Source organism: Sinohyriopsis cumingii, chromosome 13 (assembly GCF_028554795.1).
Source record: "Sinohyriopsis cumingii isolate HCF-2022 chromosome 13, ASM2855479v2, whole genome shotgun sequence".
In the NCBI taxonomy this organism is placed as follows: domain Eukaryota; kingdom Metazoa; phylum Mollusca; class Bivalvia; order Unionida; family Unionidae; genus Sinohyriopsis; species Sinohyriopsis cumingii.
Window position 1 is genome coordinate 4,422,784 of NC_142973.1, and position 264,214 is coordinate 4,686,997.

A 264,214-nucleotide genomic window follows, 5' to 3' on the forward strand; every position below is an offset into this window, starting at 1 on the left:
TGCTTTAAGATGTATATCAACGACAGATTGTTTTGATAGATCAAGATGCTCCAGTGAGAAATAATAAATCGGATACAAGGTTCTGAAATCTAATTGTGATATTTGCAACCCAGTATCTACATTTTGATCATGTCCCATAAATGACATCAAACGATGATATGCACGTCCTACATGATTTTGTGCATAATTTAGTTGTATATTTTCTGTTGGTTCTTGTTGTCCGTTTATCCGTAAGGAAATATTTGTGAGACCTAGTTGGTTAAATATCATATGAGAGCGAGTTTGATCGTTTAAACGATTAGTTTCCTGAAACGCAATAAAAATATGCCGTGGTGCAGAAACACCTTGTTGTGATGCTATATGCCATGTAAACTGACCGTTAACGTTAGTTTGCATACTATCTGTGCTTGTTATCAACCATGACAACAAAGATTTACCACCTGTGTCCATGAAAGAAATCAATTTTTGTTCTTCTGCGATCGTTGGAGTCATTACCGGCATCCACAGTGAAAGTTTCGATAATATTACTTTACCATCATCACCAATAGGTCTCCACAGAGCGTCGTTATCATTAACTTTTCTTACAAGAGCAACCGTGTGTCTAGCTCCAAAAATAACCCTTTTAACATTCCTACAAAATCCAAAAATGTGCGATAGTGGAATTGTACATGAAAAACTTCTGTTGTCTCCTAACAACATATTTCTACGCGCTGCAAATCCCAAGTTGAAATTTTCATTAGAACCATGAACCACCGGCCACACAAGAGCATCAGCGGTATTGGTTTCGTTTCTTGGTCGTCTTATATTATACGGATCGCTTTCAGGGTTATTGGAGTTATCTTTCATAAACATCATTGTGGGACCTGCTGATCTTGTATAATCATCAGAATATCTTGCTAGACCAATTATTGTTGTAGCAACGTCTACATCTTTCTCAATCGATTCAATATTTTTTCCATCAATCATATACGTGGCACTATCAAATAATGCCATGATCCCGTTGTTGACAAAACCAACTTTTACTGCACCTGCTTAATTAGTATCATCCGTTTTTATAATTGTACCTTCTACCTCAATAAAGGCCTCAGCGGGTAAAAAGTATCTACTTGTGTCATGAACTTGTAGTTCAATTCTTCCACGTTGATCTGGTACTCGTGCTTCATAAGAATAAAACTGATAATCACGTACCGATTCATCCTTAAGGACAGGTGCTTCCATGTCAAATGCTGTGTTGGATACGCGCTTGAACATTTTATTATAATTATTTCGTCTAACACGTTGATTACCGCGTTCGGAAAATTCCACTTCGGGAAGTTCCACTTCCGGATATCAAACTTGAGACATTATTTCCCGATTCACCGAGTCCCTGATCTGCTAACGCTGCTAGTTTTTGATTTGCAGCTTGATTTATTATTTTACTTACGTCTGCGGGCATAATATCAGTACTTGCCAGTTTCACTGGTGGTTGTCGTTTTCGTCGCAATAATCGTGCTAGTCTGTCTTTGATCGCCGAGAACGCCTTCCCAGCAACATTGACAATTGCTCCAGGAGCTTTTTCACGAACAATATCGATAGCTTTCATCGATAATTGTTTTGCAATAGGTGCTGCTTTTGGAGCTATCCTTGTGAATAATCCCCGAATGACATCACCAAGTCCATCTCCGTAAATAACCCTATAGATTGGTAATCGTGAGTTTACCGCTCTGACCGATACGGGTTTACGATGATTATTGTGTACGATCATCTTATTTTATTTACCATTTATCTAATCGCGGTGACTAATGATCAACGAGCTCATCAATAAGTTCTCGGTAAACGCCGATATCCATGATACCACCTTGAAATAGTCGCCGGCAAATATCAGCTGCTTCATTGGTTATTTCTGTTGAGTTATTTCCTGCACGTTTTCCCCCTATAAGAACTTCTAACCGTGAGACGTCATTGATAATATTATCAGGACAAACAAAATTATTTTCTCCTGATGCAGTCAAAAAACCACTTCCTACAGCGCCAGGAGGATCATCGTCAGGATCTCTTTCTTCTGTTGTCTCTGTGTCTTTAGATAAGTATCTTTTTGCTTTTTTAAGATACTTCTTTTTAAGTTTCGGCAAAGAAGACTGTTGTTGTTCTATCTGTTGCAGAGGTGGAGGAAGTTGATACTGAGAGAGTTGTTCTTGTTTTAGTTGTTTCATTCTCTCTTTATAAAGTCTTTTTACTTCTTCATGAAGACTTTCGTATTCTGGGCCTCTAGCTTGTTTTTTGTTGTAATATACGCGATATATCCATTTAATAAAATTATCATCATTTACTTTTTCATGACTGGTTTTTAAAATACCAGATTTATTAAATATACCAAATAATATCATTTCAGGTAATTTTTCTTTTTCAGTATTTCTAATATCTTCAACAATTCCTTCGTTAAATCTTGCAATCAATTCTAAGTTTTCTCCTACTGGTTTGGATTCAGATGCATGTTTTTTTCTCACGTCGGCGACTTCAGTACGAAGTTTTCCAATACCTTCAAGTATTTCTTCACCGACAGGTGGAGGTTGAGCTGCAGCTATATCAGTTGGAAGATCTCGTAAAATCTCTTTTGTCTGTTTAGTTCTTCTTGCTATTTTTTCAGTCTGCGCCGCAGTTTGTTTTGATACCGGAAGAAGATCTTCTTTGATGACTGTTGCAACTTGTTCAGTAGCTGCAGTGACGGGCTTAAACAGTTTTTTAGTGTCCTCTTCGTATTCAACTCGTGCTTCTTGCTGCGCTTGTAGATTTTTTCTAAATGAATCTCAGCAGCAGAGAGGGTGAACAGACCATAGAATTCCGACAAAATAAATAAAACAAACAAATAAATCATCTCGTAGAAAGGTCCAGATTTTACAAATGAACTTTCCTTGAGATGTTTATTTTTGCAATTACCGATTGTGCTAATAAAACCTCAGTTTGAAATAGTATCTGAAAAAATAAAGTACTCTACGTGTTTATTTATTTCTTGTTTACCTTTTTGACGACCAACGTTGGTAGGTACCCTCTCTGCTGCTCCCCCTGTTACCCAAATATTTTATCAATACCCACACGATATCTTGTTCTTGGATCATGTAAATTTATTGTTATAAATCCATGCGGGGTAGCTTGCGCTCGTGAGAAGAAATTTTTGAATTTAATTATATCCATGTCACCACCACACCATGTTTGATGAATATTTCGCAACGTGTGTGTGTCTACGCCATTAAACACAACTAAAATGTTGCAGTTGTCTCTGATCACCTTCGGAATTTGTGTATATCGTTGAGTAACATAGATCACGTCTGTATTTTTATGTCTCCCTCGGGAAAATATTCTGGCTGGATTTGATTGTTTATCTAGCATCACATCGTCGTATACAACTAAATTATTAATAAATCCGTCTATGGAATCTACGGATGGTGCTTCATCAATATCGGTTATAAACTCTATAACATCAGTATCTTCATCCAGTAATCGCGCGTTTTCATTGAAATCTTTAAGTACATCATAACATCGTTGATCATCAACGGATGGTGCTACTAAATACAACTTATCCCATTTCAACCATCTCATTATCAGATTAAGTAATAATTGCGTCTTACCCGATCCAGATGGTCCTATGATAATCATTCTGATGGAGTTCGGTAGCGCAGGATGATGCTTAACTGGCTCTCGTTGCCGAGTTGCTGAGAAATCAATTATATCCATATATATTATAACATGAATTTATATTGTTTACGCTGTAAAGTTAAAACTCCAACTATTGATTTAGCTACAGTTACAACAAAAAATAAAAAAATAGCGTACGGTGGAAAATGTTCTGTCTGCTGTAGAAAGAAATTTTCATTTTTACCTAATAAGCGCGGTGGTGATATTGCTAATTTGATGTCAAAGTTTCCAGGTGCTCCATGGGCTAAATACAGCGGAGAAAAACATCTACCAGGATATAATTATTGCGGTCCTGGTACCAGACTCGATATCAGGCTCGATAATCAAGATCAACCAAAACCAGGCGAGGAACCAATAAACGCTATTGATCGAGCTTGTCATGCTCATGATGTAGCTTATAAAAGTAAAAATCTACAAGATAGGCATATTGCAGATGTAAAATTAGTTCATTCATTAAATTCTATAAAAAATAAAAATATTAGAGAATCATTAGCTAATTGGTTAGTAAGATCCTCGATGAAAGGTAAATTAGCGATTGGGGCTGGTAATTAATAATGGAATCAATTTATTATTCACCGAGAGGATACTGGAGAGGCAAAGCAGCAATTGGTAAACTTGCTGATGCAGCATCGGTTAAACATTCTACTGCTAAAACGTGGTTATCTAAACAAGCAATATGGCAAATTTATCTACCACGTCCTAAACAAATTCAATACTCGTATTTCGATGTCAGTGTTCCTAATGAAGTTCATCAAGCTGATATTCTGTTTTTACCGCATGATACTGTGCGTGGAAAAACGTACAAGTACGCGCTAACCGTAGTTGATGTTGCAAGTAGATATAAAGAAGCAGAGCCGCTATCAGCGAAAACATGATCTGAAGTAGCCGATGCGTTTGAACGAATTTATCAACGAGGACTCGGACCACAAGGTGGTCTGCGATGGCCACAGCTGCTACAGGTTGATCCTGGTAAAGAATTTCTTGGTCCAGTATCATCGCTGATGAAACAACATAATACCAAAATACGACGAGGTCATACTGCAATTCACCGTGATCAAGCAATTGTTGAGCGATTTAATCGAACACTTGCTGAGCGGTTATTTGGATATCAATACGCGAGGGAATTTATTCAGGATAAAAGATCTCGTGAATGGGTTGCAAGATTACCAATCGTGATAGCTGCATTAAATAATGAGATTACACGAACAACCAACATGAAACCCATTAGCGCGGTCACAAAAAAAAATATACCAACACAACGGAAAGATGCTGGAAAACAAAAAATATTAGGTGATGTCACAGTCAGATATTTATATGAGCCTGGTGAACTTGAAGGTGGTAGCGCGAGAGCAACTGATCCTATTTGGAGTGTTACCACACACAAAATATCTACCGTGACAAGATCCACTGGAAGAAATGTAGGCGTTTCCAGACCTGCAATCTACAGATTAGATTCTGCTGCTCCTCAACGTGGATTTACACGTGAACAACTACAAATAATTCCCGCGGATACACAACTACCGCCGCGATCACTTCGGTGATTTCGATCACTTAACTAGCACCCAAGGCGCTAGCGCCAAGGGTGCCAGCACCCCGACGTCGATTACACTCAAGACAGGTTAACATGGTATTTTCTCGTGTATGACCGCGACTATTATCTTTTCTATCTACGGTAAATTGTCTTGAATCATTACTCGAATACCGCCATAACATTATACAATTACAACTGGTGCAATGATTGTTCTGCTGCTGTTTTAACTCAATAATAAATTCAACATCAAGATCAAAGTCACGTTTATTTTTTTTGTCAGATTGTTTGTATCCGATTAATTTTTTTCTTATTATATCATCATCGATAATGTTAAATTTATCAACGATTTCAGGAATTATAATTCTACGTAATTGAGATATATTTCTGACCCTCGATACCGCTAAATAAACTAAATTTGACCACTCGATGCGATCGTCTACAATCCAGACTCGTGTGTCAGAATAGTTAATCCCTGTGACGAGTGGATCGTCATAGCGTATCCCAACACCCATGGAGATTTGTCAGCGCGTAATGCATCTTCGACCACACTGATATCAACGGTGACAATATCATTTAATACGAGATTTTGCTTCCTTGACTCTGTCAAGGGTCCTGGAATATCAACATTAATATTCTGTTTTCGTGTATCTGATGGTCTATAACATAACGGAACGGGTAGTTCTGAATATTGTTCTTTATGTAGTTGAAATAACTGTTGTTGTAAAGCGTCTCTGATTATTTTTCTACTTGCTACGATCAAATCGGTGGGTCTCCATGAGTTCAAAAAATCACTCATTGATGTCTCTGAGATCACTCCACGTATTATTTCACACTGAATTTTGTTTGATTGTAATCTGATTAATTTTTTAAACTCCTTCAAATTTGCATCAAGAGCTCTATGATCATCATCTATTTCTTCGTAATAATTAACGAAATTTTTTAACCAATCATGTGGAGATGGTCCAACAAAAGGCGGCGGTTGACCATGATCGCCACACATTATTATGGCGGTATTTTTCGTCAACAACCAATCAAGAAACATTTTTAATGTATCTAATGACACCGTGCATATCTCATCCCAAATAATTATTTTAGGTATATATTTTTCTCCCATCCGTTCAGGAGTCCATGTATCCCCGCGCCATCGAAAGAAACTATGATACGTACACGATTGTACTTGCCGCTGTTTCATCTCACGTGCAAGTCTATGTGTGGGTGTCAGCACGATTATATCTGAATTTCTAAAAACATTAATCGTTCGAGTTGTTTTGCCGCATCCACCAGGTCCATTGAGATATACTGTCTTATATCTGGTTATTGGATCACTCAACGATGGTGCCTTCGACATTTCTGATATTTTATTACCCTCACGATAAACATCTCTCACTGGAACATCTGCTGATTCTACATAATTGTGTAATAGTTCCTTTTTTATTCTCCACGAACCCCATCGTTCATCATTACTTGTAAATTTCATAACAGGTTCTAAATATTTACTTGAAATATAAAACGAGTCCGTTGCGACTCTGACTGCGGCCTCAGGAAATCTATTAATCATCGATAATAAATTTATAGAAACATAAGCCAACATGGAAGATCTTAGATGAGTATATTGCGGGGATACGTCATTTATGTAACTAACGATCGTACCTAATTTTGTTCCGTCGGATAAATAAACACTCTCTCGATTTACAAATGTATTTTTCGCCGTTGTATCAGCGATTATAAAATCGTACTCGGCATCATCTAAAATTAATCGTGCGTGATGTCTTTTATAATCATATGCACCACCTTGAGTAAATTTACCTATAATTTTTCTACCAAGATCTTTTGCGGTTTTGAGTTTATTAGGAATATCGTCCTTAAACTCGCTAATAACTTCAGAATCTGACATGGGCAACCAAACTTTGGTCTGTGCATGATATGATATAATTGCCTCACTGACCACCAACGATGTCAGTATCGCACAATCTAGCATATATCGCAACAGAACTATAGGTGTCCAACGTTTTTCACAAAAATGTCTGCCAAACCAAACATAACAAATCTTGTGAAGATTTTCGTTAAACTCGAACGACTCAATACAGGCGAATCCAGTCAGATCAAAATCAGGTAATGGTCCATTAATTGCCACTCGCGTCATCTCGTTTGTAGGGTGACCAAATCTTTCAAAGTACGTAGAACAATCTCCGTATCCCAGAAAACTTCCTGGATAACATGCAACCATATCAACCGAAATAACATCATTGTAATTGTATTTGGTATTCCATAATCCGCCATGTCCATATTCGACGCAACTTGCGCGTACGTCCTCGAGTAAATCAAATCGTGTTGGTTTCCATGAATTTCTTTCTCTGGCGAAATGAGCCGCAACAGATGGAACAGTAAAACAATTAGTTAGTAATTTGTCAGTATTTTCCGCGTGCTTGCACTGTAAAAACGTCGCAAGATTTTTCATTTCGTCATGGAGGGATTCTGTGCGATATATTTCACCGTTTGGTTTGACAAACTGATCAAATTCACCCTCCTCATTACTTTTGAATAACCATACCGATACAGGATCGGTTTTACTTATTTCGTTAATAAAATCAAACATACTCATATCTGCCACAGCCATATCTGCCACAGATAATTCTGTGGGATAAAATCTAACAGTTCGATCACGTGGAAATATTGTTACTGCGTTAGTCCATGCGTGTGCGTTATGATCGATAATATTTATTGGAGCTCCTTTCGATTTATATTTCGACTGGTACAGTACTTCTCCCGTTATTGTCGCCACAGTTATTGGAAATTTTAATATTTTTCCTAACTCAGCAACATCTTTTATTGTAGCACCGGTATTCCTAACTGAATCAGCCCACGAGTTTATTTTTTCACGCCTTAAATCAGTTAATCCATTTCCACGCATCGCGTTTGTAAAGTGTTCTATTACTCGTTCAGCCACACAATTTAACCTTGACAAGGTCAAGGATGATAATTTCATCGGCGCTAATTTATCAACGTTGGGTTTTTTATTTATCTCATAAATTCCATAAATAACTGCTGTTACAGGATACGCTCGCTCATAATACGGTTTATCAATACCAGTCAATAGACCCGGTCTGGAATTTTTACTTAATATGATAGTTTTATTATTGCCAAGGACAGGATCATATTTGTCACGGATAATCCAACTATCTGTTTCTGTTAATACAATAAATTTTACTCTGAATAAATATTTTTGATTGCCCTCGTATTCAGCGATGTAGTTAATGATAGTTGCTGCTCGCTTGTCATTCATTGTAGCGTCCGTGACAAAGTCAGTGTCCCTGACGGAGTCAGGGCGTATAATCTTGAACGTTGACCATGTATGAGATGCACCATCCGTGTAAAATTCTTTCTTAGCGTCATGAATTTTCGAGATCAAACTTTTATTTTTCGGATCAACCAAATCTCGCACTGGCAATTGAGATAATCTGTCAAGGTTGAATTTATACTTAACAGGCCTAGTTTGGGATAATCTCTCAAACTCGTTCATATAACTAAAACAAAGATTTAAATAAAGAAAATTATATATATATACAATGTCCCAATGCAGATGGTTGATGATCGGCTCAGTAAATCGATGCAACAAATCCTGTAGAAAGGAATTTTGTTGGATGCACTCACAAAACATACGACGAGGAAGTCTAGGACCAATACCATGTCTACGGTGTGGTATTGGAGTGCGAGGAAAGACAAAATTATGTGGAAAATGTGGCGGGAAACGGTTCAGAGAACTTAAAAGATATTATGACAAAAAAAATAATAGCGGTGAAAACGCTATAAAATCCGTGGAGGATTATATATCAAGATTTCAGACAAACAATGATTTAAACATATAATATTATTATAATGGAGCAAAATATATTTGTCCCACATCCTGTCATAACAAACTATGAATCAAATATTAATGGTATCATCAGACACCGCAAGTTGAAGAGACAAGTTGGTAATGTTTCTAATACTGGCTATCTTAGATTTACAGTTGGAAAGAGAAGATATCTATGTCATAGATTTACATACGAGTGTCACAAGGGTTTGATCAATGACGGTCTTGTTATTGATCATATTGATGGAAATCCTCAAAACAATAATTTATCCAACCTTCGAGTGACAACTCGAAGCGTGAACTCTGCATGTGGTAATACAGGAAGATGTAAGACAATCGGAAAGAGGGCGGTAATTTCTACAAACATAGAAACCGGTAAAGAAATTATGTTTCAGTCTATGAACGCGGCTGCGACATATTTTGATATTAACTCGCGTTCAGTACAAAATGTAGCAGATAATATAACCAGATCTGCTCTCTCGAAAAAATATAAGCAGAAAATCATCTTTCAGTATCAATAACTATCATCACCACATTATTAACTATCATCACCACATTGAATTAATTTTTTTAATTTATGCCACAGAGGTCCTCCATACACTACTGAATTTTTGATTTAAAGGGAGATTACTTTGTAATATATAGTTTTCTTCGTAGATGGTTGGTTTTTTATGATTGTAATTAGTCAGTTTAACTAATTACATCGTATAGTGCCGAACGAACAGACTCATAAGTATTATTTATGGTTTTTAAATATTTTCCCATCATACAACACATGATAATATTATTGATCCGTAGGAAGCTGTGTGTAAACAGAAACCGTTACTCATTGTAATTGACCTGCAGTTGTGTGTTCACTGAACTTACAATTCTGGAAAGTTCCTTGACTGGTGCATTAATGCCACTATATTATTGATTTTCGGTCTGCTACAAATACAGAAACTGTTATTATCCAGAAACCGCTACAAATACAGAAACTGTTAAATACAGAAACCGTTATAAATGCAGAAACTGTTATTATCCAGAAACCGCTACAAATACAGAAACTGTTAAATACAGAAACCAGCTACAAATACAGAAACTGTTATAAATACAGAAACTATTATTCAGAAACTATTATTCAGAAACTGTTATAAATGCAGAAACTGTTATAAATACAGAAACCGCTACAAATACAGAAACTGTTATGATTCAGAAACCGCTGTTTACTGTAAATATTGGTTCCTTAGCTATATATTAACTTCCGAAACATATGTTCGTAACAATGTTTGATAGCTCGATCAGTATGGTATTGGACTGTGACGCTCGCGGTCCAGGATCGAATCCCCATGGCTGACAATTTGTCGGTGGTGCGCATAATTGCGATTTTTATAATAGTGGGGGGAACCGCAAGAACCCCTCCGCTCAGCAAATTCACAACCACAATACTGACTGGTTGTTGATACATATTTTCGTATCACCCACTGGATTAATTATTGTGGGTGTGATTTTGCTGAGCGTATATGTTTGTACTGTCCTTAGTTAGTACCGTTTCATTCATAATCTGAGCTCGCTAATACACTCGATAGGGGCTCTTCATTCATTGTATATAACCATTTCATTGTATATCATTCATTTCACTATATATATGTTATATGTATATCCTCTAAACTTGGTAGATTGCGGTGGCAAGCTACGAGTTTAATGAGGACTGTGCTGTCCTTGTGCTGTCCTTAGTTAGTGCCGTTTCATTCATAATCTGAGCTCGCTAATACACTCGATAGGGGCTCTTCATTCATTGTATATATGTTATATGTATATCCTCTAAGCTTGGTAGATTGCGGTGGCAAGCTACGAGTTTAATGAGGACTGTGCTGTCCTTAATTAGTTATATGTTATGTGTATATCCGATAAACTTGGTAGATTGCGGTGGCAAGCTACGAGTTTATGAGGGTTGTGCCGTCCCCCCTCTTGGGCCTCTAGACCGTTGTTTGGCGGGTTAGGGGCTCTCGTAGAGGGAATATTTGCCTAATGAACTTGGTAGATTGCGGTGGCAAGCTACGAGTTCTTGGCTGTGCTGTCCCTGAAACATCCCGACGAACTCGCTAATACACTCGATAGGTGTTCTAGGGATATTTTTTTTATTTTAAAGATTTATATATTATATAATGAACCATGAAAATATCAATGATGTAATTGTCGCTATTAAAAAATTAAAAAAAGATGGAATTAATATATCTGATGAACTTAATCCTGAAAAAATAGTTTCTGACTTTGAGATTTTACAAGAACGTAAAACCATGGGGACACACACACTATCATCTGAATACAGGCTCATGAAACGGATTCAATCGGCAATGTTTCAGTCGCTAGCTACCGTAGAAGATGATCATGTGAAGGAGTTCGTTCCTCTTTCTACCGCCGTAGAAAGAATTAAGTCGTTATTATCCCACGAGTATGAGGCAAAGAAAACGATTAGTACTCGCATAAGACAATTAAGAAAAATAATGTCAGATCATGAAACGATCCAGGGTAACCTCGTTACTGGTGAAACGATCCGGTAACTCGTTACTGATGAAACGATCCAAGGTAACTTCGTTGGTGAAACGATCCAAGGTAACTTCGTTGGTGAAACGATCCAAGGTAACTTCGTTACTGATGATAATGAAAATGAAAGTTTTGGTAACTGGGGTCCAAGTCAACGCTGACCACATGTATTGGTAGTCAAAATCAAGAAAGTTCTAACCTTGTCAAATTTGTTCCTAATAAATTTTATTTATTATAAATTTTATTTATTATAAATTTTATTTTTACTGAGGATTTATTTTTTTTACTAAAATCAAGAAAAATGCACAAATTACTTGATTCTGACGGGGTAGTTGGTAGTCAAAATCAAAGAAAAATGCACAAATTACTTGATTTCTGACGGGGTAGTTGGTAGTCAAAATCAGGAAAATTGAGCAATTTCGTTGTATTTTAGTAAAAAAAAAATAAAAATCTCAGTAAAAATAATATTATTAATAAATAAAATTAATTTATAATAAATAAAATTTGTTAGGAACAATTTGACAAGGTTAGAACTTTCTTGATTTTGACGGGGTAGTTGGTAGTCAAAATCAAGTAGTTCGTGCATTTTTATGTTTCTGACGGGGTAGTTGGTAGTCAAAATCAAGTAGTTCGTGCATTTTTATGTTTCTGAGGGGGTAGTTGGTAGTCAAAATCAAGTAATTTGTAAAATCAGGAAATTTAATAAATATTATTTTTTTTTGTGATAGAAATTTTAATTTTACTTTCATCGACTAGCTTTTTTAGTTGCCTAGGCCTTAGTTGCCTAGGCCTTAGTTGCCTAGGCCGATTAATTTGTACCAAACACAAATTTATGCTAGTAATAATAAAATATTTTTTTAAGTTGATCGAATTTGATTCTGATCTCTGTTACAAATGTTCTTCTAACTGTTAAGAAATACTCGCGTGTAAAAACCCTCCACATAAAGATCTACGATAAAGTCTTACGACGGAAGTCTTTACGACAAAAATCCTTAAGACAAAAATCCTTAAGACGGAAGTCTTTACGACTTTACATACAGACTTATTATAAGCTCTTCTTCACGTATGTCAATCAAGCGATTAAGGTGGTCTGTGAGTTTAAAATTGATTCGTGTTAACATATTATTGTGACACCGCAAATACACGGGATTAGTTGGTTCTTGCACGATTAAATTTCCAGGGGGAACTTGTGGTGTAAACGTGTACAGGATGTATCCTTGTTGAGCTTGATTTGATCTTCCGAGATCTATTTGATAGCTGCCATCGATTACGTCACAAACCAGATTGACCGCGACCGTCGGTGTTATATTAACGATCCGCGGGGATACGTGCCTTCCGCCGCCGTGTGGATCATTATCATATCTGAGAACAGTTGGAGGTGGTGCTAGTTTTCTCCATGCATCATGTATTTTAGGGAAGTTTTCGTTGATAAGATCCTTAAGTGTTTTTCTTAATTCATCTGTTTCAAATCCTGGTAGTGTAAAATTTAATAAATCCGATTCAGTTATTTTATAATGATCAATGTATATTTGTTTGAGGCTTTGTTCTGACCAAGGAGAACCATCATTTATCATTTTAATAACAGCCTGATTAGCGTATTTAAGATCTAATACAATTTGATTTAAATGTTGTATCGTTACAATGATCTGATGTTTTAGATTGATATTGGGATACTCCAGGATATAGTTTTTAAGTAAATATGCTAATGTCGTTAATGTAGTTGTGTGTTCAGTTCTAATTGTATTTGCTGTTATTTTGAAATTTTTTTCGTAAACAAATTCAGTTGAAGTTTTCCTATCAGAATCGATGAGAGAAAACGGTATCACAGGATATCTTTTACCATCTAAAATGTAGTGTTCATTTCCAGTCCACGGGTACAAATTTCGGTATTTTGGTATTGTTATAAATTTTGCTTCATCTGTGAGAAATTCATCTAACTTCGGTTCTGGTGGTCCTTCATACACCGGGGGAACATCCGGCCAACCTAGCACGGATCTGATTGAAGATTGATAAATATCAACTGCATAATCAGGCGAGTTTATTTCAACCGTCGAGGACAACGTCGGCTCACGAACGTTTATTGATATTTTTGATTCCTTTCCTGTTATTGATTTTATTCTACGCGCAAATTCCTCACCGATCTCTTCAATCTGGTAACTGCCGGTTGGTATTCCAACAACAACCCAGTCAGGTGTTCCATCGGGTTTGTTGTTGTTAGTAAATACGAGCGAATTATTTGCTGGTGTACCATTAAATGATTTTGATCTGATATTTGGCCAGCTGTAATATACTCGTAATTGTGCTAGTGCTATTTCTTTTACTGGAATTGCAATAGGAAAATTAACACTAAATTCAGGATTAGTTGAACTTACCGAGATCATCGTTATCTTTGGCGGAGTTGTGTTGGTCACGATCTGCTGGAGTAATTCTGTCATTATTGATACTTGTATCTTTAATACCTTCATCGTATATTTTGGTCATCATTGAAAATTCGAAATCAGATATAATTCCATCACTGAGACTCGCTGATAACAACGAGGATAATTTCGAGTATGCTACCGTCGCTGTATGTAATTTTATTTTGTAATCGGATAACTTTTCGTTCGTACAAGTACATATTTTTTTTGTGATGATACTAAGCACACCTGCAATAGTTGTTGCTGCTGAAATACAGATAGTTACAGCTACTGGTGCCATCGTTGTCAACGCTGATAATATTACACCGGTTCCAGCAACAACAGCGGATACTGAATAAACAATCACATCAACGATAACCAATCGTCGTCGATATTTTTTTACTTTTACTGTATATTGATCAACTTGATCTTTTAGCGCAGCCTGCCATTCACGCGCTTGATTGTATCTGTATTGCGCACCGTCCATATATATTTTTATGCCGTAACCAATTGAGGTGTTTCAGCTACAAATTCCAAACACCACCAGAAGGATGTTGCGGTTAATTTCTTATCATCTGCTTCCAGAATAAATATTTCTTCGGTTCCGCTATTTAATACAACAGATACAACCCCGGAAAACCTGTCTGTGGAATGACGCCATGGAAACGTTGTAAATATTTCAAACTTAGCGGCGGAAAACACAGACAGCCTGTACACGCCAGTGACTGTTGCGGTATATTTGATAGTATTATTTTGCTGCGACCATGTTGCAAATCCAGATGATACCGTGCATACGATGTTTGTGATATGCCCGGGAGTTATTGCAGCTGGAATTTTAATCAGATTGGTTTTACTGATAATCTCAGGAATTCCCGTTACGATGTCTAGTTGTGTTCGTTTGATCGTGTCTAGGTTATTTTTGATATCAACGAGTTTCATGTCAATGACGGAAGGAGTTCCAAAGAACTTACTCATGGCATCATCGTTTTTCTGAAAATTTCTTCGAAACCTTAAAAAACCGGTTACGTGAACATCATATTCGGCCCGTAACGTGGATAATTTACCGTCTACGGTGCCATAGTTGACGTCGACGTATTTTTTTGTTGCTGCATCTTCGTCAGATGTTGGATCTGCTAAAACTACTATTTTATTTCCGTTCATGCTGAGTTCACCCATCATTGTGTCACCGGTGTTTTTCATACGATTAGCAACACTTTTTGCAATTTCATCTCTGATGGTTTTAAGTGACATACTTGAATCTCTGATTTTGCCGCTCTCAGTAAACACGGGAATATTATCTGTAACTGCACCAAGTACTCGCCGGACTATATCATTCCATTTGATATTGCTGGTTTTTAGTTTACCATATCGATCTTGAAAAATAACAACTTCATCTGGGTCAACTCCAGCCAGGTTCATAATATCAGCGAGGTCATCTTTAGTCGCATACTTTGACAGATCAACGTCGGATTTTATTTTCTTAACGCGTGAAGATCTTCCGTAAATGTCAACCATTATAATAAGATCCGTTGTTTAAAATGTTTTACGCGCAACATATCGGTTGCTTGTATAATCGTGCACGACTTTATGTGGTGGCCTGGATGATTTTGATATAGCGTCGAGTACATTAATTACTTCACGGCCGCATATTGGCGGATCTGTCATTGTTTGTGTTGGTAGCGTTGAATACCAAACTTTGGAACCTCTGGTTGCATGGAGTGGTGCGACATACTTGATAAATTCAACAGGTGGAGCTAACCCGTACGAATCAAAATAAACAATTCCACGCGGATCAACCGCGTATGATACCCAATGAGTACCAGGTCCGGAACGTTTGTCAAGATTAATAATACCTGTTTCTAGTTTGTTTGGTTGTTTCGGTAATTGATCTCGCATAAAAACACCTCTAAAGGCGGATATTTTTAATTTTTTAGCAGCATCAAGTAAATCAAAATTTGATGATGGAACGTTTAACGAAATGACCCTGGAAGCCTTAGGCCTCTCCCCCAACGAGATCCCGGTAATCTTAGACCGCGTCCCTTTTTTTTGTACCCCTGCCCTGTTGCTTTCTTTAGTGCCATTCCAGCGGCTGTTCCAACAGCACCTAACGCGGCCGCTTTTGCTATGGCTGGAGCAGCCGCAGCTAGTAATGCCGGAATGGCCGCAAATAGTGGGAATATACCACCCGTTTTAACCATGTCTTTGATGGCGCTCGAGGAGAGATGGAATTGAACTCCAGTTTTTGATTCTAGGGCTTTATTGAAATGTTTAATCTGATTATTTGTCAACGATAATTTGTTTGGACCACCACTAATATGATCTCGTTTTAGTGATATTTTAGTTCCGCATTTGTTGGCGGTTTTTGATTGAAGCTTTTTTACCTGACCCGGGGTCAGAGTAACATTAACATGACTATACGACATTTTTATATAAAATATATTTTTCTAAATAACACGATTAAAGATTTTCCACCGGTGCATCAACGACCCTCATTCGACCACTGCCACCTTCAAGTAACATGGCCTTGTCGCTAAGTATGACCGCGATCGCTTTGTAGGTGCCGCGAACAATTGGTGGACCAGCTATATCAGGAGGAGGGTTAGTAACATGAGCTCGAAAGTGTATATCAACAACAGATTGTTTGGATAAATCAAGATGTTCTAGTGAAAAATAATAAATCGGATATAGACCTCTAAAATCTAGTTGTGATATTTGCAACCCGGTATCTATATTTTGATCACGTCCCATGAATGACATTAAACGATGATATGCGCGCGCTACATGATTTTGTGCATAATTTAGTTGTATATTTTCTGTTGGTTCTTGATGTCCATTTATCCGTAAAGAAACTTCACTAACTCCAAGGTTGTCAAATATCATATGTGAACGTTGTTGATTATTCGTCCGAGCATTATCTTGTAGTGCAATAAAAATATGTCGTGGTGCAGAAACACCCTGTTGTGATGCTATATGCCATGTAAATAAACCATTAATACTGCTTTGAGCAGCATCTGTGGTTACTGTTAACCATGATAGCAATGATTTACCGCCTTGATCCATAAAAGATAGTAATTTTTGTTCCTCAGTAATAGATGGAGTCATTACTGGCATCCACAATGAAAGTTTTGTTATATCTACTTTACCAGCATCAGCAACACCAGCACCTCGCCAGATTGCATCATTATCATTACCTTTTCTTACGAGCACAATTGTGTGTTTAGCTCCAAAGATGACTTTTCTAACATTTCTGCAAAATCCAAAGATGTGAGATAATGGAATTGCACACGAAAAATTTCTATCATCTCCCGACAGCGCTGATCGGCGTGTTGCAAACCCTAAGTTGAAAGTCGGGGCAATATTTTTTATGATTTCAAATTCAGCAGCTGGTCTACCTTCACGGTCTGGGTTGGCAGCTACTGCCTGATCAGCAACAGAAGTATCCCGTGGTGTGAGTAACTTGATATACTGATTATGGTTGGCGTTGTCGGTGATATCTTTAGCGAACATCATTGTTGGACCAGCTGATCTTGTAAAGTCGTCAGAATATCTCGCCAGACCAATTATTGTTGTAGCAACATCAACATCCTTCTGAATTGATTCAATATTTTTTCCATCAATCATGTATGTGGCGCTATCAAACAGTGCCATAATTCCGTTGTTGACAAAACCAACACGCAGATCGGCACCATATGCCGTATCATCCCCCTTTACAAGTGTACCTTCTACTTCAATAAACGCTTCAGCGGGCAAGAAATATCTACTTGTATCATGAACCTGTAATTCGATTCTCCCCGGATGATTTGGTTGTCTTGCGTCATAAGAATAAAACTGATAATCACGTACTGACTCGTACTTAAGGACAGGTGCCTCCATATCAAATGCTGGGTCTGATTCGCGCCTGAACATTTTATTATAGTTACCATTTTTCCAAATGATAATCATCGTCGACGAAGACCACTTCCTGCTATTAAATTTGCTGTTATATTTTTTTCCGCTTCTTCAGATATCGCCGCTAGTTTTTGATTTGCAGCCTGATTTATTATTTTACTTACGTCTGAGGGCATCACCTCAGTACTTGCCAGTTTCACCGGTGGTTGTTGTTTTCGTCGCAGTAATCGTGCTAGTCTTTCTTTGATCGCCGAGAACGCCTTACCAGCAACATTGACAATTGCTCCAGGAGCTTTATCACGAACAATATCAATAGCCTTCATCGATAATTGTTTTTCAACAGGTGCTACTTTTGGAGCTATCCTCGTGAATAATCCTCGAATGACATCACCAAGTCCATTTCCGTAAATTGCTTCATAGATTGGTAATCGTGAGTTTACCGCTCTAACCTGTGTGGGTTTACGATGATTATCATGCACAATCATCTTATTTTATTTACCATTTATCTAACAACTAGTCATCAACGAGCTCATCAATAAGTTCTCGGTAAACGCCGATATCCATGATACCACCTTGAAATAGTCGCCGACAAATATCAGCTGCTTCATTAATTATTTCTGGTGAATTATTTCCAGCTCGTTTTCCTCCTATGAGAACTTCTAACCGTGATACGTCATTGATGATATTATCAGGACATAAACCAGATCCTGTTTTAGGTTCATCTTGAGGTGTTTTAAATACTGGTGGTTGCATTACCGGAGTAAGTACTTCAGTGGTGGCCGGGGGTGAACCTTCTCGAAATCCATGTGGTGAACCTGTCGGTGTAAATGTCATTTTCGGTGCAGAAATTTTATGTAAAGGTGAAGGAATTTTCTTCGAGGAGGGTGATTTAAGTGACTCTTTAGCCTTTTTAATTTCCGACTTCAACCTTTGCTGTGGCGAAGAAGATTGTTGTTGTTGTTCTATTTGTTGCAGAGGTGGAGGAAGCTGATACTGGGGGGACTCTCCTTGTTTTGGTTGTTCCCATCTCTCTCTATAAAGTCTTTTTACTTCTTCTTTAAGTCTTTCAAATTCTGAACCTCTAGCTTGTTTTTTGTTGTAATATACGCGATATATCCATTTAATGAAATTATCATCATTTGTTTTTTCATAACGGGGTTTTAAGATACTAGATTTATTAGATATACTATTTAATATTGCTTCAGGTAATCTCTCTCTTTCAGTTTTTCTAATTTCCTCAACAACTCCTTCGTTAAATTTTGCAATTAATTCTACGTTTTCTCCTGCTGGTTTGGATTTAGATGCAAGTTTTTTTCTCACATCGGCGACTTCAGTACGAAGTTCTTCAACGCCTTCAAGTATTTCCTCACCAACAGGTGGAGGCTGAGCTGCAGCTATGTCAGTTGGAAGATTTCGTAAAATCTCCATTGTCTGTTCAGTCAGAGCTGCAGTTTGTTTTGATACCGGAAGAAGATCTTTTTTGATGACAGTTCTAACTTTCTTAGTAGCTGCAGTGACGGGTTTAAACAGTTTTTTAGTGTCCTCTTCATACTCAACTTGTGCTTCTTGCTGCGCTTGTAGATTTTTTCTAAATGAGTCTTTGACAGGAAGAAATTTTTTAATTGTTTCTAATCGTTCTCGTGCTGTTCTTGCAGTATGAGATTCTGGATGTACCATTTTATTATAACATAATAATTTAATTAATATCAGCAGAAGAGGAGCAGCAGAGAGGGTACCTACCAACGTTGGTCGTCAAAAAAATAAACAAGAAATAAATAAACACGTAGAGTACTTTATTTTTTCAGATACTATTTCAAACTGAGGTTTTATTAGCACAATCGGTAATTGCAAAAATAAACATCTCAAGGAAAGTTCATTTGTAAAATCTGGACCTTTCTACGAGATGATTTATTTGTTTGTTTTATTTATTTTGTCGGAATTCTATGGTCTGTTCACCCTCTCTGCTGCTATCTCTAACAGGAAGAAATTTTTTAATTGCTTCTAATCGTTCTCGAGCTATCCTTGCAGTATGAGATTCCGGATGTACCATTTTATTATAACATAATGATTTAATTATTATAACAGCAGAAGGGGTGATGATAAAATTAAACTGATATCATTAATATAATGAACAATTGTGTGTGGCTGCGTCAAGGAACCACTAACAAATGTGATAAAAAATGTCGTGGAGAATATTGCAAAAAACATAATTATCTTATAAAGAAAAACCCTCATGCTGGTCCACGAAGATGTGTTGGATGTGACAACGACGTTAGAGGATTATATCAGATTTGCAAAAATTGCGGTGGAGATCGATACAGAAGTTTGATGATATATTACAGAAAAAGAAAAAACATAAATCCAAAAATAGAAAAACCACCATCAGAACTTGAATATTACTTGAAACATAGAACAAATTCCAAGGATTCAGATGAAGATTCAGAATAACATAGCAGCAGAGGGGCCTTGTCTACAATTATGTTGGGGACAAACAATAATCGTAGACATGGTATTTGACCTCTATGAAGGGTCACTATTTTTTTTTGTATAACAAGGGTGACCCTTCCCTAAAGTGGTCTGCTCCCCTCCTCTGCTGCTCAAGAATTAACTCATCCATATATAATTAAAGGAGACCAGAAACCAATGGAAATATAGAATAATAATAAAAGTACTATGGCAGAAAACCTAATTCTGAAGTATCATTTGCGACCGTAATGCCAATATTAAAATATTGGCCTATCTTCTAGGAGCTGAATTTCCGTGACCTCGTATGCAAAATTTCCGCGCCTATTCGGTTACTTTCGGGATGTGACGTCATAGTAGCGACTCCAGCAGCCCAAGTGGGAGTTGCCCGAGTAAAAGTCAATACCGTTTTGCGTTGCTTACGGGTAATAGAACATTAAGGAAAGCCTGTGGACACCATTTTTTTTTCTTTTCCAAAAGATAAAGGCATAATGAAAGAATGGATACATTATTACAAACGAGTCGAGTTAAAAGCAACACCATACAGCACTCTGTGCTCGTTACATTTCTCAAAGGACTGTTACGAGAGGGATTCTGAAAAAATGGCAGCTCAAGGATACGCAAATGCTAGGCTTAGACTAAAAGTTGGCGCTGTTCCAGACATAACGTTGAATATTTTAAATCCTGGGAAAAAAGCTAAACGTGCGAGTTACGAAAATAGGCAGAAGGCCGAGTAAGTGACCACAAAATGCAACAATCATTTCACAGATCTTTTATCTACACCAGCAGTGCTAAAAATAAATCTGATAGCCCGACACCCTGGGACCCTCTGGTTTTAGTTCCAGCCCATTATGTATTCAAAGTGAGGTGCCCGTCTGGCTTGTCGAAGCAAAAATTGTTTGCCTGAGGAAGCTTTGATCGCGCTGGTGAAATAAATAATTGTATTTTCAAGATGTTGACATACATGCCTTAACACGGCACAATCTAAATCAAATCACTACTGTCGAAGGTGAAATTTAGATTTGATTTTAATCAAATGGAGGCTTTGCCAAAAATAAGATTATGAACCTGTCGTGTTTTGAGAAAACACAATTTTCAGTAATCTTATAAAAATTACAAATTTAAAAAAAAAATCATTGTATACATGTAGTATGTATAAACGGTAATCTGTAATGATTGGAACTGATATAAAACTATTCCTTGGGCAGTTTAAATAGCAGCGATTAAAAGAAAAGAGGTCAAAGTTTCACATTAAATGACTGACAATAGAAACTGGGGGGTGGGTGACTATTGACTAAACCCCCAACCCCTTGCCCCAATGTGCGAGCGCCCATGGGACGTACCTTTTCTCCATGTGATACGCCTTATTATTCCCCCAGGACAAGCCCATTTTGCATATGCTAGTCAGCTCTGGCTAAATTGCAAAATAGCTAAAGTTTTGATTTAAGTACGCAAACAATAAAGCCGGTGTGACTAATGAACACACTCCTTATCCTTGCATTGATCTTGTGAAAAGGACTACCTTTCAGACATACTTCAAACAAACCACGTTCCACAGTGTGTGTATGTGTAAGCACCAGCAATTGATTGCCAAATAAACGATGCCTATTTTGTTGTTACTTACGATGCCATGGACTTCAGGTTTAAGTCTTAATGCATGTAACACTGTTTGCTGAACAAAATATGTATTCAGACTTTAGGGCCACATATACTGCATGGTATATTTTGTTTTATTCCTTGTAATTTAATCATGGTATTTAAACTTTACATATACGGTAGAGGAATGTCAGGTGTTAACTGGCCAAGTTTCTTTGGCGGAAATGGAGATGCGATTTTGTTTGCTGAGAAAATTTCACAGTGATCATTCATTTAAGCTAATTGGTGACAATTTTATTCGTTTAATTTTTTTATACTATAGTACTGTTGTAGTTGTTTAAAAACATCTGAAATTTACTTGAATAATGTTTAATTTTCACGTTCTATTTACTGAAGAAGAAAAAAAGAAAAAAACTGTTGTGTGATATTAATTATTTCGTCCAGTGCCGGATTTAGACGTGTGTGCGTGTGATTTGAATTTTTAAGGTAGCTTTAACAATTTTTCAGTCATATCACTACGATGTCTGCAGTGTGGAAGTTTAGACTGTGGATTGCATACGTTATATCTATTTATAAATGGTTTGGGGTTGGGTTTTTTTCTTCTGACAAATGAAAATTGACAGACATAATGCAATAATCGGGACTTCGCTGCGAAAAATTTAGAGATATTACGAGATCGGGATGTAGATGAGGAAATACCTCCAAAGTAGTAAAGTGGGGCACATTAGGGACAATGGGACTTAGCATTAAAAAGACCCCTGGGTCAGATTAGGGACAATGGAAATTTAACATGGAGAGAAATCGGGGGTCACTTTAGGGACAATGGGAATTTAACATAGAGTTTGGGTCTGTCTAGGGACAAGGGAAATTAACATGGGGAATAGAGTTTGGGCTTTTGGGATTTTTTTTTTTTTTTTTTTTTTAAATTTTTTAAAATTAAAATTTAAATTTAAATTTAAAAAAAGGGGTAGGCAATGGAAAGGCTATCTCTTTTCGAGAAATATGGCTGGCCCTGAAAAGGGCCTTTGGGTTTATGTTAATGTATTCATTAACATAAATGGTACCGCATTGGTCTTCTTCTTGTCCTTAGGCTACGTCTCACTGTTGGTCCGTAAATCAGCACTCTTTTCAGGCATCCTTGTCTTTCTACGTAGATCCTACGTATCCACAGGCTGGTGTTTGTCCTGTGGACAACGGTCCACTTGGATTGGACATACATGGGTATGTCCGTCCGGAACATCATGGAAGACACAAGCGTAGAAGATTGCACATCGGTCCACATCTTGAAGCGACGAGAACAAGTGAATCAATGCACTGAACTGCGCTTATTTATAGGTAGAGGCAGGATTGAAACGGATTGAGTTCATTCACCAATCCAAACACGCGTTACAAAATTCAGTCAGCCCGCATCCAATCCGAAGAGAGTAGTCTGTGACGTCAGTTGGTCTATATAGATTCGCTAGCGCTTGTGTGCAGTCAATCTATGCGACAGTGATTCAACATGACGGAAACTCAGAAAACGATCCACTGGGGTGCACCAGCAGGGGAGACTGCCCAAGGGAACCCGGACTTACTTTCAGAAGAGGTACATTGGGATTTTGTGGATTTTCTTACCTCGCAAGAATTTGTTCCGGAACCTTCGTTACCTTCTTCATTACCGCAAGTGGAGAATTTTAGACAGAGACAGAAAGAAGAATTGGAGAAATTTATGCAACGACAAAATGAAGCGGAACAAGCTTTTCTCCTACAGCAACAGCAACAGCAACAAGAAGAGGTAAGAAAAAAACAACAGCAACAACAGCAAGAAGAAGTAGCAGCAAAGAAACAAGAGGGTGAAAATCAAACGGCTACGGTACTGTTGGACATTTTAGCGGAGTTAAGAAGTCTGAAACAAATGTATCAGACTTCTTTACCACGACTGAAGAGAATACGACCTTCCCGAGCTAAACACGCCAACCCTGTGACTAAGCCTGTCGTACCACCCTTAGTGATTTCAACCCAATCATCAGAAGTAGGCCTTGGCCGTGGCAAAGGCTTAAGGCAGTTAAAGTTGATTGGTTAAACTCACCCCTACACCAAAATAAAAAGGCCCTTTTCAGGGCCACCCACATTTCTCGAAAAGAAATACAATTTCAATTTGCCAATAACTCAAAAATAAACCCCACCCATTTTACCCTTATAGTACGTGTCTGTGTATGAGTGCGTGAGTGTAGCTTCTTATTTTAAAATCAAAACTCAAAGACACTTACCTTATATCATTCATGTATTCTTTTATCCATTTTTTACAATCCAATTCACAATTCACCACAGAACACTTTAATTAAAAGTTCATTGACTTCTTCTTTCTCCTTGTTTAGTCTCTCTGTTTTTTGAATTTCTTCACCGTTTTTTCCTCATTTTCTTCCCTTCTTCTTTTCTTCTCCTGTTTCTTTGCTTCTTTTAAATAGAATTGTCTTCTTTCTTCCTCTTCTTCCTCTGAAGAATCCCTCTCTTCTTTCGAAGAATCCCTCTCTTCTTCCGAAGAATCCCTCTCTTCTTCTGAAGAATCCTTCTTTTCTTCTGACTCCTCTTGTTTCTTTTTGGGCAATCTGGAGACCAATGTCCTTTTTCTTTACAATAATAACAGGTATCTTGACTTTTGTCTTTTTTAGCCCCTGTTTTTTTTTCTTTTTTGACGGTCTGGACACTCTGAAGACCAATGCCCTTTCTTCTGACAGATATAGCAAGTATCCTGACTCTTATCTCGAAAGGAAGGAGAGTAGTCCGTCGGCTGGTCTGAAGAGAATTTTCTAATGACCCCTCGCAAAGCTCTGACGAAACGTTCCATCTGGGTAGTCTCTTCCATCGTTCTCCTCGGTTTGAGAGTGAAATGAATAGTGAAAGGACAAGACACACCCTTTTTATATACGCTGGTTTGCCATGACTATAAATTAGTCTATGGTGTTTGAACTTGAGTCATTTGACGTTTTGCACTCAAGATGAAACGATCCTATTCATTCGAGAAGAAAGAAGAAGAAGAAAGTAAGAGGCAGAAACGTGATCTATCGCCTCGTACCAGGGCCGAAATCTTGGCACAAATTCATGCCAGTGATTTTGAAGAGGACATGAGTGAACCAGAATCCGAACCCTCTAAACCAAGTTCACCACCCTTAGTCAACCCTGAAAAGTACTATTCCATTCGAGAGACGGAAAAGCGCTCCTCTAGAAAATTTAGAACCACGGCTTACACCTACACGGTGAAGTTTAAAGATTTCAAGGCCGACGTACCCTTAGAGAAAGCAGAAGGGTTTATCACCGAGATGTGGGATTCTTTGCTCAGCGCACTCAAGCGACAATGTCAACCCAAAGAAGACGATCGCTTGACACTATCCATAGATCACGACGGTTTGAAATCCCCTGTTTGGATCGAGTTTAGCAGACCCGCAGAACTAACCCCTTCCAAAGTCATGGACAAGATTCAACACGTACAACAATCTAATGACCAGTTTGACATCACCGATGGTAAAGCCACACTGAAAATGGCTCACGTCTCTCTTCCTCAAGGGACAGGACGCAAAAAGGTCCTACTGGTGAACGACCTTCGCAACACCAAAAAGAGTCTCGTCCGAATTAACAACCCTCAAGACCAGATGTGTTTAGCCCGTGCCATCGTGGTGGGACGAACCTATGCCAACAAGAACGACACGGTAGAATGGAAAAGAACCTGGGAGAACATTCGAAAATCGAACCGAACCAAACAACGAAACGAAGCAGAACTCCTGTTGCAACAAGCTGGCCTGTCCAAAGACACACCCTGTGGCATTCCTGAGATGCAAAAATTGCAAGATGCCCTAGCTCCACGCTACACCTTGAAAGTGCACCCTCAAGAAATGCGCGGGTCTCTGTTGTTTCGAGGGCAAGATTTTAAGGACGGAAAATACATTCACCTTTATTATCACGATGACCATTTCGATACCATTACCAGTATCACCGGATTCCTGGGATACACTTATTATTGTGAGAAATGTGATTATGGTTATAACAATCGAGAGCAACACAAGCATTGTGGATTGAAATGCCCAGGATGTTTGGCCTCTCCACCCTGTCTGAGCGAAGAACCAGTGCCTTGTTCGACTTGTCTGCGCACGTTTGTCAGCCCTGCCTGTTACCAGCAACATTTGAAAACACAAGGTTCACAGAAGAAATGTGCTTGTCAACTCCTGAGATTGTGCCCTACGTGTGGACAAGGCATACTTACCAACAATGCCAAGGCACACGTATGTCGAGGAAAGAAAAAATGTCACATTTGTCACCACATCGTGGACTTGGAACACGAATGTTACGTGCAAAAATACCAGCCTCCACCAGAGGAAGAGGACGGTCACAAGAAGAAAGGCAATTTCATCTTTTTCGATTTCGAATGCATGCAAGAGACTGGCATTCATATCCCTAATTTCTGCGTGGCTCATCGAGCGTGCGAGAAGTGCATTCAAGAACCTATCTTCAGTCATTGCCCTCACTGCAGCAAGATTCCTGGAGGACGTGAAAAAATCTTTCGGGGACCAAACACGTTAGCCGATTTTGCCCAATGGGTCTTAGACCCCATCGACAAGACGTGGAGCCAAGAGGACATCGAACGTTACGGAGATTGTCATCGTCATGCCACGGTGATGGCTCACAATTTCTCCGGATACGATGGACACTTTCTTTTGAGGTACTATGCGGAACAAGGCACCGAGCGTCCTAAAGTGACTTTGAACGGAGCCAAAATCATTTTCATGCAAGTGGGACAAGTACAGTTTAAAGATTCGATGAGTTACTTGGCCATGCCTTTGAGTCGAATGCCTAAAACGTCTGGAATGACAGAAATTTCTAAAGGGTACTTTCCACACTTTTTCAATACGGAAGCCAATCAACATGCCGTTCTACCTCATTTACCTGAGGCTCACTATTACGACCCCGACAACATGCGTACCGAACAACGAGAAGCTTTCTACGCTTGGTACCAGGCTCATGCCTCTGACCCCTTCGACTTTCAAGAAGAAATGTTAAAGTATTGTCGTTCCGACGATGACATTTTACAACGTTGCTGTGGAAAATTTCGAGAACTGTTCATGGAACACGGAGGGGTCGATCCTTTGAAAGAAGCTTGCACCATTGCCAAAGCGTGTTCCTTAGTGTACCGCCAACGATTCATGCCTGAAAACACCGTGGCTGTCATCAGTCCTCAAACGACCCACTATGTCAAGTGTCAATACTCGGTCAAAGCCCTACGTTGGTTACATTACTTGTGCGACAAGGAAGACAAATGGATTCAGCATGCCCGCAACGGAGGAGGCGAAAAGACCATCGGAACGTATTCGGTAGATGGCTGGGACTTAGAAAACCCCAAGATCGTGTACGAGTTTAACGGTTGCTTATTTCACGGATGTCCCGTCTGTTACCCTGACCGTGACACTAAAAATCAGTTTTTGCAACGAACCATGGAAGACTTGTACCAGGACACTTGTCAGCGACGCCTAAAGTTAGAACAGCAAGGATACCAAGTGGTGGAAATGTGGGAACACGAGTACGATCACCGTATGAAAACCGATCCCGAGTTTAAACGCCTCGTGGAAAGTTACCAGTTCATGGACCCGTTGAACCCGAGGGATAGTTTGTACGGAGGAAGGACCAATGCCACCTGTTTGCTGTACCAAGCCGACGAAGAGAAAGGAGAAGAAATCAAATACTTGGACGTGGTTCGCTGTATCCCTACGTGTGCAAATATTGTCGCTTTCCTGTAGGGCACCCGCAATTGTTCACGGAACACATCGACCTGAAAAACATTCGACAATACGAAGGCTTGATCAAGTGTAAAGTTTTGCCTCCCACGAACCTATACCATCCCGTCTTACCTCACCACTGTCAAGGCAAACTGATGTTTCCCTTGTGCCGTACTTGTGCCGAAACGTGCAACCAGGACCAACCTTGCCATCACAGCCAGGAAGAACGTGCCTTGACGGGAACCTGGGTCAGCGTGGAATTGTTCAAAGCTCTGGACATGGGATACCAACTGTTAGAAGTGTACGAAATTTGCCACTTTCCCAAGACACAACAGTACCACAAGGGTGACCCTACTCAGAAAGGCATTTTCGCCGACTACGTGGATGCCTTTTTGAAACTGAAACAAGAAGCCAGCGGCTATCCTTCCTGGTGTCACACTCCCGAAAACCAAATACAATTCAAAGAGAAATACTACGCACAAGAAGGCATCTTTTTAGACCACATCGAAAAAAACGAAGGCAGGCGATCGTTTGCCAAAGTGATGTTAAATTGCTTGTGGGGTAAAATGGCACAACGACCGTGTTTACCCAAGACGGAATATTTGACAGAACCTTCCCGCTACTTCCAGATGATTCACGACAAAACCAAATACATGAAACACGTGGACGTCGTTCGAGAGGATTTGATCTTGGTCAATTACGAAGAAGATCTGGACTTTGTACAAGACGACCCTTTTGGAAATGTCATCATTGCGGCTTACGTGACAGCTCATGCTCGCTTAAAATTGTACGAAGCTTTAGAACTGTTAGAAGAACGCGTCCTGTACTTTGACACGGACAGTTGCATTTACATCCATCACCCGATTCAAAAGCACCCTGACATCGAAGGAGACCGTTTAGGAGCCTGGACAGACGAGCATCCCGACGACAAGATTCTAAGTTTCGTCAGTGGTGGTCCCAAAAATTACGGCTACGAATACCGGGACAAACAAGGAGAAGTGCACACGACGTGCAAAGTGAAAGGACTGACTCTGAATCATCGTACCAGTCGAGTGGTCAACTTTGGGGTATTGAAAGAAGCCTTGCAATCGGGAGAGGATGGAAACTTTAAAGTGACCACCTATCAACCGAACAAGATTGTACGTTTACCCACTCACCACATCGTCAGTCGACCCTTGGAAAAAGTCTATCAGATTGTATACCAGAAGCGAGTGCGACTTCCCAATCACTTCACCTTACCGTACGGTCACGTCGGTATTGGTCTGTATATGAAAAGGAACCCTAGGCAAGATCGATAGTTCATTGTTCATTGAAGTAACTTACCATATCGTTGACGAAGAAGAAACCAGATTGGTTAGGAGTCAAATGTTGGACATCACCGAGACCAGGGTTTTGAGGCTTGGACACAAGAGGTGGCCCAGTATGCACGAGAGTTATTCAAGGAAAAAAGTTACTTTTCAACCTGTGTTAGTGACGGTGCCAGAAGAACCCGTCACCCAGGACAGGACTGTCGTGGACAGGCCTGAAAGACCCTTTCGGGAGGACACTTGTGTGACCTTACCCCTACTATAGAACTGGTTAGAACTTTACCCAAAACATGTTGTACAGACACTTGTGTTTATTCCACGTTCATGGTTATCATGTGCCTTTTATTCTTCTACTTAACCCTTTGGCTTTTATGCATTTTTGTCTTTCGTATTCATGTTTGAAACATTCAATAAACGTGTTCTGAAAAAGTATATAAACTCTTGTCTTGTTTGTTTTTCGTGTCACAAGTGACATTTCTCACACCATGGCTACCTCTGCTGTCTCTGCTCCCTCTTCCTCTACTGTCAAAGTCATCGACGAACACTTAGATCGTGCCAGTTGGGAGGCTTTGTATCTTCGCCATCCCTTTAACATGCTCATTGCTGGACCTAGCGGTTCAGGCAAAACCGAATTCGTCAAACGTTTGATCGAACATAAACATCATTTGATCGATCGACCCCCTCAACGAATCGTGTGGTGTTACAAAGAGTGGCAATCGGCGTACAGCCTCTTGCGAGAAAGTCAAGGCGATTCCATCGTGTTTGTGGAAGGCATTCCTAAAGAAGACGATGGCATCGTCTCTGACTCCCGTCTAACCCATTTGGTCATTTTCGACGACATGTTAGGAGAAGACGAAGAAGAAATTAAACTGTGGTTCACGCGCAAAGGGCATCACCGTAATGCCAGTGTCGTTTACATCACCCAAAATTTGTTTCAACAAAGTAAAGCCCATCGCACCATCAGTCTCAATGCGCATTACGTGGTCTTGTTTAAAAGCCCTCGAGATGAATCGCAAGTGCAAGTCTTAGCCAAACAGTTAGGAACGCCTTGGCTGACTCAGGCGTACGACGATGCCACTCAAACTCCACACGCCTATTTACTCGTCGATTTGAAACCTACGACTCCCGAGGATTTGCGATTTCGTACCCACTTGTTTCACCACTGGTGCCAAGACGGAGGGCCTGTCCTGTACACGTCTCCGTCCTCGACTTCATTTCACTCCCCATAAAAAAAATCTATAAAAACCTCAGACCCTTTTTCGTCTGTCTCACTCTCAGTGCGAACATGACGTCCCTTCAGTCGCATCTTCCCGTCAAATTGATTCGTGCCTTGTATGGCATCAGTCGAGAAAAAGATCCACAAACACGAGCTCGTGTCTTAGAAGCTAGTCTCAAAGAAGTCTTACGATGGTTCACGGTGACGGCACGTCAATTACTCCAAGGAATCATTCAGATTCCTCATCAAACCAAACGCTTTTTCGATCGAAACAAAGTCGCTTTGGTCCAACTGGCCGATCCCCGCATCGACACTCAAACCAAAAAACAAATCATTTTGAAACCTGGAGGGAGCGGTACTCTAGGAGGGGTCATCATTCGCTCACTCTTAAGATGGGATCCTAATGCCCCCAAAGTTATACCCAAGACAAAAGTCCAACGAAGCCCCAAGAAGAAAAAGACCAGGTCCCCAAGGAGAACTTCTCCAGTGGCAGGACCCTCCTCTGACCAGACACCACCACCACCCCGGAAAAAGAAAAGAAGCCCCCAGAAAAAGAAAAGTCCACAGAAAACTAGCCGCAAGAGAGGCACTTCGGCCAGGACGCAACCTTACACTTGCAAACCACGACCTGCCACGGCGGTGACTGCGTCTCCGGCAGCTTCACGTTTGTCCACTTCTCCGTTAATGACACCCAGAACTGAAGAGTACTTGGAGACGTTGATCACACCAAGAACTTCTCCGTTGATGACCCCCAAAAGAACTTCCCCAGTGGCAGGACCTTCCAATTTAGTGGCAGTGGCTGCTGCTCACAAAGTACCTTCTCCCAAAATCAAAGTTCAAGAAAGATCGGGCATGTTACAAAGTTTACTGGATTTGTCCAAGCAAGAACTGGCTCGATTTAGTCCGTTACGTACACCTGCACGACGTGTCATGCCTGTCCTCAAACTAATACGACGTCAAGACAATCAGTGGCGACGCGTTCCAGTATAAAAAAGGCCTGTGACCAAGTCGGGTATCAGTGTTTTTTGGTGCTCCTGAAGACTCAAAGATGTCACCCTCCAGAAAACCCCAAGGAAAGAAAAGGAAAGGACTGCCACCACGTTTAGCCAAACATGGGGACATGTTATCTGTCCTGTCCAAAGCTTCTCCACCCCTACGAAAAAAACTCATTCAAACAGCCTCCAAAGAGGTCATCGATACCGTGTGCGAATGTTGTTTGAACGTTTTGAAAGGCACGATCCCTTTGTCCAAACACCAGAAACAATGCTTAGGCAAACATCGTCACGTTCTTCGCCAAATGGTTCGAAAGAAAATTCCCATTCGTCAAAAAAAGAAGATGTTAGTGCAACGTGGAGGTATTTTACCTCTCTTGTTAGGCCCCATACTGAAAGGAGTCTTGGGAACCATGTTGGGAGGACTGGTGGGAGCAAGATAAAAAGGCCCTCGGAAGTTCCAAGATCTCAGAATCGACCCCTGACAACCCCATGGAAGGACGAAAACTAGCTTTAGTGCCTTACAAACGATGGATGGAATACCATCGGTGGCAAGAACAACACACCCCGCATTTACCTCCCGATCCCAATTTGAGCGAGATGTCCCAGTTACAACACGAATTGCAGTCCTTGATGGATCGCCAAGATTTGTCCGAAACAGAAAAATCGCAAAAGTACGGTCAACTCTTGCAACGACTGCAACTCTTTCACCAGAAAGCTTTAGACGAAACAGCTCTACCCACTCTGAAAGATTTTAAGACCTTGATGAAAAGTCCAGCACCAGTACCAGTACCAGTACCACCAGTACCCGTGACCAAGACAGAAAAAGGAGAAGAAGAGGAAGGGTTTCAAACTCCACCAGAAAAAGTACGCAAGTTAACAACACCACCTACCTCCAGAATTGGATGGATTAAAAAGATGATGGCCACCCCTTCTTCCTCACAAGAGAAAAAGAAAGTGAAGACAGAAGTGAAGACAGAAGTGAAACAAGAACCGATATCCCCGCTCAGACATCCTTCTCCTCTTCGACACCTATTGCTGGCCGCACACGCAAAGCATTGCAATCCAAGAAAATACCCCCAAGAGAAAAAGAGTAGCATCCTCCAAGAGTGGGTGTCTTATTAACACACCAACCAACACAAAAAAAATGGAAAAAGTCTTAGCCAGCATTTACTACGATCCCTCCCATCCTGCAGGTTACGCAGGAGTTCAAAAATTGTATCGTGCTGCCAAAACGCGACTGAAAAGTCTCCGTTTACCTCAAGTGCAACGATGGTTACAAGAACAAGCTACCTACACTTTACACAAACCCATTCGACGCAAGTTTGCCAGAAGTCGCACCCGAGTGGAAGGCATCGATCATCAATGGCAAGCCGATTTAGCCGATGTCTCTCATTTGGCCAGCTACAATCGTGGCTACAAATATTTGTTTTGTGTCATCGACGTCTTTTCCAAATTTGCCTGGGTCGTGCCCTTGACTTCCAAATCGAGCAGCGAGTTAGTGCGAGCCCTGCAACGGGTGTTGAAACAAAGCGGTCGTCACCCTCTTCGATGGCAAACGGACAAAGGTACCGAATTTCTGAACCAAGCTTTCCAAAAAGAATTAAAGAAACGTGACATTCATTTTTTTACCACCGAGAATCCCGAAACCAAAGCCAGCATCGTGGAACGTTTTCAACGCACTTTGAAAGAACGCATGTGGAAATATTTTACGCATCACCACACTCTGAAGTACATCGACATCTTACCGCACCTGGTGCAAGCGTACAACCAATCTTACCATCGAAGCATCGGACGTGCCCCGCAAGACGTGACTCCGACAACGAAGTGCTGGTGTTTGAGGGCCTGTTTGGTACGTCCCCGACGAGGGCTGTCCCCAAGAAAAGTGGAGTGTTGGCCGTAGGAGATTGGGTGCGCATTGGCAAAACCAAACGCACTTTCGACAAAGGTTACTTACCTAACTGGACGACCGAACTGTTTCGCGTCACTGGACGAGTGCATGGCCGTCATCCTGCCGTCTATAAATTGGAAGACATGAACGGAGAAGTGCTCAAAGGAACGTTTTATTTGCCCGAGTTACAACGTGTCACCAAAAAAGAAGACGTGTACGACATCGAAAGCATTCTCGAACGCAGAACCCGTAAAGTGGGCAAACGACGTGTCAAAGAAGTCAAAGTACGTTGGAAAGGATATCCACCCAGTTTTGATTCTTGGATCGACGCTTCGCAAGTCATCGACTATAAAAAGAAGTGACCATCATGCCCTTTCACACAGCAGACGCAGCTACGTCGACCACTCCTCCTTCACCTAGTTCTTCTGTGCAAGATTGACAAAAACAACCCTTGTGGGTGTGGTGTGGAGAACGTGTGCCTAAAACGCAAATCGTCTTTTTCTGCCAAATCTTCGTGGTGTATTGTGTCATCGGGGCAGCCATTGCCAATTTGAGTTTGCAACAAGGAGACAAACAATTGTGGACCATTTTATTGAGCAGTTGCATCGGTTACCTGCTTCCTAATCCCTCTCTGAAATTCTCCTCGAACGGGAACCCCGGGAACCTTGTGTCCAGTGTCAGTGCCAGTCACCACTTCAACCACAATCAGAACCCCATTTTAGACGGAGACACGCCTCTGACGTCCACTAACCCCTCGGACAGCCACAGAACTCTGGAATTATGAGTCACCAAAGCCAATTTTACTTAACTTTACCCAGTGACAGTTCCATGGAGGTGTTTCCCAAGAACACGTTGTGCTGTTACACGGCCAAATTACCTCAGGCCATCCAGTTAGATCACGAAGCCCATTGGGAAGTGGCTTTAGTAGAAATGATTCACCCGACCCAAGTCCTCAATGTCCTTCCCAATCAAAATTTTTTTGATGTAGAAGTTCATGACGAGCAAATGCAACAGTGGATGGATAGCAATGTCAAATATGACAAGAAAACTCGTACACAAAATCAAAAGTACACCACCTATCACTTGTTCATTCCCCCAGGCTATTATTTTAGTGGTCAACATTTGGTCAGCACCATAGCCTCCAGGTTTAATGTCGTGTTTCTGAAAGCTTTGGAGCATGTCAACAAAAGTGTCACCATGGAGTACCACAAAGCAGCTCGTCGCTTCTTGATGAAATTTGAACGAAGTAAAATCATGTCCATTTTATTTTGTCCTGAATTGTTTGACATGTTGGGTGGAGACATGGACATGAGAAAGACCATGCTCAAGAAAAACGAATTACCCATCTTTTACGACGACGAGTCTTTTAGCAAGTTATTTCGTGCCCCGGTAGAACTGAACCAAGGACTGAATTTGATGTTCGTGTACTCCGATGTGGTGGAGTACAACGTGGTGGGACATACCTCCGTACCGTTACTGCGTGTCATTCCTTTCAAAGTGGATTCTGCCACGAACACTGACGAGGAAGGTGGAAACACTTACCACGTCCACCGCGAATTTGTCCATCCTCACTATTTGCCTGTCAGTAAGTCGTATTTGGACACGGTCAACATTGCTATAAAAGGAGATTTGGGACAAAATATTCCATTCATTAAAGGAAAAGTCACGGTGAAACTCCATTTTCGAAAACGGTTCTCTCATGACTCGTAAGTAAGTCATGTATCCAGTGTACCGAGGGGTTGCTCGACAGCGAGGACACGGCTTAGGAGACATGTTAAAATCGGCCTTTCGTTCGGTGGCCCCGGTGTTGAAACCGATGGTGACACGCGGATTGCACGCCTTCAAAGATGCGGCACTGACACAAGGCAAAGAATTTCTCCAAAATGTCATCATCGACAAACAAAACCCTAAAGAAGCCTTCATGAGGGCAGGCAAAAATGTCTTGCTGCAAACGGGCAAAGACATTTTAGGCCAACGAGAGACACCTATAAATGCCCTGCACGCTACCGAGTCAGGCATTCAGCAAGGACAAGGCAGAAAGAGACGACGAAGAAAACACCCTTTCACCAGACTTCAAGCTAGAAAGGCCAAGAAAAGAAGAACCGTTCGAGACTTAGACGTTTTCGATTATTGAGAAAAGAGACAAAAAAATGATGCACCGAGAATCTTGCGCTTGTTCCAAGACGGAACTGGATCTGTTTGCCATGCCCCCCACGATGATGACGATGCAAGAATCCCAGTGGGTGGAATTTCACCCCGTCTCCTCACTGACCGATTCCGCTCCCATCGAGTTTGAAATCAAAGGACAGCCCGAAGATTACATCGATCTGAATAGCAGTTACTTGTACCTGAAAGTCAAGATTCTAGATAAGACTGGAAGTGCTATAGACGATGAAGCAGTAGCTCCCGTCAACAATTTCATGCATTCCTTGTTCAGTGGAGTGGACTTGTACTTGAATAACAAACTGGTCAGTAGCAGCATGGATACTTACCCTTATCGTGCCTACCTGGAAAATCTCTTGACGTACGGAATAGATGCCAAGAACACTCATCTCAATGCCTGTGTGGTATGGGAAGCTGACGAACCTACCAAGTTTGAAATATTGGAAACTGATGAAAAGAAAGACAACAATGATGGATTTGTAGAACGAAGAAAGAGAATCACGGGAGCCGACACAAGTTTAGAACTGATGGATCGTTTGCATTTGGACATGTGGTTGCAAGAAAAGTATTTGCTGAACGGGGTGGATGTCCGCCTGAGACTGAATCGTAGCAGTGCCGCTTTCCATTTGATGGCTGATAGTGACGGTTACAAAACCAAAATCCTAGAAGCCAGACTCTACGCACGCCGTGTGGAAGTGTTACCTAAAGTGGGAAACGACATCAGTCAGACGTTGAGCAGAACGACCGCCAAGTATCCCATACGACGCGTGGAAGTGAAAACCTTCACCATTCCCAAGGGACAGCGATCCATGATCGAAGATCATCTGTTCCAAGGACAGTTACCCAAACGTTTGATCGTTGGTATCGTCGAGAATACAGCCTTCAACGGAGCTGCCGAAAAAAAATCCTTTCTACTTTCAACACTTTGGCGTGTCCAAAATCGAAGTCAGTCGCGATGGCAAAACCTTGTGTACCCGACCTTTCGAACCTGACTTTACCAAGAAGAATTACTTGAGATCGTACTTGTCCCTGTACGAAGCCACCGGACAGTTAGGAACCAATACCAGTCACGGTATTACGTACGAGGATTATTCAGGAGGCTACGCTTTGTGGGCTTTCGATTTCACTCCAGACCAAGGCAGCGACGAGGGACATTTCCACCCTATAAAATCCGGCCAGATTCGTGTGGAAATTCAGTTTAAAGACCGAGACCCTGATGAAACGGTGAACGTCATCCTGTATGCAGAATTCGATAATACCATAGAAATCAACAGTTTGAGAGAAGTCATCCTAGATTACTAGAAACCATGGAAGACTGTTATCCCTCTTTACCTAGTGGAGAAACTTTTAGTGTTGGATTATTGTAAAAAAATGTTAGAGTTGTTGTTGTTTAGTGTTAAGTGATTTTTGAATAAAAAATGTTGTGTTTTGAAAAAATTGTTTGATGTTATATTGTTGGATTATTGTTAAAAATGTTAGAGTTGTTGTTTAGTGTTAAGTGATTTTTGAATAAAAAATGTTGTGTTTTGAAAAAAATGCCTTTGTCTTTTGTTTAGCTATAAGAATGTTGGATTGATGCTCTTTCTTTTCTTACTGTCCCTCTCATGACACTCATTGAACGTTGCGACTCGAAAACCGTGGGGATGTTTTCCTTCACGTCCGCGCTTTGACTTTAAGAACCGGAGTTATTTCCAGTCTAACCATCCATTGTCGACTCATCCTCCTACGAAGATGTGCTCCAAACTAGCTAAACTCAACGAAGCCTACGTGAATTTGCATAGGGTCAGACACAGTCTGATACCGAAGCCAGAAGAAATAGAGAATGTGAGAATGTTAAAAATCACTGAAGACCTGATAGAAGAGCTCTTCAGAGAAGAAATGAACAGGGAAAAAGAAGAATGGACAGAGAAGTACAGACTTCAGAGACAGCAGCAACAACAACAACAAGAGCAGCAGCAGCAACCTGAAGCTGACAGAGGCTTTGTCGATTGTCGTATCGACACCAAAGAGTTCTTCTTCTCTTTCCGAAGAAGCAGACCTATCACCAGAAAGTCTATCCTCAGAGGACATCGCATTCTTAGAAACTAAAAAGAATGCCATAGCAAACAAAAAAAACAGCTCTTTTCAGGGCTACCCAATACTCTAGAAAAGAAATAACAATCGATTTGCCAATGTGTGTAGGTAGAGTAGTGTGAAAATAAACACTAACTCTTTTTTAAAAAATGTGAGGGTATGTGTTTGTGTGTTTGTGTTTGTAAGTGGTTAAGTAAGTTGGTATGGATAGTAGATTAAAATGATGTCTTTTTTTGGTGTTTGAGGTGTAAATTTGGGGTTAGATTGGATTGCTTTGCGTATGTGGATAGTCTATTGAAGTGATTTATAAAAAATTTTTAAAATAGTGATGGGTAGCATAAAAAGTGAGTGAGTGTTTCTTTTAGGTCCGCGCGTTGTTGTTTTTTGGTCATGATGTAGGTAAGATCAATTTTATGTTTTTAAGGGGAGTTTTCCTTCACGTCCGCGCTTTCACTATAAATTGAACCTTGTTCGGCAATCCAGCTACCCTTGTTGATTGATCAACACCAATAATGAACACGAGACTGGAGAAACTGTTGGAACTTCATGTGCATCTGGAATATGCCAGGCGCATATTAAATGAACTGGCCGCGGAAGCCATTGTGGAGGAGGGAAGGATAAGAGAGGAGGAGGAAAGAAGAAACAAAGAAGAGGAGGAGAGAAGATATAAAGAAGAAGAGGAAAGAAGATACAAAGAGGAGGAGAGAAGATACAAAGAAGAGGAGGAGGAGGAAAAGGAGAGAAGAAGAAGAAATTTCAGAATCCCAGAGAGCGAAAATTGGGATTCTGAAGCGACATATCCTGCCTCTGCTCTCTCCCACAAAAAGGTAAAAAGTAACTGGGGGACAAGATGTGTATGTGGCGCCAGGCCTGGAAGGTGCCACCATTAACCAGGTGTCCATGAAGTTCCAAAAAAAACAGCCCTTTTCAGGGCTACCCAATACTCTAGAAAAGAAATAACGATCGATTTGCCAATGTGTGTAGGTAGAGTAGTGTGATTATAAACACTAACTCTTTTTTAAGATAGTGTGAGGGTATGTGTTTGTGTGTTGGTGCTTGTAAGAGCTAAGGTATGTTTGTGGGAATAGTAGATTATGGGTTTCTTTATTGTTTCTTAGCGTAGGTGAAGAGTATAGTTAGGGTTCTGTAAGCGCTCACGTACGATTGTGTGGATAGTAGATTATGGATTTTGTTAATTGTTTCTTAGCGTATGTGGAGAGTATAGTTTGGGTTTTTATTATATGAAATGAGAAAGTATAGTTTGGGTTTTATTATATGAAATGAAAAAGTAGGGGATGTTTTCCTTCACGTCCGCGCTTTTCGTATAAGAACCCACAGTATTCGTCGTTCAAACCATTCTGCAAAGAATAAAAAAAGAAGATGGCTTCTAACCAAATGGACAAAATGGAAAAATTGCAAAACGTCCTCGACAATTTAGGAATGATAGAGCAAATGTTGGTTAACCTAAACGAGGATCACTATTCTTATAGTCCCCATCGAGTGAAGATGGAGATAAACAATTTACGAAAAATGAAGGTAATCATCAGTGATCTGTTGAAAGAAATAAAGGAGGAGAAGGAGGATGAAGAGGAAAGGATAAGGATGAGAGCATGGAATGAAAAAATTGAAAAAGAAGAAGAAAATGAAAAGAGGAAGAAAGAAGAGGAGGAAGAGAAGAAGAAAGAAGGGCAGGAGAAAAAAAGAAAGAAAAGAAGAGAAAGAATGTTGGAGATAAAATAAGAACTTGGTGGAGAAAAAGAAGAAACTAGAAGCAGAAGAAGAAGAAGAAAACCCAAAGGCCCTTTTCAGGGCCAGCCATATTTCTCGAAAAGAGATAGCCTTTCCACTGCCTACCCCTTTTTTTTAAATTTAAATTTAAATTTAAATTTAAAAAAATTTAAAAAAAAAAAAATCCCAAAAGCCCAAACTCTATTCCCCATGTTAATTTTCCTTGTCCCTAGACAGACCCAAACTCTATGTTAAATTCCCATTGTCCCTAAAGTGACCCACGATTTCTCTCCATGTTAAATTTCCATTGTCCCTAATCTGACCCAGGGGTCTTTTTAATGCTAAGTCCCATTGTCCCTAATGTGCCCCACTTTACTACTCCCCAAAATCGGAGGTTTTTCTCCCGGCTTGACAGTTGACAGGTATGAACTGTCCGGGCTTTTGGAATTTCAGTCAGGGATTGAGTTTATTTAAGTCACCAGCCCGAGGCCTGTGCCTAAAAATTTTCTTTTAGCACTGACCAGTACAGTACATTAACTATTATATCAGACTGCAGATTCAAGTTTTGAATGTGCAACCCAAATGTGGTCTCCTTCCGTCTGCCTCGCTCGCCAATGTTTGTTTGTATTCGAGGACTGGCTAGTATTGCGTCACGGTACCACGTGATCTGTCGTCTCATCAAAACTCGGAAAAACTCGGCAATTTACGGAATCGTGGTATCTTCCATGCAATAAAATCACTACCGGCTTACGATATTTAATTTATAAACATGACAGTCGAATTAAAATCGGTAGAGAATTAAATACGTAAAAGGAAAATTTTGATTTCTAGTCTCCTTTAAGACAAACATTTAAATAAAAATATTATATGTAATGAATCAGTGTAAATGGTTTAAGGTAGGATCTGTGACTCTATGTGGCAAATCATGTGTAACGGATTTCTGCGGGCAACATTTACAATGTGTTCGTAATGGAAGCTTAGGACCAATACCATGTCTGCGATGTGGTGTCGGAGTCCGGAGAAAGACACAGTTATGTGCTCGTTGGGGTGGTAAGCGATAAAGGGAACTCAAAAGATATCATGATAAAAAAATAATGACCCTGACTCTGTCAGGGGCAGTTATAGCATGTGAAGAGGATTATTTAAATAAGTTTTCAGACAAATTATAATTTAAACAAATGATATTATTATATAAATGAATCAAGAATTTGTTCAACATCCCACCATTAAAAATTATGAAGCGTCTCGTGATGGAGTGGTTAGACATTGTCGGCTGAAAAAACCAGTTGGTGTTGTTAATAATCATGGCTATCTAACGTTGGGTGTTGGGAAGAAAAAATATTACTGTCATCGTTTTGTATTCGAATGTTTCTTTGGAGTGATCGAAGACGGTCGTGTGATCGATCACGTCAACAATAAAACAACCGATAATTCTTTATCCAATCTGAGAGCTGTCAAGCAAAGCCAGAATTGTAAGTCTGGTAATACTGGCTGTAATGATTGTAGCGCCAAAGCAGTTGTATCCATAAATTTAGATACTGGCGAAGAGAGAATATTTCAATCGATGTATGCAGCTGGCAAATATTTTGGCATTTGCATACCTTCAGTATGAAAAGATGCAGAAAATATATACAAATCCGCATTCTCAAAGAAATATAACCAAAAAATTATTTTCAAATAGCATTAAGAGAGAGCTAAGATGTAGTATTCACTGACTACTTTTTTTGGTCAGAAAATTCTGTTAACATACTACTTCTTTTTCGACCTGAAACAAGGGAGATAATTCTGTAATATAGCTTTCTCCGTAGTTGTAGTCGTAATTAACTATCTACGTTGTAATTAATTAATTAACTACGTCGTAATTAATTAATTATCTACGTCGTAATTAATATCAGTAATGTAACACAGAAAGATATTTATGATTTCTGACTCACAAATAGAAAAATAACTACGGTTACACATTGCACAATAGTGAGTTATGTTTAGATCCGCTACGAGATACATGTATTTCACACCCAATTTTATCATTTTGTTCAGAGACCGCTGTTATATCTATCTTGAATGCAGAAATATATATATTTACGGTGTGTTCAGAAACCGATCTGTGGGTAACTACATAATAATTTTTAAATACTATATCAGTAGATTAGAGCCATGGCGCATTGGTAGAGCAGCTGATCCATGTCCCTTGAGACTCAAGGGTCAGCGGTTCGAATCTCGTAACAGGCATATTGTCGACGGTACCGATTTATAGGGTTTTTCTATATAATTGGGGCGCCAACAGCCCATGTGCACCTCTCTCGTCACGTCAAACAGCGTGATGAGTACGTTTTACTCACCTCGGGGTTTGATCCTGGGGGAGGTGTACATAAAATTGAAGTGCACAGACAGCCTTCTGAATATTCTAACATTTCGTTTGGCTTAGAAAATTCGCTGACGCCCCAAAATAAACAGTAGCTTGGATGTATAAGCTATTAGTCACATGGGTATCCCACAGAAAAATATTCAGAAAGAATGTGGCTAAAAGAAACGGTCATGGTGGTGCAAGAAAGATTTAAAAAAAAGACAAAAAAAGTCTCAAGAAACAAAAGTCTCAAAGAAAGACAAATATCCCTTTGAAAGACACACAGGCCAGTGCAGGGACCCATGAATAATAACCCCTTTATAGATTTATAAAGAAAATTCAGACGGCTATGTGTCAATTACTAGCCACAGTAGAAGAAACGCGAATAAAGGAATTTGTTTCGTTGTCTCGTGCAATTGAAAAAATTAGATCACAATTATCTCTTGAATATGAATCAGAAAAGATAATTAATTCTCGTGTGAGACAATTAAGAAAAATTATGTCAGATCGTGAAGCGATCGAAAACGAAAGTTGATTTTATCAAGTACGTTGAAATCAAGTAAGTACGTGGAAATGAAATCGAAAGTAAAAAATATTTTTTTGCTGTTTTTCATTGACAATATTATAATTTTTTTTTGTTTTTCACTGAAAATTGCTGGATTTACACGATTTTTACTAGCTAAATACTTTCCGAATGAGCAAATCGGCCGATTTCCATGATTTTTACTAGCTAAATGCTTTCCGAATTGAGAAATCAGTCGATGCACACGATTTTGACTACCTAAATACTTTCCGAATTGAGAACGTCGACAGATTTTCAGTAAAAAATAAATTTCTTATAATTCTGAGAGACAGTCAGTATGAAAAAATATCCACCTTGACTGTCAGTAGAATTATTTTTTTGTGCTGTTTACTTGAATCGTTTAACAGTTTAACGATTGAAGACCTTTGAAAATTGTAGATTTTTACGATGGAAATCCTCACAATGAGATCTTCACGATGGCAGATCTTTACGATCGCACAAGTAAATTAATATTTACCGTTTCATTCCTCAAATCCAATAAGCGGCCTAATTGGTCTGTTAGTTTGAAATTTATTCTTGATAACAGTGGATTATGGCATCGTAGATGGACCGGATTGATCGGCTCTTGCACAATCAAAAATCCAGGTGGGTCTTTTGGCGTGAATAAATAAAGAATGAATCCTTGCTGGGCTTGATTTGACATTGTTGTGTCCGTGCTGTATCTGTTATCAATCACATCACACACAAGATTGACCGCGACCACTGGGGTTATATTTACGATTTCCGGGGATACATGTCGTCCTTGCCCCGTTGGGTCATTGTTGTGCCGGAGAATAGTTGCCGTTGGTAATGTTTTTCTCCATTGTTCAAGTATATCAGTGAAGAACTCGTCAATGACTTTGTTGGTGGATTTTTGCAGTTCGTCTGCGTCATATCCCGGAAATTTAAAATTCGGTAGATCAGCTTCTGTTATCGAATATGCAGTTAAAAATTGTTGTTTGCGGTCTATCGCTTTAGTATTAATTGTTAGCTGAATTACTCGCCTGTTAATATATTTCATGTCGGATACAAGCTGATTTAATATCTCATTTTGTTTAATGATTTCGCTGCGTGAACTTGTTACATCTTAAAGATGTTCTTGGAAATTTTGCTGTAGTTTTTCTAGTTATCGCCTATGTTCTTGATTAATAATTTTAAAGTATTCAATAACTTCATCTAGGCGAATATCTAAATATTTAAATACTCCATACCCGAGATGTTCCTGAACAATATGCCAAGTTACATCGTCTTTATTAATAAAAGTAAAATAACCAGCCAGTGTTGGATATGTTGAATTTTTCATATCAAGTAGACGTTGCTTGTACGACGGGGTAACTTCGTGGTATGACTGCTTGTCTGTGACATAATTAGACTTTTTTGGTTCAGGTGGTATCGGTATTTTCGGCGGTGGGATTTCAGGCCATCCTAACACTGTTCTGAACTCTGATATATATCCACGGCGTAGTCGGGAGAGTTTATCTCAATTGCGGAAGACAGCGTTGGTTCATGGATTGTTATTGCTATTTTGGATTCTTTTCCTGTGATATTTTTTATTAGACGTTGTAATTCCTTATTGATTTCTTCGATTTGATAGCTCCCGGTTGGTATTCCAACAACATTTCAGTCGGGTGTACCATCTTGTTTATTTTTATTTGCAAACACAAACGAATTATTTGCTGGTACTCGGCCAAATGATTTTGATCTGATATTGGGCCAACGGTTGTATACTCGCAACTGTGCAAGCGCGATCTCGCTTACCGGAATCGCAGTTGGAAAATTAATACTGAATTTAGGCTTGATTGAGCTTACTGTTATCATTGTGGTCCTTGCTGGAGTTGTATTTGTGGCTATCTGCTGAAGAAATTCCGATGGCATTGCCATTGCTATTTATCATCTTTGTTTTCAAATTGTGGGACTCGGACTGCTTGCAGTCTGCGTATGTCTTTGTCATTAACGCGAATTCGGAATATGATATAGTTTCATGGTTGAGGCTTGATGATATCGGCGACGATAATTTTGAGTATGCTGCTGCTGCTGTGTTTAATCGTGTAACAGCGTCGTGTAGTTTTGTGTTCGTGCACGTTGATATCTTTTTTAGCGATTATATTAAAAACACCTGCAATTGCCGCTGATGATGAAACGGATATTGTTACTGCGATTGCAGTTGTTACTGGCGTTAGCGCTGATAATAGTACTCTGGTGGATGCAACTAACGCGGATACCGAATATAATGCAACGTCTACAATGACTGCTCGTCGCATATATTTCTCTACGCGCGTTGTGTATTTGTCGCTGATGGTTTTTAACTCTGATTGCCATTCGCGTACTTGATCGTATCTATATTGCTTGACACATGACTTTGTCATCGATGTCGTCGTTGACATTATTATATTTTACGCAGTAAACAATTGAGGTGTTTCAGCTACAAATTCCAAACACCACCAGTAAGATATCGCGGTTAATCTCTTGTCGGATTTTTCCAGTATAAATGTTTCTTCGGTTCTGCTATTTAATATGATAGTCACAACCCCGGAAAACTTGTCGGTGGAATGTCGCCAGGGATACGTTGTAAATATCTCAAATTTTGCAGCACTGAACACAGACAGTCTATACACACCAGTGATTGTTGCGGTATATTTGATAGTATTATTTTGTTTTGACCATGTTGCGAATCCAGATGACACCATGTATACTATGTTGGTAATATGCCCGGGAGTAACTCCAGGTGGGATTTTAATCAGACTAATTTTGTTAACAGTCTCAGGAATTCCACTTATGATATCTTCTTGTGTTTTCTTGATTGTGTCGATGCCAGTTTTCATATCAGAAAGTTTTGCGTCAACGGTGAGCGGAGTACCAAAGAATTTCTCTGCGGTTTCATTAATTTTTCTAAAGTTTCTACAGAGATTTGTAAACGCGTTTACGTGAACGTCATACTCGTCCCACAGCGTTGATAATTTGCTGTCAGCGATGTTGTAGCTGGCATCAACATACCTTTTCGTCGAGGCATCTTCGTCGGATGTTGGATCTCTTAAAACCACTATCTTGTTTCCATTCATGCTGAGTTCACCTGTCATTGTGTCACCGGTATTTTTTAAGCGATTAGCAACATTTTTTTGCAATTTCATCTTTGATGCTGGCAATTGACATACTTGAATCTCTGATTTTTCCGCTGTCAGTGAATACAGGGATGTTACCCGGAGTAGCTCCAATAACCCTAAGAATTATTTCATGCCATTTGATATCACTGGTTTTTAGTTTTCCGTATCGGTCTTGAAAAATAACAACCTCATCTGGGTCTATTCCGGAGAGGGTTAAAAGATTGTCGATTTCATCTTTGGTCGCATATTTTGATAAATCCACATCGTCGCGTTTTTTACTTTTACTCGTGCTGAGAGATTTTCCGTAAATATCAACCATTATTCTTTAGGGATTATTTAATTTATCCGTGGTATACTCGTGCACGAATTTGTGAGGTGGTTTGGTTGATTTTGATAACGCGTCAAGTACATTAATTACTTCACGGCCGCATATTGGTGGATTGGTTAATGTGTGTTGGTAGCGTTGAATACCAGACTCGTCGTACGGTACTAATCATACGAATCGAAATAAACAATTCCACGCGGATGTATCGCGTAATCAACCCAGTGAATTCCTGGACCATCGCTGTTATCGAGATTAATAATTCCAGTTTCTGGATTATTCGGTTCACGCGGTAACTGATCTCTCATAAAAACACCTCTGAAATTTTTTATATTTAATTGTTTTGCGGCATCGAGCAAATCAAAATTTGACATAGGCGAAACACTCTGTGTTTTCAACGGCGTTTGGGACACCATGAGGGCGGAGTTCCTGGAAGTCTTGAACCCGCTTCCTTTTTTTATATCCCCGCCCAGTTGCTTTCTTTAATGCCATTCCAGCAGCGGTTCCAACGGCACCTAACGCAGCTGCCTTTGCAACAGCTGAGGCAGCAGCAGCTATCAGCGCTGGTATTGCTGCAAGAAGTGGAAATATACCACCGGTTTTAATCATGTCGCTGATAGCTCTTGGAGCGAAATCAAGTTGAACTCCGTGTTTTGCTTGCTTCGCTTTATTGAAATGTTTTAGTTGAGTTTTAGTCAACGATATCTTGTTTGGGCCACCATTAGCAATTTGATTCCCTACTAGTGTTATCGTTGCCCCGGTTGCGCTCGCGCTTTTTGATTGTAATTTTTTCGCCTGACCAGTAGTCAAAGTGACATTAACGTGACTATATGACATTTTTATAATAAACGCGGTTGGTCTAATTGTCTACATGTTTTCCACTGGTGTATCAATAACTCTCATTCGCCCACCAACACCCTCAAGTAGCATTGCTTTATCACTGAGTATAACAGCAATTGCTCTGTAATCAGCTATAGCTCCTCTTGTCACATGAGCTCGAAAGTGTACATCAACGACTGATTGTCTAGTTAAATCAAGATGCTCTAGTGAAAAGTAATAGATTGGATAATATCTCATAAAATCCAATTGTAATATTTGCAAGCCAGTATCGATATTTATATCACGCGCTAGATATTTCGTCAAACGATGATATACATGTGGAACATGATTATTAGTAAAATCTAACAGTATATTCTCAGATGGTTCTTGATGTCCGTTTATTCTTAAGGAAATTTCTGAGACACCAAGTTTGTCAAATATCATATGACTCCGTGTTTGTGAGTTTATTCGTGTAACATCTTGAAGAGCAATGAAAATATGTCGCGGTGCAGAAACCCACTGCTGTGATGCTATATGCCATGTAAATAAACCATTAATATTACTTTGAGGACTATCGGTGGTTACTGTAAGCCATGATAACAACGATTTACCACCTTGATCCATAAAAGAAAGTAGTCGCTGTTCTTCAGCAATTGCCGGAGTCATTACCGGCATCCACAACGAAAGTTTTGTCAGCACTACTTTATCAGCGTCACCTATGGGTCGCCATAAAGCATCATCGTCATCAGATTTTTTAAAAAGCACAACCGTATGTTTTGCTCCAAAATTTACTTTTCTAACCTCTCTACAAAAATCCAAATATATGCGACAGCGGAATTGCACAAGAAAATTTTCTACGATCACCACTCAACATTAATTTACGCGTTGCAAAACCTAAATTAAATTCTGTATTAGCACCATGAACCACCGGCCATACATCAGCGTCAGCGTTGTTGGCATTATTTCTTGGTCGTCTAATATTGTGCTGATCATTGTTAGGAAAATCAGAAGTGTCCTTAGCAAACATCACTGATGGACCAGCTATTCTTGTATAATCATCAGAATATCTTGCCAAACCTATTATTGTTGTAGCTACATCAACATTATTTTCAATTGACTCAATTTTTTTCCATCAATCATATACGTAGCATTTTCAAACAAGGCCATAATTGCGTTATTGACAAAACCGTCTTTAACACCATCTCCATATCATCTGTTTTTATAATTTCACCTGCTACTTCAATAAATGCTTCAGCGGGTAAGAAATATCTACTTGTATCTTGAACCCGTAATTCAGTTCGTCCTCTCTGATTTGGATCTTGTGTGTCATAAAAATAATACTGAAAATCACGCACTGATTCATTTTTAAGAACCGGTTCGTCTATGTCAAACGCTGTGTCGGATTCACGTTTAAATATTTTATTATAATTTGTTATCGTCGAAAACGAAGACCACTTCCTGATATCAGACTTGTATTTATTTGTTCAGCCCCTTGATTTATCAACGCTGCTAGTTTTTGATTTGCGGCTTGATTTATTACTTTACTGACATTTCCGGGCATCAATTCAGTGCTTGGTAATTTAACCGGTTGTGGCGGTCTGCGTATTAATCGTGCTAGTCTGTCCTTGATTGCCAAGAACGCTTTACTGGCAACGCACCAATAGCACCAGGAGCTTTATCACGAATAATATCCATTGCTTTCATCGATAATTGTTTTGCAATTGGCATTGCTTTAGGGGCCATCCTCGTGAATAAACCCCGAACAACATCACCGAATCCATTTCCGTAAGTCATCCTGTATACTGGTAATCGCGAATTTACCACCCTAACCATAACTGGTCTACGATGAAAATTGTGTACGATCATTTTTATTTAATTATTCATTTATCTAACAACTCGTCACTGTGATAGTCATCAACGATTCATCAATAAGTTCTCGGTAAACATTAATGTCCATGATACCGCCTTGAAATAATCGTCGACAAATATAAGCGGCTTCATTAATTATTTCTGGTGAGTTATTCCCAGCTCGTTTTCCTCCTATGAGAACTTCTAACCGTTACACGGCATTGAGAATATTATCAGGACAGGCAATAAAACCACTTCCCAAACCACTGCCAGTAGCACCGAGGCCAAGTATATCTAAAATATCTTTTTCTGGAAGATCAGGCTCATCGTACAATTCTTTTGTTTGTTTTTCCTGTCACCGTGTTTGTTTTTGTTCCCTTTTTTTCTTGTTGTTGTTCTGTTTGCTGCAGAGGCGGAGGAAGCTGATAAGACTCTTGCTCGAGTTGCAAATAGGGAGGTGGTAGCTGTTGAGGTTGTGATCTGTGTTGTTTATCAAGTCTTTGCATTTCCTTTATAAAACTCGCAAATTTTCGATCATTATTTCTGACTTGTTTTTTGTTGTAATACGCACGATATATCCACCTGACGAAATCACAATCATTCGCGGTAGCATACTTTGGTTTTAAAATTTTGTCTTTTTGATCTAGACCTGCTACTGCTGCAGCGGGTAAATCTTCTGCTTTCATTTCTTTGAGTTGCTTAATAACACCTTTGTTAAATTTTGCAATCAGTTCAACATTTTCTTTTACTGGTTTGGATTTAGGCGCAGGCTCCTTTCCTTTATATTCGGCGACTTCAGTACGAATTTTACCAATACTTTCAAGTATTTCTTCGCCGACGGGTGGAGGTTGAGCTGCAGCTATATCAGTTGGAAGTTCTCGTAAAATCGTTTTTGCTTTTTTAGTTCTCACTGCTATTTTTTCAGTCTGCTCAGCGGTTTGCTTTAATACTGGAAGAATACCCTTCTTCCTCTCCTCCTCATCCTTAATATCTCCCCATATAGCTTTTTCAGTAGTCGCTGCAACTTTTCAGTAGCTTTTGTAATGGGTTTAAATAACTGTTCTGTAGCCATAGCAAATTCAACTTGTGCTTGCTGACGTTCTTGAAGTTTTTGTTTTACAGAATCACGAACAGGAAGAAATTTTTTGATTGCTTCTAGTCGCTCTCAAGCTAGTCTAGCGGAATGTGCTTCTCTGATATTTGCCATTATTGATATAGCGATGATTTAATTTATAGCAGCAGGGAGGGCGCGACAACAAGTTGGGTTCGTCGCATAAACTAAGGCCTTCATCGAAACGAAAAAAAATCATCCAATAATCGAGTCACAATAACTAACCGGGAGGGGAACCCTTGACGTTGTTAGCGCTGTGTTGACTCGATCATTGGATGATTTTTTTCGTTTCGATGAAGGCCTTAGTTTACGATTTGGAACCTTCTAAAGTTTGTAGGATTCTCCCTCCCTGCTGCTGCATTAGAGAGTGACACGGGAGATAAACAGATGCCTTAGAGAGTGACAAGGAAGAGATAAACAGTTATATATGCATTAGAGAGTGAGATGGGATATAAACAGTTACTAGACAGATGCATTGGTGTGACATGGAAGATATACAGTTAGATGCATTAGAGAGTGACAAGGAAGAGATAAACAGTTATATATGCTTGAGAGAGTAGCATGGGAGATAAACAGTTATTAGATAGATGCATTGGAATGACATGTGTAGTGTTCTAGAAGCAGTGCTATACGGTAATATAGACTTTCCCCACTGCTGAATCAGCATGTTTAGAGATCGGAGATAAGGCTGACAGATAGGGTGCTAGATGTAGGTCAGACAAGCAAGTCAGTTATAATCTGTATGCTATGGAATAAAAATGTGTTTGTAGAAACAGGTCTTTTCCTCTCTCATTACAAAAACCCAATCATTACAACGGCGACGAGGATATAGCCGAAAAAGCTGAGGATAACAAGGGAAGAATTACGACAGTTGTGTCATTCTACTCGGAGAATTATTATAGACCTGCTACCGTGTTGTACACTTGTAGTGAAAGTCTATATATCTAATAATGGCAGCAAGTTTGCCCATTTTCTCACCATTCTCAGAACATGAAAACGCACCTGATGTTCGATGGAAGAAGTGGGTGAAACGACTTGATAACCTTCTAATTGGAATGGACATCAGAGACACAAAACGTCGACATGCATTACTTTTAAACTATGCAGGAGAGGAAGTAAGCGACATTTTTTAAACCCTCCAACCGCCGTAGAAAAGTTGATAAGCTATTTCGCACCAAAGAAGAACCACGAATTTAAAATCTACAAATTTCGGCAAGAAAAACAACAAAATGGACAATCGATTGATGATTTCCACACCAAGCTAAGGTAGCTTTCAGCAACGTGCGAGTTCAATGATGTCGACAAAGAAATAAAATCACAAATAATTCAAGGATGTTTGTCAACACGTCTTAGTGGTCGTGTACTTCGTGAAGAGATGGACATAACACATCTTCTTACACTTGCCCGTGCCATGGAACTCTCTGCCAGACAAGCAACAGAAATAGAAAAATCAGAAAGAGAGAATGCCAATGCCATAACAAAACGAAGGACATAGAGTCGTCATAGAAACAAGACGCATTTCATGGAGAAAGCTAAAGACACCAACAAACAACAATACAAAAACCAAACATGCAGAAATTGTGGTGGCGAATATCTACACAAAGATAGGCAGTGTCCTGCAAAAGGGAGGCAATGCAATTTCTGCAAGAAGAAAGACCATTTTGCTTAAGTCTGTAGATCGATACTAGAGGCAGAAAGCAGAGTTAATCAAGTAGAAAGCCAGCAAGATAGAGGTAGTACATCTGAAAGCTCAGATGAAGAATACACCTTTGGCCTGCGAACTCGAGATAAAGTCAATACTCTAAAACCAAAACAACCTCACACAATGGTAGAAGTAGATGGAACGAAAATAGAAGTACTGATTGACACAGGATCAAGTATTAATGTCATGAACGAACATACATTTGCAAGGCTGAAACCTAAGCCTAAACTGCAGACAACAGACACAAACGTATTTGCCTATGGATCAGAAACGAAATTACATATAGTTGGCAAAGTTCAAGCCAAAATTGAAACAAAGTATAGGATCGCTACAGCTCCATTGTATGTAACCAAAGAAAATTTTGGAAACCTACTTAGTTATGAAACAAGCATACAGTTGCAAATAATTCCAAGAATATGTGATACAGTGAAAAAACAAGTCTGAAGAATTGTGTAAAAAGTATCCAGATATTTTCAAAGCAATTGGAAAACTAAAAGACGTACAGATACACCATCACGCTGATGATACTGTAATCCCTGTAACTCAACCCCATCGACGTATTCCATTTCATATTCGGAAGAAAGTTGAAAAAGAGTTGGCAAGACTTGAAAAATTAGACATTATCGAAAAGGTAGACGGACCAACTCCTTGGGTATCTCCAATTTTGGTTCCTCCCAAACCCCCAAACCCCGACGAAATTAGAATCCGCGTTGATATGCCCAATGAAGCAGTACTTCGCGAGAGACATATCACACCAACAATAGATGACCTTTATAGCAGATCTCAACGGTGAAACCATATTCTCCAAGCTTGACCTAAATTCGGGTTACCATCAACTGGAATTGGACGAAAAATCAAGAAATATTACAACATTCTCAACTCATATTGGACTACGAAGATATAAACGTCTCATTCTCGGAATATCATCTGCAGCGGAAATATTTAAAAACACACTCTGTACTGCACTGAAAGGACTAAAAGGCACAAGGAATATTAGCGATGACATTCTAGTATTTGGTCGCACTCGGGAAGAACATGACAAAAAATCTAGAGTCTACATTTACTCGCATAAAACAAAATGGTTTGACACTAAATAAACACAAATGTGAATTCAACAAAGACAAAATTGAGTTCTTTGGATACGTTTTCAGCAAAGATGGAATTTCTCCAGATCCGAAGAAAGTGGAAGCAATCAAAAGTGCCAGTACTCCATCAAACACATCAGAAGTACGCAGTTTTCTAGGCATGACAAACTATGTGGGACGATTTATCCCAAATTATTCAACAATCAATGAGCCTCTTTGATCTTGAACCAAGCAAAATAAACCATGGGAATGGACTGAAAAACACGAAAAAGCTTTTGAAAAACTCAAACAAAGACCTAGCTAGTAACACAATAACAGCGTATTTTGATCCTAATAAGGAAACTCAATTAATTATAGATGCAAGTCCTGTCGGTCTAGGCACGTTATTAACCCAGAATGGTAAGGTTATTGCCTACGCCAGTAGAGCACGTTCGGATGTGGAAAAACGATATTCACAGACGGAACGTGAAACGCTAGCAATAGTCTGGAGTTGTAAGCACTTCCATCTGTATCTGTTCCGTCATATGTTTAAGCTTATTAGTGACCACAAGCCCCTGGAGGTCATTTTCAATAATCCAAAATCACCACCCCCTGCAAGAATCGAGAGATGGAGATTGAGATTACAAGCACACAGTTTCAGAGTAGTATACAAGCCAGGTAAAACAAATGCAGCAGATTATATTTCACGACATCCCAAGGTTGGAACTGAATGCTGTAAACATTCTGAAGTTGCAGAAGCTTATATTCAATTCATATTTGTCAATGCTGTACCCAAAGCCATACTGTTGAAGAAATTCGGACAGCTACTTTAGTGGACCAGGACCTTCAACATGTTATCAAATCAATATAATCTGGAAACTGGAAACATTTCTGCAAACAAAACAAAACATTGGAAACATTTTCAAGGCTCAGACACAAGCTCACGATCGTTCCAGTTACAAATGGTTTTGTCCTACAGTGTGACAGGAAACTGGTAATACCAAAAGGGCTACCAAACAGAGTGATAGAGCTAGCACATGAAGGCCATAAGGGCATAGTCAAGACAAAGCAACTTCTTCTTGAGAAAGTATGGTTTCCTGGTATTAACAAATAAGTAGAGGATTTCTGTCAAAGTTGTATACCATGCCATGCATCAACGCCAAAGCAAAGCCGCTAAAAATGACAGTTCTACGAGACAATCCTTTGAGTCAAATTAGCATGGACTTAAGCGGCCCTCTTCCGTCATGAGTCAACTTAATGTTACTTGTAGCAGCAGAGGGGCTGTACAGACCGAAACTTTTTGCACAATAAACCCCTCCAGGAAACTATTCCTCGATAGAGGGCTTATTTCGACGAAATAAACCCTTCTATTCAGAATACAGGACAAAAAAAAATGTCCCCCGAAAACTCGAAGAGTTTCCAGGGACAAACTCGTTGAGTTTGCACTGACAACTTGGGTTACTTCAATAAATCTGAAACAGTTTCCGTGGCGGGGTCGTTATTGAAAAATCCATGGGTCGGGTCCAGCCCCTCTGCTGCTCTGGGAAATGAGTTTCCAAGGAAAAACATTTTTATGTTGCAAATAGTGTATCAAGTCCAATACGGTATCTTGTTCTGGGATCGTGTAAATTTATTGTCACAAATCCGTGAGGTTTTCTTTGAGCATGACTGAAGAAATTTTTAAATTTATTTAAATCCATATCGCCACCACACCAGGTTTGATGAATATTTCTCAGTGTATGTGTATCAACTCCATTGAATATCGCAAGAAGATTACAATTATCCCTGATTACTTTAGGAATTTGTGTATAACGCTGAGTAACATAAATCACATCAGTGTTTTTGTGACGTCCCCGGGAAAATATTCTTGCGGGATTTTTTTGCTTGTCCAACATAACATCATCATACACTACTAGGTTGTTAATTGATTCATCAAGATCCTCGACGCTGGGGGCTTCTTCGATATCAGTGATAAATTCAACAACATCCTCACCGTCTTTACTCAGCGCGCTTGCACTCTTATTAAAATCTTTTATAACGTTATAGCATCGTTGATCATCTACAGATGGAGCTATCAAATACAGTTTATCCCATTTCATCCACTTCATTATCAAGTTCAGCAACAGCTGTGTTTTACCTGAACCGGATGGCCCAATTATAATCGCGCGGATAGAGTTTGGTAGCACTGAATTATGCTTAACTGGCTCTTTCTTTTTTGTCGCAGAAAAATCTGTAATTTCCATTTGTATATAAAGAATAATAATTATGGATCTATATTGTGTGAAGTGTAAGGCACGATCCCCTACGAATGATCTAACAACCATTACAACAAAAAATAACAGACAAGCACTTTCTGGTAAGTGTACGCGATGTGGCACAAAAAAATTTAGATTTCAAAAAAAAAGCGAGAATTTAGCGGAGGTGACATTGCAGCCAAACTTGGAAAGCTCCCCGGAACTCCCTGGGCAAAGTATCCCGGAGAAAAACATCTCCCAGGATACAATTACTGCGGTCCAGGGACCCGACTAGATATCAGACTTGATGAACAATCTAAACCAAAACCGGGAGAGTATCCGATAAACGCTATCGACGCAGCGTGTCACATACATGATGTTGCTTATCGAAGTAAAGATCTACAAGACAGGCATATCGCGGATGTGAAATTAATTCATGCACTAAGCGCCATAAAAAATAAATCATTTAAGGAGTCACTCGCTAATTGGTTAGTAAGATCAGCGATGAAATCTAAATTAGTATTAGGCGCTGGATAATTAAATAAAAATGCAAGCGATTTATTATTCCCCAATCGGATACTGGAGAGGTAACTCAGCAATTAATAAACTCGCCAACGCGGCATCAGTAACACGCGAGGTTGCCAAAAATTGGCTATCAAAACAAGCAATATGGCAAATCTACTTACCACCACCTCGACAAATCAACTTTGCACATTTTGATGTTAGTGTGCCCAATGAAGTTCATCAGGCTGACATACTATTCCTGCCTCATGATACTGTCCGTAGAAAAATATACAAATACGCGCTAACAGTAGTTGATGTTGCCAGTAGATACAAAGAAGCAGAACCGTTAGCGACTAAAACAGCGTCCGAAGTCGCCTCTGCGTTTAAACGAATTTATCAACGAGGACCTCTAAACTGGCCACGATTATTACAAGTTGATCCTGGCAAGGAATTTCAGGGCGCGGTGTCATCACTGACAAAGCAGCATAACGTTACCATACGACGAGGACATACTGAAATTCATCGGGATCAGGCAATTGTTGAGCGATTTAATAGAACACTCGCTGAGAGATTATTCGGATACCAGTACGCGAGGGAATTCATTTACGATACGAGATCTCGTGAATGGGTTGCAAGACTGCCAAACGTGATAGCCGCACTGAATAATGAAATTACCAGAACAACAAACATGAGACCTGTAAATGCAATCACAAAAAAATATATACCCCGCGTCAGTGAACGCGGACAACAGCAACAAAATGTTTCAACGCAGCCAGGGACGCTAGCGTCCCCACTGCTGGGTAATGTCACCGTTAGGTATTTATACGAACCAGGCGAACTAGAAGGAGGAAAAAAAAGAGCAACCGATCCCACATGGAGTGTTACTACACATAAGATATCCAGCATAACCAGATCAACTGGGAGAAACGCAATCTACAGATTAGATTCGACTGCTCCTCAACGCGGATTTAAACGCGAGCAACTTCAGGTGATTCCCGAGGATACACAATTACCACCCCGATCACTAAAGTGATCCGCACTGAAGTGATTCAATCATTTAAATAACTGCAGCAACACCTCTGCGTCGGTTACACTCAAGACAGGTCAACATCACATTTTCACGTGTATGACCGCGACTGCTATCTATTCTATCTACGGTGAATTGCCTTGGGTCGTTTTTCGAATACTGCCACAGCAATAAACAATTACAACTCGCACAGTGATTATTCTGCTGTTGTTGTAATTGTATTACAAATTCAACATCCAAACTTTGTTTGGGATCAAACTCTCTACCATTTTTTTTGTCGCTCTGTTTGTAACCGGCTAATTTCTTTCTTATTGTGTCATCAGCGATTGAGCTGTCGTTGACAACATCATCTAATACAATTCTTCGTAACTGACCTATCCTTCTTACTCTTGACACGGCTAAATAAACTAAATTTGACCACTCGATGCGATCATCAACAATCCAAACTGTTGTATCTGAAATAGTTAGTCCCTGCGAACTGTGGATGGTCATAGCGTATCCTAGCGTCCACGGGGATTTGCTCATTTTCAGTGCCTGTTCAACAGCATCAACATCAACTGTGACAATATCATTTAATACTAAATTCTGTTTCTCCGGACCCGACGCAGTCAGGCGCCCTGGAATATCAACATCAATATTCTGCAATCGCGTATCAGCTGGTCTATAACACAACGGCACTGGCAACATGGGAAATTTCTTCTGATGTAACTGAAATAACCGCTGCTGAAGTGTGTCCCTGACTATCTTTCTACTTGCCACAATTAAATCACCTGGTTTCCACGTTTCCCAAAAGTCGCTCAGCGAAGTCTCTGGAATTATTTCACGCATTATCTCACACTGGACTTTATTGGTTTGTAGCCTGATCAGTGCCTTAAACTCTTTCAGCGTTTCATCGAGTGCTCTAACATCGTTAGTTATTTCCTCATAATAATCTACAAAAGTTTTCAGCCACTCGTGTGGAGATTCACCTGTAAATGGGGGTGGTTGACCATGATCGCCGCACATCACCACTGCGGTATTTTTCTTTAGCAGCCAATCCAGAAACTGTTTTAATGTATCCAACGGCACAGTGTCTATCTCATCCCAGATGATTTTCTCGGGAATATATTTCGTTCCCATTCGTTCAGGTGTCCACGTGCCGCCGCTGTATTTGAAAAAACTGTGATACGTGCACGCGTTAACATCCCGTTGTCTCATCTCCCTGGCAAGTCTGTGTGTGGGTGTTAGCACAATCATGTCAGAGTTTCTAAATAATTCAATCGCTCGAGTTGTTTTACCAGAACCACCAGGACCGTTCAGATAAACTGTTTTGTGTCTTGTAACAGGATCGTGCACCGGCGGCAACAACGAAGTTGCCCCCGACGAAACCATCGAAGATATTTCTGCGCTGCGATACTCATCCTCGATTTCAACATCAGCCGATTTACAATATCCGTGTAACATTTCATTCTTTATTCTCCACGAGCCCCACGATGGATCATCCGATATAACATTATCCAACAGCGCTGAGTGTTTTTTATCAATATAAAATGAATCCGTTGCAACTCTCACTGCGGCAACAGGGAATCTATTGATCATCGACAACAAATTTATGGATACATAAGCCAGCATCGAAGATCTCAAATGTATGTACTGAGATGATTCTCCGTCAATATAACTAAAAACAGTCCCTAGTTTTTCCCCGTTTGACAGAAACACATCTTTGCGGTTACAGAACATGTTGTTCGTGGCTGCATCAGCGACAATAAGATCCAATTCAGTCTTGTCCATGATTAATCGACTGTGATGTTGTTTATGATCATACGCTCCACCTTGAGTGAATTTCCCTATTATTCTTCGTCCTAGATCTTTTGCTGTGCTTTCATCATTTCTGAGTTTGCTTTTAAGTACTTCAGGAGCTTTCTTGATGATAGCGTCGATAGAAGTTTCTGGATATTCTCGTGACCAATCTTCGATGACTTCTTCTAACGTAACCGGCGTTGGAGTTGGCAACCAAACTTCGGTTTGACGACAATAACATATAATCGCTTCGCTGACCGTCAGCGACAACAGTATTCGACTGTCAAGCATGTATTGCAATAACACTATCGGTGCCCATCGCTTCTCAACGAAATGTCTGCCAAACCAAACATAACACACAGGATGTAAATCCTTAGCGAATTTAAACGACGACACACAAGCAAATCCGGTCAAGTCAAAATCGGGTAAAACACCGTTGACAGCTACTCTTGTCATGGTATTGCCAGCGTGGCCAAACCGTTTAAAATATTCGCTGCATTCTCCACGCCCAAGGAAACTTCCTGGATAACACGCCGTCATGTCCACGGATATCATACCGCGGTGATCATACTGAGTATTCCACAAACCGCCGTGTCCGTATTCGACACAGCTCTGCTGGATATCAGCAAGAAAACTTTTCGGAGTTGGTCTCCATGAATTTCGTTCCCGGGCTACATGCGCGACAACACCCGGGACAGTAAAACAGTGTGTCAGTAACGTATCAGTGTTGCCAGCATGATATTTTTCTGCGAGTTTTTTCATTTCCTGCTGTAACGCCATTGTTCTGTATATTTCCCCGTTGGGTCTCACAAACTGATCATATTCTCCATCTTCGCTACTTCTGAATAACCACACAGACACTGGATCGGTTTTACTTATCTGATAAATAAAATCAAACATGCTCCCAGAATTGCTTTGCAATTCCGGATAATACTTCACAACACGGTCTTGCGGAAATATCCTAACCGAGTCAGTCCAGGCGTGACTGTTATGATCGATAATAGTTATTGGTGTTCCACGGGAATTGTATTTACACTCATACAATACCTCACCGGTTAACGATGAAACCGTTATAGGAAATTTTAGTAATCGCTCTAGCTCAGCAACATCATTTATTGACGCTCCTTTATCCGCTACTCGTGTCGCCCACGCTGTTATTTTAGTTTGTCTTAGCGGTGTTAGGCCGTTTCCTCGCATTGCATTTTTAAAATGTTCCATTACTCGCTCAGCTACACAATTCAACACCGACACCTTCATCGGTTTGAGTTTATCAACGCGTGGTTTCTTCATCGGATAAATTCCATAAACAACTGCGGTCACAGGATACGCTCTGGCATAATATGGTATATCAATCCCAACAAGTACTCCCGGTTTTGAGTCTTTACTTAACAGAACGGTTTTTCCACGAACGCCTCTGGCATCAAGAACAGGGTCTAGTTTGTCTCTGATAATCCACGTTCCCTCGCCGACTCCAACAATAAATTTTATCTGTACGAAATATCTTCTATCGTCGAGATACCCAATTATGTTACGCGCGATTGTATCGTTCATGGTAGCATCAATGATACGGTCACGAGAAATGCTTTGCATTTCCCGAGAAACGCTCGCGTTTCCGAGGATAATTTTATACGAAGACCACGTGTGTGCGGCACCATCACGACGAAACTCTTCTTTGGCATTCTTGATAACACCAATTACCTCTGCTAACTCTCTTCGTCGTGGATCAGCGGTTAACCGGTCAAGATCGAATCTAGAACCTGATATGGGTTTTATTCTGGATAGTCTTTCAAAACCCATTATTATAATTAAGACAAATATTTAAATAGACAAATATATTATATGATGAACCAATGCAAGTGGATCAAACTAAATTCATCAGCGCCGTGTAGCAAACCCTGCAGAGGCGAATACTGTGGACAACATGCTCAACAGGTCCGCGGTGGGAGTCTAGGACCGATACCGTGTATCAGATGCGGCATTGGAGTACGAGGAAAAACGCAATTATGTTCAGCGTGTGGTGGAAAACGCTATCGAGAACTAAAACGGTATTATGATAAAAAAAATCCAGACTGTGATAACGCTCTCAAATGCGAGCGTGATTACATAAATAAGTTTTCAGACAAATTATGAATTAGACAATGATTTGCTTATAGTATAATGAATCAAGAATTCGTCCGACATCCAACTATTCCAAATTATGAGGCAAACCGAGATGGCATAGTGAGAAACTACAGGCTGAGGAAACAAGTTGGTACAGTTGATAATGCTGGTTATTTAAGATTTACTGTTAGGAAAGGGAGGTATTTATGTCATCGTTTCGTCTATGAGGTTTTTAACGGAGAGATCCCTAAAGGCCTTGTCATTGATCATATTAACGGGAACAGACTTGATAACAGTATTGAAAACCTTCAAGCGATCACTCAGAGCAAGAATACCATACGAGGAAGAGTTAAATGTAAAACAGCTATAAGAAGAGCAGTGAAATCTGTGAATGTTGAGACTCGTGAAGAAATAATATTTCAATCAATGAGCGCAGCCGGTAGGTATTTCGGTATTTGTCCACCTTCTGTACAGCATGTCGCAGATGGGATCTACAAAACAGCATTTTCAAAGAAGCTCAAACAGAAGATTTCATTCTGTTATATAACTCTTATCGTTGACACAAACGACGATAACTCCTCCGAGAGTGTGTAACGCTTTGCAGAGTTGTCGTTGCTGGTCAGAGGATTTGCTCCCCCTAAGAAAGCCACCTTGATAAAATATTTTATCGAGTTCATAACATGTAATCATTTATTTACCGTAGAATATATATTTTTTTACAAACAATATCCTCGTTTTACTGAATATATCCGACTGTTTTGCTCTTCTGTGCTTGTTATATGACCGCGCTTAAGAAAACATACAATTAAAATATTTTAAACAAGTCCCGCCCACTGCTAGAGCGAATTTCCAACTCGCAAGTAACAGTTGGGTTATATACGAAATCGCTCCCTAAGACCTTTGGGTCGATCGAAAGTCAGCACGCGCAAGCAAAACCATAAATTTAATCCGCCAATGGCGGGTGTCTTTTGTGCACCATCCAATGGTCGATTCAATGGATGGTTTTGCTCTGCTGCTGACCGTAGAAAATGACCCACCTGTGTATGTTTGTGTCGTCATAGGATAAGGTCTTAGGATAAGTTAGGATAAGATTACATGTTCATTGTGCCTTTACTTGCTGTCATACTCGAATCAGAGGTTAAAGGTTGTCTGTTCTGTACCGTCTCTTAGGATAAGATTACATGTTCATTGTACCTTTGCTTGCTGTGATACTCGAATCAGAGGTAAAGGTTGTCTGTTCTGTACCGTCTCTTAGGATAAGATTACATGTTCATTGTACCTTTGCTTGCTGTGATACTCGAATCAGAGGTAAAGGTTGTTTGTGTTGTCAAATAAATGTTTGCCGGGCCTGCTAGAGAACTCGATCCTAGAAGCCAGGGCTGTCTCGTCTTGTAAATAAATGTGCCTCTGAGTCACTTGGCAGTCAGAGGGGTCCGTCCTTAGGATAAGTTACGTGTTATATGTTTGTCCTTGTCAATTCACTAAACACGTCCTCTTGAGCCTATAGAACGTTATTTGACGATCTAGAGGCTCTTGCAGGGGATAAAGTGTTTCGTGTTACATGTTGTATTGTCATGTCGGAAGCAGTCCTCGTGGGGTTCTAGAACGTTATTTGACGATCTAGGCCCTTGCAGGGGATAAATGTTTCCGACTGTCTCGTTTTGTTTTGGAAAGCTAGCGTTTCTCATGCAAAGTGTTTCTATTAAAAATATAAAAATATATAATAATATGAATCACGAAAATATAAATACCATACTTGTTGAAATTAAAGAATTACAACAGCGAGGTTTTAATATTTTACTAGACACTGAAACAATTATGTCAGATTTTGAATCCTTGAATGAGCTATCACGCTTGGGGAAGAACAATCTCCCTGCTCGTTATAGGTTCATTAAGGGTTTGCAAGATCGTGTTTACAGATCACTTGCCGGGATAACTGAAAATCAGGTATCTGAATTTATTCCACTGTGCCGTGCAGTTGAGAAGATTCGTCTTGGATTGTCACAAGAGTATGAGACTCGAAAATTAATTAGCACCAGGGTGAGACGGTTAAAAGGTTATATAAAGAATCTAGACACGGAAATGCCTTGCATTTCTGACAAAAATACTAGTGTTTCTGACTACGAGGCCGACAAGGAAGTATAAACCGCATAGCGTGTGACTCACAGCACAAAGTGAAAGTAGAACCTGAGAACGCTAGCGCCCCCCCCCCCCCCCGCTTGGAGTGTAAAGCACATTTCCACGGGTAAAAAAAAAGTGTATTATTTTTTTTGCCCTTGGAAACTCAAAGAGTTTCTCAAGTGAAGGGCGCTTTCAGATTTTCAGGATTTGCTTAAGCGTTTCAACATCAATACAGGAATGAGAATAGTTCATAATCTGTTCTCGTTGACACCAAACTATGATCATATGATTTTGCTGTAGCTCTGTTAATTGTGACGGAGTTAACAAGAAGTCTTCGTCACCATACACGTCAATAACTATTTTAACGGGGAAATACTGTTCTGGGAATGTCTGTATTTGAAATGCGGTTTTTATTGCCTCGTAAAGAATTTGCTTATCATGAATATGAACTCGTGCATGAATGTACTCGGGTTGATACATTATACACAACCGTTTTTTTTTAAATGCGTGCTAGCACTTTCAACGATAACTTATGCTGGTTTTGATAGGGTATTTGCACGATAAAATGACGAAAATGGATCAGTGCAGAAAAAAAAACTATTATAAATATTATGGATCCCTTGACTTAGGACTTCACCAGTAAGTTTATACTAACAGTCTCGTCACGCAGGTCCAACAAATTCCCCCTCTGGTCGGTGAGTTTGAAATTTATCGTTGACAACCACGGGTTATGACACCGTAGATAGACCGGATTGATTGGTTCTTGCACAATCAGAAAACCAGGGGGGTCTCTTGGTGTGAACGTATACAGGATAAACCCCTGTTGTGCCGTCGTAGTATCTGATGCGCTGTAACTGCCATCGATGACGTCACATACAAGATTGACCGCAATAACATCTGTGATATTTACGATCCCGGGTGAGATGTGTCTGCCATCGGATGCTGTACTGTTGTCGTGCTTGAGAATAACAGGTTGTGGTTTTATTCGTTCGTACGCGGCAAGAATATCTTCGAAAGATTGATCGATGAGATCAGAGACTGATTTTCTCAGCTCGGGCACGTTATATCCAGGAAATTTAAAATCTGAAATATCATTCACTTGAATACCATATTTAATTGCAAAATCTGCTCTGGCTATCTGTCTATAATTATCATCGATATAGTCTTTAAGATCCAGTAAAGCCTGAATTATTCTTAGATTTATAGTTTCCATGGCCGATGCGAGTTTGTTTAGTTTTTCTATGGTTGTGATAATATTATCACGCGGACTTGTTAAATCAGAAATATAATCTTGGAAATATACTCGCAGGAGTTGTAGCTGTTGTTTATGTACTAGATTGATTGGAATAAATAATTCAGATTCTATATCATCTAGACGGTAAACACGGAGCTCCTGCCCCCCCTTAACACGTGGAGCTTCTATACTCCAAGTATCGGGCATTAAAGTACTTTTTCTTGCTAGTAATTGATCTGCAAGGAGTAAATAATAATTGTACTCGAGGTCGTGTAGTGCTTCTTTATAGGTCATAAAATCCGATTTTTCAGGTTTTGGTGGACGAGGTTTAACCTCGGGGGCCTTTGGCCATCCTAATAATGTTCGGATTGAGCTGTTATAAATATCCACGGCGTATCCTGGTGTTGAGATTTCAATGACCGCAGACAGCGTTGGTTCATGAGCTGTTATAGATATTTTGGCTTCCTTGCCGGTGATTCGTTTTATTTGGCGTTGTATCTCATTATTGATTTCTTCGATCTGATAACTCCCAGTGGGAAGTGTAATTGTATTCCAGTCAAGTTCACCCTGTTCGCCGGAGTCGGCTTTGCTTTTCCCGAACACGAATGAATTATTTGGCTGCAGACCACCAAATGATGCCGACCTAACATTGGGCCAGCTGTGATACACACTGAGCTTTGCTAACGCGATTTCACTCACTGGAATTGGAGTTCGAAAATTAATACCGAATTCTGGTGTCGTCGAGGACACTGAGATCATTGTGGTCCTTACCGGTGTTGTGTTTGTGACTATTTGTTGAAGCAGTTCTATTGACATTATTTATTTGTTTAGTTTTCAAATAGTCATTGTACGCATCTGACATTAGTTTGAATTCAGAATCTGATATCGTAGCGTCGCTACTTTGCACGTCTAACGATGATGATATCAGCGATGATAATTTCTGATATGCGGTCGTGGCTGTATTTAATTTTGTCGTGTAATCGTGTAATTTTGTGTTAGCACATGATGATATTTTTTTTGCTATGATGCCGAAAACTCCAGCTGTTGTTGTGGCCGCGGAAACACAGATCGTGGCGGCGACTGCTGCAGTTACCGGAGTGACCGCTGATAGTATTGCTCCGGCAGATGCAACAACGGCAGATACTGAATAAACCATAATATCCAGCACTGTTATGCGGCGCTTGTATTTTTTTACTTTTTGACTAGTTACTTCGATGACAGTTTTTAACTCAGATTGCCACTCACGGACTTGATTGTATCGATATTGTTGAGCATCTGGCGTCGTTGACATTATTCAATTACGCGGTAACCAATTGAGGCGTTGCAGCGACGAATTCCAAACAAAACCAGTAAGATGTTGCTGTTAAACTATCGTCCTCGGCTTCAAGCATAAATGTTTCCTCGGTTCCGCTGTTTAGTATTACAGTGCAAACCCCGGAATACTTATCGGTGGAATGTCTCCAAGGATATGTTGTGAAGATTTCAAATTTAGCGGCTGAAAACACAGACAACCTGTAAACACCGGTGGCTGTTGCTGTATATTTGATAGTGTTATTTTGTCGTGACCATGTTGCGAATCCCGATGATACCGTGAATACGATGTTGGTGATATGCCCCGGAGTAACTCCAGTGGGAACTTTAATCAAACTGGTTTTGTTAACGATATCAGGAATACCCGATACGATATCCTGCTGTGTTTGTTTGATCGTGTTAATGTCGGTCTTTACATCAGCGAGTTTTACATCGACGACTGGAGGAGTCCCAAAGAACTTATCCACGACCTCATCAGTTTTTACGAAGTTTCTTCGAAATCTTGTAAACGCGCCCACGTGAACATCATGCTCTGCACGCAGCGTATTTAGTTTACCGTTGACGATGTCCACGTATTGTTTGTTTGACGCATCCTGGTCGGATTCGGGATTCGCTAACGCGGTTATTTTGTTGCCGCTCATGCTGAGTTCGCCTGTCATCGTGTCACCGGCTTTTTTCACACATTTATCAACACCTTTATCAATACTGTCTTTGATGCTTGCGATTGATATATTCGAGTCCTTGATCCGGCCGCCATCACTAAATGCAACGAAGTTATCCTTGGTAGCTCCAAGAACTCTGCGAATTATATCATTCCACTTAATGTTGCTCGTTCTTAGTTTTCCTTGCCTGTCTTGGAAAATAGCAACTTCATCTGGGTCAACTCCAGCTATATTCAAAAGATTATCGACTTCATCTTTGGTCGCATATTTTGAGAGATCAGCATCTGTGCTTGGTTTACCTCCTCGTGTGAAAGGTCTTCCGTAAATATCCACCATTATTCTTATTGCTGTTTTTCAAATGCTAGCATTTCTCGATGCGGTATATTCATACACTACTTTATGAGGAGGAGTTGCTGGATTTCTTGAGATTGCATCAAGAACATTTAAAACCTCCCTCCCACAAATGGGCGGATCAATTAATGTTTGTGTTGGTAACGTCGACTGCCACACTGGAACATTAGAAAATCTGCTGACATACTTGAGAAACTCAACTGGCGGTGCTAAACCGTACGAATCAAAATAGATAATTCCACGTGGATCGATCGCGTAAGCAACCCAGTGAGTTCCCGGACCATCTTTGTTGTCGAGATTGATAATGCCAGTTTCTGGATTATTCGGTCGTTGCGGTAATTGATCTCGCATAAATACGCCTCTGAAATGTTTTACACGCAATTTTTTAACAGCATCGAGTAAATCAAAATTGCTCAACGGCGTTAGAATTTTTTTGGATACCATGATGGTGGAGTTCCTGGTAGTCTTAGACCGCGTCCCTTTTTTTTCTTGTATCCTTTTCCCGTTGCCTTTTTTAGTGCCATTCCAGCTGCAGTTCCAACTGCACCGAGTGCTGCGGCTTTTGCTACGGCTGGTGCTGCCGCGGCAATCAACGCCGGTATTGCTGCGAGAAGAGGAAATATTCCACCGGTTTTAGTCATGTCCTTGATAGCTGCAGCAGAGAAATCAAGTCGGACACCGGTTTTTGCTGTTAGTGCCTTATTAAAATGTTTAAGCTGAGTATTAGTCAACGACAATTTGTTTGGACCACCAGTAATCTGATCTCGTTTTAGTGTTATTGATGTCCCGCACGTGCTTGCGTTCTTTGATTGCAATTTCTTCGTTTGACCGGAAGTCAAGGTGACATTAACATGACTGTATGACATTATATCCTAAGTTTGATTTTAATTGCGTTACATATTCTCGATTGGAGCGTCGATGACCCTCATTCGTCCGCCAACACCTTCAAGCAGCATTGCTTTATCGGAGAGTATGACAGCAATCGCTCTGTAACCACCAGCAGGAACACCTACACGAGCTCGGAAATGTAGGTCGACAACAGATTGTTTAACCAGATCAAGATGTTCCAGCGAAAAGTAATAAATCGGATATAAACTCATAAAGTCTCGCTGTGATATTTGCAGGCCAGTGTCTACATTAAGGTCGCGCCCCATAAATGACATCAGACGATGATACGCGCGTGCGACACGATGATGTTCGAAATCTATTAATATATCCTCAGATGGCTCCTGATGCCCATTTATTCTCAACGAAACTTCAGAAACTCCAAGTGTATCAAATACCATTGGATTTCTTTCCTGGCTATCTGTTCTAGCACGGTATTGAAATGCAATGAAAATATGTCGTGGTGCTGATACTCCTTGTTGCGATGATATATGCCATGTAAACAACCCACCATTATCACCCTGAATAACGTCTGTGGTTGTTGTTTTCCAGGATAGCAGTGATTTACCGCCCGTGTCCATGAAAGACAACAGTCGTTGTTCTTCGGTGATTGACGGAGACAACACTGGCATCCACAACCACAGTTTAGTTAGTATTACCTGACCAGGGGCAACAGCAGCATCTCGCCAGATAGCGTCATTATCATCAGGTTTTCGCACAAGTACAACTGTGTGTTTGGCACCGAATATGACCTTGTGGACATCTCTGCAGAATCCAAAGATGTGAGACAATGGAATCACACCTGAGAACTCTTCATCTCCACTTAACATCGATCTACGTGTTGCAAAACCCAAATTAAAATTTTCGTTCATCGATGCAACTGCGTCACCGGCATTATTCATTGTTACATTCCTGTTCTCGGGGCTGTCGGTTATATCCTTTGCAAACATCATTGATGGTCCGGCTGATCTGGTGTAATCATCCGAGTATCTCGCCAACCCGAGAATTGTTGTGGCAACGTCGACGTTATCATGAATTGTTTCAATTTCTTTTCCATCTATCATGTAAATAGCGGATTTAAATAACGCCATGATGCCGTTGTTAACAAATCCAACTCGGTCGCCGATTCCGTAGTTAGTGTTATCATTCTTTAAAAGCCTACCTTCAACTTCGATGAAGGCCTCAGCGGGCAAGAAGTATCTACTTGTATCCTGGACCTGTAGTTCAATTCTTCCGCGTTGGTTAGGATCACGTGCTTCATAAGAATAATATTGAAAATCACGTACAGAATCATCTTTAAGTACTGGTTTGGACATATCAAACGCGTCATTGGATTTTCGTGCAAACATTATTATTATTTGTGATGATCTAATTAAAATGTTATCGTCACCGGAAACCACTACCAGCTATCAAATTAGCAGTTACACTATCTTGCAACGCTTTGGAGGTAATTCCTGCTGTTGCGATCTCAGCTAATTTCTGATTTACGGCCTTATTTACTACGCTACTAACATTTGCCGGCATAGCTTCAGTGGATGGTAGTTTTACTGGCACCAACCTCTCGACTGGGTTTTTTTTTCGTATCAGCTGTGCTAGTCGATCCTTGATTGATTGAAATGCTTTCCCGGCAAGACTACCAACAGTGCCAATGGCTTTATCCTTGACAACATCAGCGGCTTTCATCGCGAATTGTTTTGCTAACGGTCCAGCTTTCGGAGCGATTCTTGTGACTAAATCCCTAACAACATCACCGACTCCATCTCCGTAAACAACCTCGTATACTGGTAATCGTGAGTTTACTACTCTGACACTTCTTGGTCTGCGAAAAGAATCGTGTAGTATCATTTTATTTAATTATTGTTTATCTAACTGAATTTGCTAGCAAATTTAATTATTAGTCGCTGTGGTAACCGTCTGCGAGTTCATCAATGAGCCCCCGGTAGATGCTGATATCCATGATGCCACGCTGAAATAGTCTCTGACAGATATCTGCGGCTTCATTTATAATTTCCGGAGAATTGTTTCCGGCACGTCTTCCTCCGATGAGAACTTCCAACCGTGATACATCATCGATGATATTATTAGGGCAGGCAATAAAACCGGATCCTAAACCCTCCCCTGTTGATGGTACAATTCTTGGGGATAAAATGTCTTGAGGCAAACTTTCAGAAGATGTTGTTAAGCTAATTATCGGCGACCTAGTTTGTTTGAATTTTTGGCCCCGCGGACTTCCTTCAGATGCAGCCTCGTATTCACTTAACGGAGTTAGGTCAGGATCTATTGCTCTTCGCCGTGAAGGATATTGTTGTCGTTCTGCGTGTTGCAACGGTGATTTTTCTTCTTGAGGTTGCGATGGTGGAATTTCAAGTTTACGTATAGCATCTACAAGTCTATCGTATTTTGTATCGTCCCTGCTGATTTGTTTTTTATTTTCACGTATACGATACGAATATTTGATAAAATTATCATCTGTCATAGAACCGTGTTCTGGGTTTAAAGACACATCTCTTCTAATCAATCCTAACAGTATTGTCTCAGGTAATTTCTCTTCTGGTACATTTTTAAGAAGTTCAATATAATCCGGCGTAAATCTTTTGGCGGGGTCAGTAATTCTCCCTGTTACTCGCTTACCAGCAGGTACTGACACAACAACTTCATCGGGTGGAGGCGGGGGTTTAAGTCCAGCTGAAATATCCTGTAAAATTTTCCTTTGCTCTATTAAAGCCTCTTTGGTAACAGCTGCGGATTTTTCAGTAGCTTTGGTCACGGGTTTAAATAATTCCTCCGTAGTCTCTGCAAAGCCTTCCCGTGCTTGCTGTCTTAGTTGTAATTTTTGTCTGACACTATCACGGACAGGAAGAAATTTCTGAATTGCTTCGAGACGTTCTCGAGCTAATCTAGTCGTATGTGCTTCTCCAATATTTGCCATTATTTATTTGTCAATGATTTAATTCCGCTAACATAAAAATGTTTTTCCTTGGAAACTCATTTCCCAGAGCAGCAGAGGGGATGGACCCGACCCATGGATTTTTCAATAACGACCCCGCCACGGAAACTGTTTCAGATTTATTGAAGTAACCCAAGTTGTCAGTGCAAACTCAACGAGTTTGTCCCTGGAAACTCTTCGAGTTTTCGGGGGACATTTTTTTTTTGTCCTGTATTCTGAATAGAAGGGTTTATTTCGTCGAAATAAGCCCTCTATCGAGGAATAGTTTCCTGGAGGGGTTTATTGTGCAAAAAGTTTCGGTCTGTACAGCCCCTCTGCTGCTCTTGTTGATGACTACTCAAGGTATCCAGTAGTTGAAATTATTAACTCAACAGCTGCAAAAACAGTCATTTCTGCAACTTGCCAAAATATTTTCAATGTTCGGAATACCATAAGTTGTAAAAACGGAGAATGGACCTCCATTCAATGGACAATAGTTAACAAAATTTGCAGAATACATGTGATTCAGGCATAGGAAAATCACACCTTTATGGCCTCAAGCCAATGGCGAAGCATAAAGGTTTATGAGGACAGTTGGAAAAACAATCAAAGCAGCTAATGCAGAACGTAAAAGCTGGAAACAAGAAATGTACAACTTTTTACGAAATTACAGAGCCACACCTCATGCAACTATCAACAAATCTCCAGCCGAAATTCTATCTGGACGAAAAATGAGAACTAAACTCCCAAGTATACAAATTAAATCGGACGACAACAAGACTAGGAAAACCGATACTGAGAAAAAGGAAAAGATAAGAGCTATGCAGATCAAACTATGAAAGCTAAGAAATCAAATTTCAAAGTTGGAGACAATGTTATAGTAAAACAAGAAAAGCGAGACAAGTTGTCAACTCCATTTGACCCCAAACCATATGAAGTTGTCAACAAAAAGGGATCAGTGACCATCAGATTACTATAAATTCGTCATTCTTCAAGACAGTAAAGAATTCACCACATATTCCACCATCTGATGACCAGCCATTTGATACAATAAATCTAAAGAAAGATGAGATAGATGTGACACATATCCAGCATCCGACCTAGCATTAAGAAGATCATCCCGAATCAGAAAACAACCAGACTACCTAAAGGATTATATGTGTGAAAATGATATAAATTTTAGAAGCTTTACCACATATATTGTGCTGAATGATGTTTTGCTTATAAATAGTGTAGTGAGAAGCCAATTTTCCCTTTCGTGACGTCAGACGCTATACAAACTCCACTGGTAAACAGACCCACTATTTCCCATGTTCCATTCCCATTTGTGACCTAGAACGACCCAGGATGTTTTTCCTTCTTTGTTCTCATATGCCCTATAAATTTGTGCCCTATAACGACCCAGGCTGTTTTGCCTATATATTTCTCATTTGCCCTATACCGACCCACTACACTACTCATAACTGTTGGCTTGAGTTGCTTACCCGTGGTGATGGAAGATTTTATAGCCTATATGTGTGCATAGCATGTTTTACATACATATTTATTTTTGCACAAGTATTTAAACAGTGTTTATATACAAAAATAAAAATACAACTGATTGTTGAATAAAGTGCTATATATTGTTTTTTAGACAGTAAAATAACTGACTGCTGAATAAATAGCTATGTATTTTTTAGCCAGTATATTTTACTGACTAAAAAACAATATATAGCATTTTATTCAGCAATCAGTTATTTAACTGACTAAAAAACAATATATAGCATTTTATTCAGCAATCATTTGTTTTACTGACTTTAAAAAAACATGCTAATAATGCACAGTGTTTACAATATTTTGGTTTAATAATGTGTGGCATATAACATTGCAACAATATGGTTCACATAAGTGCTGATTTTAAATATACAAAAACAAAAGCAAATTGCTGAATACAATGCTATATTGTTTTTTAGTCAGTAAAATAACTGACTGCTGAATAAAATGCTATATATTGTTTTTTAGTCAGTAAAAATAACTGATTGTTGAATAAAAATGTTATATATTGTTTTTTAGTCAGTAAAATAACTGATTGTTGAATAAAACGCTATATATTGTTTTTTAGTCAGTAAAATAACTGATTGTTGAATAAAATGCTATATATTGTTTTTTAGTCAGTAAAATAACTGATTGTTGAATAAAATGCTATATATTGTTTTTTAGTAAGTAAAATAACTGATTGTTGAATAAAAATGCTATATATTGTTTTTTAGTCAGTAAGATAACTGATTGTTGAATAAAAATGCCATATATTGTTTTTAAGTCAGTAAAAATAACTCCAAAGAGCTGGTGTTTCTTGTTATGTATGCAAACTTCGACTTAAAATTTGTCTATTTCGACTTGTTCTTTTTTTTAGATCATCCCATGACTTCCCCACTGTTAAGGTCATTATACATAACTGCGCTTCATTTGACACTCCTTGCATTTACAGAGTTATCTTTAACAATACATATTATTTGGGAGTTAATTCCAGACTGAAATAAGGACTGCGGCAAGTTTATGTTATCGAACCTTGTTCGCTTGGAAGTTTCGTACGAAAAAGAATCGTCTGCAAACCGGATGTTTTGAGGAAATAGCAAACATGGCTGACGAAGAGGATGGTGAAAGTCAGGAAGGAGAGAAAACCAAACCTAAATCATCGTTGCGGCGAATGCTGTCAACAGTCAACAAAGAAAGAGCAAAAGACAAATGCCTCTTTTCAATATCAGGGGGTAAACATTAGCTCTTAAGTTACGTAAGCATGAAAGTTCATAAACTATGAAGTCCCTAAGAACTCGCGATATCTCTGTTCGGAAGGGCAATATACAACAAGTAGGTCTCCGCTTTTTTCTTCTTCTGACCGCGGTCTAGGAAGATAGATGGTTCTTTATTGAAGCTATTCAAAGCAGGTCATCAAGTTAATGTTTTGCATTTATTTTCTTCAGTCACAGATCAATACTATTAACACTACGAAAACTTTGATTCATGGTAAATAAGATGTGAGATCAGAGATGCTCTGTTTTCGACGGAACTAAAATTAGCGATACTCAAAGCATTTTTAAGTATTAGCTTTTTTATTTTCCGATGTCAAATTATTATACATTTATGTTTCACCCACATACGCCATGAACTGATTAAAAATTGAAACCTAATAACATGTAGTCAAAATTTCCGACATTTGAACATCAGCATTTATTTTTATAGTACCATAAACTAAATAAATGTGTGATAGCCATACATTTTTTTCAAGTGAATCTAAAATACAGTGAAAATATATATGCCCATGTTTTTACTACCTAGGATAATTTGGCAGTAAATCATTTTCGTTGTACATACGAATTTACCTTATATTGATTTACTATGTAATCAAAACATAATCTACACAAATCAGAGATCATAAATTTGTGTTTATATTCATTGTTCCAATTGCATGCATTCTTGTACATGAAAATTGAGTAGTAAATTAAAAGTCTAGACAGTACTTGACAACAGTCCTCCAGGATATGAAGGGGTTAGTCCATAGGTTGGTGCTGACAATTGTCATTTGAACAGTCCAGAAATTTATATTTCTTAAGCAGGTGATCAGACATAATAAAATTACATATCTAGCATTTGATAAGTTACGATTTTGTTATGTGGTGTGCCATGCCGATTTTGGTAACAAAGTTTACATACATTAAAGTACAAGTCACATGGGTCATGTATGCATATTTACACATTTTAAATTAAATATAAATTGTTCTTTTAAAATTTAACACTAATTTTCTTTAACCAAAATCTTTTCAATCCTTATGGACTTTGATAATGATGGCCATGTACTAAACTTGGGTCAAAATAAGAGTGCATCGAGTAGATTTGTATCAATTGAGGTTCGTATGAATTTGTTTATCAATATGCTTAGCTTTCATTGTGTCATTACAGCGAGCAACATTCACTCAGGATTATACTGGATCACACCTTTAGGTTCATTTTGTCCAAAAATGTCTAGGTACTTTAACAATGAATTTGCCGTATGTACCTCTTGGGGCATCTAAAAAAAATGGCCTTCCAAAGGAATATGGATGTATACGAATCCAAATGAAGTGAATACTTGCCACTTAAAGATATGTTTAATCAAAGTCTACAAAATCACACCCATTACTGAAATAAATGGTGTTGAATGCCTACTTGACCCTTGTGACTTGTACTATAGCAATGTAACATAAGTTCAAGCCTTTCGAATGATGCCACTAACTATATGTACTACTTCTGTCATGTTGGTAATGCATCTTCTGTTTTGGATTACATGCCTGACCCACTTAATTCAAAACTCAATTTCAGGCAAGGTGCAGCAACTAAAATTTTCAAAAATATCTTCAAAATAGGTTAAAGTGATGCTCTTTCTAAAAATATGTGTTGAATGGGTATTTGGCCAGACAATAGAATCAAATGGAATTAAAAAATTTGTCTTTCCTTTACTCACCCAAAAATGTGAGCTAAAATTTTAATGAGGCCAGATATGCATACTTTGGGGTTTGGGGAATTACATAAAACCAATAATTTCATGCAAGACATTATCACATGAACACAGGGTATGGTGCAAAAGAGACCTGTTTTGATGACTGGTTCTAATGTTCATTTTAAAATAAACTACTTAGAGTTATCTTCTTCTTGATTAAGCATAGCTACTAAAATTATGGCACGTTTTAATCCAGTGAAGAAGCATGATCCATATGGATACCAGACTTAAAATATCTCGGTCTTTTAATGTGAATTGCCAAAACTACTCTTTTAGAGGGAGACTTAAGAAATGACAAAGATATAAACACTGGCCATAACATTCAATGCATGAAATATACTTCTTTACAATTTCTTTAATAGTTAATTGATCTGTTCATTATGTTAATTGAGTTCTTACCAGTATCCTGCACTCAACAAGGTGTAATAATTGCTTGATGCACAAAAGGACATGTTAAACCACGTGTCCACACATCAAATAAATTGGTGTGATTATTGTGAAAACAGTCTTCAAGTACATTAAACTAACCTGGTGTACTGCTCAAAGCACTTATTTTATTTGTAGTGATAACAAAAAGTATAGGGTCTCCAGCTAGTATTGACCTGTTGGAAAAGATTGTGCTTGCCAACTGTAGGAATAATCTAGAATTATTCCAAACAATGTGTTTTAATATTTATATCATTGTTCATAAACATTCAATGCATTGTGCAGTGACAGTTGTAATCATGTGGATATATTTGCAAAGTGTACAGCTAAAATGGATCTAATAATGGTGCACATGAACTCACTTGTCATCAAGGTATGTAATCCAAGGGATGCTGTCATGCTGTGCCATGCTGCTAGACCAAGAAATAGACAGCCAGAAACTCTACTTTATGGGCTGGAATCTGATGATAATAGACAGCCAGAAACTATACTTTATGGGCTGGGATCTGATAATAATAGACAGCCAGAAACTATACTTTATGGGCCTGGATGTGGTAATAATAGACAGCCAGAAACTATACTTTATGGGCTGGGATGTGATAATAATAGACAGCCGGAAACTATACTTTATGGGCTGGGATCTGATAATAATAGACAGCTAGAAACTGTACTTTATGGGCTGGGATCTGATAATAATAGACAGCCAGAAACTGTACTTTATGCCATAAATTATGGGCTGGGATGTGATAATAATAGACAGCCAGAAACTATACTTTATGGGCTGGGATCTGATAATAATAGACAGCCAGAAACTATACTTATTGGGCTGTGATGTCACAATAATATACAGCCAGAAACTGTACTTTATGGGCTGGGATGTCATAATAATAAACAGTTGGAAACTATACTTATTGGGCTGGAATCTGATAATAATAGACAGCCAGAAACTATACTTTATGGGCTGGGATGTGATAATAATAGACAGCCAGAAACTTTACGTTATGGGCAGGGATGTGATAATAATTGACAGCCAGAAACTATACGTTATGGGCAGGGATGTGATAATAATTGACAGCCAGAAACTATACTTTATGGGCTGGGATCTGATAATAATAAGATACAGAATATAAACATGAACATTTAACTTTCCATGAGTCTTGTTCGAGTTGATGCTAATGAAAAAAAGATTCTGAATTAGAAACTTAGCTGGCATCTATTTCATTTTGGCAAAAAAAATCCTAATTTCAAGCCCTGCATTATACCAAATACCCATCAAGACCAAAATCTGTTTGGAGTCCTGAATAATTCCTTTTTTAAGATCATTTTTGTTCCCAGTAAACTTAAAACCCTCAACTCTGAATACCGAAACAAATTTCAAGTCCAAATGTAAAATTTTACACTTAAAAAATCCCCCAAAATAAAAACTCAAGTCAAACTTGTAAAATGTATTTTAGCTGCTAAATTCCTGCCAGATGCTGGAACAGATTAATTACACTTAGCAGGTTCTGTAATAGGCTAATGTGGAAAATGTCTCAAGAGGTTAAAACAAGACTTGACCTGTGTACGGATATAGAGTAGGGTTGACAAAAGGCTAATGTTAAGTCTTTGCACTCAGGCTTTTAGGTGAACCTTTTAAGAAAGATTATGTTTATCTGCTTATTTCCTACTTGTGATTGATGCTATTTATTTGCATTAATGATCAATAGGACATTGTTTGTTGTTTTCATTAAAAAGCAGAGCTTTATTAACCAATCAAGTTACATCACCAATATGTTTTGCTAACAGACACAAATAAAACTGTATTGTGAAAGCCAGATTCACGTGATTGATTTTCAGTGGAGAAAATTCATTACATATGTCTTATTACCCATTGCCGTCATTTGTCTTCATTCATGTGTCAAGATGTCAAAGTGATTAACTAATTTTGAAGATTGTAAGATTAGTCAGATCAGTGAATATCAGTTGGTGTCATTGAAGAAACTAGTTTAAAAATTTGTCATAGTAACATTACTGTTTTTGATATTCTTAAGAAAATCAATTTCTACAAGAATTAATTTGAAAACAACAGTGCTTCAAAAAAGCATTCTTTCAACAAGTTGACAAACTGAATGATCTTGTGTGGCTATGATTTTCCAAGCTAGGACCAAAAACATTAAATCGTGGTACCCTGTTCTAATATATATATATATATATATATATATATATATATATATATATATATATATATATATATATATATATTCATTCCCCCAATCCAGTTGTGAGTCATTCTAATGGAAAATTCCATTAAATTGTAAACAAGTTGTTTCTGTAACCTTTTGAACCCAAAAAGCTTTGTCAACATCTTATTTACAACTTACCACAGATAAAAGTTAGCTTTGTAAACATGTTATTTACACATGATTATTATCTTAAAGTAAAATCTACAATCATGGACGAAAGTTAAGTACACATCATAGATACACATAACAACTATAGTTTTAGAGCATCTCACTTGTTGATAAATTACGAGATTTTTTTTAAAAGATCACATGGTTTGTCATTTTGTTGCTAGATGTACTCTTCACAGGCTTGCATTGAAGACCAGATTAGGGCAATTAAACATTTTTTCTCAAGACAATCATTTCAAAATATTATAGTGTATTTCAAATGGAGCCATTACATGCAGCCATCGAATATGCATTCACCCTACTCCGTTAAAATAAGAGATACAGATTGTGATAATTCAGCTGGGTGGGACATCATACACGGACAACACAACTCACTCTCAACATTCTCACTTTTGTTACACTCATTGGAAATCAGTGTTAAGTAATGCTGATGAGCCAGGTTTCTTTTTGGCTAAATCTGTTTTAACATCTTACTTTCTGTGTGTGCTGTTATTTGACTAACAATATTGTCCTCAGTTATTTCCTTCTCAGACAATTTTATTTATTTGATTTACACAATCTTAATTATTTCATCTTTCTCATCAGCCTAGTTAACTTGAGATGGAATTAGTTTGATAAAAAAAACTTTGATTTTGTGGGAAAATGCCAGTGTTTTTAAATTATGGTCTGCAATCCTATAAATATTTTATGGTGAATTGCAGTATATGTTTCAGATAGTGTATTGGTATTCTGCTGTTCAATGGTGTATGATGTATGGGCAGGAAGCACAAAATATGATTTTCTGTCTGGCCAGTTTTATGAGTGACAGAGTGACATAAACTCTGTGCCCATCATAAGAAAGTAATATATGTTGATCATTGGACAACTTTTACTCCAGACAGATCCATTCACAGTGACTGGATTACTGGTTGGTCTTTCCTCATAATCTTGACAACTGTTACTCCAGACAGATCCATTCACAGCAACTGGATTACTCGTTGGTCTTTCCTCATAACCTTGACAACTCTTACTCCAGACAGATCCATTCACAGAAACTGGAAATACTGGTTGGTCTTTCCTCATAATCTTGATCTGGCATTACAATCTTTTACTTCACTCACAAATCATAATTTAGTTCACTCATTAGCAACATGAGTTTTAAGCTGTGAAGATGCTGTGACCTGTTGACCATCACATGACCAAAGGTTAGCATGTGTGATTTGGATTTTTAATGTAGCTTTAAAAAAATTTCAGTCATATCACTATGATGTCTGCAGTGTGGCAGTTCATAGTGATGTCTAGCACTGGGGCATCATGCCACAGACACATAGCATGATGTTCCACCCAGTCACATTATCCTGACACCAGGCTGATCAGTCCTAACACGAACCTCTTAATGCTGAGCGCCAAGTGAGGTAGCTGTTAGTGCCATTTTTGTAAGTCTGGTATGACTTGGCCAGGGATTGAACCTACAACCTCCCACTTTCGAAGCAGACGCTCTAACCACTAGGCCACCGGAGTGGTCATCCCAAAGGTTAGCAGAGCAGAAGATGCTACTGTAGCTTGGATGCTTTGGAGTGTAAATTTGTTGTTATCATCGAAGGAAAAACATAAATTAGATTCATTCTGCTGTGTCTAAGTAGCAATTTTGTTTTTATTGTGTGCAAAATGTTTTACAGAACTCTTGTTTCCTCCAAAAGTGTCATGTAATTTTATGATTATTGGTCTGGTGTTTTTGTTTTTGAGGAGATTCCTACCAGAGATTTTGGATTTGTATTATAAAGCTGCACACTTCAAATCCTGGCACTTTTAAGGTCACCATTGGCTTTATTGTAAAGATTAATAAAAATGCAAGAATTGAGTTTTAATTATTTTGTATAATCAGTTACAGTACAAACCAATCTAGAAAGACATTTCTTTTTTAGAGAAACTTGTAAGTTCAGAATAGTTTAAGAAATGCTGTATAAATGATTACAATAATATGAGCCTTTATCTTGTAAGCTGGAATCTTCTGCAGACTGGCCACACATTTTTATATGATTAAGCTATTGTCATATCAGATGTCACTGGATTAGCAAATTAAGTGTCCAAAATCTGTCTCAACAGTTGCAGGTGGATGAAAAGTCTCATTATATAGTTGCATTAGCTGTCCCCTCTATATAGAATCCAGTGTAGAGTAACGTGTATCAAAATGGTTGTTTTGGTACCTGACTGTTCTATACAACATATATCAAGGTCAGATGTCATATCGATCATTTTAATATAAGCTGGCACATACCAGTAGTTACCTGTCTCTGATGGTCATCTAGTCATATGCCAGTTCCATGACTGAACTTTATTAATTGGGTTTACTGTAATTTTCTTTGAAACAAATACTTCCAATACTGTTAGACTCAGAAAAAAAACCTCCCAAACTTTTTGTTTCAGAAGTAATTTGTCTTTACTTGTGAATTACGTTCTTTCTTAATGCAGCGTATGATACATTAATTCTGGCATGGAAGACTTTTATTGTGCTTCAGTTCATTTCCTTTGTAGTAAGAATATTACAGGGCTTCTTTTGAATTAATTCAGTGAGTATCAATAATATCCCAGGACTTGTGCTTGCATCAGTCATGAATCTTAAACCCAATGATAAATGAACCTTCTCTGGCAACAATAGAATCCCTTCCCCAATTTAAACTTTTTATTACCAATGAAAATGTTTTCAGCAAAACCAGGAAAATTGATATTATTGAAAATGAGTGAATTCACAGTCAATGTAATTTATTAATTTCAGACTTTGAGTTGGTAGACACTACAAGCAGACAGTCTTGGACAGTTCTGTTCTCTGAATATTTCCTTGATGGATCAAGATCTCCAGATGATACCTCAGATGACATGCTCTTTTATGTCCGAAAGGAGGAAAGCAGCAGTGGTAGGAGTATAGTTCTTAAGGTACTGCTTCGTCAATTTATGGTACATAAAGGCAAATCTATTATATGATAATGGTCTGCTAATGCATGAATGTACCCATGTATATAATCAATGTGCCCATCATGAATCATCATCATCATCATCATCATCATCATCATTGGTGACTCGGTCTCGAAAGACCATGCGAATAGCGCCCTTGGGGTGTTGTCTGTCTCTGTTGGCAACGTCTGCTGTGGCTGTGCAGGCCTATACGTGAGTGACAGTCCCTACTGCAGTTGGTGCAGACATACTGGGAAGTCTGCGTTACTGTGGTTGTTGTTGCGTTCTTCTTTCTCTTACGTTTCTCTGCCGCCAACTGGCCTCTCCTCGCATCAGCGACTGATATGCCATTGTTTACCATCAGTCTCCAGGTGCCTCGGTCCTCAGCCAGCTCTTCCCAGCCATCGGGTGAAATGTTGCATGCCTTCATGTCCCTCTTGCACACATCTTTGAAACGGAGTGAGGGGCGTCCGACTCTTCTCATGCCAGTGGCCAGCTGTCCATATAAGATGTCCTTTGGCAGCCTTCCATCCTCCATGCGTCGGACGTGACCCAGCCATCGAAGGCGGCGTTTAATTAGCAGGGAGTACATGCTGGGGGTACTTGCACGCTGCAGGATCTCGCTGTGTGGAACACGGTCTTGCCAGCTGATTTTCAGGATGCGTTTTAGGCACCGTATATGGAAGGAGTTGAGCCGGCGTTCTTGCCTCATGTAGGTACTCCACGTCTCACTTCCATATAGAAGGGTGCTGAGAACGCAGGCCTGGTAGACTCGGACCTTGGTGTGCTCTGTCAGCGCGTTGTTTTCCCAAACCCTCTTTGTTAATCGAGCCATGATGGTGTTTGCCTTTCCAAGCCTTCTGTCCAGCTTCATATCAATCGAGAGAGTATTGCTGATGGTTGACCCTAGGTAGGTAAAGTTGTTGACTGCTTCCAGGGTGACACCACTGATTTTGATTGAAGGGGCAATGGTGGTATCTTGCACGCTGACATTTGTTTTTTCCAAGCTGATTGTGAGACCAAACTGCGTGCAGGCAACAGCAAAACGGTCTCCCAGTCTCTGGAGGGCTTCCTCGGTGTGGGCCACAAGAGCTGCATCATCTGCAAAAAGTATCTCCCTGATGAGCACAGCTCTCACTTTGGTCTTTGAGCGCAGTCGTGCCAGGTTGAACAGCCTCCCATCAGACCTGGTGTGTAGATATATGCCATCCGTGGACGTGTCGAAGGCTTAGGACAGGAGCAGGGAGAAGAAGATCCCAAAAAGTGTTGGTGCCAGTACACAGCCCTGCTTCACACCACTGTTAATTGGGAAGGAAGTTGAGGATGATCCATCATACAGGACTGTTTTCTTCATATCTGCATGGAAAGAGATTATCATGCTGAGGAGTTTTGGGGGGTAACCGATCTTACTCAGAAGTTCAAAAAGGCCCTTCCTGCTGACCAAGTCAAAGGCCTTGGTAAGGTCGATGAACATCATGTAGAGTGGTTGACCTTGCTCTCTGCTCTTCTCTTGGAGTTGTCGTAGGGAGAAGATCATGTCTGTCGTCGACCTGCCTGCTCTGAAGCCGCACTGTGATTCCGGGTACACACGGTCTGCCAGCAACTGCAGCCTGTTGAGTATGATGCGGGCATACACTTTACCAACAATACTCAAGAGCGAGATCCCTCTGTAATTATTACAGTCACTGCGGTCGCCCTTGTTTTTGTAAAGGGTCACAATTGTGGCATCACGCATGTCTTGGGGGACTACTCCTTCCTCCCAGCAGCGGCAAAGTAGGTCGTGCAGTGGTTTAATCAATGCTGGTTTTCCATGTTTGATAGCTTCGGGCGGGATGCTGTCACTACCTGGTGCTTTGTCGTTTGGAAGGCAGTCGATTGCTTTGCTGAGCTCCTCTAAGGTTGGCACTTTGTTGAGCTCTTCCATGGTGGGCAGATTCTTTATGCTGCTGAGGGCTGCATCAGTGACTGACGTTTCTTGGGAGTATAGTTCTGAGTAGTGCTCCACCCATCTGGCCATCTGTTGCCCACGGTCTGTGATCTTCTCTCCCGTCAGGGATTTCAGGGGAGCGACCCCTTTCACTGTAGGGCCTAGAGCCTTCTTGATGCCACTGTACATGCCTTGGATGTGTCCGGACTCGGCACTGCGCTGGATTCCTTCACACAGTTGTTGCCAGTACTCGTTCGCACACTGTCTAGCAATGCGTTGGGTGTTACTTCGGGCACTTCTGAGAGCAGCAAGCGTCCGTTCATTAGGGCATTTTTTGTAAGCTATGAAGGCTTTTCATTTCTCCTCGATTTGTGGTTCCATCCTTGATAGGTGTGCATTGAACCAGTCCTGGCTGGGTCGTTCCTTCTTGCCAAACATTGACATAGCTGTACTGTAGATGGCACCCTTCATGGCGTTCCACTTGGCTGTAGCGTCATACTCAGGCAGGTCCTGGAGAGCCTTGTTCAGGGCAGACACATACTCCTCCACCTTGGCAGGGACTGACATCTGTGCAGTGTTTATGCGAGGACGTCCTTTTGGTTTTGAGCGGTGGAGCGCGTGTGGCTGTAGTCGCACTCTGCTGCTCACAAGGGCATGGTCGGAGTCACAGTCTGCACTGTGGTAGGTTCTGGTGGAGAGGACGCTGTTAAGGGCAGAGCGCCTGGTGATGACCAAGTCGAGTTGGTGCCAGTGATGAGATCTGGGGTGTTTCCATGACACTTTGTGTTGTGGCTTACACTTGAAGAAGGTGTTTGTGATGCACAGGCCATGGTAGGTGCATAGCTCCAGCAGTCTCTGGCCGTTTTCGTTGGTCTTTCCAGTGCCATGATATCCGAGGCAGGTAGGCCAGGACTCCTGGTCCGCACCTACTCTGGCATTAAAGTCGCCGAGGAGGAATAGTGGTTCATTTTTGGGGCATCCTTTGATCTGTTCGTCCAGCTGCCCATAGAACTGATCCTTCACGTCTTCTGATGACGTGAGGGTTGGGGCGTAGACACTGATGATGTTGACAGGACCTGAAGTAGTGGTGAGGCGGATGGACAAGAGACGCTCAGTGCCCCCTGTGGGAGGTTCAACCGAGGCCAGGAGATTGTTTTTGATGGCAAAGCCCACTCCGTGCTGACAGGGCTCCTCAGGTTCTCGACCCTTCCAGAAGAAGGTGTAATTTTCCTCTCTGAGGGAGCCACTAGAGGCGAGCCTGGTTTCCTGGAGGGCAGCTATGCTGATATTTAGTCTGGTGAGTTCTCTATCGATGATGGCCGTCTTTCTGGTGTCGTCCACTTCTCTGAGGTCGTCGGAGATGCCTGTACACATGGTGCGCACATTCCAGCTTGCAAATCGAAGAGCTGGAGTCTTCTTTATTGGTTTCTTGTTTCTTTTGTCTGGTGTGGAATTACCGTCTGCTTGTCATGCTGAACAACACACTGAGCTCCAGACACCCACTGGAGCAGGCAGACGATGGCGGGTCAACACCTTATTGACCGGGGGCTGCCCGGCTTGAGGCGGGCGATAGTTGGCCAGTGGGACACGATGATCCCTTCCACCGTCAAAGCTGACCCGTGGCGCCCCTTCCCTACGCCAATCGGGTGGGACTTATAACCCGTAAACTGTCAGCTTCCGTGTTGTTTCCTCACTCAGTAGCGAGACTGGAGTGTCCTCTCCAGGGCGCAAGCCTGGGCGTGGAGTATGGAGATCCTGGGCTGCCCAGACGTCAGGATCCCCCTCTCGTCCTTGCTGGTGGGGTCCAAAGGAATGCTGAGCATGACATTTGGCACCAGTTTGGATGCAGGAGCTGCCGGAAGGAGGTCGTAGTCGACCCCCAGCCGCCTTAGGGGCTCCACTCCTGATTTTCTGTCTGGGTTTACTCCCATAGCCTTTCCTTCTCCCGAAGATATCCACAAGGCAGTGGAGCCATAATCCAATGGATGGGACTTGGTTGGTTTTGAATCAGAGTTTCCTTCTCCTAGATGAACTGCCTGACAAGGCTAATGAGCTTCATCTGCCCGGGTTTGGAGTCAGAGTTTCCCTTCTCTTAGACTGGTTGCCTGCCAAGGCTAATGAGCCCAGTCTGCCCACCCAGTTATACCGCCGGGTACTCGGTCGCGCCACACAGCAGGCTCTGTTAAAAACAGGGGGCACCGCGTGAAGGTGCTGCTGTGGACACAATAGTGTAGGAGAGGCCATATGCAAGTAACCTCCTGCCCCGCAGAGCGAGACAGTGGTCCTGCGGCGATCACTACACCTGGGAAGGAGAGGCTATGAGAGATGCTTCACTTTCCTTTGGCAAGCGGGACGTCAGGCCCAGGACACCCCCATCATGAATATGGCATGGGTAATTTAGTGATTGGTTTTTTTCTCCATGCCACATTTTTCCATGCAATGTGTTGAAACTGGCAGATAATATTGACATGTAAAGTTCACAAATGCTTTGTCATGTCATGAATAAATTATTTTTCAGGTCTATATCCTTATTGGGTGTTAAATATATTAGCATTATTCTTGTCTGTGTGAATTGTCACACAGCTTTTCATGAATTGCTCAGAACTTTGTAGACAAGATTAACTTGTGGGCAGCTGTACACGATTCATTTCTTATACTCTGATATTCTTTCAGAGTTATGTCCCTTTTGGGATTTTGTAGATATGCTATATATGATAAAATCTTAACCAATAAGCAACCAGTCTCACAGCTGTTGGTGAATAGTCTTGAAACTAGGCAGGTGAATATGGGGTATTAAATGTAATTACTGTATTGTTCTTGTATATACAACTTGTTCCACAGACTTTGATGAATTGCCCTGAAACAGGAGAGACATTTTATTCATGAGATTGACTTGCCCACATTTTTCTTTCATTAGGCTCAGATGCATTTTTCCAGGGTTGTGGCCCACATTTGGAATTAAATGCATATAATGTAAAGAGAATAATTTTTGTTCTTTCAACAGGTTTTGATGAATTGCCTTGAAACTCTGCAGGCATTACTGACATCTGGTTAATATGCACATTCATTATGTTTTGCTTTGATCTGTCCAGAATTATACTTCTTTTTACTAGTTATGCTATTCATGATACTGAAGAACTTGTGAAATAGACCATTGTCCATCATTTGTCGGAGCGTTAACATATGTTTCTAGCGGGCCCAAGTGGTCTAAAGTGCTATCCGTTATGGATCACTGCATCTCACCTCTGTCTGTGTGGGTTCGAGTCTAGGATTCGACCAATGTGGGTATGTGTGAAAGCTTGTCAGTAGCTTCTCGTGGGTCGGTGGTTCTTCTTGGGGTTTTCCAGGGTTCTTCCTCCATCATTAATACTGGCCACCATGCATAGCCGATCGTGTGCTGAAAAATGGCGTTAAACGCAACAACAACAAAAACAATAACATAAGTTTCTTATTCTTACTGCTCCTAAACTACTTGGAGGATTCCCTTGAAACTTCACATACATTATTCCCGTGATGTTGTTTGTCCTAAATGACATTGTTGCTGCTCAGATATCCAGTATGATGGACATAGTGACTATTTTGAAATATTGTATTACTACTCCTGAATAGATGGTCATATCAGTGTGGAATTTTTCATTAAAATACTTCTTATGATGTCTAGATGGTCCTAAATGAAAATGGTGCTGATCTGAATATGGCTACCACATTGTACGTCACAGATGAAATGAGTATATCCAGTATGACCACTTGTATATCCAGGTGATTTTGCATCTGATTGGTTGTGCTTGTGACCACTATGGAGACCATATTTATGATCCATTGTTGACGAAACTTGAATTGTATGTTGATAACCACTAAAATCTTATTTAAAAATGGGCAAGATTCATGCATACTAATGAGTTGATCTTTGACCTGATTGGCTGAGCTAGTGATTTCTGATCTGATTTTGATTAAGCTTGCAATATATGCTTGTATCAAACAAATCTTGAGTGTATTAGATAATGAATAAGATTGATGCATTTTAATGAGATTAATCTACTGTTCTATATACCATATTTCTGAGCCATTTTTATCAAACTTGGGATAGATTCTTACATTTTTAAGATCTCTCGCAGACTCAGCAATGAGTGATATCTGTGCATACTAATGAGGCCATCTTGCAGCTGATAAACATAGCTTTTTACTTATATCGAAGCCATATTTGTGATCCAATTTTGAATATATGCTTATATCATCATCAGGGATGGTCCTGGCTTTTAAAAAGCTGTCGCCAAAAAAATCACCAACCTCAATATTTGGTCGCCAATTTTCAAAAAGTGTCGCCAGATCAAGTAGTGTACATTTTTTCAAGTGTTAATTTAGTCTATTAATGTAACAGGCAATGAAAATTACAAAAGATGGGTAGTTAATACTCTAATTACAACAAGCATTAACAAAATGTTACACAGTGTTACATGAAGATCCGTCGCGATTTTAGGGCTGCCTACTTGTTGAATGCAGTTTCAAAGTCTAATTTTTCACACCTGTACATGCTGATTCTCTTTAAATTCTCGAGAGATGAGATGCAGAGTTTATTTCTGATGTCAGTTTTTATGAGGTTCATCTTACATGTTCACAGTCTACAGTGCTGACAGGTGACACCAGTAGTCTCTCAGCAGCCCCCCTCCCCTTATGGCTAGCTTCACAAAGCTTGTAGTGAATTGCTTCCTAATTCCCAAGAATGATCACTGAATGTTGTATAAATTTTCTCGACAAGCAAAATATGATCTCCATTCCCACGAATGAAACTTACACGAGTCAACACCTGGCAATATTAGACCGTATATATAAGCATAAATTCACACCCAGTTTAGGGATTCTTTCACTCCTGTATTTTGCATATTAATGAGGTGATCTTGCATCCTATTGACTGGACTACTTACTTCTAGTAAAGTCATATTTTTGTCTAGTAAAGTCATATTTTGAGAAATAAATAATTGTTATTAATTATGCAAAACTGTTTTTTTGTGCTATTTCTTGTTGCGGAGTTTAAGTCTCTGCAGCCGTAACATGGATTGATAACAAAAGGAAAAGATCAATGAGTAAAATGCTGCACTGGCGACAGATATAATTGTGACTGAGATTTTTTTCCATTTGCTTTGTATTTATACGCAGTAGTCGGTACTTCAAAGGTTATCAGTTTTCTATGAAGGTTCAGCAAAACTATTATATTGGTATATGTAAAAAAACACAAAAACAACAGAAGGATTAGCCATTCAATTAATTGTATCTGTTCTATTCGCGTCTTCAGAAGTCGGTCAGTTGTAGGTATAGTTCGGTAGCATGACTGACAGTATCACAGCATACAGTACTCAGCCCAGATGTCAGCATAGCAGATTATGATGTAACAATACACTGTAAAGATGGGGTTGTCAATACGAACAAAGGATCATTTGTGTAACAGATTGATTTCAATGCATTGCTTAGTCAGGTTTGTGGCTTCCTTTCGTTCTCCCTTTTAATGTATCCAGTCCAAATCCATGATTGTATGTACAAATTAAATAACCAAAAAGTCTGTCGCCAAAAATATCGCCAGATGGGATATTTTCGTCGCCAATAAGGAAAAAAAATCGCAATTTGCGGCATTGGCGAAACCCAGGACGATCCCTGATCATGATCTTGGACTGTTTCAGTAATGAGTGAGACCAATACATATTAATGAGGTGATCTTGCATCCTATTGACTGGATTACTTACTTCTAGTAAAGTCATATTTTTGTCTAGTAAAGTCATATTTTTGTATCGGTTATTCATGAAGATCACGGATGACCTTAATTATGAGCACGAGACTGCTTATTAATTATGCCTTCATCTTGGAAAAAGAATTTTTATGAGGATGTAGTAAAAAAAAAAAAAAGGTAAGATCAACCTGATATAAAAGTTGGGAGATAGTTTACATAAGACATGTTCTTACAGTACTACATAAGCCTGCATAGTCTGTTACAGTCTGTTCTTACAGTACTACATAAGCCTGCATAGTCTGTTACATAGTCTGTTCTTACAGTACTACATAAGCCTGCATAGTCTGTTCTTACAGTACTACATAAGCCTACATAGTCTGTTACATAGTCGGTTCTTACAGTACTACATAAGCCTACATAGTCTGTTACATAGTCTGTTCTTACAGTACTACATAAGCCTGCATAGTCTGTTCTTACAGTACTATATAAGCATGCATAGTCTGTTCTTACAGTACTACATAAGCCTACATAGTCTGTTACATATTCTGTTCTTACAGTACTACATAAGCCTGCATAGTCTGTCCATGTCTGTACTACATAAGGCTGCATAGTCTGTCCATGTCAGTACTACATAAGCCTGTATAGTCTGTCCATGTCAGTACTACATTAGCCTGCATAATCTGTTCTTACAGTACTACATAAGCCTGCATAGTCTGTTCTTACAGTACTACATAAGCTTGCATCGTCTGTTCTTACAGTACTACATAAGCCTTCATAATCTGTTCTTACAGTACTACATAAGCCTGCATAGTCTGTTCTTACAGTACTACATAAGCCTGCATATTCTGTTCTTACAGTACTACATAAGCCTGCATATTCTGTTCTTACAGTACTACATAAGCCTGCATAGTCCATTCCTACAGTACTACATAAGCCTGCATATTCTGTTTTTACAGTACTACATAAGCCTGCATAGTCTGTCGATGTTCTTTGTCTTTCCCACATAATAACTTCATTTCTACATCATTACAATTGTTGAAGGTTGGTAAAAGAATAAAAATGATTTAATGCATAATAAAATCAGTTCAACATAACAGACCTGAAGCAGGCTTTTTGGATTGCTCGCACTTGAGATAAGGAAGGAGACTGTTGATGGGGGTGGGGTCAAAAGGGCAATGGTCAGGGTCATTGACTGAAAGAGAAAAAATGGTTTATGCAAAAAGACCTGTTCTTGACCATGTGCATTTACCAAATTTTGTAGATGACTTGCACTTGTGAAAGAAAGAAGCCAATTGATTTTGGGATCAGAAGGTTAAAGGTCAGGTTAGCATTTTTGTTGATGAATTGTACGAAAACTTGTTAGATACTTTTTAAATAACATAAACATTTGCATATCATTTTGTTCTTGTGCTCTGGTACCTTTCCTGAGTAACACCAATTGTTGGTTTTATCTCTGTGTACTATATAGTGATACATTTTTTATTGGCTTATATTCCATCATCTTTTGATGAATAACCCAAAAACCTTTATGTACATTTTTGCGTTGGCTTCTGTTCCATCAGTGTTTGATTAATAGCCCATAAACCTTCACAGATATTTTTTACATCAGGTGAACATGTTTTGTTCTGATTTGATGTTTATTAAAAGTGTTTAACCCATTTCTTTTTGTGCATACATGCACTCTTCTGTTGCATGTTCATACATGCATACAGTCTGCCTGAATTATGGTTCTTTTCTACCTGCACCCTTCATTCAGACAAGAGGTGGGTGGATAGGTATATTTTTGGACATGCCTCTTGTTTGAAAGTAAATAATTACAAATAAATTTAGTTTTAAAAATAGTTCTGGCTGAGAAACTACTTTAATAAATTTGGTTTTTCTAGTAGTTCTGCTTTGAAGCCACTGGAAAGAATTTTAGCAGAGATAGATATTCTGCTTTAACAGGTCTCATCTCAGATGTGTGTAGGTCCTGAATTTCTTAAGGTGGAAGCTGTGTTCATTGATACCCTCACCCCCTTTCATTCCCCCCTCTCTCTGTTCCCTCTTTCACTTTTTAGGACAGATTATTACATGGCATATCTGTCAAAATGTTGGAAACCTGTTCATTTGATGGAATTTATTACTGTAGTATGACAGTGTTATTGTATTTTGATATTGTTTCCATGCATTAAAACTCTTATGTGATAATAAAGCTTTTCTTAATGAATAAAACCGACAGACAAAGTCAGTATTTTACAATTTATGCAAATAATTATAATCAGACGTGTTTAGGAATTAATGCCACAGTAACTTCCTTTTAAATGAATTCACTATTATTTATGAGATTCTGATTTGTATGTGTTTTGTGGTTTCTACAAAATCTTGAATTTCAGAAATTCAGGAAGTAATTATCAGTCTGTGTATACAATAGGACCCATTTCACAATTCAAAAATGAAATATTTTTTTTTTTACAAAACTGCAAAGTTGATACCCAGGAAGATAAATGAATTCAGAGTATTTTTCTTTATTTACAGCCTAAAGTTGAAGTCTACAGGCGAGATTCCAAGAAGCTTCCAAGACTTGGAGAGACCTCAGTTGACTGGGAAGAAACTGTATATTTGAATATTATCCTTCAGCAGGTAGAATTCACAAAACTGCGACAGCATTCATCATTTTATCAAGAGTAAAATGTTTATAATATCAGAACTTTTAAGGCTTTTCACCAGATTCTTAATTTGAAGAGATGATTCATAATTTTGGTAATCTTACCAAATGTCTCATGCAAGGGAATACACATTAATATTGCCCTCTTGAGTACAGCCATCTCCATGGAGACTTGACATAAGACCACTCGCACCCTGTCTGGCACATATTTGCACAGTGTTTTCCCCAGCCCATTAAAAATCTATTGAACCCAGTACATTTTTCATGTTGACTCTTAGACTGCTGACACAGCTTTTGAGCCAGGTTTTATCTTTACTGCCCAGTGTTTTCCAGTAGTTAGCAAGACTCCTATTTGCACAGTTTTGTATGCTTAATATACCAACTTATATATTATGATTGATATGATGTATATTTTATTTTTATTGTGTGTTTAACTTTTGTCCATGATTGTAAGTTGTAAACAGAATGTTTAGATAGCATTTGAGTTCAAGGCCAGTTTGGTTTACAGTTAGACTAGGGTTTCCATTGTAGTTCAGTTGAAATGTGGATACACCACTCCCTCGATAACTCACGCACATCGGGGTCCAGAAACATCGACCGCACTATAAGTGAGGCGCGAGTTATCGAGGGTCCTATAAAATAAGCCCAAAACCAATAAAATGATTGACAACATAAAGGAAAAATAAGGGGGGGGGGAGGGTAGGCAGATAATACTGTTGAATACTCACTTTATAATCATGCTGAAATTAACTGTGAATAAATATCTCTTCATAACGGTGTACTTTATTATTTCCTCATAGGGCAACATTAATTTCAGGATAAATTACAGTATATTGAGGCGATCATCAAAAACATTATTCCACGTGGTTTCCGTTCGCTTAACATGTGTACCACTTTACACATTGTGTACTACGTCACTAATTTTTATGTTGAATTGGATACATTCTAGTTTATTGTTTGATCCAAATTAGACTTTTTTATATACAAAAGATCGACTATTTTCGAGAAAAAGTGTTGATCGAACGATAGATAGATTTGAATGCGATAGAAGTAAAATGGAAAACAAAAAAAATAAGGGTTAATCAGTACTAACATATTTAATTGGTCTACAAATTTAAAACAACATAAATTAGAACAAGTTAATACTTGCCATTTGTGCCACGCTTGACAAATATCGATTCACTTTTTGAAAAAATCAGTTAATTTTTTTGTGAGTGTTACTCCTTGGTTTCTCTGCCGCCGAGCAAAATCCCTCAGATTTCTCAACTGCATGAGCTTTACGTAGTCAACATTTTGGGTCTCCAGCCACCTTATGGCAATATCAAAATATTTGATTGCTTCCTGTGCAGGGGGTGGGGGGTCCAACATCTGCGTCTGCATCACTTTCAACACTTGTGTTACTCCATTTAGAATCGTCTTCTGCTGCAAATTTGTTCGTTATAGAATTATTTATTGTTTCATCTGACATGTATTCGGCTGTGGGGCAATCATTGTCAGCACAAATCCACTCCTCCATATCAAGAGAAACGCCCATCTCAGGACCATGAGTCTGTACGAATTTCTCACAAACAGCCTCGGCATTAATGACATCAGTTTCACTGAAACCTTCGAAGTCACTATCATCGTCACTGTCTCTGTTACTGTTTTGCTTTACGTCAAAGGCGGCTCCAAGACCCTTAATCCAGCACCCCAGGTCTCTTGTCATCGATTTTTTTAAAATGCAGCAAACACTTCCCCAAGTCGTTGATCAAAACAAAGCCGGCATGTAATTAGGTTCTCACAGAAGTACTCACGGGTTTCAATGTGACGGTCGATTGACTCTTTTCATGTTTTCAATGAACAGAATATGTTGTGATTATAATGTTTTCAATGAAACGGAATTAAAGGATTAGAACGTGACTTTCACACAGGAAGACGTTTTATTGGTGTTTACTTCATTCTCTGTTGCCACCTGTTAGCATTTACCAGACGTTTTCATTGATCGCTATTTCACCAGACTGTTTATTTACAGTATACTGTCAACTATTTATCATAAAAACTTACATGATATATGATATCTTTAATCAGAGGTCTCGCTAGGATTTTAAAACTGGGTCTTTCTGCCTCTGAATTCAATCACTAAATATCAGTACATTTTCTCACTTGGCCACCAGTCAAAGCCTTTGAACTAGCCGCCTAGCTGTTGCATCATGTTTTTTTTTTGTTTTTATAATGTACTCTTATAAAATGGCAACATGTATGTACATCAAAGAGTCTTTCAGTCACTGAATTCTGTCATTGTAAATATCAGCACAGTTAACTGATCAACACATTTTCCTACAAAGCAGATGGCTGAAACAGGACTGGCAAATCTTTGAATGTTCCCATGCACCTATTACATGCGTACGGAGGACTCCCGCCTCAGTGATTTTCTGCGTCCCAGATCAAAAATTGGCGTCCAAATACGCGTAATTAAGCGTTTTCGAGATCTCTGAAATTAATTCTTATTTAGAACTTGCAAATTTCAAAATATGGATTATATTTTTACAGGCATTAATCACCATTTTCGATGATAAAACGAGAAATGTATCAAGGTTTAATTTATCAATTTTTATCGTAATTTTTTCATGTTCAGCATATTTTAAAGATATTTTAAATATATTTTCTCTGGAAAAAATCGGGAGCCAAGATAGACACCGCGTTATAAGAGGGATCGCGAGTTATCTAGGTGCGAGTTATCGAGGGAGCGGTGTAATTAGGGATTTGTTAAATGATTCCTATTTTAGATCAGTCTTTGGGAATCTGTTTGTAATCAGAGTTTATAGCTGCGTTGTTGAAATCAGATATGATTCACAAGAGGAATTATTTATCTAAAATAAGCCAATTGACTTTTGGATTCATTTGAATTTATTCTGAACAGTTCTATATTTTTGGACTTGAATTGTGACATTTATGATCATGTGGAATTTAATTCACAATATTGTCTTTTGAATCTTCATTTTGTATTATAAAAAAATAAATTGCTTGTTGATTTTACTTAAATTGTTGGAGTCACTTTCTCTGTTCTATCTTCAGTTCAGATTGGATGATTTGGTGGTCCTCTTGACACAACCAGGCTGGTAACCAAAAAATAGGTTAGTAGTCTGTCAGTAATCAAAGAGTTGTCATTAGTGCACTCTCTTCAGTAGACAGTTTGAAAGTAGTGGCCATGCAAGATCCTGTTTGTGCACTCAAGCACTACTTGAAACTCACAGAGACCAGCCGTTGCATGTGTGAGCACCTCTTTCTTCCAGTGAAAGCAGGTAAACAGGATATCATCCCTCAAGTCCTTGCTTTGTGGCTGTAATGTGTTATATGCTCAGTGAAAGCTGGTAAACAGGATATCAACCCTCAAGCCCTTGCTTTGTGGCTATAATGGGTTATATGCTCAGTGAAAGCTGGTAAACAGGATATCACCCCTCAATCCTTTGCTTTGTGGCTATAATGGGTTATATGCTTAGTGAAGCTGGTAAACAGGATATCACCCCTCAAGCCCTTGCTTTGTGGCTGTAATGGGTTATATGCTTAGTGAAGCTGGTAAACAGGATATCAACCCTCAAGCCCTTGCTTTGTGGCTATAATGGGTTATATGCTCAGTGAAAGCTGGTAAACAGGATATCACCCCTCAATCCTTTGCTTTGTGGCTATAATGGGTTATATGCTTAGTGAAGCTGGTAAACAGGATATCACCCCTCAAGCCCTTGCTTTGTGGCTGTAATGGGTTATATTTTCAGTGAAAGCTGGTAAACAGGATATCACCCCTCTAGCCCTTGCTTTGTGGCTGTAATGTGTTATATGCTCAGCATACTCAGAGGTCTCACAAGATGAGAGTTGTCTCATGAAGAATAAAATTCTTGAGATTAGAGTGATCTCTCTGAGCCTTGTGTTTGAACATGATGTTTTGGTCCAAGATATATTAGAGGCTGCATGCTGGCATGCAGTGTCAACCATCTTGAGTTTTTGAGATTTAGCTTCACAGAGACAAGCCTTGAATATGGTAGGTATGGTGGTAGCAGCCCAGATGACCATCAGACTTGATTAAAACAACACAGCCTATCAGCCTAAGAAGATTTCAGTATTTATCTTCTTAACCATATGTAAGGGTAACAGATAAAGTGACCCTAGGCTGTGTTGCTTATGTAACTTGGAGAACAGGTTATCATTTGCATGGTGAATCCAGCCTTCATTCCCTGGAACGATAACTAAGATAGAGGTCAGATGCTCAGCATTCCCTTCTATTAACTATTCTCCTAACGTAATGTGATTGGTGAAATTTATTTGAAGGAGAAAGCAAATGTTTATGTATTTTTGTTGTTGTTGAGAATATATCCCCAATCACATTACTTAAAAACCCTCCCAACCACCCTGCCATGTCAGCATCTTTAGTATATTGCTCAGCTTAAAACTAGCAACACCAGGTTGTGGCAAGGGTAGATAATGGCAAGAGTTATTGGTCTTTGTCTATATGAGAGAGAGACAGAAAAGATGATTTTCATCTTTTAGTATGCTGTATTTGCAAGGTAGCAGGCTATTATTCCTAACATAATGCGATTGGGTAAGTATTATCAGAGGAACATAATTTACTTAAAAATTTGCTTTCATCGTCAACCTAAAAAATCTTCATTCGATAACTAGGAGAGCTTACAAGAAGATAAAGATCAAAAAAACAGATATGTTAGAATTTCACACCCTCTTTAATTCGCTCCAGTTTAAGAAGTTATATTAAAAGAAAGAACAAAACCATGGATGTCTGTTGAAATTTGGGAAAAATTATACATCGTCATTGTACATGAAGGAAAAGCAAAAGCAATGGTGATGTGTAAAAAAACCCCATTTATTGCTAAGTTAGAAATAAGTGTGAAGAGGTATTGGAGAGGCAAAATTAATTAGTTTTGTAATGAAGTTGAAGAGAATAAAAGCAACCCAAAGAAATTATGGTAACATTTGAATTTGCTTAGTTTCAGTTCAAAATAAAAAGACAGTGCTGTTATTATATTGACTATTAATGGTATCAAGTGCCATAGTCTCTGTGGTATTACAGATAATCTTAATAATTTCATCACTAATGTAGCATCTACTCTCATGGAGAAAAACCTCACAGTCCTCAAATACATTTACAAGATTAGCATTTTAAAAGTAAGAAATATTCATCCTGTAAGTGACAGTTTTGTTGACACAGAATCGAGTAACCATGTAAAAGAACATGCCTTGAATGTATCACAGCTAAATTTTAAAGGCAGTGCCATTGTTTTAACAATTCCAATTACTTGAATGTATAGTTATCTTGTCTTTATCAAATGTTATGCATGATGAACTGAAATCAGCTAGGCCTTACCATCTTTACAGTAAGGAGAATAGGACTAATGCAAACAATTACAAGCCTGTTAGAATGCTTGGCATTATGTCCAAGATTCTAGAAAGAGTAGTCTTTGTTCAGGTTAAAATCTTTTGAACATATAATAACTTTCTTTATGAACTTGTGGGTACATTAGTAAGCTTTCCAGTAGCTTCTTGTATTTTGGTGATTCTTCCAGGGTTTTTTCCGGGTTCTTCCTCCACCAGTTATACTGGCTGCAATGTATGGTCTATCTTGTGCTGAAAAATGGTGTTCAACCTCATGACAAGAACAACTTTATGAACTGCTGTTGGGCTTTATGGGAATATACTTTACTGATATGCGTTTGATAACATAATAATAGGAACAGGCACCCAAAGTTTTCTACACTGGAATGATCAATCTGCAAAAAGCTTTTGGCACACTGAATCATGACAGCTGTTAGGATTAGGAGTTTATCTGCTGAATGGCTTGAATTCTAACATAGAAACAACAAATTGTTAGTATTAACAATACACAATCTGGACCATGGACAGTATAAAGTGATTTACCTCAAGGTAGTATTTTAGGACCACTTCTTTTGTGCTTTGTGAATAATGCTAGCATAAACTCTGTAAAATGTACCATGCCTCAAAGTCTTGCTCCCACAGGATTCCATTGAAAATATGTTTTTAGTTAACATATTTTCGGACATGTGGTAGAACAGTTTTCATTAAACTTCAAGATGTCATAGTTGAGTATGTATTCAAAAAAAGATACCCTACAAGAAATCAAGGCTAGTATTAAACTAAGATGACCATCTCAAAGCAATTTCTATCGAAACAACTCTCAGCTAGTTACATTGTAATAGTTCTCTAACAAAGATTCATCTTCATAGTAAACTAGTTATGCCAACAACTCTTTCTGTATTAAGATCTTGTGCTCTGTGAATTGAATTTCGATACAGGTATTGTTTGTATCAAATTCATTTGTCAGTTAGAGCCATGTTTCTTACATGTATTTATCTTTTTGAGTCTAATGTAACTTTCTATTGCAGTTTTCAATGTGTGATGCACAATCTAGTTTTGGTACAAGACCTATATTGAACTTTATATGCATTAGTGTGTTTTTGGTCCTGGTTCAGACATAATGTTTATCATTTTTTGTTCTACTGTCTATAGGTTCATGACCAACATTTAAATTTGTGAGACTAACTTTTTCATATTTGTGTTTAGAACCCAAACTGCATGTGAGCACTGCACACTGAACACTACTTATGTCTCACACACCAGGGTATGCTTATTTTAGTCCGCATTAATTTAGCATTAATTAAGAAAGCAAATCTGTGACACATACTGGTCACACATTGGCAGATACCATGTCCTTCTAAATGTAAATGTTTGTAAGTTGGGGCTTGTGATAAAGGTTTATCTACTATTTACATTGATATCCTTGATGTTTTTACATTATATTCACTCGGGGTATATACTTTCATCAATATAAAAGGCAATATGCATATGTGCATGTTTGTAGGTATGTAAGTATATATGTATGTATCTGTGTGTATAGTACTTTGTTTATGTATGTGTATATATTTATATAAGTGTAGTCACTGCATTCATGCAAGATCAACTTAGAAAATTCACAAATATATGCTGAACAACTGTTTAGACATTACCTTGAATTTGTTCAGTAATTACATTCTGAGAATGCAAAGCCCTTGTTCAACAAATCTTGTCCATCACAGCATAATCCATTTTAAAATGATTGCTCAGTGCCAATTTTGTCAGTACTCATTGTCAAGATTGTCAGTACTCAGTGTCAAGATTATGTCAGTACTCAATGTAAAGATTATGTCAGTACTCAGTGTCAGGATTTAGCAACACAATCATTTTCATTTTGTACTCAATCTGTTCGAATGCAGCTATTTTTTCTTATTTGTTTTTGTTTGTTTGGCACTTATGTTTTCAGTATTACCTGGCTTACCTCTTCTTATGGTTCATTTGTACAAGTAATGCTCACGTGCATTTAGTTATTTTCCATGCACTTCTATTCCCTCAATTAGACTTGCAGCTGCAAATGCACTTGCAAATTATTTCTTATATTTTTATAGTGATTGTGACCTGTCATAGCTTCTGTCTAGGTAAATGCGTGTAGTGATGTTTATTAATTTGATCAGCTTGGGATGGATAGTGTTGTATATTTTGATTATGGATCAACCTTCTCCTGACTTTAAATGTTATTAGCCATTTTCTACTTCTGTTATTTGTATAAATTGTGCATGCTTTTAATTTTCTTATGCATATATATTTCCATGTTTCATTTTTTGGATGAACTCCCATGAAATGTACAGACAAAAAATATGTATTGCTGCTATTCCGTTTCACTGTATCTTTGTATTTTGCCTGCCCTCTCAGATACTTACTTTTAGCTAAAGGGAGCTAAAAGTTGTCTGCCAACCTATGTTGTGGACAGGCATAGTGATCTCCCTTTATGTATAAGACGTGGCAGCAAAGTCTAAGAACATGTCAGTTACTTCTTCCACTTGTGCCAAGAAGCACCCTTTTGTCATGAGAGACCTTGCAAAAGTCAGAATTTACATGGAAGATATACCACTACAAGTTGGAGGAGTTTTCACTTATAAGGAAAGTATACTCCTATATTTCCAACTTTTCTCCTTCTATCATGAAAAAGTTCTGCCTTTACAAGTTGCTAATACTATGTCGTCATCTTCACATTCAGTTTGAGCTCTAATTCTTTACATGTGCAAGTCTCTAGCAATTATAAAACTCCTATATATGTGCAATTCTATTACGAATGAGTACATATTGGTGAGTTTTTATTCCAGTGCATTCATAGTGTCCGGGTGCCAACTTCAATGTTTTTACTTGCATGGTCCTTACAAGTATTGCCTCTTTTGTTGCCCCTGCTTTAATGGTTCCTTAGTTCCCTATTATATGAAGGTCTTTGTATGTAATGTAGACACTTGTGTACATTTCTGTATTGCTTCTGCTCTGATCAGACAAGTATAGGTAAGCTTTCTATACACCGTTTACTCAGTCGCGTCTTGCTCTTACTTGTTTCTATAGGCAACACACAAATCATGTTTATCTGCACAAGCATTCCATCATATTTAAAGAGCACTTAGTCATTCGCACGGGTAGCCTATATGACTTCACAAGATAGGTTCAGGCTACAATATTTATATGTGTGCATGTCTTTATGCCCTTAAGAAACTTATATATGTATAATTCCATCATTTCTGGTACATACATGTGAATTTTCTTTACCATGGCATCCTCTAGTCTTGGAATGCCATGCTTCAATGATTCTACCTGTACAGGCCATACTTGAAGAGGTTGTATGCTATGACTTTTTTCCAGGTAACCATCATTTGGTATAACTCTGTGCCCTGCATGTATTCAAATGTCACATACACAGGCGCACAGGTTTATACTTCTCCTTACCGGTGGTATTATCCTTATATTTTACCTGTACACTTCATTGCATTTTTAGACTGTCTGTTATCAATTTCTGGGTCAACTTTTTAAGATTTAGCTCTGCACCAACATTGCAGTCTAAAAGATAGGTGCAGGGCTACAGTTTTATACACTTTGTTCTATTCATCTTACAGTATAGAACTTTGGGGAAAGAGCAAAAACACACTGCTCAGGACAAAGACATCACCAGTCTGCATGCTGACCTTTCCTCAGAGAATTTCTTGTGGACAAGGGAGAGAAATCAACTCTTACCCTTCAGCCACGAAGCGCGAGACATTGACACGCTCTGAAATAGATCCAGCACCCAAGTCACTATCGCAGGACTCAGCATTTTTGGCAGCTTCCTCTACCTTGCATCCTCATGGTTTGACTTGATTCCTATTGTGGAACAACAAGGAACAGAGGTAAACAAACAGCCAAGTTCCCTCTCACTCACCAGTTTTCCCTCCCTCGCAACCCATAGTTCCAGTACAGGGATTGTACAGGAAATCAACAAAAAGACCCAAGAGCTACAGATAGGACACCAACCTCAGAAAACTGTCCTATCAAAGCTCTACCCAACAATGCCAACAGTTCTCGCAAGCCACAGCAGATAAAGCACCAAGAGGGTCCTGTTATTTGTTCCAATGTTTAAGTGGGAATTATTCCCAGACATTTCTTGGTACCAAAGGCAACAGCACTCTGCCTCTGGTCATCAGCCTAAGTTCCCTCAGTCAATTCATTCATGCTCCAATGCCTTTTGGAATGCTGTCCAAGAGGGAGACTTCGCCATCACTGTGGACTTCGTTATCACTGTGGACTTAAAAGATGCTTACCTTTTTCCATTTCAAGGCTTCCAGGATGTTCCTGTGATTCGCCTGCAATATCGTATACCATTTCAGGGTACTCCCATTGGGACTCAACATCAACCCCTGGGTCTTCACTCATATGATGAATCAAGTAATGGTGCATGTCCTGACCATTTCTATGGTGGTAACATCAAATTACCTGGAAGACGTCCTGCAGAAACATCAGGTGAGTTATATCCAAACATGACATGATGGCTCTTTTTATACTGCTTATCAATCTGGGCTTCTCATCAACAAGGAAAAATTCAACCCAGTACTATCTCAGCAATTTGTTCACCTAGGTGTGAAGTTCAATACACAAGCATCATTATTCATCTCCCTCAGGATTGGGCATTGAAAATATGAACCATGTTGGCTTCATCACTTTTGAGGAAAATTCTGTCCACATGGAAATCTCATGGAAATTGCCTGCTAAGCTTGTAGACCTAATTGTCCAAGGTTGACATTTTATGTGTCCATTACGAATGATTCTTCTGTCCCAGTGGAAGTCAAAATGTTGCCCACTGGACAACCTCTCCCCATCTGCATTCATTTGAGGGACCATCTGTGGAATTGGAGCATCTAACTTAGCCCACAGTGGGTATAGCTTTGCAAGTACAACCACTTTAGATTACAATCTGTACCTAGGCAAATACAGAAGGCTGGAGAGCCCAACTACTACCATCTATATGGGAAGCCAGTGGTGCATGGTCTCCCCAGGAATGCCATCTGCATGAGATGAAGGCCATTTTGAAAGTCTTTCACTGGTTGCAGGAATGTTTAAATGGCTAAGGAGTTCTCCTTCTGTCCAACAACTCTACAGCAGTGACTTTTCTCAAGCAATAAGGAGAAACCAAGTCCCAAGACCTTTGCATCATTGTGTGGGAATCTTTTTCAAAGCTGGTGTTGTCAACAACAAATCCACATATACATTCACCATATTCTGGGATGCCTAAATGTACTGGATGATTTTTTGTATCAGAAGAATCAACTAATACAGATGGAATGGTCTCTACATCCCTTGATTTTCACTCAGAGATTATCTGATAGCACCAACTGTTTGTGGATCTGTTTGCAACAAGGTGGAATACCAAACTCTCAACCTTTGTCTCTCCAGTCCTGGACCCAAAAGCTTGGGCAGTTGATGCTCTATCTCTAAATTGGAACAACTTGGATGCACACACCTGCCCTCCAACACATCTGATTCCCAAAGTGATACAGAAAGCAAGAAAAACAGCCTGTCACTTCATCCTCATTGCACCACTCAAATGGGAGAAGTCATAGATCAATGACCTCATCAGTCTTGCTTCAGAAACTCCTCAGAAAATTCAGATTTTCCCTCATCTACTCAAACATATGGTTTTTGTTTCATCCCAGTCCAGAGCTACTGAATGTGCACATATTGATCATATTATACGGGCCCTCAGAAATAAACAGTTCTCTCAACCAGTCGTGGAGAGATTCGCTCGGACATAAAGACTCTCCACTCAGAAGCATATGATGGGAAATAGCACATTTTCCCTCAGTGGTATGCAGGTATGCAAGTGAATATATCCTGCCCCTCCAGTCATCCATACCACAGATAGCTATTCTCCTCCTCTGGTTCTTCAGAGAGAGAAAGTTTCACCTGTTATGATAAAAGGTTACTGCTCCGTGATCACTGACATCATGGAAGAGAGAGTATCGAACAAAACAAGGACTTATCCGACTTACTCTCCGACTTTGAGTATACACAGTTGAAACATTAACCCTATGTCCAAGTGGAACCTTTCTTGAGTATTAAACTGGCTGAACAAGACACTGTTTGAACCATTTTCATGGGTATCTCTGATGCACCTTTCATACAAGACCATCTTCCTCATGGTATTAGCAACTGCGGGCAGAATTCCCAAAATACATACCCTATCAGCAGACCTGAATTACATTCAGTTCCAACAGGTTGTTTCAGTCTTACTCATGATGGTATCCTCTTTTATTGCCACATAGGGTGGCAGACAGTGTTTAGCTCCCTTATGCTAAATGTATTTGCTGGATTTGCAAGATAGTAGTAGTTCTCTTAAGGTATTATGATGGGTAAGTATTCTTGAAGAAACATATTTTACTTTAAAAAATTGGTTTTCTAAACTTTTATTGGTCATCCTTGGTGTTTCATGTGTTGTTATGTTAGGTTTATTGTTTTTATGCACATACTGTGTCAGTGTGTTATGTGACATTTTAAAATTTATTACTGGTGTTATTTGTTGATCCTACCTAAATGAAATGTATATGTCTCATTTCAGTTTAGGTACACCCTAACATGTGCTGTTTGTACCAGGACAGGGAGCAAGGATTTACAGACTTTAAAAAAGTATTCACATGTGAGTCTTTTGTTATTGTTTCAAGACTAGCATACACAATGAACAAACATATAATGACAACACCCAATCACCCACATCTCAGTGCATGATTATTTTATTTGTATACATAGTCTTTGTATCCACCCAATCACCCACATCTCAGTGCAATATTATTTTATTTATCCACCCAATCACCCACATCTCAGTGCAAGATTATTTTTTTATATACATAGCCTTTGTATCCACCCAATCACTCACATGTCAGTGCAAGATTATTTTATTTATGCTCATGATCACCCAATCACCCACATCTCATTGCATGATTATTTTATTTATCCACCCAATCACCCACATCTCCATGCAAGAGTATTATCACCCACATGTTAGTACATGATTATTTTAATTTATATACATTTGCAATCTTGCAGTATGAGTCAAATTTCATTAGACAGGTTTCACTGTTTAGAAGTATTTTTTGGACCTACATATCATTGAGTAATCCAGAAATTCTCTGCTTGCATATCATATCAGGAATCCAGAAACTATGTACCTACATATCAGGAATTCAGAAACTATGTACCTACATATCAGGAATCCAGAAACTATGTACCTACATATCAGGAATCCAGAAATTCTGTATCTACATATCATTAATCCAGAAGTTCTGTTGGCTCATGCTGGACATCTTTTCCCTAAAATTATCATGACAGCCAGATATTTGTAAAAATTATTGTAAATACATTCTAAAGAGATACAAACATTTGTGATAAAAAAAAAAATGTTCACATGCAGTCTGTCCTGTCTCAGTGGTCACCTGGTAACAGTAGCCATTTAAATTCCTCCTCTTAACCCCACTCCAAAAAAAATTCTGTATAAAGTCATGTGTATAATGGTCACCTGCTTTTTGCAGTTAGTGGCTATGTCTTTCCTAAATAATCATTTCTCCCTGCTTTTTGCAGTTAGTGGCTAGGTGTTTCCTAAATTATTATTTCTCCCTGCTTTTTGCAGTTAGTGGCTATGTCTTTCCTAAATAATCATTTCTCCCTGCTTTTTGCAGTTAGTGGCTAGGTGTTTCCTAAATAATCGTTTCTCCCTGCTTTAAGCAGTCACTGGTGCACATCAGCAGTAACTTATCTGTATGCACAAATGAAACTTTTATTTCCCAAGCAAGGCATTGTTTACATAAAAGTATAGCACATGAATCATTGTGTAAACATTTCTTATCTTTCTTGTACTCACCATACTCCAGTCACATTGTGTAACTCAAAGTGTCAGTATGTCAAGTTTACAAGCAAAGTGGTTTTTATAATTAGAGAGAAAGGAGATCAAAGTAATTTATTACCAGGATGGTGGGAAAAGTAATTGTTTAGTTGCAGTAGAAATAGAGTTGCCTTTAGTGACAGTGTGGCAGGTATTATTTCTAATCGTACATTTTTGTTTATACGTTATGAAAAAGTTAATCTATGAGGAAAGGTATGAATTAATCTGATTTTGTTATCATTAGGCTTTTATTCAGTATTTTTCAAAACTTGTCTGTAAAGACTGGTGAAGTTTTGGTTTATATGTTAGTGACAATAGCCACATAGAGTTTCTTTGAGTTTGTTCTAAAACCAAGTTTGAAAATGAACCTGCATATGGAGGTCCTCTGTGTACAAAGGCATTTATTCCTCTCATGTCTAAAGTATAATATTCGCTGATGTGCCATTCAGTTTTCTCTGGATAGTGTACATTTAATAGCGTCAACTTTGTACTTATAAAGTGACTCTTTAATGACTATCTTTATCCGCCGTTGCTTGGGTCCTTGCTGACAGTAATCTTCAGTGATATAGTGTTGTAGTCCAGTAACATCCACTGAATGAGTTTATGAAGTGACACTTGACTGATAAATATTGTCATAGAATTTGTTACACCAGTATATGCTGGGTTTTTTTGGTGAAATGTGTCCATGTTCCAGAAAAAAGAGTATTTTAGTTTTCGTAAGAGTATGTCAGTATTCATTTGTATCATCTGATCATTTCTACTGTTTCAAATGTTGTGACATTACTTATTCTACACGTTCATGTATGTAGACTGTTAGAAAGTAGCAGAGGGCCTCAAGGGACACTAGATACATCTGTATTCTAATTGAGCTACCCTCATTAAATAAAGAATTATTATTAGGAATTATTATTATTCGTATACTGACAAACTGTAAAATGTGTTTCAGTTTTGAAAGTTAACTGTCTCAGCATCAAAGCCTCTCAGAAGTGGATCTGTTCTTTTTATACAGCTTTAGTCCCATATCGTGATTAGTGATTGACAAAATCACAGCAACAGAAAAAGGGTTGACTTCTTAACTCTTTGATGGATTCAGGTGGTGTAATTATATATACATGTGGCATTATTCTGCCTACCTAATCTGTTAAATGGGCAGTTGAGCCTAGAGTTCCCACATTTATCAAAGTATTGAAACATTATTTTCTTGCTGCTGCAACTTAACAAGAGAAAGAATCTAGAAGCATGTTTTATCATGTGTAGTTGTTGTCAAAGTAATGATTAAAGCACCAGATGATAAGCATCTGGTGCTTTAATGTGTGACTAATTGCAGGTATGTGAATAGAGACATGGAACTTTGCATTAAGTCTTTGCTTAAAGTTTTTTAATTAGCTTATATTTCCTGAACCACTTGATGGACATTTTTTCTTGGTAATTGGAAAGAATTATCGAGATAATTCATTTTACAATATGCTTTGGTCTTGGGTCAGTCATATTGTTTGTATTAAGGTTTTGTGTAAAGTTTTCATTTGCTTCAATTTCCCCGATCCTTTGATAGATTTTTTATACTTGGGATAAATAGTTATGAACCAAAGACAGTTGACTCGATAATATGCTTGCTTGCCCCTTTGACCTTATGATAAAGGTCATATTTGGGCTTGTTGTGCACAACTTGCCCTTGCATCATTATCATTATTATTATTATTTTTATTTACAGCGAGTGTATCCATCTCCCAGCAGAAGGAGGATGGACAGTAAAGGCACAGAAGAAGAAATATGTTACCCTAATATATTTTTCTCTGTTGATAATTTTGAAGAAGTAAGTTGTTCATCATTTTTAATATACAAAAAAATACATGCAAAAATCTTGTAACATTTGTTTTAAAATCTCAATTCTTGTCGATTTATGTACAATATGTACACATTAAAAATCAGGTAGATTATGCTTCAACTTGGAGTGTGTAGAATTTTATTAAACTTTTATCCAAGGTGGAAGTCAGACCAGAGTGGTATCCCATGGATAAAGGGATGGGTGCCAGAGCCCATCAATTTGTCAGTTATTACTTCTACTCATGGTAGGAAGCACTTTCTTTATTGATGTCTTGAACATTTTGAGGCCTTTCTGTGTCTTTTGATCAGTTGAACAGTTCTGTGGAGTTTTCTTGCACCAAAAAGTATTCTTTTGTTATATTTATGTTTTTCAGTCTATCTTTATTGTATATGAATATTTCACCATTCATTTGTGCAGCTTCATTATACGATAAGTACATGAGCACCATTTTAATTAAATTATTTGACCATGCCAATAAATTCTGTCAAACTGTTGTCTGTAATTACATATTGTAAAGTCATGAATGTAATTTAAATTGCCATTTTTTACTATGACCGTTTTCTTCACAGTAATTTAAGTGTTCATTTAGGCCTGACCAGTTTTTGTCCTTAATGAAAAGGATGTTGCCTTACAGTTGTGAGTTTGTGAGTCAGTGCCTTACAGTTGTGAGTTGGTGGGTCAGTGCCTTACAGTTGTGAGTTGGTGCGTCAGTGCCTTCCAGTTGTGAGTTGGTGGGTCAGTGCCTTCCAGTTGCAAGTGGGTGGGTCAGTGCCTTACAGTTGTGAGTGGGTGGGTCAGTGCCTTCCAGTTGTAAGTTGGTGGGTCAGTGCCTTACAGTTGTGAGTTGGTGGGTCAGTGGCTTCCAGTTGCGAGTGGGTGGGTCAGTTCCTTACAGTTGTGAGTGGGTGGGTCAGTGCCTTCCAGTTGTGAGTGGGGGGTCAGTGCCTTCCAGTTGTGAGTTTGTGGGTCAGTGCATTACAGTTGTGAGTTGGTGGGTCAGTGCCTTCCAGTCGTGAGTTGGTGGGTCAGTGCCTTACAGTTGTTAGTGGGTGGTTCAGCACCTTACAGTTGCGAGTTGGTGGGTTAGTGCCTTCCAGTTGTGAGTTGGTGGGTCAGTGCCTTCAAGTTGTGAGTTGGTGGGTCAGTGCTTTACAGTTGTGAGTTGGTGGGTCAGCAGTATCTAGCCCAAATGGGCCTCTTGTTATCAACTCTTTCAGTACCTTTACTTGGGGCTCCATGTGGCCGAGTGGTCTAAAGCTCTCTCCGTTACGGATCACTGCCATCTCACCTCTGTCTGAGTAGGTTCGAGTCTTGGATTCGGCCAATATTGGTATGTGGGAAAGCTTGCCAGTAGCTTCTCGTGGATTGGTGGTTATTTCCAGGGTTTTCACGGGTTCTTCCTCCACCATTAATACTGGCCGCCATATATAGCCTATTCTGTGCTGAAAAATGGCGTTAAACCCCACAACAATAACAACAACAAGTACCTTTACTTTGAGATTAGAAAAAGAATGTTCTTTGTTATTGTTTTATGTTGTTTGTGCCCTGTAAAAACGAGTAGTGGTTTCATTAAATGTCTGCAAAATGATGCCAATAAATGATTAAGATTTTCACTTAAACATAATTCAGAGCTTTAATACAAGGATAAAAATATTGCAGAAAGTCTTTACTTTGAAAAGAGGCCACGATCACTTTAATCTAAATTTAGTTTTGCACAATAATATTTTGAAATGGGTACTAGAGGCTGTGGAATAATATATTTAAGTCTGGATTTATATCATGATTACAATTGTACTCTTGTTTCAGGCCTTTGCAGATATTATAGTCAGGGACTGTGAATTAGTAACTGTAGAATTGGTTGCTGAAGACAAAGATGGCACATTTCAGGGAGTCATATTCCTTGGTTCTATACGATATGAGGCATTGAAGAAAGTATATGATGCCAGGGTAAGAAACTGATTATAAACAGACACATGGTGTGTATTGATTTATACAGAGACACATGGTTCACTTAATAGTGGAGAACACTATTGATGTTATACGGTGCTGAAATTTATAATAATAATGTTATTTTAAACCTTACTCATCAGAAATTTTAATCTCTTTATTTCTGTCCATAAATATTATTTGGAATGCTTCAGTTTTCAGCGCAAATATTTACTCTTTAGTTATTTAGTTGTTTCATTTTTTTCCCCCATGTGAATCTGATATTCGAATTGTTATGGATAATCGTGATGCATGCATACATTATCCTGTATATCATGACAGTATTTTGTTTTATCATTTTCTTTTGCCAGGCCAGTTTGACATCCAGAATGGTACAAAAGATGTCCATGGGTCTGTTTAAAGGTCATCACAAAAGAGTAGAGTTTGTACGAATGAGAGGTCCCCATGCTAAAGGATATGCTGAAATGGCTGTCAGTCGAGTAAAAGGTTCAGGGCCAGAGACACCAGATCTGGAGAACTTCCCCATGGATGATTTTGATGACCCCCAGCAGGTTAGACCAATCAGAATACTGGGTTTGCCATAAATAAATGTTTTGCATTTAAACAATGAATTTAATTGGATGGTTGATATTTCCTTTTTTTGGTTTCTGTTTTGTTGCACCTACAGTTTTATACAGGTTATTGATTGTACTGTTGATATTTTAGGAACAAAATAAGTATACTCAGAGAAGAATGAGTGATCCCAGTGCAGCCATCACTTCGTTTGTACATGGAGCTCGTCGTGCCATGAATATGAGGAAATCCCAGTCTGATACAAACAGCCTGGATTTTCAGGAAGGGCCTGTGGAAGTGGAGGCAGGTACTTTACATGATGGTAAGTGCCTCTGTATTTTTGTCTCATCATTTATATAAAAACATGACAGGGTCGAGGTTGGTGAAAAAAACAAAGAAATCTCAGATAAGGGGTTGTATAATCATGTTTTTTTAATCTCTAAATAAAATTCACTGTGTCACTCTGATACTGTGCTATTTTATTCTGACCCACTGTTGAAATAAGCATTATAATATCAGTAATACAAAATACCTGATGTTATTAAATTTCTGAATGAAATTATTCTCATCCACGTTAATAAATTCCATCCTGCCATTAAATGGAAATTTCCAGAAAGTCGAGAACTGTTCCCTGCGTCTTAAGCCCATGCACAGTAACCATCCTCCTTTCAGTAGATGACATTTTGGATTGGGTTTTCCTTTTGGAAAATTTGCCTTTTCTAGTATCTAGTATCTAGTTTCTTGTACTAGAATTTAGATCTTTCTTCATATAATTAGAGTGATTATACCCTTAGTTCATTGTGTAATTAATTATAGGATAATCTTTCTTTTGAGATTTCAAGAATTTTGTACCATTTTTCTAGTTTAAATTATGTTTATGGCAGTCTTGTGGGTAAATGCACTAAATTACCAGGCAAGAGGAAAACTGCTGGGAAACTAAATCATTCTTATTGAGTTGTTTCCAAATTTTTCCTCCACAAGTTATACTTGCATCCATGTATAGACTATTTTGTGCTGAGAAATGGTGTTAAATCCCCAAAATAACACCGTTAATGATGTAATCTTGCATCTGATCAGCTGAATATGTTTTCACTTTGATGACCAAATTCATCAGATTTTGCTCTAAGCTTATATTGTTATAGGTTCAGTAATAAATGAGATCAGCACATATTAATGATACCTTGCATCAGATTGTTTGAACTTGACACCTGTTTAGATTTTTAGTCCTTATAACTTGGTACATGCATTTACATGATGAAGATCTTGAATAACTTTGATTAGGTGGCGCTATACAGTTTCGCATTTTGCATAGGGTTAGGATTTTAAAGAAAAAGAATTTCCCCGGCTCTCCTCACTGGTTTTACTGGCTATTTGAAAAGACCTTGTATATCTTAGGTATAATGCAAAGAACCTTTAATTCCCTTTATTTTGGTGTATGATTGATGGGTGTACTATGGGTTATAGAGTATACAGCTTGGCCTTACTTCAAATGTGCACCTTTCAAAAAAGTGCTAGCTCTACTTGGTCATTTTCACTTCCTGAACTTCAGAGGTCAATTGTATAAAAAAGAGCCGATAACTTTTTTTACATTTTATATATTTGGTAATTCATTCATTGCACTTTCAGAAGCTGGTATTGTCTAGTCTGGCAAAATTCATTTTCCCTATTTTAATAGCTGCTATGTATAGTGCACTTTAGACTAATTCAGACTGATTTTTTAACACAAGGGAGCAGTCATTTTAGTTAGCAGTGTACTTCAATCATGTAAAATTTCCAAAAGTACAATATCCAGAAGAAATATCATCCACATTACATTAATGTAGCATAGAGATATGCCAACATTCTCTCCACTGTGCATGTTTTAAATGCAAACTACTTCACCTTACATACGTCACTCTCTCAAAAGTACATATTATCTGGTGAGCGCCACCTTATAACTTGATACATGCATTTACATGATGAAGATCTTGAATAACTTTGATTATAACTTGATACATGCATTTACATGATGAAGATCTTGAATAACTTTGATTATGAGCAAGAATCAGTGCATATTAAATATGTTTTTTTTTCTGTACAGAGAGATTTTATGAGGATATGCATTTCTCAAGCTTGGTATGCATCTCAGTTAGTGCCACACCCTTACAAGAAAAAGAACAGCAACTTTTAGTTGTTTTTGTGTATGTTTACAGCCACTTCTAAACGTCTCTAATAACAGCAACTTTTAGTTGTTTTTGTGCATCATACTTGTGAATTATGTTTGATAGAAACATATTTTTCAAAATCTAAGAGGCATTATAAGGTTGTGTAAATTTCTCCTGAAGTACAGAGGGTTTGCTTTTTGTACATTTCTAACAAACCAAGCAGTCCTAACTGTTAAGGTCAGCAGATTAACATAAACTGTACCATGCTAAATTCTGGTTTCAGAACTAGCCAGTACAGAACAGTACAATGGTTTCTGGGGGAAGTCCTTTGGTCAAGCATGGCACTGGTTTAAAGAGAAACGTAGAGCCAGCAGTGTAGCCCTTAATGCATATCTTACATATATTACATTGCCATGGCATCAAATTATAGCAGGTAAGATTCAGGACTTGGATTTAATGAGTTCAAAATCTTAATCTTAACAACATTTTGACATAAAAATTTGTGAAAGGACTGATTTGTAAAACAAATCTGAATATCTCTTTTTATTTACGAGTGAAGTAGTTGAGGGTTTTCTTAAGTTTGAGGCAATCCTCAAATATTTTGCAAAGAATTTATTTTATTACTTCCAAAAGAATTTGTGATTCAGTATAAGATAGTGGTTTTCAACATTTTGCAAAGCTATGAACTTTTATCATGAAAATATAACCAGTGTAAAAGATAAACCAATATCAAAGATTATGAAAAAAAATGACATTAAAAGTTCAAGCATTATGTACACTAAACTTTTGGATTAATAATATTAATAATACTAATGAGGACTTTGTATAGCGCCTAATCTTTAGAAGCTCTAAGTGCTTTACAACATTAGACAACACCTAATACCTAAAAAACATATATAATGATATGATTACAAAAACAAACACCATGAAATTAGAAAACATAAAAAAACTTGCTGAGAATATTTAAGGTAGGAAACATTATTAGGTCTTTAAGATTGTTCTTGCAGTCGAAATAAGTGAGTTTTGAGAGCACTCTTGAATGGGATCACTGTCTTTGTGTCTAAGTTCAGTGGGCAATTCATTCCACATTACTGGGCCCTGGTATGCAACAGAACATTGTCCATATGACTTTGTTTTCATAGTGGGAATAATGAGTATACGATTGTCAGAAAAGGAGCGTAAGTATCTTGCTGGTGTATACACATGGGTGAGGTTGGATAGGTATGTTGGACTAGAGTCCGTCAGTGAAACGTAGCACAGAGAACAAATTTTGTGTTTGATTCTGGATCGAATGGATAGCCAGTGTAGGGTACAGAGCAGCGGGGAGGTGTGCTCTGATCGTGGTACTCTAAGTATGATCTGAGCAGCTGTGTTTTGAACTTGTTGAAGTTTCTGGAGTAGATATTGAGATGAACCAGACAGAATTGAGTCACAATAGTCCAGTCTTGAAAGTACTAATGAACACACAAGTGTTTTAGTGGCATCAACTGAATGATATTTGCGAATGGAGCTGATGTGTCTCAGCTCAAGATATGCAGCCTTGCATATGTTAATGACATGTTGGTGCAATGTGAGAGTACTGTCCAGAGTAATCATAATGCCATTAAATTGAGGATATTGCCAAAACGGAATCACAAATAATAAAATTTGTTAAAATTTTAAGTTGTATTAGCCATTATCATAAAATTATGTTGTAGTTTACAGTTTGTTTTATTTAGATGTTTAGAATTAGATAATTGTTAAATCTTATTGTTGATTTATTTTTTATTTCAGATGTATTAGAAGTCAGGGAGCAACCAGTTTTACTGTTGTAGTCTTTAAACCCATCCAAAACGTGCAATTTACCATCGTGTGATACTCGTCATTGTTGATGTTATCATCAATATTGTTATCATCAATATTGTTATCATCAATATTGTTATCATCATTATGGTTTTAGTGTCATGATGAATGGAAATTTATAAATGCCATTTTACAAATCAGGTGATACAAACAAGTGGAAAAATGTATCATTTTTCCACTTTATATATTAATTTTGTTATTTTATCTTTGTCAGATATGAAATTGCTAAAAACAAGTGCATTATCAGCATAAAAGACAGAAAAATATATTCCTACCATTGTGTAAAAACAGCCTCACAATGTTCCATGTTATATTTTTGAAAAATCAAATCAGAAGTTTAGCAGTGACCTATTTTTCATCTATAAACAGTTTACTTCTCAAAAGTTTTATATATATCTATGATTTATTGTACTGGGTAGAATATCTTCCAGTAAAGTTTATATTTAAATAGTCATTACTTGCCATTAATATTGATCCAAAGTAAGTAGGTCACAACAACCTTCTTTTTGTGCAAATGTGAACATGTTCATCATGTTTCTTTCATGGCATAGCTTTGGTATTGATGCTAATTGTTTCCATGTTGAACAAACCCAAACAAGAGTTTTATAACTTACTGAACTCTTGTAAATTTCCCAAAATAATTCGTAGTAGATACTCATGCTGGTGCTTCGTTTGCTGTGTTCAGAGTACTTATAATTTCTATTCTTTCCTAATATTCTTTGTTTATATTTGTTCAGAATTTATTACCTTTTATATGAATTGATATTATTTTAGAGAAAGCTATGTCATTGATTAACATCATGATAAATGAATTTGTAACCAAGATTTATTTTGAAAATTTAGTGTTAATTTACAAACTTTTATGCTTGTGTCTAAGAGAACTTGAACAAATCAAGTATTATTATTGACTCTGTTTGCCAGATAAGTATGATATATGTAAAGTTTTTTATATATGTAATGCCATGTTATTTTTGTTGGATGTCTATTTTTAAATTTTATTGTTGTTTTAAATATTTTAGAGATGTTTTAATTATTTTAGGGTTCATTTCATTGCCGTGCTTCCTTGGGCAAGGTACTGTACTGCAATTGCCATGGCATTAAATAATCTACTTGAGTTGTTGTGCTGTAAAACACCAAACCAAACTAAACCAGACTGATCTGATTTTGATCAAAAATGGAATTTGGGCTTACTAAGATCATTGAAAAATTTGTATAATAAATTTGATACATGCATATTAATTAGGTGATGTTCGTACAGATTGGAGGAGCTTCCTTCTGATCTGGAAGTTATATTTTTTTAATCTTTTTTGATCAGACTTTAAATATGAAATTATATTATCAAAATATGAATTCAGTAATTAGTGACATCTACAAATATATACTTACATAATTAGATCTTGGACAAGTTCGATAATAAACAAGATCAATACATTTTAATGAGGCATTGTCACATGTTTTTGGTTGACTTCAGTTACAACAAGAGACACTGAATATTTATCATGCCTTTTGAAAGAATTTTATCAGGTTTTAGTCAAACAGGTAAAATCAACATGATATAAAATTTGGGAGACAAATTTTAATACTACTACATGAAAATGGTGCCAGTCTGACATCATGTACGTCCATTATTGCAGTTAAAATGGTGCCAATATGACATCCTGTATGTCAATTATTGCAGTTAAAATGGTGCCAGTCCGACATCCTGTATGTGCATTATTGCAGTTAAAATGGTGCCAGTCTGACATCTTGTATGTCAATTATTGCTGTTAAAATGGTGCCAGTCTGACATCCTGTATGTCCATTATTGCAGTTAAAAATGGTGCCAGTCTGACATCCTGTATGTCCATTATTGCAGTTAAAATGGTGCCAGTCTGACATGCTCTATTGTCCATTATTGCAGTTAAAATGGTGCCAGTCTGACATGCTATATGTCCATTGTTACAGTCATCTTGAAAATCTGGCTCACCTGGTTTATTACCCAGAATGCCATATTCTGATCTAGTTTCAGTTAAACTTGGAATATGGTTTGATATCATCAAAATCTTGAACAAGTTTGATAGTGTGCAAGATCCATACATATTAATGAAATGATCATGTAGCAAATTTGCTAATTTTGTTACTGCTTTAGAGGCCACAATTTTGATCAGATTTTGATCAGCCTTGTAATATATCATTATATAATTAGATCTTGGAAGGTTTCAGTAATGAGTGACATTCATACATATTAATGAGTTAAGCATATATCTGATTGGCAGAGCTTGTTACACTCTGGAGACCATATTTCTGATTAGCTTTTGATCAAACTTGGATTATTCTTTTATCCTTAAGATCTCAAATGAGTTTAGTAATGAGCCAGATTCATGTACACTATTGAAGTGACCTTGCATCTGATTGGTGGAGATTGTTACCCCTCTAGAAGCCACATTCCTGATCCAATTTGATCCAGTGTTAAATATAAACGTACATGATCAATCTTATGGATGGGTACAGTAATGAGCTTGATGCACACATATTAATGAGATATCTTTTGCATCTGATTGGAAAATGTTGTTGCCACTGTTTAGGCCATGTATCTGATCCAGTTTTGATCAAACTTGGTATGTATGTTTATATGTTAAGTATGTAAGTTTGTATGTTAAGATCTTAGATAAGTTTGATAATGAGTGAGGTCCATACACAGGAATGACTTCATCTTGCATCCAGTTGTCTGAACTTGTTACCACTCATATTTTTGATCAGACTTGGAATAGATGCTTACATCATCATGTTCTTGTACAGGCTTGATAATGAGTGAGCTCCTTGCATATTGATGAATTGATTATGAATATGGCTGGTTGAACTTGTTACCACTCTGGAAGTTGTATCTCTGATCCGATTTGTCTCACACTTTAAATATGGACCTATATCATCAAGATCTTGGAATGGGTTTGATACTCAGTGAGATTTTTCATATTATAGATGTAGTCTTGCATCTGAATGGCTTTTGTTTGTTACCACACTGGAAGCTATATTTGTGATCTGATCTTGATAAAACATGGAATACATGCCTCTGTCATCAACGGTTTCAGTAATAAGTGAGATTAATGGGGGTGATGTTGCATTTGATCAACTGGGCTTCTTACCACTGTTGAAACCATATTTTTGATCTGTCAGGGTTTATTATCATCAGGATTTTGCATGACTTTAATCATGAGCTTGAGAGTAGGAGTATTAATTATGCCTTCATCATTAGAAATAATCTTTCTCAGAATCTATTAAAATAGGTAAAATGAACATGGTATAAAGTTTGGGAGGTTATACACTATTACTTGCTTATTGAAATGGTCAGTTGTTAAGGTATGTAAGACAGCTGAGTTTTATCAGACACCCTTGAGTCTCATGTTTATATTTCACTCATAAGTATGTTATCTGTCATTATGTTGATAAGCAAATCAGTGTAGTAAAAATTGACAGTCTTTGGCTTGATTGTTAAGGTCAAAGTAAACTCTTAAATAGACCATATGCACCAGGTTTGCAAAGACAAAACAAGGGACAAAACAAAGGACAGAAATGCTTTTCACAGTTCTCAACAGAAATTAATTACATAAACAAACTGAATTGAGTATTTATATCTGTAAAGTAGAATTTTAAGATTTTATCTTACAACATGCCAAAAACTCTTTTTAAGTGGGAATAAGTTTCAGACATGTCATTTCGACAGAAAAACATTTGTCACTGTCCATCAGGTAGAGACAGTTTGTAAATTTATTTACTGGTGGGATTAATTTTAACATTAAAATGATTGATCAGGTCATGTGTACTTGGCACTTCAAAATTTTTGGCTGACTTGCATCTTGATGTGTCTGTTGCATTCAGTTGAATTTTATCCATGTTCTATATTTAAAAAGTTTAGATACATTTATTTCAAGCATTGTGACGTGAATTTGCTTTCATTATTTACCATTTTTATTACATTCAAAGTGTTTCAACTAAGTATGTGTACAATCTCGATGTAAGCAGTACACACAATATTGGTTCAATTCATGGCAAAACCTCAGTGAATTATAAGTAAAATCATGCCAGGATCATCATATTACAGTGATGTCCATTATGACAAAACAAGATACAAACCATTTTTTAAAATAAAATTTTGGTGTAAATACTATGTCCAGTTGCCATTTTATTTTTTAATGTGAATATTGGATGTAAAATGCTTAATTCATTCGGCCCCGGAGGTTTTTGTTGTTTTTGCCTGAAATGTGAGTAGGAAAGACATTTGGGGGGCTATTTCTGAATACATCGTAATACATCGGCTTTCAACAGATTTTCCATGAGACTAATGCCTAGTTGTATTAGAAACATCGTTTTCCATTGGTTTTTGCTTGCACATGAGCAGGAGGGTAAAAGTTTTTTATTTTTATTTTTTATTTTTGGCTTAATGGACCTATCATTTTCATAAGGAAACCACTCTTTATTCCAAATGCCCACCTTATCCTAGTTTTTGTAAAGGTTCACCTGAATGAGTTAAGTCTTGCCTTAAAGACATGAGCCATAATGGTTTGGTGGTTGGCATGATGTGACCAAAACAGTGCAGGTTAAAATCCTACCTACCATCAGAATGGACCAGGCTACCACATTGTTTCGTTGGGCAAGAGCCTTTACTCCAAATGCCTTGGCATAGTGCCTATTTTTGTTGCATTGTTTTAAAACACCAGACCAAACCAAAACTTAAAGATAGTGATTTGAAAGTAAATGGTTACACTTGTATAGTAAAAGGTCAATCTGGTGACAGGTCAATCATGCATATAATTGACCAATCAGATGCTTATTCAGGGTTCTGTCTACCTCCACAGTCAAGAAGATGAGACAGCCAAGTTAATTCTCCTTTTTTACCACAGTCCAATCTTTATATGTAACTCTCCACTGTGCCATATTGTATACCAGTAATCTTTAGATGTCACATATCTTTAATAAATTATATGCATGCTGTAGTTTTTCAATAAGTGAAGCTATAATTATAGCACTAATTGTATTTTGTTGAAATAAAATGGCAAAGTATGAATAATGTGTGTCTGTAACTCAAGTGCTTTAATTAAAGGTAATTAATTGATAATTGGTTATTACATTGTATTATTAATGCTTCAGCATATCCATTATTAATTATCCATCATTAATTTTGTATCATTAATGTTATGTCTCGTTACTGCATCCAGTTCTTTAGGATAATACAATTTTATTAACATGTAGAACTGTTCTGTTTTTAGCTTGTCTACAAAATAGTGATGCCCTTCATTCATTTCTACTATAAACTATGAAAAGCTACAAAATTCTCCTAAATTTAGAAAGGAAACATAGTTTGCAAAAACATTTTCATTGTAACTTAGCATGGTATATACATCTATGCAATCATTAATTTGCCAGAATTTAATTTCAGTAATATATATTTACTATATTTAATAAAGTTTAATTATTCTAAAATCTTGATCTACACTAGATGAGGTGCTGATTGTCATTAAACCAGAGGACACCTGTTTGTATCAACCCTCCAGTCCCAGTTCTTAATTGCACATGTATATATTTAGGTGTCATCTTCACATAAAGGCAATTTTTGTAAAGCAAGTTCCATTAGTTAGTGTAGACAAGTCAGATACCATTCCAAATATATTGTTAATAAGAGATAAGACAGGTCATGGTCTAGACAAACGTTTTCATGTGTGATTATTAATGTCTGGCATGATTATGAAATATTTTACACATTCTTTATAATTTTAATCAAACATCAGGTTGATGTACAAGATCAGCATGTTTGTAGTTTTGTTTCTATATATTTTTTGAGAAAGAATATACACTTGAAATAGTCCTATTCATGTTTACATACACTCATGTATTCTTGTTTTGTCTTGGAATTTGGAGGAAAACTGAAGTTTACTCCTTATCACATGTAATGTTTTCAGTTTCTGGATGCTTTGCTAGAAATATATGTACTAAATGTTTTGTGCATGATAACTCATGGCTATTATAATTGAATTTAAATGATGGGTGAAAGTTGCTAAATGAAGAAAGAAAAGAAAATAAAAAAGAGGAAAAATATGTAACTTATTGGTGCTTCCAACATAATTGATTCAAATTCTTTTGCAAATGGCATCTGCAGTTAGGTTGGGTTTTTCCACCATGTCAAAAGAGAAATAAAGTTGCACATGAATAAAAAAGTGTTCGTATATCTTTTTATCTGAGCAGAAGGTTGGGCTCATAATTTAGTGTATGACTTCTGAAAAGAGTTTTTCAAAAGCAGGATATTCAGTGAAATGTTTTGACATTTTGCATCTTGAAAGCTTAGGGTTGTTCCATTTCAATAAACAATACCCAGGGATAACGTTTTTAAAAATATATACCAGGGTACTTTAATTAATTTATGTGTAAATGATACAAAATTCTCAGTTGCATCTATAGGTGACTTCTCCACAATAAATTAATTTTTCCTGGGCCCCAATTTGCTTAGATTCAGGCAGATGTACAGCTCTCTAATATGAGATGCATGATTTTAAATCCTATGTTGTTTTTCATTGTGAATCAGTGTATAGTTAGGTGGCTGGATGAATGATTGAAGTAGGAAAATTAAAGGATGTGACTGGATGCATTGCTCATGAAGGATTGGAAGTTTAAATCAAAACAAGATCTTTTTTAAACTGGCGAGCAAGAAAGGGGTGGGGACATTAATTCCATTATGTAATTGAATAAAGTCTACACTGCAAGTAGCTGAGGAAAATTATATTTTGTCATATAGCTTTTTGATAGCAAGATAGATAGCTTTATGAATGGATGGCTGGTGTGCAGATGGATAGATGTATGAGTTGAGTGATTGAGAATGGTTAAATACAATAGGTGGCCTGAGCAAAGGGCGAAATGAATATGGATTGATAGGTGAAGAGATGTATGGAGAGTAAAAAGATAAATTTTCAGATTGAAATGACTTATTAAATCTCTGACAAGTTTGATTATGAGTGAGAGCCAAACATTTTTTAGCAGTAATATATTACTTGCTATTATTGTGTTGTGTTATCTTTACCTGGCACTAGTCCCCATTCCAAGGAGATTATTTCCTTCACCAATTATTAATTCGAGATCTGGAATAAAGAAACATGATCCCAATCTAATACCCGAATCATCTTCTTATCATCTGACAGAGTATCCTACTCTATTCTTTAGACATTTTACATTCTCAAATGCTCTTGCATGTTGGACATTTTCATCCTTTAAGTTGTCTTGTGGCATTTCTATTGTCATTTATATCCTTTTTTAAGCTTTATGTTATTTTCTTCCCAATCTTGGCATAATTTTCATGCATCTGCATCCTTATCACTGTGTTTGAGGGTTCTAAGTACCTTACAAGCAAAGCGGTGCTACATTTTTTTATCCCTATATTAATTTTCTTTCTTTCATTCCTTTTAGAATTCAATATTTCTCAATGTTTTGGTAAATGCTATCTTGAAGAAAAAATACACCATGCCTATAGGATCAGGAAGATGGAACTGTTTGTCTTCATCGCTGAAAGACCCCCTGATGTTCCCATCCCAACTTAGAGAAGTTCCCATTTCCTCTAAATGGTGGGGTTCATGGTTTTTTTTAGGGTACAATCATATACATGGCAGGAAGTTGTCAACTCCCCTGAGGGAGAGATCCTCAGGACTTACTGGTGGAGGTAAGGCACCAGCACTCAGAAGTCAGTCCTGTTGCCAGACACTTGGAAATATGTTAAGTTACAGTTAGAGATGGTCTCTTACCATGCGCTGGGCACTGGGTTCCAAAATCAGGCACTGGGTGCTGATCACCAGGTATGGTGATTAATACTGATCTCCCATTTTTTGGTGTGTTGTCATCATGCACTGGAAACGGGCATCAGACTTTAGACCAAGCCTCAGGTTTCAAAAATGGAAAGGGACTGGTTCAATAATTCCCCTTTCTCTTTGTTTCTGTTCATTTCCAAGGGGGATCATGGTCTGTATTTTGTTGAGCCATCATGGAGTTTTAGAAAGGGAAAGAGATTAATTCAATAATTCCCTTTTCTCTATTCTTCTGCTCGTTGCGCAGGGTTTTGATGACTCATCTAGGGGGAGGGATAAAGTAAACATCCCTCTTTTCTTGATGTTTCAATTCACCTCTACATGGCTTGGACACCACCTTTTTCCTACCATGACAAAATGGTAGACTTTGTCATGGCTCGATGAATCAGAGAAATGGGCGTGTGGAAGATAATCACTGCCTACTCTAGCCTTATTATTGATGAAAGTGGATGGGGACCACCATTCACAGCCTCCTGCATGAAGATGTTATCATCAATCCCTTTCTCATTGGCAGAGATGAACAACAATTAGTCTCATTCTCCCACCTTTTCATGAGAAAACTAGATGACAAACCCTCAGTCATAAAATCTTCCCCAATAGTTCTGTCTTGTCCTGAGAGTGAATTAAAGACGTGAAACTTTAAATGTTTGCTGACACAGATAAATTCCCAAAGCAACATATTGGATCCTTCTCTTCTGGGATCTCCACCTTTGTCCCACACTTAAGATTAGTTGACAGAGAAAGAGGAAGTGTTTACCTTTAGCAAAGCAGTGAACAAGTTTACTGCCTCCTTCCCCCAGATTTGTGTCCAAAATCCAGATGCCAGGTGGTAGAATCCTCTTCAGTTTGGAGAGGCTATCCAGGCACAGCCAACATTAGACATTCTGTTGCTTTCTCACTCAGTGATTGCTGTCATGCAATGAAGAGGCAGGCAGACAGCAGAAGGGGTGATGGGTGTGTTTGAGACACTTTCACCCAGTTAGAGCTTTATGTTTCTATCTGAGAACACAAGGGTGTTAACCAACTTTTTCAACCTTTCAAAGATACCTCTGATATTCCACCATCTCTAGGTGGATTGTTCATGCTAGTAAAACGAGTTTAGTAGTCTCTCACCAGGAGAGATTTTTAATGAAAATCAAAGCAGATGAAATCATGGCTACTGCTGCATCTTGGGCTTTTTATAGTAATTCCGATATTAGGTCCCTTCAGACTTGATCACGTCAAAGGAGGATGATATTCCAGTTGTCTGAAGTTGACTCTGGTATCAGACTGGGATAATGTCTTGATAGTTGTAGACCACCAGTTAAAAACTGGAGAAAGGAGTAATCTCATTGAACTGGGGCCTAGTGCTAGGAAAAGATATAGCACTACAATAATAGCAGGTAATTATTAAATAATAAAAATTAGTTTCAACCCCACCCCCAAAAATATATAATGAGGTGATCTTGCATCTGATTGGCTTGGCTTTAGGGACCGCTCCGGTGGCCTAGTGGTTAGAGCATCTGCCTCGGATGCGGGACGTCACGGGTTCAAACCCTGGCCGAGTCATACCAAAGACTTTTAAAAAATGGAACTTACATCTACCTCACTAGGTGCTCAGCATTAAGAGGTTAGTGTTAGGGCTGGTCGGCCTGGTGTCAGGATAATGTGACTGGGTGGGACATCATGCGACATGTCTGCAGCATGATGCCCCAGTGATAATCACTATAAACTGTTAAAGTGCAGACATTGTAGTGATATGACTGATTTTTTTTAAAGCTACATTAAAAATCTAAATCACACACACACTACATTATTAATATTAAGATGAAAATTTGTCTTTCCCTATCTCTATCATTAGAGTAATGGCAATAACTCTTGGCCATTACCTCCCTTTGATACTACCAGATGACAGTTTTTAGCTTTGCTGCTGTACAGACTAAACGTTGTACAATTTATTCTCCGACAATCCAGCCATACGTGTTCCTATGTTCCCATCGAACATTCATTTTTGATTTTTGTGCTTTATTTTATAATTTCTGCCAATTTGTGAGTGATTTGTTACTTGTCGGGACTTCATCTTGTTGTTTTTGTAGGGTTTAACGCTATTTTTCAGCAACGATAGGCTATACATGGCGGCCAGTATTAATGGTGGAGGAAGAACCCAGAAAAACCCCGGAAAGAACCACCGACCCACGAGAAGCTACTGGCAAGCTTTCTCACATACCCACATTAGCCGAATCCAAGACTCGAACCCACGCAGACAGAGGTGAGATGGCAGTGATCCGTAATGGAGAGCGCTTTAGACCACTTGGCCACTTGGGGCCCCCTACTTCATCTTGTAAATCCATCATCTCACCATGCTATGGGTGACCTTATACAAGGTTATTACGAGTTAGCGTACCTGTGAATTTATTCACTTACTCTGTCCATTACATAGCTCTTTTTAGCAGAATTCTGAAGTGCTGCTTGCTAAGTATGCTTAGTTTATTCATATTTCATGCTGTTTTGACAGAAGCATGGTTGAATTATTAACTAAGCATTTTGCATGTGTTTATAACAGTGTTGTAGGTTTCCAATACGACACTTTCATTGATCTGTTAGTTATGATAGTGTTTCAGTGGCCTAGTAATTTCAATACATAACTAGTTTCTACTTTTGTTTATGCTTTTTGTCATTTCTGCAGAATGTCAATCTAAGTTATAGCTAGTTAGTCACATACTAATTTGCTATCTAGCTTTGTTTTCTCTTTTGTTGTTTCAGGAGGAATATTAACTATATGCATGACATGCACGTTCACAGTGATTGTCCGTTTGGCATTGACAGGAAGGAAAGAAGGAATAAATAGTTAGGCAACCCATGTTTCATTGTTGGCAATACTGTCTCATCAGGGAGTATTCCCCAATTTTAGGCAGCCCACAAGGCCCGAGGCCCCTAGCATGTCCGAGCATGGAGTTCGGGCCTTTAAGTCTGGGCACATGGGGTTCATGTTGGATCCATTGGATCCAAATCTTAATATACTTCCATACCCTTACCAACCGTACAGCAGGTACTGGCCATCCCAACATCTCCAACTGTCATGTTGACACCAGCAGTTCAGCCACTGCCAGCAGTACAGCCTCCCCAGCATAGGGACCTTTTTGTTTGATTGGTCTAGCCAAATAGTTCAAACGGGGATCTTAGTGATTGATTCGTCCAGCTAGCCACACCATTGGCATCTTATCATTACTATATCTGAGATTTCAATGATTGGTACAGCCGGTACCGGTGATTGCCAGACATTTGTATACCGACCACACGCCATTCACACCCCATCCATTGGATCTAATGCATAATAAAACTGCACCATCTCTGGCCATCCAGCCATTCCAACATGGGATCTAGCCAACTATGATTTACGGGGACAGATCCGTCCATCCCAAGTACTGTCAGCGACATGTCTTTCTGTGACAGAGATTCCATTGAGAAATCTGTCTGACCAGCCAGGCCTTTGGAGTGGCTGGTAACGGTGATAGCCAAACCATCTTCTATACCACCAGCTTCTAGGCCAAACATTCACCGGGCAAACCAAAAGACATTGCCGGCAGTGCCTTACTTTGTATGTTCACTGCTTGTCCACAAGGGAGAGCTAGTGAAGTTTTACTGAGGATGGAATTGAGTCTTCATACCACCACCTAGGATAACTTCTCTATTGCTGCAAATAAACCCAGTTAGGCCTTGACACACAGTGTGTGCAATGGAACTCTTTCAAATCCACCATGGAATGGACTGAAGTTAGCTTTCAAGCCGCTGTCAAGAACAAATTCTCTTTTGGGTGTTTACCACTTAAGAATGCCACCACCCTTACCGCTGCTCTAAATAATCAGTAGAGCTTGTTGAGCAGGAAGAAACTGAATTACGGCGCAGACACGATTTCCCAGCACTTGACAAGAATGTAGTAGCAGTTCATATGTAAGCTCGTCTGCTTTCTAGGGCAGACAAATCTGCTCCGTACCCTTCAGAACTGGGTAGGTATGTCATTGCAGACACCCGACAATAGCCACGCTTTGGAAAAAACGGCCAGGTTTGTTAGGGTCAACAACCAGGGCTGCTTACCATACCATGGCCAACTCTTGGACGGGTTAGGCCAGTCTATTTTTGATACGTGTTGCATGTGTGCGATCCACATCGCTTCTACCTTATCATACCCTCCCTTTCGGGATGACCCTTTTCGGGTCACTGTTGCTTTGAAAGAATAGAGAAGGTTCAGAGGCAGGCAGCTCAGGAACTGCCCCTCCCCAGGCATTTGGCATCACTCAGTCCCCATCAGTGTGAAGGGATGTTCAGTGACCTCAAGGCAGGGGATCTCCCTAGTCACAAGTGCACCAACATCAATCCCTCTGATGCAATCGTACAGTGGTAGTACAAAACCGATTTTTGAGCTCAATCTCCCTATTCCTTTATAAGGGGGGAGGGCTGATCCAGGTCATTTAAAAGTGCTTCAGGTTTAGTTCATAAACAATCTCCTCTCCTCTCTTCAAGAATACACCATCAGATGGGGAGATGGATGCCTTTCTAAAACAGGAGATACGGTCGCTCATTGAGAAATAAAAAGGGGCACGGAGCTTATGCAGTGGCTACAATCCACAGCATTTTTTTTCAACACTGTCTCCATCAGACGGGGCAAGTATGCTATCAGTCTCGATCTGAGAGACGCATACTTTCATGTACCTATCCACCCCATCTCTCGCTATTTATCTTAATGTTATTTCTTTACAATCATGCTATTTATCTTTTCATTATGTAATTTAAATAGCAGAACAGAGTCATTTTGACATCATCACTATTTTCAATTGTTCCCAACACTGTGCTACCAAGTTTCAATAAATGACATAAAATTCTGACATAACAGTTGATTATGTCTTCTTGAATTGTGCGGTTGACATAAATGTGTCAGAAGAGGACATTCTTAAGTAAAGAGTAAATTAGAAATATATAACTGATTCAGGCATGAATCAACTTGTATTTAAATTTAATTAGAAATGTAAAACTGATTCAGGCATGAATCAACTTGTATTTAAAATTTTTTATGAAAAATCATCTCTAGAGTAACTTTCTGTATCCTCACCTAGTGGGATGAACAATATTGAAATTTCACAGATAATGCTCAAAGTTTATACTTGGTAATAGGGGTTAAATTAGGAATAAAAAGGAAAAGCACTACAAGCAATCTGCTTCTGAAGCTGATACTTTATTTCAAAACAAACTTGTAGCAAGTTTTAGCAAGTGTAGTAAACATACAAATATATTAAACACACATATTTAACACACAAAATACGCAAGAATACAAAAAGAGCTGTAACTTTAGGTAATTTTGTTAAAAAAAGAAATCTTGTATGTATCACAGAGATTTAAAACTTTTAAAGCAAATACTCACTCGCATCCCCTTTAAAGATTTCTGAAGAAAAAACCAAGTTTTATGAATCTGATCAAATATTTAAAGAAAGTCCAATCTTAACAAACTTTTGACACTACAGTGTACTCTTGGTTGACAAACTATTTATGGCAGTTTTGTATGTTTAAATATTTGGTAAAGTTATTATAATTTACATTTATGATTTTTATGAGCTCTATTTGTGTGCTTGTCACTGCAAAAATGATATAACTTTTAGAAATGTGTGCTTGCCATTGTAAAATTATTGCAGTTGCAATCCTGCCACAAGTTCCTCAAAAGTAAATAGCACATTAAACAAGCAAGTTCACAATAATTTTTTTCTTATCAATCACCTTATCCGAATTGGTAAGAATAACTTGAACAACCTTAAATAGATTGAACAGAGACTGAATAACAGCACACACTTGGGTAGTCAACAAATGATGAGAAGCAGATAACAACTGTGATGTAATTTGGAATAAACAGCATGATAAACAGCTTTGAATTTTTTATATTACAGCCATGATTTTCTTAAAATTTGAGATTTACACAAATAAATTGCTATTATTTACATAATAATAAAATTGTATCTACAAATAAATACTCTCTTACAACAGAGTGCTAATGAAGCCAATAACAATTCATACAAACCTTTGCTCAACATTTTATTCTATGTATACTAAAACACTAGAAACACTGGGAGACAATGGTTTTTGTCTGGAAATCATTCATCTGGATGATCAGTTTTAAATAACTTGGGATTTAAATATTCCTGAAACATGGTGGAAGTCTATACAGGCAAAGAATTCGAATGACTGACATCATACCATACTGTGTCTATTCAAACATATACAGTACATCCTACTAAAATCTGCAGATTCTTCATACCATACTGTGTCTATTCAAACATATACAGTACATCCTACTAAAATCTGCAGATTCTTCATACCATACTGTGTCTATTCAAACATATACAGTACATCCTACTAAAATCTGCAGATTCTGATCTGTTACCACATCATGTGCCTGAAGGTAAGGTCTATGCTGATCACTTTAAAGTTTAATAAATCACGAAAAACATATAGACCGATTTGGGTTTATTGAAAAAAACAGGGATGGATCCAATTGCCTACTTAGCAGTTGTTATGCGTACCATATTGGCATGTATATAAAGCATACTAAAATACAAACAGAAATGACTCAAATCTCTTACTGACTAATGTCATGTCAGCTCATGCATAGAGATAGAGCATCAACAGGATTTATTGGTGTCTCCAGTATTTCATACCTATTTTCAAACAATCTCAAGCATTCCTGCCAGGAAGACAATCTTTATCAATTTCTACCAATTTTGGACCAGTCTCCAGCACTCCCAGGAGCATTTTGGATCAGTCTCCAGCACTCCTGTGATCATTTTATACCTATAGTTGCCCAGTCTCCAACACTCTTATGAAGGGTACAATCACTGGTATTTTTGTTAACCTATTTTGGACCAGTCTCCAGCACTCTTGAGAGGAAGCTTATATTCAGCATTTTATACCTATTTTGGACCAGTCTCCAGCACTCTTGAGAGGAAGCTTATATCCAGCATTTTATACCTATTTTGGATCAGTCTCCAGCACTCTTGAGAGAAAGCTTATATCCAGCATTTTATACCTATTTTGGACCAGTCTCCAGCACTCTCATGTGAGGAAGACACTATCCAGCATTTTGTACCATTTAGACCAATCTCCAGCACTCCTGGAAGATACAATCTCTAGCACTTTCTACCTATTTTGAACCAATATCCAGCAATCATGTGAGGGAGAAATCTCTAACATTTTATACCCGTTTTTGACCAGTTTTCAGCTCTTCTTTATTTCATAATGATTTTTTTACTGGTTTCCAGTACTTCTCTGAGTGGGCAATCTCTAAGATTTTTTAAAACTTATTTTGAACCAAACTCAGCACTCCTGTGCTGAAGTTGTCCTCCTACATATTTATACCAATCTCTGATGTTTTGCACCAGTTTCTAGCACTAATGTGAAGACAATGTCTGGCATTGTTTTAAAATATCTATTTTGGGCTATCTGGAGCACTCCTGTGATAAAATGATCTCCACCATACATATTTTGGACAATTTCTGGCTCTCCTGTGGGAGAGATGATCTCTGGCATGTTCTAAACTATTTTGGACTCCAATGCTAATGTGAGGGAGCTGTTATTCAGCATTATTTACTGTTTTAGATCAATTTCCAGCATTCCTGGTAGGGAGACAATCTTCAGCATTTTCTACTTATTTTAGACCAAACTCCTGCAATTGAAGGCAGTAGATGATCTCCAAGATTTTATACCCATTCAGGACCAATCTCCAGCACTTCTGTGATGCAGGTCATCTCCAGGATTTTATACTCATTTTGGACCAGTCTCTAGTACTCCTTTGAGGAAGACAATGTCCAGGATTTTATACTCATTTTGGACCAGTCTCTAGTACTCCTTTGAGGAAGACAATGTCCAGGATTTTATACCCATTTTGGAGCAATCTCCAGCACTCCCCCATGAGAGGTCATGTACAGCATTTATATACATGATGTTATACAAAACAATATTTGAAGTACTTCACGATGCTGTATTAACTCCTTGGCTTGAAAATAAATGGACTTGTTATTAAAAACATCTCCAATTATGATATATCTTACAAGTTTTGGTTTCATAAATTGAAATATTTAAACATATTTCATGTACACCTGCTAAAGAATCATCAGCCTACTTTTTTCGTTGATAATTCCACTATATTTTTGTGCAATCTCCTTCATTTTTAAACATATTAACAGGCATTTGGATTCCAAGGATACAACATGTATGAATGTTAGTGAACAATAACCTTGATTTACCAGCACATGCAATCCCAGCTCTGGGTCTATGCTGTGTACATGAGTGTATGTTATGCATTCATATATGAAGTATGCAGTTATTAGATTGCAATCAAACAGAACACATTTAACTTTGAACTGAACCATCAACTATCATATAGCATCAGCACTTAGATGACTTCATTTACAGGAAGGGTACATGTATTTTCAAACTACCAATAGTTTCAGAATTCCCAACTGGCAAGCTAGTCAAAGCATCTGAAGTTAGCCATTTGTAAATAAATAAATAAAACCTGGTATTAATGATCACTACTAAGCTTTCCTCCCTGTGGATATCAAACAGTTGTAAACAGCAAAACACTTACATCAGTTAAACTTTAACAATAATTATATAATCGGACTTTGCAATTTTACACCTGTAAATATCACAGACTTCTCCATAATTATGTTTTCTTTACAAATTGTAATGTATTTGATTTGCAAGAAAAACCACCAATTTCCGACTGGCGCAGACCTTGTGAATTCGCAAAGTTTTCTCAAAGCTAATATTGTAGTACATTGTCAATGGAATCTTAAGTAGCGTTATTATCCAAAATATGATATTTTTACTTTTATGTGTGAAACAAACCTGCTATCCTCACAATTCTAATATTACCTTTTTTAGGTTGAAAACTTGAATTTGAAAGAAGAAAAAAACATGGCCATAATTGTGAACCAAAGAACCAAGGATAAATTCTGGACTTTGAATCATCATGAAGAGCAAATATATACCAACATCTTTCAGTAAATTAATACTTCAAATATCTTGTAAAAATAGCTTTATTTTATTTATTTACTTAGAGACAAAAAGTATAATCAAAACTTGCTGTACCTAATCTCTCCAGGATTTCATAGCTCCATAGCAGAATAATTCTACAATACGCATAGTTAACAAGTGTAATATCACAACATTACAAGAATATAATGATCAGGCCATTTCAAACTGTGAAGTAATTATTGATTAAACACTAGCAAATATCATTGTCTTTCTAAGCCTTAAATACCTTATATGGCCAGAGCTTGTCCTAATATTGGTGGCATGATTAAGTGACCTGAGTAGATCACTCCACAATATTGAACACAAGTCCATCATAGGTTAACTGAAGCATCTGCTGGTACCAATGAAGTTTCCCCATAACTTGCCTGTTGCTACACAATGAGTGTATTGTGATGGTTTTTGACTGGTTCTCTCTTTAAAATGCTTAAAATAGATAACTAAATGGTAAATTGTGCATAAACACCATTTTGTGGAGTGAAAATGTGAATATTTACAGCTGGGCAAGAGAAGAAACAAATGTAATGACTTGCTAAAGGACAACCAGCATGGGTCACATCAGGATCCCCAACTGCACTATGACCAACACTTAAGGCCAACATGCCCTTGGCAACCAACTGCATGGGATAAAAATATAGAAAGACATTACAAAACAAGTGTTCTACAGAAAATTGGCAAAACAACTGTAATGCATTTGGGTATAAACTTTAAGGCATATTACTATTTATTATCCCAAAATTTCAATTTAATATAGAAAATAATGTAAAAGATAGATGAGTTTCCATACACTTTAAGAGAGAACCTTAACATAAATACCATTCTTAATATTGCTGTCATCATTAATGCCACTAGAAAAGTGATCCCTATATTTTGCCATTTTTAGACAAGTCAAATAAGGACCAGCCAGGAATTGAATCACAATCCATTTGTCTTCTTAACAATAGCTGAAAAAAGTGAACAAAATATACAGTATGAAGATACCCAGAAAAATGCTGGATTTTGAGTTGCTGGGTAATTTGAGTGCAGCAACACTGTACATACATGTACAGTCCTTTCTACATAAATTTACAGTTAATTTATTTTTGCATTGTGTGTGTGTGTGTGTGTGTGTGTGTGTGTATATATATATATATATATATATATATATATATATATATATATATATATATATATATATATATATATATTATATATAAACACAGAGAGTTAAAATACACACACAGTATAATAAACTGAATAAAAACAGCCTTGGCCTGTGAACCTCCATTCATCAAGATAAACTGTATGAGCCATTTTGATAAGTCTTGAGATAGGAAAATAATTTTGTCTTTTTAATGTCTTGCAACAAACTAAAGTATATTTCATATGAAATATAGATGTATTAGAAAATCCATGGTGTTCCTAGCTTTACTGAGGAACATGTTCTACAATAAGGTGTTCCCAGCTTTACAGAGAAGCATGTACATGTTCTACAATAAGGTGTTCCCAGCTTTACAGAGAAGCATGTACATTTTCTACAATAAGGTGTTCCCAGCTTTACAGAGAAGCATGTACATGTTCTACAATAAGGTGTTCCCAGCTTTACAGAGAAACGTGTACATGTTCTACAATAAGGTGTTCCCAGCTTTACAGAGGAGCGTGTACATTTTCTACAATAAGGTGTTCCCAGCTTTACAAAGAAGCGTGTACATGTTCTACAATAAGGTGTTCCCAGCTTTACAGAGAAGTGTGTACATGTTCTACAATAAGGTGTTCCCAGCTTTACAGAGAAGTGTGTACATGTTCTACAATAAGGTGTTCCCAGCTTTACAGAGAAGCGTGTACATGTTCTACAATAAGGTGTTCCCAGCTTTACAGAGAAGCATGTACATTTTCTACAATAAGGTGTTCCCAACTTTACAAAGAAGCGTGTACATGTTCTACAATAAGGTGTTCCCAGCTTTACAGAGAAGTGTGTACATGTTCTACAATAAGGTGTTCCCAGCTTTACAGAGAAACGTGTACATGTTCTACAATAAGGTGTTCCCAGCTTTACAGAGAAGCATGTACATTTTCTACAATAAGGTGTTCCCAACTTTACAAAGAAGCGTGTACATGTTCTACAATAAGGTGTTCCCAGCTTTACAGAGAAGCGTGTAAATGTTCTACAATAGGGTGTTCCTAAATTGACAGGAACATGTACATGTAAAACAATGCAGCTGCACACATTTATCACTTCAATCTCATTCCATTTTTATCAAATTTTATAACTGCTCTTACTGCTGTCCAAAATTCTGCAATGTCTCTGTCATTCTGATCTGGCTTTCACCATCAAAATGTAAGTTTGGACATAAGTCTTGAATCCAGCTTGAATAGTTGCAATTAAAATCAAGTTTAAAACTGACCAATCGCGTGTCTTTAGCCTAGACTTAATGTTTAGACTTTTCTGGTCAGTTGAGGGTCTGATCTTTGCAGTGATATCTCTTTTGTAAACATTGGTCTCATAGATAAACTCTGATACAATTATCAAAATATCTTCCTTTTGTAGAAAATTGGTTGTTGAAAGGACATTAGTGCTAACCTAAAACATTTATTTTCAACTGAAAAATGAAAACATGTCTAAGTGCTAACCTTGATCCTTCACTCATAGTACTGAATGGTTGGTCTATCATTCTGTACACCTGTGGTATGTTAACTATAACCATATCACCTCTGATTCCTCAATAAAAGATATGCTGCATTTTAGCTTTCATTTTTCTTTGACCAGACATACTTCACATGTGACCATCACAGATACAAATAAAGATGTTTGATATAGACTATTTTTTAAAGTACCGTCTTTGCCCTATGTCTTTTTTTGGACAGCTAAAGCTTTCTGAAACCCTTAATTTTTTCTTGGAACAATTTTTCATGCACCTTTAATTTTTTGTATTCTAACCATAATTATTTATAACTAAATAAAATCAGTTGCAATTAGCATTAAGGAAGAGGAAGGTAATTTAATTTGTTACAGTGTTAAGTATTTGAAAAACAATATATTGATACATACAGCCTAAAAAATACTGTCAAAAGTTGACATTTTAAGATTCTCCACCATACTTTTATATTAATAAACTAGCAAAATACCTGAAAATCAATATTCTTCTAATTTAAAAAAAAAAATATAGTTATTATTGACAGGTCAACTAATATGGACAATGAAAACAATTGTGTCTGCTGCAATAAAAGGTTCTATTCTGAAATTATTTCCCAGGAGAAAAAAAGAAGCATAAATTGATAAAACTGGTATGCATAAACTTTAATTCATAATACCATTTACGTCCAAAATCATTTTGTCCTATGCATCACAACTCGCTAGAATGGTGAGACCTTTATAAGGCACATTAATAATGCTCTGTCTCTATCAGAAAGTGTCTTATAAAAAGAATGGACTGAACGCATTTGCCCCTTTTTTTAGATACATATTTTGAACCAATCAAAGCAAACATTGGTTTAGGAGATTACAAATTTTGACTGACATTTAGAATTTTCAGTCTCATTGGTACAGTACTTCTTCATTTAGTCTAACACATTTATAAAGCTAGCTGTTTCTTCTTTATTACTCTATCAAGAGAGATCTTTTTTCTTTAGTACTTGATCAAGAGAGATCTTGCTTCAGGTAAGAATGCTCAATCATTTTTGTTAACCATCTGAATAACAACCAAATCAATCATTACTGTTAAACATCTGAATGCCAACCAACTCAATCAGATGTCTGTAAATTTTAAAATGCAAAAATATCACACAGCAATAATATTCATATGTCATATTTACACTGTGTGCATTTATGAATGGTCCATTACAGCATGAATGCTGAGTGGCTAATGTTTCATTCTGTATGAAAATGGCAGTGCACATCAAAGTGAGCTTTATTTAAAACTATGAATTGAGGAAGTAATCATTTTCTGACATTTTTGTATGAATGTTTTTTGGTCTTGATCAATCTTCCAATTAAACAGTTTATTCTTATAAACAGATGATCATGTGCAGGAGTTCTGATGACTCGAGTTCCACTAACATCGACAAACGGTTTCAATGTAGGTATTTTCTCATTTAGAAACAACAGCATTTACCTATAAAATGTTAAAAACCATTGATATATAGACTGCAAAGATTTTTATTTTGCTGTATCAACACTACAAACACAATCATTAACCAGCCAATTCCAGAAACAAAAAAAAAGCAAATTTTAACACACCCACAAGATTTCAGACAGTTTTGCTGATATTATTTTTGTATCTAAGATTTTGGACAGCAAAAAAATGATAATTACTTGTTGGGGTCTTAAAACATAGAGTAAAGATGGTACAAAGAATGATGAGATAGTTCTATTAGTCTATGTCACAACTATAACTACTGATCCATGTTCGTAATCCATGGATAAACTTGCATTAGGCGAGTGATATCTGTATGATCAATGTCAGCCACAACTTGAATCTCATGGAAAAACAAAGCTGGGTTTCCTGTCAAGATGATTGCAAAAAACTGAAGTATTCCCCAAACTGCACCTCTTTCACACATTCAAGGTGCATATTTGGTTCAATAAATGCCCAAGAAGCTGTAATTGGTTATCGAATGTTCTAAAACATTTTACCTTGTGAAAATGGGGTCAGTTTTTAAATGCTCCCATAATGCTCTTCTGTGCTATAGATAAGTTTGCTAATATGGACTTCAACTGCCATGAAGTACAAAGTACATCCATTCAATGGTCTTTTACAGCTCAATTTGGCAACTGTTAATTCATTTACAGCCACTTGATCACATGGGAAAGTTAGGTTTTGATGGCAAGCTGGGAACTTGTGGGAGCTGTCGTCGTATCCTTGGCTGTGAGGGGAGAGCGAGGGCAGCCCTTGCTGTTGCAGGCCTTTGTAAAACTGGATTGGGCCTGTCATACTGTAAACTTCTGCGTATAATAGGCTGAGCAGTTTCCTTGGCAAATGGTACCTGTTCCAGGTCTCTGTATGAAAAAGAAAATTCACAATTGATTATTTAAATTATAAGGTAGCTACTAATTTAAAAGTAACAAGACAAAATGTTCGAAATGTCATATGGTCTAATATACCAAATTATTCAAAGTTTGTTATGGCACAACTAATTATACTTTATCCATTGTATAAACAAAGGACACGCAGTGGTCTTTATGTGACCACTAAAAGAGTACAATCACAGTTTATGTGATGTGAGATCATGAACAAGTTCCACTGAGATTGGCAAATTTAGAATCTAAAGATGAGATACAGCCAGTTTATTATTACTTATTCCTGTCTCTGTGGAACAGTGTGACATATGTTCACACCATGCCATAAATGTGGTAATGGCAGCTTTCAGAATTACTGACATCTCATCTATCATCTACTCAAATCATTAAATCAAGAATTACTGATTTATAGAAATTTAACCCATGTGAAAATGGCAGTTGCAGTTTCCTTAGTAACAATGTCATGACTGACACATGGCTTACATATTACCACAATGCAATGTCATGATTGACACATGGCTTACATATTACCACAATGCAATGTCATGATTGACAGATGGCTTACATATTACCACTATGCAATGTCATGATTGACAGATGACTTACATATTACCACAATGCAATGTTATGATTCACACATGGCTTACATATTACCACAATGTCATGATTCACACATGGCTTACATATTACGACAATGCAATGTCATGATTCACACATGGCTTACATATTACGACAATGCAATGTCATGATTCACAAATGGCTTACATATTACCACTATGCAATGTCATGATTCACAAATGGCTTACATATTACCACAATGCAATGTCATGATTCACACAGGGCTTACATATTACCACAATGCAATGTCATGATTCACACATGGCTTACATATTACGACAATGCAATGTTATGATTCACACATGGCTTACATATTACCAGAATGTCATGATTCACACATGGCTTACATATTACGACAATGCAATGTCATGATTCACAAATGGCTTACATATTACCACAATGCAATGTCATGATTCACACATGGCTTACATATTACCACAATGTCATGATTCACACATGGCTTACATATTACGACAATGCAATGTCATGATTCACAAATGGCTTACATATTACCACTATGCAATGTCATGATTCACACATGGCTTACATATTACCACTATGCAATGTCATAGTTCACACATGGCTTACATATTACTACAATGCAATGTCATGATTCACACATGGCTTACATATTACCACGATGCAATGTCATGATTCACACATGGCTTACATATTACCACAATGCAATGTCATGATTCACACATGGCTTACATATTACCACGATGCAATGTCATGATTCACACATGGCTTACATATTACCACAATGCAATGTCATGATTCACACATGGCTTACATATTACCACGATGCAATGTCATGATTCACACATGGCTTACATATTACCACAATGTCATGATTCACATATGGCTTACATATTACCACAATGCAATATCATGTTTCACACATGGCTTACATATTACCACAATGTCATGACTCACACATGGCTTACATATTACCACAATGCAATATCATGTTTCACACATGGCTTACATATTACCACAATGTCATGATTCACACATGGCTTACATATTACCACGATGCAATGTCATGATTCACACATGGCTTACATATTACCACAATGTCATGATTCACACATGGCTTACATATTACCACAATGCAATATCATGTTTCACACATGGCTTACATATCACCACAATGTCATGACTCACACATGGCTTACATATTACCACAATGTCATGATTCACACATGGCTTACATATTACCACAATGCAATATCATGTTTCACACATGGCTTACATATTACCACAATGTCATGACTCACACATGGCTTACATATTACCACAATGTCATGATTCACACATGGCTTACATATTACCACAATGCAATATCATGTTTCACACATGGCTTACATATTACCACAATGTCATGACTCACACATGGCTTACATATTACCACAATGCAATATCATGTTTCACACATGGCTTACATATTACCACAATGTCATGATTCACACATGGCTTACATATTACCATGATGCAATGTCATGATTCACACATGGCTTACATATTACCACAATGTCATGATTCACACATGGCTTACATATTACCACAATGCAATATCATGTTTCACACATGGCTTACATATTACCACAATGTCATGACTCACACATGGCTTACATATTACCACAATGTCATGATTCACACATGGCTTACATATTACCACAATGCAATATCATGTTTCACACATGGCTTACATATTACCACAATGTCATGACTCACACATGGCTTACATATTACCACAATGTCATGATTCACACATGGCTTACATATTACCACAATGCAATATCATGTTTCACACATGGCTTACATATTACCACAATGTCATGACTCACACATGGCTTACATATTACCACAATGCAATATCATGTTTCACACATGGCTTACATATTACCACGATGCAATGTCATGATTCACACATGGCTTACATATTACCACAATGCAATGTCATGATTCACACATGGCTTACATATTACCACGATGCAATGTCATGATTCACACATGGCTTACATATTACCACAATGCAATATCATGTTTCACACATGGCTTACATATTACCACAATGTCATGACTCACACATGGCTTACATATTACCACAATGTCATGATTCACATATGGCTTACATATTACCACAATGCAATGTCATGATTCACACATGGCTTACATATTACCACAATGCAATGTCATGATTCACACATGGCTTACATATTACCACAATGCAATGTCATGACTCACACATGGCTTACATATTACCACTATGTCATTATTCACACATAGCTTACATATTACCACAATGCAATTGATTAGTGGTCTATTGGGATCACAAATACAAAATGTCTGACAAACAGTTATTGATTGGGTCAATTCTGTCTGTATTGATTGCCCTTCAGCATCACACAGGATCTATACCACTTGAAGATGCTTGTACTTTGATATTATTGCCTGTAAGAAAGACTTCTGTTTTTGGTTTTCTTGAAAATAACTTGTTTAAGACCACATAACTATTTGAAGTTGAATATAACTTTTTGTAAATTACCGTTGGTGATGTGCATTATATCCAGTAGCCAATCAGATGCTAGGTCTGACTGGTTGACAACTTGACATTAGGCAATCTGACATCAGAATTTGTAATGGGCTCTGAGTTTTAGCTTAGGACTAGGTCTCTGCTAATAGTTCAATACTACTGAAGTAAGCAAGTTTCATTTTATATGGATAATTGAAGTAAGCAAGTTTCATTTTATGTGGATAATTAGTCTGTTCATTTCTGTACAGATGGAATCTTTTTGTACGTTATTTTTACTGAGGATCTGGTTACTTTAGCAGCGATATTTTGCTATTTATAATACTGCTTCATTGTTACCAAAGAACTGACACATTATCCAGTCAAATTATGAATATTTATGATAATATATGTGATTAATACCCTTATCTATACAACCCATTGGACATTTTTCTTATGAAACAAGAGAATATTGTAGAGCCAATTGTAGAGCCGACCTTTGACTGAGCTAAAAAGCATAACAAAACCTTCAAATTTGGCTTTAACCAGGAGTGTTGCTGGAAATACAGATGTTTTACTTAACCCCATGTTAAAAAACATAAAATATAGTACCTGACAGATCAGTAATGCCTTTAGATACAATGTATCAGCCATTGGACTTATCAGTCAATTATGATACACATATAATTACGTTATATATTTACTTGCCCCGTAGATCATTTCTCAAATTTCAAGTCAATGTTTCAAAATAAAAAATAATTACAAACTGAATATTGTAACCATTTATGATATAAATTAACACTGTGTTCTTTTCATATTAAGTAGATTTTTCACCTATTCTTTACTGCCTTCAGTATCTGCATTAAACCAAAACATAGTTTATGCATAGAGAAATATGGGCCAGTATTTTATTCAGAATAATACAAGATTTCTGATTTACTACTTATTACCTGCACCCCAGTGAAATGGAGACAGTTACACTATCTAGCCTGTCTTGGTAGATGCTTGAAATAGTGGTCAAGGCTGAGAAGAAGTTTCACTATTGCTTGCAATGAAATCAATGCATCAATATTTTACTAACTGAAAAGTACAAAGATTTAGATTGACAAAGATGATTGTCACACAAAATAAATGTTGCTAAAAAAAATCATGTTTTGTGGTGTATCAACGATTAATCTGCTTCCCTGCTTTGTAGACTCTCTGCTTCAAAATCGGCTCTAGCATAATAAGCAGGGAATGAGACTAATCAACAACAACTAAATACAGTGACATATAACACAAATGTCTTCACTTACAGGTGAAGATTTTTTGAAACCAGTTGGAATAATGTTAACAGTCTTTCATCTGTTCAGCATCTTGAATATAAAAGTAATTTACATTGAATAATGAACAATTTTGTTAGAAAAAGCACTTGATTGACAATTATTCTCAAAGCGATTATAAAATGTGTATTCAGTCATTAAACAGCCCAGTTCCACTCTCCCCCCCATGCAGTTTTGTCAGTAGATATTGCACACTATTTTTATTTTTCTGGGGTCCCTTGGCAACTCGCACCCTAGCTTATCTAGCGGTCTGTGTTTCTGAATCCTGTTGTGCATGAGTTATTGAGGGAGAGGTGTATTGGAATGAAATTCTTGTAACATGACAATGTTGCATCTAACAAAATTATGAAGCAAATGCCTAAAAAAATAGTTTAAATGGTTTTCCATAACTTATTCTATTTATCTCTGTTCTGTATTTGCAAAACAGTAGACATCAGATTAAGGTTGAAGGAAACAGGAATCATTTATGTAAAAGCAAAGAGTTTCTGAGGGTCATGAAAGCAGCCTGAAGTTAGAATCATCCTGAAGTGTAATCAACCATGAAAAACATTGTTTGCTTGCAAAGAAAGTTGCAAGTCTGATTTGTAAATAAAATGAAACAACTGGACCAGTAAAAAGTTATGAAAGTTATATATAAACCAAAGAAAATGACACCACAACCTCTCACCCAAAAATAAATGACTCAAAGTTAGCTAAATGGTCAGAACTTGTTTACCCTCACAGTCAGAGACTGTTTTATATAAGATGAGTCATATCCAGGTTTAACTTAGATTCAGCCACATGAAAAGAATTTACAATTGGGTATTTGGATGGAGAGGAAACAAAAAGTAAAGAGGTCATGTACTCTTCCCCTAGTAAACTAATACACAATATCACTACTTACCCTTGTCTTTTTCCCATTGGCAAATTAATCATCTGCTGCATGGGTGAGGGTGAAAGAGGTGCAAGCCCAGGAACTGGACTACCACCTCTAAGATTTCTTGCACTTCTCTGTGTTGGGGACTGTGAGGCTCTTATGGGACTCTTTGTCCTTTGCATTTGAGTGTCTCTATCACTTGATCGTTTTGACATTTTCACATAATCTTTGCTAATATCCAAAGAGTCTTCTGCAGAAAATGAATGTTTTGAGTGAACATTTGTACTGTCTCTACTTCTGGAATAAGTAACGGAGGATTGGTGGTCATCCAAGTTCAATTCTTTGGGTACAAACTTGGTTGCTGAAATGGAAACAAAAATTGTTAAGCTAACTCCAACACTTTTTTTCTGATCCATTAAATTAAATATAGTTACAGTTGTATTTAGATCCCTTGTTGGTCAGAAACTATAAAAAAAAAGAGAACAAAAAAGCCGCAAGGGTTTTTGTTGGAATCATCCATATATTGTAATAAATCTTTTAGGGAAAGCTCCTTGTCAAGATGACTATCTGTTTGAAAGGGCTAAACAGAAGCAAGATTTTCAAGTTGGTCATCATTGCAGCTATGGTGGATGTCAGACTGGCACCATTTTCATGCAGAACCAACTAATTGTCATTGTCAACCTTTAAATGAACATCCCATATCAAAGCAACCAATCATGCATTTGGAGTGGCAAACAGGATTTGTATCTAGGATCATCTACATAGCATAAGAAATGTTTTAGGGAAAAACCCACGTCAGTATGATGTCAGTAACATGTCAGTATCATTATCTATTTGCTAGCAGGAGTAGTTACAAAGATGTTTTTATGATGGTCACCTTGGTGATGATACTGGAGGTCAAATCAGCACCATTTTCATTAGGACAAACTAGACATCATAAGAGGTCTTTCAATTAATTAAAGCTCCATTTTGGTACGACCATTTGTTCAGAGAAAAAAGTGATAACAAGATGTTCAAGATGGCCACCAAGACAAATATTTTGGCTGTGTGATGAACACCATTTTTCACAGAACCAACCAGACATCTGATTGAAAGTGTACGGCAAGTTTCAAGTATGAATTTTTCCTAGCAGTTTCAAAGTATTGATAACATGGAACTAATAACAAATAAACACTGAATGATGGAGACCAGAAAGCATACGCTGGACCATCACACAATCGAATCTGGTGTGCACTCAGCAGAACTGACATGAAAGCCAGGGCCTGCATGTTCAGCCCAGGATCATGGCCAGGGCCTGCACGTTCAGCCCAGGATCACGGCATTGGTGTAAAATCTATGATCTTAATACAAAGTTCAAAAGTGGAGAGGAAGCTTTATGCAGCTTTATAATGATTTATCCCATGTATGAAACAAAAATCAATCAAAAGGTTTTACAAAAATATAAAATTTGTCAACCCGAACATTAACACAGATTTTCAAAGACTGTGATCTTGTTCCTAAGATCAATATCTATTCTGCCAACCAAATTCAAGCTGTATGGAAGACATGTTTCCAAACATACCTATGGTTACCTAAGTACAATTTAATTCACCATCCTAATCTGGATTTAGATGAAACCACTCCTGTCTGTCTGCACTAATAAACCCATTGATGCATGGCTGCTTGCAATGGATAATGGAAAAATCGGATGGAACTATAATATCTTGACTTGAAGGAGACCTTTGACTTTGTTGTCTTGCATGGAAACTTGAAAGGTACCAATGTTTTCACTCTCATGGGTCAAACAGTACCTATCTGACCGAAGCCAACAAAAAAAGTTGTTATGGATAACATGAAATCAGTCTGGTGTCCATAAACAAGGGATTTTCACAGGGATCTATTTTAGGGCCTGTATTATTAATATTGTTTATTGATGACATGACTTTCTCCTATGTGTTCAACATTTAAACACTGATTAATATGCTGATGATACTACTTTTTGCACAAGTCCAATTTGGGTGAAGATTTTTATTGAGTTGAAAATTGTTGATCACTGAATAACATGTTTACAAATTCTCTAAAAACCAAGGCAATGTTACTTGGAACTAGGCAAAGATTATGAGTGAAGAGAAATCAAGATCTTGAACTGTTTATCTTCAATAAACAAGTTGAAAATGTTTACAGAAAATTATTTTTGGGAGTTGACGTTGATAAGACTCTAGACTGGTATAATAAAGTGAAACACAATTGTTATATAATAACATCAAGAATTTACCTTTAACAGAGGATGAAATGTTATCTACCACTCAGCTATCAAAAGTTATTTTACAATGCATTCATTCTTCCTCTTCTGGACTAATGCTGGACACTTTGGGAAAACACAACTGACAGTAATATTAAAACAATCAACAAACTGCAAACAAAAAATGTTCAGCAAGCATTATCCTGAATTTACCACTTGATACACCATCCAGAAATCTATTCTCAAAACTGAAATAACTGAAATTTGAATAAGACGAACCTACCAAAAGTCCATATTAATGTTCAAAGTAAAGAACTTGTTAATATTATTTAAATGCCATGTTTCATTTTAAGTCAGGAAAACAGTACCAAGGACCCAAACTGAGATCAGTTACAAATGATCATTGCAAAACACCATTTCCAAAATCAAGTACTTTAAAACAATTATTTGCTTATTTCATTGCTGTTCTGTGGAATGAACTCCCCAAAGCAATTAGATCAAAAATAAATCTAAATGTATTGAAACAAAATTAGATGACTGCTATCTCAAAAGACAGTTTACACTGAAATACATGTACTTCAATTTATTCTGTTAAAGCATTTCATATACATTTTGTACTTTTATACTTAATGTATTTAGGATTGCTTTAATATTTTTCATTTTTTATTTGTTTTTCTTTCTTTTCTTCTTGTATTTATAATAGTTTGTTCATCCTCAGAGGAGATTTGTATATTTTACTGAGTTACCTCAACAAATAAAGTTTTTATTCATATATTTACTATCAGTGATCACAAGAAAAGCATTTGCTTGGTACCCATTAAGGAGATTTCAACAATTATTTGCAAGATATATACCTGCTATAAAACACATTCCAGGAAGGATGGGGATGAGGTGCAATAATACGCAAATATATCTGTACCTACCTTCTGTCATGCAATGTGCATGTTTAACTTTGTCAAAGACTGTCACTGGTCACCAGATAAGATATCTGTACCTACCTTCTGTCATGCAATGTGCATGTTTAACTTTGTCAAAAGACAGTCATTGGTCACCAGATAAGATACCTGTACCTACCTTCTGCCATGCAATGTACATATTTGACTTTGTCAAAAGACTGTCATTGGTCACCAAATAGGATAAATGTTCACATGAGGAAAAGCATTTGCATGGCATCCAGAAAAAAGAGTCTAACAGCCAATAATATTTGCAAGATATATACATGCTATAATGGATACTTCCGGTCCAAGGATGATGATGCAGTTCAATAATAAGCATGAAATAATACAGCAATAAGAATTATCTACAGTTATGAACAATACACAGGTGTACCCCACTGTAAGAAATCTCCATACAAGGCAATATCTTTTATAATGGGTCATGGGTCATTGTGATCCCACATCTCAGATGCAAATACAGCCTTGTAAAAAGGATGGACTTATAACTGTATAGATAATATGGCCATATAAAGCAGGTGGCCTCAGGTGAGGTGTACAAAATAGTAATAATATGCTATTGTGGTGCTGGGTAATATGGCCTTAATAAAAAAAGGAGGCCTCAAGTGTTAGCTGATGCAAAGTTTTTAACACTTTGGAAATTGTTTTGTCAAAATATATTAAAAAATATAACTATCAGCAGCCAAAGGGAGTCATAAACTTGGCCTACTATAAAAGTTTCCTACTGTATTTTTTGAATTTACTGCTAGAAAAGGCAGAAATTAGGTTAATTCCTCAACTAGGAAGTGCTTTATATTCAGAAAAGTGACATATTTTGTATTTATAGAGAAAACAATTACCACTATAAGAAAATTTCTTGGGAGAAACTGAACATAAATACAAATATTAATCACTGCTGGATGCTTGTACAACAAGTCAATGTAAACAGAAATAAGGGTTTTGCAGAACACTACAACTGCAAAATTATGAATTGGACAAAACTTGAGTTACTATAATTTAGCAGAAATTGTATATCTCACCTGATAACTACAATGTAATTATGTTTTAATGATTTTCAAAATATGTGAAAATTTTTTAACAGTGCTAATGATGATGATGGTACCACTTTTGCTGCTGAAAAATATATATATATTTCTTATTATCTGCTCCCTTGGGCAAGAAAATAATGATAAACCTGGTTTGAAGTCTTGGGCAAATGTGAAACTGTTTAGTATAGGATCTTCATCTGAGTCCACAGGTCCATCATTAACATCTGACTCATCCCCCGATAAGCTAATACTGTCATCATAATCAATACGAAGAACCTGGGGAGCTTGCTCTGCATGAATCTTCTCCATCCTCCTAGAATACAGTCAAAGCAAATGTTTAAAATTTCTATTTTATGTCAACGGAACTCAACCATCAATTTGTATCTCACTAAATTGCATGAGTGTACTATGGGATTTTTTCCCTAGTTCTATTTCAGATTTTGCTCATAAAAAATAAAATTTAATGAAACAGGAAGCCACAATGTCAAGAGTAAACAAGTATCATCTGAAGGAGTGACATGTTGGCAAGTTTTGTTTTCCAAAACATTGTTCCTACCTTCTTAAAGAAGTCATGACAGCTCAGATGCTTGTATCAATTAGTCTTAATGGAGGGGAAGAGTGCCCGTATACATGAATCAGTTCATCTTAAAAGAAGAGGAGAGTGGAGAATCTCCAGATGCTTGTATCCATTAGTCTTAAAGAAGTAGAGGAGTGGAAAATCCACAGTAGATCACTGGTCTTAAATGAATCCAAATGAGATTAAACTCAGACCTTATCAGAGTCCAAAACTGGGCACAATAAAATAGGATGGTAATTAATGACGGTAAAACAAAATGTATGATTTTGGGGACATCACAAAAGCTACACAAGTCAGGGAACCCCAAACTGTCTCTTGCAATAAATAATCATCCATTAGAAAATGTCAAACATGAAAGGCTTGTAGGTGTGTCTGTAGATAAGTAGATAATAATTTATTATGGAATGACCATATTGATAAGCTTTGTAAAACACTGTCATCCAAAATTGCCCTTCTCAGCAGAATCAAGAAATATTTACCTATGGAAACTCGCAATCTATACTACAAGTCATATATTCTTCCAACAATGGATTATTGTTCTAATGTATGGGGAAACTGTGCTAAATCTGAGCTTGACAGGATTTATAAACTTCAGAAACGAGCAGCACGTGTAATTTTAGATGCATCTGTTGATCATCCCTCAAAAGCATTGCTTACAGAACTCAAATGGTTCACAATATATGACAGGATAGATTTTCACAAGGCAGTTCTTTTATATAAATGTCTACATGGAACTGCACCAGAGTATCTTCAAGATTTATTCAGGCCTTTTTCAACACAATACCAGTTGCGATCAATATCACATGGAAACCTTCTAATACCAAAACCAAGAATAGAGCAATTTAAAAAGAATTTTTAATACTCTGGTACAGTTCTGTGGAATAAGCTTCCACTACATGTAAAATCTGCTGAAAATATTAGAGTATTTAAGAAAAGATATCATGAGCATGTATGTGTTTCTAACAGATAATGGAATTTAGTATTTTAGTACTAAACATGTTAAAATAAACAGTAATTATTGCCATCTTCATATAATGTGCATTGTTATACTCTCCTTAAGAAGGCCTCTAGGGAGAATAGTCCTTGACTAATGAGTCACCCTCTATAAATAAAGCATTATTATTATTATTATTATTATTATTATTATTAATAACTTAACTGTGCACTTAGCGGCACCAGTCTGCAGAAGTGCAAAGTGCATTACTTTTGTCCATGCCGAGTACCAAAATTGTAAATGATTTCAATGACACCTAATTGTTTTTGTTGTTGTAGGGTTTAACGCCATTTTTCAGCACACAATAGGCTATACATGGCGGCCAGTATTAATGGTGGAGGAAGAACCCAGGAAAACCCCAGGAAAGAACCACCGACCCACGAAAAGCTACTGGCAAGCTTTCTCACATACCCACATTGGCTGAATATGACACCTACTGCATAACAGGTTCTGATTACTAGTCAACATTAAATGACAGCTAATGCATAACAGGTGCTGATTACTAGTCAACATTAAATGACGCCGAATGCATAATGGATACGGATTAATAATCAACACTGAATGACACCTCATGCATGACAGGTACAGTGTGACTCCGCTATAGCACGCTCCATTATAACATAAAATTGGATATAATATGGTTGTGGTGTGGCTCCTGAAATTTCATATACATGTACTTTTCTCATGCACTAAATTTTTTTCTTAAAAATATGAAAAGTAATGTGTAAAAAGTGTATTATCATTTTTGTGGAAGAGAGAATTCTAATATAAGAAGATTGTGGTGTGGCTCCTGCAATTTCATACACATGCATTTATCTCATGCATGAAAAAAGTTTTTTCTTCTTGAAAGTACAAAAAATAACATGTAAAAAGTTTATTCAGGGATCATCCTGGGCTTTGCCAATGTCACAAATTTTGATTTATTTTCCTTACTGACAACAAAAATATACCATCTGGAGATCCCCCCGATGTTGTTGACTGTTTAAAATTGTATATACAACGTAGGTTTGGAGTAAAGAAATTCAGAGGCACAATGAAAGGAAGCCGCAAACTTGTTATAGAATGCACTGGAATTTATCTATTGCTACAAAAAAAATTTATTGTTCATATTGACTAACCACCTCAACAGTGTATTGTTATATCATAATCTGCTTATTCTGACATCTGGCCTGATTAATATATGCTACAAGATCTCTGCATTTTTTTAAAACACTTCTGGTAGCAGAGATCAACCAGATGAGGCACTTTCTCATAATGGATCTTTTGGATGTAATAGTTTTGGATTATCGTCTGCTCACTAGTAATTAATATATTTATTTTGACTGACCTCTGTATGTCAATGGAAAGTAAAATTCCTCTTCTTATCACTCATTGAATTAAATCCTTCATAACATATATTTTCTGTAGTAATCCCTGTCAGAACAGAACACCTGTGTATTCATCATCTGTTGGCCTTTTTTTAAAAGAATTCTGATACATGCATGGAAGTCAGTATAACTCAGTCACCAGAAATGTCACCAGAAAATATTTTTTTACCCCCCACCCAGAAAACAAATAAAAAGCTGAGATCTACTTGTTGGTCTATTTATGCTATCAGGGCTAGCCATAATTGATAAACTTTTGAAAGCAGGAAGAGTAACTGCTACAATTGACCAGCGATAGCTAATTCCTTTTGTTTTTAAAATGAACCCAGAAAAAATAGTTTGGCTGAAACTTCAAAGAAAAATGATCACCTTTGAAGCACCGATCCTTCTATATAAATACTAAGCAAATAAAAAAATCAGTCTCAATCACTGTTCTAGAGTTATTTGATGTTGCTGCCCCAATAAGAAACATACATGCTTGGTCCTCCAAAGCTGTCCTTTACCAGTAATTTCAATAACACATGCACAATTCATCAAAGAAAGCTGACTGCAATCTTCAATAAAAACAAATAACCTTTCATAAAGGGATTCAGCACCAAATTTAAATAAAAACAATGGAATCTGATAGATAATTGCATTTTCCAAAGCGACTGGAACACATTTGTTGTACCATGAATGTTTTACTTCTGCAGGAAAAAATGCTTATGGTAACTACCAAGAGCAGCATAAAACGCAAATTAAATTTACAGTCTTTAGAAACCATTTACATATGGCTGTCAAGTTAATTGAAGATGGGTTATCTTGCAAAGATGTTTGTTAAACTTTTTAATTTGTTCACGTTTTCATTTCCTTAACAATAGTCTTATCCCCTGGGTAGCCTCGGCAACAGGTTTCTTTCTTCCGCTGACCACAATCTAGGCCAACTTAAGTACATGTACATGTAGCATGTAAACAGCTACAGCCATGTGCTACTTGTGACAAATGTAATTAATTGGTAAGTGACGATCAGATAAGGATCAAAACGAGGACTACCATTTTTGTAATACATACATGTTATTTGTGTTTTCTTATGGGATGTCAGACATAGATGAAGTTTATAACGTGATCTATACTCAAATTCATGGATTTATTACATAAAAGTAGAGTACTTAACAGATTATGGATTGTACTAAACAAATGTAAGTTAATGTCTATATACAAGTGTTTTTAGACTAGTTTTTTGTATTCATGTAATCAAAAACGTGTTTTTTGCACCCGCTTTTATTAACTGCCCCCCACCCCCCATATTTTAGGTACATGAATCATTTTCAGTTAAATTACTTGGCTGGCTATAACACAGTTCGGTCAGTAACACAGTCCAGTTCTATGGACACCACCTACCATGTTATAGTGGGGTCACACTGTATTGATTACTAATCAACATTAAATGACACCTAATGTGTAACTGGTATTGACTTTTTTACCAGTCAACATTAAATGACACCTAACTGATAACAGGTGCTGATTACTAGTCAGTGTTAAATGACACCTAATGCATAATAGTTATTGATTACTAGTCAACAATGAATGACACCTAATCTATTATAGTTATTAATTACTAGACAACACTGAATGACACTTAATGCATAACAGTTATTGATTAATAGTCAACACTGAATGACACCTAATGTATAATAGTTACTGATTACTAGACAATGCTAAATGACACCTAATGCATAATAGTTATTGATTACTAAACAACACTGAATGACACCTAATGCATAATAGTTATTGATTACTAGACAATACTAAATGACACCTACTGTATATTATTGATTACTAGACAACACTGAATGACACATATTGTATAATAGTTACTGAATGACACATAATGTATAATAGTTATTGATTACTAGACAACACTGAATGACACATAATGTATAATAGTTATTGATTACTAGACAACACTGAATGACACATATTGTATAATAGTTATTGATTACCAGACAACACTGAATGACACATATTGTATAATAGTTACTGAATGACACCTAATGTATAACAGTTATTGATTACCAGACAACACTGAATGACACCTAATGTATAATATTTATTGATTACTAGACAACACTGAATGACACCTAATGTATAATAGTTATTGATTACTAGACAACACTGAATGACACGTAATGTATAATAGTTATTGATTACTAGACAACACTGAATGACACATATTGTATAATAGTTATTGATTACCAGACAACACTGAATGACACATATTGTATAATAGTTACTGAATGACACCTAATGTATAATAGTTATTGATTACTAGACAACACTGAATGACACATAATGTATAATAGTTACTGAATGACACCTAATGTATAATAGTTATTGATTACTAGACAACACTGAATGACACATAATGTATAATAGTTATTGATTACTAGACAACACTGAATGACACCTAATGTATAATAGTTATTGATTACTAGACAACACTGAATGACACCTAATGTATAATATTTATTGATTACCAGACAACACTGAATGACACATAATGTATAATAGTTACTGATTACTAGACAACACTGAATGACACCTACTGTATATTAGTTATTTATTACTAGACAACACTGAATGACACCTAATGTATAATAGTTACTGAATGACGCCTAATGCAAGATTGCTGGATAAACGTAACTTTTGGTCTCCATTATGGTGTATTTATCAAAAGTACTTGGTCACATGGGTTTTATAGTTTTGGTTTTGTGAAGAAACTATAATGTTTGCTATAAGAACCAATATTATTTCCCAAGAGATGAAAGGGTACATGCTGGAACTGGTCAACATGTACTGTTTTAATTAACACTTCATAAAATATATCCTACTTGAAGCACCGAATACAAGCTGAATTGTCTAAAATGGCTCATATGACTTGTATCCAAAACTAGCACTCTCATAACAAAACTTGCAGTAGATTTTATTGAACAGAGATAGCTCATACTGAATAATCAAAGAGTGTGATTTTAATATATTTGCTTTCCTTTCACTTTAGGAAATCATGGGAAAGGAAACTTGGATCCCTAAACATAGACTACAGTGATAAAGCTACCAATCATCTGTCAAGAACTATTGGTACATGATGAAGTCACTGTACCATGTGGCTATTTTGAATTCTATCAAAGGAACCGTGATAGAAGCCATCAGGTAATGCTATGCAAAAATTACCGAAATATTACAATAAATCTTTCCCCTCCTCAAAAACATGAAATGAGTCTATATTTTACAACAGTCAGCTGAGAGATACAGATGATGTCAGTATGTTTTGAATGGAATCTTTCATGTGTCATGACTGGTAATGCTATCTGATAGTGATCCAATACATATCATGTGCATAGATGTTATGTAACAGTGATTTAAAATATATTATGGGACAGTGAGCCTGGATGGTATGTGACAGTGATTCAAAATATGTGACAATGAGCCCAGATGGTATGTGACAGTGATTCAAAATATGTGAAAATGAGCGCAGATGTTATGTGATAGTGATTCAAAATATGTGACAATGAGCCCAGATGCTATGTGACAGTGACTCAAAATATGTGACAATGAGCCCAGATGCTATGTGACAGTGATTCAAAATAAATCATGTGATAGTGAGCCCAGATGCTATGTGACAGTGATTCAAAATGACAGTGAGCCCAGATGCTATGTGACAGTGATCCAAAACATATAATGTGAGAGTCAGCTGAGATATATTACATCACAGTGATTAAAGATATATTATATAATAGTGATCTGAGATACATTTTATGGGACAGCTGGCTAAGATATGAAATTTGCAGATTAGAAGTATAGTACATACAATTACAGTAAGAAACACATTTTGTATATTGGGTTATTTTTCAACATTGGAGGTATAAAGAAAGGAGACCAATAATTTCATCTATCTGAATACTGCAATTTCTTGTTTTGGTTAAGCAGGCATTATTTGTTCCAATATATTTATGTAAATTAATTTATATAATTTGAAAAGCTTTTATAACACGTGGATATATACACAGTAGTTTTTTTTAAATCTTCATGAAAAAATATTATTTCACAAACAGAATCTGACTCACTTTTCATGTTCTTTCCTCCATTCCCTTAGTTCTGTCAAGATTTCTGACCTGTCTCTCTGCTCTTCTGGAAATGGATCATAAGTGTGCTCTGGTGTGTGATGGAACTGAAATAAATACAGAATTTATCATTATGGTAAATGATGGAACTGAAACAAACACAGAATTTATCACTCTGGTGTGTGATGGAACTGACACAAACACAGAATTTATCATTTTGGTGTATGATGGAACTGACACAAACACAGAATTTATCATTCTGGTGTATGATGGAACTGAAACAAACACAGAATTTATCACTCTGATGTGTGATGTAACTGAAACAAACACAGAATATATCACTCTGGTGTATGATAGAACTGAAATAAATACAGAATTTATCACTCTGGTGTATAATGGAACTGAAATAAATACAGAATTTATCATTCTGGTGTATGATGGAACTGAAACAAACACAGAATTTTTCACTCTGGTGTGTGATGGAACTGACACAAACACAGAATTTATCATTCTGGTGTGTGATGGAACTGACACAAACACAGAATTTATCATTCTGGTGTATGATGGAACTGAAACAAATACAGAATTTATCATTCTGGTGTATGATGGAACTGAAATAAATACAGAATTTATCACTCTGGTGTATGATGGAACTGAAACAAATACAGAATTTATCACTCTTGTGCACGATGGAACTGAAATAAATACAGAATTTATCACTCTTGTGTACGATGGAACTGAAACACAGAATGTATTACTTGGGTGTATGATGGTTCTGACACAAACTCAGCCTTAACTTTTTATATTTTGTAAATACTGATTACCCTGGTTACAGAGGTTCCTGATAAGTGTGCCTTCTAGCTGCTGTTTCTATGATGAACCTCCAGAGGATCATAATGACTTCCTTAGTGAAAACTACTTGAATCAGTGTACATGGTTTCAACATGAATTATGTCCAATGCAAACTATTCAATTTAATAAGAAATAAGATTTACAACACTCGCCAAATTTTGGAGCCTCTAATTTACTCCTGAATTATTTATAATCCTAAAAACTCAATGTTTATATTTGAATGTCATTCATGATACTTCCAAGATATTTGTTTTTATATATTAATGTTATTCATGATACTTCCAAGATATTTGTCTTTATATATTAATGTTATTCATTATACTTCCAAGATATTTGTCTTTATATATTAATGTTATTCATGATACTTCCAAGATATTTGTCTTTATATATTAATGTTATTCATGATACATCCAAGATATTTGTCTTATATATTAATGTTATTCATGATACATCCAAGATACTTGTCTTTATATATTAATGTTATTCATGATACTTCCAAGATATTTGTCTTAATATATTAATGTTATTCATGATACATCCAAGATATTTGTCTTATATATTAATGTTATTCATGATACATCCAAGATATTTGTCTTTATATATTAATGTTATTCATGATACTTCCAAGATACTTGTCTTTATATATTAATGTTATTCATGATACTTCCAAGATATTTGTCTTATATATTAATGTTATTCATGATACATCCAAGATATTTGTCTTTATATATTAATGTTATTCATGATACATCCAAGATATTTGTCTTTATATATTAATGTTATTCATGATACTTCCAAGATATTTGTCTTTATATATTAATGTTATTCATGATACTTCCAAGATATTTGTCTTATATATTAATGTTATTCATGATACATCCAAGATATTTGTCTTTATATATTAATGTTATTCATGATACATCCAAGATATTTGTCTTTATATATTAATGTTATTCATGATACTTCCAAGATATTTGTCTTTATATATTAATGTTATTCATGATACTTACAAGATACTTGTCTTTATATATTAATGTTATTCATGATACATCCAAGATATTTGTCTTATATATTAATGTTATTCATGATACATCCAAGATACTTGTCTTTATATATTAATGTTATTCATGATACTTCCAAGATATTTGTCTTTATATATTAATGTTATTCATGATACATCCAAGATATTTGTCTTATATATTAATGTTATTCATGATACATCCAAGATATTTGTCTTTATATATTAATGTTATTCATGATACTTCCAAGATACTTGTCTTTATATATTAATGTTATTCATGATACTTACAAGATATTTGTCTTTATATATTAATGTTATTCATGATACTTACAAGATACTTGTCTTTATATATTAATGTTATTCATGATACTTACAAGATATTTGTCTTTATATATTAATGTTATTTATAATACTTACAAGATACTTGTCTTTATATATTAATGTTATTCATGATACTTAAAAAAGATATTTGTCTTTATATATTACACAACTATTCTCAACACTGTTTTACAACAATGGATCCAAACTTTAAAAAAAAAAACTAGATATTTTCTGGGAAAAGGTTTGAAGCAATCTTTTCCAATACGTAGCTTTACTTTGCAAATTTCATTTCTATTACTGAAAGTGACAACCTGGGATAAAGCTTCTCAACAATGTTTTTTGGCATAGCTATTTGTTCAGTTATTAATAACTAAATTATTTCTTTGAGAAACAATTATTGGGAAACTCCCTTACATTTTCATGCAAATGAAATGCTGGCTCTGAATCATCTGTTCAGTCATCTATGTGTATCGGTCTCATGTGTTCTGACCATACAAGATCATCTATGTGTATTGGCCTCATGTGTTCTGACCATTCAAGATCATCTATGTGTATTGGCCTCATGTACTCTGACCATACAAGATCATCTATGTGTATTGGCCTCATGTGTTCTGACCATTCAAGATCATTTATGTGTATTGGCCTCATGTACTCTGCCCATACAAGATCATCTATGTGTATTGGCCTTATGTGTTCTGACCATACAAGGTCAAATATGTGTATTGGCCTCATGTGTTCTGGCCATACAAGATCATCTATGTGTATTGGCCTCATGTGTTCTTACCATACAAGGTCAAATATGTGTATTGGCCTCATGTGTTCTGGCCATACAAGATCATCTGTGTGTATTGGCCTCATGTGTTCTTACCATACAAGATCATCTATGTGTATTGGCCTCATGTACTCTGCCCATACAAGATCATCTATATGTACTGGCCTCATGTGTTCTGACCATACAAGATCATCTATGGTACTGGTCTCATGTACTCTGACCACACAAGATCATCTATGTGTATTGGCCTCATGTACTCTGCCCATACAAGATCATCAATATGTACTGGTCTCATGTGTTCTTGGAAATCTATGGTACTGGCATCATGTGTTCTGACCATACAAAATCATCTATGTGTACTGGCCTCATGTGCTATAGGATGTAATGCTAATAGCAGAATATATATAATTATACGTTAGGACTGCTTTCAATGGCTAAATATTTTAAAATGGCCCTGATGTCTGCAATTTCATTCAATGGAAAACTTTAATATAAGACACATTTATGTGCCTCTGGGGTTTCTCAGTCCTTGGACTGAAATGCCTGTACAAGTAAACACTGACAGAGAGAGTACTGCTAGCAATGAATACAGATAGGCATATGTGGCAAAGCAAGACTTTCTTTAGTGATACCTGATTGTAATAGCAGAAGGTAAAGAATTAATAAACACACATGCCTCCTTGAAGCCCAAATTTGCAAGAAAAAGCCACTTCTAATGCAAATATTGCAGCATGGTTCATGACAAGTAAGAGGCTACTAAAGTTGAATCCAATTTAACACAGTTGTTTTTTCTCAGTACATACAACTTACTGGAAAATTAACTCTTACATGTGCCTCAAATGAATGGAAATATATACCAAAATTTTATTCAAAAAAAATTGAGCAGTATTAAAGATATGGGTAACTAATTTCAAATATTTATATCATGTACATGTGAACATGTCAGACAGCGTTGTTTTTTATATTCAAAAGATGTGTTTTTGTCCCAAAGAGGGTCAGTGCATCTGACCCAAAAAAGTGGGACTGTACAATTCGAGAAGTCTTGTTGTTGTACAATTGAGAACAAGTCCCTATTTACTGACCAGGACTTTACTCTCCAGCTGATCCAGATCCATATATAACTTATCTAAAGGCATCATAATTTGACCAGTGATGACCGGTCTCAAAAAGAATCAGGATCCACTTAGAACAATATCAGAACCACAGCCAGCCTCCAAAGATGCCTTGTGGTATCTAACATACAGATACTTATGAAATTAGGTCTGTGGAAAGATGAGTTCCAGCAGTGGATTGCTTGAATGGAACTGGATCAAATGCATTCTCATAAGCAGAATGCAGCTGAACAGTTATAGTTTGTTCAGCTAAGCATTGTGAATAAAATCCATCACTGTAGCCCAGTGAACTTTCACATCAATGTCTTGAAATGTAGATAAATTTACCTAATTCAAACATCATCTCCATCTTCTAGTTTTCTTTAAAACTAATTAAAACATTTACTAAAATGTATGTTTGTGATATAATTTGTCCAGTGAGTAGGCAATGTTTGCTTACATGTGGCACGCAATGACTCCCATAACTGCTTAGTCAAAACTGAACTCTTCCATAAATGCAGGGCCAATGTGGCTGATTACATTTACACAGGCCACTCTTTTTCAGGATATATCAAATGAGTAGATTCGTTCCGTATGTTGATTCAAACAGCATTTAATCAAGCATGTGCAAAGCTTTAGTTATGTTATGAGAGGCTCATGTGAAAATTCACTGAGCTACAGGCTTGTATATCATTGCAATACTGTGCTGAACAAACTATGACAGCATTGTGATGGTATTATCGTGCATCCTGTTTCTATTATTCCAAGCGAATTTTGTAACCCAACAATCACTCTTGTTTCATAGTGTCATTTTCCTTTTAAATATTTATCTTGTCCTTGGTAGTATTTGTTTTTTTCTAGCCTCTGGTGGCTTACAAGCATCCAAATAAATGTTGACCTTGGTAATTGTAAACTGAATGTCATCAAAAAAAAGAGACACAGAGGACTCATTATATGTAGTTACAAGTATATATGTGAACACAGATTAAACACAAGATATTCCTTTTCTCATCTCACACAGATTCACAAGTGGTCATCAGACACAATTCAACATCATTTATTTTTCATTTGGTTTTTAATATTTCTTTTAATATCATAAAAATATGAAATTTGTAAATTAAATACACTCGATACGTATAAGACTCTATCTGGCCAGATAGACTGGCTACTCATTTTTTTTAACCCTAGTCCACTGCGAAATTGGCTGATGATAAACTAGCAGCAAATTTGCAAGTTGCATGGTTTGATATTTGGGAATTCATGTTTTTTAAAGTCATTATTGTGCCAGTATATATGGCAATTTATACAATGTTTTTCAAGTGTCATTGTGGAACTTGGCAGGTACGATCAAGTTTCACAGTAATCGACTAAAAACTGCAAGTTAGAGTAGTTGCTTTAATTAAACTGCCATACGGAATCGGGTCACAATTAGTACTTCCAGTTCAGTACCCATGAATGTAGTTCTAGTCTATTTTTAGAACATTCTTTCCTCTCTCATTTTGGTGGTGATAGAATAGTTTTATTTATGCATTTTTGGTAGGTATTTAAAGGTAATTGTTTATTCTTGAGAATATGAGCTCAGGGTGTGGTTGTCCGTGTGTATTTCGGTGACAGTACACAGTGAGTAATAAGGCCTTGGTGATGATCCGGAAGTGAAATCTGTGTTCTGTTTACATGCTACTCTGTTGACAGTCCAGCATCTCAAAAAGGGCAGGTCAACCATTGACAAGAACTTCACCGTGAAGTTATCTTTGAAGGTATTTTAGAATAACATATGATTTGTCTTGATTGTCACACAGTGGAAAGGTCAGTACTGAGAAACAAATGTAGAGAACATATAGTAAAATTAATTGTGTTCTATGGCCATATGCAGGATCCAACTGTAACTCAAAAAGGGCAATAACTCTTACAGAACTCAAGGGTGAAAAACCATTTGTCAACATCTGCATCTATAACTTCTGCCAATACTATGTACTAACTTTCAAAATGATAGATGAAAAACTGAAAGAAGATTTGTCTTAACAACATTCTATCTTACACTACTGTCAGCAGCAGGAAAAAATGGGCATAGCTAATAAAAATTGTAGAAAGGTGCATCTTCAAGAGATGATAATATTTGCCAACTTTTGTGGTAATCCATGATAAGCTACAAGAATTAGTTGTGCAAACAAGATTGTCATACACTGAATAAAGCTACAAGACAGGGGCAATAAATCTATAAAAAAAACTCAGGAATAATGCAATTTGTCAGTATGAACATCTTTCGGTGATGATGATAACAGTTACCAAGGTGATATATCAAATACAGTGAGAATGCCTTACACTATTAAGCTTTATAGTCAAAAAGGGCAGCAACTCCAAAAGGAAATTGTGGAAGCAAAGTGATTTTTCACTGTGTGCATCTTAAGGTGATGGTGATAATATTTACTATCTTTCATGGCAATCCATTGAAAACACTAATCAGATTGTGATTTATCCTTTATTGTTTATCATCAATTATGGCTTATTATTTATTTTGTTTGGTGTACATTACAGCATCTGTGATATATCATTCAGCATTCAATTTTAGCACTATGCAACATTTTACATCAGGGTCCATTCTAGGGGAGATTCATATAAAAAATGATTGCCCTTTATGATCTGTCATTTCACCTAAGTACACCCAAAAAGGAAGTTCACATTGCCTTGTCTTGATTTCACATCGTCTCACCTACCACCTACTGCTTCAATTTCAGTACATTCATAGCAAAATGTAAATGTTTGTGTCAATTTTCACAAAGTTACAAAATGACATTTTATGCTCATTAATCAATTCTGGTGCAAGTTTGATGATTATAAATTCCAAAAATTATATTACTATTCATGGAATTCCTGCTGAAAAATCACACATGATCCTTGAAGAAAAGAAAAAAACATGTGAAAAGTTAAATTAAATTTGTACCTCAAATGGAAGCAATTCTGTGAATGTAGGTCCTTTACTAATACAATTAAACATTTTATCCAATATTTCATTTAATAAATATATAAAAAGATTACTTCTACTAAAAAGCAGTTGCCAATTTTCAAATGTAATTTTATTTTTGAGGTTGCAGTAGTTACATTTTATACAGCAAACAACAACTGCAGTGAAGCAAGTAAGCATAACAATTTAAAAAAAAAACATCCAATAATTCATCAGAATGCCAATCATGTTAAATGAAAATATAAAAAAGAGAAGTTTAAAGTGATATGTGGAAGATTATATATTAGTAATTTCACTTTTCGCTATTTTCATGGACTCAGTTTTATTCTGGCTGGAGAGATAAGGCATTTCATCCAATTATTAGAGTCTAGCATGGATCTTGTTACACACAGCATTTATCTATAATTCATTTTCCTTTCATTTATCAATCTGTCTTTGAAGGGGGGTGGTATGGTCGATATGTATCACAATGACATGTAAACTGATTTCTTCACACAGAAACCAAATAATGTCAAAGTTGATTTACCATACAAAAATCTATCATCACTTCTGAGATAGAATTATTCAATTTGATATGATCCACTATAATTTTATGTTCATTTATGATTGGTGGGAGTCAGTCAATATATATACCATATAAAAAAATTGCTACAAAGAGCTAAGCAAGTTAGGTATCATACAAAAAGCACACAAAATAAGAAAGATAAAGCCAAATATGGGTAGAATCCATAAAATGCAAATTTTGATACAAACTATGCTCTTTTTAAAAATGTACAATACCATCTTAGCTGTAACATTATCATAAGACAAAAAAGGCTGACTCCATTAGTTGCATCTTATGACTAGCATAGATGCGTATCAAGAATATTCTATATGCCCAAGCCCACAGAGGGTCAAGCAAAGACTGATGGTAAGTAGTAATAAAACTGGGACATTATCTTTTAATTACTGCTGTACTGTGGACAAACTATACCTGTGGTGTGAATTTAAGTTCCTCTGTTTCACCTTTCTGATCTGGGTTAAATCGTCTCCTAGATAACAGGGCTTTTGAGGGATTACCACAAATGACAGTACCCAGGGTAAGTTCACTGCTAGCATCAGATGTATCGGCTCCTTCTGAAAGAAAAGAAAATTCAAATATTCCCACTTTAGCCATACAAGTGTTTGAAGAACATGGTGTTGAGCCAGCGAACATAAAACAGCTTTCTGGGGAGACAAGAACTAACAGCATACCTGAAGCATAAGTTAACATGATCATGAAGGCAACATCACTGATCTTAATTTTCTTTATTAAAACATTAATTCTTGCTCTATATCTGAATACTCATGTAGTTTCTTCATTCTTGATTGTTGAGCGACTTGTACCCAAGTTTTTGTTACAAAACTTACAAAAGAAAATTATAGATCACAGTGGAATTTTACTATATATGCTAGGCACTAAACTGGATCAAGAAAAGTAGATGTTGAGTCGAATCATTACCAGTGCAAGGGGGGGGGGGATAGTACAACATTTTTCAAATATGTTTCACTTTCAATGTGTCATCACAGCATACAACATTCAATCAGGTTTAAACTGGATCACACCAACTGGTTGGTCTCATCTGAAACTGTGCATGTTTTAAAGCACTAATTTTGTTGGATGTATTTCCTGAAGCAGCAAAAAAACCTGATTAAATTTCATTTAAAGATTCAACAACAAAAAATTCAAAACTGATACCCATAGTTGAAATAGTCAGTAAGTATCTCATGCCAATATCGCCTGTAAAACCTGTACCTTGGGGACAAACTTCAGACTAAAATAATATTTTACCAATGTTTCTGCTGAAAACAGCTGCTGATGTAGAAAATATGTGATGCTGAAAAGCTTTAACAGAGCACCATAACACTGTGTACACCGAAACCACATGATAGTGGAGACCCTGTCTCATTAGCAGTGTTGACTACAGAGCTACAGCCAAAAGAATGTGTTTTCAGACAGAGTCTGTGGCAAACAAGTGCTCTCTCAGAGCTAGATCATCATCCATGTTGGCCTTGGAATGTGAACTTAGTTTGAAGGGACTACAGTCTTGCTAAAGGGAGGTATGTGGGCATAATTTTTTTTCAGAAACAGCAATAAATTATATGCCATGGGTCAGTGGTTCTTTCCGGGGTTTTCCCGGGTTCTTCCTCCACCATTTATACTGGCCGTATTACATAGCCTATCTTGTGCTGAAAAACAGCATTAAACCCTACAACAACAACAACAACAATAATGATTCTACGTTATCATTCTTATTAACATAAATGGCATTCTCTAAAGCCTGGATCCAAACAGTCTTGATATTATTTCTGCATCACAAGTGCTATGAAAATTGGCTATTTTCTAACAATGACTAAACACCTCAAATCATGCAAAGCAAAGCTTAATATCATGTGTTTTCCAAAACAGAAGGTACCATGGGAATGTTCCCTATCATGATTCTTAGCTTTCAACTAGTGTCTGACATCATCACTGTGGTTGAAGCTAAACAATGTACATGACTGTATGTGGAATACCTTTTCTGTCAATTAGGATGCATTACTCATTCCCCAAATAAGCATTGACTATTAATCTCATTATATCAATAAATAAATAATTTCTAATCATTTTTCCTTTGAAAAGGAAAAAACTCAAAGGAGAGTGAAAATATAGTGTAGCTGTGTTTGCCGGTCTGCACACTGTACCACATGGTCCTACATAGTGCTGTATGATTCTTGTATATGACACAAATGTAGCTTGGTTTATGATAATTATTAACATTTTTCCATAATAATTCTTACAATAACTTCATACCCAAACTACATAATAGAATCGTAAAGAAAACAATGATTTCGTCAAAATTTTTGTTTGTCAACAGTAAAATCAAACAGACAATTCTAAACCGCAAGTAAACTCAGCTAATATTTTTTTCAAATGGATCCATTTAGTATACTTGGTACTTTGTGATGTGCTACTTGGTACTTTGTGATGTGCTACTTGGTACTTTGTGATGTGCTACTTGGTACTTTGCAATATGCTACTTGGTACTTTGGATGTGCTACTTGGTACTTTGTGATGTACTATTTGGTACTTTGTGATGTGCTACTTGGTACTTTGGATGTGCTACTTGGTACTTTGCAATGTGCTACTTGGTACTTTGCAATGTGCTACTTGGTACTTTGTGATGTGCTACTTGGTACTTTGCAATGTGCTACTTGGTACTTTGCAATATGCTACTTGGTACTTTGTGATGTGCTACTTGGTACTTTGGATGTGCTACTTGGTACTTTGGATGTGCTACTTGGTACTTTGCGACGTGCTACTTGGTACTTTGTGATGTGCTACTTGGTACTTTGTGATGTGCTACTTGGTACTTTGCAATGTGCTTCTTGGTACTTTGTGATGTGCTTTAAAAAAATTGAAAAACTCTTGTTGATAATATCCACCATGACTCTAAAACACATCATCTGTGAAAGAGATTGTGGAACAGAAGTTGACACTATGACAGTTCTGGGTCTGAACTGACAGAAATTCACTATCATTGCTTCAGAGCATATAGTTATTGGTTACTTTTGGCAACTGAAGTTCTTAGTACTGAAAGAAAGCAAACCATAATTCTAAATTTATTGTAAATGAGTAATTTTCATGTCTTCCTAAATTAACTTTTGTTATCAAAAATCATTTTCAACATTTATATTGATTGATTAACTGACTATTTGATTAATAATACCAGCTCTACCCATAATTCTTCACTATTTTAAAAACAATCCACATACTTTAAAAGAAGAAGCTGAAATTATTTTATCATTTATTCAAACTTCCATTTTTAAAAATATAAACCAAAATAGACTCCTGACTAACCCTGTGATTCCTGCCTGCTAGCTGTTCCTAGTCTACCTGACATCGTAGGCATGGCTGATTGTGGTCGGACTCCAGCCCCTGCAGAGGCTGGCCTAGGCTTTGCCGTCAAGGGCCTAAACCCTGATGATGGTCGGAGAGCTGATCCTGGGCGGTAACTTGAGTTGGGACGAAGAGCTGCATTGCCAGTCCCTGGACGGCTGTTTGTTTTTTTACCACTATCTGGCCGACTTCCTGAACCTATAAAACATTTTCATTTAGGAAAATATAACACTTGACTAAAATGGCTCTGAAAATTGAAAACATAAGCATATACCTTTCTGCTTCATCAGTGATGATTATCTCTGTAATGCAACAGTCTAATGATCATGTTATCAATATTAAAGTAAATTATCAAGACTTTCAAAAGGAACGAAATGCCAGAGATAAAAGAACTACAAGAATAAAAAAACCTAAGCAATGGAGCAACATTTAAAAATACAAAAAATTGATAACTGTTCTGTGGCTATTAATACCTTTTACAGCAAAAAAACATGCTCACACATTCCTATTGACCAAAACAATGAATTTATTTTTCAGAGAGAGTGTCCCACACTTCAGAGGCTCTCTAACAAGACCAGTCATCCAAATCAGAGGCTACAGTGAGCAACAATGAAATACACTGCTTCCGTATTTCAGCATACACAGATAACTCACAAACCCATTTATAATGTAGGGGCAGGTGTGGATCCCATTCTTTTTATATAGAACATACAAACAAATAGGCCCCTATTTGCTTAACATGAATAAAAATCATTATCCAAATAAAATTAAAACTTGATACATTCACAAATTTAAAATGGTGATTAATGCCTGGAAATTTGTATCAACATCATAAAATTCACAACTTTTAATAAGAAGTCACACATTTTCTTTATAAACAAATTCTCAGGACACAGGAAATATCAGTATACATTGAAATATTGATCGATAAGAATGTTAGTAATTCCTACTGAATTGGTGTAAATGATATATACCAATTAATTAAGTACATCATGTGAAAATCATATTTCAGTTTTATCTTTTAACGATGTTAACAAAGTTTTCATCATAATGGTGATATGCCCTCTTGTATTCAAACATGACAAGTGTCAATTGACCATTGCAGTGATGACTGTGAGCATTTCCACCAGAATCTAATGAAGTGCTGACTGTATTTTATATCAGACTTTTCCTTTGCTGCTTTGTTACAAACAGATCAAAGTAGACATGCTTGATATTATCATGTTAATTATGTATCTTGTACCAAGTCAAGTAAAGAGGGTAGAATACAAAAGTTTAAAGGCATGCAAATCCTACCTGTGTAAGAGCTAGAAGTCACCGCTGTGTGTTGAGTCAACTCATTTCAAATTAGCAATTAAACAGAGTTTTAATATACATTATTATATTATAGTTAAAGTATGTAAGATTAATCAGTGGTTTATCCTACTCATTCACAAATTTAATGGCAAGGGAATCAAGTGAAACACAGTGCATGAATAGCTTAGTTTGTGTAGTGAATTAATTTATATGGGTATCAATTTTTATAATTTTGCCAAAATCTCACATTTTCATCAGCACCAAAATTCACGGATTGAGGAAGTAGACTTATTGTTTCCACTTAAGGATCCTTGTTTGTTGGGTCTCTCAATTTGTGGCTTTTAGCATTAAATCAATGAAAACTGGTACAGCACGAAAGAGAGTGAATTCACCATAGTATATTGTCATTATTTTATGCTCCTCAAGAGTGGTCACTCCTTTTATAAGGTCTGATTATCAATGTAAAAGGGACAATATCATAAGAAGGGGAAAATTGTACTTAGACTACAGGACCATTGCATCCTTCAGCATTAACATTCTAACATTCTTCTGACCCTCAGTATGTCAGATGATATGGAAATAGTCAAATCATTTATTTTTGTGGCTATCATGGTTTGCAAATAATTACATTTTGTGTGTGTATGTGTGTGGGTGTGTGTGTGTGTGTAGGAGTGTGTGTGTATGCATGAGTTTTTATTTGGTGTAAACTGAAGGCATTCATGAGATTACACACCAACATACCGAGGATACACCTCCAACCGAGGACAACCTTGGTTGGAAAAATGGTATAATCTTGCTTCTCCCAACTATTTTAGCCTAGAATAACGTAAAATCATGATTTGTAGGAAGGTCCCCGTTTACACACTTGGTACTTGTTAGCGATTTCATAGTGCATCTTTCTTCCAAAGCTGGCGATACACATGCCAGAAACCATGTCCTCGATTGCCTGGTGGAAAACTTGTAGAGAGATCTCTGCTTTCAAATGACACGTTTCAAAAATTATTATCTCCTTTTAGATCCAAAAATCAGACACCAGCTACTTAGCTAAACTCTAAGAAGATAACCTGGTGCCTGTAATGGTCCTTAGTATTTCTTATTAATATTTCATGCATGTGAGACAATAGTGTTGGGAAACTCATGATACATTCATACCATACATGTCCAATACAGGCAAATAAATCTACAACATGTATGAAAGAAGTATGTCAAAATGTTATTGGAAATATGCATAAATTCATTGTAGAGTTGTACTGAAGTTGCTAATTATCCGCCCCACCTGTAAAGTTACAACATCCTGTTTGCAGCAAGATTTTATGCATGTAAAGATATTGAAAAGACATCCTTGATATGCAAAATTTATTTTATGATTATTAAATGAGCTATATCCACCCCAATTTCATCATTTGCCTACTTAGTATTCAAACAGGAGAGAACAGATGTGAATCAAGTGAAAAATCTTGTTAAGGTGAGATCGAATTATCACTAACCGAATTTGGAAGTTACATGCACAGAACTTCAGTAAATATATAGAAAGATAAATATATTATACAAAGGTCAAACATTTATCATCAAGATGATCAGTCCCAAAATGAAACATTTAATTACAGCAATATATTTTTCATTATCACGCTCTTAAGACCTTTGACTAAACGTGCAAGCAATCATAAACTGCTGAATGGATTCAATATTCTTTTAAACGTATATACTTGCTTCAGTTGGTGATTTGATGACTTAGCTGAACATATCATGAGTTATATTTGTATTGATAATTTTGTTGTAAATGAAGTCTTATTAAAACAACACACAACATGTAAAAACAAGGCATCAATCTATATTGCTTTCCCAAATTTAAAGAGGTTTTAAACAATAGCCAAAACACTCAGGATGTTCTACTGGACCAACTTGTATTTATAACTTAATATAACATTTATTTAGAGCTGCATTAGACTGTAATATTCTTACTCATTTAGTCTTTTTTCAGTATGTTTTATACAGAACACGATGCAGAATTTTTTTTTATTTAAAACTTCCAATCAGCGAAACAAAACACCTTTACAAGGTACCTTGAATTAGCAAATGTATAAACTAAGTGATTTGGAAGGTGAACCAAGAGAGTGTTGTACCATTAAAGTATATTCTTGTTCATTCATGGCTCCAAAACAATAAAACAGGATAAACCATTTGTAAAAAGGTATTAGAAACTTATCCCCATCCACTAACTCTATACATACACGTACTCTCATAGAACTCTGTTCTTCACTTCTGCAATTACTGCACTTTAAAGTTATTTAGGAGGTTTCAATTCAGTTAACATAGATAAGTTGTTGTTGTTTTTATCGATGTTTTAGTCTATCATTATTCTTTGTGTTGAGGTTGCGATAAAACACTATACAGATTACAACAGAAATAATGTTGTATGCATCATCAATTTATTCAAAAAAAGTGACTTGCAAAAAACAAAATCTCTGTGAAATACACAAAATGGGTAACACAAACATTCATTCTTATTTTCAACATTACATCTGCACATGCCTGAGAGAGGGAGAGAGAGAGAGAGAGAGAAGGAAGATTCATACATGTATTATGCAATGAAGATATTCTATTTTGTCAAAAAGCAAATAGTCACTGCCGATAACGCGAGTTTCCTGTACATAAATTTTTCGCTAATCAATGCAAGACCATAGATCTCAAAACTTGCCAAATATCTATCAACCGCACATCTGCATGGTTTCTCTTCATCATCTTTCCATACCGGCAGCAGTTCACACTGTAGACACTATACAACTATCCTCTAACACAGGGAACTATTTTTACTGCACCACCTAAGGCCAGTCAATTCATGGTTTCAAGACACATTTCACCAGTACAACTGCATCACATTTGCCACCATAGAGACATAAACGGTATCTGCCGAGTCTCTTCTTGTTTATTCCTTTGTGTAATTTACCGGTCTCCTACTGTAAATATTGCCACTGTAGTCACACCACCAATGTACACCATTAAGTTTTAATAGGAACTATATTACTCCTGGGAAACTCATGCGGTTTTGACCTGAATTCACTAAAAGTCAACCATGGTATCATGAAAACTGACTAACACTTCACTCCATGATGTTTGCTCCTACTAATTGGCTCATTATTTCAGGCTAAAGAATATTTCCATTGCACCGAGTTCCAATAATCAAACAAGTAATCATACAAATCTAAGAATTCCTTAAAACAGGGTGCTATAACCAAATGCGCATACTCCAAATTTATTACAATATGCTCTCCCAATTGGTGGATTAGTCCGAAGCGTGTTATGTCGTACTAAGGTCTAATTGCAGGACAATCAGTCAGTCAATAAATTCATCAGTCAGTCAATAACAATAAGATATATATTCAAATAATAAAGTAATTGCCCTAAAAAAACAGTTGTAGCTGAAACCCTTAAGAAGGTTACAGTTACTTAATACTAGTATGTGATTTAGATCTGATTTTAACATAGCTTTAACAATCTTTCAGTCATATCGCTACGATGTCTGCAGCGTGGCAGGTTATAGTGATGTCGAGCATTGGGGCATTATGCCACAGACATGTAGCATGATGTCCCATGCAGTCATATTATTCTGACACCAGGCTGACTAGTCATAACACTAACCTCTTAATGCTGAGTGCCTAGCGAGGCAGCTGTTAGTACTATTTTTATGTCTGTGTTATGACTCGGCCTTCGTTTGAACATGCAACCTCCCGCATCTGAGGCAGATACTCTAACTAACCACTAGGCCACCTGAGTGGTCATATTGATTGTTAAGACTGGACTAGATATGCAAACATGTCCTTGTTGGTCATAATGTACCAATGTCCACGGTCTCCATGATTTTGTCAAATAGTGTGCATCCTTAGTTTGCATCGATTATACAGAATATTTGTGTAAACGTGTGCATCCTCACTTGCATTGCTAAATATCATATTCCTTAGAACTGATAATACAGTTCTTTCCTTGATACATCACCATTTGCTATTAATTTACTGCCTCAAACAGTATTTCCTTTCACTCTAACATCGCCAGAACAAATGTCCTTGGTACGCAGTTCCTTACAAAAGTCTTCGATATCCACCAAATACAAGAATGTGTGTGTGTGTGTGTCTGTGTGTGTGTGTGTGTGTGTGTGTGCCCCTTTCCTTAAAAAATGGACAATTACTTCCTGGGTCTCTACATTTGTAGTTTATAGCAACCACAAAAACTGGTATCCCATAAATAAATGTGAATTCTCTGCATGTTTGCTGTAATAAAGATGCAAAATAATGTAAACAAAATTTCTGAAAAATACACTAGTAGATACATTAATATTTATAATATCCCAAATTCCTTCTTATAGCTCACCATCTGAGTTTAAACTGTCTGTTGACTTCATCAAGGTCACATCATTTTGTAGTTCTTGCAGATATGCCCAATCCTCATCAAACACATTGTGTTTAGAGAAGGTCCCTACTCCCTCTATCAAAAGTTCATCATCTAAATATTTGAGATTGGGTATAGCTTGTTTCACAGCATCTCTATAAGCATACTCAATCTAAAACAGAAATAAAGAATACGTGCATATTTCTGCCCTTTTTGCCCCAAAAATGTGAAATTTTTTACTTGTAACATTCATATTTTAAAAGCATCAACAAAAATGTTACCAGGATAGTGAAAAGGTTGCTGAACTATATAAAAAGTTATAAAAATTACAAGAGAACCCTCTTATACATGGTATCAAACAAATTATGTACCAAACAACCAAATGATACAAAGTTTCAATATATTTGCATATGAGTTTTGGGGTGTGGGTTGCAGGAAATAAACAAAAACCACCAATCAAATATACAGTAATAATTTTTACCACCTGCCAATATAAAACAATCAGCATTAAGCTACCCTATGCTTAAGGAAAATTTCTCATATATTTCACCTTTAAGTTCTGAAATAGCACTGAATGTGTGAACTTTGATGTCACATGAAAGAACAACTGAAATGAATATTAAAACATATCCAGCACAGACTTGAAAGCATTTACAAGGAATTGCAAGTCAATATGCAGCTGAACATCTTTCAAATTCATCAACAACATAACAAAATGGCCTAGATCGAGATATGTTGTATCGATACTTACATGTAATGTTATCTGTTTGTCAGCCAACTGATGTTTTCAGTAGTGTCAGGGAATAGAAAGGCAATGAAATATAATCTAAGGAACATCTAAGGAAACAAAACTGACAGCCATGATGCAACTGTGTTATATTATGGGATTGAAATGATTTTTTCCACTAAGCCACAGGATCACCTTAATAAAGGTTTTAAAATTGTATTGTTCCTGCAGAAACAATTTTTTCCTAGTAAAATGTTTCTTCAAGAATACTAAAAGAAAACTACTACTATCTGGCAAACCCAGCACTCTAAGGTTAAAAATTTTGAGCTAAAAAACTAAAAGATATCATCCCACTTTGGTGGTGGTTGGGCAGAGTGATTTTTCCTTGTACAGGAATTGGCACCAAATCCCAAGAATATCGCAGTTACTACTGAAGCATAAGACACATTCTTGATATGGATGTAACTGCAGGGAAGCTGGGAGGGTGTATGTGTATTATGATTGGATAAGAATCCTCAAAGAAACATTTTTCACAAGGAAACACTGATTTCTTCATTAACACATTAACCCCTAGAATAACTTAACGGTGCAGGAGGTAGTAGCCTACTGCCGAGCTCTGTAGCGTCATGGTCATGCAGGATACACTAAAGTGGGTGGTATTTTAGAAAGGTAGACAGATGTAGCTCTACAATGATAGCAAATAATCTGGAACATCTAGTTGCACTACAAAATACAGATTAAAAAACCTCATGTTTTGGAGCCGACTTTTTTCTACCCAAAATCTGCCAGTGGTCGGAATCCGATTTTGTGTCTGGATTTTAGACTTTTTGGTCTCAGATTTAAGGCAAACCAGTATGAACTGCAAACAGACAGATGAGCCTTTGCAAAAAGTAGGACAAGATGGGCATTTGGAATAAAGAGTGGTCTCGATACAAAAATAATGGCTCCGTTTAGCACCAAAAAAAAAAAAATTTTACCCTTCTGCTCATGCGCGAGTCAAATAGCCAATGAAAAACGATGTTTCTAACACAACTAGGCAATATGTTATTGAAAGATCACTGGGGAATTGGTGTTTTTGGATCAATTAATGACAAAAACCTCCAGGGGTTAATGTGTTAAATATGTTACCCAATCATAATACCTTAGGAGAATAGTTAAGTGGAGGAGATCCATCCTCTTACCCTGGAGATGCAGTCCACTAAGGTATGTGAGAAAGCTTCTAGATAACCCGACTGGAAAAGACTCCATCTGTTGGGGAGTGGCTTTGAATAGGGAAAAGTTTCCCTCCTGCATATCCAATGGAAGCTGTATCTTATGAAACTGTCAAATGACCTGGAAAGGTGACTTGTTGCACCATGTCTATAGGTCCTACCTAACCGAGTTGAGCCCTTTGGGATGAAAGATGACCTGGAAAGGTGATCTTGTCTATAGGTCCTACCAGATTGAGTTGAGCCCTTTGGGATGAAAGATGACCTGGAAAGGTGATCTTGTCTATAGGTCCTACCAGATTGAGTTGAGCCCACTGGGATGATAGATCTCTTAGATAAAAACTGGAGAATGTTGACTCTGATCTCCAACCCATGGCCTGGATAATGTCAGAGAACAGTTCTGGTCAAATGCTATGCTTGGGGCAACTGTTTAACCTTGTGAACCAGTATGCGTAACAAATTCATTTACACAGGGGTTATTTCTCAATATGCAAAGCAAATAACCCACTTAATCCAGGATGAAAGGTCTATGATTATATATCTTCCTGTTCCTATTTGAGAAGTAAAAATAAGAGTGATCTCCCTCAATGAAACAGCTCGGTCTTTCTAAGATACCATTTCAAGAGATATACTGGATCTTGTAGGTGGTCTAGAGATTAAGTTTCCAGAGTTAAGGCAGAGATTTCATTATGAAAACCTAACCCTAACCCTAACCCTTTGGCAATAAAAGAGGGTACTGTCATGAGTGAAACTGTCCCATCTTGTTGGAACTACATGTAATTCAGGTACATGGTTAAGCATATAGTCACTGATCCTGCCTGCTATAGCTAATGCAAATGAGGAAGCAGGTGTAATAAGAAAGGCAAGTCAATGATGCCCTTGCAAATGGGGGGCTTCATGAGCAATACTGATCCATCATGTTGGAACTGTAAGGTGAACTGATAAGCTCTTGAGAGTAGTTCAATTAGTGTCTTTTTCCTCATCCTCATGAGAAGTCCTCTTGGGCAAGAGTCCAATACCTTTGGCCATGTGAAATCCAAATGAACAGAAGATCAGACAGGTTTTTGGGTAATGCAATATCCTCTCTTCTATGATAGCACAATGTGATCGTGGAATGGTTGCGAATTCTCATCAAAGAGCCTAGAAAGTTAGCTAATTGTGGCATGGATGTCTCCATTGGAATAAAGTACTCTGGTGTGAACCAGTGAGATTATATTTCATTGCCTTTCTATATTGACCCTGTTTGGCCTGTATTCCCTATTTAAGAAGAGTAATCAGGATGAATAGACATTCATATACTTTTGGTTCCTGTACCATTTTCAGAATCCAAGGTGTTTAGATGTGTACACATTTGGCCATTCCAATGTATAGGAAGCAGCAATTAGCCTGGACTTTGGGCCCAGAATTGTTCGCATCCCAACTTGTCACTAATGGCCATCATAAGTCGATCCCATTCCGCATGTATCATGAAATTAAGGGATGATAAGGCTATTCTATTTGTACAAGGTCTAGCTTGCTGAAAAATGAGTCTGCCAATACATTAGCCAGCCTAGGAGATGTCAAACCAAAACCTGGAATGTCAATGCCACTTTAGGAAACCACAAAAAATAATACAAAAATCTGGGTACTGTTCCATTTTGCTGTTGGAAATCAGTCACCAAAGTGAAGTTATTGGCCAAAATGAGAACTCTATTCCCATGTTGGGTTCACCAGCCACCAATGATAGCCTTCCAACAAAAAAAATGGGATCTAGTTCAATGATGTGGACATATAAATAATCATCCTGAGAGAACCATGCTTTGATGTCAGTCTGAAAAGGTAGGAGACTTGCTTGTCCCAGTCCTATGTGTTCACATCTCTAGATCATGATTGCTGTGGGATGTATTTGCAGAGGTATCGTCGATGCAAGTCCAAAGTGCCTTCATGATGCAATCTTGAATGATTACCAACTGAGAGAGTTGGTCATTTGGTCTCCACATGGACCATGCAACCATTGCTATAAGAGTCCAAAAAGCAGCCAAGGACGAAGACATCTTCTGCTGTAATGAGCAAAACTCGGCTAGGGAACACATTCGTCTTACTTGGGCACAGAAGTCTATACCTAGTCAACTGAATCTTAAAAAGATATGAGGTCTACGGTATTCTTGTTTACAAAAGATTGAGAATGAAAGTAGAATAACACATAAAATCATATCTTGCTCCAAAATATAACTAGTCTGTTGTTTGTAGCTTGTTGCAGGCAAATCAAAGAACTTCTAAAAGCCATCTGAGTGGGGTGTAAAATCATGTCTCATACAAAATCCACACTATTATATTATATTACTGTGTGCAGTGCATGTTCAGCCATTTAATAGCATCAACATCAGCAAGGTGCAGAGCCTGCAGTCCATGGGGGAACTTTGTCAGTGGACAGTTGTTCTCAATGTGTGACATGGTCTGTAGAGCTCCACAGCAACAGAAAGAGTCAGTTGCCTGGCCCCCTTGGACAATGTTGACTGCACAATGACCCTGTCCTGTCCGAAAGTAGTTCAGTGTGGTCCACAGATGACACAGAAGGTTGAAGCCAGGAGGGCAGACAGATGTCTCAGCTACGAGGTTATGGTTTACAACATCTGTTGAAGACCACTCAACACTCCATGCCGAAATAGCTGTCATATCGTCCGGCAACAAACCTAACCAGATAAGGCATCTCGAAGTCAAATCCAAACTGATTGTGCAGTCTTCACAATGGACAGCATTAGAAGCCATTGTTGCATTCCATCGCAAATGCAAGAGCATAGCAGCATTAGCTGAATGTGCTTAGGCTGAAGATTAACTGATAAGTGCTGCATTGTAGCTGTGGCCTAAAGCTTAGTACATGTGCTGAAACTGATACCAAGTCTCCAGGAACTACTGTTGGTTCCCAAGACATCATGATAAACCTTCCCCATTCAGCCACAAAAGATAGGAGCCTTCTCCTCACTAGTCATGGCAAATACTTTCAGATTCAGCAGTGAAGAATAGCAGCCTTGCCCCCAGTGGGATATTTGACATGGAGAGTGTAACAATGATGTAATTTCTTGCTACTGGTAGGCTGGTATGGAGAGTAATGTGGGCAAAATGATCACCTTCTCTCTGCCTCTTGTCCACTTTCATTGTGGAGAAAAGTGGGCAGCTGCAATTGTAGGTAGGATTGGCAGGGTTGTTTCCTTGTCTGTTGTGTTTGAAGAAAGTCATCTGATCCTTTTGATTAGCATGCAAATCATTTTCTGTCATCAGTACTTTGGCCCACTGACCCTCAGTCCACAATATGCATATCTGACATGTATTTATTGATTGACAATCAGTCCTGGCTACACATTCTTTTTTCCGTTTCCAATGTTTATACAATTTATATATGGTTTTGCCCATGGTCTCAATATATGAGAATAGAACAGATAATATATACAGGTATGAACTCAGATTATACAAGTACAGAGCTACACATTATGCAACAATTTTATGTGTAAGCAAGGCCCATGTGGTAACTGAAACAAGTTAGCTGTATCAGAGAATGCTATAACTATACAGCTTACCTACAGGAAAGGATAAACAGATTGCCCATGGAGATCAATTTGTCAAAGCACTGCTATTAATAACTGAGCCATGAATACTTTGACTAAAATTAGTTATAGAAAACTGACATGTACATATCTGACCATAACAGAAAATAAACAGCAGGGCTTTCAAATGGAGATGACATTATATATTCAGATGTGACAATTACCTGTAAGATGGACACATGTGGCAGTCAATACAGGTTGACAGTACTAAGAGGATCCTATAAATAATTATATATAGCATACCTGAATCAAAAGTTAAATAGAATGCCGATGCAGGTAAATTCCCCAAAGTGATGCTATTAATACCTGACCAGTGAATACTGACTAAAACAACATACAGAAAACTGACCTGCATGTATCTCACAGTAGCAGAAATTGTACAGCAAGTACTGAACTTTCTCATTAAACACCTGCTCATAAATAAAGATGCCCAAACTAAGAGTATGCACTAGTGACCTGAGAATGTACCTACAAGGGATGTCTTCGTGTGTGAGCATGACAGAATTATGATGGACAAAAAGCAGAAACTATGTTATGGATAGAAAAGAACAAGTTGCAAAATTAGAGATGGAGTATACTTTCCGCAGAAGAGAACACCCCTCAATGTTGAATCAATAACATCCAGAATACTTGTAACTTGATTTGTAAGACCTCTCTTCAGAAAGAGCATGCAACTTGGCACAAGCAGAAGTAGTAACTGTATGCATTATTCATGTCATTTGGAACCAAATCCTGTTTAAAGGGGAGATCATTCAATCTAACTGCCACCTATGTTAGCAAGAGTTTTTTCCTTATTAGCTAAATGTTTAAGACTGGGAGGGCAAAATTTGTGAGGTAGCAGAAGTATTCCTAAGGTATTATGATCAGGTGAAGAAACCAGGAAGAGGTAGTGGTGAGGGAAACCCTACTCCAGGAATCTATTTGATTTCTTATTGTCATATTTGTCACAGATGCACATGGATGTTTGTGTATAACTACAAACCCTAACAATCAGCAAGCAAGTTGCAGCTTTTCTGACCTATCTGTAATTCATGGATAAGTTTAATTTTTTCTGGGGTACAGAATAAACTTGCTGTAATTAACATGAATTTGGTGAAAAGTTATTGATGAATCTTTATACATTATATATTATTTTTCATGTATGAAGCTGTTTTATTTCAACTTGAAAATGTCAAACAAACCCTCCACCAAATGCAACTAAAGAAAACGTCACAATTTGACTGAAATATAATGTTTAAATAGCTTACTTGACACCAGCTTACTTTTTCTCGTTGGTCAAATCTTTGTAAAAAGTTGCACTCATTTTTAACAAAACTTCACATTTCTGAGGCAATTTAAAAATCTATGAAGGCTGATCTATTTATAAAGTTTCAAAGATTAATCATCAATGCATGCCATGATCTTACTGAAGGATCGGCATCAGGAGATGGAGATACACACAGAGGATTTCCATCTAATGTCAGCTTATTCAGACTTGGACAAAGGCCTAGATGTTGAACTTGGGAAATATCATCCAGATTATTCCTGAAAAGAAAAAAAAAAACAAGAATACCATGAACAGTACATTATACACCTGTCCTGAATTTAATAATTCTCTGTGTAGACAGGCCTGGATTTACTCTACAAGTCAAGGTAATGTAGTCCTGAACTCAAAGTCACATGCAGGAACTTTTATTTTCCAATCAGACTTAACATATCTTTGACCGCTGACTTTTAAATCCCAAAATCTATCCGAATTTTTTCTTGCCCTTAGCGCATGCCAGCTACAAAGTCTGGACAAGGAACTTATTCTAACACAAAAAGTTTCTGTGAACGACCATTTTTCTCTCAGTTACAAGATTCTGACCTTTGGACATTAAAATCAATAGACCTATATTTTACCTTATGTTTAAGTCTGCCACCAACACTGGTCATGGTTCATGGTCTAAAACTAAAGGCATTACGTGAAAATCAATTTTCCTATTTCAGTCACTCAACCTGACCTTTGACTTTTGACCCCAAAACCAGCAGGCTTTTTCTTACCCAAAGCGCAAGCCAAACACAAACTCTGGTGATGGTACATGGCTGAGAATTGACACTGGTATGCGAAACCCTAATCATCTTTCAAGTTACCTTGACCTCATGACCCCCAAAATCATTAGGCTTCATCCTTACCGCACATGCAGGTCATCCAAAACCAAACTTGTCATGTTGAAATGAAAATTGTGTGTGTGATTTGGATTTTTAACATAGCTTTAAAGTAATTCCAGTCATATCACTACGATGTCTGCATTGTGACAGTTCATAGTCATGTCTAGCACTGTGGCATCCTGCCGCAGACATGTAGCATGATGTCCGACCCAGACACATTATCCCGACACCAGGCCGACCAGCCCTAACACTAACCTCTTAATGCTGAGCGCCAAGTGAGGCAGCTGTTAGTACCATTTTTAAAAGTCTTTGGTATGACGTGGCCAAGGTTCGAACCAGAGCAGTGAAATGAAAATTGTAACAGACCCACAAATATACCAATGACTGAACATGGACATTAAAAGAACATATGCTCCATCTTTTGCTGGGTGTAGAAGATAAAATATGTTTTTTTAAAAATAAAATGAAGGTGACATAAAACAAATCAAATATGGTTACTTTTCATTGCAGTTGTTTCATTACAAGGAGAATGGTAACTTTTCACTGCAGTTGTTTCATTACAATGAGAATGGTAACTTTTCACTCCAGTTGTTTCATTACAATGAGAATGGTAACTTTTCACTGCAGTTGTTTCATTACAATGAGAATGGTTACTTTTCACTGCAGTTGTTTCATTACAATGAGAATGGTAACTTTTCATTGAAGTTGTTTCATTACAATGAGAATGGTTATTATGAATCCACATAATTAACTCTTAAATCAATAAACTAAGGATTCTAATTATCATAAGAAATTACTAACATACCATTTAAAAAATGTTTATAAAAAGATTTTTCTATAAATTTATTTAAAAAACAAATTTTACAAATAATCCAGATATTGATACGTATGCATGTACACTGACCTATCATGATTATGAATAATTACTTTCTTGAAGGGACATAAATATGCAAATCACTCACCCTTCCAGATCCAGTATTTGTAACTGGTCTAATAAACACAAAGGACTTATATCGGTAATTTCATTGTATGACAGGTACAGTTCTTTCAGACTTGACATGGAAGATATTCCATCTAGCTCTGACAAACCACAACGAGACATCCACAATATACGTAAACCTCGCAAGGATGATCCCAAATCTCTGCAAATGGAAAACATTACAATAAAATTGTCTTCCTAGACATGTCTGCAAAGGGACCTGTCTATAAAAGCACCTGTACTCAAGGGACAACAAAGTATTTATCAGAACTTTTTATTTACTTTACTTTCATGTTCCCTATCTGTAATGAAATCTGTGGAGTGGACAAATGGACAGCAAATCTGTAAGTGTTGCATATTTTGCCAAGTAGAACCCACATTCTTTGACTAAGATACGTCTTATGATTACTGTAGATTCAGGTTCAATTGGGGGTATTCATTTTCATGTATTTCATGGTAACTATGAATCACAAATTTAAATACCCACAATAAATTTTTATTACTCTGGTCATAAACAACATTTCTAACTAAGGATATTGAACTGAAGTCCCCCCCCCCAAATTAACACTTTGTCAAAACAAAATTATATAATAATTAGCTAAGATGTAGATGAATATGATGGGAAAGAATATAACTTTTGTGATACCTTTGAGTTACACAAATTTCTTCCATATATTTTTACTACAAGTTAACATTTTGGAATGGGATATTGTACAGATTAATATTATTGGTGACAAAACTTTACTTAATGGTGTAAAAGTTATTTTGTTCATTCAAACCTAAGCATAAGTTTTACCAATTTCACTGAGGTACCTGGATAATAGTGAAATAGAAAATAATAATAGCTTATAGTGCATACTACTGGTACTGGATGCGGCAGGAGTGTCTGAACTGATAATTTAAGGGGAACCTGTGCATTAACAAATACAGGAGTTCACCTAATTAAAAAATACTTTCTATACAGACAATGATAAATACAGAATGTGTCCTAATTTAAGGTGAACCTGTGCATTAATAAATATATGGACTTCACCTAATTAAAAAGAAACCTCTCTATAAAAGTCAATGATCAATACAGTACACACTGATGCTAACAGTTATATATTTTGTCTAAAAATCAAGTTATTTTTACAAACGTCTTGTCAGATTGCTAAAACCAACAACATCAAGACAGAAATAAAATATTGATGAAAAATGCTGTAATAATTTAAGAAGAACCCTCTTTTATGAGCGAAATCCAAATTTGTCCTATACATACCTTATTCTTGGAATGGCACTATTAGACACCTTGAGCTGAACAAGATTAGGTAACAATGCACCAAAATTCCCAAGACTTGTTTCTGATGTATCCACTCTGAGGTCCAAGCTTTTTACATCGTCTAGATTGTCAACTCCTGTTAACATTCTCTAGAATTGTAAGAAAGAAAATTACATCAAAATGGTAGGTTTGAAGAAACGTATAAGGGTTTATATCCAATTCTGCAAAACAAAAATCTTTTTGTTATTTACCACAGAAATATTTTTTATACATTATTATATTAATAATCAAAAACAGTGTTAAGGACATTAGCTGCATATTTAAATCAAGGCCAAATACTCTGTTAGTATCATAGTGGAATTAGCACTTAAGTATTTATATTTAAATCAACGCCAAATACTCTGATAGTATCCTATTGGATTCAGCACTTAATTATTCATATTTAAATCAAGGCCAAATACTTTGTTAGTATCATAGTGGAATTAGCACTTAAGCATTCATATTTAAATCAAGGCCAAATACTCTGATAGTATCCTATTGGATTCAGCACTTAATTATTCATATTTAAATCAAGGCTAAATACTCTGTTAGTATCATTGTGGAATCAGCACTTAATTATTATAGGATTAAATGATCATGGTTGGGTATTTATCGATGTGTAAATTTTACCTAATCACTCACAAAGTAAATAAAGTCTGAAGGACTTTATGTTAACTTTATGAGTGATTAGGTAAAATTTACACATCGATAAATACCCAACCATGATCATTTAATCCTTATAAATCCAATTTACTTCCTTTCTAACATCTGATCAGCAGATTTAATCAACTAAACATTCACTTTTAGGTACATTGAAGTTTTTTTTATTAGCCTCTTAACTGCGACAGAATACATAGCAGTATCTTCGCTAGCCAAGATTCATTGATTCTTTATACAGTGATATGGGGTGGCATGTCGTAGCGGGTCATGCCATTGATATATTGCTATGACCATTACTTTAATATATAAAAAATGGTTGTTGCGGTTAAACCAGGAATATTCCCTTTTTTTTGAAAATTACGCTTGCGTATGACATGTGTTGTTATAGCAACGTCGTTGGTATGTTCTAAGCATTTCGATCTTTCAAAAGCAAAATCGTGTCCATTTTTAGTGATATCCCTTGACATATGACCCTGACCTTTAATAATCGCTACTGTAACATGTTGTCGATCTGAAATGCAATATTTTCCGAAGATTCGCTTCTAAAGCCAGCCATATGCCTTCTTCAGCAAAAGGGGTGAGTGCTGGATTGCATGAAGGTCTGTGGAATTACATTGTTTTAACTTCTAATGGTCTATTTTAATCTGTGGCTTGTCATTTTTTATCAGTAATCACAGGATTGGTTGTGTGGGATCTTGTTGTTATTATGAGGGTGTAGGGCGTTGATAAAGATAAAACTTCACATCAAATGATCTGGAAACAGGAAAACAAAAGTAGTCCGCAAAATTTATTGATGTGTAAAAAAATTCCAGATCAGTATCACATGACAGTTTACATCCAATCAAAACATAGAAAACGCAATTAATTCATAAAAAATGGAATTATTCATATTTAAATCAAGGCCAAATACTCTGTTAGTATCATAGTGGAATCAATCAGCACTTAATTAAACAATTTTTCTTTTAAAGACCCTGACCTTTGATCATTTGATGTCCTAATCAAAAGGCCTTTTCCTCAACTAAAGTTTAGACTATACTCAAGGAACATGACCTAGAACAAAAGTTATTATGCAAAAACTATTTTTTCTTTCTTTCAGTCAAAGTGAGCTTGATAATGCCATTTCCTTACCAAAGAATTTACTCAATGCCAACAATAAGTTGTACTGTTATTAATAGGGTCTGGTGATGTACAAGGCAGCAGGTATCTGTCCCACCAGATTCAGTTCTCTGTGACACTAGATCACAAAAGCAGATGCCTGAGAATGTCAACAGCACATGGCAGTTGATATCTTCAATGATGTAGTGATGTCTCTGATTGACACATTGCTTTTTAAAAGTAAGGTGTGCAGAGATGACTTGATGTTGTTGTTGTGGGGTTCAACACCATTTTTCAGCACACGATAGGCTGTATGTGGCAGCCAGTATTAATGGTGGAGGAAGAACCTGGGCAAACCCTGGAAAGAACCACCAACCCACAAGAAGACTCGAACCAATGTAGACAGAGATGAGAACGCAGTGATCCATAATGGTGAGCACTTTAGACCACTTGGCCACTCGGGGCCTCGAGATGACTTGAAACTCAAGAAAAGTAATAGCTGCTTCTATGAAATGTCAGAGTATGCTGAATGGATCACTTATATAAGTCTGCACACCAAGGCCTGGAGGTGCCCAAGAGCTGTCTTTAAGTCTGCATACCAAGGCCTGGAGGTGCCCAAGAGCTGTCTTTAAGCATGCACACCATGGCCTGGAGTTGCCCAAGAGCTGTCTTTAAGTCTGCACACCATGGTATGGAGGTGCCCAAGAGCTGTCTTTAAGTCTGCACACCATGGCCTGGAGTTGCCCAAGAGCTGTCTTTAAGTCTGCACACCATGGTCTGGAGGTGCCCAAGAGCTGTGTTTAAGCCTGCACACCAAGGCCTGGAGGTGCCAAAGAGCTGTCTTGTCCTACTGCCTTTAATGTGAGAACATGTCACCACCAGGCCCCTCAAAAAGTTTTCGTGTGTTTTAAGTAGCACCTGAGTGCATGGGCCTGCTTCTCTTGAATGATCAATTCTGAGCAGAGTGAATGATCACTACTGGATTACCCATAAATGGCAACCATTTCTTAACTATGATCCATGGATGCATCATCTGGACCACCACACCATCTATACAGAACTGGAGATAGTTCGGGTCCACCAACAGTTCAAGCAATTCACTCACCTTGCAGACTTAAGCTAGGGCTATTGAAATGCATGGCTTTTATGGTAGCCTTAGAAATGTTCCAGATAAAGATCCAAAGTTATTGGAGTTGACCCATGTCAGAACCCAGGAGAGGTTCTATCTGTGGAATGAGGTGAGTGACCATGGTCAATTTATAAAATTAAACATAGGCACCAAATCTGAAAGGTCCATTTTGTGATCAATACCCCATTTCAAGTGAAGTTATGAATGTGTCTGAAATCATACAGAAGTAACCTTTGGTTGTAACAGAACTAAACTTTATTTCATGGAAAATCTGAGAAAGAAGTTAGTTAGCTGAGGAATGAAAGCTTGCAAGGGAATGATGATGCTCTCTTTGCACCATCCCTTAAAAATGTACCAATTTTCCAAATATGCATCAAAAGCAGAGAGTTCCTAGTTTACTGAGTGCTAGCCATGACTGAAGAGCAGATACACAAGGCTTTATTGCCAAGAGCATGGCATGACAGAGCAGCATGTATGAACAGAGGTAGAAAACCTGCAACCTGCATTGCTTGAGCAGTTTGGGTATCACTGGGATTTTCATGGGAACATCCATTACAAGACTGAATTGACTGTTAACCCAAAATTTGTTCCATCTGAGACAGGTGATCAAAACCACTTTGCAGGTCCGATTCCACATCTTTGGAATTATTCTCAGGATCAAAACAGGTGGAGGGAAGGCAGAGCACCCAAACCTGTCCAAATTGCTAAGAGCATTCATTGCCCAGTTTTCTGGGTAAGAAACTACAGATATGAAGGTGGGTAACTTGTGGATCCACTGTGTCACAAAGAGATCTAACACCAGCATTTATTCAAGGATGTGCATTTGTGGGAATTGTCTAATTTCTATAAAACTGCACTTTAAAAAATCAACCATGAGCACTAAAAATAACACAGTATATTTTCAAGCCATATGTATATTTCTTCATTAAATCCCTCCCATATTTAGAAAATTCCATCTTTTTTCAAATGAGCAAATGAAGAGGGCAATTCATAGCACCCAAAATTTTCAGTTCTTGAATAAACCCCATATCACCAGAATAATCCCTTTGTGTGCAAATCTGTGTGAACCTATTTAGGATGTCCCAGAACACAGCACAAAGGTCAGGTCCCTTCTATTGAAGGAGGTGGTTCACTACCACAAAGTTGTCAGATATGATGAATGTGAGAGTGAAACAAACCATGTAACGAGCCTTGGACATGGTTCCCATGCTTTTCTAAAGATAAATTTTCAGGTCATTTCCAGGGTTTTCCAGGATGAAATTACTTTTTTCAAGGTTCACATATGACCATTACTGAATTAAAGAACATTTTAAATTATAAAACATGCATTTTCTAAATCTAATGAAGCTTCTCTTTCAAAACTCTATAAAAACATTGAAGTCAGAAAAGATGATCATGTACAAAACCACAAAATGTGTCACATGAAACAAGCTTGACTGTATTCCTATAAATTGGCATGTAAAGTCATTTCAGTGTACAGAGAAAAAAAATTCTAACTTTATTTTGATGCATTATGTTGTTAAGTGGGAACAACATAATGAACATAAATTATGCTTTGTTTCCTTTCAAACCTCTAATTCTAAAGAATTCTATAACAATATATACATTTCCTATTACAGTATAAAAAAACAATAAACACAAATAATTATAATCTTGTCTTGTAACAAAGAGTTTAACCCTGAATTTATCTGTGCCAATAAAATCCCAAACAAGATTTTTCAAACAACCTAATCTCTTTAAGACAATCTGGTTAAAAATCCATCATTTAAAAAACATTTCATAAGGGGTGATTTAAATTTTGACAAAAGACCTTCAAAATTATATACTGTTGTATAAACAAGGACTGAATTTTCTGTAAAATCAACTTGTCTTCTTGTAATTCATTAAAGCAGTCCCCAAACCTGTATTGATACAGGGGCTCATATGTCATTTTTTAAAATATAATACAAGGGACAACAATTTCTCATTTCAGCTCTGAGATTCAACAATTTGGACTACAAATTTAGCTTAAAATGAATAGCAGTCCGTTTTCTAATCAGAGTTTCCTCCAAATATTCCCACCCCATTTTTCATATTTGGACAATTAGGTTGGGGTGTGGGGTCATTGCAACCGCATATTGAAAATTTGGAATTTGCTGCCACCATGCAGTAGCAACATATGTAGTCACTTACTAGCAGGCCTAGAAAACTGAAATTTATGTTATATCGACTCACATCTGCATGAAATTGATAGGAAAATGATTTGTTTTCTCAGAAATGGCAAGTATTAAAATCGCTATGTCAGTAATCAGCTGACAGACAAGATGCGACTAGGACATAGATGAGATCTGACCCAGCACTCGCTGTTTGCATTACCAGTCACATTACTTCACAAATCTCAAATGCCAACATCGGAAATCCAATAGTCACAAGATATCAACAACAAACTCCTTTATAATGTTGGTGTACAGAAATTCAATTATATCAAATGAAAGACAATTACTTTTTGGAAAAACCAGCAATCTGGCTAGTCTGATTTATCAAGCAGAGAGCACATGTCAACATAGTTGTCATGTGATACAACAAAACTGCAGAAGTTGTTCTCGGGATATATAAATATGAGAATTTTGTGTTCTTTCATTTTTTTTTTAATACAACCAGTGTACAACTTTCATTTAATATTTTTTTATTTTGTTATTTTTTTCTCTACAACATTTGAAAATGTGGGTTGTTAGATTTGTGTACTCATGCGACTAGCAACACAAATCGTGAGTACCAGGTCACATTTCATCAGTGACATAGTTTTTGTCTTTCAGCAGATTTAAGACATAATGATTTTAATACTCTCAATTTCTGAGAAAATAAGCAATTTTCATGTTGATTTCATGCATATATCACTCGATCTAACCAAGTTTAAAGTTTACTAGACCATTCAGTAAGCAGCTATGCTTTGCCACCACCATATTGGCCTCTTGTGATGCTAGACTGGTTTTCATACCTTCCAAGTAAGGAAAGATATGAATATCAAGCTGACTTTGAAAATATAAGTCTACTAGACAAATCTAATCCACTGGGATTTGGACTGACTCAGCATATATGTTTATTGCAAGCTAAAAACTAAATGATCCATATATCACCGTCTAAATAATCTGGTTAGAACTTGATAAGTTTTACTTACAATCAGTTAGTTTTGTTACGACTCAAGTACGTGACTGTTTCGGGCATCAAGTGTTGGTGGAAAATTCCTATTTTATATGGTGGAAAACTCAAGTTATTGTGTGGAAACCATTTTTCTTTGTCTAGGCAATGTGACCTTGACCTTTTAACTCTGGACCCATAAATTAACATGGTTCTTCCTTACTCCAAATTTAACCATCACAATGTCTGGTAACAATAACTGTTGATAATGGATAACTGCAACATTCTATGGAAATAAAATTGGTAACATTGTCAAATGTATAAAAAATGTGAACAATTACAATAAAATGAACAACAGCAACAAAGTCATTGTATTCAAGTAAGACAAAAAAGTTGGCAACAGTTACCAGCTTTCTTGGAGACAGATAATGTTCCATCAATAATTCTGCTTCCTCAACCACAACTGGGTCAGGGTTGATGCAAGATTCTTTGAACTCTGTAATCTGAACGCCCCGAGCAAGGGCACTCTTTGGTCTCTCAAGCCCAGGATCCATGGTTTGTAGCCTGTTAATAAAGAATAAAAAAATATTTTAATTTGATTGATATAAGCTTGAGGAGTAATAAATTATAAAAAAGACTGTGGTTATGTGAAAACATTTATTTCTATACATTTTTTACTAAAAATAATTCCACTCACCAAACTTTTTAGATTTCAAGGAAGGTTTATATTCATGTCAAGTATACACTTTTTGTCAACTTATTGCCAACCTCATCACAAAAGTATATTAAATTATTCTGTACAAAAATCACAATATTATAACTTCATTCAAATCTTACCTAAGTTTTTGTAAGCATATTAGGAACATACAATATTAGCAAAGTACTGATGAGAAATAAAATAATTTTTAATTGTGGTTTTACACAGTATATTTATAGACTGATTGTTTTTTATGTCAGTTAAGATATTGGGGTAGAACCTCTGGTGGGGGGGCACGTCATGCTCCTTGAGGAGTAGCTCATCCACTTTTGATCCCCACGAGGGTCTCAGCTTTCACCTGTAGCTCCAAGCAGCTGTAGCTTGTGCAGCGACCATACCATAGGCAACAGATTCGACTGGCTGGCTAAACCAGGTTGAGGGTGGCCGATGGGCCTCAAACCCTCTGTGACTTAGGAGCTTACCTATCATTTCATGCAAAGCCAGCTTCGACTGACTGGGCAGAAGAGATCAACTGAGTGATCCAATGGCCATAAAGGCGAATCTGCAAATGCTTTGTGGAGAGTGTAGGGCATGACAAGGCACTGAAGATGTCATGGCCATCTAATGCAGCTGAAGTAGTCCCCAGCCTAAAAGACTCTTCATACCAATGAGTTCCAACTACCAAGGCCGAGAGAGTGAGGCTGTCTCTGTGCAAAGGCTGTTTCACTTTAATCTCCTCCATGAACAGGTTATGTTGTGCACATATCATTCAACCTCATCATCACACTTATCATTCCTTACCTGCACCTACCAAAGTCCTATGGTGATAGGCAACTGGTGATGCAATAGGTGGAGATGACCACTGGAAGTTATAGTCAGAGACCTGTACATAGGCAGCCCTTGGACAAGTAGTTGCTGTGCTCTGTACCCAGGGCAGCAGAACAGTTTGGCAGCATCCAGGGCAACTGAGCAGACCTTTTCAGGGCAGCGCTGCTCACCCTACATAGGGAGGGGCCTAGAATAGGTGACCTAAAAAATAGCCTGCCCTTCAAAATCTGGCCAGCTTGCCATGGATAGCAAGATCATCCATATCTGAGGTCAAAACAATCAAAGAAAAAACTTCTTATTGGAGCATCGAACATCCATACTCTCATGGACAAAGAAAATGTAGCAAGCCCTTGTTGCTAAGGAGCTCTCATGCTACAATATCGACACTGCAGCCTTGAGGGAAACCAGGTTCGCAGAGGAGGATTCTCTGACTGAGCCAAAAGTGGCTACACCCTTTTCTGGAAAGGAAAAGCCCAAAACGAAGACTGGATCCACGGAGTCGGCCTGGCTATCAAATCAAGTCTTCTGAAGCAGCTTCTATACCTGCCTGTTGGTATTAATGAGAGGTTAATGAAATTGCATCTACCCATCAGGCACAAACGCCATGCAACAATCATCAGCGCCTATGCACCTACCCTCTCAAGCTCAGCGGAAACCATTGAGCAGTTCTATATGGACCTCAGCTCTGTACTGTGCTCAGTTCGAGCTGATGACAAGATCATACTACTGGGGGACTTCAACACCCGTGTTGGCTGCGATTATGGTTGATGGAAAGGTGTACTTGGCAAGCACAGTGTTGGCAAGATAAACAACAACGGTCTACTCCTACTCAGCAAATAAACATAATCTGACCTCCTAATCACAAACTCAATGTTCTGAATGGCAAACAAACACAAGAACACGTGGATGCACCATATCTCACCAATGGCACTTAATCAACTATGTAATAGTCTGCCAGTGCGATGCCCAGGATGTCCTCATCACCAAGGCCATGTGAGGAGCGGAATGCTGGACAGACCACAGACTTGTCTGAACTACCCTAAAGCTGCGCACTGCCCCACATCACCCAAGGTGTCCTAAGCTTGTGCGTACAGCTTTCAATATTGTCAAACTCTAGCAGCCTTCCACCCAGCTCAATTTCCAGAAGAGCCTAGATAACAAGCTGTCCACCAACGGACCTATATGAGGAAATGCCTCTGAGAAATGGAACAAGTTCAGGGACATGATAAGAGAAACAGCTATGGTGACTCTGGGCCCCAAGAAGCGAACCCATCAGGACTGGTTTGATGAGAACAATGGTGCCATTGAAGATCTGCTTGCCAGAAAGAACAAAGCATTCATGGACTGGTAGAATGACACAAACTCCATCCCCCCAAAAGACCGCTTCAAATCCAATCAAGCTGAGGCTGAGAGATAAATCAGCAAGATGCATGGCCATTGGTGGGAAAGGAAAGCTGATGAAGTGAAATGCTATGCCGACGCTAACAACTCTAAAGAGTTCTACAATGCCATCAAGTCAATCTTCAGCCCTTCAAAGTCTGGCTCTGCCCCCTTGCTTGCTGCAGATGGCAGTACACTAATAAAGGACGAGGCTGGCATTAAGGACAGATGGAAAGAACACCTTAGTCAGCCCTTAAACCTGCCCTCATAGGTCAGCCAATCTGTTCTTGACCAAAGATACAAGCAGCCAACGCACGACCAACTGGATGTTCTGCCAACGATAGAGGAGTTGAGGATGGCCATTAAACAAATGAACTGTGGCAGGGTACCTGGAAAGGATGGTATTCCAGTGGAGGTGTTCAAGACTCTGGAGGCATCCTATGATGTGCTAATCAGCATCTGGACAGAAAAGGAGATGCCAGACTACCCCTGCGATGCATCAATTGTGACCCTCTATAAGAATAAAGGTACACATGCGGACTGTAGTAACAACAGAGGAATCTCCTTGCTCTCCATAGCTGGCAAAATATTTGCTTGCATTATTCTCAACAGGCCTACTGCGGCAGTGTCAGAAGATAACCTCCCTGAGTCTCAGTGTAGTTTTCACCCTGACTGCAGCACCACTGACATGATCTTCGCAGTTAGACAAATCCAAGAGATGTGCCTTGAGCAGAACATGAATCTGTATGCCATCTTCATGGACCTGACAAAGGCTTTTGATACAGTCAACAGAGACACACTGCAGGTAGTACTCAAGAAGCTTGGGTGTCCTCAGAAGTTTACCAACCTCATCTGGCTCTTCCATGACGACATGACTGGAGAGATTCTCTCAGATGGTGAACCCTCTGAGAAATTCCCCTTATCTAACGGTGTCAAACAGAGCTGTGTACTCACTCCGTACTCTTCAACTTCTACTTCACACAGGTACTGCTCTATGCCATCCATGACCTTGACCTTGGTGTCTACATTTGATATCGCCTGGATGGATCAGTGTTTGATCTCTGTCGCCTAGCTGCAAAAACCAAGACATTAGAAAGACTCATCACTGAAGCACTCTTTGCAGATGACTGTGCCCTCATGTCCCATGAAGAGACTCAACTACAGGCAATCATGGACAGGATCTCTGCAGCCTCCAACCTATTTGGACTCAATTGTAGCCTAGATAAGACAGAAGTCCTCTTCCAGCCCACTCCAAACACTGCCCCTTCACAACCCTGCATAACCATTTGTGACATGCAGCTAAAGAATGTGGACAGTTTCAAATACCTTGGCAGCACAATATCCAGTGATAGCTCCCTAGACAAAGAGATCATTGCGAGGATCCAAAAAGCCAGTCAAGCACTCTGATGACTCTGAACCAAGGTCTTGCATCATAAGAACATACGCCTGTCAACATTGATGAAAGTGTACAATCCAGTTGTCCTCACGTCTCTCTTGTATGGCTGTAAAATGTGGACTGTCTAACAAAGGCACATCAGTCAGTTGGAACAATTCCACCTGAGATCCATCATGCGAATCAAGTGACAGGACCGAATCACCAACCAGGAAATCCTTGATAAAGCCAACACAACAAGCATCAAAGCCAAACTAATCCAGGCCCAGCTTCATTGGACTGGCCATGTCATCCGCATGGATCAAAACAGAATCCCAAAGCAGCTGTTCTTTGGCAAGCTATCCCAGGGCAACCGAAACTAAGGCCATACTCGCAAGAGGTACAAAGACAATCTCAAGACACACATCAAATGGACAGACCTTCAACCCCACCAGCTCGAGCTCACTGCCTCAGACAGAAGCTACTGGTGAGCCCTGACCAAAAAAGCCTGTTCCACCTTTGAGGTTGACCACCACAAGCGTCTTGCTGCAGCTCATGAGAAATGTCACAGAGCTGTATCTCAGCCACCCCCAACCACTGGTGTCCCATGCCTCACCTGCAACCACCTGTGTGCATTGGAATTTGGACTCTGGAGCTACATGTGCATCCACCGTCAATGCGATAACACAACATGTCTTCCTTGGCCCGAGAGACTAACAGGAAGATAAGTTACCAATATGAATCAAAGTTACAAATTTCAGACCTGCCCATCCAAGCTGACATTGGCAATCATATTTATTTTGAGAAGCTTAATTTAGTGATCACAAACTTTGAACAACAACAGCACCATGAACACCACATTACATGCCTGCTCTTTTTAAAAGTTCTCTATGTACAGCAGGGGTGCACAACCCCTGGCATGCAAATATGTTCTGTCTGGCCCTCAGGGCAAATTAAAACAACACAGAAATCAGGCCCATGTACAGTAATTATATTAAAGAAATAAGTGGTCTTAGAAAATACAATCTGGTCCTTGGCCAAAAAAGGTTGTGCACCCCATTGTAGAGAATGGATATTTTTGTGCAGAAACCATTTATCTTCCTCCAGTTAGAGTGACTTGACCTTTGACATTTTGACACTGAAATCAATAGACATTTTTTTTACCCTAAGTGCTAGCCATCCACAAATTTTGGTCCAGCTCTGTTATACAAATCTAATGATATTCCTTGTTTTGGTTAGTGACATTTTTTTGGGTCCCCAGTTGGAAGTCATTCCGAATGTCTGGTTGTTGTATGTCACGCAGAGTTAATGCTACTGCATATAAACTGTTTTTCTTCTTTCAGTCTCAGTAACCTTTACCTTTAACCTTTTGACTCCCAAAAAATCAATCGGATTCTTCCTTATAGCATGTATAAGCCAGCCAGAGAGTTTGGTAAACACTGATGTTGGAAAACTTAAGTTATTTTGCTGACACCATTTTTCTTCTTTCAGTCATATTAACCTTGACTTTTGAGCCAGAAGGCTGGGTTACTGTAGTTTGTGGGAAAATAAAGTTATTGTTCAGAATCCAAACTTCCAATGGAGGAACAACATCATAATATAATATCATGAACATAAACAAATAATTTTTCTTGATAAATTTATTGATAAATTATGTCAGCAAAAATTGTTATTTACAATTTTCCTCTAACATTTAAATAATAAAAATATATATAAAAAATTAAAATTTAAGCATACTGTTAAAACGTTCATTAAGTACCAACACATGTATCCACTTTTAAATTGAAATGATGTCAGCACTAAATTTATTTTTAAAAATGTATCTGCAAAAATTGTGTCACGTACAGTATTTTTCTCTAACATTTGAATAATAAAAAAAGATATAAAAATTTATAATATTTAAGCATACTGTTCAAATGTTCATTAAGTACCAACAACTGAAATCATGTCTAAAAGTAACTGTTTTAGTAGAAACAAATGTACATAGATCATAGCATGGATAAACAAAACTTGTTTCATCAGAAGTTTTCAACTAGGTCCAGGAAGTAATGGTAGCTGAGTTAGTACAATGTCTGACTCGTCATCAAAGAATTTATAAGTTTGCTTGCCAAGGTTGGCTGCTTTGGTGTTTCTTTGGGAAACGAACTTAGCCTTCGGTGGGGGGGGTCTTCTTTTTTCCTTATAAAATTAATCATGCCAAAGACTGTACAGAAGTTTAAACAGCTTATAATGTATACCCTTAATAGTTTTTAAGGTTGACCAAACTGGGATATGGTAACCTGAAGAAACAACATTTTGTAAGTGTATGGACACATCTCCTTGCAAGTACAAGAATGGGCTTTGCCACTAAAGTTAATGATCTATAATTAGAAATAATTCCAGATACCTGGCTTGATGTCTAGTCTCTACAGCCATTTATAGAGTGACTATTCTTTTAACATCTACCATTCCTGAAACATAAAATTCTGATGTATTAGTTCCCTCAACACAGCAAGCAATTTAAAGTATGTTGGAATAAGCAGTAGTAACTATTACCCTATTAAGAAATAATACTACACATCTTTGCGATCCAAAGATGGTGTCTGTAATAGCCTGAGAGTCAAAAACGTTTCTGGGGTAAAACTATTCACAAAGCTGAAATCTTCAGGTTCATGGTGGACTCAGCTGAACATAACAAGATGGTTCTAGCGACATCAAATTATACTAGTACACCACTCTTTTTAATTTAACATTGTATTCAATGACTTCCAACTCCTCCAGTAGCCTAGTGGTTAGAGTGTCTGCCTGGAATGTGGGAGGTTGCAGGTTTGAACCTTGGCCAAGTCATACCAAAGATTTATAAAATGGTACTAGCAGCTGCCTCTAATGGTGCTCAGCATTATGAGGTTAGTGCTAGTACTGGTCAGCCTGGTCTCAGGATAATGTGATTTGGTGGGACATGATGCTACATGTCTGCAGTATGATGTCCCAGTGCTAGATATCACTATAAGCTGTCACACTCCAGACATCATAGCGATATGATTGAAAAATTGTAACAGCTATGTTAAAAATCTGAATCTCACACACACTCAATGATTTCCATATGCTCTCAATGAACTAGTGTCATTTGAAATTTATATCTTATGAAATTAATTAGTACAAATATAGTGACAGGTTCAGATCAAGCAGTTCATGAGCTATGAGGCTTTAGTTCATTTGTGTTACAAATCACATTTTACTGGTCCATGGGAGAACTGAATGTCAACTGGATAGATAATAAAAGTCTGTAATTAATTTATTAACTTATTAAGATTTAGCATCCAAAATCTATTATAGGAATAACTGTGGAAGACAGAAGAGAATGAAATTCTCATACATCCAAAACGTTGCCAACAGCACCCTTTCCCCCACCCCATTATCAATATTGACCCAAACTTGTTTCCCTTGCTCATTCTGCAGTTGATGTTTATGGACCAATCTGTTTGTGAATTGACAAGGGAGAGGTTTACTTCTTATGTAAATGTACAGTAAAATCTGTCGAAGTGGTTATCTCCCTTTAAAGACCAATTATAAGAGGGTATTCATTTTCTCAGTTACACTTCCATATACCATGTTAATATAATATACACGTGTCTATGCAGGACACATATTTTTTCTATCAGTATCCTTTACAGACATGTTTTACTGTATTTGCTTACATACGGAGAGTAGGTTAATGTTGCCTAGGCAGCACTCCAAGTACCTTCTTCACTAACCATAACATGACCTACTTGAAAATTCTAATAACCATTTCAAATTTTAGGTCACAAAGCTCGTATAGTTTTTGTTATCATACACCCTCAGAAAATAAATCAGAATTAATGGTAGATATTAGATGATGACCAAAAAGGAAGTTTTGAGTTAAACCAAATCAACAGACAACAGTAATGACCCCCAAAATAATACAGTATTTACAAAAATCTGAAAGGTTATTTTTAATAGTATACAGGCAAGTCCAGTAGGGCTGACTGCAAGCATCACCTATTTCAACTTCATGGCTTAAGCCAGCACAAGAAATTTAACATTAGCAATTTTTATAAACCATCCCTCTATATAAATCTGTTCTCAGAATCAACAATAAAAGAAATGTACCTAACTTATTTTGTGATAATTTTTTATTAATAAGACCTTAGCCAAGACGTATGTTTATGATATTTGGACTTTACTACTGACTGTAAATTTTCTTCATCTGTTTCCATGTTTACATTTTTCTATATGTTATACTATCAGCTGAGGTTCCTTGCACTGGCCACATATTAGACTCATCAATGAGTTATACATGTTAATAACTTATATTGTTTCTAAAGGCAGTGTACCTGACTTGTTACATATTTAGATAGCAAATTAACGTAGCAATCTCACAATAAACAAGGCTATTAAGATCCTGAGAAGCATAATTTCAGCAGCAAAATAAAAACAGAATGCAAATGGAATGCAGAATAAATGCAAATAGAATAGAATTCAAAATATATACCAACGGATGCAGACAGAATGGAAAGTGAATGAAAACAGAATGTAAAACGAATGAAAATAGGATGCAAAATATATGAAAACAGAATGCAAAATGAATGCAAACAGAAAAATAAATTAAAAAGAATAAAGCAAATGGACTGCAGATGAAATGCAAACAAAAGGCAAAATGAATGCGAACAAATGAAGAATGAATAGCAACAAATGCAGAATGAACATAAATAAAATGATGAATGCAGTTTTAGAAACATGGAAAGCATAAATGCAAAATGCAGAATATAGAATAAGGAGGAAGAAAACAATTAAAAATGTATTTCATGCATGGATTTTTCTGAAAATCCATTATTTTATGCTGTTTTAAGTTTACATGGTTGAAACCCCTTATGCATGATGATTCAGGATCAAATTATTTCACACTTTACTTAATAAACCATTATATTGTATTTGTCAAGGCATAAATAAAAGACATCAGTCACTGTTATGGTGATATCATCAATAATGGTTGCTTCGGAACAATTTAAACAAAATGAGAACAAAAAATGGCAAAGAAATTATATGTACTCTGCAACTATATCTTTTTTTACACCTTTTTGCAGTTGCACTTCTATTTTATCATAAATAAAAAGCTGTTTTCTGATTTTCTGCATGTGCTATTGTGTTAAAGTATACTTATAATAAAACAATATACAAAAGATACAGTTCTCTCCCTTTAGTACTCTCTAAAACTGAGAGAAGAAAAATAAAGTAAATGAGTTTCCATTTCATTTCAAACAACCAAAAGCTAGTAGAAAGTGATAAACACAAATCTGAATGCATTTCGAGGCATTAAATGAAGTACAACAAGATAATTGACAAGCAAATGTGAATGGAATGCAAATTAATGCAAAAAATGGATGCAAAAAGATGCAAATGATGTAGAGATTTATTAAAATTTATTCTTTCAAAGACTGTAGATATACTTGCAATTAAAAAGTATTAATCAAATTTTCTAGTTGTCATATTATGATTTCCTATGTCCTTAGATGATGAACAGATTGAGATTTTTCACAAGCAAACCAAATTTATAGTTGCAACTGAACTATTTTACTTACAACTTGGAGCACTGCAAGGGTCTCTAAAGATAGCTAAATTATATTTGCATTAATTTTTGGGCCAAGATATTGCATGTCAGTCCCTTCTATTAACCTATGGAAGAACTTGTCTACTGGCCAGGCACTTTACTAAAATTGCCTCAATGCAAAATTGCCTTTCACATGATTATATGCTATTTAATACTAATCAATATCCAATGGTCACACATACACACCCCACTCAAAATTCTTTCATTAAATAGTAGGTAAATATGATCTCACCTGAAATGTATGATAGCATCTGGGTAATCATGCAGTAGCATAATAAAATGTTTTCAAATATGCATCTTGTCACCGTAAAAAGTCAAATATTATCAACAATTAGTCTTTATTTTCCTAAGTTATTAAATGGTTTAAAACATCCAAGTCTCTGAATTTAGATAAACACTATCCTTTCTTTCCCACTTCCCCATATATTGTACTGTCAGGTTCATGTAAAGTTACTAATGCAAAGCCCTTTTGTGCTAATTGTCAGCATGTAATTGAACACTCCTTGTGACAGCCTGTAACTGAGCACTCCCTGTGACAGCCTGTAACTGAGCACTCCCTATGATAACCTGTTCCTGAACAAACTCTAGATCCTGTTCATTGAAGAAAATGACCTGTCATAGTCTGAAAAATAACAGAACAGAAAAATGTGTTAAAGGATGTACAAAACAACCTGAATCTTAATCAGATGAATTACCAAGAGTCCATACAGTGTTTTCAAATTATCAAGACAATTTAACTAATATAATACAATCCTTTCAATTCTATTATGTTCTATTAAGAACAATCGATAATTGTGTTTCTCATGGTTTAATTCCTTGACTGAATCAGTGCCAGTGACTTAAAATATTGTTCAAAAGTTTTAAGTGTTTTATTTACTTCCTGTAGCACAAGTAGCACAAGGGCAACTAATGAGCAGTTTGAGAGAAGTGGATGCAGATATTCCAAAAAAGAATGACAAAAAAACAACTACAGCAACAATTACTACAACTAATGCTCCTACCAAAGAAACAAAGTATTTCAATGCAATAGCGTCTGAGGAATTATATGCCATCCTTCCTCCCCATCTGTCATCCCCATTTCACTTGTTGGTAACTATTTAAGTATAAAGCAAAGCTTGGGCAACAGTGCTGAAAGAATTTTTTTTTTACACACAGGCCCTGGGCTGGTAACTTAAATAAACTCACAAGCCCTGACTGAAATTCCACAAGCAGACTCCAATTTAAAACTTGCCCAAAATTTCTCTATTTTCAATATTGTCACACAACGTTGCAATTGCTACAGTTGGAATATAAATTCAATAGTGCTCAAAGGGGTTTAAATGTGATGCAAGCATGCTTCATCATTACACTCACTAGAGACTAGATGGTCCTGGTGTTCAAGCTTATCTGCTGGATTCTCAGAGATAATACTGGTCAGAACCATATTGACGTATGTTGTGTTATTTGCAGTATGTGCAAAGAATTAATAGCCCCCACTGCCCCCTTTTTTTGTGTTTTCGCTAGCGTGCTTCACACAGTAAAACAGCCAACCAAGAGAATGATCATGCTTTGCATTCTATATATGCAGCAAAATCCTACTTCAAAGAAATGTTGCAGTTAAACATTCTCATTCAAGGCAATATTATGTAATAACTTTTATTCTTGTACAGGCATTTAGCATCTCTTAATGGCTTGTTCCACTTCTTGATCCTACCTATGCAAATTAGTACAATGGGCTCACCCACTGCAGCCTTCAAACATATCTCACTAGCTACTGTCAGTCAGTTAAGTAATATGTGAAATGGTGGTTTATATATTACCTCTTTTACTTTAATTGGGGCTATTTAAACTGCCTAAGGGATAGTTTTACATCAGCTCCAATCATGATAGTTTACCATTTGTACATGCTACATGCAATGGACATATACTGAAAGTGGTGTTATTATTTTTTTTTTTGCTTTTCTTTTTTTTTTTTGATTACTGAAAATTGTTTTTTCTTTAAACACAACCGAGTCAGGTGGTATGGGAGTAGAAAATCATATTTTTAGGATGACTCATCATGCTTCAATTTGATTAAAATTGGATCTCAATTTCACATAGTCACATTTCACATAGTCACGATTGTATCTGATTCAGATCACAGGGGCTTATATCATTGTTTACAATTAACTCTCAGTCATACATGTAGTACAAAATAATACACTATATATATGACTGACAGTTAAATCATAAGCATCATATGATATAAGTCCCTCTGGGTTAGACTGCAACATATCAGGTATGTCAACATCATGAAAAACACATTTACACATTTCATCAGTGCAAATAAAAGTTTCCTCAGGCAAATTTTTATTTATTTTCAAGAAGCCCAATGGGCACCTCACTTGGAATAAAGGACGGGCCCAATCTAAAATTAGAGGGGCCCCTCGCATCGGGCTATCAGATTTTTTTTAGCAGTGAGCAATATGAACAACTTATCCCTCAAGCTATTCCCACCCAAGGGGATACAAAATCTTACATTCAGTGTTTTATTCCTCATGATCCTTTTATGGGGAAATCCCACACCTTGAATCAGGATCGCCTATCTCAGATGTCATAGCCAGGTCAACATGGCCTGGTTTTGGGTAATAAAACATTTCAGTGGAGGGGTTATGCCCAATTTTCGACTGAGCAAGTATAAGACAGACTAACATTACTGCTAGCCAATCAAGTGAATAGCAATAATGTCATTTTCAGGATAAAACCATAAGGTCATGCAGCTACAACTGGGTCAAGGGTTGTACATAAGATAATGGACAGGTCAGTGAGTAATTACCATGGATTATCTTAATTACAAACCCAGAAGAGGTAAGAACATGTGAACTTTGAGTGATTTGGCTTTGAATTAGGTAACATACTGTTTATTTAACATATCAGTTTGTAAAGGTTTCCGGGAAACATGAAAGCATACTGTCAGTTTGTTCAAAAGCATAGCAGGCTGAAATCGTAACATGTTAGGACCACTGTGGTAAAAGGCCCTGGTGAGAACACTGGGTAGTAAAACATGAAGGATACCACTGCAAACCTAAGATTTTAATTTCTGTTTTGTAGTTTGTTTTGTCTTTTCTACAATCTTTGGGATAGTTAAACAAGATACCTGTAATGAAGAAAAAACAACAAAACAATTTTTTTTTAAAACTACTAAAGTATATGTCAATGTAGTTATGTAGGCAGTTTCACTGATCTTAAAAGGAATATTAATTGTTGTTCTGAATTTAGTACCAAAGTATTTATTCCAAAGTCTGTTAATTTTTGATTGTTGAGTAATCTGTACCTTAACTATCATCACAAAACTTGAGACAACTATACTGTTATGCACATTCATTGTGACATTAAAGTATACTGAACCATACATCTCAGTTGGCCAGTTGTCTAAAAATGTCAGTGTACTTTTAAATATTGACTTTGTCATACACATTTCTCAGGGTATTTAGGTTTTTGGAATTAATATTGATGAGGAGCAAAATAAAGCAAATATTTGCCATCTAAAGATAAAATTAAGGGACATAATCGGTACCAAACACATATATATGACCTGTACAACTTCCATTAGATTTTACCCTCTTGTCAAAATTGTGTTAATGGCGTATGTCTCATTTAAGATAAAACATTAAAAATCTGTCATCATTTGATAAACTTGAAAAATGCTATTACTTATCCAAATGATATACTCTCCGCATCACCCTCTTCAAAATTATGCAAAGCATGTCTTCATTTGAAACCTTTTCTTTCAACGAGTGATCCATGCCAGCCTTAGTTTCATACGTTTTCTCATGAAGTAACAGCAGGGATCGTCCTGGGCTTCGCCAATGTTGCAAATTGCGATTTTTTTTCCTTATTGGCGACAAAAATATCCCATCTGGTGATTTTTTTGGCGACATACTTTTTGGTTATTTAATTTGTACATACAATCATGGATTTGGACTGAATAAATTTAAAGCCAGAATGAAAGGAAGCCATAAACTTGACTAAGCAAAGCATTGGAATCAATCAGTTACACAAACGATCCTTTGTTCTTATTGACAACCCTATCTTTACAGTGCATTGTTACATCATAATCTGCTTATGCTGACATCTGGGCTGAGTACTGTATGCTGCGATACAGTCAATCATGCTACCGCACTATACCTACAACTGACCGACTTCTGAAGACGCGAATAGAACAGATACAATTAATTGTATTGCTAATCCTTCTGTTTTTTTTTATACACATACCAATACAATAGTTTTGCTGAACCTTCATAGAAAACTGATAACCTTTGAAGTACCGACTACTGTGTATAAATACAAAGCAAATGGAAAAAATCTCAATCACAATTACATCTGTCGCCAGTGCAGCATTTTACTCATTGATCTTTTTCTTTTGCCATCAGTCCGGTGTTACGGCTGCAGAGACTTAAACTCCGCAACAAGAAATAGCAAAAAAAAAAAACAACAGTTTTGCATAATTAATAATAATTATTTATTTCTCAAAATACAGGAGTGAAAGAATCCCTAAATTGGGTGTGAATTTACGCTTATATATACGGTCCAATATTGCCAGGTGTTGACTCGTGTAAGTTTCATTCGTGGGAATGGAGATCCTATTTTTCTTGTCCAGAAAATTTATACAGCATTCAGTGATCATTCTTGGGATTTAGGAAGCAATTCGCTACAAGCTTTGTGAAGCTAGCCATAAGGGGGGGGGGGGCTGCTGAGAGACTACTGGTGTCACCTGTCTGCACTGTGGACTGTGAACGTGGATTCAGTAAGATGAACCTCATAAAAACTGACATCAGAAATAAGCTCTGCATCTCATCTCTCGAGAATTTAATGAGAATCAGCATGTACAGATGTGAAAAATTAGACTTTGAAACTGCATTCAACAAGTGGGCAGCCCTAAAATCGCGACGGATCTTCATGTAACACTTTGTAACATTTTGTTAATGCTTGTTGTAATTAAAGTATTAACTAATCCATCTTTTGTAATTTTCATTGCCTGTTACATTAATAGACTAAATTAACACTTGGAAAAATGTACACTACTTTTTTTAGCGACACTTTTTGAAAATTGGCGACAAAATATTGAGGTTGGCGATTATTTTGGCGACAGCTTTTTGAAAGCCAGGACCATCCCTGAACAGTAATAACATCGAAGCATTTGCTAAATTAGTTAAATACGTAACTAATCAAAATTTAAGCAGATGACAATATGTGAGTAAGAGAAAGTAAACTGGTGAGCCTACATTTTGTCATCTGTCATTTTCCATAACAACAAGTGTGAGAAATATCTTGCCACTGATTGTAAGGTGCTCTTTCTGTTATCTGAGAAAGCAAAAAGGGTAGGCGATGGCCAGTACCTCATTACAGGTCTTACTCAGGGCCAAAAACAATCCCAGACTGTCAAGAAATTGAAGAAAATCGCATATATTTATGAGACACATTTCTTTGAAGATTGGTCGCAACGGACGCATCTAGTCGCCATATTGGAATTTGTGCTGGACTCATGCGCAGTAAAACGGAACCGGATGCTCTCGATTCTCGCGGGAAAAATTGACACGAGGAAATGCCGCCGAAACGAAAACAGTTTTCAGGTACATGTATTACTAAAATATCATCAACAGTTTTAACTAGTTCTTATATTTTAGGATGTGAAGATGTACTTTTGGTATAAAGACATATTTTCTCACTTTTTTTGTTTATCATTGTTTGCGTCAAAATCTGAAGCTTCAGTGACAGCGTACGACCCAACTTGGCAACTAGCCGTTAATAATGGTACGGTGAACGAATGATTTTTTTTATTTGAAAGATAACTCAATCAAAATTACACACATGTAATGCTATTACAAAGAAGCATATACAAGTTTATTTTATGAAAATACGTCTGAAATTGTATTTTTCATGAACTTTGTTCTAACAACGTCGATTTGATCATGTTTAACAATTAATTATTTTTGTGTCAAAAAGTGGTACCAAAACAATGTTTTTATTTGTAGAGACACGAAAAACAAATTTGGCACATTCATAAAGATTATTTAACTGTTTAAAAATTTCTCTGAATTTTAAAATTTGGACCAAAAATGGATTTTATAGATATTTTTATATATTATAATTTTAGCAGTTTAACTGCTTTTTGGGGGTTAGTTTGGGGCATATGAAACACGAAATTATGATATGGAGAGAATAACCACACGAATGTTACTTCCATTATGACTTTTACTGAAGAAAAATTTAATTTACAAGGCCTGTGGTCAAACAATGAGAAAATATTTGAACTTTAATTGTTTCAAAAGTCAGTGTTAGTACTTGACAATGCAGGAAAAAAGCAAGGAAATGGTGTTCAAGGCATGGAAACCTTTTAGTGTGTTTTTCTCTGTTACACTGTTTGTGTCCCTCTTATCTGACAAATTGTCATTTCATACTAAACATGTCATTGAACAAAAAATGCAGTATTCAATAAAACTTGTAAATGGATTTTTTTACAGCGGGAAGTCGGGCATTCCAAAATAGTGTTCAGCAAATATGACAGCTATCAGCCTTGCTAAATACTCTTTAATTTAAATACACCCTCACACCAAAGTCAGGAGGAAGGTTTTTTTTTAACACTACCAGGGCCTTCCCCTGCATTGTAAAAATATTTTTAAACAACAATGCAATTACTGAATGTTCACACTTCATGTCAAAAACAAAGTCAAGTTATGTTAATTTTTCCATGCTGGTCAATCGAGGATGAACTGATTAGAAATACCATTGGAAAATTATTGGATGCAAGGTTTGATATTGCTATGATATGTTTGAAATATGGATGATGGGTAATAAAAGGACTTAAATCATCCCTGTCAAATACTGTTTTAAACTAGTGTCACAGAATATATTAATCTGCAAACATTTTGTGACTATTATCTCACAGAATTTACCATTTGAAGCAAAATTTTAAAGTTACAAGGTGTACACAGTACTTTATACAGAACATTATCTATGGTAGTGTATACCTAGAATTTCTTACAAGTATAATGGATTTATAAGTATATGTCATTTACTCACTGATTCAATCTGAGAAATGCTGAATTTTGACAAGTACTTGTTAATGGATGTACAGACCTGCCAACTCTTACGATTTCGCCACAAGTCTTACGAAATAACCTTTAAAATACTGACTTGTGGCATACTAGCAAAAACTATGGAAAATGATCATTGCCGAAAAGATCATATAATTGGTTCGTCCGTGTTTTATTTAGATCCTGGTTTCATCCTAGTATTAGTAAAATGAGTTAGGGAACCAGGCATATTTTACAGCAGCACCACAGATGCTTTAAACTGCACTTGTTTGTTTATATGAAGCACCTGGATGATCAAACTGTTGATCATAGAATTTTAAAAATGGCATCCAGAAAGTGATTCATGTTTAAGAAGAAAGGAAAAATAAGCTTCTGGAAAAGTGTTAATAATCAACACAGAAGAATAAAAAGGAGTATTCAGATTCTTGTGAATAAAAGATGGAAAGGACACAATTACATTTATTGGACATCACATGGCAATTTGAGTATGTCTCATGGCAGTAAATATGATTGTGAAATGGAAAAGAATTTCCAAGAATTATGTCAAGTTGAGAGATAGCAACAAGCCATTGAGCTGCATAGAGTTTGGAACTAGAGTTTGTGCACCTGTACTGGTGGTAAATAAAGTCTACGAATAATTTACAAACTTTTCAGTTGAACATAATGTTTATGGTCGATGCATCAAACTTTTAATTACCTATTCCAGCTTTACACTAGCAGTTATTTATATTTTGTTACAACTTACTGAAAACTGGCCAATCTTACAGAAAAAAATAAACTGCCTTACTGAGACGGACTTGTCAGGGTTGGCAGGTCTGGGTGTATGGTTCTGGCTGCAGTCTGGACGGTAACATACGAGGTGGTGGAGCTGGGAGAGGCATGGGAGGGAACTGCTTTATTTTTTTCTTGACCTCTATGAGAAAGATCCGTGGCCAAAATGGACTTGTACTTAAAATGCCCAGTCCAAAAAGGCCCATTTCTGTATCCTCTTCTAATTATCATCTATACTAATCAAAATAAATAATAATAAATATAAACTCCTTACCTTTTATTATGAAATATCTATGAATACTCAAAGGAAATCAAACACTGAGCTGACTAAAACCATTACAGTGGACTTGATGGATACAAGGATTGTTAAGCAGAAGTAAGAATCTTAAAAGTCAAAGGAGAAGACACAAGAACAAACCACCCACAATACGTTTTAGTGATGGGTTGTAAGTACAAACACAGAGGATATTTTAAAACAAGAAATGAGTGTAAAAATAGAATGTCATTTAGCAAAGTGCAAGAAGAAAGAACCAGAACAAACAGAAGTTGAATATGAAATTTTCATGAAATTTTTAATCAGGGAAGTATGGAAAGAAGAACGGACAATGCACAACATACCAGGTATATACGATAACCGATGGTTCAGTACAAACCACTTTTCAAAAGTAGAAAAAATCTAAAAGATTTAATTGATACTGAAGACATGAGAAAATGGATCCTGGTAAGAGATGAAAAATCTGAAATGGAATGACATCAAAGTCAATGATACAAAGGGATTTTTCTAAGAAAAAGTGTTACAGAACCATCAACAGCAAGAAAGATAAAGCTGTCAAGAGAAGTGGTGGTTACGAGCAGAATAAAAAGAAAAGAGTGGAATCCTCATACAAACGAGACAAACATAATTTCTCACTTGTGATTCATGTCTTATTTTGTCTTTTGACAACAAAAAAGTAAATGACATGTACCAAGTATTTCATACAGCTCTCTAACACACACACACACAATGCACACACAAACACACACACACACAGCAGACACTGGTTATCATGTTAACTGGTTATAAGAATTAGTTGCATTATTTAATCAAAATTTAAAAAACAGATTCAAATGGAGAAAACGTGCAATGTTTTCACTGCTTATTATCATCAGATTACCTTTTATTAGAATAAGAAACAATTGTTGAGTACTATTTAAAACAAAGATGGCACTGGCGATACTGGTTTTAAACTGATTCTGATATATGAAGTTTACTGGTAATCACCTGGGGTAGTTTAGTCAGGAGTGTCTCAGTAATCACTACAAAACTTGTTAAAATCTTACGACACATCAAGCTCTCTTGAGACTGGAGGCATAGGAAAGAGTTGTGATTGCAGAGACTTGTGTTTGTGTCTCGACTGTGATTATCAAAGTTTCCTGACATAATAAATATTTCAAAGACAGAAAAGAGGTAAAGGAAGTGTGAAAGCTAAAATTGGATGCTGGCTCTTTCCTGATACTGGTACTGCAATCTGTATAATCGGAACAGGTCGGCTGTTTGCTATCAATAATTCATTTGAGTCTTGGCATTAATTCTTACTGACCAATGCTTCATTCTTTGATACTTAATGATTTAGCAATAGATATAAAAATGTAAGTGATAAGAAGTGAATAGACACAGGTTTACAGAAAAGTTCTCAATAACTCGAGAAAGAAAACATGATAGGCATTGAAAAAATGTAGGGCGAATGACATTGACAACCTATTGCTAATATGGCTTTGAAAATATTCTCAGTATAAACTGCAGGTTACAATTCAAAAAGAAAAAGAAAAGAAAAGTAATTAGAGGCTTATTTAAATAGAAGGATGAAAAATTATGAAATTGTAATAATAATAATAATAATAAATTATTATTATTACTAAATCTTCTAACACTTTTTCCATGATGGACATTTCTGACTTTTCTGGACTGGGCCTTTTTAACCTAGGACTTTTCTGTATCGGTCCTTTCTGACCCGACACCCTAAAATCAGCAGAAAAAAGTGAGTAATTATGAGCAGACCCTACTGAAAAGAATTTAGACTGTTTAACCTTTCCTTCACCATGGAATAATCAACCAATCAAATGTTATTCAGAAGCGTTCGATGCAGAAACTTATAAAGTCAGTGTCCAAAACAAAAAAAATTCTTGGGTGGTCACTGTCTTTAAATACAAATTTCCGGTTTGCATGTAAACAACCCCTTAATTGAAATCAAACGAAGTTCAAACACTTTACGGCCATTACACTTAAAATCCTTGAAGGTTTATATTGCTTATTGATTGCATTTAAAATCCTTGAAGGTTTATATTGATTATTGATTGCCCTTAAAATCCTTGAAGGTTTATATTGTTTATTGATTACACTTAAAATCCTTGAAGGTTTATATTGCTTATTGATTGCACTTAAAATCCTTGACGGTTTATATTGATTATTGATTGCCCTTAAAATCCTTGACGGTTTATGTTGCTTATTGATTGCACTTAAAATCCTTGAAGGTTTATATTGTTTATTGATTACACTTAAAATCCTTGATAGTTTATATTGTTTATTGATTGCACTTAAAATCCTTGACGGTTTATATTGTTTATTGATTGCACTTAAAATCCTTGACGGTTTATATTGTTTATTGATTGCACTTAGAATCCATGAAGGTTTATATTGATTATTGATTTCCCTTAAAATCCTTGACGGTTTATATTGTTTATTGATTGCACTTAAAATCCTTGACGGTTTATATTGTTTATTGATTGCACTTAAAATCCTTGAAGGTTTGTATTGTTTGATTACACTTAAAATCCTTGAAGGTTTATATTGTTAGATTACATTTAAAATCCTTAAAGATTTATATTGTTTGATTACAGTTAAAATTTACATTGTTTATTGATTGTGCTTCAAAACTGATAATATTAGACCAGTGCAGCAGCTAATACCATGGAATTCAAGATTCTAAAAGTTTCAAAACAATCATAATCCTAAATTCCAGCATGTTTTTGGAACTTAGTATGACTGCACTACCAACTTAATGTATCAAGAGTTTATATTGGATGTTAATTTTAAACAATAAATGAAAATAAGTGTAAGAAACAGCATAATGGAACACCCCTGAAAAGCCAGTCAGCAAGCCTATTCACATTATAGTTTAACAGACTTGGTTTCTCTTCTTCATCAACCTAAAAACCTTCACAAGCTCCACTTCTTGCTGAGTCCACCAGCCTTGTATCAGTGATGGGGATGATCAAGATTGGTTCCATTACCCATTTAGGGCCTTCTGGTTTTAAAAGGGAGAAGGAAGGGTACGAAGGTTAAAGGTTGCTGATATTTTGGCAGAGATTATTTTCCATGTGGACTGTACTCGCTATCAAGAGAGCTTATCAGTCCCTCACTGAGAGGGACCTTTCTTTCACAAGAATTAAAGAGCATGAAGTTAGAGTTCTTGCTTCATCTTGGGCCTATTTGATTTTCTCCCTCTTTGGACGATATACTGAGGGTTGCCTTCTGGAGATGTCACACTACCTTTTCCTCCCTTTAGCTTCAGTCTTTGGTGCATCAGAGTGAAGGCCTAACCTTCTTCCAGTTTACAGTATTGAATACTCCTACTGTAATGGTATGTACATTAGTTTTCTATAACAAATCTGTTGAGGTGATCAGCCTCCTCACTAACTGGTAAATTCAGCAGTAGTAGTGGGTAATATCTTACTGCTATCAAATAGTATTAGGTAATGTATTGCTACTATTGAAATGTAAGGTTTCGGGTGGGGTGAGGGGTAAATTAATTATAATTATGAATGTTTACCAGCTACTATTACAAAGATTCTCTCCACACTCTTGTGTCCTGTGGTATTTGTCCAAGTTAAAGGAGGATAATATTCCATATGTTCGCCAAGATAACGGCATCAGACTGGGATCATATTTTTGTTCAGTTCTTTCCCTCCAATACTAATCGGAGGGAATAATTAGCTTGGATAAGGAACTTTGAAGCCAGAAAAGGAAAGCAATGCAATAGTTGCGATTATGAATTACATAATTAAAATTAGTTTGACCACCTAGAATATTGTGTATGTGGTAAATTGTAAAATACAGCTATAGAGACAGTTGGTAGCCTCATTTTGGTTTGCACGAGTTAAATTTAGTTGCCATTAAATAGATAACATCGCAACTGTCTCTCTTGCTAATATTGCAAAGCCAAATATGAAAGTTGCTAACATTTATTGGTATCCAGATAGAGCTTGAAGGCCATCAAATTAGTCTGTTTATTTTTCTTTAAACAGGTTTTCACTCATCAGTACAGGCTGTCATTGTTTTATATCATCTGCATTTTCTGAGCAGAAGCATAGTTTGATCTGCTTTGGTTAATATTTGGGTGGATCAAGGTTTCTGTTTTAAATTCTTTGCTGAACAAACACTGTAGACCTTGATCTGCATGTCATTGATACATTGGGCTTTTTCTTGCACTAGAAATTGGAAAATATTGTGGTCTGCTAGTGTTTGGGGCTGTCACAACAACAAATACAGACATTTTTGACATGGTAAATTGTATAAAAAAATTGACAATGACAGGAAAACAAAGATTAAAGAAAGTGCACCATAATTCATCTTTGAATATTTATTTCTATCTGTTGAAAACTCGTCCCATTATGTCTGTTAGAAGATCAGGTAGAGCAGACTCAAATCGCACCCGGCAAGAGTGTAGCAAGTATCAAGATAGATATATCAGAGCAACACAAATGATAACCCATTTCCTCTGCAGCGAGACTAGGATTGATTTTTGGCTCTGACACGTGCAAGAGTAGAGTAGTTGTTTCCTGTAGGTTCTCCGGTTTGTTCACCATGAAAACAACATAATATCAAACGTAAAAATATGTAGTTGTCAACATTTGTACAGTTGTCATGAAAGAAAAAAGTCTAAACATGTTTTGCTGTATTTTTGTGTGCTTTTATTTTAAAAATGCAGATACAAATTAAGGTCTGTCTACTCTTCCTTTCACAGTTTCAAGTACTTCTGATGTCAAAAAGCGCAGAAATTTGGCCCAAGTAGATGGAAAAGAAGATAGAACCAAGAAAAACATTAAATCAGCCAGCAAGACAAAAGATGCAAAATGTATTTCAGACAAAGTTTACACACATTGGCTGATGAAATCAGAACCAGAGAGCAGGTTTGAGAATGGAATTGATATGAAGGTACAAAAAAGCAGGTTTGAGAATGGAATTGATATGAAGGTACAAAAAAAGCAGGTTTGAGAATGGAATTGATATGAAGGTACAAAAAAAAGCAGGCTTCAGAATGGAATTGATATGAAGGTACAAAAAAGCAGGTTTCAGAATGGAATGAAGGTACAAAAAAGCAGGTTTGAGATTGGAATTGATATGAAGGTACAAAAAAGCAGGTTTGAGAAAGGAATTGATATGAAGGTACAAAAAAGCAGGTTTGAGAAAGGAATTGATATGAAGGTACAAAAAAGCAGGTTTGAGAAAGGAACTGATATGAAGGTACAAAAAAAGAGAAGTATATATATCTTGTCTAAAATATTAATGCATTTCTTGGGGTTTTTTTGGGGGGGGGCGCTATTTTGCTCAACCTTGATTTGACTTAACATTTTGTGTCTGTTTCTATATTTGCTATATTTATATAGTTCTATCTGTATTATAAACAGATTTGGTGCATGTTTAAAAACTATCATATTCATTTTCATTGTATTTTGGCAGAATGACTTAAGAAGACAACAGAAGCTTTATAGTGTAATAAATTTTAACTGAGATAACTTGTCATTGCAAGTTAGTACAAATGCTTAATTAACTACCCTTATTCAAGAATATTTCTGTTTTACTTTCTGATAGATCACTATAAAATGGCAGTTGAAAAGATTTCTAAACCTCCTGAAACAAGCTCTACCATGTTCATGAGACTGTACCATGTACATGAAACTGTACCATGTACATGAGACTATGTACCATGTACGTGAGACTATACCATGTACATGAGACTGTACCATGTACATGAGACTCTGTACCATGTACGTGAGACTGTACCATGTTCATGAGACTGTACCATGTCCATAAGACTGTACCATGTATGTGAGACTGTACCATGTACATGAGACCTTGTACCATGTTAATAAGACTACCATGTACATGAGACTCTGTACCATGTACGTGAGACTGTACCATGTTCATGAGACTGTACCATGTTCATAAGACTGTACCATGTACATGAGACTCTACCATGTACATGAGACTCTGTACCATGTACATGAGACTGTACCATGTACGCGAGACTCTGTACCATGTACGTGAGACTCTGTACCATGTACATGAGAGCACACTTCTTACCATACTATTCATCCTAATTTCTTTGTTGCCTATAAAACTTTACCATAACTGTTCATAGACAACACACAAAAGAATTAAAGTCAGTATATGAATGAGCAAAATCTTTTGTTTCAACCAAATCGACACAGCCAAGATGCTAATGCATTCTTTTTTAGAAAGAGGGTTTTTCATAATGTAACCACTCCCTTTATAGCTTTGTTACAACAGTCCTTTGATAGGATTGCAAATGTAAGGTTTAATTTTTTGTCTATTTACCTGTAATAATATTAGGCATTGGTTAAATAGTATTTGCTTCACCATTTTTCATTTCTTTGTATTTTCACAAAAAATGAGTGAACTCAGACTTTGTACAGCATCTCTTGAATTCCTCGACTTAGCATTGTCCCATATCATATTTTCTGACCTACAAAATTGCATTTTAAAGCTAAATGTTCAATAATGTAATATTTAGACTCTGCTTTCAATGAATTGTATATTTTCCAGAATATATTTGCCCAGTGTTTTACGAAAGGAGACGGTCAAATAAAGTGGTACTACCCAGACACAGCAGTGTCCGCCATTATGTTCACTTACAGTTCCAAACTGATTTTTACGAAGAAAATAATGTACTCATGGCAGTTACAATATTCTTGTTACCATTTCTATTCTTTAAACACAAATTGCAATTTACATAAATTTAAGTTTTGAAACACAAGTTTGTATGTTTTTATCATCAAAGGATAACTTGTGGAAATTGGGCACTAATGGCTGCTAACTTACTCGGGAAAGGGTTAATGGTCAGTTAGCTATCAAAACACATGCCTGTGAATGTGCAAGAGTTTGTCAGCGCAATTGATATCAACACCAACTATTTGATTGCTTGAAGCCTACATTTCACTTTGAGCTATAATAAAACACTGGGACTAGCCCGGTTAGGGTGAGGGGGCGTCTCAAAAAAGGCGGTCATTCAGTGTTCCTCTAAAAAAAATCACAGGGCAAAGTTGTTTCACTTTTCTAACAGAAGAAGGTGAAGTTTACATTTTTAGGCGACTTAGTCACCCACTTCACCTGGTAGCTTGACCTCTGAGCAATGGATAGATCATATATTTTATTTTTCATATGTTTGTTTTTTGTAGTCTACAAACTTGCCTGCCAATCATATTATTCACCTTACCTGTATCGTTTACTGTGACATTTTTATACATGGTACGCAGGTCACACACCCCTCTTTACTTCATCTATTGAGATGGTTACCAGCATCAGTTCCAGAATCTTTCTCCTCTAGTAAGGTCCTCCATTTGCTTCTGCCATTTAAATCTGGCTCAGTTAAAGGAAGAGGTCCATTCTCTTCTTTGGAAGGCTGCAGTAGATGGGGGTTTAAAAAGGCCAATCTCTGGCTAAGAAAAGGGTGAAGTTTGTAAAATTATTGACCTTTCGTCATAAAACAGATTTCTGCTGGAGGGAACTTTCAACATGGAGACCAGCCACAAGCTCAGTTGGGAATGCCATAAGACCTATTGATTGGGCAGTCTCCATTGGTTTTGATAATGTGTAGCTTCACATCCCCCTCTTTCATCCACACAGAAAGTACCTCAGATTTTGTTTGGATGGGGAGTTTCGAATCCGATTTCAAATTTTGGCTTAGCCTCTGCACCCAGAACTTTTACCAGGGTCCTAGGAGTAGTTGCAGCCCATTTAAGGTCATTGGGTATCCTTATCCTCCAATAGTTTGATTGTTGGTTGATCCACAACGGCAGTCTAGAGTCTCTCGGATCAGTCCATATTGACCAAGCTTGGTCATCTACAAAACTTGGAGAATTCAGAGCCAAATCCGACTCAGGATTTTGTCTACATGAGGATGAATTTTCTCACAGATGGAGGTTTAGTCTGTGTCCCTCTGTACATAACAAACGAGAGCCTTTCTCAGATGGAGATGCTGAAAGTAAAGAGCAAGATGTCAGCTCATCTATTTCTGTTTCTGATGGGGACATTGAATGTCATAGCATACCTGGTGCCTAGGCAGGCTTCACTTGTGTCTGCTTCAGTTTCTGCTTCTAGCAGCTTGGAAACCATGCAGGAATCTGTTGAATGTTACAATATATCTGGTTTGGGATTTCCACCATCTACTAAATTGGTGAAAAAATCGGGACTGGCTTTGGGCTAGGGTTCCCATACAAAACCGAACCCCACCCATTTCCACACGAGTCAGATTCATGGTGGGATGCTTATCTAGGCCCTGATAGTCTTCAGGGTTCATGCTCCCAGGAAGAATCTGCCCTCCACATCAACAGTTGGAAGTTAAGGCAGTGTTTTAGGCTTTCAGTAATGCATCCAGCAAGCACGAGGTTGCTGCATGATGGTCTGCAACGACAAAAAACTTCGGTTTTAGTTTGCTTAAGGAGATTTGGCAAACGTGCACCTTCTGTGTGGAGGATTGGAACCACCTTTGCTGACACAGTTTTACAAGGAATGTTCCTTATAGTGTTCCACATTCCCAGCAGGAAGAACATTTTTGCAGACAGTCTGTCAAGGAAAGGGAAGATAGTTTTTTTGGAATGGTCTCTCTACCAATCCATTGCTGACTCCCTGTTCCATTTATGGATGGACATTTTTGCCACCAAGCTAAACAACAAGCTTCCCTTTTACATTTCCCCTGTCCCTGCCTAGAAGGCCTAGGCAGTGAATGCCTTCAGACCATATGTCTGCCTAGAAGGCCTAGGCAGTGAATGCCTTCAGACCATATGTTTGCCTAGAAGGCCTAGGCAGTGAATGCCTTTAGACCATATGTCTGCTTAGAAGGCCTAGGCAGTGAATGCCTTTAGACCATATGTCTGCCTAGGCCTAGGCAGTGAATGCCTTCAGACCATATGTCTGCCTAGAAGGCCTAGGCAGTGAATGCCTTCAGCCTGAAGTGGGATCATATGTTTGCTTGTACCTTCTCACCCTTCAGGTTGATACCAAAGGTCCTACACAATGTCAGGCACTCCATGGCTCAGCTCCTTTTGAAAACACATAAGTGGCTCCAGCAATCATGGTTCAACGATCTATTCTCAATCTGCTGGTGTAGCATTTCGGGACCTTACCACAGAGGAGGGACCTTCTGTCACAGCAAGGAGGCTTTCTCCTCCAAAACAGCCCACAGATTCTCCACCTTCATGCTCTGCTTATCTCGCATGATCTCTCCGCAAAGAAAAGTTTTTGAGGCAAGTGCATCATTCAGTCCAGAAGGTATATGATGCTAAATGAATGGAGGATCTTTTGTGAATGGTGTGGTAGAAAATGTGTCAATTCCAGCTGTCCCTCTGTGATTGCAGTGGCTGATTTTCTTCTTTTCCTTTTCAAAGAGAAACAATGCTCGGTTTCTACTATGAAATGCTATAAAGCGACCCTTTCCAGCATGCTCAACTTTTCAAAAGGTCCTGCCATCTGCATGGATTCTCACTTAGCAGACCTGATCAGGTATTTTGAACTGTAGAGACCAGTGTCTTACTCTATAATACTTAAATGGAATCTCACTTGTGTCATGTGGTTTCTAAATAAAGCCCCCTTTGAACCTTTGGGTGGAGCTTCTTTTGAGAACCTTACCCTCTAGACAGATTTCTTGCTTACTATCATCTGCAAGACAAAGCAAGCTCCATGCCCTATCCATGGAGCAGGGCTGTGTTAGGTTCAGTGGGAAATTATGAGGCAGTTTCTCTCCTTTGCAAACTATGAGTTTAGCACACAAAAAACTTTCTTTGGTTACTCAACTCTTGATTGAGATCCCCAATCTCAGCTGTATCTGTGCTGGGGATAGATTTTATGTCTAGTTAGAACTCTACTTGGCAGCCTCAAAAGGGAGAAGGATGAGTAAGAAACAGTTTTCCTACCCATTATAGGTTCAGCTAATAGGTGGGTGGCATTAACTATCAAACCAGTCCCATACTGATAGGGACCAGTCTATCAAACCAGTCCCATACTGATAGGGACCAGTCTATCAAACCAGTCCCATACTGATAGGGACCAGTCTATCAAACCAGTCCCATACTGACAGGGACCAGTCTTTCATGAAAATTAAAGCACATGAGGTTCGTGCATTAGCTGCTTCATGGGTTTATCTAACTTGTTCATCTTCATGGGCCTATCTGACTTTTTCATCTTCATGGGCCTAACTTGTTCATCTTTGGAGAATGTGATGAAATCCACATTTTGGCTCTCTCACACTGCTTTCTCCTCCTTTTACCTTCGCTTGTTATCTTATGCAAAGAAATTTTCTCACGGGGCCCAATTGTCATTCTCAAAAAGTGGCCAATGTGAATTCAATTCATCAGTAATCTCCTGTGAATTCCATTCATCAGTAATCCCCTGTGAATTCCATTCATCAGTAATCTCCTGTGAATTCCATTCATCAGTAATCCCCTGTGAATTCCATTCATCAGTAATCTCCTGTGAATTCCATTCATCAGTAATCCCCTGTGAATTCCATTCATCAGTAATCCCCTGTGAATTCCATTCATCAGTAATCCCCTGTGAATTCCATTCATCAGTAATCTCCTGTGAATTCCATTCATCAGTAATCTCCTGTGCTTTGCTGAGGGTGAGTTTTTTTGTGTTAGTTTTTTACTCACATTTTGGGATCATCAAACAACCCACTTAACTGACAAATTCAGCTAGGAACAGATATTACTGATATTAAAAATGTAATTTTCTTGGGGGGTGGTGGAACTAATTTTAATAATGTAATACTTGGCCTGTTACTATTTACAGATCCCTCCTCCTCCCCGCACTTTAGACTGCTCCCTCAAATGTATGAAGAGGGCTTTCATGCATGCCCATATGTATGGGGTTTGTTTTACGTGGCTATTTCAGTGTTATAGAAGATCCTGGTTCACCCTAATGGGAAGACATAATTTTTGTTGGTTTAGTTTTACTCCTGGAAAAGTACTAGATATGCAATAGTAAATGGTAAGTATTGCATCATTAATATTAGCCCCCCCCCCAAAAATACTTAATTTTTCCCAAAACTTTGAATTTATCCGAGGTATACTAAACATTAATACAAAATAAAATCACTTCTTAAATTCTGAATTTTTGTTTTGTCCATATTTTCTAAATTGCAGGACATGCTTGTAAGTAGACCCTTTTTCTAAACTGAAAATTCTATTCATGCACAGTAGGGGGTATGTTATAAGTGTGACATGCACACAAAAATAATCAATCTAGGGGTCATATTCTGAATGTTTGCACTATGTACAAAGTACTGTCAGTTCAAATATTTTCATAATTTCATGCCTCTGTTCCTATCCAAAAATGCATATATGGTATGGCAGTTATATGTTTCAAAAATGTGATAATATAAAAATAAATATTTCTCACCACAAAGTGAATTGTTCATAGATGTTGTTTTCCAAGCGATTTTACTAATAAGTATATTGCTTGCATTTTCTTGTCAGTCCGTACAACCCATATTTTTATTGTATTTTCTGCTTGCTGTACAAATACCATTTGATGCAATGAAAGTTTTGGTTTGATTTGTTTTGCTATTTTTCTTTTACAAGTCAAATGTAGTTCCCAAGTGTTTTTTCCTAAATTATCTGGCAGCGCATGTGGGATGGACCCATAGCATGTGAAGGCAGCACCTTTGTTTTCTTACTTATTGGATAGAACCACAAATTAATACATATCCAATGCACAAGTATAGTCCTATATTCAGTTAACTCTGGACGCTTCTATGGAGCAATTTAACAACTCCCTGTTTGCATCTGACCTTAATCCCTTAGTGTGTAAAGGTGGCATCTGCTTTGTTTTCACATTTGACAATCCGTTGTTCAAGCTGTAAATTTGACAATCCATTGTTCAAGCTGTAAATTTGACAATCCGTTGTTCAAGTTGTAAATTTGACAATCCATTGTTTCCAGCCTCCTTCCAGTCAGTGTTACCTTTATATATTTCTTTGAAATTATTTCTTTCAGTTTAGCATAGAGGACCTGAAGGCATGTCCTTACCAGACTTCATGCTGGGATGGAGTCCGGAATTATCAGGTATGATAATCAGGGTTCACACATTCTTGCAAGTGTTTGAATTTTGTTGGTAAAGTTGAAATAATCTTTTAGGTCAGCTGAAAAAAAGTACGTGAAAAGTGCTTGAACTTCTGAATAAATGCATTTCATTTTGCAATATATATTTATATAGAAAATGAAAAAAATCATGAGAAAAAGATAGATGGTTAAGACAACAAAAAGAACTATCAATCTGATATCTGTATTGGCTTGCTCACATGAAGATTTTATAGCTTTCTTGCTACTTACAAGTACTTTTCACAAATATAATCCCCCTTTGGAAAGGCCACATGTCTTATATGGCCACTTTCCCAGTGCAGAAGGAGTGACCATATAGACCATTCTTAGAATGTATTCATATATTCATGTGACCCTGGGTCAGCGAATCCAAAACGAGGCTAATATAGGCACCAGTTTCATTTTACCTCGCAACCATGGCTGCTACAGTTGATACCGGCAACAGAAAAAATCGTGACAATTATTGTTGTGTTCCGTTGTGCAATGGGAATGCTAGAATTCACATAGATTTAAGCTTCCACCATAACCCATCAGTGAAGAAGATGGAGCTTCGTAGAAAATGGATTGTTGCAATACGTCGTGATGAGGGGCTGAATTTTAAGGTAAGAAACTGGATGATTGTTGGTGTGTTTATATTTTCTTGCAGCTGAATGATGTAAGAATAAGAATTCCAAACGCAAAATAGATTCTGTCGATGAAGTAAATGATTGTATGTATGTGTGTTTTATAATGACAGGTTTCTAAAAATGTTACCCCTAGTCCCATTCCACATAACGGGGTCATCGAAAACTGGGCGTACCTCCAAGCAGCGCATTTTTATAAGAAATTATGAATTTTGCGTAGGAGTAGTAAGTACAAAAAAGGTAAAGTTATTACCTCGTTAAAAAAAAACGAGTAGAATGTAAATGACCACGATAGAGAAGAGAGATAGCACCAGTACAATGAAAATGATGAGAGTACAAGTTGAATGAAATTACGAGAGAGAGAGAGAGAGTAGATAAGAATTAATGAAGCTGTTGATAAAACATCACTGCATAATTTCTCTTATTTACTCTGAAAAGACCTGATTTATGTGGGGCTTATTTTGCTTGCTGTTCTCCTCCAGATGGCACTGATATTTAATCAAACCATAGCTTTGTAACTTTTGTTTTACACATTTATTTCATAGTGTGTGCATGGTGTGTGTGTGCATGACACAGTGTGTTTATGTGTATGAGAGAGAGAGAGAGAGCAGACAATCAGTGGAAAGCAGCCTCTTTAAAACTCTTGTATAATTTTAAATTATAGTGAAGCTGGTAACTTTGCTAGTTATATTTTTTTTTCTCCATTATAGTTAACAAATGTTGATGAAAAGCTACATTATTATTTTATCTTCTTCAGATCCTGTGAGTTGCATATAGCATGCAAAAGTAAAATTACAGAGCTGGAGAAGAGACTGAGGAAAGCAGTAACAGAATTGGAAGAGAAGGAAAGGCAACTGCAAGATTTGAATAAAAAAATAAACATGGAGAAGCTTGGATTGAACAGATTTACAGATGATGATGAAATGATAGAATTTTACACTGGTTTTCCCACATATGAGGTTTTTATAACCTTCTTCAATAGCATCAAACCGACTGCAATTAGAATGAAGAGCTTATATTACAGCACAGGGAATGACATCAACATCAGGGGACGGCAAAAGGCAATGGACCCAGTGGATGAACTTTTCATGTTTTTGTGTAGATTGAGATGTGGATTTCCGATTGAAGATATGTCTGTTCGATTTAATATTCACAGGTATTCTGTAAGTCGGATAATAATCATGCGGACAAATTATTTGTATTTTTTACCAAGTTGTGAGCAGGTTCAGGCAAATATGCCTCTCGATTTTCAACTGTCCTACCCAGGAACTAGAATTATTATTGACTGCACAGAAATATTTACAGAAAGACCCTCATCTCTAGTGCTTGCATCAAAGACTTATTCAAACTACAAAACTCACAACACCTGAAAAGGTTTGGTAGGGATAGCCCCACACGGTGCAATCACGTGTGTCTTCCTTGTACTCGGGATGCATGAGTGATGTGGAGATCACAAAGCTGTCAGGGCTTATAGATTTGTTAGAACCAGGGGACCAAATCATGGCAGATAAAGGTTTTGTTTTACATTAAGTTTTAGAAGGTACTGGTGTTTCCATTGCAACACCACACTTTCGGTGTAGTGATGGGCAGTTCACAGCTTCCCAGGTGGAAACCAATCAAAAAATTGCAAGCCTGAGGATACATGTGTAAAGATGCATTAAGAGGGTGAAAGAATACAAAGTTATTACAGTCTGTGGTGCCTTTGACAATTTCTGGGTCAATAAATCAGTTGTGGACAGTAGCAAATGTACTGACTTTGTTCAAATGACCACTAATTAAACAAAAGAAATAGCATTTTGTGACATGGAAGTATCATGTAGAACTTGTGAATGAAAACAAAGATACTGAGACATTATGAAAGTACCACATAAGGTTCATTTTATTGACATTTCAGTAGTTTATTTTTAGACCTTAAAATCATGCCACATTTCATTGGCATCTTGTCATGCAAATACCTTTTAGATGTGTGAATCTTGTTCATTTTATTAACATTTCAGTAATATACAAGTTTTTTTAAAACACCTTTAGTAACATCGTGTAATATTTCAATGACATCTTGAATTTCATGCAAATACCTTTGGTAAGATGTGTGTATGTCGATATATATATATATATATATACACACACACACACAATTACTCAAAGGGTTCATGTGAAAATGATACACAATTCTATAATGCATCTATGGGTGACTGTTCCAGCCTATATACATATATAGTAAGCAAAACCAGCTACGCTGAATTTAAAATTGACAATTTATGTAAGTAGATTTTAAAAGCAGTGCAACAAAGTCCACATTGGCAACTGACTTGCAGCCATTTTGCTTGGAGTTGTCAGAATGATTTAATAATGTAAAGGCCTAGAAAATTCATTTTAATATATCTTACAAAACATTCATATGCATATATACAAACAGGAGAACATACTAATTGAGGTAGAATCTATAACAGAAGAGATCAAGCTTGTCCTTGACAGCTTGCCAAAATTCCCTGTCAAACAGAATAGTCTCAACATGAAAGTCATTTTCCAACCACACACCAAAATCACACCATTCCAGTCCTGTAACTGCCAACTGCATTTGAACTTGGTAGTAGTAGTTGTGGTTTGTCTTCAATTTCAAGGCATCATTAGAGACCGCAAGGTACTTAAGAGATAGTAAAGTGTCTGCAACTGGACATTTAATCTCCAACAAACCATGGGAGGGGTCCTGTTGGGGTTGTAGACTTTACGATCAGGAGTTGCAGCAAGCCAATGACAAAATGGGCTCACAATTATGCCACTTGGGTACAGATTGACATTGTCATTCATTCTCTAGAAGAAAAAAGTTATTTTTTTTATATAAAAACAAACCAAAATCATAAATCGCAATAATTTAAAAGGTGGTTTTGTTTCTTATTCAAATAAAATGTTCCTACACACTGGGGTGTCATTTATGCAATACAAATTATTTTCCTTGATTTCTTAAGCAGGTTTTACAAATTTTTGTTGTTGAAATTTCTTTTAAAAAGGATACAAATCGGATAATTTTCTTTTCTTCTTTTCTTTACAGCATACTCATTTTGTATTCCAAAAGCAATCCTAATTTAGGAAAATAGACAGCCCTGGAAAGTTTATTTGAAGAAATATGATATGGCCAAACTGTATCATAGACAGCATTTATGCAAGATCTGAATTTCAATAATATTTTAAGTGTTGAAATATTAAAAATATCTGTGCATGTTGAATATAATTTTAATAATTTATAATATAAATATGAATGAAAATGACAGGTTTACCTCAACAACATGTGGTGACTCGTTCTTCTTTTGTGATCTAAAACACCGTCCCTTGACAAGGCATTCATTTCCATCTCTGTAAACTGAAAATAAAAGAGAAACTCAGTTTAATAAACAGATTAACATAATATCCCATACATAAAATGACAAAATGTTATATTGTTTAGACACGATTATTCCCTATTATGTTTACTTGATCTAATGTGTGCAGTTACATACTGGGTGTTAAAATTCATCCATCTACCAACACCACAAAACTAATAATAATTATAATCAATGAACAATGAAGAAGTTCACATAAATAAGGGACCAATTTGTGTGTTTGGGGGCAGGGTGCTCTTTGATAATATATATATATATATATATATATATATATATATATATATATATATATATATATATATATATATATATGAATGGATATAAAACAGCTTTGAACAAATAATCCTGCTGTTTTGTGGGTAAATATAAAAATGTCAGGTTGTGTACTTTTGATACATATTAAAATGCAAGGTATGTACCCAAAACTATTTAAAGCGCACCACAAAGTCTCTACTGGTGAGGAAGGGGGTGTGGTTGGTTAAAAGGGCAGTTTGTGTCACTATGCATGTTTTGTAAATGTTTTATTTTGACCGCGTGTTTTGACCACAGTACTGACTGACAGCTGTACATTTAAATCAGACCTACTCAGAAAAAAAAATTATGCTTTAAATAGTTTCATTTCTATATCGTTAACTTGTGTTTTGTGTGCAGTAGAGAAAAAGTACACTCAAGATAGGACGTAAATCAACTTACCTTTAAGAGAATGGACATATCCCTCACTGTAATACTTGAATCCTTTTGTCATCTGTTCATTCCCTGAACTGCTGGAGACACCCGTGATGAAATTCTCAACGAATGTAAAAGAAATATCTGGCAAACAGCTCAGATCGTTACTCGATGTACAGTAAGACGCCATATTTTTTTCTCAGTCTGCCTACCGTAGCCTCGTTTTCGCGATACATTAATATTCATGAGGATCTCATTAAGAATGGTCTATAAGAGGGAGACCACTGTAAATGTTAGTATGGTGTTTGCAGCAAGTACTAAGATATACTCCCTCATCTTACTGTTCTTTATAAAGTCAACCGGGAGTTCTGAAATTTAGTATCACTTGCAGATGCACTTTGACATTCTGCTTTCAAAAATGAATCACACTTCTACACTGTTCTGATCATCACAATAGTCATGTTTTACATTTCATATCTGGAGTAAAATCAGACTTTAAAGAAAGCATTGCCACTGATCATGAACTTTAAAGAAAGCATTGCCACTGATTATGAACTTTAAAGAAAGCATTGCCACTGATTATGAACTTTAAAGAAAGCATTGCCACTGATCATGAACTTTAAAGAAAGCATTGCCACTGATCATGAACTTTAAAAGAAAGCATTGCCACTCATCATGAACTTTAAAGAAAGCATTGCCACTGATCATGAACTTTAAAGAAAGCATTGCCACTGATCATGAACTTTAAAGAAAGCATTGCCACTCATCATGAACTTTAAAGAAAGCATTGCCACTCATCATGAACTTTAAAGAAAGCATTGCCACTCATCATGAACTTTAAAGAAAGCATTGCCACTCATCATGAACTTTAAAGAAAGCATTGCCACTCATCATGAACTTTAAAGAAACCATTGCCACTCATCATGAACTTTAAAGAAAGCATTGCCACTCATCATGAACTTGCCAGTATTTAATAAAGATGGCTCAAACATTCTCATTCTTAATGTGTAATAACTTGTGTTCCTCAGTACGCATTTGTTTGATTTATCTAGCTTGAAACAAATTGGGGTATTATCCTTGTGTACTTTCCTTATGCAGATTATCCTAATGTGCTCTAACACAGCAGTGCTTGTTGGTCTCCCCCTAGATAAATCACCTGTGAAATTTTGGTTGCTTATTTCCTTTGAATTGACTCTTTAACAATCAAGTATATAGACTTCCCATAGAACAATTTTACTCGAGTGCTAAGCAGGATTGTTTATTATTTATACAGGCTATGGGTTATGGACATGTGGTGGTGGTATGTGTGATTTGGATTTGTAACAATGCTTTAACAATTTATCAGTCATATGGCTACGATGTCTGTAGTGTGGCAGTTTATAATGATGTCTAGCACTGGGGCATCATGCCGCATACATGTAGCATCATTTCCCACCCAATCACATTATCCCGACACCAGGCTGACCAGTCCTGACACTAACATCTTAGTGCTGAGAGCCTAGGAAGTCGGCTGTTAGTACCATCGAACCCACAACCTCCCGCATCCAAGGTGGACTCTCTAACCACTAGGCCAGTGGAGCAGTGTGATGTATGGTGGTAACAAAAAGGTTCTGTCCGTGGGTTCCTTCAAATATTACTGAAAATTGTGTTTTCTGAAACACGATGATATCTGGATTTGGAAATCAAAGTTGAATTTTTCACATAATCCATCTTGTAATGGCAGGTATACCACCCACCCACCCCCAGTCCAATCTCTTCAACTACAGCATGTGCACCAAAGCCTAACTCTAGCAAAAAATGCAGTTCTGTTCTTGGAATAATATCCTTAAGCAGAAATGTGTGGACTTGGCATACAGTTGTCACCATTCTTCCTATAAATGCAATGAAAAAACATCATTTAACTGACAGCTCCATAGCATGAGAGTTTGGAGAATGAAAAACATCGTAACTATGTGTCTTTAATATTGCAGAACGCTTTAAACTGTCCAAAATAAAAGGCTATTTGTGTTATTTTTTGAGGAGTCTCTCAAACATAAAAAATGGAAGAGAAATAAATGAATATTCATGTGGAATAGCTGGGATATTGAAACACAAGAGGTCATCACCAGAGACTTTCATGTGAGATATTGGGACATTGAAATGTAAAGGTCATCACCAGAGACTTTCATATGAGATACTTGGCCATTGAAACACAGATCATCACCAGAGACTTTGGATCCAAGTTTGATGGGCATACTGTCTTGCAGTTCAAATCACATAAATATGCATGGCATGATCGAAATAAGCATGGATAGACCATCAGTTATTAGGAAGTTTTAATGCAGAGCCATGCTGGGCAGAATTGTGGTCACTAGCTGATAAATATTGGATCCTATGGACTTCGTATCGTTACATGATGCCATCAAATCGGGTACAGTGATCTATAAATAAAACACATTACTTAAAATGACTATTTGTTCCTAACTGCCTGGAAAAGTTACATGAATGTAGTACAGTACTTAGTGTTTATCTTGACATCCTTGGGCCCTGAGGTAATACTGTTGACAAGAAAAGCTGCTGTCAAGATAAATGTTGGGGAGAGGGGGCTTGTTGTTGTTGTTATGGGGTTTAACGCCATTTTTCAGCACATGATAGGCTATACATAGCAGCCAGTATTAATGGTGGAGGAAGAACCTGGGAAAACCCCGGAAAGAACCACCGACCCATGAGAAGCTACTGGCAAGCTTTCTCACATACCCACATTGGCTGAATCCGAGACTTGAACCGCCGCAGACAGAGGTGAGATGGCAGTGATCCATAACGGGGGGGGGCTGAACAAAATTTTGGCATGTAAGTGAAATTCATCGGTAACTGGTTACTTGTCATCATTGCATAGGATTTACTCTTTGAGAAATATAAACAATGGAAATTTTGATTAAATGAAGACAAACGACAAAACTAGTTTGAAATACACTTATATACTGACAAACTAACATTTGGATTACAGTTCATGCACATGAAAAATCCATGAATTCAGATATAAGTCACATGTTACAAAATTCCTATGTCAGTCACATCCAGCTTGGAAGTATATCCAGTGTATAAACACGTCTATTTAAAAAAAATGATGATCTTGTTTTATGTACTGTATAATCCATTGTCAACCAATATGTGTTGCCACACAAATATAATATGTATTTTCACCAACAACGCGTGGCTGTTTAGTTGTTACAGTGTTTACCAGCTACATGTACTTAAATTGGGCTAGAGTTTGGGCTGCCTCAGTGCCTGAGACAACAAATGTAGACTTCTTAATTGGGCTACCAAGGGAAAGAGACTACTCATATGGAAATGAAAACCTGTCACCACGTTTTGTATTAATTAAGCATTAACTTGTATGTCTGTAAAATACTCACAAATTCCAATGAAAAATGTTTGACCAACTGTAGATGATATTCCTCGACCTTTAAATCCATCACTTTATTATCTGTGTGTCACTAAATTGTATAAATTATTATCTATGTATCACTAAATTGTATAAATTATTTAGATCATTGTTGCCAGTATTGATATTGGAGCCTTTATTTGACTTGTTGATTCCTTCATAGTCATAATTCAAATCATTCAAACAAAAGTGCTGAAACCAACCCAGTTCGTGAGTTGGTGGTTCTTTCCAGGGATTTCCCAGGTTCTTCCTCCACCATTAATACTGGCCACCATGTATAGCCTATCGTGTGCTGAAAAAGGGCATTAAACCCTACAACAACAACAACCAAGCCAGTTACTTGATGCTGCAGATTACGATCATATCTTAAATAGCAACCATATGATTTGACATCATGGTCGTTTTCCTCAGTTCCTAAAGTTTATAATATGGAGTATTCCCTGTAGGTGGCACTACAAAAACCAGCTCAAAATATCAAATGTTTACTGGTTGTATGAAAACATACATCTGTGCAGACGGAGTACAGGTATTTAAATGTGCTTGTATGCAAATCTGTGTAGATGATGTACAGGTATTTAAATGTGCTTGTATGCAAATCTGTGCAGATGGTGTACAGGTATTTAAATGTGCTTGTATGCAAATCTGTAGATGATGTACAGGTATTTAAATGTGCTTGTATGCAAATCTGACTGAAGCATTGAAAAATGTTTCCATTGGAATGCGATAAAGGCATCCAAAAGTGAAGTAAAAGTTTAAGCTCTTGTTAGTACACTCTCTTGATGGAGGCACATTTAAGCAGGATTTTCAGTCTGCAAAGAAATAGAATGTCAAAATATGAAAGATCAAACTCGAAATAGCATATAGAATTATTTCTGATTATGTCAAACATGCTGGAGGAATAATGAATTTTCCAAATACAAATCAGCTTTTGGGCAGTGCTGTAGGAGCCAGACAAAATATGAACAGAAAAAGACATAGCCCAAGCATAAGAAAAGGAAATCCAGTAGAAGTGCTTCAAGGAGTGAAATGTTGGGCCATGATTCTCTTTGAAACTTGCATTAAATCTGTGTTAAAGCAGAAATCAAAGGAAATCTTCAAATTATGGTACAGGCTATTGCTGATAGAAGAAAAGCAAACCAGAAACTTGAAAAGTATGAAGAACTTTGTATATAAACAATTTTGAAAATGGAAAAGCTTGAAATATTAAATAGATGTCCAGATTATGTGGAGAGTAGAGAAAACTGTTCAAAAGATAGTCATCTGACAGATTTTAATCCAAATATGTTGGATTTACACTGCAAATATGTTACTTTTCAGGCAAGAAATTTTATGAATCAGATGAGGGTTGGTCAGCAAGCGTTCTTCTATCACAGCAGCTGCAAAGAGCCTGGGATAGCTGGGATTATGAAGGTCAGTTATTTAGTATTTTGTTTGTTTTTATGATTTTTTTCCCCCACACTATAGTCTCTTGATACTGTAATAACCTCCAGCTATTTTTTCTCTTTCTATTAATGCATCCTGTCTTCCTTTATTCCCAGTGTGCATAAATCCTGCTTCCTCCCTTTGCTGTATAACCACATGATAGTTTACTTGAAGTTGTGCTGTGAAGTGTTGCAACAGCTGTAGTGTACTATGGAATTTGTGTAGTGAAGTGGTATATGTTGCAACAGCTGTAGTGTACTATGGAATTTGTGTAGTGAAGTGGTATATGTTGCAACAGCTGTAGTGTACTATGGAATTTGTGTAGTGAAGTGGTATATGTTGCAACAGCTGCAGTCAGTTTACAGTGGAAGTTGTTCTGTGAAAAATGTTGCAACAGCTGCAGTTCATTTTCTGTTGAAGTTATGCTGTGAACTGTTGCAACAGCTGTAATCAGTTTAATGTGGAAGCTGTGTTGTGAACTGTTGCAACAGCTGTAATCAGTTTAATGTGTAACGTGTGCTATGAAGTGGTACATGTTGCATCATATGTAATAAGTTTAATGTAGAATTTAGGATCTAAAGTGGTATACATTGCAACAGCTGTGATCAGTTTACTGTGGAAGTTGTGCTGTCACGTATATTTTGCAACAGCTGTATCAATTTACTGTGGAAGTTGTGCTGTCAAGTGTTAAATATTGCAACAGCTGTAATTAGTTTACTTGTGCTTATTTCTCACCTGACAAGTTTTTTTAGATGATATAGACAATGGCAAATAAATTCAAGTGCCTTATATCATATTATTTCCACTTATTTTTGAAAACAATATAATGAGGCAGTGCCGCATAAAAAAAATTTGATTATTTTTATTTTCACTTCACAAGAACAGTCGCATTATGAAACTTTTTGGGCCATATCCAGTTTATATTGACTAATGTTTATAGTCAAATATATTTGTTTACTTTAGAATTAATAACTTCTTTGTGCACTATGATCCATGCATTTATTCTGTTTCTTGACAACTTAATTATCACTTTGTACAGTTCTGCATGCACCTTTGTACAGTGTAGTCCCTGTTGAATAATATTTTCATTAAAAAGTATTAAAAAACAAGCCACGAGTCAGAACATCAGTTAGATTGAAATTCTCCTGAACTGAAACTGAAATGTGACACATAAATAGTGTTATCAATTGTTTATTAACCAATAAGTATATGAACCCTTTTGTACATACGGTTTCATCTTGACACCTATCTTTGTTCAGTGCAGGCACCTTTTGATGCCTCTGCTGCATTTCAGTGTAAGACTGTTTGACCTTATCTCTATACCGGCACTTCCTAATGCTTGTAATAAGCAACCACCATTTGGTCAGTTTATCACACCACCTATGGAGTACCCATTGTAGTAAAACTGGAACTTTCAATGACAGCATGTGCTAGTATGTATCATATGAATCATAAATAGACAATCAGAGATAGGAGAACATCAGAAATGTAGCAGGTGACATGTATACTGAGCTATAGTTCACTGGTAGGCGCCAAGAGATAAAGGTCTGCAAACATACAATTTAATTTTATCATAAAGGTTGGAGGTTTGCCTTTGAGCTGATTAAACATTTTTGCAGTTGCTCCACATTTGTGGTTTTAAATCATAGGGTATTTATTCCTATTTGACAGCATCCTCGCATGAAACTCTTTCAAAATATCAAATGATGACAATCTACCATCATATATGGTCACCATTAACATAGAAAGAAAAAATACTTAAAACAACTTCTGAGGAATTTATCACAAGAATTTGACCAGATTTAAATGTAAGCATACTGAGGTGAAGCACTTTAAAATTTGTTCCTTGATTAGATACGGCCACCGTTACTAAAAGTAGACAAATATTTATACAGCTCAAAAGCCTTTCAACGGAATTTGACCAAATTCGACAAAAAGCAACCTGGCTTTTAATTTAATACATATGGTGCTGATCTGCAGTTAAATATAAAGGTATGTACTGGCAGCCTCCCTTAAGGCGTGTAGCACTTTCGACAGAGCAACGTAAAAACGATCATCTTCTACCAGCTATATCGTCATTGTTAGATGAACCACCAGTATTACAATTTATGCTGAAATAAAGTTCATTTCTTGCTCTTTTTAAGTGTTTGTTTGGTTTGTTGATAAAAATAAGAGAATGAACAGTAATTTTCATCTAAAAAAAACGCAGTTTCATTGTTGGGCACGATTCGGTCAGCTGAGCGCCTCGCAGTGAAAGCAAGAAATATTGCCTTCGCTAGGGAAATTCCATTTAAACTCCGAAGTCACCGGGTCAAGACCTAAAAATAGCACCACATGGTAGAGCAGGGAACGGACTTTATTTTCATATATGTTTGAAATGTGCATGTTTAAATTAACTTTTCTTGGTAAGCATTCAAAAAATAGGTTCATTTTTCCGGCTAAATATCTCGGCCATTTTTAAAAATTGATATATGATACCTATATGCGCTGGAAAGCCCATTCTTCGCTGAATTTAATGATATGCATGGCTTCGAGATCTTATTAAAGGCAGCCAATCGCAAGCGTGTAAACCGCAAGGTCATATTCAAATATCTCGAGTCACGCCCTGTGAGGTGATTCCGAATGAAATGGCTGACCTCTCATCGACAGGTGGTCCAGATTTTGGTCTCGTTTGTGAGAAATTGCAAAGCACACTGGTAAGTATTGTTTTTCTTGCTTTTCCAAACATTCATGAATATTTTTATGCATTTCTTTTATTTTAATTTTAATGGATTAAATAAGATACTCTTCTATAAAATGCGTGTATACTGCGACAGGAAGTTCACAATTACCGTATGTTAACCTATCTTGCATTCCGAGACTGCGAGAGTGATTTAATTTTAATAAATAGTAACTACCAATATTGATTCGATGAATTAGTAAAATGAGTGAATAATTAATCATTCTGTTCATAAATATTTTGTTTTTTTTGCCCATTTCCTCACAGTTATTGGACGTTTATAAACCGGAAGTAGGTTTCTGTTGCGATGTATTTCTTCGTTCTGTTGTTTTCATCCAAATATTTTTCTTGGTCGAAGTTTCGTTGTTATTTTTAGTTGGTCTCTCTGGGAAATCAACACTTTTATACTGTTATCATACACAAATAGTAATTAATCTCTGTATGTCTGTCTGTTTCTTTGCTATAAAAATAAATAAAAAAACATTTCCATCCTCCCAATCTAGCAATCAATCATTCAATGTCATGATTTGGTATTATGTATAAATATATCAAAACGTTTTTTGGTAAAGTAAAATAAAACAAAATATGCTCACAAAGTTAAACATTTAAAATTCTACCACCTGAAGATCTCAATCTAGAATATACACAAAAAAAAATATTAAAAGTTTGATAATTTTTGTTTACAATGTTTAAGTTTCAAACTGTGGAAGAAAAAAAATCAGTTTCCCAAATCTTGCACTGATACAGGTCTTATAAATTATTAACTGTGCTGTTTTGCACTTTTACAGAGAATGAAGACTTCCACCGTATGTCTACATGATTGATTAAAAAGGGCAAAGGAGAAAAATAGCCCTTGAGCATCAAGAGCAAGATGTCATCACCTTCAAGTTTTTTGATCCAGCTCCATCAGCTTAAAAGTAAATTTCCGGTCACTTCTGATCAAATTAAAGAACTTTTTGAAAAGATTTGCTCAGCCTCATGTCAAGATGATTTTAGGCATACAGATTTGCAGAAGGAGATACATCATGCGCTGACAGCTGCTGCAGAAGCAAATTTAGAATCAGTTTCTGAATCAGATGTTTTGTTGTTTCTTAAAGTTATCCTGCAGTATTTGTTTTATTGAGATTTTGATATTATGCAAAGCTGACTGGGGATTTTCCAAACAGACATGACATTTTGATATTGAATTTGTTATATAACATGAATTTTTATATTTCAATAAAATTTTGTTATTGGTTGTGCAGATTTTACTTTTTTGTGTGGTTGTATGTTGACGTCATGCCCGGGGGTAGGGAGATGTTTTTTTTAAAATTCTTTTAAATCCATGGAATATAGAATCATTAGATAGATTACAGCAATCTGAACACAATACACCTTAAATTTTAAAAATTGATAAATAAATGGCCAAGATAATGAATTTTTAATATATGTGGCTGTATTTGCCGCTGACCAGTTTGGTGAAGATCGTTAATTTGGGGGGTCTGCTACATTGTTATTTCCGATAATTGAGTTCCCAAAAAAATTGAGCAATGTCTCTGTATAGAATGTAAGAGATCTGGAAAGTTCCAGGCTTAAACTGCAATTAGTTTCGATAATATCAACTACTTAATTTGGCCATTTATGCAATTTGACAAATTTGAAGAAAATCTCTGCATTTTATGAAGAATATTTTTACCCATAACTTTTGAACCAGACGAGGTAGACATGTAATCTTTGTTTTGTTCTTTTAGGTTTATAAAGATCTATCTATTGGTTATAAAATCCACACAGAATTTCTAAGTTGAAATTTTGGCTGCCAGTACATAATAAAGGATATTACTAAAGATAGATAAACCCCGAATTGATGACATTTCAAAATAATGCTCAACAGGAGTTGACCAAATTGTACAGAAAGCATTTTGGCATGAAGCCCTTCAGCTTAATTCAAAATATGCCAACCCATCCTCAGATGGTCACCATTACTATAATTATTTTATCAACTTGCCAAAATCTGCTAAATATAATTTGATCTGATCGAACAGAAGGCATGAATAGCTTTCAGATTTATAAATGATTCAACTATCTCATGTGAGATCAGGCCCACTTGGGTTTCTTGTTTGTTAGCTGTGTCATCTAAAGATTCAGAATGTCTTTTTCTGTTCATATTTTGTTTTATTCTCACCTGCATATGATACTTCTTGGATCAAAAGCCAATCATGTCCCATCTTAAACTCTTAAGCCAATCATGCCCCATCATAAACTTGGATCAAAAGCCAATCATGTCCCATCATAAACTTGGATCAAAAGCAAATCATGTCCCATCATAAACCTGGATCAAAAGCCAATCATGTGCTACCATAAACTCTTAAGCTTCTTTGGTAATTGGAAAAAGATCCATACTGGATGAAAATAAGTGAGAAATAGATGTTTTGGAATTTATTTATTTTTTAAACTGAGGGAAGAAAACTTTTCATTTGACAAAATACAAATACATTGGAGTGATATGTAGAATTACCCTCACACACATAGACAGTTAGCATGAAGGAATGTCTGCATAGTTGGGAAACTAAAAAAAAAATTTTGTCGGTACAGTCTTAATTTCTGATGAGTTTATCATAATGAACACTGAGTTCCACGCCTCACTTGTTTGGTTTTCCTTGATAGAGAGGTACGGTGGTACATGGTATAAATTTTGTATAGCTTAGATTGCAACCTTGTGTTTTTCTTCTTTATATTTTAGATAGTCAAAGAAAGCTATCCTGACCATACACAATTTGACGAGAAAGATCCCCATTATGATCAGTAAGTGCTTACTGTATGAGTTGTCTTTACTTTATACAGTATATTGCTCTATTGTTCTATTGAAAAGGGCATGTCTAACCTACATTGTTATTGAAAAAGTCTTTTGTAATGAAGAAAATTAAATTTATTGGGCAATATATAAGGCTAAGCTGGGTCCATCTATCAGTCTTTTGTGCCACAACTAGCCAATACTAGACAGTGTTGTCTATCATCTAGGTGTTATTAACTGGTGGTAAAGGTTTTTTAAAATATAAATCAATTCATATTTGCATTTTAATCAAGCATTGCACACAACCAGGAACAGCTAGCTGTTGGAGACCCTGGAGTTCCATAGTCAAGGTAATGACGCAGTGAATCAACACACAAGAGGACGGTTAATTTGTCCAGTACTGGGAGTTTTATAGTACCACGAGGACAGTTAATTTGCATACTACTGGCAGGTTTATAGTACCAAGAGGACAGATAATTTGTCCATTGCTGGCAGTTTAGTATTTTAATTTTATTTGCAAGAAATCTCTGTTAATTAGTATTACCTAAGATTACAGAATATATCAACTTTAAAAAGATTCCCCCAGCTACCTTCTTTGGTTTTCTCCATCTTCCCTAGCACCTTGTAATTTAAGCTTCTTGGGTGGATCTCTGAGGGTAAGGATTTCTTCAGGGGCAATGTCAGTTGGATCAGCTGTCTTCTGGGAAAGGCGCTTGACTTACATTTTCTGTGTATAATAATAATGATGATGGCTTTGTACAGTGCTTCATCTTTAAAAGCTCTAAGTGCTTTACAGTATTAATTACCACATGAGGACATGTATATAGAAAAGATTACAAAAACAAACACTGTGAAATTGCAAACAAAAGCATTTTGAAAATAGTTCAGGACAAGGAAATTTTTAGTTTTAAGGCATTTCTTGCAGTCAAAATATATGAGATTTTAGAACACTCTTGAATGAGATAACAGTTTCATAGACATGATAATTCAATAGATGGAGCAGTCTTTCGTCTCAGATTAGGTCGTTAGTGCTACTTGCACGTTCAATATGGCAACCACAGTGGCCATCTTGAAAATTTCTTACAGCATTTATTTGGTTCTTAAAGGAAATGGTGCCAATGTCTCAAATTGCCAAAAAAAGAAATCCCTATTGGCAGCAAAATACACCATCTGGATATCTTTGTGGCGACAACATTTTTGGCTGTTAAAAACTGTATGTACAGTCTTGGGTTTGGAGTTGAGAAATTCAAAGGCGCCATGACAGGAAGCCGCAAACTTGGATATAAAATTGCACTGGAATCTGTTGTTACATAAAACAAATCCTTTGTTCATATTGACAAACAACCATAACACTGCATTGTTATATCATAATCTGCTTAATATATGCTGATGTCTGGCCTTTTTACTCTGTGCTGTAATATAACCCAAATAGTCATGATACCTGAATAGCTACATTTGACCACCTCTGAAATGGGAAGGGGAATGACTTCAATTTACAATTTACCAGAAAAATGTATCAGAAAAAAATAGTTTTGCTGAAACTTCAAAGAAAACTGATTATCTTTGAAGAATTGATCATTCTATATATACACTAAACAAATGGGAAGAAAATTCTGTCTCTGTCAATATTTTACAATTGTTTGATTTTGCCACAGCAATAACAAATGGGCATTTGTTTGGTCATTCAAAGGGCGCCTTAAATAACACATTAACTTTCATCAAAGCAAGTCAGAGACCTTTGATCACAGAAAGTCAGCAACAAACTTAACTAAAAGCATTGTTTCATTTTTCATAGTAATTGGAACATTGTGCCATGAAAGTTTTCTGTTTGCAATCAAAAAGTTTATGCTTATGATTGCTACCAATGGTGGTTTAAAACCCCAGTTAAAGTTCCAATATTTTCAAACAATAGATATTTGGCCTTCAAGTTAAATGAAGTTGGGACATCTTGCGAGAATGTTAAAACTTTATAATTTGTTCACATGTTTTTATTTCCCTGTGAATAGCCTCATCCCCTATGTAGCCTCAGCATCGTGGTAGTTGTCTCCGAATGATCCAAATCTACACCAATTTAAGTACATGTACATGTAGCATATAAACAACTATACAGCCATGTGCTACTAGGATAATAAATATCAGAATGAATTATTTCGAGAAACGTGTTTGTTGACAATGTGAAACATGTTTGTTGACAATGTGAAACATGTTTCTTGACAATGGGATATTGATCAAACGAGGACTAACATTTTTTATATATACATTTAGTTGTGTTTTCTAACTGGATTTGACCGATGAATTTTCTAACATATGATCGAATACTCAAATTCATGGATTTTTCATATGCATGTATATTATTTAACACATTGTGGAGTGTACTACACAAATGTAAGTTGTCAGTATACAAGTTTATTTCAGACTAGTTGTCTTCATTTAATCATAATTTCCATTTTTCTCTTGTGTAAATCCTAGTCACCGATGACAGGTCATGTCTTAAAAATTTCGCTTGGGTGCGAAATTTAAATTTATTTTCAAGCCCCCGCCCCCTTATTTATCTAAACACCCGCTTATGTCGACAACATTACTTTGGTCCTGAGAATGTTAAGAAAATAGATAGTACTGTATTATGAAAATGGTGACATTTTTTTGAAAAAGTGGCGACAAAATATTGAGGTTGGCAATTTTTGGGGCGATATTCAACATGGCCACCATGGCAGCTATCTTGAAAATTATGTTATCATTATTTCTTCAAAATGGAAAATTAACAACACGGGGTGTCTACCAGAAGACTTCTTACAATGTTTTACTGGTATTAAATGAAAACGTTGTCAATCTGATATCCAGTATGACCACCACAGCAGCTAATTTGAAAATCATTTTACTGATGAAGAATATCTGAGATGGTTTCAGCACTTAGCAGTTAAAAGGAAGAAAATGTTTTATCTGGAAATGCTAGGAAGTCTTCTTGGAATTGCTATAAAGTCTTCTTGGAAATGCTAGGAAGTCTTCTTGGAATTGATAGGAAGTCTTCTTGGAATTGATAGGAAGTCTTCTTGGAAATGCTAGGAAGTCTTCTTGGAACTGCTAGGTAGTCTTCTTGGAAATGCTAGGAAGTCTTCTTGGTCACTAGAGCATCAGTCCCTTCAAGAGACTCTTGTTATATGAACAATACATTTACACAGGTTTTTAACTTTTACTTTTAAATTTGACATATATATTTTAATGTGGCGTGTAATATTAACAGCTGATGTTTCTGTATCTGCACTGATCCTTTCGATTCATGAGTGTTCTACCATGACCACAGCAGATCTGCATGGACATGCATGAAACACAGCAGCTTGCACAGTTGTTTTCTCTGGCCCCCAACTGTTCATTGGCATTTCCTGGATAACTGTGGATTTGCATTATTTTTTGGACATTGGTGATTGCGCTGATACTCTCTACACATGCATCACAGCCAAGGAAAATGTTTTGTATATCAAGACAGAAAGCAATGCAAAGTCACATGGGGTGGGGGAGACTGATTCATCAAGTTTTATTGTCATCTTCTTCATAGTTGTTTTAGCACTTGGCATGAAACAGGAATCCCAGTCGGACATTTGCTGACACTATGATCATGCATGCCAGCTTTTTTTCTATACATGCAATAAAGAAAACTAGGGAGTTGTTTTAAAATTTATGTAAAAGTACCCCTACCCATGTATTCCCACCACAGAGACAAGCTCAAAGTTCCAAAACTGATGGTAGAATGAATGATTTATAAAGAGTTTGATGACATTACATACTGTATTTACTGTATATATTGGGACACTATATTTCTTGGGACACCATGATAATTTTTACATGTCACAATATATACGATACTTATTATAACACAGTATACCCACACTTCTTTTAACTTGCAGGGGAGGGGGAAAAGCTGTATACTATGTGTATGCAATCCTGAACTACCCACACTTCTTTTATCTTGCAGGGGAGGGGGGAAAGCTGTATACTATGTGTATGCAATCCTGAACTACCTTTTCCTTTTGTACATGAAGAAGAGCATCAAATAAAAAACATTTCATGGCTGCACTCATTTTTTTTTTATGATAGCAATATGTCTATGGTGTTTTTGGTCACACTTTCATAATTTCTCAAAGATTTTTTTACTTACCTCTTGTTTTTCTTGAAAAACTTCTAAATTTTCAGAACCAGCTTTAAGGACAAACCACGTTGGTTCATGGTGGACATTCAGTATGAGCGAATGTTGAAAAGGTACATTCCCCTCTCAGAGCTGAAGGCCCTGCATCACAAACACAAGGAAGAGGGTGGGCCACTTGAGAACATGGCTCTTTTCACCAGTGCTAGGCTTTCAGTTCAACCAGTCACACAGGGTAACATTTTGTTTTAGTAGCAGTAGTAGTGACTTATAGTGCTAACTTTTCTTTTTATCTGTCTATCTGCTGCACCTTTGTTAGGTTTTGTGTTCAGGTCAGTTTTCAGGCACTGCAATGGAGCATTCTTTGTAAAGACAACTGATTCAGTGGATATTTGACAATATGGTAGTCCTGCAGTAAATTTTCACACCAATCAGAGCCTTGATAAAGCTTCATTGCTTTTAACTGGAGCATCTACATAACATTACTAGTCTCAGTTATATCTGATATTTATACAGTAAACCTCCACCCCACCCCCACATTGATTTTAGCACGTCCATAGTGGAGATATCATGTTGGACATGCTGTCTCAATGTTTTGACCTTGGGGTGAAGGTTGTTCATTTTTTTAGCTTTAGTGGTCATAGATGAAGAGAGCTTTCAGGATGGTCTGTAGTCTATCTGTCTGTTAGTGCAAGTTTGTTATCACTACTCATAAAATGTTTGGAGAATTACCATGAAACTTTACACACACATAGGTCCAAATGAAAATGCCTTGTTGGTCCAAATGAAAATGCCTTGTTGTCCAAATGAAAATGTTTGATACCTCATATGACCACCTAAAATCTTATTCCTCCTGAATGTAAGGTTGCCATGAGGTTTTCAGCAAAAGGCTTTTAATATCTTGTTAGTAATATATAAAAATGGTGCTGCTTGAACATCCAATAAGACCGCCACAGCAGCCATCTTGAAAATATTACTACTACTCCTCCTGATTTGATAACTGTATCACCATGTGGTGTTTGCAGAATGACCCGTGGTATCATGTGTAGTTGGTTCTAAATGAAAATGGTGGCTCCGACATCCAATATAGCCACGACATTGGTCTTCTTGAAAATTTTGTTATCACTACTCTTGAATGAGTTGTCATTTCAGCATCAGGTTTTCACTGAAAGACTTTTCATGATGTCTAGTTAGTGATGGTGCTGAGCCTACCTCTGATAAGAAAGCCACAATGGCCATCTTGAAAATTTTGCTATAGCTACATCTCCTTGATGACAGGTCATATCAATATTGTGTTTTAACCAAAAGCCTTATTATAATGTTTATTTGGTCCTAAATGGAGATGGTGCCAATCTTGTATCTAATTTGGCCATTGTTGCAGCCATCTTGAAAATCTTCTTATTGTTTCCCCAAAATAGAAAATCATAGCATGGCATTTCCACCAGAAGAGTTTTCATCATGTCCTGCTAATCCCGAATGATAATGGTGCCAATCTGACAGCCACAGGAGCTAATTTGAAAATCTTGTTATTGTTGAAGATTATTAGAAATGATTTCAACACTCAGTAGTTACGAGGAAGAAATGGCCTCATCTTGATTCCTGGAAGTTCTTTTCAGCCAATAGATTAGTCCCTTTGAGGGACTTTTTATAAGCTGGACTCAACATGGCCTTTTTGTTTATTCTTTTCAGAGGAATGGGATTTTATTATTTCGCTGGAGAAGTGATTGTTCATGACCTTGGTATATGATGGCCTCAGATGCATGAAAATTACAGCAGCCAGCTTCCTGACAGAACCTAAATAGAATTTTGTTAATGAAAAATTTAAAGATGTTTGTAAGAAATTGCATTTCAAAATGCATTTTTGTGCTGTTTATGTGAGTATATATGCCAGTAAGCCATTCTGTTTACATGTACATTTCAGTCTATACCTGTTTCCAGTTAAAATCAGTCTCAAAAATCTCAAAAGAATTGTATATATTGGCATACAATCATGGGCACCCACATGATTTTTTGCAAGGGGGGGGGTCAGTCACAGCTGGGAGAGTTAGTTGCATAGTTCTGTGAGTAAGCAGTCTGAAACTGATTTCAGGGGGTGGGGGATGTGACCTCCCTTGACCTATGCTGCAGGTGCTCATGCATACAATTTAATGCATGTACAATCAGTTAATTATGTGTATTAAGTGACCTCTGCTATGAGCATCCACCTGTTGTATTTGACCAATACGATAGTGTATGAATTAAGTTTATTATATAAATGTACTGGCATGGGTGACCATGGCAAAATATGTCTTACTATACTACTAGGAATGAATGTACCATGAAAACAGTAATAAACACTATAGACATTCAGTTCTTGGCAACCACATTTGTGAGTAGAGTCTGCAGATTGTTTCAAACCAATATGGAAAAAGCACCTAAATGATTGAAAAAGATCAATCTGGTTACCAGTTTTATTAGAGCTGTAATATAAAGTTGTATGCCAAAAACCATAAACTAGTCTTATGTACATGTCACAAACCACCATTGTAGTACCATAGTTATCAAAGTCCCTATTGTGATTAGTCTTTAAAGGATTTATAGGTTACTGCATTTGTATGGGAAAATATGAATGAGGTTTTTGGATGGAAATACTGCATGACCTTGGGAGTGCAATATATCCATCCAACAAAACGAGTAACCTTTTTATTTTTGTTTAACCCTTTCATCACTAAGTATCTTTGGGAGCATCGAGTCCTCAACACTAAGTAACTTTGCAGTTGTAAAACAAAATGACTTGTGTATTTTGAAATAACATAACTTTGCCAATTTTAAAGATATCTGGCTGGATTAGGTGTCAAAATCAAGGTTAAAAATCAAATTTTATGACTGATTGACTAAAATGTGCATATCTGTTAAAACTGTTAAAATACAGGTGCAAACAGGTAATACAACAGGTAAAATACAAGTAATTATCTACTTACCTCTTAGAAAACTTTGAAAGTTCCCAGAACTTGTTCAATTGACCCTAGATGTACTCAGAATAATTCCAGTAGCAACACATGTCTTTCTTTCAGGTAATTGACAGGTAGAAGCTTGTCAAATTCTAGTCAAAGTTAATTGGGAGTAAAACAATAAATTTCACAAAGCTGTTTTTCTTTTTATCTTCAACTAAAATAAAACTAATAACACCAGCATAATAATTGAATTTATAGAAGAATCTAGCATTTATTATGTCTGTACATGTAATATTTATTCATTTGTCACCTGCAGACTACATGGGTAAGTATTCACTGCTAGTAATACATGTTTGTATGAAAGTCCACAAAACAGGTACTCTTGGCATTTACACACAGTGGAACTTTGCATTTGTCACACATCAGTGTAGTTTTGGAGCGCTTGATGGCATTATCTGTCATAGACACACCTGGATGATGGACTTGTAGTTTTTGTGCTTCTTGTTGCAGACTTCACAGTCTGTCAGCACTCCCACTTGGCACAGGCCAGTGTGCTTTCTCATCCTGTCTTTCTTCATCAATGTTCAGTTGTCTTGGTCTTTTGAAGGCTCTTTTTACTTGACCATTATTTCCAATCAGCTCATGGGCTACATCCATGCGAAATGACAACAAGTCTCTTGCCCTATTTCCGGGTGGATTATGGTCTACAACTGTACCCTCCAAGACAAAGGCATTGTACAATGCACACTGTCTCAATTTTATCTCTATCCGACGATACCATTGCATGGTTTTCTTTTCTTTATTCAATCTTGTGCTCTGGTCTAACCTGTCTATACCTCCCATGTATTTGGCATAATCTGTCACTGTATGTGTACAAGGAAGCTGAGTTCTTGTTCCATCTTTATTCCGCCGCTCTGTAGTTTGATCTGCTACTGGTCGGTGACATGATGAAAGATAGTGGACAATACAATTGTCTTTCCAGTAGGATGCTAGCAATGGCCCACTTATGAGCCAGTTTGACGTTCCTTTACACATTTTTCTAGCAGCAGCATTTGATTGTACCAGGGCTTTAGGATAATCTTTATGATTTGTTCTTATTGTTCCACACAGGTATGTTTTCCATTGGTACAGGTAATCAGCCAGGTGAAGGCTTGTATAGAAATTGTCAGTGTATATGTCACAGCCCTTCATTTCACTTGGTTTGGTAAGAGCAATTATCACCTTAGATGACAGATCAAGGTTTCCATTCACAACTTCTGCATTTTTGCCAACATAAACCTCAAAATTATAGCAATATGATGTCAGTGCATCTGCCAGAACCCATATCTTTATTCCAAACTGAACCGGCTTATCTTTCATGTATTGTTTCTAGCTCAGTCTCCCTTTAAAAGGTACCATTGCTTCGTCAGCTGTAAGTTGTTTGTGAGGGACGTATTCAGACTGGAATGCATGTCTTAAATGGTCTAACAAATATCTCACCTTGTGTAATCTGCAACACACCTGTCATCATGGAAGCGCAGGTAGTGTCTGATCTGAGAAAATCGATCTCTGGACATAACTTGGCCAATTTTGGATCCCAGAAGCCAGTGCTTATCACTTTCCAACCAATACAATTCATCCCTGGCAAATTTCATGGTGTCCATAATAATTAAAATTCCATAAAATACCTTGATTTCGTCCAAGGTAAGATCTGTGCACACACTTGTATTGCCTCTGGCACGTTTGAACGTCGCATTCATATTCATCAGACAGACACTGTTTCCAAAAACTTAATCTGAATAGAATATTTGGAAATATTCTAAAGCTTTTCTGGAGCCATCTAACACTCAGGTGGGTCCAGCTCTCTCAGAAAACTGAAACAAATCACATGGAGCGTACACTTCCTCCGGTTCAAAACCTTCAAAGTCCTCTTCATCGTCATCACTGTCACCCACAAGTGCATTCCATTGCCTCTCCAGATGCCTTCTCTCATTTTCATCCAACTTTACAAGGTCGAAATTCTCTGATACTTCTAAATCTGACACTTCACTCTCATCTGAACTTTCTTCGAACTCCGCCATTTTTGATAAAAATTTCACCATTCGGAAGAGTCGCTAAAAGTGCCTACTTTGTTCAATATTTCTGGTTGTATACAAGCTAAACTCACAAGATAATCCAAATATAATATTACATTGCAAGTAGGAAGTTATTAGAGGTATCCCAAAATTTATATAGTCGGGTACTATAACATTAGAGAAGAACACTGCCCCAGACCGGTAAAGCGGTCTATAGTGTTTGGGGACTTACTTCCCCTGGACCGGTAAACCGGTCCATAGTGTTGAAAGGGTTAACTATCTAAGGCTTAATAATAAAATACATTACAGGAAACAGTGTATTTGATTTATGCTTTATTCCAAAATAAATTCACAACCATAGGTTCTTCAATACACAGTAACAATATTCATGCGCATATAGCTCCGCCCACCGACCTTTTAACTTCATAGCATACCATGTGCTCAGTCACTCATTTGAAAAAGAAATCCGATTTTGCTCCATCTGAAATTTAAATTTAAAGTCATATTACGAATGACTGCACCATTGAACAAAGTTCCCAGCTGGTCAGGAATGGAGGAAATAAGTTGTTCTGTCAATCCAGCTAAATTCTGATTATCTCCTTTTGGGTGTTTTCCGCAAGATGTACATGGGACTTGAAGGACTGGCATTGACAACAAGCTGCATAACTGTTTCTGTTCTGCCATGGATAATTTGGAATCGTAAGCTGGAAAAATATGAAAGTTTTTAAATCTAAATTCTGAGTAAGATGCTGGATTCGACATTGTTTTTTAGAGAACAACAAATTCTTTTCGTTTTGGAGTGCAGTACAGTCTACTTTGTAATGTGATTTTGGTTTCAAAAATGTAGTCTGGATTATAGGCTTACAGATTACAGTACATTTCCGCGATGTGGATCAGTATTTGGAAAACAACTTATTTCTTATTACCAGAAAGAGCCCACAATATTTTTAGGAGATCAAAGATGCAAAAAGGCAAGTAGATTTATTCTCATTATTATTACCAGTTATAGAAGACATATTTTTATGCTCAGTCACTTCCACGATCTTTGTTGGAGGGACACCAGCTTTCGACAGGGTTGTTACAGTAGTCTTCCTTACTGAATGGTTGGTAATTCTCCCCTGGATTTCTGCCCTTTCTGCAGCTCATTTCATCAGAGTTCCTAGTTGATTAACCCCCATTGGTCTCGGATGATACCTGCAATTTTTAATATTTTGTCCAGTAAAATATATTTTTTATATTTTTTAAATGCACATGTTCATAAAAATCTGTTTTCGTATATTTTGCAAGGTTGTTTGATGCATTTCTTTGTGAAAATTGTTTGGTATTCACAGAGTACAAAATTTATTAGATATTTTTCCTATATTTTTTGTTTACTTTGATATAATTTTATTTTCATTTATTCTTTTTATTGTTGGAATATTTTTGCGAATATTGTTTCTTTATTTATATTTCTATTTTAAATAAGGACATTAATTTAATCTTTGGAAATATAATTACCATATCTGGGAAGTTTCTGTCAGTTTCTGCATTGGAATTGGTGTCAAATAAAAGGGACTGTCGGCATCCATCATTTCCAATGGCTTTTGTTTCAAATATTGCAGGTAAAGATGAACAGGGTCTTACTCTGGTGTTGTTCCATTAGAACAAATGCAAGGTATTGTTAATCTGTAGTCATCCTTCCCAGTACCCTCAAAGGTTTTGCTATCCCTCTCAGCATATTGAAGATATTTTGTACCGGATGAATCTGTGAAAACTGATACATCTCCAAACTTTAATTTTCTGTGCTCGTCTCGGCCTCTAAATCCAAACATTTTTCCAAAAAAGTAGAACAAAGGAAAATTGCAAAGCAGTTGGCATGTGAGAGCCCATTTCAACGGCTGAAAATAAAGTGTCTTCATCATTGTAGCTCATCTGCTTTGATGCTCTTGCTTTTCTTCCAAAACCAGCCTTCTTCAGTTGCATTTTTTAAGAATTTAGTGCTTCAATTGATTTCTGAAATGGATGGTCTCTAAGAGAGACAGGATACCCTTTAGCCTTAAAATGTCATTCAGTGCTGTTTCTTACGGAATCTAAAAAGCATAGCTCATACTCAGAACCATTGACTTTGCGAATCGTTATAAACATCTCAGCTAAATACGTGTTTAAATGACAACATATGATATTTTCAATGCAGCATGTCTCACGTTTGTTATCATACAGCCATCGCTGCACATTTCTGATATCACGTTCAGTTGCCTGCTTTGTTGAAAGATTCTTTTGTGATTCTGTGAATTCATCCACATTGTCAACTTTAGCATCTCTACACTCAAATGGCTCAAACAGCTGGTTTACTTCATCCACTGACAAAATAAAATAAATCACAAGTGCTGGCATATGTGTCCAATTTTGTTTACAATAGAAAGAAGTTATGCACATGAATGCTATAATTATGTGTATTGGCACGCAAGTTTAGTATCGGGTAATCTTGCACAATTCTGACAATGTAAAGTTAACGAAGGAAAAATAAGCACATAATAGTACGAGTTATAGACACACGGTCAGTTAAAAGGTTTGTATTGTGTATCATTTGGGAAAACCCATACAGTGCCAATAATGTGAGATCTTCTCACCCTACTTTCACTGTAGCATACATTGCTACCATAAATTATTTTGTCTGTGGAGTTAAAATACATAATAAGCAATGAGTAACTTATTTGTCTTTTATAGCACATCAGATGCTACCTTAAATCATTTTGTCTGTGGAGTTTAAATACATAATAAGCAATGAGTGACTAATTTGTCTTTTATAGCACATCAGATGTTACCTTAAATCATTTTGTATGTGGAGTTAAAATACATAATAAGCAATGAGTGACTAATTTGTCTTTTATAGCACATCAGATGTTACCTTAAATCATTTTGTATGTGGAGTTAAAATACATAATAAGCAATGAGCGACTTATTTGTCTTTTATAGCACATCAGATGCTACCTTAAATCATTTTGTCTGTGGAGTTAAAATACATAATAAGCAATGAGTGACTTATTTGTCTTTTATAGCACATCAGATGCTACCTTAAATCATTTTGTCTGTGGAGTTAAAATGCATAATAAGCAATGAGTGACTTATTTGTCTTTTATAGCACATCAGATGCTACCTTAAATCATTTTGTCTGTGGAGTTAAAATACATAATAAGCAATGAGTGACTTATTTGTCTTTTATAGCACATCAGATGCTACCTTAAATCATTTTGTCTGTGGAGTTAAAATACATAATAAGCAATGAGTGACTTATTTGTCTTTTATTGCACATCAGATGCTACCTTAAATCATTTTGTCTGTGGAGTTAAAATGCATAATAAGCAATGAGTGACTTATTTGTCTTTTATAGCAAATCAGATGTTACCTTAAATCATTTTGTATGTGGAGCTACAGTACATAATAAATGCGATGAGTGAGGTATTTGTCTTTTGTAGCATATCAGATGCTACCTTAAATTATTTTGTCTGTGGAGTTACAATACATAATGAATGCAATGAATGAGTTATTTATCTTTTATAGCACATCAGATGCTACCTTAAATCATTTTGTCTGTGGAGTTACAATACATAATGCAATGAGCGAGTTATTTATCTTTTTTAGCACATCAGATACTACCTTAAATCATTTTGTCTGTGGAGTTAACATACATAATGAATGCAATGAGTGAGGTATTTGTCTTTGTCTTTTATAGCACCCCGTATGAAATTTTCCACATGGATATGGAATCCATACGTACTTTTACAGAAATATCTGTATGGACATTTTTATTCTATATTTGAAGCACTCTTATGGATTTCAGTGTATCCATATGGAAATGTTATGGATTCCATACATACTCCGTGTGGAAAATCTCATGGAATATGCAAATTAGTCCATGAGATCTGTAGGTTGTCCATATGGAATAAAATTAAAATTCCTTATGGAATTTGGCAACAATCCATATGGAATTTGTAAATGGTCCATATGGAATTTGTAAATAGTTCATATGGAATTTGGTAATAGTTTATCCTGTACGAAATTTTCCAGGCATACTTATGGCGGATTTCAGACAGGTTTTTTAAGCGCTTTCTGCCTAAACCATAAAAAAATCTGCTTGAGATTTCTATTAAGCTGCCTAATGGTTCTTAGACATTATTGGGAATCAATGATAAATATTCACAATAATTTTTAAAATGGATCATAAATTTTATTTTGACAGACATTATCAAATAAGATTTAGGTTTTTCTTATCCTCATTTTCTTTCTCGCATACAAAACCTAATCCATGATGGCATCACTTAAGTCTTTTTCATTTCACTGAAAAGGTTGGTGAGATTTCACAAATATTTGACTAAAACTTTTGTGAGATTTCACAAAAATTTTGATCATTATATAGTATTTTACTGAAGTTTCAGAAGTTTTTCATACATTTCAGAAGGTTTCAGATAATAATGAATATGAATTAAACAGGACTTTATTAACCATGGTGATATTAAGTTTGCATGAATATGTTTTACAGATGTTGTAATTATATGACATCCAAGGCAAGAGATATGGGAGTTAATAATAATAATAATAATAATAATGACTTTATTTAGAGAAGGTAACTTAATTAGTTACAGAACTAATCTACCATGAGGCCTTTTATCTGTTATGTAAAATATATACAGTATATACAACATGATAAGAAGAGTCTGGCTTGACACTAGATAATTAATTGATTTTACAAATCAAAGTATCAAGCCCGGAATATATACGCAGGCATCTGTGAACACACAAACATAAATAAAATATAAAATGTTAATCTGCATTGAAAAATTCAACTGTGAAAATAATGCAAAATTACAGAAAAGCATCCATTTGAGACATGAAAAGAAATGCTAGAAGCATGCCATATGTCACTTGTACTGCAGACTTGATTTTTGATTAATGTACAAACTATGATGCTGATGTGGTCTCATGAATTAGTCCTTGTTCCATAAGCAGCCGTGACAAATGTTTATCATGATAGAATTACTCTTATTTTACACTGAATTCCAACACACCTAGAATATTTTGATAATATACACAACAATGCCTCACGATATTGAAAGATGATTTCTACTTGTGGGCCAAGAAAATTCTGCAAAGATATGACAATCTTTGATAGACATGGGTATTTTGCAACAGTTCCCACCAGTGACCTATACGTTGTCCTGCTTAAGTTCATTCTGGAAGTTAATCAGTTTTGAGTTATATAACTTTGAAATCATCCTGGTTCAATTCCTTGTCATATTTAGCATGTTAGCTGCTACTTTCACAGCTCTTTTTGGCACAAAAAGCAAAATGCTAGTCCTGGTGTTCAGTTTTCATACAGACTGACCAATTATGTTCCCATCGACTTTGCATTCAAGCTATTCTCATTGTGCACATTTTTCAAATGGTTATTCAAACTCATATCCCACTTGAATCTCCATGTTTAGCATTCCTATCAGTTTCCGTTATGCAATGATTGGGCAAGTACAAAATTTTGACCAATCAGAGAGCTCTTTACAGCAATAATTCTTTAATAAACGGAACAAATACTTATTAGAAAGCTCATTGTGGAATTGGACCAGATGGAGCATTATTTTTAAAAAAAGTTTTGGAGACGATATTAAAAAAAGGATTCGTATCAAGGAAAATCAGATTCAGGTCAGGAGAAAAGCAAAATCCTGATTTAAAACAGAAAACAAGAAAACATGTTTGAGGACAGTTAAATCCAGTTTAAGTTATAAAAGAATACAACAACAACAATAACAAAATTTGATAAAGAAATATAACACAGAAACAAGTTATTGTGCCCAAAATAAACAATACAATTACAGCTGTCAGAAACGGAATATAAATGCTGCTGAAAATCGTTCAAATTGTACAAGAAACAAAAAAATAAATGTTATTATATCTTACTGATATTTTTTTACTGAAATGTCGGTGATATTACAATCACAAAATATCACTATATTTTTAGAATTTTTGACAAACTCTCAGTGAAATTTCAATCACAAATTCCCACTGATATTTTCAGAAATGTTGGCAGAGTCAGTGAAATTCCATCACAAAATTTCACTGATAATTTCAGAAATTTTGGTAAAATCTCCTAAAATACCATAATTTTAGTGAAAAAGGACATTTAAGTGAATGTCAAGAAATGTTCAGTGATTTTGCTGAAATTTAAATCACATTTTCACTAGGGTATGATTTTTGTAGAGCATATTTTAATAGGAAGCCCAAAAAAGTCTGAAGATTCATCTATGCTTGTACTATCAGATATTAATTTTCTGATCATGTTTACATTTTCTCTACTTTTTTGGTCATGTCTTTGTTTGTTTTGAAACATCTGTGGAAATAAATTAAAGAAAACTGACATACATGTGTTTGAATCAGATAGTTTAGGTTATTAATTCTTCAGAGAGTATTTTCCATGATGCTATAATACATGAGCCTGCTTTCCATATGTACAAAAGTGCTTATGGGTTAAAGTTGCAACTTTATTCCATGTGGAATTTTCACTTGCTGTGAAGTACTTATGGAATTGATATAGAATAAATTGTCTGATTCCTTAAGTTTTTCAGTCCATATCTTGTCCATACGGATTCCTGAAGTATTCCATATGGAATCCATGAGAAATTTCTGTATGGGACATGCGTTGCATCCTTAAATCATTTAGCCTGTGGAGTTACAATACATAATGCAATGGGTGAGGTATTTGTCTTGTATCATCGATTAGTTTTTCTGTTTCAGCACGAGTTAATTCTTATATTATTGCAGTGGTCTTAATTCTTTGTTTCTGATGTTACTGTCACTAAAATCTACACACTTTGATGAGCATGTCAGTCGGGGATCTGTCATCTGTTCACCTTTATGCATCTGTTGCATTCTTTTGTTTATTGAGTCGATTCATTTGTTTTTGAGTTGATCCTTTATTTTTTGTGTCACTAGTGACTTGTATTTTATCATTTGGTTATTAATAGATGCATTTATAAGTACTATCACAGCTAACTTTATAAATTATGGAACAGATAGATATGTGTTACCTAGCTAAAAAGTTTGCAATTCACAAACCATAATTCCAACAGACTGCATGTTAACTTAATATAAAAATGATTATGTTTTATGTTCTCTTTGTTTTGTGGTACAAATATATTTTTTCCCTTGAATGCATGTACTATTTTGACAAACACTATGAGAAAGGAACAAAATATTTTGTCCAGTAATTATGGATATTTTGCCGTCAATCCAGTTTTGATTTTGTAACATGATTCTCGTTGTGAAAGTCCACCTGTCTTAAGCTACCACTTTTTGTTGGCAGAAGGGGCAGTCTGTCAAGGCAGGTTTTGCTGGATCATTATTAATGTCAAATGATTTCATCAGAAAACTTTGTCATCCTCACCATTGATCCATTAGTAACTTCGTCAATTTTACAGCATTTGTACTACACATCCTGGATAGTAGTCACGCCAGTCAAATTTACAGCAACTGTACTACACATCCTGGATAGCAGTCACACCAGCCATCTTTACAGCAATTATACTACACATCCTGGTTATTAGTCACGCCAGTCAATTTTACAGCATTTGTACTACACATCCTGTTGTACTGCACATCCTGGTTATTAGTCATGCCAGTCGGTTTTACAGCATTTGTACTACACATTTCTGTTGTACTACACTTCCTGGTTCTTAGTCACGCCAGTCAATTTTACAGCATTTGTACTACACATCCTGTTGTACTACACATCCTGGTTATTAGTCACGCCAGTCAATTTTACAGCAATTATACTACACATCCTGGTTATTAGTCACGCCAGCCAATTTTACAGCATTTGTACTACACATCCTGTTGTACTGCACGTCCTGGTTATTAGTCATGCCAGTCAATTTTACAGCATTTGTACTACACATCCTGGTTATTAGTCACACCAGTCAATTTTACAGCAATTGTACTGCACTTCCTGGTTATTAGTCACGCCAGTCAGTTTTACAGCAATTGTACTCCACATCCTGGATAGTAGTCACGCCAGCCAATTTTACAGCAGTTGTACTACACATCATGGCTATTAGTCACACCAGCCAATTTTACGGCATTTGTACTACACATCCTGGTTATTAGTCACACCAGTCAATTTTACAGCAATTGTACTACACATCCTTATTATTAGTCACGCCAGCCAATTTTAGAGCATTTGTACTACACATCCTGGTTATTAGTCACACCAGTCAATTTTACAGCAATTGTACTACACATCCTGGTTATTAGTCACACCAGCCAATTTTACAGCATTTGTACTACACATCCTGATTATTAGTCACACCAGTCAATTTTACAGCAGTTGTACTACACATCATGACTATTAGTCACACCAGCCAATTTTACAGCATTTGTACTACACATCCTGGTTATTAGTCACACCAGTCAATTTTACAGCAATTGTACTACACATCCTGATTATTAGTCACACCGGCCAATTTTACAGCATTTGTACTACACATCCTGGATAGTAGTCACACCAGCCAGTTTTATAGCAATTGTACTACACATCCTGATTATTAGTCAGACCAGCCAGTTTTATAGCAATTGTACTAAACATCCTGGTTATTAGTCACGCCAGCCAATTTTACAGCAATTGTACTACACATCCTGATTATTAGTCACACCGGCCAATTTTACAGCATTTGTACTACACATCCTGGATAGTAGTCACACCAGCCAGTTTTATAGCAATTGTACTACACATCCTGATTATTAGTCAGACCAGCCAGTTTTATAGCAATTGTACTAAACATCCTGGTTATTAGTCATGCCAGCCAGTTTTACAGCATTTGTACTACACATCCTGGATAGTAGTCACACCAGCCAGTTTTATAGCAACTGTACTATACATCCTGATTATTAGTCACGCAAGTCAATTTTACAGCAATTGTACTACACATCCTAGTTATTAGTCACGCCAGCCAATTTGACAGCAATTGTACTACACATCCTGTTGTACTGCACATCCTGGTTATTAGTCACGCCAGCCAATTTTACAGCAATTGTACTACACATCCTGTTGTACTGCACATCCTGGTTATTAGTCGCGCCAGCCAATTTTACAGCAATTGTACTACACATCCTGGTTATTAGTCATGCCAGTGAATTTTACAGCATTTGTACTACACATCCTGGTTATAAGTCACGCCAGCAAATTTTACAGCAATTGTATTACACATCCTGGTTATTAGTCACGCAAGCCAATTTTACAGCAATTGTACTACACATCCTGGTTATTAGTCACACCAGTCAATTTTACAGCATTTGTACTACACATCCTGGATAGTAGTCACACCAGCCAGTTTTATAGCAACTGTACTACACATCCTGGTTATTAGTCACGCCAGTCAATTTTACAGCATTTGTACTACACATCCTGGTTATTAGTCACACCAGCCACTTTTACAGCAATTGTACTGCACATCCTGTTGTACTGCACATCCTGGTTATTAGTCACGCCAACCAATTTTACAGCAATTGTACTACACATCCTGTTGTACTGCACATCCTGGTTATTAGTCGCGCCAGCCAATTTTACAGCAATTGTACTACACATCCTGGTTATTAGTCACGCCAGCCAATTTTACAGCATTTGTACTACACATCCTGGTTATAAGTCATGCCAGCCAATTTTACAGCAGTTGTATTACACATCCTGGTTATTAGTCACGCCAGCCAATTTTACAGCAATTGTACTACACATCATGGTTATTAGTCACACCAGTCAATTTTACAGCATTTGTACTACACATCCTGGATAGTAGTCACACCAGCCATCTTTACAGCAATTATACTACACATCCTGGTTTTTAGTCACGCCAGTCAATTTTACAGCATTTGTACTACACATCCTGTTGTACTGCACATCCTGGTTATTAGTCACGCCAGTCCATTTTACAGCAATTGTACTACACATCCTGGATAGTAGTCACGCCAGCCAATTTTACAGCAGTTTTACTACACTTCCTGTTGTACTACACTTCCTGGTTATTAGTCACGCCAGTAAATTTTACAGCATTTGTACTAGACATCCTGTTGTACTGCACATCCTGGTTATTAGTCATGCCAGCCAATTTTACAGCAGTTGTACTGCACATCCTGGTTATTAGTCACGTCAGTAAATTTTACAGCAATTGTGCTACACATCCTGGATAGTAGTCACGCCACCCAATTTTACAGCAGTTGTACTACACATCATGGTTATTAGTCACGCCAGCCAATTTTACAGCATTTGTACTACACATCCTGGATAGTAGTCACACTAGTCATCTTTACAGCAATTGTACTACACATCTGGTTATTAGTCACGCCAGTCAATTTTGTCAGTTTTACAGCATTTGTACTACACATCCTGGATAGTAGACACACCAGCCATCTTTACAGCAATTATACTACACATCCTGGTTATTAGTCATGCCAGTCAATTTTACAGCATTTGTACTACACATTCTGGATAGTAGTCACTCCAGCCAATTTTACAGCATTTGTACTACACATCCTGGATAGTAGGCACACCAGCCATCTTTACAGCAATTATACTACACATCCTGGTTATTAGTCACGCCAGTCAATTTTACAGCATTTGTACTACACATTCTGGATAGTAGTCACTCCAGCCAATTTTACAGCATTTGTACTACACATTCTGGATAGTAGACACACCAGCCATCTTTACAGCAATTATACTACACATCCTGGTTATTAGTCATGCCAGTCAATTTTACAGCATTTGTACTACACATCCTGGTTATTAGTCACGCCAGTCAATTTTACAGCATTTGTACTACACATCCTGGATAGTAGTCACGCCAGTCAATTTTACAGCAGTTGTACTACACTTCCTGTTGTGCTACACTTCCTGGTTATTAGTCACTGCAGTAAATTTTACAGCAATTGTACTACACATCGTGGATAGTAGTCACGCCACCCAATTTTACAGCAGTTGTACTACACATCATGGTTATTAGTCACACCAGCCAATTTTACAGCATTTGTACTACACTTCCTGGATAGTAGTGACACTAGTCATTTTTGCAGCAATTGTGCTACACATCCTGTTGTACTGCACATCCTGGTTATTAGTCACACCAGTCAATTTTACAGCAGTTGTACTACACATCCTGTTGTACTGCACATCCTGGTTATTAGTCACGCCAGCCAATTTTACAGCATTTGTACTACACATTCTGGATATTAGTCACACCAGCCAGTTTTATAGCAATTGTACTACACATCCTGGTTATTAGTCATGCCAGCCAATTTTACAGCATTTGTACTACACATTCTGGATATTAGTCACACCAGCCAGTTTTATAGCAATTGTACTACACATCCTGGTTATTAGTCACGCCAGCCAATTTTACAGCATTTGTACTACACATTCTGGATATTAGTCACACCAGCCAGTTTTATAGCAATTGTACTACACATGCTGGTTATTAGTCACGCCAGTCAATTTTACAGCATTTGTACTACACATCCTGGATAGTAGTCACGCCAGCCAATTTTACAGCAGTTGTACTACACTTCCTGTTGTGCTACACTTCCTGGTTATTAGTCACTGCAGTAAATTTTACAGCATTTGTACTACACATCGTGGATAGTAGTCATGCCAGTCAAATTTACAGCAACTGTACTACACATCCTGGATAGTAGTCATGCCACCCAATTTTACAGCAGTTGTACTACACATCATGGTTATTAGTCACACCAGCCAATTTTACAGCATTTGTACTACACTTCCTGGATAGTAGTCACACTAGTCATCTTTGCAGCAATTGTGTTACACATCCTGTTGTACTGCACATCCTGGTTATTAGTCACACCAGTCAATTTTACAGCAGTTGTACTACACATCCTGTTGTACTGCACATCCTGGTTATTAGTCACACCAGCCAATTTTACAGCATTTGTACTACACATTCTAGATATTAGTCACACCAGCCAGTTTTATAGCAATTGTACTACACATCCTGGTTACTAGTCACGCCAGCCAGTTTTACAGCAGTTGTACTACACATCCTGGTTATTAGTCATGCCAGTCAATTTTACAGCATTTGTACTACACTTCCTGTTGTACTGCACTTCCTGGTTATTAGTCATGCCAGTCAGTTTTACAGCAATTGTACTACACATCCTGGTTATTAGTCATGCCAGTCAATTTTACAGCAATTGTACTACACATCCTGGATAGTAGTCATGCCAGTCAATTTTACAGCAATTGTACTACACATCTTGGTTATTAGTCACACCAGTCAATTTTACAGCATTTGTACTACACATCCTGGATAGTAGTCACACCAGCCATCTTTACAGCAATTATACTACACATCCTGGTTTTTAGTCACGCCAGTCAAATTTACAGCAACTGTACTACACATCCTGGATAGTAGTCACAGTAGTCATCTTTACAGCAATTGTACTACACATCCTGGTTATTAGTCACAACAGTCAGTTTTGTCAGTTTTACAGCATTTGTACTACACATCTTGGATATTAGTCACGCCAGCCAATTCTGATGCATCATTGATTTTCTCTTTAAAAGGTAATAATTTCATTTTAAATCATTATGAATGTATTTCATATATTTTGTGGTCTAAAGCGCTCACCATTCCGGATCACTGCCATCTCACCTACATCTGCATGTGTTTGAGTCTTAGTCTCAGCAAACGTGGGTACATGAGAAAGCTTGCCAGTAGCTTATCATGAGTTGTTGGTTTTTCCCGGTGTTTTCCAGGGTTCTTCCTCAACCAGTTACACTGGCCACCATGTATTTCTTATCTTGTGCTGAGAAATGGCATTAAACCCTACAACAACAACAACATATATTTTGTTGGTTGTATAGAATTTATGTGAATATAAAATCTGTTGTACCCTCTGAATCACAGCAGATGCAGTTTCTTTGTATTTTAGCACATTCCCTGAAAAATTTCATTCTTGAAGTGGAAAACTTACACCAACAAGTTTTGCATTTCTTCCAATAATTTGTTTTCATTTCATTAGTAACATTTTAGTTACTTTAAAATGCTGCCAAACCTACCATATATTCAGTGGAATGTAAGGTTTTAAATCAAGCTCTTTTTCTCTAATTGAATCCACTTGTAGATGATGTACAACTTTTTATGTAGAATTTTTAATCTTTATATTAAAGAAAATCAGATGTGTGGTGTACACCAGAAGTCTTGCAAATTAAGCTTTATCATGTTCTGATTTCTTTTTCCTTTCAGGATTCTGTTTTGACAGTGCCCTTGCACCATTGACCCTTTTATATTCCTCTTTGACACAAGACAGTAAAAAAGACTCAAGAAAATACCAATATAATATCATTACCATAGATTTTAACTGACTGAATTTGGTGTAACTGACTGAATTGGTTGTAACTGACTGAATTGGGTGAATCTGAATTGGCTGTAACTGACTGAATTGGGTTTATCTGACCGAATTGGCTGTAACTGACTGAATTGGGTGTATCTGACTGAATTGGCTGTAACTGACTGAATTGGGTGTATCTGACTGAATTGTGTATAACTGACTGAATTGTGTGTAACTGACTGAATTGGGTGTAACTGACTGAATTGGGTGTATCTTTTGTTGCTGAAGAAGCACAAGAAGATCCATTTCATTTTCTAACAGAAATGTCTTGCTGTTCTTTATCAACATGGGCACCAGTTGCCAGTACCATTTTTATAAATCTTTGGTATGACTCCATGGAGGTTCCAAACCTGCAACCTCCCACATCTGAGACAGATGCTTTAATCACTAGGCCACCAGAGTGGTAACTACAGCATGGTTTGCTACAGTACATACAATTATACAAAACTTTGCTGAAGTCTGACTCCACAACAACTGATTCAAAGCATATAATGCAGCAAACTGGAATATTTTTGTTGTAGAAATAAAAGAAAATCAATAACATGAGTGCCTGGGATAATATGTCCTTGAATTTCTTGAATAAGGAAAAATGAGGTAGTGGTATTTTGTGACCCTTGTCTTTTTCTCAGTTGCCATGGTATTTGACCTGGTAGAGGCCATTGGACCCCATTCAGTTTTGAAATGCTTGCATCCCCTCGGATAAAATGGTATTCCTTTAACTTGGCATATAAGGATCATAAAACCCTTATACAGATTGTTGCTTCATGAAGAATTTTGTTTTCTTCACATATTTCATGTGTTTTGATCATTTTTAAAAATTAAAAGTTCCTACATACCGTTTTGGTGTGTGTGTAAATTTGTTGGGTCTTGTTTTGAAATAGAATTTTAGATGCATATTGGATATGTTGCTTTATTTAGATTATTAGTCATAAGGACATTTTTTCTGTCTCATCTGAAGAAGGGATTTTCATAATTTGGATGGGGTTTGTATTTCATTCCATTATGTTCCGTGTTTATATACAAGAGACTGCTAAATGGAAAGTCAAAAGTTGCACATGAAACTTCGTAGTTTGCACTTCTTTGTGCTCCTTTTTTTTCTTAACAAAGGTTTTAGTAATTGATTCAGAATTGAAATGGATGGAATTTGGAGTATTCTTCTGATTCATCTCCATCAATTTATTTAATTTGCAATTGAAAGAAAAATAATTAACAAATCCAGGAGAAATGTAGAACCTTTATACTGAACTTGCACTCCATTTTTACCGTATATATTGGGGCATGATAAAATAATTTTGTTTCCTGTCCCAGAACTTATGGTGAAATTTATTTTCACCTAGGTCATGTGTTCTCAGACCAAAGAAACAAAATAAATTTATGTTGAATTTGATTTGCACTCCCCTCCCACAGCATGTTGCAACAACATAGGTAAATAAAATGCTTATTTGATAATAAATGAAAGAAACTTACCTTATATAGTTATAACATTCCTCTTTGAGCAATTTATTAAAGAAAAAATTATCTACAACTCTATATGCTGCATATGCATCCATAATACAGTGTGTATTGCTTATGTAATACAATACACATTGTTCACTGACGTGAATATAGAGAAATGAATTGTGGATGGTTGTGCTGAAAGGTTTGAGTATATTATCAGACTGAAAACTGGATCCAGTAAAATCAGAAATGAGAGAAAGAGGGGGAAATATCGAATGATTGCTTGAGGCATGTGTCATTTATGTACAACACAGTGTAAAGTGTAAAATGACCAAGATTGTATCCATGTTAACTATATGATAGTATCTTGCAAATAAAAAATAATTATTTGAAAATACATTTCACTGTGAGTGCTATGACAATCTTTTCGCAAGCTTGGGTTATTGTTAAAGAAAATTCTTACTGTGAATGTATTTACCCTGCAGTCATCTGTTTACATCGGTTATGATTACAGGTGGCAAGCAAATAGAAGTCCAGTTAGTATTACATATATCTGATTTAATTCGTATTTATTTTAATTTAATTTTTTGTCAGTTTAAATTTTTTTAATTCTATTATATGCTATCATAATGTAAAGTTTGATCACTGGAGATGATATTTGTCCAGAAAATTAGTTGACCTTAATCAATCTTTTGTAAACACCAGGTGTTGATTTAAATCTTGACCTTGTTTCAGAATTTGTAGCAACCTTCATAAACAAGTTCTATTTTATTTTAAAATGATTGGCTTTTGTCAGGGTCATTTTTGGTGTACGTAACATAAACACAATCACGTTACCCACCCCCTTTCGATTTTGCAATTCCGTTTTTTCTGTTACTGTGCATTTGTTAGTTTTAATAGAAATGCATAGAGAGAGAGAGAGAGAGAGAGAGAGATTGAGATCTCAGTTTTAGGCTTTTTACACTGATGTCAAGTTATTTTGAGTTATAATTTTCTTCAGATCAGTTGGATTTCAATTGGATTAATTCTTTTTTCTCTGGAAATATTTTGAGGGGTGCTCACAGAAATTTTGGAAAGACGTTGCTTGCAAATTTAATTTGGATTTCCAACACCAGAGTGCCATTATTTGTATTTCTACAAGGAACTGTAGATAAGCACAATACTGACTACAGCATGCGTCATCATCATCCATCTTGGATTTTCCATCAGGATTCGAACTTGAAATTATTAGAAAATTTAATACTAGGACTTTTGCAATTTAATTCATGGATTATTTTTGGATTTGATTCTTGAAACCGTAAGTTCTTCTCCTTTTTTCATTTTTACAGAATTTTTCCAGGGAAATAAATTATTTGTTAAATTTTAAAAAGCTTGTTGTTTTTCTCTCCTTCTGTGTTACTGTTTATTCGAGCCTAAACACATAACAGTTGGTGAATAATCACAGCTGGTAGAGATGCAATAAACTTATTGTTTGAACTTACCAACAGGATATCAAATACAAAGCCGACTTGGCAAGATGACAGTGGATGATTTTAAGCATGTGATTTTTTAAAAAAATGCCAAGTTGCCCAACATAGGGAAGCCAACATTGGTTCATTTTTACTGTTATTCATGGGTATTTTAAAAATAAATTGAAACGATGAAACGGTTTTTAAAGCGACACAGTCTGGTGCTTCATACACAGTAATATATGACCCAGAAGATTAGGAGAAGAAAATAAAATTTGATGAATTTTTGAAGGCCAGAAGAGAAGATGATTTTGCTGACAGTGTGATCATTAACATCGATGAAATTCCAGTGTACTTTTCTCTTATTCTTGGCTGGACTGTTGATAAGAAAGGGGTTAAAAGTATGAGAATTTGCATGACTGGTGCTGAAAAAAATAAAATTAATTTATCCTTGCAGTTTCTGCTTCAGGAGATGTGTTGTCTCCAATAATAATTTTTCAAGGCATGAGGAAGCTAAAAAAAATACACACACTGAAAGTATGGATCGTACATGAGCACAAATGGCATTCTTTATGCTAGCCATTATTATTATTATTATTATTGCAGTGTGTACTATTAACACTGGAAACATCATTGCCAGTTTGTTTCAATTATGCTTACAGATGGCAATCAAATTTAAGCCTGGGTGGTGAATAATAAACTCATTGTTCAAACTTACCATTAGGATGTCAGATACAAAGGTTATTGTATTACAAAGTAAGTTGATCTGGGAAGATGACATTGATGCTTTTAAGCATGCCAGTTTATTTTTTAAATACCAAGTCGACTGACATAGGAAAGCCAACTTTGTTTCCTTTTAACCAGTATTCATGGATATTTTGAAAATAAATTGAAACAATGGAATAGTTTTAAAGCAAGAATTTAGTGCTTCATGCATGGATATCAATGACCCAGTGTTTTACTGAAGATTTGGAGGAGAAAATAACAATAAAATCATTTAATGAATATGTAAAGGCCGGAAGAGAAGATGACTTAGCAGACAATGCAGTCATTAACATGGATGAAACTCCATTGTACTTTGATCGCATTCCTAGATGGACTGTCAGTAAGAAGAGGGTTAAAATTGAGAGAATTTGCATGACTGATGCAGGTTAAAACACCTTAGTTTAGTCCTTACAGTTTCCACTTCAGAAAATGTGTTGTCTCCAATGATAATTTATCATGGCATGAGGAAGCTAAAAATATTCATACACTGAAAGTATGGATCGTATGTGTGTAGAAGAAGGCTTAGGTTGATGAGAAGATGTTGTAGTGGATTAAATTGTTTTCTCTTGAGTACACAATTTAATGTTTTTTAAAAATAAATTTTAAGTTTTAGGGCATTTTCTGACATATAAGTTTTGAATGATATAAAACATGTCCCACAACTTACAACTTGAAAAAAACATAAGATGACCCAGAACATACAGTGCAAAAAAAAAAGTTACTTTAAAAATTAATTTATGGTGTCCCAATATATATGGTAAATCTGGAACGCAGGTAAATGTCTTAATTCTGAATTTATAGGAACAATTCATGGACTTTGCCATATAATTCAAATTCATTTTTATTAGCTGTAACTGTTCACATTTTTGCATGTAATAAAAATGTTGAACAATCTTTGTCTTCTATAATAAAAAGAATGAAACAATATACAGTAAAGAGTGTTTATAACGTTTCACTGGGGATGGGATTTTTCAGACCATTATTACTGAGAAATATACCAAGATTCGTTATTCATTTTCAAAATGTTCATGTACTTGTCTATGTTAATGATGTTAGACCTGCATATAGTAACAATTTATACTGGTAGGATTACTGTCAGAATTTGTATGTAGTGGTAATAAAGTTTTCAAACAACATACACTTGTATATATTCATGTTATCATGGAGGGGAAAAAAAAGATAACCAGCAAGCTTTTTCCATCAGATGAAAGTGTCAGTATAGATTTCCATGTACCAGCCAGTAAATCACAAAAAACACTTTTATGTTAAATTGTCTTTGTTCAATAACTCAAACAGCTTGCAAATAAGTCCTTTATTTATTTGGATGGAAAGAAATTTTCTGTATTTTATTAATGTAAGATTATTATTTTTTCATTGATATTCAAATGCTTACAAAGAATATCAGGTGTGTCACACTGAGTTTTTGGGTACAGTCTGATACCAGATATGCTAAAACTTTGCGGGCTTCAGGTATAATGGCTGGTACTTTATCATTGTTATCCTCATAACTTCCTATAGCAGAAACATTGGTTGCTTCCACACAGTCACAAATTTCACAAATAATCACAGCTGTTGGTATCACTTATGTGATGGTGTCATTATCAGAATTAATATAAATCCAAGAGGTCAGCATACTGTTACAGTGATCTAAATAAGCATAACATGGCACACACCAAGAGGAACATGAACAGTATCAATATCAATGATGATGGCAACCCTGCCTTAATGAAACAGTTTACAACACAATCTGTGGAAACACTGCAGTAATATTGATTTCAGCCAATACATATATTCAGTTTTCATGAATGCCCTGCTTTAATTCCTCATATTGTTTTAGCTTCGTGTCTATATAGACATTTTTACTTTCTCCTTCAAATACATTCCCCGACCACATTAACATTTGGAGTACAAATCCTACTACCTCCCAATGACAAAAATTCGGTTTTTCTGTACATAAACTAAGGGAGGCAACTCTTGCCCATTACCTCCCCTTGCCATCTACGGGTAGTGCTAGTCTAAGCTTTCGGTGGTGAACATCATTCACTTCACTTCCAGAAACTAAGTGAATATTTGTGCTTTTTTTTTCATTCCATTCATACATTATTTTTTATTTTTTTGGGATCTATTAAAGATTATTTTACTGGTGGTATACATTTATTAAAAAATTTATCTATTTTTCACCTATGCAGACATGGTTTCTACATTATCTGACCTCATGACTCTACACAGCTACATTACATTAGAACATGTTGAAGTTCGTATTCACACACGCTGTCTATTTATTCATCATACCCTTTGTATGGCAAGTGTATCTGACATAGTTGCATTTCTGGGGGGGGGGGGCTTTTTTGTTGCTGTTTCTTAATTTGTCATTTCAGAACCAACTTGGACAACTTAGTATGCTAAGTGCAAGAAATCTTGTGACTCTTGTTTCACATATAAAATGTATACATCATCAGCTACGTACAGCATGTGCACCAGTTTGTCGGAGAATACATGGTCAAAAGTTCTCATGAAAACTGCAAGAAACTGACAAATCAAAGGACTGAAGAGTACTGATGTTTTTGGCCAGTTTTGTCAGAGACTGTTTTGTCTGGATAATTGCAATACTTTTGGAAGTTTCAACCCAATTTAGGCAGCTGAGGTAATGCAAGTCCATGTGCCAACATCTGTACTGACTTTTTTATTTCCGCAAGCTGTCCATATGGGTTTAATGACCATCCTGCAGATTCAGTAGGTGTTTACTGGTGGCTTACCCTCTTGGACAATACCGTGGCATAATTAGAGACAACAGCTACACTTTGTCTATGTACGGATATCTATCATGATCCCAACCAGGACAACCCACACAGAATTTGGGAATAAACTTGATAGTTCATGCTCAGATCACAACATAGAGCAGACCACATATAGTTTTAAGGTGGGGATCAAATTTACGGGGTTTTGCCAAAGTTAGAATGTGCGCCACTCCCTCTTCTACACTGGCATACAAGGGTCAAGGCCTCAGTTTTTTTTTTTATAAAGAAGAAGTCGTCCCTTCCTTCTGTCTTCCCACAGTTGCGAAAAATCTAGGAATATGCTGAGAGTTTATTTCCCAAAACCAGCGACCTAGGCAATTCCAAAGTCTTTTTTTGAGTCAGCATCCAGCATTTGTTTCAATCTCACTTACACAAGACAAATTCTTATAATGCCTTCACAGATCTCCCAGCACTACACAAGAACTATGTTGCAGTCGATCTATCTTCGTCAGCATCTGTGAGGTAGATAAAAACATTATGCACACTACTACAAAACTCATTTGCAACATAGTGGCCATGTCTTCATAATTGGACATTGTGTTTCTGGTGATTTTTCAGGTTTGCAGACAAGGCTGGCAGTACATCGCCTCTGCTGTTCGGTGACAAGACAATTTGTGGAGGCAGGCAGCCCAAGAACTTCCCCTCCATCTCACACCTTGTAGATCATATCCTATTCACCCTCTGCTGAGCATTTTCGGAGGCAATCGTATCTGGAGATGAGAAACAAAATTTCTCTACTCCCATGCATCCACTCTCTTACCGTTAACTCTCAGACAACTACATGGTTGGTGTCCATATCATGTTTGTTTTTCAAAGCATTGGATTGGTCTCTTTCTCCAAGCGAGTGACTGATTCAAATTGTCTCGGAGAGGCTTCGGATTTTGCCTATTCCCTACCCAGTCAGATAGTAAAAGAAACAGTAGAAAGAGATCCAGTTACAACGACCAATGGCATTCAGGATTACAATAGCAAGATCAGTCTGCCTCTCCATCTGTCCAAATGAATTTGCTATCTGTTTCAGTCTGACAGATGCAGATTTTCAACTTCCTGTCCATCCATCCTTACGGAAATTCCTGCAGTTAATGTACCAAGGAAATTGCTGTCAGCTTAGCGCCCTCTCCCGGCTTGAATCTGAGCCTTTATGAACCTACTCCACTGTATCATATCCCTTTATGATTGCATCTATTTCTACCAAGGCTTATTTGGACAAGATCCTCCATAAACATGTGATTAATTCCATTCTAGTCCAACGATCTTATTTACCATTTACATCATCTAGGTTTTCTGATCAATTGGGAAGTCGCATCATTAACCATCCTATCAATTCATCCATCTGGGTATGGATTTTCTCACCAATCGCAACCAAGTACATCTTCCCTCCTTCGGGCAGTTGAAGCAAAATCCATTTCCAACACAAATGGATCACAACCATGGAGTTTCTTCAAATCCGATTATTCGTGCAACAACATATCTTATTTTCTAGGTTTCCTTTATATACGACCTTTTGCAGACGACATTTGTTTTCTCAACAGCATCCCTCTTCGATGCCACACGATTACAGGATCAGTATAACGAGTATTATTCTTGGACCAGTGATGCAGATGTGAGTAGTGAAAGGGGATACCTTAGCCTCAATGGGAATTAACATTACAGACCCCCCTTGGGACACTATAGCCTCAATGGAAATTTAACATGGAGAAAAATCGTGGGACACTATAGCCTCAATGGAAATTTAACATGGAGAAAACTCGTGGGACCATATAGCCTCAAGGGAATTTACCATGGAGAAAAATCGTGGGACCATATAGCCTCAAGGGAATTTAACATGGAGAAAAATCGTGGGACTGTTGAGCCTCAAGAGGAATTGAACATGGGAATAGGGGACTGTATAGCGTCAAAAGGAATTTAAACAGGGTGGGACTGTATAGCGTCAAGGGAAATTGAACATGGGATTTTTTTTTTAAATAAAAAAAAACTAAAAAAGGGGTAGGCAATCGAAAGTCATTCTCTTTTCGAGAAATGTGGGTGGCCCTCAAAAGGGCCTTTGGGTTTATGTTAATATTAATATTAACATAGATGACATCTGTCACATCTTCTTCTTCTTAAACTCCTTCTAACTGCAGGTCCATACACAAGTACCCTCTTGAGACATCCTTGTCTTTCTATGTAAACTCTTCTCATCCATAGACTAGTATCTGTCCTATCAACAACAGTCCACTTGGACCGGACATACATGAGCATGTCCGTCCTAAACATCATTGAAGACACAAGGGTGGATGATTCAACTGTGGTCCACATCTTGAGGCGACGAGAACAGGTGAATCAATGCAGTGAACTGCGCTTATTTATAGATAGAGGAAGGATTGAAACGGATTGAGTTCATTCACCAATCCGAACACGCGTGACAAAATTCAGTCAGCCCGCATCCAATTCGAAGAGAGCAGTCTGTGACGTCACGTGGTCTATATAGATTTGCTAGCGCCTGTGTGCAGTCAATCTATGCGACAGTGATTCAACATGACGGAAACTCAGAAAACGATCCACTGGGGTGTACCAGCAGTGGAGACTGCCCAAGGGAACTCGGACTTACTTTCAGAAGAGGTAAATTGGGATTTTGTGGATTTTCTTACCTCGCAAGAATTTGTTCCGGAACCTTCGTCACCTTCTTCATTACCGCATGTGGAGAATTTTAGACAGAGACAGAAAGAAGAATTGGAGAAATTTATACAACGACAAAAGGAAGCGGAACAAGCTTTTCTCCTACAGCAACAGCAACAGCAGCAAGAAGAAGAGGTAAGAAAAAAACAAGAAGAAGAAGAAATAGCAGCAAAGAAACAAGAGGGTGAAAATCAAACGGTCACGATACTGTTAGACATTTTAGCGGAGTTAAGAAGTCTGAAACAAATGTATCAGACTTCTTTATCACGACCTAAGAGAATACGACCTTCCCGAGCTAAACACGTCAACCCTGTGACTAAGCCTGTCTTACCACCCTTAGTGATTTCAACCAAATCATCATCATCATCAACATTACGCAGTCCAGAAGTAGGCCTTGGCCGTGGCAAAGGCTTAAGGCAGTTAAAGTTGATTGATTAAACTCACCCCTACACCAAAAAACCAAAGGCCCTTTTCAGGGCCACCCACGTCTCTCGAAAAGAAATACAATTTCAATTGCCAATAACTCAAAAAAAAACCATAAGACACTTACCTTTATATAATATATATATTCTTTTCTCCATAGTTACAATACAATTCACAACAGAACACTTTAAAAAGTTCATAGACTTCTTCTCTTTCCTTGTTTAGTCTCTCTGTTTTTTCAATTTCTTCACCGTCACAGTCTTTTCCTCCTCTTCATCCTCACTTTCTTCCCTTCTTCTTTTCTTCTCCTGTTTCTTTACCTGGCTGCTTTCTTCCTCTGAAGAATCCATCTCTTCTTCTGGCTCCTCTTGTTTCTTTTTTGGGCAATCTGGAGACCAATGTCCTTTTTCTTGACAATAATAACAGGTATCTTGACTTTTGTCTTTTCTAACCCCTTTTTTTCTTTTTTGACGGTCTGGACACTCTGAATACCAATGCCCTTTCTTCTGACAGATATAGCAAGTATCTTGACTTTTATCTCGAAAGGAAGGAGAGTAGTCCGTCGACTGGTCTGAAGAGAATTTTCTAATGACCCCTCGCAAAGCTCTGATGAAACGTTCGATTTGGCTAGTCTCTTCCATCGTTGTGCTCGGTTAGAGAGTGAAATGAATAGTGAAAGGACAAGACACACACCTTTTATATACGCTGGTCTGCCATGACTATAAATTAGTCCATGGTGTTTAAACTTGAGTCATTTGACGTTTTTTACTCAAGATGAAACGATCCTATTCATTCGAGAAGAAAGTAAGAGGCAGAAACGTGATCTATCGCCTCGTACCAGGGCTGAAGTCTTGGCACAAATTCATGCCAGTGATTTTGAAGAGGACATGAGTGAAACAGAATCCAAACCCTCTAAACCAAGTTCGCCACCCTTAGTCACCCCAGAAAAATACTATTCCATTCGAGAGACGGAAAAGCGCTCCTCTAGAAAATTTAGAACCACGGCTTACAAATACACGGTGAAGTTTAAAGATTTCAAGGCTGAAGTACCGTTAGAGAAAGCAGAAGGGTTCATCACTGGGGTGTGGGATTCTTTGCTCACCACACTCAAGCGACAATGTCAACCCAAAGAAGACGATCGCTTGAGACTTTCCATACAACACGACGGTTTGAAATCCCCTGTTTGGATCGAGTTTAGCACCCCTGCAGAATTGACCACTTCCAAAGTCATGGACAAAATTCAACACGTGCAACAATCTAATGACCAGTTTGACATCACCGATGGAAAAGCCACACTGGACATGACCCACGTCTCTCCTCCTCAAGGGACTGGACGCAAAAAGATGTTATTGGTGAACGAGCTTCGCAGAATTAAGCGTAGCCTCGTCCAAATTCACAACCCTCAAGACCAGATGTGTTTAGCCCGAGCCATCGCGGTGGGACGAACCTACGCCAACAAGAACGACACGACAGAATGGAAAAGAGCCTGGAAAACTATTCGACAATCGGACCGAGCCAAACAACGAAATGAAGCAGAACTCCTGTTGCAACAAGCCGACTTGCCCAAAGACACACCTTGTGGCATTCCTGAAATGCAAAAATTGCAAGATGTCCTAGCTCCACGATACACCTTGAAAGTGTACCGTCAAGAAATGCGTGGGCCTCTGTTGTTTCGAGGGAAAGACTTTAAGGACGGAAAATACATTCATGTCTATTATCACGATGACCATTTCGATACCATTACCAGTATCACTTCATTCCTGAGATACGGTTATTACTGTGAGAAATATGACTATGGCTATAACAATCGAGAGCAACACAAACATTGCGGATTGAAATGCTCGGGATGTTTGGCCTCTCCACCCTGTCTGAGCGAAGAACCAGTGCCTTGTTCAACTTGTCTCCGCACGTTTGTCAGCCCTACCTGTTACCAACAACATTTGAAGACGCAAGGTTCACAGCAGAAATGTGCTTGTCAACTGCTGAGATTGTGCCCTGCGTGTGGACAAGGCCTACGTACCAATAATGTCAAGGCACACGTATGTTCAGGAAAGAAAAAATGTCAAATTTGTCACCACATCGTGGACTTGGAACACAAATGCTACGTGCAAAAATACCAAACTCCACCAGAGAAAGAGGACGGTCACAAGAAGAAAGGCAATTTCATCTTTATTGATTTCGAATGCATGCAAGTGACCGGTATTCACATTTCTAATTTCTGCGTGGCTCATCGAGCGTGCGAGAAGTGCATTCAAGAACCTATCTTCAGTCATTGCCCTCACTGCAGTAAGATTCCCGGAGGGCGTGAAAAAATCTTTCGAGGACCGAACACGTTAGCCGATTTTGCCAAATGGGTTTTAGACCCCATCGACAAGACGTGGAGCCAAGAGGACATCGAACGTTACGGAGATTGTCATCGTCATGCCACGGTGATGGCTCACAACAATTTCTCCGGATACGATGGACAGTTTCTTTTGAGGTACTATACGGAACAAGGCACCGAGCGTCCTAAAGTCACTTTGAACGGAGCCAAAATCATTTTCATGCAAGTGGGACAAGTACAGTTTAAAGATTCGATGAGTTACTTGGCCATGCCTTTGAGCCGAATGCCTAAAACGTTTGGAATGACAGAAATGGCTAAAGGGTACTATCCACACTTTTTCAATACGGAAGCCAATCAACACGTCGTTCTACCCCATTTACCTGAGGCTCACTATTACGACCCCGACAGCATGCGTACCGAACAACGAGAAGCTTTCTACGCTTGGTACCAGGCTCACGCCTTCGACCCTTTCGACTTACAGGAAGAAATGTTAAAGTATTGTCGTTCCGACGTGGACATTTTACGACGTTGCTGTGGAAAATTTCGAGAACTGTTCATGGAACACGGAGGGGTCGATCCTTTGAAAGAAGCTTGCACCATATGCCAAAGCGTGTTCCTTAGTGTATCGACAACGATTCATGCCTGAAAACACCGTGGCTGTCATCAGTCCTCAAACGACCCACTTTGTCAAACGTCAATACTCGGTCAAAGCCCTACGTTGGTTACATTACTTGTGCGACAAGGAAGACAAATGGATTCAGCATGCCCGCAACGGAGGGGGCGAAAAGACCATCGGAACGCATTCGGTCGATGGTTGGGACTTAGAAAACCCCAAGATCGTGTACGAGTTTAACGGTTATTTATTTCACGGATGTCCCGTCTGTTACCCTGACCGTAGCACTAAAAATCAGTTTTTACAACGAACCATGGAAGACTTGTACCAGGCTACTTGTCAGCGACGCCTAAAGTTAGAACAGGAAGGATACCAAGTGGTGGAAATGTGGGAACACGAGTACGATCACCGTATGAAAACCGATCCCGAATTTAAACACCTCGTGGAAAGTTACCAGTTCATGGACCCGCTGAACCCGAGGGATAGTTTGTACGGAGGAAGGAGCAACCTGTTTGCTGTACCAAGCCGACGAATTTAAACACCTCGTGGAAAGTTACCAGTTCATGGACCCGCTGAACCCGAGGGATAGTTTGTACGGAGGAAGGACCAATGCAACCTGTTTGCTGTACCAAGCCGACGAAGAGAAAGGAGAAGAAATGAAATACTTGGACGTGTGTTCGCTGTATCCCTACGTGTGCAAATATTGTCGCTTTCCTGTAGGGCACCCACAATTGCTGACGGAACACATCGACCTGAAAAACATTCGACAATACGAAGGCTTGATCAAGTGTAAAGTTTTGCCTCCCACGAACCTATACCATCCCGTCTTACCTCACCATTGTCAAGGCAAACTGATGTTTCCATTGTGCCGTACTTGTGCCGAAACGTGCAACCAAGATCAGCCTTGTCAGCACACCCAGGAAGAACGGGCCTTGACGGGAACCTGGGTCAGCGTAGAATTGTTCAAAGCTCTGGACATGGGATACCAACTGTTAGAAGTGTACGAAATTTACCACTTTCCCAAGACACAACAATACCACAAGGGTGACCCCACGCAGAAAGGCATTTTCGCTGACTACGTGGATGCCTTTTTGAAACTGAAGCAAGAAGGCAGCGGCTATCCTTCCTGGTGTCACACTCCCGAAGACCAAATAAAATTCAAAGAGAAATACAATGAACAAGAAGGCATCACTTTAGATCACATCGAGAAAAACGAAGGCAGGCGATCGTTTGCCAAAGTGATGTTAAATTGCTTGTGGGGTAAAATGGCACAACGACCGTGTTTACCCAAGACGGAATATTTGACAGAACCCTCCCGCTACTTCCAGATGATTCACGACAAAACCAAATACATGAAACACGTGGACGTCGTTCGCGAGGATTTGATCTTGGTCAATTACGAAGAAGATCTGGACTTTGTACAAGACGACCCTTTTGGAAATGTCATCTTTGCGGCTTACGTGACAGCCCATGCTCGTTTAAAATTGTACGAAGCTTTAGAACTGTTAGGGGAACGCGTCCTGTACTTTGACACGGACAGTTGCATCTACATTCATCACCCGAGTCAACAGCACCCTGACATCGAAGGAGACCGTTTAGGAGCCTGGACAGACGAGCATCCCGACGACAAGATTCTAAGTTTCGTCAGTGGCGGTCCCAAAAATTACGGCTACGAATACCGGGACAAACAAGGTGAAGTGCACACGACGTGCAAAGTGAAAGGACTGACTCTGAATTATCGTACCAGTCGAGTGGTGAACTTTGGGGTACTGAAAGAAGCCTTGCAATCGGGAGAGGATGGAAACTTTAAAGTGACCACTCACCAACGCAACAAGATTGTACGTTTACCCACTCACCACATCGTCAGTCGGCCCTTGGAAAAAGTCTATCAAATCGTGTACCAGAAGCGAGTTCGACTTCCCAATCATTTCACCTTACCGTATGGACACGTCGGTATTGGTCTGTATATAAAAAGGAACTCTAGGCAAGATCGATAGTTCATTGTGACTAC

At 37.1% G+C, this 264,214-nt stretch overlaps 3 protein-coding genes and 1 long non-coding RNA gene across 6 annotated transcripts; 2 read left to right on the forward strand and 2 right to left on the reverse strand.

Moving 5' to 3' along the window:
• Positions 1 to 71,520: 71,520 nt before the first annotated feature.
• Positions 71,521 to 117,349, forward strand: LOC149784870 (uncharacterized protein KIAA0930 homolog). Of its 2 annotated transcripts, XR_016425322.1 has the most exons (11): positions 71,521 to 71,793; positions 79,131 to 79,288; positions 89,467 to 89,571; positions 101,535 to 101,612; positions 104,563 to 104,664; positions 106,483 to 106,623; positions 106,974 to 107,174; positions 107,329 to 107,497; positions 109,603 to 109,752; positions 111,093 to 111,190; positions 111,221 to 117,349. XR_016425322.1 is itself a non-coding variant. In XM_089978444.1 (10 exons), the coding sequence occupies exons 1-10, from the start codon at positions 71,664 to 71,666 to the stop codon at positions 111,131 to 111,133; spliced, it is 1,275 nt and encodes a 424-aa protein (XP_089834570.1). In that variant the 5' UTR covers positions 71,521 to 71,663; the 3' UTR covers positions 111,134 to 117,349. The 2 variants fall into 2 exon arrangements, 1 of the variants encoding a protein (XP_089834570.1); XM_089978444.1 differs by having other exon boundaries at positions 111,093 to 117,349.
• Positions 117,350 to 124,169: 6,820 nt separating this feature from the next.
• On the reverse strand, positions 124,170 to 197,479 carry LOC149784871 (uncharacterized). 2 transcript variants are annotated; one of them, XM_089978446.1, is made up of 14 exons: positions 197,344 to 197,479; positions 192,219 to 192,608; positions 188,765 to 188,828; positions 182,509 to 182,665; positions 176,062 to 176,210; positions 174,787 to 174,966; positions 173,101 to 173,218; positions 166,161 to 166,350; positions 160,461 to 160,697; positions 157,575 to 157,717; positions 149,586 to 149,689; positions 142,694 to 142,860; positions 138,373 to 138,706; positions 124,170 to 133,013 (listed from the first exon to the last, which is right to left on the reverse strand). In XM_089978446.1, exons 3-14 carry the CDS (start codon positions 188,791 to 188,793, stop codon positions 132,815 to 132,817), a joined length of 2,007 nt encoding a protein of 668 aa, XP_089834572.1. In that variant the 5' UTR covers positions 188,794 to 188,828; positions 192,219 to 192,608; positions 197,344 to 197,479; the 3' UTR covers positions 124,170 to 132,814. The 2 variants fall into 2 exon arrangements, with proteins under 2 accessions (XP_089834572.1, XP_089834573.1); XM_089978447.1 differs by lacking the exon at positions 192,219 to 192,608 and having other exon boundaries at positions 197,344 to 197,473.
• Positions 197,480 to 197,508: 29 nt separating this feature from the next.
• On the forward strand, positions 197,509 to 239,581 carry LOC149784872 (thymocyte nuclear protein 1-like). Its single transcript, XM_089978448.1, has 7 exons — positions 197,509 to 197,577; positions 204,816 to 205,006; positions 212,086 to 212,154; positions 221,598 to 221,690; positions 227,141 to 227,202; positions 231,380 to 231,564; positions 233,019 to 239,581. The coding sequence occupies exons 1-7, from the start codon at positions 197,550 to 197,552 to the stop codon at positions 233,051 to 233,053; spliced, it is 663 nt and encodes a 220-aa protein (XP_089834574.1). The 5' UTR covers positions 197,509 to 197,549; the 3' UTR covers positions 233,054 to 239,581.
• On the reverse strand, positions 215,496 to 217,037 carry LOC149784873 (uncharacterized). The gene is made up of 3 exons (XR_016425323.1): positions 216,884 to 217,037; positions 216,089 to 216,164; positions 215,496 to 215,624 (listed from the first exon to the last, which is right to left on the reverse strand). It is a non-coding gene; the product is annotated as an uncharacterized LOC149784873 (long non-coding RNA).
• Positions 239,582 to 264,214: the final 24,633 nt, after the last annotated feature.

Bases quoted from the DNA above. Each gene is read 5' to 3' on its own strand.
- LOC149784870 (XM_089978444.1), top strand. From the start codon at position 71,664: ATGGCTGACGAAGAGGATGGTGAAAGTCAGGAAGGAGAGAAAACCAAA. The intron at 106,624-106,973 runs GTAAGAAACTGA...TTCTTTTGCCAG, and splicing joins AGAAAGTATATGATGCCAGG to GCCAGTTTGACATCCAGAAT. The intron at 107,498-109,602 runs GTAAGTGCCTCT...TTCTGGTTTCAG, and splicing joins GGCAGGTACTTTACATGATG to AACTAGCCAGTACAGAACAG.
- LOC149784871 (XM_089978446.1), bottom strand. From the start codon at position 188,793: ATGGCTGTAGAGACTAGACATCAAGCCAG. The intron at 176,211-182,508 runs GTAACTGTTGCC...TTACAATTCTAG, and splicing joins ATCTGTCTCCAAGAAAGCTG to AGAATGTTAACAGGAGTTGA. The intron at 174,967-176,061 runs GTATGTATAGGA...TTCCATTTGCAG, and splicing joins AGTGCCATTCCAAGAATAAG to AGATTTGGGATCATCCTTGC.
- LOC149784872 (XM_089978448.1), top strand. From the start codon at position 197,550: ATGCCGCCGAAACGAAAACAGTTTTCAG. The intron at 205,007-212,085 runs GTACAAAAAAGC...TATTTCTTTCAG, and splicing joins AGAATGGAATTGATATGAAG to TTTAGCATAGAGGACCTGAA. The intron at 227,203-231,379 runs GTAAGTGCTTAC...CTAAATTTTCAG, and splicing joins AAAGATCCCCATTATGATCA to AACCAGCTTTAAGGACAAAC.